Source organism: Zalophus californianus, chromosome 4, assembly GCF_009762305.2.
Source record: "Zalophus californianus isolate mZalCal1 chromosome 4, mZalCal1.pri.v2, whole genome shotgun sequence".
Classification (NCBI taxonomy): Eukaryota; Metazoa; Chordata; class Mammalia; order Carnivora; family Otariidae; genus Zalophus; species Zalophus californianus.
In genome coordinates, this window is record NC_045598.1 from 84580236 (window position 1) to 84868593 (window position 288358).

General features: G+C 40.7%; 2 protein-coding genes and 2 pseudogenes across 13 annotated transcripts; 3 read left to right on the forward strand and 1 right to left on the reverse strand.

The window, feature by feature from the left end:
• The first annotated feature begins 10256 nt into the window (after positions 1-10256).
• CDC14A (cell division cycle 14A) lies at positions 10257-197600 on the forward strand. 12 transcript variants are annotated; one of them, XM_027613272.1, is made up of 16 exons: positions 10257-10419; positions 10633-10794; positions 18096-18186; positions 38518-38593; positions 52704-52796; positions 81221-81300; positions 99493-99559; positions 103024-103086; positions 115243-115330; positions 123658-123888; positions 132404-132542; positions 161360-161519; positions 171639-171754; positions 173609-173656; positions 175655-175777; positions 176475-177009. In XM_027613272.1, the coding sequence occupies exons 4-16, from the start codon at positions 38552-38554 to the stop codon at positions 176923-176925; spliced, it is 1701 nt and encodes a 566-aa protein (XP_027469073.1). In that variant the 5' UTR covers positions 10257-10419; positions 10633-10794; positions 18096-18186; positions 38518-38551; the 3' UTR covers positions 176926-177009. The 12 variants fall into 12 exon arrangements, 11 of the variants coding, with proteins under 11 accessions (XP_027469073.1, XP_027469077.1, XP_027469061.1 ...); XM_027613276.1 differs by having other exon boundaries at positions 10662-10794; XR_003523313.1 differs by lacking the exons at positions 10257-10419; positions 10633-10794 and adding exons at positions 17113-17303; positions 197461-197571 and having other exon boundaries at positions 176475-176989.
• On the reverse strand, positions 65108-65205 carry LOC113917802 (annotated as a pseudogene).
• Positions 197601-215419: 17819 nt separating the features above from the next.
• On the forward strand, positions 215420-217914 carry GPR88 (G protein-coupled receptor 88). The gene is made up of 2 exons (XM_027607236.2): positions 215420-216115; positions 216545-217914. Exon 2 carries the CDS (start codon positions 216614-216616, stop codon positions 217766-217768), a length of 1155 nt encoding a protein of 384 aa, XP_027463037.1. The 5' UTR covers positions 215420-216115; positions 216545-216613; the 3' UTR covers positions 217769-217914.
• A 35632-nt stretch (positions 217915-253546) lies between these two features.
• Positions 253547-254448, forward strand: LOC113926478 (annotated as a pseudogene).
• The last annotated feature ends 33910 nt before the right edge of the window (positions 254449-288358 follow it).

The window sequence follows — 288358 nt, forward strand, 5'->3', positions numbered from 1 at the left end:
TTTATTGATTCTTTTATTTATTTATTCTCCTTTTACAGAAAAGTGAAGTTATATTAAGTAATAGGTTGGGTAAATCACATAGCTGGTTAGAAAGCAGCTAGATTGGGATGTGAACGCAGGTCGGCGGCCAGGTTCATGTGATTCACCCCTCTCCTGCAGTGGGCTCCCTTCTTAGGCTCGGGGTTTAGCTGAAGGATTGTGGAACATGGAGACAATGGAGTAAGAAGTGAAAGAATAGAGTTGCAGTAAAGGAGTGGAGCTTTCTTCCAGAAAACTGATTGGATATCAATTTGTTTCTAATTTTTCTCAGTCAGGTTCTGCTTCTGCATTTCACAACAATTCTAAAAGTCGCAAATTCCTCTAGGAAGACGGATGTCACTTTCCAGATAGATAATACAGTATTTGTGAATTTCATTTTTAAAGCAGACACTTAAAACATCTTCTTAGTGTTACAGATCTCAGGCTTATTTCAGATAGAATTTCCTACCCTGTCCTTTTCCTATTAAGAGGCAAATAGAAACTTAATTAAGACTCTTAATTAGAAGCTTTATTATGGGGCGCCTGGATGGCTCAGTCAGTTAAGCACCTGCCTTTGGTTCAGGTCATGATCCCAGGGTCCTGGGATGGAGCCCCACATTGGGCTCCCTCCTCCTCGGGGAGCCTGCTTCTCCGTCTCCCTCTGCCTGCCGCTCCCCCTGCTTCTGCTCTCTCTCTTTCTCTCTCTCTGTCAAATAAATAAAATCTTTTAAAAAAGGAGGCTTAATTACTACTAGTGAAGTGGTCATTTGATCAGAGATATGTTGAGTTACATGTAATATGTTGAGATTCCTCTGACTACTGTTGACCTTAAAAGTAAAACAGCCAGGGGCGCCTGGGTGATCACTGGGTTGAGCGTCCAACTCTTGGTTTTGGTTCAGGTGGTGATCTTGCAGTTGCAGGATTGAGCCCCAAACCGGGCTCCACACTTGGGGCTGAGTCTGCTTCAGGTTCTCTCTCCCTCTCCCTCCCCCTCTGTCCCTTCCCCTGCTCACGTGTACACCCTCTCTCTCTCTCTCAAATAAATAAAATCTTAAAAAAAAAAAGTAGAACAGCTAGTTATTTTAGCAGCAAAATGGGATTATTTGGGAATAACAGAGGAATTGCAGTTCAGGACCTGCATCCTGTGGCAAACCATAGGCAGGTCTGGAGATCAAAGGGAAAGAGACTTTAATAGAGAAAATTTTGGTGAACATTGGAAGGTTGCTGCTTTGAATGACAGTCCATTGAAGGAAAGCAAGAGTTCAGGATGGTGACAGTTTCTCATTGGCTGAGTTGTGGTTTCTCTTCTCTTCTCTTCTCTTTTCTCCTTTCCTATCCCCCCACCTGAAAGGTAACCTCTTTAAAGTGATTTTTTTGTTTTGTTTTGTCTGTTCTATTTCCAGCATCAAGAACAATGCCCGGTACAAGGAAGATGCTCAAGATATATTTGTTCAATTAATGGATCAGTTAAAATGTGAATTTTCAGCGTCAGGAGACGCTTAGAATGCTCACCTTTTATCTTTTTCAACTTTTTCCTATCTTTTAAGGCCGTGTGCCAAAGCATCACCTGGAATGCTTGCTTAAAAAATGCAGATTTCTAGTACTTATCCCCAGATATAATTATGCTAATAATCCCAGATCACATGTTTAAAAACTGTAAGGTTTGTGTCATTTGAGACTCTTATGTAGTTAGTTACAGATAATAAAACTCAAATGGACTCAAAAGAAGAATTTAGTGGCTCACAAAGTAAAAAATATTATGTGTAGTTTCTTCCATCATGGTTGATCTAGTGATGTCACCAAATTCTGTCTCTATTCCCCTCTGCGCTGCCTTTCATGGCTGCCTTTGTTCTTGAATTCTGTTTGGTGGCAAAAAGGTAGCTACAGTTCCAGATGTTAACTTTTCTCCCCACATCATTCATCATTCAGCTTTTTTGGAAGTTGCTCTGGCACAGAATTTGGGATTCATTCTTTCTCTTTGGCCCTGTTCTGCGAAAGGGAGGTATATACAAGACAACCTCCAAAGGCCTAAGGAAGAAAGGGGCCCGACAAGTCCGGTTTGATAAATGGTTTATTAAGGGGACTTACGGACAGAAGCATGTCTTGAGTAGCTGCAAGATGAGTAGATCTCCACCACCTCGTTCTGTAAGACCAGCTTTTATACCTGAGAGCCTGGGTTTTATGTGCTAGGAGACCACTTGGAAGGAAATGTTTGAATCATAGTCCTATCTCCAGAGCAGATCAAGGATGTTATGCCTCAAGGGTATATTTAAGGGCATGGTTAAACAAGAAGAAAGAATGTGGAGGGGTGCTGTGCTCAAGAAGGCTTCAGGTCACAGAATGATCATCATGGCAGATTTGTCCAAAATGGTGTTAGATGGTTCACACAGGCCCAGATCACGTTCCTTCTTCATTCACAGCTTAGTCATGGTGACCATTTTGGGGGATAGGATATGCTGAATGGCTGAATGGATAAGCCAGCCAGAACCCACGTCTAGAGCTGAGGGGGAAGGCTGAGATTAATGCTGCCACAACCACATATTTGGCAGTGGTTGAGAAGTAAATGTTTCAAAAGCAAACTAGGGTGCTGTTGGAGGAAGAAGGGAAAAGGAAGACAGTCAACCTAAGACTAGCTTCATGAAGTCTTTCTCTTCAGATAATTGACCTTCTCCGTTCCCAGGACTGGTCCTGATAAAACACAATGGTATGTGGGTTGGTTTCTAGTCTCTATTTGGCAATATTTTCTCCACTCCTCTCTGTATTTTTCTTTCTTTTTTTTTTTAAGATTTTATTTATTTATTTGTCATAGAGAGAGTGAGAGAGGACAAGCAGGGGGAGCCGCAGAGGGAGAGGGAGAAGCAGGCTCCCCACTGAGCAGGGAGCCCGACATAGGGCTCGATCCCAGGACCCTGGGATGGTGACCGGAGCCGAAGGCAGACGCTTAACTGACTGAGCCACTCAGGCGCTCCGCTTTCTGTATTTCAAATATTCACCACTCTCCACAAAACCCCTACCTAGTCCCACTCCCCTCTTAGGTGATCCCAACTTCTAATTCATAAAGAAAATAGAGGTAAGGAGAGGCAAGTGTACCATTTCCACCCTTGCCTATCCAATTCATAAACTTAAATACATTCGCTCTCATTCATACCGCCTCCCCTATAATCTTAGAGTTGGGGTTGGCAACCTACAGTCTGGGGGCCTCCCATATGATTTGTAAATAAAATTGTATTGGAAGACAGCTATGCCCATTTGTTTATGTATCGTCTATGGCTCCTTTTGCAACCCAAAGGGGAGATGAGTAGTTGCAATAGAGACCTTGTGACCTAAAAAGCCTAAAATATTTATTTTCTGGCTTTTTAAAAAGTTTGCTGTTCCCTGTCTTAGAAGATGGGGTGATCCTCACACGATCAAGCCTAACCTTTCTCATTCTTAATCTTGTCCCCTTCCATTTCTACAGATTACTTAGGCTTTCCATCTGGCCTTGGCCTTTCCAACCCCACGGTGCTCTTTCCCTCTAATCCATCAGTGTGCTCAAAGATACCAGCCTTAAAACAATAAAACAAAACAAAACAAAACATTCCCTTTGTCCGTCAACACTCTCATGTGCTTGCCTTATCTCTCATCTTCCTTCTGACCCAAGCTTCTTAAAAGTGTTGCTTTCCTGATCTCATACTCCTTACCTTCTAGTCACTTCTCAAACCACTTAGTCTTACTTCTGTCCTCACCAGTTGTTGTTGGTTAATTAAACTAATTAGTCGATTTAATTAATTACACAGTTAGTGAATTAACTAAAATATTTGCTGGGGTACCACCATGTGCCTGGTTCTGTATTAGACTCTGGGACACAATGGTGAACCAAATTGGCAGAAGTTCTTGCTGCGTGACATTTATAATCTAGAGGGGGAGGCAGACATGGAACAAAATAAGTAAAATATCCAGTACGTTAGAAAGTCGTAAGTGCTATGGAGACAAATCAGTAAGGGAAGGGAGACAGGGAGCGCTGGTAGGGGATGAGAGGTTCAGATTTTAAAAGTGGTCATGAAAGGATTCTCTGAGAAAATGACATTTGAGTAAAGACCGAAGGGAGATGAGAGACAGTCCCTGGCAGAGGGAACAGGAAAGGCAAGAGCCCTGAGTGGGAATATGTCTGGGATGTTCAAGAAACTGCAAGGACCAGTGTGGCCAGAGTGAATAGGAACAAGGGGCAAAATGATAGAAGGTGGAGCTGGAGGGGGTAATGAGAGGCTGTGCCCTGTCCCTTAGAGCCTTTTTCATGCCATTTTAAGGGTTTTGGCTTTTACTCTGAATGATTTGGGACAGTATTAGAGGGTTTTGAGCCAAAAAGTGATAGGATCTGACTTAGCATTTTATTTTATTATTTTTATTTAGTTATTTATTTTTTGAGAGGGAGCATGTGTACGGGGGCACGGGGTTGTGTGGGGGAACAGAAGGAGAGGGAGAGAGAGAATATTAAGCAGGTTCCATGCAGAGCACGGAGCCTCATGTGGGGCTTGATCTCAAGACCCTGAAGTTATGACCAGAGCCGAAGTCAAGAGTCGGATGTTTGACTGACTGAGCCGCCCAGGGGCCCCTAATTTAGCATTTTGATCCTTTGGCTGCTCTGCTAAGACTAGGCCATAGTTGATCAGGGCGGAATGAGGGAAACCAGTTAGGAGACTGTTGCAGTTATTCCTAGATGATGGTGGCTTGGATGTGGTTTGGTGGTGAAGAACTGTTCCAGTTCTGAATATATTTTGAAGGTAGAGGTGCTACAGGTTAGATGTGGTATATAACATAAAGAGGGGAATCAAGGATAAATCCTAAGTTTTTGGCCTGAGCCACTGAAAAAGGTAGAATTGCCTGAGATGAGAAAGTTTGGTATTTGGAGCAAGTTTTAGGGGAAAGATGAGGAGTTTGTTTGGGGGCACATTGCTTGGGGTGCCTTTGACGAATTCAAGTGAAAATGTCTAGTGTGCAGTTGGATATATAAGTTGCGGGATCAGTGGAAAGGTCAGGGTTAGAGATAAACATGTGGAAGTCAGCATACAGATCAGAGTTAAAGCCACATGACGAGATGAGATCATAGCAGGAGTGGCTAAGATAGAGAAGTGTATAGACTTGGGAGCCTTCGGTTTTAAGAGGTTGAGAAAATGAGGAGAAACAGAGTCTGAAGAAGCAGCAGTCGATGAGACAGAAGGGACACCAGGAATATGGTGTCATGGAAGCCAAGTGAGGAAAGTGATTCAAGGAGAAGGAAGCAAACAATGGGGTTCAATGTTGCTAATAGGTTAAGGAAGATGCTGAGAATTGACTGTTGAATTTAGCAATATGTGGGTCATTGGTGATCTTGACAAGAGCAGGTTTAGTGAAATGGTGGGTACAGAAGCCTGACTGGAGTGTGCTCAAGACAGAATGAGAGGAGAATGGGAGACAGAGAAGAAAGAAAAATTTTGAGGAGATTTGCCATGAAAGGCAGTAGTGAAATCACCTCTAATGGGCAAATCCAAAGACACATGTCACTTCTAATTTTGTTTATCTGTTATTTTTGACACTATGTGCTCACACCTCCCCTGGCTGTGAGAGAAACAACCTCCCCAGGAGGAGCCGGCAAACATGGCTGGTAGGAGGTGGTAGATAAATATCAGAGTTCTTTGCCCTTTAGGTGAATTGGGAGGCAGGTGGTTTTACACCATGACCCAGTGCACCCAGGGGAATCAGCTCTAGTTGCCTACAATAAATGGTAGCTGGGTCTGAAGACACACCCTCTACTGGTTGCCTTCCCTCCCCTGCCCCATTTCCCCAACTCTTCAGCTGGCATTTCTCTGCTTCTCCAAATAGAGGACTTGCACTTGAATTCTTTTTCAGAATCTGCTTCTTGGGGAACCTAAACTAAGACACTGCATGGTCAGACATGATCTAAAACTTAGTAAAGCTTCAATGGGACCCATGTTATGCAATAAATACTGACTTTCAGCTTAGAGTTCACATATTTGCAGTTAAAAGCCTTTCTTTCTTTCTTTCTTTCTTTCTTTTCTTCTTTCTTTTCTTCTTTCTTTCTTTTCTTTCTTTCTTTCTTTCTTTCTTTCTTTCTTTCTTTTTTCTTTCTTTCTTTCTTTCTTTCTTCATTCTTTCTTCTTCTTTCTATCTTTCTTTCTTTCTTTCTTTCTTTCTTTCTTTCTTTCTTCTTTCTTTCTTTCTTTCTTTCTTTCTTTCTTTCTTTCTTTCTTTTCTTTTTTCTTTCTTTCTTTCTTTCTTTCTTTCTTTTTCTTTCTTCTTTCTTTCTTCTTCTTTCTTTCTTTCTTTCTTCTTGAGACACAGTGAGAGAGGGAACACAAACGGGGGGAGTGGGAGAGGGAGAAGCAGGCTTCTCGCCGAGCAGGAAGCCCGATGCAGGGTTCGATCCCAGGACCCCCGGGATCATGACCTGAGCTGAAGGCAGAGGCCTAACGACTGAGCCACCCAGGGTGCCCCCAAAACCCCTTCTTAACAAATAGTTTTGGGCAATTATAAAATAGAAAGAGTGAGAAAGCTTCCTTTCCCAAATAATCCCTAGGCCTTTCTTTTTCTACCTGTGAAAATAAATATATATTTTGTCTTCTTACCATTTCTTTTTTAAAAAAATATTTTATTTATTTATTGAGAGAGAGAGAGGGAAAGCATGCATGAGTGGGGGGAAGGACAGTGGGAAAGGGAGAGAGAGAATCTCAAGCAGATTCCGTGCTGAGCGCAGAGCCCGACGTGGGGCTCAATCTCACAACCCTGAGATCACGACCTGAGCCGAAATCAAGATCAAGAGTTGGTCTCTCTCTCTTTTTTTTTTAAAGATTTTATTTATTTATTTGACAGAGACACAGCAAGAGAGGGAACACAAGCAGGGGGAATGGGAGAGGGAGAAGCAGACTTCCCATGGAGCAGGGAGCCCGATGTGGGGCTCGATCCCAGGACCCTGGGATCATGACCCGAGCTGAAGTCAGATGCTTAATGACTGAGCCACTCAGACATCCCCAAGAGTTGGTCGCTTAACCGACTGAAGCACGCAGGCGTCCCAGTCTTCTTCCCATTTCTGACACAGAGCTTCTAAGACTTTGGAATTTCCTGAAGGATAAGGGTGAGAGGAGCATCTTTGCTTATTCATAACAAGTCATACCTGAGTTTATGCTATGAGGTGATTCCTGGTGGGCTCCTAGATCGCTTCAGGATGGGGCAGATTACCGGAGGAACCGACCATGTGATTAGAGGGTTGGAACTTTCAGCCTCACCTCTAGACCTCAGGGGGAGGGGAGAGAGGCTGGAGATTGAGTTCAGTCACTAATGGCCAGTGATTAAAGATGGGAATCCGAGCGCTTTTGAGTTGGTGAACACATGGAGGTTCTGGCAGGATGACACGCCCAGAAAGGGCATGGAAGCTCTGAGCCCCTCCCCCATACTTGGCCTTATGCACCATTTGGCGGTTCCCGATTTGTATCCTTTGTAATAAACTAGTAATAGGAAGTAAAATGTTTTCCTGAGGCCTGTCAGCTTTTCTAGCAAATTATTGAACCTGAGGAGGGGTTTGTGGGGATCCCTGATTTATAGCCAGTGGGTCAGTGCAGGTGACAGTCTTGAACTAGTGCCTGGCATCTGAAGCAGAGCAGTCTCGTGGAACTGAGCCCTTCACCTGTAGGGTCTGTGCCAACTCCAGGTAGATAGTGGCAGAATTGAAGCTGGTGTCTCCGGAGAATTGGACAAATTGCTTGGTTTGGAAAGCACCCACATATTCAGTGTGAGAAATGTTGTGGGTAGAAACAGGAGAGAACTACCAAAAACAAAACTCTTTTAAAAGGGTATGTTTCCTGGGCGCCTGGGTGGCTCAGTTGGTAAGCAACTGCCTTCGGCTCAGGTCATAATCCTGGAGTCCTGGGATCGAGTCCCGCATCCGGCTCCCTGCTCGGTGAGGAGCCTGCTTCTCCCTCTAACCCTCTCCCCTCTCATGTTCTCTCTCTCATTCTCACTCTCTCAAAATAAATAAATAAAAAAAATCTTAAAAAAAAAGGGGGGTGTGTTTCCTGCATTTTAAAGGCATTAGCACACTATGAGCATTGCCTGCTATGGAGATGAGAGCAAAGATCTGATTTCATGCCAGGTATATTCATTTTGTATCTGTGGTTTTTAATCATGTAAAATCTGGGAAATTATTAATTAGATAGTAATTGTCAGTGTTTTTAAGAGATTTTCCTTTTGGAACACTTTAGGAGGTTATTCAACCTAGAATCTGAAGTAGATTATTTTATAGTCAAAGTGGTTAGGGACAATCAACATGCCATATAAGAAGTCAAGTAATCAAATGATTTATGTTAATTTATTATTTCTGAAATTTTTTTAAAAAAGCTTTTTAGAAATCAAATTCTTACAAACCCTGTTACTTTGTCAGTTAATTAAAATATTTTAATCAAGTGTAATTCTGATATATTCTATATTTTACATTTGCTTAGGGTCTTTGTACTAAAAAAACAGTATAGAAGAAATATACATTGTCTTATCCACATTTATCTCCAATATATGCAAATTAAATTTCAGCAATCTCAGACAACTCTTCCCTTTATGCACCTAATTATGTTCTGTAAAAAATGGGCAAGTTCTACTTTGTCTTTTTAATAATGAGAGCAAAAAAAAGAAAGAATGGAAGATCCTATTAAGTGAACCTAAGTCTATATTCTTGCTATAATTCTGCTTCTTTGAGGATTAATGGAGTAAGCTCCAGTCTGTTTACAATTAGTTTAAATACTTCACAGACTATTTCTGGCAATTCTAAAATCCCTACCTGGCTAGGCTTTGCCTACTTAATATATTTCATTTTGGGGCCCCATTACCCTCTGGATAAAGTCCAAATTTTTAACCTTTCATACCAAGATTCTTTTCCCTTTCCTCCCACTTCATTCTCTGTGCTGGAGCCAAATGGAAATTTGAACTAGCCTTTTCTCTATTGCATCCCAGCCTATGCAAATATACTTCCCTCAGTCTGAGACTTCCTCTTTGTGTCTTTCTTCTTCCCACCTTCCTGCCACCTTGCTGCCTCTATAGGCTGGCTTCCACCACCTGACTAGCTCCTATTCAACCTTCAAGTTTAGGATTCTCCGGTGTTTTTTGTTTGTTTGTTTGATGTTATTTATTTATTTATTTATTTATCTATCTATCTATTTTTAAAGTAAGCTCTACTCCCAACGTGGACTTGAACTCATGACGCTGAGATGAAGAGTTGCATGCTTGGGGCGCCTGGGTGGCTCAGTTGTTGGGCATCCTACTCTTGGTTTCGGCTCAGGTCATGATCTCATGGGTTGTGGGATCTAGCCCTGTGTTGGTGGGCTCCACACTCCACCGGAAGTCTGCTTGAAGAGTCTCTCCCTCTGCCACTCCCCCTGCTCGCCTGCTGTCTCTCAGATAAATGAATAAATTTAAAGAAAAAAAAGAGTTGCGTGCTCCACTGACTGAGCCCGCCAGGCGCCACAAATCTAGGTTTCTTTAGGGAACTCTTCCCTTGCTTCTCAGCTTGGATCCTATTCAAAGCTTTTCTACTGCATGTATCCTGCTTATGGAGCTTGCTTGCTTCTCATCCATCTCTAGAATGTTGCTTCCTTAAGAACAATAAATCGGCCTTGTTCTTGATTTTAATCCTAGCACTTGGCACAATGCCAGGTACATGGTACACAGTTAATATTTGCTAAATTAATGGATGCATAAATATGAAAATGTATATGTGATGTTATGAGAAATAAAACATAGTTATGATGAGAAATATTTAATCTAAAATATCCTAATAATTTTAGGATAAGCAGAAATTATTTTGGTTTGTGTGCATGTCAGATTACTCATATTATGATTATCCTACATTCATAAATCTGAATTATACTTCGGATATACTCTGGAGAATGACATAGATCCTAATGTAGGAAGGCTTGGTCCATGGAAGATATAAAGTATGTTTTTCCCCCATGGGAATCAATACAAGTGTAAGTGTTAACAGCAACAGCAAGAATAACCATCAGTTCGGTGAAATTATACAGTATTTTGTGATTGGAAAAATGGAAAACAAGGGCCTCCTGTTAGTTTATTGAAAAGATTATTTTCTCCTGGAGTTTCTGCACAGGAGTTGGCACCAGAAACCTAGAATTCCAAAGGGGCCTCAAGGGTCCCCGTGGGAACTGCAGGGAACAACATTTGTGTCCCAGGCTTCTGGAACAGAACGATTAAAAGAATGTGAGCCAGAGCAGGGGAATTTAGGAATCCACTGAGGATGCCTGAATGGGGTCCTTGGCCCCCATCACACTTTAGAGATAGTATCATGGCTATAAGCAGTCAGAAATGAAAAACAAAGTTAACTTGTACCTTGTGAGGATGTCCTCAGTTGATAAAAAGAACTTCTCTGTGAGTGTCTATTTTGCTTATGTTATTGGCCAGAAGTAAATTAAGTAAAAATACCTAGATCCAAAGAAATATAATAGTTTGAGGCTTGTGAATATCTGATTTTGGAAATAATTTTGTATTTAATATAAGCTTTAACATTAATAACAAATATTTACACAATGGCATCACATCATGGCACTCTTATTTAATTCTACTATTATTCCTGTGAATTAGAAATTATTATAATCCCTATTTAATGCCAGAGGAAACAGTCTAAGATAATACACACAGCTGGTGATAGAGTGATGCCTGAAACTCGGCTTCTGATGATAAATCCAGTAGTTTTTCCATGACTCCCGGCTGCAAAGGAACTGTTTGCATAAAGAAGCAATTCAGGTGAGTTCATTTCCCAACATTTTAATTACTCATTTATCTATTCATGCTCCATGCATCTGTTTTGTGGCGGTTTTCTCATCTGTAAAATGGGAATAATAATAGTACCTACCTCATAGGCAACTGATGTGAGAGCTGAGGTACAAATTGCTGTGCACGGTTTTCAACAAAATTTAACTGTTAATTATTATTACTTTCCTGCTAGAAACATGTACAGAGTATAGTAGGGACATGTATTAAATGGGCTTGTGAGGGCACATTGGAAACTTGAGATCAAAACGTGTCACTAAAGTGATGGTGATGAGGGTGGTGGTAGTTGAGGCAGTGGTGATGGGGGTGAGGAGTGGCACACAGAATATTATTTTATACATTTTTGGAGAAAAAAGTGTTCACTTCTTTATTTCCTCTTCAAAAAAAGAGTAGAAATGACAAATAAATGTAGATAGATACATTCTGTAAGTTTTTTTTTAAAGATTTTATTTATTTATTTGACACAGAGAGATATAGTGAGAGAGGGAACACAAACGGGGAGTGGGAGAGGGAGAAGCAGGCTTCCTGCTGAGCGTGGAGCCCTGTGTGAGGCTCGATCCCAGGATGATGGGATCATGACCTGAGCTGAAGGCAGACGCTTAACGACTTAGCCACCCAGGCGCCCAATTCTGTAAGTTTTTTAAAAAAGATTTATTTATTTATATGAGAGAGAGAGTGTGGTGGGGGAAGGACAGCGGGAGAGGGAGAGAGAAACTCCAACTAGACTCCACGCTGAGCGCAGAGCCCAACGTGGGGCTTGATCTTATGACCCTGAGATCAGGACCTGAGCCAAAACCAAGAGTTGGGTGCTTAATCAACTATGCCATCCAGGTGCACCAAATTCTGTAAATTTTAAAACTGTATTGAGTTGTTAGCCTATTTGAAAAATCTAGCAAATTGGCCAATAAATTGAGTACTGTTAAGTATATTGACCTAGCCATGGAACTTTCTTTCATATTCTAAAAAGATGTCATTCTTTACTGGCTTGCATCAATCAAGGATAAGACGATTATTGAATTGAGTTGTTATATTTAATGTTCACTAAATTTCTCAAACTATGTTCTATAGAATACTGGTTATACTATTAAGAAATAGTGGAAAAAATAATTCAGATTTTTATAGAAGCCATATCACAACAATAGCAGTGGCAGATAATGCAGCATCTCTTATTTTTCCATTCAGAGCTTAAATTATTTCAATATTTCCTTTAAAAATTTGAAGAAAATATTAGGCATATACATTATTATTGCTTGACATTTTATCATCTCAAAAGTTTAAGAACCCATGAGCTAAACAATGTAAGATGAGCTAAGTTAGGAGAAAATTGAGAAAAGATTATTGGTATTAGTGCAAATAATGAATACTGGTCTTGTTTCTACCACCAATCAGTTATGTGACTTCAGAAAATTAATTACCCACCATGGACCTCAGTTTCTTCTTCTGTTTTCTTTCCTCTATCTGCCGCATCATTTTTACAAGTGAAATATTTTGTAGTAGCCCTGTGTCCTCATCCATCATTCTCCACCCCCATCCCTAGGTGGGGCCTTTGCTACCTTAGGCTCTATGGAGCCTGTTTGAAAACTGGAACTAGCCGATCTCTCAGATCCTAACAGATTCTTAACCATCTTTGATTCTGGTTTGGAGTTCTTAAACAGGCATTGGTTATCAGTGTGATGCAGAATTTGTCTGGGTTGGCCAAGATTTTAGCACCTGTGGGCAGCTGTTTCATGAGTCACATTATCTACATATTTTTGATATTTTGATTGTTCTGTAATAACAGTTTGTAATTGTAATTATATATATAATATATTATATATAATTATATATATAATTATATATATATATTTAAAGCTGGAAGAATCATTGAGAAACACTATTATTATATTATTATTATATTATAAGCATTATTATATATAATAATATATAATATGTAATAATATATAATAATATACAATATAAAATAATTTAAAGCAATTATAACTAAAAATTGCTTTAAATTATTTTTGGTACCAGACAAGGAATCAAAATATTTAAACAATTCAAATTACTTTGAATATCAAATTACTCAGAAGCACAGTTTTCCTTGTTTCACAGTTAAACTGAAAATTAATTTTTAGAAAGAACTCAAAGTATGGGGGCACCTGGGTGGCTCAGTCGTTAAGCTTCTGCCTTCGGCTTAGGTCATGGTCCCAGGGTCCTGGGATAGAGCCCCACATCAGGGCTCCCTGCTCCGCGGGAGGCCTGCTTCTCCCTCTCCCACTCCCCCTGCTAGTGTTCCCGCTCTCGCTATATCTCTCTCTGTCAAATAAATAAATAAAATCTTAAAAAAAAAAATTCAAAGTAGGTATTCTATAGCTTTTTACTTACTCATATAATATCAGCATGACTGAAAAAAGCAACTAAAAGAGCATGTTCCCATACTATATCCTAATAAGAAATGACACTTTGAATAGAATATGTAAATATCACAGTTGTCAGGTCTTTGATTAGCCTAAGCAACTTTTCCCTTACCCTTCTCCAACAACAGAGAATAGTTTCCTTCTTTTTGTAGCTAAATGATCAAACTTGGTTCTTTTACGTTTTTCATCGCCTTCTTCTCATCTGAATCTTCTATCAGTGCTTTTTTCTGATCTCAGAACTAGTCACACTAGGTCATCACTGGCCTGCATTCAATTCTGGGACACACTTATTAAGGGAGATAGACACACTGGAGAAGAAAGTGACTGAACTTGAAGCCATGTAATTTAAGAAAAGGTTGAAAGAAATGAGGATTTTAATCTGGGAAAGACTAAGAGGAAGAAGTGGCCCAGGGGAGCTGCCTTTGCATTTTTGAAGAGGCGTTATGTTCAAGAATGACTAAGGGTGTTCAGTACGGCTTCAAGGGGCAGAATTAGAACCAGATATATTTTGGTGACAAATTTTGGAGCTGCCTCCTACAGTGAGTTTTCTAGCTCTGCAGGTACACACATATAGTCTGTAGACTGCCTCTCACTGTGTGAGAGACAGGATTCAAGTGATGTTCACAGAGTTACTGTCGTTGAGACAATTTTATACTTAACTGTTAGATTTCTATGTATAATATTCCTTCCTTTTCTTCATTGAGTGACATTTTAATTCTCTCAGTATTTTCTTTATGTGTGAAACACGTTTCTTTATTGTTCTTCAAAATTAAAGTCATTTCCTAACACTTTTATTAAGTTGGACAATTGGAAAGAAGTTTCTTCCATTATCTTCCTCCATAGACTGAAATCATGCCTTTATTATGAAACTGCAGCCAATAGGAACACTGACCTCATGGTAATTGAGGGAATAAAGCATTTTATGATCTCATTAGAACCTTGAGGTGGATGTGTGCTATGCGTATGCACTAGCTTGTTTGCAATTTTCCTTGTAGAATATTCCATATCTTTTAGATTGTGCGGATTTTGGTTTAGAGAGATTTCATTATACTGATAATCATTTATTTTTCTTTTGTGCAACATTAAAAAATTACTTAGAGAGTCTTCAAGAATTTCATTATAATACCCATATTGTAAATATGCTAAGGAAAAAGAAACTTTTTCATTTTGAGTTCTTAATTTTAAAAACTTTTATTTGTTCAGAACATAATTCACTCTTCATGACCAAAATTTCTTTTTTTTTTTAATAAAGATTTTATTTATTTGACAGAGAGAGACACAGCGAGAGAGGGAACATAGGGGGAGTTAGAGAGGGAGAAGCAGGCCTTCCGCTAAGCAGGGAGCCCGATGTGGGGCTCCATCCCAGGACCCTGGGATCATGACCTGAGCCGAAGGCAGACGCTTAATGGCTGAGCCACCCAGGCACCCCCATGACCAAAATTTCTAAGCCAGGGAATTACGTGAAAGAAATGTTTTTGTAAATTCATTTTAGAAAATAACAAGAGGGTGTTTTTAAAGCTGCTTTCTCTGAAAATGCAGATTTAGAGTTCATTAGACTATATTGACTTCGTGAGATTAAAAGTTTATATGTTGTATGAGAATGTGGACTTCTTTTTTCATGCAATTTTTCCAATACAGACTGAGATGAAAAGTTTTTAGGAAATTTGCAAGTGAATTTAGATTCTACAGGAATGTTAGATCAGCAAATTTGGAAACAGATTACCACCATGAATTCAGACTTCTAAACAAAGGGGTTAAGTTTGTTGACATTCCTTTGCTTTCCTTTGCCACCTTTCACATACAAAAAAGTGTTAGAAATTTTCAATAAAATAATTTGATTTGGCCAACATGATTGTTGACACCAAGACTGGGGGAATATCGGGCAAAATTCAAGTAATCGTGTGAGTGTGGACAACATATTTGAGAGATATTTTCCTCCTTTAGAACTCCATAGCCATGGCCAGTGGCCTGTAAGACACTGAATGCATCTCAACGCAAAACACTCATTACAATTCACCTTTCAGGACTTTTATAGTTCTAAAAACTCTTTATATATATATATATATATATATATATATATATACTTTTTTTTCATGTGAAGATTAAACGGTGCTGTATGGGCATAGGGTATAGGAGGTGCTTCTCAATGATTCTTCCATCTTTAAATTTATATGGTCTAAAGAATTGGATGTTAGGGTTTTTTTTTACTCTCTTACAAGGACATGTTTGATTAGAATTGAGATGTTCTATTGTTTCTGAATATCTAAGAAATACATTTTTTTTCTTATGAGAACAATTAAAAAAAAATCAAACCATTCAGGTTTCCAAAAGCAGCTTATATTTATTTTCTGTTACTGTTTCGCTTTTTGGACTAACGAGCTAAGACCAAGGAGTTGAGTTCTGCACGCTGGCCTCACAGCGCTCCTTCAAAGTCGGCGGGGCTGTTCTTCACTCGCGCGCCCCCTTTCTCCCAAAGGCGGGCGCAAATCCCTTTCTGTTTCTGGAGAAACCGCTCAGAGCGCATGCTCTTCTGATGATGGAGCCGTAGCGCCATTTTCATATCCAAGGGACTCTCCTGTAATTAGGCGCGTCTTCGGGCACCCTGTATCAAAGTTGTTCAAACAATATGAGGAGCTTCACAGAAACAAGACAGGGGCTTTTTTGAGACGACCCACTCCCTGCAGCGCTTCAGCTAAGACTACGTAAAGAGATTCTTTTGTGTTAATTTCCCCCGTGTTCAAGTGGTCCTCTCCTGTGTCGCTGGCCTTGCTTCCTCGCCCCCCCCCCCCCCACGGGCCAGAGCAATATAAAGGTTGGGCATTTGTGATGATTTCGTGCCCACAGTGGTGGCCCCACTGAGAGGACGTGGGGGACCGGGTGGGAACGTTTTCCCCCATGAGAACAAAGCACAAGTTATACCAAAGTCCAGTATGTTAGAGGTAACCGGTACATATTCTTTTGAGCGAGGAGGTAGCGCTTCTTTTTAAATTTTATTTATTTTTAATAAAGATTGAGATCAGTCAGTGGGGGGGATGCGGAACGCTTGAAAGATCTGCTATGGTAGGCGGGGCGCGGAGATCTGAGGTCTTTTAAGTGTGTGTGTGTGTGTGTGTGTGTGTGTGTGTGTGTGTGCGCGCGCGAGCGCAAGAGTTTAGGAGAACGTGGGTGAGGGGGTGAAAGAGAAGGAAAATCTAGAGGGAGAGAAGACTTAGTGGGCGCATCCTTGCCTATGAAGCCGCAATAGCCCCTTTCCCGACATCCACTCCCTACTCCACCGTTTCATTCATAAGTTTCTGGTCTGGAAGCCCCGCCCGTGTCCCGGGGGCCGAGGGCCCCGTTTCCTGTACAGCAATTGGTGGACGGCAACAAAGCCTTAGCAACTGGCTCCTAGTGACCCGCGGGGCGCCTGGTAACTGGGGCACGGGGCCCGCACCGAGAAAGGAGCGGGGCTGTCCCTTTAAGGGATGGCCGCGGAGCCGTGAAAGTGGAGGGGGCTGAGGGAGGGCGGGGAGGAAGGTCTGAGGGCGGACCTAGGGAGGAGGAGGAGGAAGAGTTGCTGCTGAAAGGAGGTGGCGAAGGAGGAGCCGGAGCAGCTGCTGCCAGCCCGCGGGCACCGGAGTCCTGCCCGCTGCCGCACGAGTAGCCACGGGCGCGATCGGGGCCAAACGTCTCCTCCTCTATGATCACTTTGGGAGCGGGGGGAAGACTTTTCCCGGCCTTGAGAGCTGGTCTGCGTTTCCCTGGCGCGGCGGCGGCGGAGCAGCGACAGCAGCCGGGTCCGAATCGGAGCGGCCACAGCCTGGGGCGTGTGCGCCCCGCGCGGAGCGGGCTCGGGTTCCCCACGGAATGTTCCCGGGGCGCCCCGCGCGCTGACCCCCCAGCCGCCTCCGCCTTCGGCGCCTGCTGCCTCTCTCGGGCGGGTTCGGTGTTCGGGACTGCAAGCTTCCCGGCTCCTGGGCAGTGGGGAAGCCCCCGGGGGCGGGTGACCTCAGCTGGCCACGACCCAGCCCTCCCCCGTGCGTATCTCGCTTAAGATGGCAGCGGAGTCAGGGGAACTAATCGGGGCTTGCGAGTTCATGAAAGGTGAGGAGCAGCCGCCCCGCATCCTCCAACCCTCCCTCGCCCCCAACTCTTCACTTCTAACCCCTACGTCCCAGCCGCTGCCTCTGGCTTCTCCAGGGGCCTCCGGTGTCCTGCAGCCGCTGCGCGCGCTCTCGTCCCCTCTCCGTACTGTCCTCTCCCCGAGGACCCCCTGCTTCCGGCTTCTCTGTCTTTCTTGCGTCCCTGGTTCCCTCTGCAGCTCCCTCGGATGGCCTTCCCGCCCGGTAATGGGACAGCGCCGGGTTCGGTCCGGCTTCTGCACGCAGCAGCTGGTGGGGATCCTGCTCCGGTAGATTTTTTCGGTCTCCTTTATCCCGCTCTTGCTCTTCTCGGTTTTCGGGACACCCCCCAGGCACACCTCCCTGTCTCTTCCTCCCTTCCTCTTCTTGAAGTCTTCGGAGCTGCAGGCTCGCCTCTCTTCCCCTTCCGCAGCTGCTGAGGTCTGGAGATTTGTGAGCCAAACTTGCATCTCCAGTTCTACGGGTACCCCCAGCTTCTGTCTGCTCCCGCTGGCCTGAAACAGGGAAGATTATGGGAACTCTGCCTCCCAGCTGAGTGTCTCAGTCGGGTCCCCCTTCTCGCCTCTCCGTTGTGCTCTTGGTCTCTGGGTTTCTGGGAGAGATCAGGTTTCTGCAAGAATTCCACGTGTTAATGGGGTCTTTAAATAATGGGTAGGAGTTATTATTTTGATCTTTCGTGTATTATCACCACTCCCCACGTTCAGCTTCCCTACTTCTCATACGTTTTCTCCCGTCTTTTAAACTTGTCTTTCAGATCGGTTATATTTTGCTACTTTAAGGAATAGACCAAAAAGCACAGTAAATACCCACTATTTCTCCATCGATGAGGAGCTGGTCTATGAAAAGTAAGTTTCTATTTTTTTTTCCTCTTAACTTTTTAGCCTGTTGGCTGGCTCTTTGGTGAAGGAACCCTATGCACCTTTATGGCAGTTTTATTCACTCCGCACTCCCCCCCCCCCCCCCCCCCCGTGGTGAAAATAACAACACCATTTTTTGAAGACTCAGATGCTTGGGGAGAGGTGCAGGCGAAGTTAACATAATGTGACCCTGTCAACAGCCCAGTCATTTTAGACCTTTTTCTCTATGAGCTCTTCCTGCCACCACCACAAATTGCAACCGTAGATACCTAACACTCCCCAGAGTAGGACCAGGGAGACTCTGTCCTTGCTAGACGCTGTAATTGGCCTGTGAATCAGCCCGGGAGTATTTATGGAGCACCCACAGAGTACAGGGAAGTGTGTGTATTACAGGTGCTTCAGCCTTCCAGTTCACAAGGCTTCTGTTGTCTCTCAGGATGTTTTTGTTTCTGCAGCTCGTTTTTGGAAAGTGGGACATGTTTAGCTGAAGGTAGCTGTACCCAAGTCATATCTATGAGTAAGGTTTTACCTGTGTGAGAAATTATCGGATTATTTTCTTTGGGTGCCCCAGGCTTCCGAGTATTACTTTCTTTGTCTTTGAGGAAGTGGTATAGGAGTGCTGATTTACTTTCTCTGGTTACTTTGCTTCTGTGGGATTAGGATTTGAGAGTGTAAAATAAGAATAGGAAATTGTTATCTGTGAAAGGCAATTAATTTAGAGGAAAAGGATATCTTAATACTTTAAGGGCAATAAAAATTTAATTAAAGGGAGATAAACCTCTACTCAATAAAAGCAACAGATAATAAGGAATAGGAAGGCTGAATTGACTTGATTATGTTCTCATTAAAAGAGCTGGTGTTGGGGCTCCTGGGTGTCTCAGTTGTTAAGCATCTGCCTTTGGCTCAGGTCATGGTTCCAGGGTCTTGGGATCGAGCCCAGCATTGAGCCCCACATCGAGCCCCGCATCCGGCTCCCTGCTTGGCGGGAAGCCTGCTTCTCCCTCTCCCACTCCCCCTGCTTGTGTTTCTGCTCTCACTATCTCTCTCTCTGTCAAATAAATAAATAAAATCTTAAAAAAAAATAAAAGTGCTGGTGTTTCAGAGTAGTCCAGTATATTTTAACTTAAACATTTAATTTGACTTTCTTGTTGTTTAACCAAACAGGCAATTGAATGAACATAGTTGAATGAACCATAGTGACTCTAGTAAGCTTCCTAGGACAAGTCCCCTTAAAAGGGATTTTGGTTAAAAGGGATTTTGGCTGATCTGCCTAAGGATGTGTGGGTACCACAAAGGCATTTGAAGAGTGAGAGCATTCTCAACTTTTAAGAGTGTTGTCTTTTATTTGACGGCAAACTGTCTTTAACTGTCACTTCATCATAGGGATTCTTGAGACTGATGTCTTCAGGACTTTGCTCTTAGTGGTGCTGGAGGCAGGATGCTTCTTGAATGGCTGAAGTCAAAGTGGGAATGAAAGAGTCCTTTGCTGCGGCAAAGAGGTCTAAATCCCTGGTGTCAGATTACAGCCCTGCCCCTAGACCCAGTGGAGGACTGCGCTGCCTGCTCCCTGACCCCATACCTGGATGACGTCACTGCTAGCTGTGTTTAGTGACTGAGCACTCTATTGTTGGCAATGTGCATTGTTGTGGCTTTCTTTTTGTGAGGTTAGGGTTTGGGGACCTCTTGTGCGTCTGAGGGTAGGGACTGTGGATGTGTCATTATGTTCTATTTTGCAATGACTGACATGCCAGAGGCTGTTAATACATCACGGAACAAGCTTCTGTCATTGAGGTCTGAGTTGCTTCTTTAGGGATGGCTCAATGGTAGATCTAGCAGGAAATTACATTTAGCCACTCAACGCAGTTGCTCGATGGTTTTTTGATTGTGGTATTGATAGGTGAGGAACGGTTTTTGAGTATTTTAATGTTGCTATTTTAGGATAGGGCGACAAATCCCATTCCTCTTATATTTATTTTACTGTATTTCTGGTGTCTTGTAAAGAAGGGCTTGCTGGAGAGACCATCCCCTTTCTATTGTGAGTTTTGATGTCATCTGAAACTGTGAAGAGGACCCCTGTCTGGGCAGAGCGTACACTTCTCTGGGTTTGGACTTGCCCAGCTACCGTGTCACAGCAGTGGCTGTGCTTCCGATCAGCCATGATTCCATCTTTTTTGTAACCCCAACATATTACTCATGGCTAGATGCTGGAGAGAATACGGTGACGATGAATGCACATATGACCTTCGAGGAGCCACAAGCCTGTAGGGAGAATGAGAGCAGTGCAGTGAGAGGTACAGAAAGAGAACTGTCTTCAGGTTAGCATAGCCGCTGTGCTAAGAGGGGTTCCCAGGCAGGTGGGAGCACATTTCGTTGAAGTGTTTAGAAAAGGGTTTCATGGAGTTACAGTTGGTTTGAAGGGTGGACAGAGTTTTATCAGGCAGAGATGTGAGAGGAGAGATCCCAGGAGCAAGAACAGCAAGGATAAGGAAGGAGGTTCTGGAGTGGGTTCAGGGACTAGTAAGTCCCCCAATTTGCATGGTATATATTCAGGTCCCCGGGGGATGTGCAATATGAAGTTGAAAGGTCAGTGGGGTGCGGACTGAATGCCAGAGTGGGGATCCACCGTTTCATTGGACGTCATTGGACTCCTATGGGTTTTGGGGGCAGTCCATGGTATGACTGGATCTGGGCTAAGGGCAAATAATGGCAAACATTTATTGAGCGTTTAAATGTATGCTAGGTGCTGTTCTAGGTGCCCCACAACTATTAATCATGAATTCATTTTATTTTCACAACAATTCCACGAGGCCGGTACTATTATCATCCTTCGTGTACAGAGATGATGAGAGTTAGGGTACAGAGAGGTTAGGTAACTTGCCCAAGGTCCCAGAATGAAGACGTAGCAGAGCTAGAGTTTGAGACTGGGCCCTCTGGTTCTGGAGTATGTAGATCTCCTCTCAAAAAGTTAATACGATAGCATCATTTAAGGTGGGTTAGGGTGGAAGTGGAAGCCCACTTAGAAAAATTCTGGAATGTTCAAGGGGAAGATAAGTGCCTAGATTAGGATTGGTGGCAATGGTGGTGGACAGAAGAGATCTGAATCCACGTGACTGGCAGCAGATCAGGTGGGTGGGTTGGGGGCTGCTGGGTAAAAAGAGGGAGGAAAGAAGTCCTTAACACAGCCTGGGTCCCAGTGAGCCTGCCGGGGCCGTTTGCTGAGCAAGAAGTAGGGTGGAGGAATTGGTATTAGTGGGGACATCAGGCATTCCATTTTGATCAGGTTGAATTTAAGGAATTTAAGGGACATCACATAGACTTGAAGTTCTTAAATTTGGGGACTTTTCCCCAAAGGGTTGATAAAGCTGCGAGAATGATGTGATTTGGGGGAAGAAAGAGAAGACATCAAGGTCTGTATTTCACAGGCAGGGCTAGGAAGAGAGGGGCAAGGGAAGGAGGAGGAAATAGACAGAGAAAGAGGTGGACAAACGGCAGAGAGAGAGAAGAAAGGGAGGAAGGACAGAGGCCTGGGAATTCATCTTGTCAGCACTGCTTCTTTGGGAAGTGTAGATTGAGAGATTCTGCAAAGCCCCTGGAAGCATGTAGAGTAACCTGTGTTCTATCTGTGGAGGATGTCTTGTAGGGAGAAAAATCTTGACTGTCAAATCATATTGTACACCTCTCCAGGGAAAGGAGTGTTTTTTTTTTTTTTAAAGATTTTATTTATTTATTTGAAAGAGAGAGAATGAGAGTCAGAGAGCACGAGAGGGAAGAGGGTCAGAGGGAGAAGCAGACTCCCCGCCGAGCAGGGAGCCCGATGTGGGACTCGATCCCGGGACTCCGGGATCGTGACCTGAGCCGAAGGCAGTCGCTTAACCAACTGAGCCACCCAGGCGCCCTGCTGACTTTATTTTCAACTAGACTAAAATACACACTAACACAAATTTTTTTGAAAAAGGGTTTTTTTTTTTTTAAGATTTTTATTTATTTAACAGAGAGAGGGAGAGCACAAGTAGGCAGAGTGGCAGACAGAGGGTGAGAGAGAAGCAGGCTCTCCGCCGAGCAGGGAGCCCGATGTGGGGCTTGATCCCAGGACCCTGGGATCATGACCTGAGCTGAAGGCAGTCGCTTAACCAACTGAGCCACCCAGGCACCTGAAAGGACTGTGTTTATACACATTATCACACAGGTCTTGTACAGCCCTGTAACTGTGTACTTACTCACTGAATGTATAAATGAAATGCTGCCTCTCTGGCTAAATTATCACCTTGGAAATGCAACTATTATTTTTGAATCAGGAAATAGACTCTTTAACTATTAGGCTGTGGGTACTCTGGACGCAGCTCTGTTTTGTGCAGATGTTTAGTTAGTTTTAAGGGGATGATAGTGCTCCATGACTGAAATAGCAACCTTCTGAGAAGCTGGTGGAGAAAATTTAACAAAGTGGCCCCATGAGGTGAGGCTATTTATTAGAAATGAAAGTCTGAATTTGAAATGAAATGAAATGAAATGAAAATGAAAGTTTGATTTTAAAACAGAATTTATCACATTAATATAAAGGCCTGAGGAGTTTTAGTAAAATAAAATGTGGTTGATAAGAAAGCCATACATTTATCATACAGTTATGATTCCACAGATCAGAATTAAAATCAGAGTATAGGCGAACACACCCGTGGGACAAAAATAGCCCCATAAAAAGGGAGCCTTTCAAAGATTATCTGTATTTGATTAGCTACAAATAACATGCAACTCTCCAGAAAGGCTAATTCTTTGGTTTTGGAATTGGGCCCTGTAATCCAAATAGAGGCTTACTTTTTATAACTTGGCTCAAATATTTTTGGCTCAAAAGTTAGCAAGATGAAATATGTTAATTGTTATAACCTTTGTGTGCCCCTCCTGACTATGATGATGGGAATAGGGTTGGATGTTAATGCATGGAAAGCCAGTTTGCTGTGAGGGATAGTGTAGAGGGTCTTCATTTTCAGCCTTGTCCATTTTCATTTCTCTCATTTTGTTTGCAAAGGAAAGGTATTGAGAATGCAGGAGAGAACTTTTCATGGACATACTCTGGGGACTGAATATTAAGCAGTTTCTGAAGTGACTCGAAGCATTTCACCAAATGTTTTAGCATGGAAGAATGAGCAGCCTCTAATGAGGACTAATTAGCTAAATTGAAGATTTAAATAATTTAAAATGTTCAATTTTCACTTAGACTTTATTAAAGCACCCTGATATTAATGCAACCAGGGATTCTTGAGTAAATAATGTATAGAAGACTGTTTTCTTCTATAGTCTGCCGAATAGGTGTGAGTCAGAATGTGGACCTAGGACATCTTTGAGAGAAATACAGAAAAATTTCCCTTGCTTGGAAATATTTGTGGGAATGGAGTGAGAAGGAACCCTTTTTGTTTTCAATTTAATATGTGGCAGGGGTGCCTGGGTGGCACAGTCCTTTGGGTGCCCGACTTTTGGTTTCGGCTCAGGTTGTGATCTCAGGGTCGTAAAATCAAGCCCCTTGTTGGCTCTGTGCTCAGAGGGGAGACGGATGGAGTTTCTCTGTCTCCCTCTGTCTCTGCCCCTCCTGCTTGTGCTCTCTCTCTCTCTCTAAAATAAATAAATAAATCTTCTAAAATTTTTTAAATTTGTGGCAAGTAGGTTAATTTAGTGGCTAATGCCATTTATGGACATGCACACATAGACAAATATATGATCTTATAGCGTCTTAGGGCCATCATTTGGTACCCCAGCTTTCATTATCAATTACTATGATATTGACAGAAGAGGAGATATAGTTGAATTTGGAGACAAATTTCCCCATGGGAATAAAAATCAAGTCATAACAATAGCTTACATTTATAGTCCCGTGCCAGGTAGTGTTCTGTGTGCTCTGTATGCATTCACTCAGTCTTCAGAAGAACCCTGGGAGTTAGGTGCCATTATTATCACCACTTTACAGATGAGGAAGCTGAGGCTCGGAGGGTAAGCAGCACCAAAGGTCATTGAGCTAGTAGTTAAGTTGTTGAGTTGGGATTCAAGCCATGGGTAGTTGGTCTTGGAGTTCATATTCTTATGCTTCTAGCAAGTTCCCAGTTGTCTTGAGCTGGAGGCTTGTGGGGAGGGTGCAGAACAGCCCCACCCCTCCCTGGCATGCCTGGCCCTTCTAACTTGGGTGGTGATGGCTTTGGTAGGAAACGTGCTGCTGACAGTGTGGGCACCAACTTTATGTCCGGGCCATATGTGGGAATGTGTGGTGGTAATGAAAATGATTTTTCCACTTTTGTGGGTATAATTTTACTTTTTTTCCCTTTCAGTGGACTACCCCCCCAAAAAGAAAATAAGTTGAATTAATTATCATTATATATTAATAGGATGGATGAAAACAAAAGAAGCCCAGCTTCTGAAAACTTCTTTTGCAGGCTGTCTAGTGAAATGTTCTTGCTTCTTAACTGGTATAACTTAAGATATAATAGTTTCTGCATAGAATTCTCCTAAAAACTCAGAAAACTTTTTAGCTTTAAAAGATGGTGTATTTATACTTTCTTCTCCCTTTCTCCTTTCTTCTAACCTTGCAAAAATAACTCAGCATTGTTCAGGGCTACTTTATTTCATCCTCTGTTTTGAACACATAAGTTTTTGTTGTGTGTGTATGTGTATCTGTATATATAACTGACAGTACTACATAGTATATGTGATGAGGAAATGCGCATTTCTGTGTATACACTGACTGGCCAATTCTAAATTCAGTGACATACTAGAGTCAAATTTTACTTTCTAGTTATTGAGTTAATTAAATACTTGCTATTTTGGGGTGCCTTGGTGGCACAGTCGGTTGGGCAGATGACTCTTGGTTTCAGCTCAGGTTGTGATTTCAGGGTCATAGGATCGAGCCCTGAGTCAGGCTCCATGCTCATGCTCAGTGTGGAGTCTGCTTGAGTTTCTCTCTTCCTCTGTCCCTCCCCACTGTGCTCTCTCTCTCTCTCTCTCAAATAAGTAAGTCATTAAAAAAAAAATACTTGCTGTTTTGACCTATTAGGCATTCATAGTGGGTAGTCTGTCTCCAATCTTCATAAGGACAATTATTATTCAGTTTTTTCAATTTCCTTAAGATGAGCCTGACAAATACATAAAATTTAACCAAGGTGCTAAGGACTCAGTTAAAACTAACATCGCTGGTCTTAATCAGGCAGACTGACAAAGGATCCAAATGGGCTGTAGGAGTGTCCAATGGAGAGCCGTCTGCCATCCAAGTTCTTTCTATGCCAAGTCACCATGGGGTGGCTTCATTATTTTGTTTGAAGTAGATTCCTAAGACATCAGATGTTCTCATTTGTAAGTTCATAAACACATTCCAAAGCCCAAAGCAAATGACTTTTACTTACCCACAGCTTTAATACACTTTTGTGCTTAAAAAAAAAAAAAAGAGAGAGAGGAAAAAAAAAAAGACCCTTGACATATTTTCATAGGAAGTGAAAAAAGCAACACTTAAAACTTAGAAGTGGTTGAAAATTGCTGGAGAAGGAACTACCATTTAGGTGGGCTAGATTTCTGGGCGGAGCTCTGTGTTAATGCTCTGGGGGTACACAAATACATAAACAAGGCAATGAATACAGTGAAGGGCAATATATGACAAAGGCTGCAAAGGTATGTGTTAGGAATCCAAGAAACGCAGAGATTATTACTGCCCAGGGTGATAAAGACTTCATAGAATGGTTTGAACTAGCTTTTGAAGGGCGTGGAAGAGCAAAGAGTGTATTTCATCATCTCTGTGAGGACACAAGTACTACTGTTTTTGCTTACCATGGTATCCCTACAACCCAGCGCGGTGCCTGACGCACAGCTGGTGCTCCAGAAATTTTAGCTGAATGAATGAATGAGTGAGCGAAAGAGGAAGGAAAGAAAGTAGAGATTCCAGTGTTTGGGGTTAGCAAGATTCTGTTAGGTGAGGCAAAATATTTGAATGCAGAGAGGTGCCGGGGATGCTGGACACGTAGTTGGGGACTGGATGGGAAAACCATTTGGACCTCACTTTTGCTGGTTTATCAATGGCAGAGAGACTGGTCAGAGCTCTCTGGTTTAGGCTGGGAGGTGGGGGTCTGTTTAGGCTTTGGTAGGATTGGATTAGGGATGTAGCGGTGGGAACAGAAAGGCCAGATCCGGGGAAGAAGCTAGAAGGGGAAGAAGCTAGAAGGGATGGATTGACTGTATTTGGGATTGACCAGGTTGGGGATAGAGGTGAGGAATTGAAAGTAAGTTCAAGGTTTCTGGCCTGGGTGACTGGGACAAAGGAACATCTTAAAGGAGGCAATGTATATAAATCAGAAGGAGGGTTTGCCGTTTTATTGCTTGGTTTTATTTTGGGGATGAGGAAAGGACATGAAAAGGGGGGTTTATAATGAAAGTAAAAGAGGAGTCTTTGTCTTTTATGATCTTTAAGGAAAAAAACAGACAATGCCTGCTCAGGATTTTTAGATATTTACTTGTTTAAACCCTGAGAAGGTGGGTGGGACGCTGATCTTAAGTTCCTTTCTGACTCCCTGATTTGAACTGGGCTTTATAAGCTTAAGTGTCAAATTCGTTGTTTCTTTAAAAAAAAACTTAAAAAAAAATTTATTTATTTGACAGAGAGAGACACAGCGAGAGAGGGAACACAAGCAGGGGGAGTGAAAGAGGGAGATGCAGGCTTCCCACGGAGCAGGGAGCCCGATGCGGGGCTCAATCCCAGGAGCCTGGGATCATGACCTGAGCCGAAGGCAGATGCTTAACGACTGAGCCACCCAGGTGCCTTAAAAAAATCTTTTTTTCAGCTTTCGTTTCAGTTTACCTAAAAAAACTTTGGTTTTGTTAATCATCTAAATACTTCCAGGATCACCAAAGAATCAGATGTTGAATGAGAACCATCAAAATATCACCTTATTTATTGAAAGTATGTACTATTTATTCCTGGTCCTTATAACTTAGAAACATCTGGTGAATGATCACAATTATTTGTAATTGACAGTGAATTCCTTTATAGGAAATAGTTTGTGTGAACTATAGTTTTTGAATAAAATGTTTTTTTTTTAAGATTTTATGTATTTGAGAGAGAACGAGCAGTGGGGAGGGGCAGAGGAAGAGAGAGAGAGAAGCAGACTCCTTGCTGAGCAGGGAGGCCGATGACTCAGGGGCTAGATCCCAGGCCCCTGAGATCATGACCTGAGCTGAAGGTAGAGGCTTAACCGACTGAGCCACCCAGGCACTCCTGAATAAAATGTTTCATGTATTAATTTATACATTTAATATTTTGGTCTTAAAGATGTTCACATCCTATTGATGAATTGAAGAATTTGCTAGTTTGGACTTGTTCTTTTGTTAAAAAATTTAATTTTCTTTTGGAGAACCAGCAAAGATGGTTTATTTCACATTTGTTCTCCTTGATGGCTATACTGTAGTAATGCATTTGTCTGGTTGTGTCTGGGAATGTGGCATTCCAGGGAGGCAGCTCTTACAAAGAGTTGGGAAATCACATCTTGAAATATGAAGGCAGTTTTATCATTTGTGGGACTTTTCTTTTTTTTAAAGATTATTTATTTATTTATTTATTTGACAGAGAGAGACACAGTGAGAGAGGGAACACAAGCAGGGGGAGTGGGAGAGGGAGAAGCAGGCTCCCCACTGAGCAGGGAGCCTGATGCGGGGCTCAATCCCAGGACCTTGGGATCATGACCTGAGCCGAAGGCAGACGTTCAACGACTGAGCCACCCAGGCGCCCCTTGTGAGACTTTTCTAAGATGAATCTGCCTTTCTGCCTTCTTGAAGAGTTTACTGCTTATGATTTGCTTTTTTTTCTGTAATACTCAGACTCTATTATAAGTGAATTTTTTATACAGTTTCCCTGTAATTCAGGGATGGTTTTAGCTGCTTCTAAGGAATGAAGGGCTCTCTGTTTATGTAGCAGATGGTGCCTGTTTGCTAAACATCTTATCTTTTAGTGGTTTTAATTTATTCAGTCAGTTTTTATCGATGGCTGACTACTAGGAGTTGAGTACGTTTTAGGTGCTGCTTACTATTGGGTTAGCTTTTGACATTACTGTCAGTGGGGCACCGCCTAATAGCGGCCTCGTCCCTACGGTCTGTCTGATAAGTCTAATAGACTATGGGCGTAGAAACCAGACATCATATTTTATTAGCCTTTGGTACAAAATAAGACTAAATAGACTCTGTGTGAGAGTGGGATTCTCTTATAAACACGGCTAAAGGGCATGGGTTTTGTGGCAGGCTTTAGAAGAAACAATATGACTTTGTTTTTTTGGCTTACTTATAATTCTCATTTTTATTCCAGATTGAGATTTCTGAATTGGGGGTCCTTGAATAACTGGTTTCTTTCTTTCTCTTTCTTTCTTTCTTTCTCTTTCTTTCTTTCTTTCTTTCTTTGTTTGTTTCTTTCTTTCTTTCTTTCTTTCTTTTCTTTTCTTTTCTTTTCTTTCTCTCTTTCTCTCTTTCTCTCTCTCTTCCTTCCTGAGGGAGAGAAAAGGGGGGAGGGGCAGAGGGAGAGAGAGAATCTAAAGCCGGCTCCACGCCCGGTGCAGAGCCCGATGTGGGGCTCAATCTCACAACCCTGAGATCATGACCTGAGCTGAAATCAAGAGTCAGCCACTTAACCGACTGAGCTACCCAGGCGCCCCAAATAACTGTTTTCTTATTCTATATATTTCTCTTTCTTTTTAGAGGGCGTGGTATTGGTATAGCATTTATATTAGTCCTGGTAGTCAATGAATGATTTTCTGTAGCTGAATTAATCTGAAACGTTAAATTTTTATTTTTTTCTAAATGTGAGATGAAAAGGTTTAAAAAGGTCTCTTCTAGGAAGCTGTGAATGGTGGGCTTGTAAAATAGTGCCTTTCCTGTTCTGATAGACCCTCCCTAGGGTCCAACATTGCGCTTTGTTCTGCGAGCCCCACGGCAGATTGGCTGCAACTCTAGAAAACCAGAAAGTAAAGGCTCAGGATGATTTTAATGCGGCAGAACTCTCAGAACTGAAGGGGCTGCTAAGACAAAAGGAGTTGGGGTGATGTATAGTCAGGGTGAGTCTTTTTAGATTGGGGGTTACTTCTGGAGTGGGCTACCCTGGGAGCAAGCTGGTAATAGAGATACAGGCTGAAGGGGGAATGGTGGGGCTGGGCTCTAGACCTTTCCCTGCATTTGAGAGGTGGGCCATCTTGCTATTCTCCTTCCCTTTTACTGCCTTTACATCTTAGGTCATTTTTGTCAATTTTGTCTAGTTAGTTTTATTATGTGCCTAAAGCTAATAAAATGTGACATCTGGTATCTCTCCCCACATTAATCTGGTGTATGGTTTAGAAAGATTAAATGAAAACAGGCAGTGTTTTTGCAGATGAACCAGCCACATCTCAGTCTTTCGTTCCTCACTCAGTCATCTCTGTGCCAGGCACTAGGGATATAACATAACACCGAGCACATGCGAACCCAGCCCTATGTTCCTGGAGCTTCTGTATAGTCCAGTGAGCGGTGGGGAGGATATTAATCAAATATTCAGACATAGGATTATTAGTAAGTACTCTGAAGCGGAGATCTACTAGAAGCACATAACAATGGAGCCTGGCCTGTGGGGGTGGGATGGGAGTGTGGGGGTGTGTGTGAAATGGGGTGAGGGCCGAGGTGGGGGGTGGGAGAGGGATCAGGGAAGAAGAAGTCTCTGAGGAAGTGTGACTAGAGCTGACACCTAAAGGATAGGTAGAAGTTAACTAGGCCTGGGAGGGTGATGTGCTAAAGGCCTGACGTAGGGACTAAAAAGAATAGCTTGGCTGGAGCTTACTAGTAGTAAAACTGGGGAAATGAAGTCCAAAGAGAGAGAGGTAGGGGCTGCACCAGCCTGGACCTCACAGTCAAGTATGAGGGTTTTGCTTTTAATTCCAAGAGCTTAGAGGGGTAGTATGATCATCACTGGGTTTTTGAGTAATTATTTTCCTTTTCAAGGCCTTAGTTACTTTATGAAATGTGAGGAGGGTTAGTCTTTTAGGTACAGGGCATCAGTCATCATTCTGTTTTCCGTCAAAGCCACGAGTGTACTGTGTGCATAGCCCTCTTGCCTTCAATACCTGCCGTTGAATAAAGGGGTTAACTCACACTGCTTGAGAATGTGGTTGTGGGAGTGAATTTTAATTTTACCAGTGCATTCCTGAAGAAATCTCCTATTGTTTTCATTACTGTGAGTCTCAGAGGGGGTTTTCATTAATTGACTTGCTCCAAAGAGGGAAGTCACAGAATGACAGACTCTGATGCTGGAAGCTTGCTTGGTACCATCTAGTCTGTTGTTTGGCTTTAAGGCAAAGTGGCAACACTAACCCATTTTACAGCAGCAGCAGGGCCTCGCTACTTGCCCCAGGGTAAGAAGGTACCAAGCGGAGAAGGCTTCCTCATACTTCTGGTATTGTGTACCTGTACTTTCCTAAGAACCGAGAATAATGTACCAAAGACCAGGAGTCAGAGTTGATATTGGGGTTCTCTCCTTCCTTTGTGATCTCAACAAATGTCTAACTTCATGCAGGCAAGTAAATGGTAATGAGATCAAGCTTCCTACCTTATAAAGACACTTCCTGGTCTGTGGGTTTGTTCCCCAGCTGTGCAGAAAGCATAGTGAATTTCGGGGAGAAACCTGTAAAGTTCTTCTCCTCCTTGGAGGAGATATTCTGAGGGAAATGCCTTTGTACCCAGACTCAACACATTGAGAGGGCAGAATGCATCCAATAGGGCTAGTAGCCCCTGGGAAACATGTGAACTGTTGAATGGGTTTGTCCAGTATGTATAACTAGAGTCTTAGACTCTTCAGACTCTAGTATATATATGTATATATATGTGTGTATATACATATGTGTGTATATACATGTATACACACAGTATATATTATAATATACATATATAGTCTATAATGTATATAATGGCTAGAAATGTGATATATGATATGATATAATATTTGGAAAGAACTTTAGAACCATAATTCAGCAGCTTCATCTGATGGAAGAGGATGTGGAGTGCCAGAGAGGCTAAGGCACACCCCAGGGACACTGAGCGATGCAGTTGGGACTAGAACCCCTTGTTTCCCAGTGGTCTTTAGTTTTCTGTCAGACTCTGTGTGACTTTTCTGGAGTTGGGGAGCTTCTTCAATGCGCCATCTCTCTTCCCTGAAAGTCAATGTCAATGTGACTGTGGTTTGCTATGCCATAAGGGCTTGAGTATAAGCCTTGAGCTGTAAGGGCTTTAGACTGTACTCTTAGATTGGTGTTTGCTAAGCAATTGAAGCCTTTTTGAAATTTGACTATTATGAGTTTTAGCCATGTACAAGAACTTCATCATCTGACTGGAGGGGTGTGGATAATATTCCAGTGATAGGGAAAATATTAGGTGGTGTGTGGAGCCCATGGGGCTGCACTGATTAATTTCACTAAAATTGTATATATGTACACACATATATGTAATCTCACTGTGCTTCAGAGGGTACTGCTACTCAGTGTTTATCACACTGTGATAATGTTTACTTGTCTTCTCATTGGGTGGTGAGCTCTTTTTGAGCAGGGAATAGCAGTCTGTAGGCTTTCAGTAAGTATTTGAGTGAGTGAGTGAATGAATAGACAAAAACTGTCAGCAGTGCTGGTAAAAAATTGAAGAGTTGGTATGCCTTGCAATAATCTTATAGAATTTTTCCATCCTATCGTAAAGCAGTTAAAAATTTTTTTTTGTAGGGGCGCCTGGGTGGCTCAGTCAGTTGAGCATCCGACTCTTAGTTTCGGCTCAGGTCATGATCTCTGGGTCATGGAATTGAGCCCCGAGTCAGGCTCCCTGCTCAGCATGGAGTCTACTCAAGATTTTTTCTCCCTCTCCTTCCCCTTTTGCCCCTCTCCCAAATAAATAAAATAAAATAAATTTTTTTGTTGTTGTTGTCAGTACTCTGATTAGTATACCAACTTATAGTGCTTACCCAGAGTAAGTGGTCATAAATTTTGTTGAATGAATGAGTACTGCTGGGAATATAGCTTATCTTTTTGCTGAGGAGTTGAAAATTTTTAGATGAAACTTCTGATATGCAGAGTAAGGTACAATAGTGCTTTACACAATGAGTTCTCTGAGAATGGACCCACTTAAATTAGGGTTTGTTTGAAAAACCAAACACAAAATAATGATATGTGATAAACTTCATAAGTCTTATAAGAAGACTTAGATACTTTGGGTATAGCAAAAAGGCTTCTAGGCCCAATTTATATTTTACTTCAAATCTGTAGGGCCAGCAGTGTGGGTATTAAGTGACCCTGTGGGTATTGGGTGACCCTGTGGGTAGTGGATGACCCTGGTAAACGATTGCTCTGATCCTTGGGCTCCCATTTCTTTGTCCTCCCCAGAAGGAGATGACTCTCTCTTCTCTCCTCTCCCCACTTGGAAGGCTCCCAATTCTTTTAACGCAGGAAAGAATTTGATTTTAGCTATTTATACTTACCAAATAAAAGACAGATTAACTGATTTTTACTGAATAATTTATGAGTTTCTTTCTGATTATTGACCCATAATTTGCCAACGTACAAGGGGAAATTTACAAATAGGTAAGAGAGGTTCATTTGTTCATTCATTCATTCATTCCTTCGGAGGGAAAGCTGAAGGTACTCTGAAATAATCAAATAATATATCCATAGTTTTCCCTGCCCAAATGAGCCCAAATGAGACCAGATTATCCCTCCCTCCCCCACTCAAGAAAAAGTGGTGGCCCTTGCTTGATTGTGGCTCTGGAGGCCTCTTCCTGGGAATTGTCAGAATGGAGAAGACACTATCTATAGTGTCATTAACTTCAGACTTAGGAGCCCACTCAGCCCTCAGGTTTTTCTTTCTTATGTCTCTGCAGGGCTCCTCTCTGCCATTTCTCCTCCTCTTTCACTGTCCCCAGGTTGATGACTTCCATTTCTTCTACTCTGAGCCCAATTCCTTCATTCTCCTGCCTTGGTTGCAAGTTGCCCAAGTACATATATTTTTTTTAACATTTTTTTTTAAGATTTTATTTATTTATTTGACAGAGGGAGACACAGCAAGAGAGGGAACACAAGCAGGGGGAGCGGGAGAGGGAGAAGCAGGTTTCCCGCGTAGCGGGGAGCCCGATGTGAGGCTCGATCCCAGGACCCTGGGATCATGACCTGAGCCGAAGGCAGATGCTTAATGACTGAGCCACCCAGGCGCCCCGCCCAAGTACGTATTTTATACTTTCTAGCACATTTGACTTATTTCAATTGATATCAATTGGTTTTTGTATTTTAGTATTTCTCTCTAGTAATGGTCTGGCTTATTAAATGTGTTCCTATTTTCCCCCACCTCTGGTGAAGAGGATTCTTATAAAGAAGGATGTTGTTGCTAGGTATTTACCCCAAAAATAGAAAAATACTAATTTATAGGGATACATGCACCCCGATGCTTATAGCAACATTATCTACAATAGTCAAGTTATGGAAATAGCCCAAGTGTCCATTGATGAATGGATAAAGAAGATGTGGTATATATATATATATATATATATATATATATATACACACACACACACACACACACACACACACACACACACACACAGTGGAATATTACTCAGTTATGAAAAGAATGATATCTTGCCACTTGCAACGACATGGATGGAGCTAGAGAGTATAATGCTAACCAAATAAGTCAGTCAGAGAAAGACAAATACCATATGATTTCACTCATATGTAGAATTTAAGAAACAAAACAAGTTAGCAAAGGGAAAAAAAGAGAGAGAGAGGCAAACCAAGGAAACAGACTCATACCTATAGAGAACACACTGATGGTTCCCCGGAGGGGAGGTGACGGGCGGATGGGTGAAACAGGTGATGGGGATTAAGGAGGGCACTTGTTGTGATGAGCAGCAGGTGTTGTATGGAAGTGTTAAATCACTATATTGTGTCCCTCAAACTAATATACTGTATGTTAACTAACTGGAATTTAAATAAAAACCTAAAGGAAAAAAAGAAGCTTATTGTTGGAAGGTGTCTTCTTTACTCATGGCATTTTATTATATCAAAATTGGTGATAACCCAGAACAGTGTGAGCAACTATGACCATATTTTGCCCCAATGATCTTGACTTTTTCAGAATGTATTTAACCAGTTAGAAAACAATGTAAAAACATAAAACTATATTATTATAAATACATATATATATTCTTAGAAATGCTAACATTGTGAGGAAAGAATATACAAAATGGCCGTAAGATAGAGTTTGTTGGGACGCCTGCGTGGCTCAGTAGGTTAAGCGTCTGCCTTCGGCTCAGGTCATGATCCCAGGGTCTTGGGACTGAGTCCCACATCTTCTCCCTCTGCCTGCCTCTGTCTCTCTCTCTCTGATAAATAAATAAAATCTTAAAAAAAAAAAAAAGATAGAGTTTGTTGGATTTGTATTTGCCTGCAACATTTCTGATTTTTGAAGACCTGTTCTAAATTGCTCTTGGCTGTGCAAAGGTTTTGACTGCATTTCTTAGTATGACTTGAGGCTCATCCCTCCTTTTGTGAAATATGAAAGCTGGCCCATTGAGCTTTAAGATTTTGTAAGGTGGGACACTGGGTTCAGATTGCTTTTCATCTACCCGTAACCTGGTGCTGTGGCCAAGAAGCAGGTATAGCTTCTGATGCTCTTACAGCAACCTGTTTCTTTGAGAGACAGTAGAAAGGAGTGGGGACAGGATCCTCTTCTATTTTTCTCTCCTTCCCTGCTCTAGGTCTCAAACTGTCTTTTTGGAAATATGACCTCCTTGAACAAAAGGGGATAGGAATTCCCAGAGCCTAATTTCACTATGGGGAACTACGTAGGCCTCTGAAGAGGAAGGACATCAATTTCTTCAAACGAAGAAATGCTTTATCCGTACCTCACTCAGGTTACTTGGCAATTTCTCAAGTGTTTTATAGTTATTTTTGTTCTCACTTTTTCATCTTTATTGGTGTTTTCTATCAGTGCAGAACATTCTCTGCGATGATGGACATGTTCTATATTTTCATTTTCCAAATCAGTAGCCATTAGCTACATGAAGCTTTTGAATGCTTGAAATGGGCTAATTAATATGATGGGGGAACTGAATTTTAATTTATTTAACTTTAATATTAGTTCATTAAAATTTTTTTATTTGACTATAGTTGACACAATGTTACATTAGTTTTAGGTGTACAACATAGTGATTCAACTTCTCTATACATTATGCTACAGTCACCACAAATTTGCTACTGTCTGTCACCATACAACACCTTTACAATACCATTCACCATACAACAGCATACAATACCAATCCCTGACTATATTCCCTGTATCTTATATCCCCATGACTTATTCATTCCATAACTGGGAGCCTGTATCTCCCACTCCTCTTTACCCATTTTGTCTGAACCTCACCCCTCTCCCCTCTGACAACCAGCAGTTTGCTCTCTCTATTTATAGGTCTGGTTCTACTTTTTGTTTATTTATTCATTTCTTGTTTTAGATTCCACATATGAGTAAAATCATGTGGTATTTGTCTTTCTGTCTGACTTATTCCACTTAGCATTATACTCTCTAGGTCCATCCATGTTGTCACTAATGGCATGATCTCATCCTTTCTTATGGCTGAGTAATATTCCACTGTGTGTGTGTGTGTGTGTGTGTGTGTGTGTGTGTGTGTATACATACACACCACATCTTTATTCATTCATCTATGTGTGTACACTAGGGTTGGTCCCATATCTTAGCTATTGTAAATAATACTTTGATAAAAATAGGGTGTATAACTTTAATTAATTTAAATTTAAATAGCCACAGGTGGCCAGTGGCTACCGTGTTGGAGAGTACAGATCAACTTAACGACATGGTCTGTATTTGATGTACTTCTTCCTGTCTTATTGGAGTATACCAGTTTACTTATCTGATGTTTGGTGAAACAGGTGTATTTGGTAACCATGTTGCTTCCAAAAGTACATGTGGCTAAGCTGGCTGTGCAGTTAGAAACTATACAGTTTTGAATTTGAAACTAAAGTTGGTTTCTGATGGTTAGTATGAAACTGGAATTAGATGCTTCAAATTCTTTGTGCCTTCCTGAAATTTATTCAAAGTGAATCTAAAAAGCTGATAAAACCACCATAACTAAAAATTCTAGATTTACCTTAACATTCTACAAGTGTCAACATTCATGTTTGAGTAGGAAAAAACAGGGGATATTAGCTAAGAGTGTTACTTCCAGTAACTCAAGGACAAGGAAATCTCTGTGATAGAAACAGGGCTGCCTTAATCATGCTGGTAGGTGCTTATTTTTATATATTTTTCATTTTGATTTTTTTGAGTGGATTCTTGTTTACCATCCAAGACTGGTCAGTAATTAGGTATAATAAACATAGTTCATTTTGAATTCATGGGTATTTTGTTTATACTCACAACACAGCATCACACTGGGAACTTTAGAAGTATATCAATAACTTTTTATTTCAAATCATTGCAAGTTTCCTTTTTTGGCAACTCTCTTTTTTCTCTCATGAAGCCTGTATATCAGGACAGCTAATTTTGGTGTTAACTAGGATATAAGTTCCAAAATATTACCAATCTGGCTCCTGGCAGATTTGATGTAGTGTAATGATGTATCTATGACACTGTAATTTAGGTAGCAGAAAAAAAGTAAATGACTCCCTCAAAATAAAGTTCTTTTGGGGATGGATTTTTGAAACTTATTGATAATTTAGTAAATTTTTGAAACTTGATATTTAGTAAATTTATGGTCTAGGCTAAATTGAATCTGAGCACATTAGTGAGCAAAATATTCATAATGAGGACTCGTTCGTTGAAGTGTTATATTATGAGCAGGATGTTCTTCTAAGCCTATACGGTGTGAGATAGAGCCCCAGGGTGAGAGGCTTACCCTGTAGTTGGGCAGGTAGGAACTACACGCAAAAAAAAAAAAAAAGATAATTCACAATATGTGATAGTGTCTCAGATGGTAAGTTTTGGGAACTTTGACAGAAGGGTAGTGTTTCCTAAGGGTGACTAGAAAGGTAGGATTTGAACTGGATTTTGAGGAAGCTAGAGAGAAGCAGAAAGAGAAAAAGGAGGGCATTCCAGCCAAGGAGACCAGTGTGAGCTGAGACCTGGATTAAGAATATGCATATGGAGTATTTGGGAACGAGGAATGGACTTGTTTGTTGGAATGCAGATTCCAAATGGGGCCCTTTAGGAGATAAGGCCATCCTGGAAGTGAGGGGCATGATGTGTAGGGCATTGATTTCTGGGCCAAGGAATTATTTTGAAGGGAGTAAGGAGCCATTGAACATTTTTGACTGGTGGGAAGATATGTGAGAAGTGAGCTATTATGAAGATTAATCTTTGGAGTGGCGTACAGGATGATTGGGCAAGGGAGTCGGAGAATTTAAGCAGTAAGAATGAGAGATGAAGACTCTCTGCCCTTTTGTTGCTAACATTGGAATGGAAAAGCAAGGGATGACTTAAGAGTAGTACCTTTTCTGGTATACGAGAATTAAATTGATATTTATTTGTTGCCCTGTTGTGACTGAAAGGTTTCATGCCCGAGTAACTGGGAGAAGCAAATGTTTTGGGTCTGGTGGGCTGATTTGAAGGAAAGATGTGTTGAGTTTTAGATGTTCTGAGTTCCAGGTAATGGAAGGACCTGTAGATGTGAGGTTCACAGGTAGTTGAAGATGAAAAGGCTGATGCTGGGTCTCAAGTGTGGAAGCCATCTAATCTCTCTTCCACAGGGTTATCAGTGAAATTCATGATAGTGGGTGCGAGAGAGCTGCAGACTGCTGACTGTAGCCTGGAGACATCTGGGGTGGGGAGAGTGAGAAGGGCCAGTGTGTCGCATGATGCAGAAAGTTCAAGGAGAAGAAAACTGAAAGAAGACCACTAGATTGAAGATCCTTGAGAACTGACAGCGATGTTTGAGGGGAATAGTTAGAATTGGTGACTGAGTAGGTGATAAATAAAAGTAGGAAGTGAACATACATGTTATGTATGTTCATTGCTTCTTTTGTTGCCTGCTTTTCAGTCCTTTTTCTGAATGTCCTGGCAGGGAGATAGAAGGAGGTAGAACTCAAACTGTCCAAACAGTTGCCTGTTAAGAGACTGGAGATTGGTTATAGTAACTGGTGATCCTCGGTAGGGTAAAACCATTAGTTATTTGGATTCTATATATATTGACCCTCTTCTTGACAATAACTAAAATTTGTTTGCAATTTTAATGAAAATAAAAATGAGCATTGATGTTACTGGAAATTATATTTCTACTAACTACTACTTTTTTTTTTTAAACAATCTCAGTTTTTATGCAGATTTTGGACCTCTGAACTTGGCAATGGTGTACAGATACTGCTGTAAACTAAACAAGAAACTGAAAGTGAGTATTATGGTGATGTTTATATTTTGGTATTAAAAACTGGAACTTTGAAATCTGACCACTGGGATTGCTGTGCACACACCATTTAGTTAGGTAATCTTGATCTTTGGATATTTATATGAGTGGTTCACCCAGAAGTTGAAACTGATCCACCTGAGTATGCCATAAAGGACAGGTTAACCTCTTTCATTTTTCAGGATGAATTGAAATGTGAGCTGGAATGAAGTCATTGGAATAGTGATCTAAGAAAGAAAGCACAAGTCCTTTCAGGTTGTTGTTTAATGAGTCTATCAAATTCCTTCCTAGGATGATTTTTCTGAAACCAGGTGATGAAGGGGCTCATCACCGCATGGCAGGAGCTCTGGAGCTTTTCCTAACTGATCAAGATTGAAATTTTTACGTATTTCTTGAAGGCCATCTTTGTAGAGTTAACAGCCAAGTGAAATTGATGAACTAGTAGTGATAAAAGAGGGACTTTACCTGTTATGACAGAATTTGGGTCATACATTCAGTATTCATCTATATTTTTGATTTTACATGTTTTTTTTTTCTCTTAAACTCTAAACATATATGAAGAAAAGCAGTATGTATACTCCTGGTTTTGGTAAATTTATTTCATCACATAGAAAGAAATATTTCTCTTTTTCTTCCAATTTTCTAAATGAGGATCTTAAATGTAATGTTTCAGTTTGGAAGGTCAAATACTACACAGCATGCTGTTAAAGATGACTGCTAAATTACAATGCTCAGGTTGTTTATTCTTTCTGCTGGGTAAAATGTTACTGGTGTGACATAGTACTATGCCTTGTACATATTAGCTGCTTGATGATCATCTTTTGATTTGATTGAATTTTATTGAACTTAGGTAGAAAAGACAGTGTATGGTGGAGAATTTCCTGTAAAATATGTGTGTATTTATGAATTCACAGATTTTTGCCATTGATCTGAAAATGCTAAATGGTCATGAATGAATGCCAAAGAAATATTTTTTTTAGTCAATCATTGTATAACATAAGATCTGTTGCAATCAACTGTTTAAAGAATTAATTTGTAAAGTGTTAGCTGACTTGAAAATATGTATGTAAATGCCTTTAACTAAACTGATCTACATTTTGCAGAAAAGAAGCTACTGCCTGTAGTTTAGAAAATAAACTTGAAACTTTTGTAATCACCAAGGAAGCAAATAATATCCTTAAAAGGATTTAAATATAAAAATATAAAATGAATTTTTAGTGGGTGAATTAACAAGGAAAGGATAGTTCATAAATAATTGAAGCTTATTTCTTCCTTTTGAGGACCTAGGAATTTTTTTTGCTTTCTTGATTAGTCCTTTTAGTATGTAGTTGGTATGAACTGGTAATTAACAATTTGCGACCTGACTATTATTTAGAAGATTGAAGAGAAGAGAATCATTATTTTGAAAATAAAAGTTTTGGTCTGTCTTAGTGTTCTTATAGCAGTCACGTAAGAGTAGATGGCTTGAGTAAGGCTATTTTTCTGCCATATTTGATACCAAACCCTATAAGTAAGTGTATACATGGACTTGTTTCGATTTGTTTTCATTTACAAAGCTTTCTTTCAACATTATATTAAAGTTTAATAGAGTTCAGCAATCCCTTGTTTCATTTCAGTGATCAGGTAATCTGATGGATTCCTAGAAGGACCTTTTTAGCTATAATGCAGCTAGTGGCACCCTGTTACTTGCTGAAGGAATGAATTTTGAAGGGTTATTTTGAGGCATCCAAGTACAATCTCTATGTTAGGAGAACAAGACTGACTTTACCAATCCAAAGCTACAATTGCTTCAGCCTTGTGGAATTGCAGTTTCTTTAGCTATAACATAGGGGTTACAGAGCTCCCGCAGAAGGGTGGTTAGGATTATATTAGAAAATATATGTAAAAAGTCTTTGCAAATTTTAACGTCTTATGCCGAAGAAAGTTACTAATGGAACATTTATGACTTTGGGTAAGAAATAACAATAAGAGTTTTTCAACCCAGTTTATGAACGCCTTCTCAGCCCCCCTAGCTATTATTTCCATATTCAAAAGCTGTCCGATATAATTTTTGGGAGTGGAAATGACCATTTGGTCCAGCCAATTAATTTTATTGGTGCAAAAAGGGAGGCCCAGGAGAGTCAGGTGGCTTGGCCAAGGCTGCAAGGTAAAATGGGGGCTTCAAGCTCTCGACTTATTCCTGCTCCTGTCCACCTTTGTTACTAGCTGAGCCTCTGTGGTTTATAATCTTTCCAGGCGTGCTCACAGCACTGCCCCAGCTGACTTCACCTTGTTGTCCCATAGTGGTCTCGAGACTCCTCCGCCTCGTTTGCTCCAGTGACTCCGGCTGCTTTTCTTCCAGGAACCCAGACTCCAGGCTTTTCTGCTTTGAATGGATCTTTCTCGTTCCATACCTCCACATTCTATCTCCCTCACCTTCATGTAATCTCCAGGCCCTCAGGCTCCGTATTTTCTCAGGCTCCCTGTTGGTGTTTCTCGTCTGCAGCCCGTGTTTACTCATCTTGGTGAGACCTTTGGGCACCTTGCTTCCATGCCTTTTGTCTTGCTTGCCTTGACAGCTGCCGCCCTTGGCATCTTTCCCGGTGGGTGATTTCATGCGCTAACTTACTGATTTACTGCAGATCGCAGTACCCCTGGAGACTCCCAGCTGTGCACTTTACCCCGAGCCACACCAGTTGCTGCACACAATGGCTTGTGACGTCCAGTCTGACTTGAATGCCCCTTTTCTCTGGTTTGATCACTCCTTGTTCTTTACGCCTTCTAGGAGGCATCTCCTCGTTCTACGGAAGAAGGTGCGAGGTGCCTCCCGTTTCCCCAGAATTCTCTGTGCAGATCTCTATTATTGAAGAATTATAATTACCTGTTAGGTTAGCATTGCTCTCTCTCACTAGACTAGACACTCCTAGGAGATGGAGATATGACATATAATTCTGTGTCCCCAGTGCCCAGCACAGGGTCACCAGACTCACAGAAACTTCTGTAGATCCTATCGCGATCCCCTTGACTTCATGATCCCCTTGACTTACAGGTCCTCTTTTAGCCTTTTGCCTCTGGAGATTTCAGAATACTCTGCCCTCACTGTTTACATCCTCACTATGCACTGATCTCTTAATCCTTTGCTGTCTCACTTTTGCCTTACTTACCCTGCTGAAAATGCTCTGGTGACATTTTTTACAAAAAGATTTTATTTATTTGAGAGAGAGAGAGAGCACCAGCTGGGGGGAGGGGCAGAGGGAGAAGCGGACTCCCTGCTGAGCAGGGAGCCTGGTACAGGGCTCAATCCCAGGACCTCAAGACCACGATAGGAGCAGATGCTTACCTGACTGAGCCACCCAGGTGCCCCGCTTTGGTGACATCTTAAACACCAGATCTGATGGTGTTTAGTTGGTCATCAAACTCTACTTCTCTGAATAATTTGGCACTATTTTAACCGATTACAACTCCTTGGAATATTTCTCCTGTGTGGTTTCCTAGCTCTTTTAGGCATGTCTTATTTTCTACTTTGGCAATTTTTATTTCTTCCAATAAAGCTTTTAGGTTTTTTTTTTCTCCTTTATTTGATACCTTATATAGATAGGTAATATTTTGCAGTGCATTCTACATTTTTTATTTTTATAATATCAAAAGGTATTTTTTTTCAAGTTGATGATTTCAGGTGGTGATTTATTGCTATTTTTTGTGTGTCAATATACATTCTATTCCCAGTGACTTTCATTTTAATTATATTGATTAGAATGGAAAATTATCCATCAAACGTACTTAGATTCAAAAACCAAAAGTAGGGGTGCCTGAGTGGCCCAGTCGGCTAAGGGTTTGCCTTTGGCTCAGGTCATGTTGGGCTCTTTGCTCAGCGAGGAATCTGCTTCTCCCTCTTCCTCTGCCTCTTCCCCTCAGCTCATGTTCTGTCTCTTGCTCTCTCCCTTGAATAAATAAATAAAATCTTAAAAAAAAATCCTCAAAACAAAAACCAAAAGTGGAAATCAGTACCATCAACAAAAAAAACCGATATTTTAAATTTTAAACTATATTTTAAAAAGTGTAAGCACTAATTGTTGTGCAGTGATAGGTTGTAGTTTGCAATTTCTGGTCAGTAGTTACTGTAATGAGCTAAGCAGTCCAAAGAAGGAAGATTTATTGAAGTGAGAACAATTGGTAAAACTGTGTATGTTGTTTAATGTAAAATGCCATCAGTGATTGATAGGCTAGACCAGAATTTAGTAATTTGGTATTTTAAGAGTTCCATAAACCCCTGAAATTATATATAAAATTTTATGTGTATTTACATTTTCCTCTGAGAAGATGCATAACTTTTAAAACAGTTCTTTTTTTTTTTTTAAAGATTTTATTTATTTACTTGATAGCTAGAGTGAGAGAACACAAGCAGGGGGAATAGTAGAGGAGGAGGAAGAAGCAGGCTCCCCACCGAGCAGGCTCGATCCCAGGACCCTGGGATCATGACCTGAGCCGAAGGCAGACGCCCAACCATCTGAGCCACCCAGGTGCCCTAAAACAGTTCTTAAAGGGATTCTTGCCACAGACAATGGTAAAAACACTGGGTTAGAATATACAGTCTTCTAAAAGGGAAGACTGTTCTAACAATGTAGTGATATTTTAAAAAACAATACCTTCTTCAAATTTAGTCATATAAAAATCTTTCAATGACTGATACAATAATAGGAAAGTTTTATAAACATGATTGAACTAGTTTTTCCTAAAATGGTCAATACAGTTTTTTTTTAAGATTTTATTTATTAGAGAGAGAAAGAGAGAGAGAGAGAGCGAGCACAAGAAGGGGGAGTGGGAGGGGGAGAAGCAGGCTCCCCGCTGAGCAGGGAGTCAGATATGGGGCTCGATCCCAGCACCCTGAGATCATGACCTGAGCAGAAGGCAGACGCTTAACCGACTGAGCCGCCCAAGTGCCCCAATGGTCAATACGGTTTTAACTGTTGATTTCACTTACCTCTGAGAAAATGAAAACCTCAGTCTGTGAAAGAAAAAATCTAAGCACATCACTGAAAAAAGGGGACATTTTCTAGGGCAGTGATTTCTTTTTAATACTGCTTTTATGATTCAACAGGACAATTACAGTAATCTCGAGGACTGCTTTTAAAAGGTTTAAAAGAATATTGACAGAAGTGTAATTTTAAATGTACAAAACTTCCCACATAGCCATTTCAGAGTAAAAGGAAAAGGGGGGGGATGGGCCTGGTAAAATGGATGATTGTATTAAAGCACTAAAAGTACCTGGCAGATGGTGGGGGCTTGGGGACTGTCCTTGTTGTTGAATGAATCAGTACAGCAATCCTATCTGCTAACCAGGCACCTGCCATGGTATCAGGTGATTGTACACAAGACCTCTTGATACAATGATAGGACCACCCTCTTTTTATAACTACAAAAACATGTTGAGATTTCTTCATGAGGTTACCTTCTGTTTCAGGTTCATGGGCTTTGGGGGGAAGAAAAGCAAGTTATATTTTGAAGATAGTTCATGTAGTTTAAAGAGGTATCAGGGGTTCTAAAGCAGTGTTAATTCACATGGGAGTGAGTGGACATGCAAGGCACGGAGTACTTCCTGATGCCCATTTAGAAATCCTCAGGCAAGAAGAACCCCTTTAATGGAGAATCTCCAAATGCCATCAACCAAATTATCTTCATGGTCAAGTAATCTTTATGAACAACTCTTCTCTGACATGTTGACTTCTGCTCTGATCTTGGGTTTGAAATAAAACAGACCATACAGAGACACCTTTTTCTTTTTGAAGAAACTACTCGACCTATTTTGTTTTAGCTCAAAATAAAAACATAAACCATATTTTGTTTTGTACAGCCAAAGAAAATTTTCAAGAATATCCCTTTCCTGGGAAAGTTGGAGGTAAAACATGTAGAGGTCATGGCTGCTGACAGGAAGACCTGTTCATTTTCTCGCTTTTGCAATGAGATGACAGCTGATTGCTTTGGAGACGCTGATTGCTGTGGCCATTATTGGGCTAGCCTAGTCACCTGTAAGAGAACGATGCCTTGGTCACCAGGGGCCCCTGTGCCATAATCTACTTAATCTGAGCACCATCACTGGCTGAGCTTGCTTGTTTAGGGAAGTGCATGGGCTCTCTCTCTCTCTCTTTTTTTTAATTAAAGAACATATTGTCCAGCCTGCACTAATGTCTTCCTTAGCTCAATCAGGCTGATTCACACAGTTTAATTAAACATGGTGTTCCAACCAAATGACTTGAAGATCTTACTTTTAAGCATGGCAAACAACTTTACCAAAAGGCTGCTTAAAAATCTGTTTTTCTAAATTATGCATTAACTCTTTTGTGTGTGTGTGCGCGCGCGCGAGCCGGTTTTGGCTTTGAGCTTAATTACACCACCTGGCGCCACCTTTTGTTTTTGAATGGTTGAGTAGTTTGTGGTCTCCTGCCCTAAGCTGAGCAACTGCATGATTTGTATATGTCACCATCATTCGAGGATAGCCTGGGCTATTTGTGATTCGTGTAGCATGTCGACATTTTCTCTCTCTGCGTTGCCGTGGCATGTTTTTCTCCAAGAGTGAGCCCTCCAGAATGCAACCTTTCACATAGTGTTCTTTTATGAGATAGAAAATGTCTGACTGGGGTCAATACCCTCATCTTAATTTGTATTGTTCTCTCATAGCCGTCGTCATACTTTGGTTTACAAGTACCATTAAACGTTTATATGCTAGATTGCACACTTGTCATGATTTACATAACAGTGGTAAAACTCTGACTCTCAGGTAAGCAATCCAGATCTGGAAATTTCTATAGGTTTGATTATATTAATTGGTGGATATTCAGTACTATATTCTATCTTTTATCTATTATTTTTTACTTTGTTAAAGGAAATAATTACTGTACCTGTAATTAAGATCATTCCGTTGGTCCTTGCTCTGTTATGAATGCATCCTTAGGTAGTTGTTCTCTTTTGTTTGTAGTAAGCCTTGGTCAATATTTCCCCCTTGGTTAGCATCAAATATTCATTAGACTGTGAATGCTTATGAGGCTAGAGAATGAGGTTCTGCTCCCTTGTTACCGCATTGTTCAGCACTGTCTTTGACACATAACAGCTGCTCAATTCATGCCGATAAAACCAATAGAACTTTCTTCAGCCACAGTATCCCGGCACACAGATTTGGCAAACTGGTTGCCTATGGGCTGCATTCAGTTTAGTAATGTTTTCTTGGGCATGAATGCTGTTTAAAAATTTTGAATTCATGGTTAACATCTATAATTTATGAAAATTTCCACTTAATTCTGGTTGTTTGGCTTCTCTTAAATATTAAAGTATGCGATTATGGGCCCCGATTCCTACATGGGAGTAGGAGGTTGAAGCTAAGTCTTCTTGGGATAGGGCATGCTTTTCTAGTTTAGCAACTTACCCACTTCAAATTCTTGGCCCCTGAGGGCCTCTGAACTTTGAATAATGCCATTTAAGGCAGCTCAGTTACTGAATCATTAAAGGAACTTTTCCTAAGGTGTTATCATCTGGAATGCAAGAATTTACAAATTGTGATACAGTTTTCTGAGGAATCTGGGGAAATGTGTTTTTTATAACATGCTTTTAAAAGGCATATGGAGGGGCGCCTGGGTGGCTCAGTTGGTTAAGCGTCTGCCTTCGGCTCTGGTCACGATCCTAGGGTCCTGGGTTCGAGTCCCGCGGCGGCTCCCTGCTCAGCGGGGAGTCTGCTTCTCCCTCTGTCTCTGCCCCCCTCCTCCTGCTCATGTGTGCTCATGTGCTCCGTCTCTCTCTCTCTCTCTCTCTGACAAATAAATAAATGAAATCTTTTAAAAGGCTTATGGAATGATTTGGAGTTCCTAAGATAATTTAAATATGTCTTTTGGGGCTACTTGACCAAATGGACAGTGTTTTAGGAGCCATGTAAAACATTTCCAGGGGTTGACCAGTCATATTTTTATGTAGCATAGCGGATATCAGTGCGCTGTCCCTGGACCAGCAACATCAGAATTACTGAGGAACTTGTTAAAAATAAAATTCTTGGGTGCAGCAATCTGTATTTTTTTTTATTTTATTATGTTATGTTAGTCACCATACAGTACATCATTAAAGCAATCTGTATTTTAATAAGCCCTCTAGGTTACCCTGAACCAGCCTGTTAACAGGATGAAATATAATAAAATATAATTTAGATTGATATTTGTTTTTTATTTCTGAAAAGTTTTATATTGACTAATTCAACCAGTCTGTTTTTTTAAATGCAAGCTTATTTCTTTTTTATTAAGATTTCTGTTTTTTTTTTAAGATTTTATTTATTTATTTGACAGAGACACAGCGAGAGAGGGAACACAAGCAGGGGGAGTGGGAGAGGGAGAAGCAGGCTTTCCTTAGAGCAGGGAGCCCGATGCGGGGCTCGATCCCAGGACCCTGGGATCATGACCTGAGCTGAAGGCAGACACTTAACGACTGAGCCAGCCAGGCACCCTGGTGCCCCTTAATATTTCTATTTTTAAGTAATCTCTACACCCAGCATGGGTCTTGAACCCACAACCCCGATATCAAGAGTTGCATGCTCCACTGACTGAGCCAGCCAGGTGCCCCTGTTGGCCTGAGAATTATTTAAATTTTGAACCATGAAAATTGCTGTGGCCTTATAATTGAGATGTAAACGAACTATCAAACTCAGTGAGACAGTTCTGGATTTCTTCCATCTACCGTACTTGCTGAGAGAACTCAACTCTCTGGGATCTGACATAGGAGATATTGGCCTAGTGTAATAAACCAGGCCCTCTCTGGCTCCTCCTAGCTTTTGTTCTCTTGGTAAAAGAGAAACATAGAATTCTTATTATTCTTAAGCCTTGCCCAGGACCTCTGGTTTGGGAATCACACTGGGTCTGGTCAAATTGGACCCCTTTGGTACTATTTCTATGCTTTAGGAAATGATGGAATGTAGCAATAAATGTTAGCTGTCATTGTTATAGAGGGCTGGCTATGTCCACTTAGGTTAAGAAGGTTCAGAAGGCTATATACTGTAGTTTCTAGATAGAAATCTAAAATATATGTGAATAGGGGCTGCAGGTTAGTATTTGTAATTGGTCATGTGCAGGCTTGCTGCAGAGCAGGCAAATAGTTCAGAGGTCTTAGTGTTCCTTCTGTGACATCCTCCCCTTTCTATTTAAGACTACATTCATTTGTTTTACCAGGTTCTAACTTTACTTTGTTATCGTACAGTGTTTTTGTAATCTCCGCACTTCTCATGTAAAGCAAAAACCATTTGTAATTGAGCAGATAGCCCACTGAAGCCAGAGGTGATGGTCTACCTTTGTAAGTGCGTTTTTTTTTTTAAAGATTTTATTTATTTATTTGAGAGAGGAGAGAGAGAGAACAAGCAGGGAGAGGGGCAGAGGGAGAAGCAGGCTCCCCACTGAGCAGGGAGCCAGACGTGGAGCTCGATCCCAGGACCCTGGGATCATGACCTGAGCCGAAGGCAGACACTTAACTGACTGAGCCACCCGGGTGCCCCTGCAAGTGCTCTCCTTGAAGGGCCTGGTCAGCATACCCAACCACAGAGGAATTGGGCCAAGGTAAGGAAGACACAGTTCAGTTTGGAGGCATGAAGTTTTCTTGGTATTAGGGCAGAAGCTGAGAAAATATCTACTGGGCTCATTCATCAATTAGGGTCCTCTTGTCTATAGACTGTGCCTTTCTCTTCCTCCGTGGTAAGTTCCTCCAGGAAAGATCTTGAAGATCTTTCTTCAAGGATGTTTCTCTAAAGGGACTTGAGTCATTGGTGTCTCCAGTGGATTGTATTGTTTCTTCTGGAATGCTTTAATATGTAGTAGGTCATTTTTTAAAACATTTTTTTTTTTTTAATTTTTAAGTAATCTCTACACCCAACGTGGAGTTTGAACTCAGAACCCCATATCAAGAGTTGCATGCTCGGGGTGCCTGGGTGGCTCAGTCGTTAAGCATCTGCCTTTGGCTCAGGTCATGGTCCCAGGGTCCTGGGATCGAGCCCCGCATCGGACTCCCTGCTCGGAGGGAAGCCTGCTTCTCCCTCTCCCACTCCCTCTTGCTTGTGTTCCCTCTCTTGCTGTCAAAAAATAAAATCTTTAAAAAAAAAAAAAGAGTCGCATGCTCTACCCACTGAGCCGGCCAGGTGCCCCATCCTTGAAATTTTTCATTCCAGTACCAGAATATCTGCTATGTTACGATAACATTGCTGGTGTAAGACTGGGGCAAGGTGACCTATGAGAGGAAGGCCTGGCCGTGACCAGGAAGGAAATTAGGACAAGGCCAGTAAGACTTAAGAGTTTTCTCTGTTCTCATTTATTGTGAATTAGTTTTGATTCCTTGAGTGAGAACTCAAACTTTGTGATCTGACCTGGGAGACGTTGGCCAAATTTCACTAGGCAGATGATTTCTTGACTGTAATGCTTTTGAGAATTAACTGAGAAAAACAATGGCATTCTGAAAACATCTATGCAAGGTAAATGCTAGGAGCTTAAAAGATTTTCCTAAAAATTAGAAAGTTGTAGTTAAAAAGTCAGTTACTGTAATGTACATCATGGTGACCATAGTTAATAATACTATATTATATATTTGAAAGTTGCCAAGAGAGTAAATTTTAAAGGTTCTTATCACAAGAAAAAAATTTTGTCATTATGTATGGTAATGGATGTTAAAAAAATTGTTTCCATCCTATAGACAGCTTCCAATAGGAGATATTTTAAAATAGTTAAAATTTGTAGGTGTATTTTACGAGAATATTCTCTATCTGATGTAATTTCTGAAAGCTTGTAAAGTTTAAAAATTCTTCTAAAGTCCTTAAAAGTTTAATTTGTATTATATTTACTTTAAAAAATTTATGGTTTATAGTGAAAAGAAAGTTTCCTCTAGAATTTCATCCTGTAGCTTCATGGTTTCTGCGGCAGGATGGTCTCTGCAACATATACTAAAGTATATCCCATATACTTTCAAAGAAGAGTGAAAAAACAAAAACCAAGCAAATGCAAAACGTTTGAAAACAACCAAAAAGACTATTGGTGATAAAAGCACAGCCTTATGGGTTTGTCCCTTTTGGTGAATGGATTTGTAAAATAAATTTAATTCCACATTATTAAATGATAGCAATCGTTTGTTGTAAAATCTAAATTCTTAGTGGAAAAGGGCATTAAAACAGACAATCCAAACTCCAGATCAGTTGTGGATATTTTCTTCCCCACAGGTGTTTTAGGGAACCAGGTAATGTAATTAGTGAGAGGCCGGGAGCGGGAAGAGCTGAGTCCTTATGCTCAGCCTGACTCATGTTTGCGGGGGCCCGGCCTGTGGAAGGCAGTCTTTCGGTTTGGGATCAAACACCATAAAATCTGCTTAAGTTTTGAGGGCCTTGACTCTCCTTTCAGTAAATCAAGACTAACTTATTGATGGAGAACAATAAATGGCAAGAACAAGCCAACAGACAAACCAACAAACAAATAATAAAAGGAAATGTCCTGCAGACAATGGCTTCAAATTGAGGAAGCAGGGGCGCCTGGGTGGCTCAGTTGGTTAAACATCGACCCTTTTTTTTTTAAAGATTTATTTATTTATTTGAGAGACAGGGATAAAGAGGGAATAAGCGGGGGAAGGGGCAGAGGGAGACAGAGGGAGAGATCTCAAGCAGACTCCCCACTGAGCATGGAGCCCTTTGTATGGCTCAGTCTCACAACCCTGAGATCATGACCTGAGCCAAAACCAAGAGTCAGATGCTCATCCAACTGAACCACCCAGGTGCCCCTAAATGTTGACTCTTGATTTCGGCTCAGGTCATGATCTCAGGGTCATGAGATTGAGCCCCACATGGGGCTCCATGCTCAGGGGTGGGTCTGCTTCTCTTCCTCTTTCTCTCTCCCTCTGCCCCCTCACCCCCCCACCCCACTCGTGTGCTGTCTTTCTCTCTCTCAAAAATAAATAAATCTTAGAAAGAAAACAAACGACAAGTTGAGGAAGCAAGGAGACAGGTGTCAGCATGATTGATAGTGACTTGATGTCTTTAGATAACTTCAGTGTGTTGACTGAACTGAATTTAATAAAATGTATTTTTAAAGCTTTATTTCATAGGGTATTTTCATAAGCCTGTCTGGAAATGAGGACTTCGGTAATGAGACTCACTTTGAGGCAAACCCTTACTTTTTGAAATTTAAAAGAGCAATGCCATTTTCAGAATCCGTGATTCTTTTTTTTTTTTTTTTTAAAGATTTTATTTATTTATTTGACAGAGACACAGCAAGAGAGGGAACACAAGTAGGGGGAAAGGGAGAGGGAGAAGCAGGCTTCCCGTGGAGCTGAGAGCCTGATGTGGGGCTCGATCCCAGCACCCCTGGACCATGACCCGAGCCAAAGGCAGATGCTTAACGACTGAGCCACCCAGGTGCCCCCGTGATTCTTGATTAGGAAAGAAATGCCTAAAGGGATGGTGAGGGTTTCCAGACTCATTGCTGGGATACATACAGCTATGTTTTCTGTGGTTACATTAAAGCCAGAACACTGCAGTTTCCTGTAGAAAGACCTCAGAGTTGGAAGAGTTTCTTTTCCTTGTAGCAAATAGCCAGGTGAACAAAGAAGGGTAGGTAGTTGAGCTCTCTTACATTTTTGAAAGGAGCTGTAAAAGCAGGTATTCTGTGGGTTGTGGTCAGTGTGTAAGGTATAAAAAGCTGCTTTTACAGTCAGTTTGAATTTATAGGCAAATATTAAGAGGTACCTATGTATCTGTATCTTGAAAACCATTTGTCCAAATGCTGTAACTGTTTTGGAATATGAGGAAATTGAGCAGATTTCATTTAGTTGCATCAGTGTTCTCATTGTTTTATGTTTATTTGAGTTTGATGAATACTTTGATTTCATTTTAACGGCTTTTTTTACTTTTCATGTTTAGCATGTATACAGCATACCAAGTTGCTAATTTTTGGATTTAGTGGAATACTTGAGCGTGCAGCATATTGCATGGCATATAGCAGGTGCTTAATAACTGTTTGTTTGAATCCATGTATTGTATTAAGATGTCTGCTGATCCCACCTTTTTGGTGGTTCATCTTTTCCCATTAACCATTTATTTTCAGATAAGTGAAAGGGGATTTTTTGTAGAACATTCTAGAAAGAAAATATGAGTATTGATGCTCTGTTAATATTAGTATTGGTGCTCTGAGTTAAATAGACTGATTGACACATTTAAAAATAAACTGTAAAATATGAAAAGTACAGATAACTTTTCTGGGAGTGGGTGTGGTATGCAGGGAAGGAAAAAGGATGAATAATTACTCAGCCTTAAAAAAGAACTTGCCATTTGTGTCAACATGGATGGACCTAGAGGGTATTATGCTAAGGAAAATAAGGCAGAGAAAGACAAAATACCATATGATTTCACTTATATGTGGAATCTAAAAAACAAAACAAATGAACAAACAAATAACAACAACAACAAAAACACAAACAGACTTATAAATACAGAGAATGAACTAGTGGTTGCCAGAGAGGAAGGGTGTGGGGGGATGGATGAAATAGATGAAAGGGATAAAGAGGTACAAACTTCCAGTTATAAAATAAATAAGTTGTGAAGATGAAAAGCACAGCATAGGGAATATAATCAATAATGTTGTACTAACGTATGGTGGTACACGGTAACTACACTTATCATGGTAAACAATGTGTAATCTATAGTATTGTGGAATCACTATGTTGTACACCTGAAACTAATAAAGCATTGTATGTCAACTGTACTTAATAAAAATTCAGAAAAGAAAAAAGATGAATAGGCTTTACATATAATATTTAGAGTAAATTTTCCAAAAAAGTTCCCACTAGTAAAGATGCCAGTAATTTAATTCTTTCCCATTGCATGTCTCCCTTCTTGGAGAGAAACATGTGTTCTGTTGTCAAATCGGCATCATGATTGGGCTGCAAAAAGTCCACGCCAGTAATCCTCCACCCCTCAAAAGCTCATGTTCAAATGCCATAGAAATGAAAGTTGAAAGTTGGTAGATTTCGCTGATTGTGACACATCTTGGAAGTTGAGATGATGTTTACCTTCTGTATATTTTAACATTGTCTCTATGGTTACACTCTTTTTATTCCCTCTTTTCAGTCATACAGTTTATCAAGAAAGAAAATAGTGCACTACACCTGTTTTGATCAACGGAAAAGAGCAAATGCGGCATTTTTGATAGGTGCTTATGCTGTAAGTACTTTTTCATGATTATTTTCTATAATCAGGCCAATGGAATGCTAACACTGTCACATAAAATCCAGGCCACTTTTTCAGTGGAATTGGGAGATGGTGAAAATTATTAACACCCTGGGAATGGATGTGGAACGGAAAATGTGGACTACTATCCATGCGCTGCTTAACTCCCAGATTTTATTTCCTAGTACCTAATGAGAGAATCTTAGAACCGAAATGGGTAGTTTGGATCCCGCAATTGTATAGGTGTTTTTAAAAAAAGAATATCCAGAAAGAATATTTCTAGGGAAAAGAATATATAGTGGAAGATATTTATTTTTATTTAGTTTTTTAAGTAGGCTCCATGCCCAGCGTGGAGCTTGAACTTATAACCGTGAACTCAAGACCTGAACTGAGATCAAGAGTTGGACATGTAATGGCCTGAGCCACCCGGGCGCCCCTATAGTGGGAGATGTGTTTTTTTGTTTGTTTGTTTTTGTTTTTGTTTTTTTTTTTTTGCAAGAGAGGGGTGGGAGGGGCAGTGAGGCTGGGAGAGAGAGAAAGAATAGCCTTCACGCTGGGCTCAATCTCACAAGCCTGAGATCATGAAGAGTTGGATGCTTACCCTACTGAACCATCCAAGTGCCCCAGTATAGTGGAAGATTTTTAAAAACTGTTGAGGTGTTCCTCTTTTGCAAAAGAGGAAATCGTAGATTGCATGGGGGAGGGTTATTATTATTATATTTATCAATCCATTTATTAATCTATACATGTGTTTGTAGTAGGCAAACCAAACGTAAAGCCTGCATATGTTGCAACTTCCCTAAGAACTGGACAAGACTTTCCCAAAATAATTTTGATTGGAAATTTTGTTCTCTGTAAGCACTAAAATGTAAATGTGAGTTCCAGGTGAATGTGCTGCAGGGTTTTGGTGCGACTATTTCTAGAATTTTCTACATATACTGAGATTGGGCAAAAACTTGGAAGGCAGAAGCCATCAGGGCTAAAACTCATCTGTAACCTGCGCTAGCTTTTTAGGGACATGTGTGATATGCACTTAGAAATATGCTGGTGTAAAGGCAGGGGAGCGAGGCATCATTTCCCATCATCCTTGGGGAGGGTCTGTGCTTTTCTGAAGCCTGGAAGCACACTGCTGTGTGACCTTTCAATGGCCTCCTTCTGAAGATCTTGACAGAAGGAGGCACCAGCTACTATACCTCACATTCTGCCACATCAAACCAAAAGCTCTGGGAGAAAAAACCCAGAGGTGGCGTTGGAATGACTGTCAGATATTGTAGGGTGTAGGCTGAGAATATTGGCAGGCCAACAGCCTGCAGCCTGGGGCCTTGTTTCCAGGGCTGAGATGTCCAGCTCTGCCCATCTTTTCTCCCCCTGATGTAGCTCCAGTAAAGCCTGGGGCCATCCCCTGTGGTACTTTTCTTTCCCACTCTGTAGGCAGCATGGTATAATATCAAGAATCATGACTAAAAACATTTTTTCATCCTGAAGTGGCTCCAGGATGATGGGTAAGCCACTTTATCTCTCTTCGCTTTATTTAGTTTCCTTATCTGTAAAATGATAGGGTTGGCTATAATGACCTCTAAGTTTCCTTCCAATTCTGAGGATACGAGGATTATTTGTAGTGCCAGACTACTGCTTTTATTTTAAAAGCATGCACAAAAAGCTGGCTGTTGGCGTGAAGGTTCAGCGAAGTGCTGGTAAGCTGAATTAAGCAGGCATGCTTATTTTTCACTTTGCGTTGATAATTATTACTCATTTGAAACTGATAATTGCCACCATGTTTAGAATATGGAGAGCCTGTACTAACCTTCGGATTCAAGCCACGTGAGCAAGTGGGTCTTTCCTGAGGGGTTTTGTGATGCCGTGTGAGCATGTTCTCCGGGAGTCCTCTGTCATAAGGGATTTCCATCAGGAAGAGGTCATCCACTACTCTCTCCTCTCCTTCTTCTCTTCCCCACCTTCTCCTCTTTTCTTTCCTTCTTAATACCTGGCCTTCCCGTTTCTGGTGTCATCCTTAATTTCATCAATGGTACCTCTAGGGTTTTGAAAGGAAGCTCAGTCACAATAGATGCGCTGAGCTTGGATCTGCTGCAGAAGTTTCCACCACTTTCATGCAACCAAATGAAGGAAAAGCAGTCTCAGCAGGGTTGAAGAAGTGCTGAGGGCAGCACGAGCTTGCCTTACATGCTTGTTAACAGTCCAGAGAAGCCATGGAAAGTAATTATTCTTGTACCGTTTTTTTCCTAATTGATTTTCTTTTCCAATTTTGGGAATGCATTCCCCAGAAAGCTTTTTGACACACTTAATAAAAATGAAAACCAAGAATTCTATTCTTCCCTTAAAGAGAATTTGGTGCCTTACTTCGTGTTGTGTGTAAATTGTTGGCACAAGTTTTGTAGGAAGGGAGTCAGTAATGTGCATTATACATACATCTCCGTGAAGTTACACGTGTATTAAATGTTGCTATTTGATTAAGCCGGAATCTTCTGGGGGAATCTTCCTATTATTAAGGTCAAATATCCAACTGTGTGTTTGTTTCTCCACATTATGTCTCTAGATGATATCTCACACTTATTGTGGCAAAACAGAACTTTTTATTCCTTTTCTCTACCAACCTATTTATTGCCACAGTCGTTGCCTGTTCAGTAAATGGACTACCATCGGTGACTTGCTGAAGCAAAGAATAGTAGTCATTTTCATTAACTCCTGTTTCCTCTTCCCATATTATACTCATCAGTAAGTTTGGTCAGCTCTGCTTCTAAAACATATATTGAGTCAGAATACGTCTTTCTATTTCTGTTGTTGTCCCCTAGCTCCAGCCACTGTCGCTGTTCACCTGGATGATCACCAGAGCACCATACATTGTTTCCTTTTTACAATCTTGCTTTTCTTTAATCACAGTTGCCATACAATTTTAAGAGTAATCTTATAAGAATATAAATTAGGTCATTCATGGCCCTGTTTCAAATCTGTCTAGTGCTTGCTCACTGTTCTTGGCGTTAAATTCAACCTCCTTACCAATGCCAGTAAGATCCTCCCTGATCTGGCCCTGTCTACCTCTGTGTTCCCCTTGCTCAGGATGCCCCCATCACATTGGCCTTCTAACCATGAAAATCTCAAGCTTATTCCCACCAGAAGGCCTTGATATTTCTGTTCTCTCTGCCTGGAGTGTTTTTACCTAAAACCTTTGCCTTCCTGATTCCTTGTAATGTCACTTCCTCAGAGACATCTTTTCAAGTTTTACTCTGCTCCCCCCATCCCCAGTCACTCTCTAGTCCCTTGTTGCTTTGTTTTCTTTATAGCACTCTACTCTTAGAAATTATCTGATTCATTTATGTATTTATTGTTTATTATCTCTTTCCTAGACTAGAGGGTAGGAATCTTGTCTGTTCTGTTCATTGCTGTGTCTGGGAGGTGATAAAACATTTAACAAGGCCCAGCCATTCACCAGTTGAATTGGAAGCTGGCCACCATGGAGCCTTCCTGTTATGCTGAGTCATGGGGAAGTCCAGGGTGGGGGATGTCCCAGGGAAGAGATGAGGTGGCTGGTGTGGAGGGGCATGGGATGCTGCAGACCGTAGCTACTTACCAACTGGTTTGGAAATATTTCAGTATTTCAACGCTGAGCATCAGCTTAGAACTGTGCCCTGCACATAGTAGGTGCTCCGTAAATATCTACACAATGAATGAATAATGCGATGACAAAATATGGAAAAAGGAAGGAAGGTAACTTCCTTTAGGTAACTTCAGAGGGAAACTGAAAACGATCATATTGGACATAAAGTGTAAAGTGTTATCTTCCTCATTACCAGAATGTTGTGATCTTGACTGAGTCAACTATGGCCTTTACAGATGCAGAATCAAAGCAGAGATCACAGTCCAAGGGCAGTACCGCCTATATAAAGTCACATCACTACCTTGCCTTTTTTCTCGATAAACTTTTTTTCCCAATTTTTAAAATTGTGGTGAAATACACACAATATGAAATTTACTGTCTTGCCATTTCTTTTTTTCTTTTTATTTACCTATTTAATTTTTTTTAAAGATTTTATTTATTTATTTGAGAGAGAGAGAATGAGAGATAGAGAGCATGAGAGGGAAGAGGGTCAAAGGGAGAAGCAGACTCCCCGCTGAGCAGGGAGCCCGATGTGGGACTCGATCCCGGGACTCCAGGATCATGACCTGAGCCGAAGGCAGTCGCTTAACCAACTGAGCCACCCAGGCGCCCCACCTATTTAATTTTTTAAATCTACTTTTTAAGGACTTTATTTATTTATTTGTCAGAGAGAGAGCACAAGAAGGGGGAGTGGCAGGCAGAGGGAGAAGCAGGGTCCCCGCTGAGCAGGGAGCCCGATGTGGGACTCGATCCCAGGACCCTGGGCTCATGACCTGAGCTGAAGGCAGATGCTTAACTGACTGAACCCAGGAGTCCCTTTAATTATTTTTTTAACTGAAGTATAATTGACATAACATTATATTACTTTCAGATGTACAATTTAATGATTTAATATTTGTATATATTGAAAGATGATCACCATGATAAGTCCAGTTAACATTTGTCACCATACGTAGTGACAAAAACATTTTTTTCCTTGTGATGAGTCTTAACCTCTTTCAGCATACAGCTCAGTAGCATTAGGTACATTCATATTGTTCTGCAGCTATCATATCTTGCTTGTGAGTGTGACATCTTGGGCCAAACACGCATGTACAGAGTCACGGCTTTGCCTGCGTTTTCTCCGTTAGATCAGGACTTTAAGTATGTCACACAAGCTTTTGTGTTTTTATTTTCTTATCTCTAAGTGGGGGAGAGCCTTTTTATGTTTTATCTCATAGAACTGTCATGAGTATTGAGGAGATAAAATATAGAACACCATGTTCAGTAGGAAATACACAAACCCATCTCTGGGTGATTCTAAAGCCAGGGTTGCTAGAACAATGTGGCCGCTGGAGATCACAGTGACCTGAACGACAGATGATGCGCACTGTTTCAGGGAAGTCCCTACTCAGGAAGTATCTCCTTATCCCTAAGCTGTGACATTATCCTTCTTGAGATGAAGGCACAGGTTTTAAGAAGAGATCAACTTTGTCGGGAAGGTGTTTGCCTTCCAGGACAATACTCAGGGCAGTACTGGAGTTGGGGGTCAGGATGCTTGGATCATAGTGGCAACCACAGTAGTCTGACATGAGTTTGAAGAAGATGGCCTGAAGATATTGTAAGCATGAATTAATTAGGTTCTTGCTACATGCTTAAAGACCAAATCCTTGCTAGTTACCATCTCACTTTCAGTTCACAGAACTATGATACAGAGGTCAAGGAGAATTTGGATCAGGCCCATGATGACTGGAGGATTGGAAAAATAATATGTGTGAGAAGTTAACAACAAATGTGATGGTTTAGCTTAGAAAATGAAGTTCAGAGTTAAAGAATTGATTCCTTTTTTTCCCCAGATATGTGGAGGATGCTTAAACAGAGGTGGTAACCACAATGTATTTTCCTTAACCCACTTGTTAAGTCCTCACATTGCTAAATAAGGGGTCTAATTATGGATTAACTGGACCTGGGCTGAGCCAGATGTCATGTCTGAATTAGAGATGACAAGGCTAAGGTTTGTAGACATTGTAATCATGTCTGTGTCTGCCATTTATTCTGTAGACTACACTTAATGCCTTAGTAGGTATATTCTACTTCTAAGTCCACTACTAATTGCAAAGAAGCCATTCTCCATCTGGCTTAATGGTTGAGAGCAGCGACATGAGCAGGGAGCCACAGGTTTGGCCTTGAATCTGCTTGGTAGTTTTATGTCTTGAGCTAGTTATTTAACTCATCCAAATTCACCAGTTTTTTTCATCTTTAAAATAGAGATAATAACACCCCACCTAACATAGTTGTGGTGAGGACTGTGGGAGGTCATGTTCATGCAGGTGTCCTGGGGCAGTGCCTGGCTTTTTAAGCATTTAGGAATGGCTGCCAGCTCTAGGCAGAAAAGTTGTGTGGCCTTCCAGAAAGTTTTCTGAGCTGTTGTCTCACCTCCCCTGAAGGGCTGAAGCCTGCTCCTCCTTTCCACCCCATTTTACACTTAACACCCTTTCTTGGCTCAGCGATACTCAGATGGTTGTTAATCTGTTGATTGCTTAGGATAAATCACTGGAAGGTAAGGTATGAGATTTTTTTTTTTTGGAGGTTGTTATTAAAGGAAGAAACTGTCCGAACCAAGCAGATTTCTCATTTTTGAGAAGTGTATTCAGGCATTCTTTAGTTCAGTAAATATTTATTTAGCTCAGATGAGCTTGACCCAGTGACCCAGCGCTGTGGTGGGCTCTGGGGAATATAAAAAGATGAAAAAGAGGAAAAAGAATGAATGCCTGGCTTAAAATGGGGGACAGATAAGTAATAAAAAATTGAGAAAAATGTGCAATAGGTGCCAAATTGGACAAATATAAATTGACAAGTGTTTTTCCAGCCCTTATTCATGAGGCCTTGTTCTGCGAGTTGAGAATGCTAAGGTGAATAACTCTGTGCCTTCTGGGGAGGGTGTTTGGGGACCAGGGTCAAACCTGAGGGGAGGGAGGGATCAATGATGACCAACCCCAGTAGGTCAAGTTTGTGAAGGAATATTGAGGGGGTGGTGGGAGAGAACAGCATGGAGGGCAAGATGTTTCCTTGGGGGGGGGGGTTGGGAAATGATTAAATATATTTTAAATATCTAGTTTGAAAAGGGGATGATTCAGTGAATTTAATTAAAAACAGTTTTTTAAATTAAAAAAGTGGCATAACCACATTATAGAAGAAAAGTAGGAAAATTCTCCTGCAGTGACATCATTCTAAACCTGAATATTCACTGAAGTATAATTGCAACATAGTTTTATCAGCCTTTTTTCACTTGGCCTCCATATGTTTTGCCTTTTTGCTACTTAGATGACTAAATAATATTCCATTTAGAGGGCATACCATTGTTTGTTTAACATTTTAGATGCCTTTGCAACATTTTCTTATAGTGTGACAAATATCGTTTGACATTATAAATATTTCTTTTTGTGGATTTTTGTCTTTAGATCACCAGAAGTGGGATTAATAGATTTTAACAATGTAAGCATTTTAAAAAAAGATTTATTTATTTGAGAGAGAGAGAGAGTACGTGTGCACATGGAGGGAAAGAGCCGAGAGAGAGAGAGAATCTCGGGCAGACTCCCCACTGAGTGTGGAGTCCAGTGCTGGACTCCATCCCATGACCCTTAGATCATGACCTGAGCCAAAATCAAGAGTCAGACGTTTAACCCATTGAGCCACCCAGGTGCCCCTAAGCATTTTTTAGGTTCTTGGAGCAGGTTAACATACTTAAGCCAGTTTGTACTAAATTTGGCATTATGTGAAATAAATCTCCTGTGTCATATACCTTTGCATATTGGGTAGAGACATTAAAAATCTAGAAATCTAATTAGTGAAAATGATACCTCGTTGTTTTACTAATCATTTTTTGATTATTAATAAGATTTATTATTCCTATATTTATTTGTAGGTTTTTTAACTTTTGACTAGTTGGTGTCCTGTATTTGGACCATTAAAAGTTGAAAAGTGGGTGCCTGGGTGGCTCAGTTGGTTAAGCGACTGCCTTCGGCTCAGGTCATGATCCTGGAGTCCCGGGATCGAGTCCCGCGTCGGGCTTCCTGCTCAGCGGGGAGTCTGCTTCTCCCTCTGACCCTCTTCCCTCTCGTGCTTTCCATCTGTCATTCTCTCTCTCTCAAATAAATAAAATCTTTAAAAAAAAAAAAGTTGAAAAGTATCAGTTTCTTCTTTCCTTTTAAGAAAAGAATTCGGGGCACCTGGGTGGCTCAGTCAGTTAGGCGTCTCCCTTCAGCTCGGGTCATGATCCCAGGGTTCTGGGATTGAGCCCTGCATCGGGCTCCCTGCTCAGCGGGAAGCCTGCTTCTCCCTCTCCCACTCCCCCTGCTTGTGTTCCCTCTCTCGCTGTCTCTCTCTCTGTCAAATAAATAAATAAAATCTTAAAAAAAAAAGAAAAGAATTAATTTCGGGGCTCCTGGGTGGCTCAGTCAGTTAAGTGTCCGACTGTTGATTTTGGCTCAGGTCATGATCTAGGGGATCATGAGATCGAAGGAGCTCTGAGTTGGGCTCTGCACTCAGCAGGGAGTCTGCTTGAGATTCTCTCTCTCCCTCTCCCTCTGCCCCTCCCCGCCCCACACTTGCTCTCTCTCAAATAAATAAATAGATCTTAAAAAAAAAAGGAAAGAAGTCATTTCCCTAAATCTAATTTGTATCAATAGATGTAGACCTCTAGAAATCACACCCATCAGTCCAAGTTTCTGTAAGAAATTAAGAAGTCCATAAACTTTAAATTCTGTTACGTTTCCAAATGCTATGTTAATAAGTACTTACATATATCTGAATACAAAGGAACTGCTGAAAATGGATCTATTGATTATTCAACACCTAGTGGTCTACTGAATATACAGAAAATTATATTCAGGATGGTATTATTTAAAAGTGGTTCATGTATATGTGCTTAAACTACTGAAAAGTGGTAATCTAGACCAACTAACTCTGAATTTGTTTTTGTTTTTATCGTTTGGGACAAACATGTTAGTTTCCTTAATCTCTAATTCACAATTCATCTGTAAGTTGCAATTTCAGAACTGCTTTAACTTGTCATCAAAAAGCTAAAAAAGTTTTTAGATAACACATGTTATCTAAAAACATAGGTGAAATCATCAAGAAAAATGTTGGTTCAGAATAATAAAGACATTTACCTTAAATATTTATTGAAACAGTAGTAAAAAGGATGTCAGCTACTAGTGTTCTGTCAACCTCTGTGGCTTATCTAACAGATAGCGTTTGCTTCTTCTGCGTATGGAAATTGTGGAGAGGAAGGGAGGTGTGGCACAAGACTGGGGCAGGGCAGTTTCCTGTTTTGCAGTTCCTTCCTATTACAGCTTGATAGGCAAGAATGCTTTTGTGATATTGCCTTTAAATGGGCCAGACAGGCTTTTATCCCTGTAGGCTTATATTTTTGGTGGTTTTAAAAACAGGTGAGGCTCCTTAAGGTCACACAGCATTTTCAATTTCAAACTCCTTGAATGTGGAAATTCCGTTAGTCTTTAGCATCTAGGAGGAGCAATATTATCTTTTATTCAAGCCTCCCTCCCCTTTGCGTATGACAATTAGCTGTGGGCTAGGAAAATCAGCTGTTTGCTTTTCTTTGGTGAAAGGTGTGTTTCTCAAGTTTAACTGAATAAATCTTTTCAGTATTTTTTTTTCTATTCTCCTTTTGGCATCCTGATAACAAACTTCCTCTATGCTATAAATAAGCTCACAAATTTATATACACATATGTACACACACAACACACATACATACACATGCACACACTGTATTTAGTACTATAAATTTAAGTGCTGATACATTATGCTTACAGCACAAATTTTTGAATCTTAGTAGTCTTGAAAAGACATACTGTCTCTGTGACAAAGCTTATGTCCATTTGTTTCACTTATATATTGAATTAAAGGGATATACTTTTTCACTGCTTGGAATTGTGTATTTACTTGTTTATTATCTTTCCCTTTAAGGGAAAGAACTGTGTTTTGTTCCTCACAATAGCTCCAGCATGTAGAACAGTGTAGGACATATCCTAAGTGCTCAGTAAATATTTGTGGCACGAATGGCTGAATGTTTAATAAATAAATATTAATAACATTGATATAAACATTGATAAATAAAAGTTAATCTTCCACAATTCTTGGAAGTTTAATATGGAATAATTTAAAAGCTGTAGTACTTGAAAATAAATTTTGAAGTCAAGACTAATTGTAAAAGTAATAATAAGAGGGGTGCCTGGGTGGTTCAGTCGTTAAGTGTCTGCCTTCAGCTCAGGTCATGATCCCAGGGTCCTGGGATTGAGCCCCACATCGGGCTCCCTGCTTGATGGGAAGCCTGCTTCTCCCTCTTCCACTCCCCCTGCTTGTGTTACCTCTCTCACTGTCTCTCTCTCTCTATCAAATAAATAAAATCTTTAAAAAGAAAGATTTAAAAAATAATAGCAAGAATCATAGTGTCTTGAGGTACTAATTTCTACTTTTAAAGTTACTGAGTAAGACAAAATGTTTTATATAACTCTCTGCAGTTTTAGAACTGAAATGTAATTTCAGTTGTTTGTAATTTCAGTCTGTTAATATGTACAAGCATTTGAAATCAGTATTATGGATGAGAGTCTTAATTTTGGCCTCAGAATTTTTTGTTTTTCTCAGTAGGGGAAAAACCTTATTTATACATTATACATTCATTGCTAACAAATGTCAGTAATTTTTTTTAACAGCTGTCCTTGCAATTTTATAATTTTCAGTAAGAAGTAACCCAAAAGCTTAAAGGAAGAATACTAGAAAACTTTTTAATCAGAGTTGGATCTTTAAAAATTTTAACTGGATGCATTTTTTTATGGAAAAAAAATTAAAAAGAGGTACCAGAGGCCTTGAAGAGATTGCCCGTTATCAGAGTGTCACTTGAAATGTATTTGTAATGCCTGATGTGAGTAGCAGGTAATCTGCCCATCTGGGTTAGTCTGCAGTTAGCACGTTGTTATATATGTTTGCCTGGGCCTCACCTGGCAATTATGTTTCGGAGCCGTCTCTGTTCAGTTTTATACGAATATCTGGACAGAACAGACTCGCATTTAGATGTATCCCTAGTGAAGCACTATAAGTTCCTACTCAATGAGATATTTATGAGAATATATACAGAATTATATATATATACTAGAATATATGCATAATATATACCTCCGGAGGTAATACATCCAAGTTTTATGCAAAATGAAGTTATTTGGCTGCTAAATAACTGCCATGGTGATTTCCACCATGGTAAAAATCGATATTGAATCCATTTGATTGTATTTATTGTGTTTATTTTTTCGCTATTTATTGTGTATTGTGTCTATTGTCTAAAAATAAACGTATGTGAATTCAGAAAAGTAGACTCACTTTTGCAGAACCCTTAAGGTACCTCTACAAGAAATTCACTGGGAAAAACTCTGCTGCAGTCCTGCTTTCTCATGTTTCAGTTGGAGAATCTGAGCCCAGAGAGACCAAGTACCTTGCCCAAGGTCAAATTCGGTTAGTGAGAGGCTAGAACCCAAATCCCCAAGTTCCTAGTTGGAGCTTCATCCATTCACAGCATATAACTGAGCAGTGCTAGTCTTGGAATAATACTACATCTAAACCAGAATATTCTGCAGAAGATTCAAAATCACATGTAGTGTGGAAGGGCAGAGTTTTCCAGTTACAAAGCAGTGTTTCATTCACTCATGCAGTTTCTTTTCCAGGTAGCATCTGAGATTTAATTCTGGCTAAGGGGGCTAACACCCCAAATACCTTTATGTACCAGCCAGATGCAGTGGCAATTTTGCTCACACTTGCTTTGGTGATGTCCGTGGTTGGCTTAGAGTAGGTCTGAGTGTCAGAAGTGATAGGAGAACAGGAGAACTAAGGAATGACATGAAGCAGTTTAGACCAGATCTCAAGACAGGGCTTTCCAAGCTTCTTTCACTATAAACCACAGTAAGAACCATATTTCACACTGCCCCTTTGTACACACACATACACACACACACACACACCATTCACATGTATAACTGAAACAAAATGTTCATGAAACAATTCTTCCTTTACAATGGGTGAGGTATACTGACATTTTATATTCTGCCCTATTTTATGAAAAAAAATCTTTACCCTATTAAACTGATTTTGCTACTCAGTAATGGGTAGTTACCTGCAGTTTGCAAAACGCAGCCATTGCAGAATCTGCTTACTATGCTTCGATCTGAAATGTATTTGCATATTTTTTAGGGTATCAGTTTTGGCATGGAATACACGGGGGATTGTTTGGCCCGTCTGGGTTAGCCCATGATTAAACATGAACAACCTAAGGAAAATGGAAAGTGTTCTGAACTCTTCAAAAAGCTCCTCTGTCTAAATATCAAGATGTCCAGCTGGCCTCCACATGATATTGATTCAGTTGATACTTGATGGCTGGGAAAAGCTGAGTTTGTTTTAAGACCTCAAGTAATGCAATCTGTCTTTTCTTATCTCACTTTCCTTTGAATCACTATGTTTCCCTCAAGCTCCTATGCATCCCCTTCTTCCTGGCAGCCAAAATGTACGTTTATTCACTTGTGATAACCTTGAATGAGAGAAGCCTGTGCTTGGGTCAGCACTGGGGGGCCTGGGGAGCCAGCGCTGAGCTGGTTTCTGGGTCTGTTATGGGACTGCCTCGTCCAGTGTAGTTTCTATATTCATGCTGATGGTACATGATGCCCTATGCACTTTGTGACATCTAATCTTAAACTGATAAGAACAGATACTACACTCGATCTTAGCCAAAAGGCTGAGAAGTGATGTGTGACATCTAATCTTAAACCTTAGGTTTATAAGAGTTTTTGAATGCATAATTTTAATCTATGTAAGTTTCATTTCACGAAATCTCTTCTGTTTGATATAGTGAGTAAAATAGTAGCCTTTTCCCCATTGTGGACAGTGAATTGAAATAAAAAGCCCTCTCCATATGTATTTTCTGACATTTTAAATAAAGGAGGAGCTAACTGGAGCTCCTGGTGAGGTTGCTATGTGTTGAGTTATTCCTAAGACCTTTAGTGCCCAAAACATGGTGACTGCGTGAGTAAACTTAGCCATGCCCATGTCAGCTACTAGGTTCCTCTGTTAGCGCCACTCTGCCCTATGTGTCTTTCTTAGTTCTCTTCTTTATTGCTCCTCTGTCCCAGCTTTGCGTCCCCTGTGCCCACCCCCTCACCCCCCATGACAAATGCTTGTAGGGCCCCTGAGTTTTCATTATGGAAAACCAAGCTTTTATGATGAGGACTGAAAGCCAGGGGATGTAGTTAGCAAATTCACAGTTAATCAAAGTGAATAGTGGGACTAGGAAGGTGTTACCTCAGTCTGAAAGAACTGTTTGGAGTTGCTGCAGTACCACAGAACATTATTGAATAGGCGAGTAACATTCGTGGTTCATAGTTTCAAATTAATGAGTAGACAGACAAGCCTTTCCATGTGAAGATACGTACCGTGTGATGAATCAGACATTACATTTGTGTTGAGCGGTGGTGTGTGAATCATTTAGTGGGGCTTGCTTTGGGAAATTTCTAAGTAATAAGAGAAAACCACAATTCCCTTCTCAGAGAAACCTTTCCTGATGTTTTCTCCATAATACACACCCATGCACACATTGTATTTAGTACTATAAATTTAAATGCTGATACATTATGCTTACAGCACAAATTTTTGAATCTTAGTAGCCTTGAAAAGACATACTTTCTCTGTGACAAAGCTTATGTCCATTTGTTTCACTTATATATTGAATTAAAGGGATGTACTTTTTCACTGCTTGGAATTGTATATTTACTCGTTTATTTTGTCATTTCTTACTATTTGACCCAGGCCATGGCTTAATGCTAGCTTTTTTTTTTTTTTTTTACCTTGTCTTACAGTTGATTATGTGCAGTATCAACTACTAGAATAAGCTCCTTGCAATCACTTGCTTTGCCATCTCTCTCCCACTAGAGTGAGCTCCTTGAGGGAAGGGATGACTCTTCCTGTGTTTGTATCCCCAGTGCCTAGCATAGTGCCTACCTCTTGTTTTAAGGAATAGAGGAATGAATGAGGTAAGAGACAGCCCTAGAGGGGATTCAGATTTCCAATGGTGACTGATCTCATGTTAATAGTTTGTTTGAAATGATGCAGATGGACTACATACCTGGGGTCTACATCACACCACTCCTACCCCCAGCTCCTGGCCTTGACTTCTGTCACCGGGATCTCAGCTGCAAAGCTTTAATTTGAAATCAACTGCTTGTTAAAAGCTATGGGAATGGACCCATCCTGTACAAAGAATTGATGGATATGCTGTAACTCTTCTAATAGCATCTTCTATTGTCTGCCTTGGAGTTGGGGACACATAAAATCCCACTAGTTGAATGTGATAAAATATTTCTGTTCCCTTCAGAAATGTCTGGAATTTTGAGAAAATTCTCAGTGTCTGCCAGTGAGTAGTAGTTTTGGCAGGAAGCTACATCTTTTACCTGGAGCCACATTTTAAGTTTTCTTCTTTTCCTGGAAACACATCTGTGAAATAATGGAAAGAGTGACAAAATGGGATTAAAACAGTTTCTAAAATCATTTTTGTTTGCTTGTTTCCAAGTCAGATGTATGAATTAAAAACCAACCACATCCACTTTTAGGATATCCTGGCATTGGGCTATGCCATTATTAGCACAGAGTTAAAAAAAATATATTAGATACTACATTTTATACATGTGTACTCACTGATGACAATATTTTCCTTCTGAATTCATGGAAGAGGAAGTCAGATTTAAGTTGTTGATTAAGATCCTTCTATTACAATAAGGAGTTTTGGGATTGACCCAGAATGTGGGCCACTAGACTCTGTATAAGCTCTATTTTACTTTTCTAAAGGAATATTGATTGACCTAGATCTGAAGTTAAGTACAAAGACTGCAGGATGGGATTCTGGCTTTTACCGTATCTACCATAGCAATTCAGAGAATAATTTCTCCTCTGAAGAATTAATCGCTCCAGTGGAGCTGTTTACAGTACAGTGATTCTGCCCTAAGTTACAGAAGCAGACAGATCTGAGAGAGAGGTCCTCTCTTTGCCCTGCCTGCCCATCCCTACCCTTCGCTGCTCCTCCTCCCTACTGCGCTAGGAAACCCAAAGAAATGAAGGAACTTGACCCAAGAGGCAGAACAGGGAGGACCCAGAACCCCTCTACTTTTAGCATTCCAGTCTTTCTTCCTCTGTTAGTTAGCAGTCCCCAGCTTATTGAGACGCCCAGAGTCTTGGTTAGCGCCACTGTGTGAAATAACAAGTTACCCGTTTTCTTACACTTTGCCCTTGGCTTCCTTTGTGGCTCTTACCCATCTACCACTCCTAGTTATCTCTGCGTAGCTCTCCTTCATCTTTGTATTTTCCCTGCTCCTTCCACCTCTTTCTGCTCCCACCGTTTCTGATCACTTCTCCCCTGTTGCTTTGTTTCCTTCCTTTCCCTGCTCCTTTCTTCATTGGCTCCTATGTAGAATAGCAGTATTGTCATACTTTGAGTTTTTTGGTTACATGTCACAGAATCTGGCTCTGACTTGCTCACACTTAAAACTTGAATTTTTATGATTTTCCTAGTAGCTTAGTCGAAAGAGGGAAGTAGGGGGCCCCTGTAGCCTTTATTGTTTAATAAGCACTGTTTATTCATCTTAACGGGAAAGTCTTTCCCTCTCCCGTTCTGTCTGGCTCCTTTATTCTTTCTGTTGTTGGAACAAATAATTATTGAGCAGCTGTGCCGGATGCCCTTCTAGGCTCTGAAGGATCTAGCAATGGACAAGAGAGATAAAATCCTTGTATTGATAAAACCCTCATGGAGCTTGTGTTCTGCTGTGGGACAGTGACCCTGTGGTAATAGGATAGGGACTGGCTGGCTGCTTCAGATGGGGAGTTCAGAGAATCCCTCTCGGAGGTGATGACCGTTAAGCTGATAAAGAAGAAGAACATTTTAGGCAGAGGGAATAGCATGTAGAAAGCCTTTCAGGGTGGGAATGACCTGGGTATGACCGAGGATCCAAGAGAAAGCCAAGGTGGCCGGAACACAGAGGGCAAAGGGGCTGAGGTCTCCACCAGGGCTCTTGTATGAGAGGAAGAGTTTGGATTTTAGTCTCCATGAGGGAAGTTGTTGGAGAGTTGAAATGATCTGTTTTGTACTGAGAAAGGGTTTTATTTTTTTTTTAAAGATTTTATTTATTTATTTGACAGAAAGAGAGAGAGAGAAAGAGAGCATAAGCAGGGGAACAGCAGAGGGAGAGGGAGAAGCAGGCTCCGCACTGAGCAAGGAGCCCAATGCAGGGCTCCATCCCAGGACCCTGGGATCATGACCTGAACAGAGGGCAGACGCTTAACCGACTGAGCCACCCAGGTGCCCCTGAAAAAGACTTTTAAAACTCATCTTTTAGAACTCTGCTTAAGGCTCTCCATGGTACCGTTTAGCTCTGGGTTTCAGATTTCTCTTATGCTACCATGCCATAAGGGTCTGATTATTTACATGTCTGCCTTCCCTACTGTCCTCATTTTTGCATCCCTAAAATATAGCTCAGTCCCTACTAGAAGACGTGAATGAAGAGGTAGATTTGTCACATGGGTTGTCAAGGACATAGGCAAAGCCTTTTGTTGTGCCCTTGGAATTTCACAGAGAATGTTGGCTTCCTTATCATCTATCACTTAAAGCTAATGAAATAATATGTATATGTAGTTCTGTGATATAATTCAGGTATTTAGCCTTATTATAACAGCGGTTCTAAACCATGATTTTGTTTCAGAAATACCCGCGGGCCAGACCTCTCATAATCTGGTGAATCAGAATCTCAGGGGGGTGGAAATCAGGTTATCGATCTCTTAAAACAACTTTGAAGGTTTTTTTCTGAGGCATAATTGAAGTTGGGGATCCCCTGGCTTCTTTTTTTTTTTTAAGATTTAATTTATTTATTTGACAGAGAGAGAGAGCAAGAGCAGGAACACAAGCAGGGGGAGTGGGAGAGGGAGAAGCAGGCTTCCCGCTGAGCAGGGAGCCCAATGTGGGGCTCGATCCCAGGACCCTGGGATCATGACCTGAGCCAAAGGCAGACACTTGACTGAGCCAACCAGGCGTCCCCCCCGGCTTCTCTTAGAAGATATGAAGTAATGTCGAAGGGCTACTCCCGAGGCTAGGAATATATTTGACTTTTTCTTGGTGTTATCTATGGTGCCTGGTACCAGTAATTCTTTACTGAATGAAAAAATGAATCACCTGTATGTAAAACTGTGGCAAATTCTCTGCTCATCTCCTTTTCCTTTCTTCTTCCTTGTTTTTCTTACTACAAGTATATCTGTCCTCGAGTCTTGCTGCTGATCAAGACAGGGTGAGAAATCACTGACCAGGGTGAAGTGGGGGGATGACTTTCTGGAAGTAGTGAGGTTTAGCTACAGCAGTGAGCTGGAACAGGAGGGAAATTTCCAGTAGCTGCAGGGAAGGTGGATAGACTTCCTATATGTTATATATATTGGCTATGCATGCAATAGATCTGTTGGTTGGATTTTTTTTTTAAGATTTTATTTATTTATTTATCTGACAGAGAGAGACACAGCGAGAGAGGGAACACAAGCAGGGGGAGTGGGAGAGGGAGAAGCGGGCTTCCCGCCGAGCAGGGAGCCCGATGCAGGGAGCCCGATGATGCAGGGCTCTATCTGAGGACCCTGGTATCATGACCTGAGCTGAAGGCAGACGCTTAACGACTGAGCCACCCAGGCGCCCCTGTTGTTGGATTTAAGTTACTTTTATTTAAGGTGGAATTGTCTTCACTTGTTTCAGTTGTACTGTTTGTGGAATTAATAAACTTTTAGGGAACATGGTTACTTCTTTAAAAAATCTATACAGATTTCAGAATGATTCATTCCATTATGTTCCTGAAGGACAGTTCTGTCATGTGGCATATTTTTGAACAGGTCGGGCTAATGCACAGTGAAATGGCCCTGGAATGTTTTCTGCAAACACCTGACTGATGGGCAAAGCTCTTGTTTCTCCTGCTTTCTCTAAGCAACAAATCTTTGTAAATACTGGAAAAGAACAACCAGTTCCTTGTTTGTGTTCATTGTTGGTTTTCTATTCTTGAGTCAATTCAAAGAACAGTAGCTTACAAGTTACTATGAGATTCTAGATCTGAGATTTAGTTCACATGCTATGTGGATTCTGTCTTAGAAGTTTGGATAACGTCTCACCTACAAACGTCTTCAATTTGGAAAAGGATAAGATGACTATATTCGAAAAGGCTTCTTTTTTTGTTCCTCAGGTGCTTGTTCTAGTTGCTAAAATGAATACATTTAATTGTCTGGTCTACCTCCTTCCTCTGCCTAAGCTGCTGTAAGTTGCTGTAAGTTCAGAGACAGCAAGTCATACTTTGGTCATATTGCTTTCCCACCCTGGTTGGGTTCCATTCCTGGAGAGTTTGGCAGTCTGTGTTTGTCCAGAAAGTTTCTGACCTTTCTCATCCACATTTCTTCCCAATTATCTCCCTTTGCTTACAGCAAGAAAATCTTTCTCCTCTCGTATTTGTCACGCCTCCTTTTGCCTCTGATTTGGACTCAGTCCTAATCATAATGCCAAATATGGAGGAAAGCTCTGCATTTTGAAGTGGAATTAGATGTATTAAAGTACCAATCCAAACATTTGAAATAATTCACAGTTCACTTTAAAGTCATCCTAAACATGTGCATTGGTTTCCTCGTGTTTTTATTTTTCTAATCTAGGCTTTCCTCAAGTATTCTTAGCATTGAGGGAAGAGAATTTAAAAAGTAAACATGCCTCTTTAAGTATTTTGTTTTAGTTTTTAGTTTTTGAAATCATGTTTTCCACCATATTTTATTTTAGATATATGATTTTAATGATAAAGTGGACTCTATAATCATTTTTGGACTAGCCTAAGAGACTGACAACCATAAGATTTTAACTTTGGGAAACTATTTCCAAAGATCTAAATATTAGCCTTTACAAATACACTTTTAGAATATAATTCATCTGCAAATTAAAGACATTCTATAATTGGTTATAGGCGTTAAGAGAATTCAAACACTGATGCTTGGTCTGTTGTGGACCTGTCATCTGCATCTTCATCATAAAGGAAGTTACGGTCTTCGCCTTCTAAGCTCGATCAAATTCAGTCCTTGGCTTAAAGAACACGCCACTTTTTTTTTTTTTTTTTTTGCTTTTCTTTCTTAATTTGAGAGGTTTTTTGAAATAAAATTCATACTATATCCAGAAGTAATCAGGGAAACTCAGCATGAGGAATTTTTGACATGGAACCATTCCATTTGAGAGTATTATTCAAGTAATGTTCTGGAGTGAGTCTGTTTTTGTGTTTCATATAGAGACTGGCTTCTGACGATGAATGATGGATGATGTACAGGGTTATGTTTACCTGTGTGTCGTAATATAACAGCATTATACTCTTGTGTGAGACTAGGGACTCAGGTTTTCTTGGGACCAAACATTTTTTCCTTTTCCCCCTTAAAAGGGGCTCTTTAGACGTCTGCGTGCTGAGAACATTAGCTTAGTGTTTCCTTGGTTTGCTTTAATAAGGGGCTGTGCTAGTTCAGTGAGATACAAGCAGCTCGGCAGTGTCTGTGCTGGAACGTGAGCTCTCTCCAGGCAGGAAAAGCCTGAAGTGTTACTGAGACACAGCTAGCAAGAGATGTGTATTCGTCTGGGCTGTAGCTGTCAGTTCTGGAAGAATATCTTTGCAGGCTGCTAGAATTCTGGTTCCTGTCAAAGTCGACGGGGAGACACATAGGGCCAATGTTGTCTACACTTTTCCTAAATTGCCTATCAAAGAGCTGCTACTGGTTTCACTCTCTTCACGCCCATGAGAGGCAGAGATAGTATTTCTATTCTAAATGAGTTCTCAAATAAATAAAGTCCACTGTGTATCAAATCTCAAATCCAAATTAAAATGTAAAGAGATGTTACTTGAGAATATTTCAGAGCAAACATCAGCTCAGCCAAAGAGTACAGTCATTGCTAAACCTTGTTCTCATAAGGATATCAGATGAGTGTTAAGTATTTTTAGGGCAGAAATAAGCAATGTGGATGGAGGCCTGGCATCAGATTCTGCCTGACTTCTGGACTTAGTGTGGCCTCCATATTTATTCAGCAAATGCATTGTCTTTGCGGGCCTCATACTCTGTGACTTACAATAGACTCAAAACTGGAAGAACAGGGAGAACAACTTACCTTCCTTTATAATGTGTTAAAGACAAGGTGCATCCATTCTTGTTTTAATTAGACTAGTACAATAGATTTAAAATAGAATAAAATACAGGCTGTTTTAAATATTCAGTTGCATTTCTGGTTTGCAATCAGACTTAACTATCTAATTTGTAAGGGATCGTTTAACACTGAATATTTTTATTTCCATAAACAATGAGAACAAAAGTAGAATCAGTGTGCATTTGAGGAATGTTTGGCTTTTTTCTTTTCTTTTTTTTTTAAGTTTTAAAGCTGAATGTAGGTATTGTTTTCTCAGTCATTGGTTATAATGAAAGGAAATGATTAAGAAGAGAAATGTTGCTAAAAAGAGTAAAATAAACATTTTGTTTGTGCTTGCATACGGCAGTTAAACTTAATGCTGTCATCAGGAAAAAGCAGTTTATAAAGTGCCCTGACACTTAAGAAGTCTGAGAACCAAAGTGTTGGGAGCCAAGGAAGAGACTTTAGAAGTTTTATGTTTCAACTCTTTGCCTGAGTTTCTCACCACCTAGTGTGTTTTTGTAGATGTTCATTCGATGGACTTTGGTGGCTCATTCTTTGCTGGTTACTGGTAATGCTTTCTTCTCCTAAAAATAAACCTAGCCTAGTGTTCTTACTCTTTTGTTCATGAGAAGCTCACATAAGGAAAAATGAATACAACATCAATTCTCTTCTGGTGTACTTTGTTGGGAAAAGATGTGGACCACCTCAAGGATCTTCTGATATTTTGACAATGGATTGGATAAAACGGGGTCTACAGCATTTATCTTATGATTGTTGATTCTAAGGCACCAGGAGACTCAGGGGACATTTGAAGAGGCAGAACTGAGAGTAGGATCAACATCTGTACTTTCAAATGAGTGGGTTGAATTAAATGATGGTCTGTATGTTACGGTTTTGGTATATAGCAGTCATGGGAGACGTTTACAACCTCATGTTTTGATGTTTACACACATAGACAGGCTTTAGGACTCAGGTGTCAGAAATAACAGTTGTGGATCCAGATTCACGTGGATTCAGGTGGTGAAAAGGAGAAAAGAAATATTTTGGGACCAAAGTTTATCTCCTTTCTGTGGTCCCTTGCTATAGAAGAGCTGTGTGCTTGATACAAATCTGAGCATTTTACATATAATATTAATTCATTACATCTTCCCTCTACAGTCTTAGGAGGCAGTTACAGTTCTTATCCCTACCCCACAGGTAAGAAAATGGAGGCACAGAGAGTTAATGTAATACGGCTCATACATGAAAGAGGCTGGATTGGAATCTAGGCAGCTTGGCTGCGGTCTTGGGGTGCCGAACCACTGCACTCCGTCACCCGCGCTCTAGATAGACGATCCGTGTCCTGTGACCACATCACACTTGTTCTCACATAAAATGCCCTCTTTCCCTCCACTCTTTGTTCATGCATCCATCAACCATTTTTTTGAGTATGCTCCCCGTGCAAGGCAGTGTTGAGTCCTGCAGATAGAGAAGAGGCAAACATCCTGCTCGACTTATAGTCTAGCCAGGGAGACAGACTAAAATCACCCCAGAAGACAAACTTGGGTAAGAATTTGAAGGAGAAAGGCAGGGCGCTTTGAGAACAGAGGGAGGGGCCTGATCTCATCAGGTTGGGGAAGAAGGCTGCCCCACCAGAGTGGCTTAGAGCTGTGGTCCCAAAGGAAGGGAGGAGGTAGCCATCTAAATGCGGCCATGTTGCAAGGAAGGCTTGAGTCGAGTCTGGTTCCTTCGTGGACTGTACCCCAGCCCTACTTACAGCCCTTGTTGTCAGCAATTTTAAACTCCTTCACCAGGTTGCAGAATTTCCCCGTGTCTCGGTGTGTATGCACGTTCCCCTGCAAAACTGTAAGCATTAAATACATACACATTGATCTTTGGTGACTTGTGTTCTGTTCTACCTCCTGCTTCCTGCCTTTTACTGGGTGTGGGGAGTGGCAGAGGGTAGATTCCGAACAGACACAGGGGAAGTGAGACAGTGAATGTCTGGGTCAGGCAGTATCCCTTGGCTCTTGAAATACTTAGTATAAGCTAAAGCAAGTCATCTGAGCTAGAGCTCTTATTTGTACAATCAGTCTCTATTTTACCTTCTTTTTAGAAGAATTGACTACACCTAGTTTGATGCTCTCAAATAACTGGGCTCTGAAAGTTAATTTCACTAGCTCCCTTGGGCATTATCACTAAAATTGTAGTGACACATTTAGAAAGTCTCATTCACTTAATTATTATTTAAGCTAAATTAACTCTCTAGGGTGGATGCACTTGTAGTACCTTACACGTTTAAAGCAGTTATCCACTAACATATGTTTCTAGAGCATCTATCTGATAGGAGGCATTGTAAGGCTTATAAAGGTATAAAAACAGTAAAAACATGTTTACTGCACTTAAGGAGCTTTATACTTCAGTATAATGGAAAATAATTACGACAGAGCTGTCAGGAGCCCATCAGGAAGTGGTTAGGAGTGCTGTGGGGAGCCAGACTGCCTGACTCCACCACACCCTAGCTGTGTGACCTTGAGCCACTGATTCTCAGCATTTCATGTATAAATGGAAATGGGTTAATAATGGAACCGTCTTCAGGGTGATTGTGAGGATTATTAAGCCAAATTATGTCAAGTGCTTAGAATAGCACCTGGCACATAGTAAGCACCCTATAACTTTTTTTATTATTATCATCATTATCATGGTCATTATCATTCTTATAGTTGAGTCTAAGGAGTAGGGGAAGGGTTTCTGAGCTTAAGAAAAAACACATGGCGGAGGTGGTAGTCAAGTTAAGTCTAATGAAATAGGAAGAATTTTAATAGCAGAGATGGTGTGGAGTATTCCAGAAGAAACTTCAGATGAAGGTGTCAGGTATGCTTAGGGAATGGTGAGGAGTCCAGACTAGCGGTAGGGGTTCATTTAAGCAGCAATGAGAAATTCACCTGGAGAGATCATTTGGCACCTTGTCTTGGTGAAGGGTGGGCAGTCTGGCTGGGGTTTTTGAGCAGGACTGAGACTCTCAGAGTCCTGTTCCAGAATTGCTGGAGTAGGCAGAAGTGGAGGCAGAGAGAAACCGTGTTAGTGTGAGTGTGGTGATAGGGGTTTGAAATAAGGTGATGATATAGTCATGAAAGAAAGGTCAAATGCAGATTCACCGGAAAACTAAAAGCAGTTTAAGATTCGGGGCCTTTAACATGGTTGGGCCTCTCTCTCTCAAGGTCGTTGGAGGGACCCCAAGTAGTGGCTTTATAAAATTTGAGAAGATATTTGTATACTTTTCTTTTTTTTTAAATCCTTTATTTTATTTATTTATTTTTTAAAGATTTTATTTATTTTTTTGAGAGAGAGAGAATGAGAGATAGAGAGCACGAGAGGGAAGAGGGTCAGAGGGAGAAGCAGACTCCCTGCTGAGCAGGGAGCCCGATGCGGGACTCGATCCCGGGACTCCAGGATCATGACCTGAGCCGAAGGCAGTCACTTAACCAACTGAGCCACCCAGGCGCCCTGTATACTTTTCTTTCTCTCCCCAGATGTCCTGTTTCAGCACCTCAGGCTGTAGAGGCTATAGAGAAAGAATCAGTCTGGGTATTGACTGGGTGAGGATGGACACAATGAAGGAGAGAGGCCAGAGTCACCGGTGGCTTTGGAGATTGAGTTTGGCTGACTGGGAGGAACCCCGGATGACAGACACAGGGGGATGATGGGAGAAACCAGTGAGGGTGCAGTGCTTTCAAACCAAGCAGGTGCTCTGCACTGGTTAGCTGTACCAGGGAAAGAAACATTGTCTTATTACCTCTGCCCACCCTTGTCCTCAATTGCTGTCTTGCAAGTGTGATAATTTTAAGTTATATGGGGCTTGGGAAAGGGGCCCATGCATGACTGTTAATTTAGTGGAATAGAATCCAAAGCACATATCACACAGAGGGACATCTCTGTAACGTCCCCATTTAGCACTCTGTATATGCTAGAACTACCTGTCTGAAAATTTTAAGGAAAATTTCTCTTTTGGTTTAAGTCTTCAATATTTGGTAAGTTTTAGGGCTTCTAGACTGTTTTTAAGTTATAACATCTGTTTTCTGGAAACTTCTATTTTGAAGAAATTTAATTGACTCAGTAACGGTCAGAATGCTAGTCCACAGCTATCATGTCGGTGTTCTGGTGGTGGCACCTGACTGGGAAAGGCTGTTCTCAGCATCTGTTTTCTCTTTTATAAACAAGCAAAATAGTAAACAAATAACAGGAAATCAAATGCCACAATTAAAGAATACTCTCTCAGATGACCAAATCAAATCCTCAAGAGTATTTCCATTTTACAGATCACAGAAAATAAATATAATTAAAATAGGGGCACAGGTTTCATCTTTAGATATATATGGGATGTGTGTATGTGTTGCATTTTATAATAAGTCTTTTTTGGAGAAATAATAGCCCCTAAAAACACAGCTAAAAACATACTTAGAACTGAGGCAAATGTCCCCAGAGAAAGACCATCAGCCAATTTGTGACTCAAAGTCTGGTGTAGCCCTTCTATATTAAGCCATTTGTTGTTTGAAGAATCACCTTTTATGTATCAGAGAGATTAAATGATCTGAGTAGAGAAATATCATTGTAAATTCCAAAATGCTTCTGAAATTTATGCATATTATTTCTCGACAGGCTTTAAAGATTTAATGACCATAGGATTTAGTAAAAAGAAATGATTTAGAAGTATTTTTGGATTAATTTAAAGAGGATTTTATTTAACTTCCCAGGTTGATCTGCTGTTCTTCTATAAAATTAGCCCAAACTTGATATTTTGAAGCATTGTTTCTCAATGTGTGGTGTGCACAAACCTTTGAATATTTTTAAATTATGTATTTTAATATTCATTTATGTCTAGACTCTACATAGCAAATGATACTGGTTTTCTGTTAATAGCAATGATATAAAACACTTTAGAATAAATTGATTTAAAAGGGTGTGTCTGTTTAAAGAAAATAGTAATACATGGTGCTACCTGTGGTGGTGGAAGTTGGGAAAGTTGACGCATTAAAGTGTGGGAAACATTGGCTTATTGGTAAATCATATAAATTATGCTATCTTATAGTACTATAGTACTGTAGTACTATAACTTCAGTGATGTTGTTAAACAAAAACCTCACAGCCATTGGTTATTTATTTATTTATTTATTTATTTTAGAATGCTGGCTCTTTAAGACTCTTTTAGTAAAGAAATTGAGAGAGTTATTTGGGTCCTTGGTACCTGGCATTAAAGTTAATTAAGCAAAAACACAATCACTTTAATTGGTTGGCTTCTAGTAAATTAAAAATGCGGGGCACCTGGGTGCCTCAGTCATTGGGCATCTGCCTTCGGCTCAGGTCATGATCCTAGGGTCCTGGGATTGAGCCCCGCATTGGGTTCCCTGGTCCGCGGGAAGCCTGCTTCTCCTTCTCCCACTACCCCTGTTTGTGTTCCCTCTCTCACTGTGTCTCTCTCTGTCAAATAAATAAATAAAATCTTAAAAAAAAAAACGCATGGGCGCCTGGCTGGCTCAGTTGGTTAAGCGACTGCCTTCGGCTCAGGTCATGGTCCTGGAGTCCCGGGATCGAGTCCCACATCGGGCTTCCTGCTCGGCAGGGAGTCTGCTTCTCCCTCTGACCCTCCCCCCTCTCACGTGCTCTCTCTCTCAAATAAATAAATCTTAAAAAAAAAAACAAAAAAAAACCGCATTATGTCCAGTGCCGTTCTATTGAGAAGTTTCGAGGACTTCCTGACAAGAGTAGTGCACTCTGATAAAAGGTAATGCATGTCCTCACTCCTCCAGGGGTAACTTAGCATGATACATACACCAAGCACTAGGCAGCAGGCTTTTGTTAAATTTTACCTGTCAAAAGTTTGGGAAGATTCTTTCAGTTTGAGTTTATCTATGCTAATATCTAGTGAGGAAAGTAGACAGCATTTTTTCCCCTGGGAAGCAGAAAAGGAAAATAAAAATATTTAGAAGATGCTTTGAAATTAATTTTATTCAGAAAATATTTTTAGAGATATTAGAATATCTGGCAACAAATTTTTGATATTAAATTTGGTTTTAGTTTTATTTTTTTAAAAAATTTTTTATTCATTTCAGAGAGAGAGAGATCACACGTACCTGTGAGTCAGAGAGCATGAGCAGGGGGAGGGGAGGAGGCAGAGGGAGAAGCAGGCTTCCCGCTGAGCCAGGACCCCAATGCGGGGCTCGATCCCAGGACCCTGGGATCATGACCTGAGCCGAAGGCAGACGCTTAATGACTGAGCCACCCAGGTGCCCCTAAATTTGGTATTTTAATGACTCTAGCATGCATACATACAGTAATGCACTCATTTATTACATTTCACCGATCATCAGGTTGTAAAAGGGCATTGTATTTACCTGCCCCCGGACCCTTCCTGGAATTTATATGGCCTCTGCTGGGTTTCACTTTGCACTTATTAATAATTTAGCACTGGGATAAAAATAAAAACAGACTCTCATCTTACAGTGTGAGAACATGGGTCATGTGTGCTAAGTCATGCAGGTAAGATGAGTAGCTAAACCCTGTGGGGTATCCAGTCTAAAGAAGGATTTCGTGTGGACTGTTGCCTCTCCTGCAGAATGGTGCCTCGAAATTAAAGGGAATTAATGTAATTGCTCCTGAGGAGGGAAATGTAGTTTTGCTTTTCAAAGGTCGTTGTCTGAGCTTTAATTACGCCATCCAAACACAGAAGGCTTTTACAGCAGCTTTCCCTTTTAGCAGAGGTAGTCAACTTTCCAGGAGTGCTGCATCTTTAGGCTTGAGAAATCACCGCATTATAACTGACTCTATAGGGTATAATCTACACATTAAGGCCCAGCAAAATCCTGTTTTCATATTGGTTACTCAAAAGAGGCTTTAAAGCTAGGGTTGGTTTAAGTGGATTTTTCTGATTATTTGAGCTACAACTAGAGCTGTGATTCTCCCTTTGTAAAATCAGTGACTCACGCCTAGATCATTCTTTGATGGTGGTTTCATTTTCTGGGCTGTTTTTGTTTCACATTCGATTGGCTTTGGTTGGTGTGTGCCCTATCAGACCGTCAGGCTTACTTGTCAAATGAATATAGAGCTTTCTTTTAAACGCTGGAAGCCTCTTTTATGTATTTATTTTAGTTTCCTTTCTTTAGAGAAGACAGAATTAAGGTGTTTTCTAGTCCTGAAAATGTTAATGATTAAAAATGCATGTAATATATTGCTAGTGGGATAGCTTAAAACTCAAAGGAAATTTGTAAGTAATAGAGGAAGTCCCTGCTTTTTAAGAATTGAGACCCTGCCACTCTTGCTGAAATGCACAGGGTTTTGAAATAATGCCATTAATTCTAGGTAGAGAGGATCATTGGGAATAAAATTTGATTCAAACTGTAGAGGGAAATGTCCTCAGCTCAAAGTTAAGATATTAAATCACACTTAGGATAAAATTGGAGTCTGCCTATGGTTTGTATTGCTCTGCACTATTTGGCCACCACTTGGTTCTCCTTCCTGTGTTCTAGCCGCACTGAGGATCTCTCTGTCCAATCATCAAGCTCTTTACCTCAGCAAGGATGGTGCCCTCGGTATTCCTGCTGCCCGGCAAGCCCTTCCTTCTCTTCCTTGCTTTTCCATGGCCTGTCCCCTGCAGATCTTACCCTCCCTTACCAGGGAGCCCTCCCTGTGCCTTCCTTCAAGTAGCCCCTTTCTATTCTCTTTCCAGAGCCCTGTTTATTTCCTTTTTAGCACCTATCTCAGACTGTATTTATTTTGTTAACTATTGTCTTTGCCCCATAATGTAAATTCTGTTAAGAGAGGTACCAGTACCTGGCACATATTATATAGTCAATATGCTGATTAAGTTGTTTACTGGTTTTAAGAGCTCTTTTTTGTTTCTTTACGATTAGTTTATCATGCTGGGCCAGAGGGATTTAAGTATCCTCAATATCAACAGTCAAGCCAGTGTGTTTTCTAGTGCTCTTTTTAAAAAAAATTATTTTTGAATATTTTTATTTATTTATTTGAGAGAGAGAGAGAAGAAACCCAAGAAGACTGCACTGAGCATGGAGCCCGATGTGGGGCTTGATCCCACAACCCTAGACCACAACCCCAGCCGAAACCAAGAGTTGGGCGCTTGACCAACTGAGCCACTGAGGTGCCCCTCTAGCGCTCTTACCTGCATTCATTTTCAGTTTTGTTGTGATTTATTTTACTGTACTTTATTTTATTGTGCTGTGAGTGCGCAGTACAATAATGGAAGTGGAATTGTTCTGCTCCCAAAAGGGAAAACTCTGCCATTGTATCTGTTCAGTGTGCCTTGTAAACAGCCCTGGATGGCCTCTTTATGGATCTGCCATCTGTCTCTAAGCTCTTACCCATTTCTAAGCCAAAGGCTGCGGCTTAGCTTCAAGCTGAAAAGGAAATTTTGGCAGCTTGGTTGCTGTCTTTTAAAGGTTAGCATTATCACCATGACTGACAGTTGTCAAAGTGGAAAAAGGGAAATGCAAATTTGGTGAGTAATTAAATTGGTTTTGTGTCATTCTTTGGTGGTGTTCTAAATGTTGCTATTTATCTGTCTTAGGTAATCTATTTAAAGAAGACACCAGAAGAAGCCTACAGAGCACTCCTGTCTGGCTCAAACCCCCCCTATCTTCCGTTCAGGTATAACTCTTGTGAGACTTGGGCTAATAGCACTTGGCTAGACAGCTGCTGCTGTAGAGTTGGATTGCTGTGTTTTTAATTGTCTTAAGACTGTGACCATGATGTTATACAGAATTAAATGAGATGGTAGCTTTTATTATTTTATTTTTGCTGAGTTCTTTTCCTCCTATCTAGTAAGAATAAAATAGCTTTTTCCTTTTAGGAATTAATTTTCTCCTTGAATTCTTTCTGTGTCATGACCTTTCAGCACAAAGAGTGCCTGATTTATGAGCTAATAAACATGTCAAGATTTGATTTGTTAGATTTCAGTACTCTACATCATTGATTCATCCATTCAGTCTTTCATTTCATGAGCATGAGTGAGCTCTGACTGAATGAATGTGGGGGCTGGGGATAGAGAGTAAGACCCTCAAAGTACCTTCTCAGAGACACATGTTCGATGGGGACCCGAAATGACCTGTTTAGCACATGAATCTAGCTTATATCTTGAGGAAGGCTGTTTCTCATTACAGTGTTAGAAAATACTTTTTAAGTATCAGCTGAAGAAGGTTTTTTAAAAATTTCAGGTAAACTTGAGCTTGTTTAAAAAATGGAAGGGAACATATAGCCAAACTCCTATAATGGTCATTTCTGATAGAATTATGAAAGATTCTAACAGTTTTATTTTTGCTTTTTGTTTATTTGTGTGTCCAAATCTACAAACATCTGTAATTCTTTTTTTTTAAAGATTTTGTTTATTTGAGAGAGTGAGCAAGAGAGCACAAGCTGGGGGAGGGGCAGAGGGAGAGGGAGAGGGAGAAGCAAGCTTCCCGTGGAGCAGGGAGCCTGACATGGGGCTCGATCCCAGGACCCTGAGACCATGACCTGAGCCGAAGGCAGGTGCTTAATGGACTGAGCCACCCAGGTGCCCCAGCATATGTATTTCTTATTGCTGTTAATCTCATAATTACCGACAATAATGAAAGAAAGGAAGAGCAAAGATTGAGGAGGCCTCTTTGTCTGTCTTCCTTACTCTCCTGTAAACTCACAGAGGGCAGGTCTTGGTGCCTGACACTTAAAAGTGATTTTAGCAAATATTTGAATGAATAAATCAAGACTAAATCCCTTCAGATCCAAGGGGTTCCCATTTCTGTTTCTCAGGCCATAGGAGGGAGCATTAATTAGGCACAGGGTGGGTGTCAAGGTCGGGAGGAGGAATGGGGGAGATACTGCCTAATGTGCTTGATCTGCTTGATCTGTTTGATAGTCTCAGGAAGTCAGAGGAAAGTAGTGAGAGGAAAATATCCTCCAGTGATCTAGGGGATGAACTAATTAGCTACTGAAGGGCGGATAAAAAGTGACAGATTATGTATAGAAGCATTTTAACATGGAGACAAAGCTTGTTTTTTCCTTCCACTCCTAATGGCTTCTATAATTTGAAAGCCCTTTGTAAAATACAATTCTAATTTTTAGAGAAGGGTAATTATTTTAGTCAGTGTGGGCTATTGTAACAAAGTAGCATAGACTACTACCAGTGGCTTATAAACAACAGAAATTTATTTCTCAGTTCTAGAGGCCGGATCAGGGTGGTCATATTCTGGTGAGGGCTCTCTTCAGGGATGCAGACTGCTAACTTGTATCCTCACATGGTAGAATGAAGGAGAAAAAGATCTCTGGGGTACCTTTTTTTTTTTTTTTTAAGATTTTATTCATTTATTTGAGATAGAGAGAAAGAGTGGAATGAGGGGGAGAGGGAGAAGCAGACTGCCCGCTGAGCAGGGAGCTTGACGTGGGGCTTGATCCCAGGACCCCAGGATCATGACCTGAGCCGAAGGCAGACGCTTAACCCACTGAGCCACCCAGGCGCCTCATGGGGTGCCTTATAAGGGCACTAATCCCATCTTGAGGGCCTCACCCTCATGACCTAATCACCTCCCAAAGGTTGCATCTCCTCTAATATCACCTTGGGGGTAAAGATTTCAACATGTGCATTTTGGGGGGATACCAACACTCAGTCCATTGCAGTAATAATGAAAATATTAATCACTCTACTAAGTTCTAAGCCTAGTGGTTAAGAATATATGCCTTGGAGGCAGAGACACTGGGTTTGAAGGTTCATTCTGCTTTTTACTACCTGTAGAAAGGATAAGCAACTGGAGCAAGTTACTTCTACTCTCTGAGCCTCTGTTTCCTTTTCTGTAAAATGGCTTCAGGCTGTCCTGGGAATTAAGTGAAGTAATGCGTTTATCATTATGTCTGGCACAGTAGCTGGCTTTTGTTTTTCTCCATGTTGTTAGTACGATTACTATTATTAATAAGAACTAAGGATTTTCCACATGGATATAAATATGAATAGAAAGTATTTCTTCTAATGATCACACCTAGTTGGGGCAGGCAGATCTCTAGGCACATTAATTAATTGTAAAATAGGTTGTATAAAAATAGAGGATAAGATTAATTCTTTTTTTATTAACGTATATTGTATTATTTGTTTCAGGGGTACAGCTCTGTGATTCATCAGTCTTACATAATTCACAGCGCTCACCATAGCACATACCCTCCCCAGTGTCCATTCCCCCAGCCACCCCATCCCTCCCACCCCGCTCCACTCCAGCAACCCTCAGTTTGTTTCCTGAGATTAGGAGTCTCTTATGGTTTGTCTCCCTCTCTGGTTTTGTCTTGTTTCATTTTTCCCTCCCTTCCCCTATGATCCTCTGTCTTGTTTCTCAAATGAGGATAAGATTAATTCTGACAGAGATTTGGGAAAGTATCAGACTCATTTAAGCTGAGCTTTTATTTATTATTTTTTATTTTAAAGATTTTATTTATTTATTTGAGAGAGTGGGTGAGAGAGAGCACAAGTAGAGGCAGGGGGAGAGGGAGAAGCAGACACCCGGCTGAACAGGGAGCCCGATGCGGGGCACGATCCCAGGATCCTGAGATCGTGACCTGAGCTGAAGGCAGATGCTTAACCTACTGAGCCACCCAGGCGCCCCTAAGCTGAGCTTTTAAAGCTAGATAAGAGTTTGGAGAATGAAAGGGGTCAAATTAGGCATAGTTATGCGCTATGGAAAACGCTGGAGGTGTGGGGTTTCTAAGGTGACCTCAGAAGTTCTCTGTGGGAGGAGTACAGCGTCCGTGGTAAGAGAGGGGTCGTGTCTGCACAGGATTACTGAGGCACTTTACCCGGGGACAGTGAGGGCTCATTCAATTTGTTTGCTAAATTGGAAATATGTTTGCAATTTTTTTTGGTTGTTATTTTGAAAAATAACACACACAGCTGGAAATTATAATGCTGTAATATTTGTAAAATTGTAATGTCAGTCAGTAGGCCCGCTGGACAGTGTAGCTATTTAAAAATTTTAAGTGGAAAATATATATTAAATTTTATGCTGCTGATATTATCCATTCAGAAGTCAAGGAAGATGTATTTCTCTTTCACTAGCTAGATGACCCTTGCTATCCTAAACTGTCAATTTAGGTGAAGATACTGGAGGAGGAGGAAAGAATAAATTCTTTTAAGCATAATTATATGTTTAGCTTATATGTGCTAGGTAATTAATTTGTTTCCTGAGAACTAGAATTTTTGACTAATTAAGATCAGAAGAGAAGAAAAGATAGGAAGAAAATTATTATCACTTAACATAGAATTAAACAATAATTATTACAATTGTAGCCTATTTTTCCAAATTGTTTTTATTTAAATATTTGAAAATATAAATATATTAACATGGTTCAGAAATTTAAAAAGTATGTAAGGTTTACCGTGAAAACTCTCTCCCCCACCCTTGATCTCACCTCTCTAATTTTTTCTGGATAACTTCTGGTATTTGTTTCTTCCATATCCTTCTAGAGTTTCATGTAAGCAAGTATAATTAGTATTATATTAGTTTCAGGTATACAGTATAGTGATTCAGCAGTTCTACACATTACTCAGTGCTCATCACCATAAGTACATCTTAATCCGTTTCATCTATTCCACCCATGCCTGCCTCTCCCCCCGACCTCCCCCCTGGTAATCATGTTTGCTCTCTATAGTTAATTCTGCTTTTCTTGGTCTCTTTTTTTCTTTTGTTTTGTTTCTCAAAATCCATGTATGACTGAAATCATGTGATATTTGTCTTTCTCTGACTTATTTCGCTTAAGCCTTATACCCTCCATATCCATCCATGTAGTTGCAAATGGCAAGATTTCATTCTTTTTTAATGGCTAACATATGTCTTCTTATTTTTCATTTTTATCACAAAATGTAGCACACTGTATATACTATTCTATACCTTGATTTTTTTCACTTAACTTGCCTTGGATATCTTTTCATATCAGCACACGGAGAGCGTCCTTCTCCATTCTGTATTATTTCTGTGTAATGTACAAGAACTCACGTAACCAGTCTGACATGCAGACATTTAGGTTGTTTGCTATCATTTCAGTTGTAGCTTTTCAATTCACGTGGTCTGCAATGTATTTTAGAAGAAAGAAACTGAGACACTACTCTGGAGAAAATTATAGTGTTGTGGTTAGACGTAAAGGGATTTTAGTAATCTGTTTGCATAAAGGTACTCATTATATGAGAAAAGAATGGTTAATGAAAAAATGAGGCATTTCTTCCTTGGTCTAGGCACCTGTTTCCTACTAAAAGGTTGAATGTAACTTGAATGTAACTCTAAGTTTTACCTTTCTGAGAGCCCAAGACATCAAGAGTTGTGTTTACATTAAGCTGTGTTTCTAAACCCAGACTCTTCATAAACCATACATTTGAAGCAGAAAATACCACAAAGTAGTGTAAAAAATGTAGTTGAAGAAATAGTACAGGTTTTCTGGAATTTGACTAAAGAGACTTACTTTTTTCCTAATGCTAAGATAAGATGGGAGTTGATTTTAGTCTCTAGCCCAGACCAACTAAGGCTAATACAATATTAAGAATCATCTTACAGTTCCGGTCAGCCATCATTGCCTTGGCCTTCATTTGTAATCTGGATTCTGTCATCCACTAGGTTTTTTACATCATTTATTGTTATACTTTTATCTTCATTGTCTAGATTTCTTTTTAATACACTATTGCAGTAACTTTTTTTTTTTAAAGATTTTTTTTTTTATTTATTTGACAGAGAGAGACACAGCAAGAGAGGGAACACAAGCAGGGGGAGTGGGAGAGGGAGAAGCAGGCTTCCTCCTGAGCAGGGAGCCCGATGCAGGGCTCAATCCCAGGACCCGGGGATCATGACCTGAGCCAAAGGCAGATGCTCAATGACTGAGCCACCCAGGGGCCCTGCAGTAACACTTTCATTTAAAAAACAGAAGCCTTAAGGGACATCCATTTAAGTGTTATCGTTTTATCGTTGAAAAGTTTTTAAAAATGAACACCAGTTCGAAGGCTTCTCGAAGTGTGGTTGGTGTCTTTATGTGCCTTCTTCACTGAAATGCCTGTTTCTATTTGTTCTCTAAATTCTTAGTGTGTTTCTAATAAAGGGGTTTTAAGGCTACTGTGAATTTAAATAACATTGTTCTTCAAGATTTATTCCTTTAATAAATATTTCTCTGAACAGTCTCTTCTGTTAAAGCCTTTCTTCATTTTTCTAGAGAGGCTTGGCAGGTCCTTTGCCTGTAATTCCCTGTTAAATTTTGTGTATTGCATTTTGTTCAGGCCCCCTTACATTTGCCACATACATGATTAAAACAAATGTCTTGGGGCACCTGGGTGGCTCAGTCGGTTAAGCATCTGCCTTCGGCTCAGGTCATGATCCCAGGGTCCCAGGATCGAGTCCCGCATCAGGCTCCCTGCTCAGTGGGAAGTCTGCTTCTCCCTCTGATCCTCCCCCTCTCGTCCTTTCTCTCTCTCACTCTCTCTCTCTCAAATAAATAAATAAAATCTTTACATTGAGATGTAATTGACATCAGCACTTTCTAAGTTTAACATGTACAGCATAATGACTTGACATATTTATGTTGTGAAATGATTATCACGATAAATTTAGTTAACACTCATCACCTCATATAGTTACAAAAAATTTCTTTTTGCCCTTTTGATGAGAACTTTTAAGATCTATTCTCTTAGCAGCTTTCAAATCTACCATACAGCAGTGTTGACTGTAGTCATCATGTTGTAGATGACATCTTCAGTATTTATTTTATAACTGAAAGCTTGTACCTTTTGACCACCTTCACCCAATTCCCCAATTTACTGCTTGTTCTTGATTACATTAATTATAGTAGACTTTAGAGATAGTTGAATTTCTGGCTTGGTGTGACACTCAAGAAGTGTTTGTTGTGATGTTATTGTTTGCAAGTCAGTCTTGGTTCCATTAAGTTAATGGAATTAAGTTCCATTTAGTTGTAAAGCAGTTGTATCCAAAAATATACCTTTGCTTGTATTGAGGATAGCCAATGTGTTTGTCAAGAGTGACTTTAGTTAGGGGCGCCTGGGTGCCTCAGTTGGTTAAGTGTCTGCCTTTGGCTCAGGTCATGATCCCAGGGTCCTGGGATGGAGTCCCTTGTCGGGTTTCCAGCTCAGTGGGGAGTCTGCTTCTCCCTTTCTGTCTGCCTCTCCCCCTGCTCATGCTCTCTCTCTCTCTCAAATAAATAAGTAAAATCTTAAAAAAAAAAGTGACTTTAGCTGAAAACTAGAGGAAAAGGGTATTTTTCACCTAATTCAGCTCCTTGAGTCCATCCATCTTTCGTGTTGGCTTGGCAGTTGGCCTTCAAGGGAACAAGAAGCCATTTAGTTCTGGGGTCAGAGTCAACAGAGTTTGAACTGGCAAGCCTAGCATGAATCTTTTTAGGTACTTTTCCTTTCAGTGTATTACCACATTTATAGTCTATACTATTGACCAGTTGTTCCATGAACTCATATTAATTGTGCTTTTCTAAGGTCTCATGAGACTACCAACTCTTGGTAGAATTCTCAGATTGTCTTCTTGGCAGTCAATGGCCATCGTTTTCAAATCCTCCTTCTCTGATGTTCATAAAACAGTGTTGATGAAAACTCTCAGCCTCATAAAACATGGAGAATTGCACAACTCTTCTTTTTGATTTCTTTTGTGCTTTTAAATTCATTTTATAAAACTTACTTCTTTGTTTATGGGTCTATATGTGTCGACTTGGTAAGTTTTTTTGGTATTGATGATGGTTCATAAATCTATTGAAGTCCACCTTTCTATGACATATAATATAAAATGGAGAATAAAACTATACAGACAATAAATTACATCCAGGCTCCCAGTTTTGAAGACAAATACAGAAAGCATGATTTGAGAAATAATGACTAGGGGCAGAGGTGAGGTTGAGGTGGGGTGCTGTGCTGACACCCAATGGAATCAAGCAGGTTGGATGTTGAATGTTCTGTCTCCAGCTGTTAGTTTAGTTTTTTCTTTTTTTGGTGTTGGTTTTTTGCAGGTCTCTTCCTGGATAGGTCCAGGAATGCATTTTTGTGTGGCTATTTTATTTTAGATGGGAGAAGAGGCTAGAACTTATAGGTAGTATTTCCCAAAGTTATGTTGGTTCTCATATTTGGTTTTTAAAAATCTGAGAGGCTTTAAAAAATATTGGTGCCTGGGTTCTATTCCTGGAAATGTTGACATAATTGGTGTAGGGTATTGGGTTTGGGTATTGGGATTTTCAAAGACTTCCTACAAATTTCCAGTACGCTGGCAAGGTTGAGAACTACTGCGGTATACGAACTACCGTGGCAAAATAAAAAGAAAAATAAACGAATAAAAAGATTTAAAGGACAGTTAAATTTAGAACTCTCCATCTTGGAGATTTAAAAAACACATTCTCATTTTAAAGATTCTGAATGGTTCTGAGTAATAAAGAAACCTGTTTAACTTCGTTTAACTCAGACTTTTCCGAAGTACTTCATCCTGAATCCCTTTCCACTCCCCACCAATTCTGTTAATATCTGGCAGCACCAGTGTTCTGAAACACTCTAGGACACATTTCCTGATCCACACCTGTGTGTAACAAAATAGATCTCTTGGGATTAGAATAATATGCTGCCATTTATGGAACTGTTTTTGTACTGTTTCCTGAGAGTCTTGGAAATAGATGGCTTATCAAATAATGGTATTTTATCTAATATGAACAGGAACATGAAACTTTTAGAGTAGGTGTGAGGCCAGAAAACCTTTCCTTATGGGAGGACCCACAAACCTCCCACTGGCAATCCTTTAAAGACATTTGACATTGAAATGAATCCATACTGTTTGTATTAAGGGAGAGGTTTGTTGTGTTTGGGGGATGACCCCTAGTCATATCCCTGTTGCTGAGCTATGTCTTAATGTGGGAAATCTCTGAAGCAATTACTCCAGATCATCTGGGCATGCCAGAACTTGTAGGTCTCTTAACAAAGGCTCAAAGGGGTCAACCACTTAGAACTTGGCATTAGGCTGCCTTCTTTCTTCTAAAGCAAAGTAAACATGTGCTGGTAGATGATAGATGTAATTATAAAATATATCTCTTCACAGAAAATGTTGAACCAGATATTTGTTAGCTTAAATATGATATTGTGATTTTTGTCAAAGTTTATTCAGCAATTAACTTTATATTTCAAAGGAAAAGTTTTCCTTACCATGTTTTTCTTTTGAGTATCAAAAATATAGAAACAAAATTTATTTTATGCTTTTCAGTGTATCTTATGATGGCTACCCTTCTGCTTCACAGTGTTGATCTTTGGGGTTATTTCTGCCCCCATGGATCTTTAATAAACCTTTGCTTTTAATGCTTGGTGTGATGAGAAAGATCTGCATTAGTTTTGAATAGTGAGGATGTGCTAGTTTCCTGAGTGTTGAAAATAGATGGGAGTAGATAGCTTATCCATTCCAAACTGTTCAATCCATTCTCAACAGCTGGGACGTGTTGAGTAACTTGGACCACCATCAAAAGCAGACTCTTTATCAGATTTTTCTTGTTAAAGTAGTAAATAAGTGCCATGAGACAGGATCTGAGAACAGAAACAACTGTCAGGGTCTCTATGACTCACTAAATACATGTAAGGAAGTGAGTTATATCTATTCTTTTTTTTTGGAACATGGCGGTGCTTCAATGGTTTGAGTTATGAAAGTTGGTTCAGATGACTTTTTTTGTTATTTCTATTTTGATGGTCCCAGATCTGTGTTACCAAGTTTCTATAGAAGAGTCAGTGCCAAACTTTTGTACTCTTTATAGTACATTTCTGATAGCCAGTCTTAGTTGATAAAGGTGGTTTAGAAAACTACTTTACATTAATTTAATGTATTTACATTAATTTACATTAATGAATTTACATTTACATTAATGAATATAGTTATTTTGTTGAATGTCTTGTTGAATGTCTTTTCAGTACTTAAACTAAAGGCAATTTGCTACTATTTATTATTTTTTAAAAGATTTATTTGAGAGAGAGAGAGAGAACATGAGCAGGGCAAGGGGCAGAGGGGGAGAGAGAGAGAGAGAATCCTCAAGCAGATTTCCCACTGAGTGCGGAGCCTGATGCAGGACTCTGTCCCAGAACCCTGGAATCATGACCTGAGCCGAAATCAAGAGGCAGCCCCTTAACTGACTGAGCCATCCAGGAGCCCCCAATTTACTACTATTTTTATCTGTAAAGCAAAATTAGTGTGGTTAAATGGGTGTCACTCACATCTTGATGAAAGGCCCAGAACACAGAGGTCTGTTTTTTTTTTGGTGCCTATTATTGCTAGTTCTTGACAGATTCTATTCTGCTTAGTTTATGTGACCTTTTAAGCCATGATTTAGAGATGAATTTTTATGTATCTGTTTCTTTGGATGAACAGAGTGATTAGTGTGTAGCTTTATGTTCAATCTGAAAAGTGGGATATTCTGTGTTCTGTTTTTTGTTAGGTACTGGTCATGCTCAGCTTTTTGGCCCTGCCCCGGGAAGCCATTTGATTTTGCTCTTTGAGTGCGAGATGGCTTTGTTCTTCCCACGGATTCTCAGCAAATTTCATCTTGTAGTCTTAGATGATATAAGCAATCAGCTTTTTCTTTTCCCTGGACCTGGTTCACATGTGTCATGGATTTGTTCAGAGATTGGAAGTCGAGTATAATTTGGGTAATGATGTGTAGTATTTTGGGGCATTATCTACTTACGAAATATCCATACAATATAGTCTAGAGCCAAACTACCTAGTACAGTAGCTACTAGCCACTAGTTATGTGTGCTTTTGAGCACTTGAAATTTGTTTCATCCAAACATTTTGAAGATTTAGTATAAACAAAGTAAAATATCTTCTTTATAATTATGTTGATTACATGCTGAAATAATTTTTCAGATATATTGGAGTAAAAAAATATATTACTCATTAATTTCACTTGTTTCTTTTTACTTTTTTAAATATGGTTTTGAAAAAAATTAAAATTACTTATTTGACTCTCTTGTGGATGGCATCATATTCCCATTGGACAGCAATGCTCTCGATTGTGTTTTTGTTCCTGTACCTTAAAGATTGTTTTATATGATTTTTGCTTTGAGAAGTCAGTAGTTCCCAACCACTAGAGTTGTTCAGATATAAGTTGAATGATCTCTTGGTAATGATCATTTATTCATTCATTCAACATCCACAGCATATTAATGTGCCCAACACTGTGCTGGTCTCTGGGCATGCAGACATAAAGGACATATTCTCGGTCCTTAAGAAGCTCATGATTTTGTGGCAGTTGTGTAGATGGGATTCAGGTCAGTGCTTGGAAGAGTGCTTTCATGACCTTTGAGGTCCTTTCCAACCCATTGCTCTGAGGGTATTTGCATACCTCCTAACCACCTGTTATCCAGAGAACTTACTGAGAATCATGGAATCAGAACATATGTAGATCATAGCCATCCGCAGTATTTCTTTTTTTTAAAAGATTTATTTATTTATTTGAGAGAGCGAGAATGAGAGAGAGAGAGAGTACATGAGAGGGGGGAGGGTTAGAGGGAGAAGCAGGCTCCTCGCTGAGCAGGGAGCCCGATATGGGACTTGATCCCGGGACTCCAGGATCATGACCTGAGCCGAAGGCAGTCGCTTAACCAACTGAGCCACCCAGGCGCCCGCCATCCACAATATTTCTTCATCCAATTACTGTCAGCTCTTTTATTCTTCATTAGTCTCTATATTTTAAACCCTGTGCCTCTGTTCTTCATTCTTTCTTCATTTCAAACAACCTCATTACCAGAAATGCCTTCTCATTACTTTGTGTGCATATAGTCTTTCATCTCCGGTTTTGTCTTCTCATTGTTAACATTTACAAGGTTGCTTCTTTCTGAGTGATGGTCTAGATGCTTAGGTTACAAGCAGTGGTATGTTGGTAAATTGGCTCTGTAAGTAAAAAGTGCTTGTTGATTTCTATGGTGTAAATACACCCACCAATGCTGATTCGGTTCTCAAAATTCCTGAATATTCAATAATCACTTATTGGGAGCCTATGGGAGACAGTTCTATGACACTAATGGACGAAGCCCTTTCTCTTTGTATCTAATTGTGCATGGTGGTTCTTGTTTTCTTAAAGTTAATTTTTCTTCTATTGCTTCTCTGCAAAATAAATGCAAAAATGTGAAAATAAAACAAAAATCCCAACTGCTTCATCCGTTCAGATATGCATTCATTTAGTTTTTCATTCAGCAAATACGTATTGACTGCCAGCTGCTCCCAAGGTCATAGTTACTGGGTTTTTATAATGACTTCATAATAGCTTTATGGTTCAGTTGACTATTACGCTAGATGTCGCATTTAAAAAGAACTTTGTTGGGATGGATGGAGCTTAGATGGTCAAGCATGAGGTTGGGTTAAATTTGTATCTGGATGTGTCTAGACAGCTATTGGGGTATTAACTTATCTCTGAATGAAGAGCAGCCTTGTGTTTACCTGCTTGAGAGAGTTAATGCAATGCATGGCAAAACTGTCATGACAGATAAAGGTAAGAGCTGTGGTTTTCCCAGGCAGCATGGCAGGTGCAGACTTTTCCTGCAGTTGAAGTCTGTGGACTTCAGTGGTCCTTTATGGGGGAAGTAACAATACAACATGCCCTCTTATTTAACTCAGCAAATATTTGGCTCAGTAAGTATGAATGAGTGAATGAATGAATACATGGATAAATGAGTAAAAAAAGGCAAACCAGGAGTTAAGTAAACAATTGGGAACTGTAATTGCAAATAAAAACTGTGGGACTTTAAAACTTTCTATCACATCAATATCGTGATTTAAGTTCTAAAAGCTCTGTATAGTCTCTCCAAAGTGTCTGGGTTAAAATAAAAGCGTGTTTAATACCACTTTATTTAATTTAAGTGTTTATTCAGTATCTCTTTTGTGCCAGGCAGTATATCAGGTACTAGGGAGAAAAGGGTGAGTAAAAAATGTATAGATCCTGCCTTCTTTGAGACTATTATAGAGAGAGTGGCAGAGTCAAATAAGCATGCCACAATATAATACCAACTATAGTTAAGTCCGATAAAAAAACATTGGGGATCTGCTCCAGCCAGGGTGGCATTGAGGTTTTTCCCCGGAGACTTTGATCTGTGAGCTGGGATATGAAGGGTGACCTAGTCAAAAGTGAGCTGGGGAACATGTGGCCAGCAGGAGCAAAGGCCCTGTGGTGAGAGCAGAAGGCCCTATCCGAGGGGCTTAGACAAGGCCTTGTGACGGGCAGATTGTGGCGGAGCATGATATGAGGAGGCCTAGGCAGGTGGGGTCAGATACCACCAGGCCTTGTATTCGTTGACGATTTGAACTTTCCCATGAAAGCAACGGAAGTTAGTGAAAAGTGACTGGATCAGATTTACCTTTAAAAAAAATCACTCTGGCAGTTGTGAGAAGACTGATCAGGAAGGCGAGGCATGGGTGTGGGAAGGCTGTTGCAGGAGTCCGCCGGAGAGGTGGTGGGGAAATTGGGGAGAAGTCAGTGCAGGCAAGAGGCAGTTAAGAGGGAAAAGCAACGGAGCATGGTGGCGGACAGGATAAGGGGAATTGAGAGCTGGAGGGACATCTGGGCTCTAGCTTGAGCGATTGTGGAAGCCGCATCTTTTACAAGACAGGCAGTGCTGGAGGACTGGGTTATTGTTGTTGTTTTGGGGTGGGGCAGCTGCAAGAGAGTCTTCCCACACAGTGAGATGCCTTAAGACACTTAATTGGGAAGGTCATGTATGTGGTTGGCTATACTGTTTTGCAGTTTTAAGGAGTTTGTGCTAGAGAGAGCAATTTGAGGATCATTTGCAGATTGATGGCAATCTATATGGATGAGATGTGTCAGGCAGTTCTCCAAATGTGCTCCTTCCTACCAGCAGCATCGGTATCCCCTGGAAACCTGTTAGAAATGCAGATTCTTAGGCCCTGCCCCAGACCTATTGGATCAGGACCTTGGGTGCAGCCCAGTATTCTGTGTTTAAGGAACCATCCAGGTGATGCTGATGCACTCCATCTAGTCCTGGGTTAGGGAGAGAGCACGGAGTGACAAGAATCTGAGTCTGGGATTGAATGTTAAGAAGCTCTAACTTTTAAGGATTGGGAGGCGAAGGATGGCTTTGCCAAGGAGACTGTAGGAGCTGTGTTTGGAGAAGTAGAAGAAAAATCCAGGACGCCAGTGAATAGAGTATTCAAAGGAACGAGATACTTGTTGCCGACAAGCTCAGTAAAATGATGCTTGGGAAATGTTCCCTGTGCTTAGAAGAAGCAGATCCAGAGAGACAGAAAGTAGATATTGCTTGCCAGGGGTGGAGAGGGAGAGTGAGTGGTTAACTGTAAATGGGCACAGAGTTTCTTTTTCGGGGAACACAACTGTTTTGGAATTAGTGGTGATATGAATTGTGAATGTACCAAAAGCCACAGCATTGTGAATAAACTAAAAGAAGTCACTGAACTGTACACTTTAAAAAGGCTAAATTGGGAATTTTATCTCAATTAAAAACAAAGTCCCCCCGCCCCCGGGCTTAGCAATATGGAGATAGATAATGGTGACTTTAGTGCGAAATGTTCATGGCACGGAGGAGGGTGGAAACAGAACGGAGGCTGTTAAGATAAGAGAGGAGAGAAAATGGAGGCGGGGAGAGAAGTGATCCTTCAGAGAAGTCTCATTTTATTTTATTTTATTTTATTTTATTTTTTATTTTTTTAAAAGATTTTATTTATTTAACACACACAGAGAGAGAAAGAGAGAGAAGAGAGAGAGCACGGCAGGCAGAGGGAGAGGGAGAAGCAGGTTTCCTGCTGAGCAGGGAGCCTGATGCGGGGCTCGATCCCAGCACCCTGGGATCATGACCTGAGCCCAAGGCAGACGCCCAATGACTGAGCCACCCAGGCGCCCCAGAAGTCTTGTTTTAAAGGGGAGGCCAAAAGGAGGGTGGTGGAGGGAAGATACCGAGTCAAGAAAGTTTGGGATGGGACCTGAAAATGTTTAAATTCTGTTGGAAAGGACCCAGGGGACAGATCTGGAGAAGAAAGTGATCATCAGTTGTGTTGAATAACGATACAGTTTCAGAGTTGAAGGGACTTCTGTGGTTAATGGTGTTTTCCTAACCTGGATCTCCATTTCATACAACAAAGTAGGCGAAAAATAATCCCGAAGCAATCCTCCAATTTAAACTTGAACATTGTGTGGGGCAGGAATCCTGCTGTCTTCCAGGGCCAACCATTCTATTTTCAGATGGTTTTGACTACACTGGCGGGGGGGGGGGGGGGGGGGGGGGGTTGTTGAGGGAAATCAGCAGGGAAGAACTGACTGATCACAGGGGAGATAATGTTTCTTTTATAGAATAAAACCTCTCTGCTTCTTAAATGGACTTTAATCTTATTTCAGTAATTTCCTTCATTCTCACTCCCCGAAGGACTCAGTGCTGCCAATTCCTGAAACTTTGGGAGAGTTTCTAGTATTAGTTGGGTTGATTCTCTGACTTTTTTACTGGTATCTTAATATTCAGTTTTCTTGGTTTTGTAATTTATCACCACTCATCTGTCTGATTTCCAGCTTTTGGATTTTTATTGGTATTTTCTCCTCTCTTTTTCTCCCTGAACTTGTTGGGTTCTATTTTTAAAAAACCTTTCAAAATTCTCTTTTTAGTGTGGTTTTGGTAGGTACATGTGTCCAGTCTGCCACCTCTACCTTCTCTCTCTCTCGTTTTTAAAGATTTTATTTATTTATTTATTTATTAAAGATTTTATTTATTTGACAGAGAGAGACACAGCAAGAGAGGGAACACAGGCGGGGGGGTGGGAGAGGGAGAAGCAGGCTTCCCGCGGAGCAGGGAGCCCAACGTGGGCTCAATCCCAGGACCCTGGGATCATGACCTGAGCCGAAGGCAGATGCCCAACGACTGCCACCCAGGTGCCCCATAAAGATTTTATTTATTTATTTGACAGAGAGAGAGAGAGAGAGAGCACAAGCAGGTGGAGTGGCAGGCAGAGGGAGAAGCAGACTCCCCACTGAGCAGGGAGCCCAATGTGGGACTCCATCTCAGGACCCTGGGATCATGACCTGAGCCGAAGGCAGATGCTTAACTGACTGAGCCACCCAGGCGCCCCTCTACCTTCCCTTTTTCTCTCTTTTTTTTCTGCCAGAGAATATGTAACGTGTTTTTGTATCCCTTCACTTTTATGGTTACTCTCCGTTGACTAAGTAGGAGGCGGGTTCCAGTAATAAGCCATTTCTCTTGCTTGGTATGGGGGCAGGTTTTGGGAACCTATTGTCTTCGTGCAGCCATCACGAGGATTAATCACCCTGAGTAATGGGTATAATCTCCTTTGGTGTGTCATCTCCTTTCCCCCATTCTGAGAATGTGACCTCATTTTATTGCATCCCTTATTATATTTCAAGTCATAAACTTCTCCCTGACTTTCCAGCCTGCTGTGACTGCTTTGTGTTCTGATTCTGTCCCCTGGCAGGTTTACCTGGCCCTCCTCTCTCCAGCCTGCAGATTTGACCATCAGGTCACCAGAGCTCTTTTCAGGCCCCGGGAAAAACTGTGGCTGGGGTAGGACAGGAGATGTCATGATCGTCTCACCAAACTTTGCAGACAGAAAGACCGGGTCTGGCTCTTTTCTGATGATTTATGCATGTGAATTTGTTTAGGTGACTCTAGGCGTGGGAAAATATACTTCAGAGAGTAAGGAGTACCTCCAATTCTTACAATTGTCTTACTCTTTTAAATAAAAAGAAGTGGTTTTTTTCCCCCCCTTTTCTTTACTAAAGCAGTCATTTTTAATCGAAGGCCTGTGGAGAAAGTACAGAGAGTTGCTGAATTTGGATGACTAGAAAAGCATCTTTGTTTTCACTAATCTTATAACTGATAAGATTACATTCAATTATAAATGTTGGAAATAAACTATAGTATTATTAGCAATACGTATGACTGTCACAATAAAAATTACAGATATTTTTATATCCCATTATAATTTTTGCATGAATCTTATATATTTCACATATATTATTATTTATGTTCATGCCTTCTTCAAATTATAGTCATTATTAGATCTACTAGACCTTGTTTATATTAATAAAACAGTAAATAATTAAATATGGTATTATAAGTTTTTTATATTTTGATAATTTGACTGAATTAGCCTTCTGTTATTCATTTATATTTTATTTTATGCATTTAAAAACACTGTCTGAGAAAAGAGGTTCACAGGCTTCATCAGATTGCTAGGGGATTCATGACACACAAAAGATTCTGAACCTTTGTCCCAAAGAGACAAGTGCCTATAAAGGAATATGTGATTATTTATATAAACTACCATTTTATCTTGGATCCCCAGCTACACCTTTCTCTGGTTTAGTCCATTAAAATTTGCTTTTTAACATATGGTTTACGTCTTTACAAGGTATTTGGAAAAGGGTCTATTTTGGTTTTCAGTGACCCATGAGTTCAGAGGGCATTAAAAAAAGAAGTCTTGAAATCAGACTTAACTTATCAAGAATAACCCTTCCTATTTACATAGGTTAACTTTGAAGTTTCAGGACTTAAGCATTTCTGTTAAGTCGCTTTTCTAACTTACTGTTTTTGTATGAGGTTGTCAGGATGCTGAAACCCAGTGATGTTGAAGCTCCATTTTAATTCACGGCTTAGAGGCCATAGGTTCAAGTTACCTTGGATGGCTGTGATATAAAACTCAGTTTTATGTTAATTATATGTTAAAGGCCTTCAAGGTCATTTTCTCTCCAAGGAACATCATCATCTGGCACCTTCCCCACTGCTGCCCTCGGACCGCCTTTGTGTGGTGCATTTGACTTTGTCATTGGCAGGTGCCTGACAGCTCTGTTCCTTTGGGTCAGCAGTGGGGGCTGGGCAGAGAGACAGAGCCTTGAGGTCAAGTTTCTTGCCTTGGACACCTTGGAACATTGCTAGTGTTAAAGCTCCAGTGCCAGTTCTTGCTTACCTGACCTGAACTTGATACTTCAGTTTTATGTTGCCTAAAGCAAGTCTGCTAAGTTGCTCTAAAAACTTGAATAAAGTATGAAGTACTCAATTTTTGGTGCATAGATTCCCATTTCTTTTGATACAACACTTCATGGTGCATTACAAGCTCCCATTGATCCTGGGAGGAGATTGTTTGGAAGCATGACTGAGTTTTCCATAGTTTTTTTTTGGGGGGGGGTTGGTGGGAGGGGTGGCATTTAATCCATGAAAATAACAGCTAGCTTTGTGTTGACCTGCCTACATTGTCCTCCTTACATTTTTATGCTTGTATTTACCATATTCCTGATAGGTGGTTGTTCCTCTGTCAGAATACTTTTAGTGACTGTGAATCTTTTACTTAATGAAACAGTCCAGTTCACTGTCAATAATATAAAGACGAGTCATAATATTTATTAGGTGCTTCCTATATGCTAGGCTCTTATATGAAGGACTTTACATTTATTAAATGCAATCTGACAACAATCCTAAGAATGGTAGATACCATCAGTAACATCGTTTCAGAGATGGGAAACCAAGAAGCAGAAGTGAAATAACTTGCTCAAGGCTCTAGCCAGTATGTGGCAGAGTTGGAATTTGAACAAAGGCAATCTGACTTCAGAGCTCAGGCTCTTAGATCTGCTTTTCTTCTTAATTCTGCCTGTTGGATTAAAGCAATTTCAGAAATGATTCATTTAAGCTGTAAGAGTAGTTAGCTAGTAGGATCTGATGTGTTACCTTAATTTACCACGTTGATAGCTGTGAAGCCAAACAAGCAGTCTTCAGTTGACTTTGGTATTTTATTATTTGAATATTCTGAATGTGCATTTTTAGCATTTTTTTATGTGTGTTTATAGGGATGCTTCCTTTGGAAATTGCACTTACAATCTCACCATCCTCGACTGTTTGCAGGGAATCAGAAAGGTAATAATAATTCTCCTTGCTATAGTTGGCGCAGAAGTTTCAAAATATGAAAAAGGAATAATGTCAATATCCTTGTTTGCTTTGGAGAGAAGAGAAGGCAGGCAGTTAGCAGAAGGCTTTCCACTTCTTGATGGAATGATTGATCTGTAAAACATAGCCTGTCGAGCAAATTGAGGGGTGCCTGGGGGTAACTCTCTAGCTCCTTATTGAAGAAGAAGGGGTTTCCCTTTCTCATTTAAATGATTTCTCTTCCTGGGCAGAAGTATTGCTTCTATCTGCCTCTGTGCCTGTGACATTGCTTTGTCACAGGCTCAGCTTCCTTATCAAGCTCGAGCTTGGTGTGGGAGAGATAGGAGGCCACTCTGCACCTCTGTTCATGTGGAGGAGAACATTTCCATGTTGGTTTCCTACCTGGATATTATTACATGCCAGTAAAGAAGTAAGTGGGCCAGATACTATTATCTCATTGTTTTAGCTGAGGAAACAACCCCAGGGAGGTTAAGTCACTCTTAGGGCCACAGGGAGTTATTAGCAGGGCTCATTCTAACTCACATTTCCTTATCAATTTGGAGCTTTCTAATATCCTATCACGGCGTCTTATAAATCACTGTTTTGTCAAAGTGTGGGGCTCGCTAGAGATGCAAATTCTCAGTCCTTCTCCGAGACTGACGGAACCATAAATTATGGGAGTGGGGCCATGCAGTCTGTGTTTGAACAGCCCTTCTGGGTGATTTGATGCACTTTACAGTTTGGAGGCATAGTTATTTAAGTTATTCATACGTATAATGGAGAAGTGAATCTAAAATATTTTTGAGAACTTTTAGAACTTGTTCTAGAAGCATTGATTTACTGAGAAGTCATGCATGCTATACTGTGAAATTTTTTTAAACACAATTTTAAGAGATTTTATTTATTTATTTGAGAGAGAGAGAGAGAGAGCATGAGCAGGGGGAGCGTCAGAGGGAGAAGCAGACTTCCTGCTGAGTAGGGAGCCCCGTGTGGGGCTCGATCCCAGGACCCTGGGATCATGACCTCAGCTTAACTGACTGAGTCACCCAGGCACCCCTATACTGTGAAATTCTGATGAAGGTTCAAAGTACATCATTCCATCTTGAACATATAGCCATGATTTATAAGTCAGGAATGTACATATTGCATAGCCCATGGGCAAGGGTCCTTATGGATTATGGATACACTATGAGCATGATTCTTGTTCTAGTTTCTTTCCTCTGATGTAATATAAGACTGATTTTGTTACATTTTGCGTTGAGAAAATTGGTATGATAAGTATGCTAGTTTTATGTATGTTTGTTTTTGACTTTGATATTTCATTTAAAAATGAATTTAAACTCTGTAAAAGTTTAAAATAGTTTCAAATATTTTTCTTTCCACCTAAAGACTGTCAAAATACTCTAGCTCACCCTGCAAGTAATGTCACCAACTCAGACTTCTAGTAACACAAATTAAGAACCCTTATGGAGAGATTATTCAATATATAATCCACAATTACAGCATTTAAGAAGTATGCCCAAGGGGAAAAAACAAGTAATTTATTATTGTTGTTGTTGTTGTTCCTATTTTGCCTGTTCTGCCATCTGGTACAGGCTATTTCTTTTATAAACGTATGAAGTTCAGGAAGAGTTCACACTGGAAGATACCCGCCTGTTATGGTAGCCTGGTAACTGGATATAGAAATTTATGACATCCTTCCTGTTAGAGAGGAAAGGTGTGACTTTGTTCATGGATAAGTTCTTCCGTAAATTTCTTGTTTCATCAAGTGCCGGGGTTTATTTTACCCAAACGCAGATGAGATTTTAGAAGATCTGACAGATGTTCAACATGTCTTTAAGCAACTGAGGCACATTACCTCACTCCACACTTAAATAAACCCCCATATCCTGGGCAATTGCCATGGCAATGAGTACCATACTCCTAAGAGTGTAGACAGAGGATGGCTGCATTTTTGCCTCTTTAGGAAGCATGTCTTTCTGATTTTGTTGTATTGGCATCATCATAAGCATAGTTTACATGGGTGTGAACTACACACAGAAACATACATAAATACACATTTTAAATGAAGAGAAAGGAAGGAAGTTTGAAGGCCCGGGTATATTTTTCTCACTTCTTTCACTGGAATGGTGCATATGGACCCACTAAGTTGCTTTGTTTAAAGGTGAGATAATTTAAATAACTTGCTTTGCTTCTAATAGTAGGCATGGACTAACCCATTGTTGTCAGGATTTATCATTTATAAGAATCACCTAGAAGGCGTGTTAACATGCTGATCCTAACCCCAGAGAATCACATTTAATAGTTCTGGGATTTAGGGGTTTAGGACTGAATTTTAAATCTAAATTGCTGCAAGTGCTTCTGTTGCAGGTGATCTGTATTCTGCATTTTAGAAAACGTTGGTCTCTTAATGTATTTTTGAAGATAGATGTACTGGAGCTTGGCTTCATAGTTTCTTCTATTTTTAATGACTTGAATATGTAACTTTTAAAAGTAATGGTAGTTTTGTATTCTATTATAATCTGTACAGCTTCATGACTTATAAAATAAAAGACTGTCCGCTTCAAAATATTATATCTGAGCAAGCTGGATAGTTTTTAAAAGTTCTAAGTCATTAGTTATAAAAAGGAGTAATGAATGTTCTCTTTGTGTTGTTAAAAATATCAGCTCTTCCTCTAAATTGTAAGAGCAGTCAAGTACACTTTTACTCTGTCAGTAACCATGACCATAAAACAGATGCTCTCAAAGAGTTTTAGGAATAAATAAGGGCCTATGAAGTAAAAATGCCCTTTTTGCTAAGTATCTCATTAATGATAAAAGGAAAACAAAACCTCCCAAGAATATTCTTCTCCTATCTGAAAAGATAATCACTATTATAAATCCTATCATAGTTTGATATGAATTAATTGCATAGTTCGCAATAGGTTTTATTTTTTTTAAAGATTTTTATTTATTTATTTGAGAGAGCAAGAATGAGAGAGAGAGAGAGCACCTGAGAGGGGGGAGGGTCGGAGGGAGAAGCAGACTCCCCGCTGAGCGGGGAGCCCGATGCAGGACTTGATCCTGGGACTCCAGGATCATGACCTGAGCCGAAGGCAGTCGCTTAACCGACTAAGCCACCCAGGCGCCCCCCAGTAGGTTTTAATTCTACATTTGCTAGTATGTTCCCATATATATATATATATATATAATTAATTTATTACATATAAAACTAATGTAAATTAGGACTCTAGATATATTTTGTGGAACATATTTTCATGCTTTTCTAAATGTTAAGTCCCACTTGTGAGAAAGTCTCAATGCAAAATTACCAATGTTAGAAGATGATATCTAGATAAAAGGTTTCAAGCTTTTTCCTTCAGGTTAGTGAGAATCATTTGTGAGCAGGAATTCTAGGAATGGCTAGAGGAGTTATCAATTTGGTATGGAAAAACTAATTCAAATTCTGCTTCTAGGGATTACAACATGGATTTTTTGACTTTGAGACATTTGATGTGGATGAATATGAACATTATGAGGTTTGTACATTTTAATTTTTTACAAGATATAATTTCATGTTAATTAAAATCCCCTGCCCCCCATTCTCCCCTCTGCCCCCCAACACTCAGGTATTGCAAATTGAGTGGCTGCTAAAATAAAAACATTCTGGAGTTTTCTATAGTTGTCACTTTTGTCCTTTCCGCTTTGGTTATTGCCTTTGAACCAGGAATCACCAAAATTTTAGTTTGGGAAAATGTCATATCTATAATGTTCTTTCACCAAACCTCTGTTAACAGTTACTGTGCACATTTAGTTTATAAGAAAAAATAATTTCGAAGTATAGTTTGATAGTGAAACTGAGTTTCTGTTATTTTAAAAATTCAGGTTCTGTTTAAAACAAAACTGGACTTGTGCCTTGTAATATTTTTGACTGCCTAAATTTGATTTTGAAATGTGGCTGAATTTACCTAGTTGTACGAGTTGGCTGAATTTTTTCCCCATAACATCATGAAGCTTTCGAATAATGTCTTGCCTGTTCAGTGATGCAGAGTTTAGGTAAGGGCTGTCCCAGCTAGGTTGTGGTATAAGAAGACACTGAAGAAGCAGTTAGCTTTTCTGGAAGATGAGAAGCTTGTAGAATGTGAGTAGGCCCAACATTCTATGAAAGGGAGCTCATCTGTTGGGGTTCTTCAGAGGACTTGTGAAATGTATCACTACCCTTAGTAAGAGAGGGCAGCCCTCCCCCTTTGGCTCTAGTTCAGGATGTCTGTTTGGATATTCTGCTTACATGTTAAACTTAACATGTCTGAAAAGAAACTGACGATCCTTCACTCAAACATGGTCTTCTGCTTCATTCATCTGTATTAATGGCACCACCATCCTGCAGTTTACCCAGGCTCAAGAACAGAAATGCTTCTGTTTCCCTCCCTAATCTAACCAGTATTTGAATTTTTGGGCTGTGTTTCATCTTTCCTGTCCTTTTTGTTCTCACTTCCTTCCCTCTGGCTCAGGTGTCGTGCCCTCTCTTGTGGACTATTAGAAGCACTCTCTAACGAGCGCTGGCCCTTCTTCTCCTATTGGTCTGTCTTTCACCCACGTGACAGAGTGATCTTAGAACAGAACTCTCATCATTCTTGGCCCCAAACTGCATTGCCCTGCAGAAATGGGGACAAACTCCTCTGTCCTGGCATTCTTAGTGTGGATGGGCTCCAGCCCACCTTGCTAGCCTTGTCTTCTGTTTGCTCACCATGCACCCTCTGCATGCCAACCCCATTGAGCTTTGTGTTCACTGCTTCCTGAATGTCCCCATGTCCTGGCTGAGCTTCCGTTCTGCCAGATACCTGTCCCCTTTAACGTTTCCCCTCCTCCATTTTGTGTAGGTCATATCTACACAGATCATTACTCTCTTGAGTATTTTCTCCCTTCAATTTCATGTGTTACAATTTGTACTTTCCATGTTTCCTGTATCTTTGTTTTATTTTTCTTACTGGATTGCAAATTCCTTGTGGTTAGGACATGACTAAGTGAAAAAATTTATACTGAGTACTTGGATAGAAAGGTTTAACATCATAAAACTGCTATTTCTCTTCAAATTAATAAATTTAGTACAATTAAAAATCTTGAGTATTCCTTTTTTTTAAACCATAAAAACGTTGTTCAACATGGCATTTTTAGTAGTGGCAAAAGAATCTACCCCCTCAAACCCCGCCCCCACCCCCAATTAGAAACAGAGACTGTGCACTCGTAAGGGAAGGTTGAATAAGCTATAGTACACACATACCATGGAATGTTATGTGGTCATGTGAAAAGGTGAATTTGAGCTATACCACTTGTCTTGGAATGATTTCCATAATATGTCGTTTAGAAGAAAAGATACAGACAAGTGCTCATAATATAATCCCCTCCTTTAATTAACAATAATGAGATCCCATTTCACTCATACATGTATATCTGTATTATATGAGCAGAACTGATTTCCTGTGAAGCTAATAAAGCTTAAATTTTAGAGACCCCCCACTTTCATAGGCACTTTTTAAGGTCCTATACCTAATTTTGTCTTCATAATTTTGTATTCTTTTCTTAAGGTGGGCTTCCAAATTAGATAAGTTTCATGTTCCATGTATATGAATATGGAAAAAATCATGTGGCAAAATGCTAATGCCATTTCCATTAAAGGAGATATTGGAGTGGGGACTCAAGAGGAGGAGGAAGGAACAAGTACCATAATAAAGAGAAAAAATTAGTTGACATTTTACTTATTCCTTCATCTTTTTTTTAAAACTTGATTTTATTTATTTATTTGACAGAGAGAGACACAGCGAGAGAGGGAACACAAGCAGGGGGAGTGGGAGAGGGAGAAACAGGTTTCCCGCTGAGCAGGGAGCCTGATGCGGGGCTCAGTCCCAGGACCCTGGGATCATGACCTGAGCTGAAGGCAGACGCTTAACGACTGAGCCACCCAGGTGCCCCTTTATTTTAAAAAATTTAATGTTGATGTTGAGAGGTAGTTGGAAAAGCTGTGAAAAACCTGAGACAGTACAGTCTCATTCTTGCAAACCAGCCAACTGGCCAACCAAAAAAATCTGTTAAGAATGTAGTCATATCCTCACCTGAATAAACAACAACAATAACAACAACAACCCAAGTAATAATGGGAGGCAGGAGGCAGTTGGCGAACATTTGAAAAGTTTTCTATCATATTACTTCCTTTCTGAGATTGATATATCTATTCTATCATAAAGACCAGGAAAAGAAAATCACAAAGAGAACTATACTTTTTGGGGAGTGAGCATTTCATAAATGCTACTTAATGAATAAATAAAGGAACTCTCTTCCCGACAATCTGTGGGCCTGATCCTCTCTTGTCATGATTTCTCTCACTGTTCTCTTATGGGCTTTAGCGAGTTTGGACATTGGGTGAACTTGTGAGATAGCTAGATACACATATTTCGTGTGTTCCAACAAAGTCAGTATTCCAATAAACACATTGTGGTTTTCAAAGTAAGATTTTATCATTGGCAACAAATTAGAAGACTGTAAGTCTTGATTATGGGGGATGTTCAGGATGAAGCTTTTCAAAGGCACTTCTTGACTGAACTACATTTAATATATAATTTGGCTCAAGTAAAAGCCTAAATTAATGAGACTGCATCTCTGTGTGAGATTGAAGGGCAGTTTTATGGTGAGAATGCCAAATGTTAATGACAAGGTCAGCAGAACACGGGAAATACTCATTTTATAAAGTCTGCAGGTAAACCTTTGCTCATTCTGCAAAGGGTTATATCCATTCTCCTCCTGCGATTCATGGGTCTAGAGCAGTGCTGTCCAATAGAAATATGAGAATTATAGATATTATAAACATTCTAGTAGCCACATTTAGAAAAAGTAAAAAGAAATGATGAAATTGATTGTAATATATTTTATTTAATCCAATATACCTAAAATATCATTTCAACATATAATCAATATAAAAATTATTAATGAAGTATTTTACATTTTTATTTTTGAACTAAGCCTTCAAATCTCAGCATGTCGTTTGCTCTATGGCACATCTCAGTTTGGACTAGTCACATGTTTTTTTAAAGTAGGCTCCACACCCAGCAAGGAGCCCAATGTGGGGCTTGAACTCATGACCCTGAAATCAAGACATGAGCTGAGATCAATAGTTAAAAGCTTAACCGACTGAGCCACCAGGTGCCCCTGGACTAGGCACATTTCAAGTGCTCAGTAGCTGCATGTAGCTAGAGGTAGATTCTGTAGGGACAGCCTTGGCCATGATCTGTTGGGTTCCCTCAGAATGACATGGGATTAGGAGAACAAGTTATGTGACCTTGCTTCAGATGATCTAATTATTCACATAAGAGTTAAAACCATGTCATATTTAGAAGGCTTGGGGTAAGATATCTCAGGCTCTTGCTTTATTTTCATGGGACTTGCAAAATGGCCCATTAATTATTGATGAAAAGTATCTTCCAAAATGTGGTCTCTCAGGTCCTTTACCAAGTTGTTGAACTGTGCATTTTTCACATTGGTGCTGATAAACAGATGTAATTCTGGCAGCTATGCCATGAAGGTCCCATAAAGTAACTGCAAGAAGGTGGTCCCAAAACTTCTAAGAATCAGTGTCCAAACATTCATACTTTTCCCACAGGTTTCTCAAGATACTTTCAAAGAACTGAGAGAGCAGCCACCCCTTTGAAATGTAGCCATTCGTGGGTTCACTTGAAAAGTGGAAATAGACCTTTTGCCCTTGGGAACAGCAGTGAAGATGAAAGAGCTTGAGTAATCAAATTATGTTCCTGTGGGTATGTGAGGCTACGGCTCACATACCGTACCCTCACAAACCTCTATATGGTTACTGCTCATGTATGATAATATTCTGCTTGTGAGACCCCGAAGTAACACCCATACACAGAGTCTGCCTTCAGTCAGCCTTTTTTAAATTCTTTTTTTGGGGAACCATCCTTACCAAATAAGGCCTTGCGGAAAATGAATGGTGCTGCTCTTAGGCATTATTTTAAGTCATTATTCCTCAGAGAGAACTTGAAGTTTTGTCTTACATTTGTTATTTGGTTGTCTCTGAGGGGCTTTCTACTGTTTACCGGAAGGCAGCCATTTTGATGATGTCTCTTTGTTGGCCACACACAGATAAACGCCCAGAGCAGCATCCTGTCTCCAGCAGAGGGAAGGGGGAGAGAAGGGCAAAGAAACAGGCTTCAGGGGCAGCATGTGGAGATGCCTCATGGCCGTGGCAAGCATTTATTATCCCATCCAGAATTCGGCCCATGCAATGGCTAGGAGTTGCCTTAAACACCTTTTTGGGGATTAGTTGGAGCTTCAGGTTTATGTAAAGCCTACTTCAAAAATGAAGAAATTACTTTGACTTCATTCTTGGAGTTATTTTATATCTTCCACTATCTTTTTTTTCCCTCCATGAATTATTCCTTTTTGAGAAAAAAAAAAGTGCTTTCAGTGAAGTAGCATTGTCAGTGTGAGGATAGTTCCCAGAATTATTGACTTGACACTTTGCTTTCACATGCTGCCAACCCAGGGCCACTTTACCAGTGGTTACTTGATGGGTGGTTAGAGTCGCCCCTGGCTACTGCAGGCCGGGTGACGGACCGATGGGTTACTGCCCAATTGAGCGTGGAGTCACAGCATGGGGCCTTCTTTTGTTTCTCTCATCAAGGCACACGTGGAAAAGGATAATATTTGTTCAGCACCCTGTGATTATAGCTCACAGCTGTTGACGACTGGCCTGGGGCTTCGGGCTGCCCTGGTTCCTGCCCAAGCAACTCCATTCTGTTTCACTGGGTGGGAAGCTTTGTCCAACAGAAATAATGGTATACAGATAAACTCTTGTTATGTGAGGGTCAAGAAGCTGCATTACACTCTTTCTGGCCTCAAGTTGATGACTTTTCAGTTCATTTATTGAACAGATGTTTAAGTACCTCCTGTTCTCTCAGTATATTTGCTAGGTCCAATACTTTTTCTTTTTTCCTCAAGAGGCTCCCTGCAATTTCATCTCTTCATGTGTGGGGTTAGAGCCTTTGTTCTTATCATCTGCTCTCTTAGAATCCATATATTCTTGCAGAAGTTATCACGTCTGACCTTTGTCACAAGCCCTCTCTTTGTGCTTATCAGATGAGTTGTCTACACAGAATTTCTCCTTCATCTGTGGCAGGCTGAATGTGGAAAATTTTGCTCCTGAGATAGTCTAGCAATTTATAAGTCATCATTATTGGCTATCTTCACCTACAGGGTGTTCTTTTGGGAAAAGAACATTGCTATTCTAGAAGGCGACTTCACATTATCTTAGCCACATTATAATGGGGCCCACGTGAGAACTGTTTACAAGAAAGGTGTTGGTTGATTCTGGATGTCTGAGAGTGGGTCTTGACTCTTGGGCCTCTTCCATATTACTATCAGAGTATATGTCTTAGAAATTGAGTCTGATTATATCAGTCTTCTGCATTAAGTACTCCATGGCCCCCCCACTGACCAAAAGTGGAAGGAAATGCAAACTCCTTAATATGGCCCCAAAGGCCCTCTTAACATGGGTTTTCCTTCCCCTCCACTCTTATCCTTTTCTGTTCTCTTCTCAGACCCAAATCCACATAACTTCCCAGATGGCAGTGCTTCTTCATGCTTTTGTGCCTTCTGACATGCTCTTGCTCCCCCTCCTGCCTGTGATCCCTTCTTTCCTGCCCACGATATTTACGTAGATGTGTCTATGTCATCCTCAGCTCTGTGGGAGCTCTTCTCACACGGTGTCACTTGATGCTCTGTTTACACATCTGTGTCTTCCCTGCACTCTGGCTCCTTGAGCTCAGGAACCATGTCTTATTCATCTTAGTATGAGTAAGTACCCAGTAGCGTAGTACGCTCATAGTGGGTGCTCATTAAATGTTTGTAGAATGGAAGAATAAATGATTGAATGAATACTAAAAACAGGAGTGTAGCACCTTCCCGGATATTTGATATAATATGTTAAAGGTAACTACTTTTCAATGGAAAGTGACCAAGACTTATGAATAAAGAATGCATTCTGATTTTGTATTAACACTCCTGGGGAAAAAGGTACTGACCATGGTAGACAACATCTTTAAATGATGTTTCTTTCATTACCAGCCAACCTATGCTTCAGGAGTGAGGTTTTTTTTTAAAGATTTTATTTATTTATTTGAGAGAGAGAGAGAGCACAAGTGGGGCAGAGGGGCAGTGGGAGAGGGAGAAGCAGACTCCCCGCTGAGCAGGGAGCCCGATGCGGGGCTCAATCCCAGGACCCTGAGATCATGACCTGAGCTGAAGGCAGGTTCTTAACCAACTGAGCTACCCAGGCACCCAAGAGTGAGGTGTTTTTTTTTTTTTTAACTGTTTATGTGCAATACAGATTGCTAGGTATTATAGTCTTCAACCAGGCTGTCCATGTAACATCAGTTTGGTTTAATGTATGAGCAGAGACTGTCTCCAGGTTGATTATGTTATCCTTCATTGCAGTTAATAAGTAAATTGTCAAAGTGACTGGGTGGTATAGACTCCCGAGGATGGCCTTCTGTACATGCCTTGAGCACGAAAGTTAGGTCTCCCATTGCTCAGTGTGCCATCTCAGGTCAACAGCAGGAGTTACAGCTGTTGAACACCCGAGGTGTGATGTTTCAAGGCTTTGCTTTAGATTAGAGTTTGTCTACCAAACTAGAATGTAATCTGGGTGTTGCTTGCTTGGTCTGCCCTCTTGTTCATGGATTACAGAACTGGAAACATGGGGATTTCTGCCCTTGTTATTGTAAATTCCTGCCATAGGACTGGAGTTAAGCAAGCTGCAGAATGCAGGTAGGTGAGCACATCCTCACCACCTGAAGGAACTGTGGAGGTATGCCTCCCACAGGGATGTGACTACTCAAAGAACTGTTAGAAGCATTTCCCTGGAGCTATCCTGTAAGACTGATTATACCACTCCAAAGGCTACAAGTTCAAGGAAGCAGAACTCCTTCCTGGACACTGCAGCTGCTAATGTGGAGGGACCCAGTGTTGCCACATCCAAATCCACTATACGCATTGCTGGTTCAAAGATCATGTTGGTTAACACTATAAAATGTTTTGAGGTCTACCTTGTCTAATAATTTCCCATGGATTTTCTTCCTCTTTAATTGCTGTTTGGTTTCTGTCCCTTCTTTTACCTCCAAGCTTCTTAAGAGAGCAGTCTTGACGCTGTTATTAGTCAGTCAGTCATTTGGTTATGGTTTGGCCTTTACCTTTTGAGTCTCATGAAACTGTCCTTGCTCATAGAAGAGTCAGCAAACCAGATGGTTGTGTTGGTCTCCTTCCTACTTGATTTGTTCTGTGGCCACTCTCTAAATCTGGACACTCCCTTTCCTTCCCTAACTTCTAAGGTTCCGTCTCTTGCTTTTCTCTTCCTTGCATCTCTGGCCATCTTTCTCAGTCTCCTTTGCAAGCACTTCCTCTTCCTTTGCCCACCTGAAAGGCTGCCCTTCTCTAGGGCTCTGGGTTTGTGGCTGAACACTCTCTGCGAGTGAGGGCACCTGCTTCCAAGTTTCAACAATCGTATATGTGCTTGTGACCTCAAATTGCCATGTCTTGAGCAGCGGCACCTGCACACGTGCCCTGGGTTCCTGCTGCCTGCGGCTGCATCTGCAGAGGCATCACTGGTCTGAGCTGCTGGAGCAGTCCCCTAAGGGTTTTCTACCACCCGTGTCTCCCTACCCCAGCTGGAGCGAGCAGAGGTGGAACAGTCATCCACATGGGGCCCTCCTCTTCCCCACCACCACACTGTCTCTCTTCTCTCAAAAGCAAATCTAAATTAATAACCTAGAGTTTAATTATCTAAAGCCAGATGGCATGGCATTTTAATTTAAACCAAATAACTCAAATATTTACTTTGCTTTAAGAACATAAAGTGCCAATTACTGCAGCATATTTGCATTTATGTAATACAACTATACCATCAACACTATTTTATTGTTTTAGAAGTTAGGGAAATATAAGGAGGGTACTTTTTAATGAATAAAAGGAGACTTTGTAGTTCTGTCTTTTTGATTTTTCAAATAGTCTTGTGCCATCGTGAAACCTCTTAAATACTTCTATTATAGCTCTTTTCAAAGTGTAATGCAACTTTTTTTTAAATTGATGTCTTAATCTGGGTTCTGTAACAAAAATACCGTGCCTTGGGTGGCTTAAACAACAAACAATTATTTCTCACAGTTCTGGAGGCTGGGAAATCCAAGGTCAACGCACCAGCAGATCTGTGGCCATATTCTCCCCGTGTCTTCACATGGTAGAAGGGCAAGGGTGCTCTCTGGGGTCTCTTTTATAAGGACGCTTGTCCCATTCATGAGAGCTCCATCCTTATGACTTAGCTGCCTCCCAAAGGCCCTACCTCCAAATATCATCATACTGGGGATTAGGTTTTGACATATGAATTTTGAGGGGACACAAATATTTGGTCTATAGCGATGGGTACAAGATGGCGCTAATAGCACCCACCTCATAAGGTTGCTGTAAGTATGAAGTGAGTTGCATATAACAGAGTAGTGCCTAGCACACAGTCAGGGCTATGTATGTATTTGCATCTATTATTATTACTGTTCTGTTTGCATGTTATTATTATTGTTCTCCCACTTGCTTTCAGGCTCCTTATGAACATAGAGAAAATACTTTTTGTTATTCTGTGTGACACCAAGTTATAGTCCTTGCTATATAATAAAGGCTCAGCAAATGTTTTAAGGAATGTTGAATTGTGCTTGAACACTGTCCATGTTGCCTTAGAAAACATTATCTGTTGATAAAGGGAATCAATCCTGTAATTGTTGACCTCAAGGTCTATCTTTCCTATTTTACTGTTTATTACAATGGTAAAAAGCCAAACGATTTTCAGAATTGGGACTGAAAAATATATTTCTGACCATTACAACAGAGGCGTGCCTTAGCGGTGTAGATGTATTTCTTAGAAGTTGTAAAAATTTATGTTTTCAAGTCAAATTATGTTTACTTTTTAATTTTTTTCAGTTTTAATACTGTTATTTACTTTGTAAACAACCTTGATTTCTTTTCCCCCCAAATTATATTTAAATGCACCAACAGAATTACCTATTTCAAAGAAATCTGGTTGTAGACTGAATCTTTTGTAGACTGAAGAATCCTATAGTAAAGTGAGTATTAACACTTAAGTATATCAGTTTCAGGAATTCAAATTTTTATTTTCATTTTATTTCCTTATAGTGAAGAACAGGTGCAGTTTTCCTACATAGTACTTGGTAGGCAGTAGGCTTTGGAATGTAAGAGGTAAAACCATCCTCTTGCCTCCTCTTTGCTGAGATGTTTGTTTGTAAAATATGGTAGGGTTGGAAAGTACCTTCAGTTCCTGTCTGATCTAGATTTCTTTGAAGTGTGTGTATTTAATTAGAAAACCAATTTGTGTCATCTTAAATATTTTATTATTGATAAATGTTGATATTTGTATAATTCACTGAAAGAAGGCACAAATATTAATTTGGGAAGCTTACTGAAGTAAGCTTGTGTTATATTAGTCAGTTGAAAGCTGTAACTTTCTTATTAATTTTTTTTCAGATTTGAATCTAAGACCCAAATCTCATTGTTTACTCCATCAACCTTATCCAAGCTACTGAATATAGTCCAATATTATCTAATGTTTATCTTTTTGGGTAGGCAGATTTGCAAACATATTCTTCTGGTTTTGTGAGTGAACGTATCTTAGTAAGTCCACTGTCCTTCTCCATATGATTGATTATAAAAGGTTACTGTTTAACTAAATGTCTATAATCCAAATAAATAGACGTAGCACAATATATTTATCTAGGCTTACTTGTGGTCAAGGATACAGAAATAGTGAACATAGAAACCTATTTTCTTTTACTGTTCATAAAGAATTGCCTTTAGCCTTTTGATGATTAGAGCATACCTTTATTTTTGAATTTCTAAGTTAATGTTTTAAGCTTATTAATTACTTAGAGGGATATTGGACCATTAGAAACTGCTTTATTTGAACAAGAAAAAGTTTAATTATCATAAAGAGTTATATATTAGATTCTTTATTCCAATTGTTATGAATAGATAGTTATGCCTGAGATATAATTTGGCATATGTAATCATAACACTCAGTAGCTCTAAGATTTTATTTCTGGTATGGGGATATTATATTTATTATAGTTAGATTAATGCAATTCAGACATTTATAAGGTGTCCCGTAAAGTTACATTTATAACTTTTTATAACTGGAAGGAAACATCTCATTTTAAACATAGAAATTGTACAGTTAAGTTTTGATTTTAATGAAAATTGGAAATGATAATAGTAGTATAACTAATTAAAGTAGAGGCTCTAATTTCCTTAATGGTGTTACTCCAGTTAATCTAACAAATACCTAAAAGCTCTTACAGTGGAATGCAGACTGTATTTGATACATATTCCTACCTTTGAGGCATGTGCCATGTGGTGGTGGAGGAGAAAGCTTTTTTAATGGATATCCTTGCCCAGTAAAGAGAACTGCTTTCCTTCCCAATCTGTGGAGGTATCTGTGCAGTGCTAGAGAGCCCGGAGGGTGGAGACAGAGACTAGAAGCTGGCCTGGTGGTGGGGTGGGGGTGAGGGTTTTGGGTGGGCTAAAGAATGCTTATGTGAAGAAGTGATACATATATATTTTATGATACATGCACAGATGTGTCCCAATTCCCTGCAAATCTTGGGTACCTTCAGCCCTGCCCCAGTGTTCCATGGGTTTAGAGGCACATTGGGAAGGGAAGGAAATGGAGGACATAATGGAGCAGTGGGAGGATGCTGGGCCCCTTCCCTGGTCTTCAAGCCTTTTCTGAGGATCCTTTAGAGAGTGTAGACCAGAGGTTGACAACTGGTGATTAAAGTCGGCCCAAAGGTGTGTTTTATTTGGTTTCATTTTATTTAAAAACTTAAAATAGTCAACATCAAGTATAGAGAGATTCACATAAAAACCCATTCAGCAGGTCAGCCACATTCAGTTAGCCTTTCCTGCAGGGTGACTCTTTAGCCAGAGCTGAGGAGCCATCTGCCATTATTTATGTCTCTCACCTGGCCTTTGTAGCTGTTTAGGTTTGCAACCCCTGCCAGAGACCTTGGCTAACTCATTTGTGGTGTACCTCAGGGGTTTGATGATCCTCTGTTCTTCACTCCTGCCTCGTTCCATTTTCCAGTTGAAAAATCAGCATTGACAACAGTAGCAACCTATAAAAACAGAAAAAAAAAAAAGGAAGTGTGTTCATTATGACCCTGATATTTATAAATTTTTTTCATTCTTTAAAATATGTTTACCATGTTCATGGAAAGTGCTTATATTTCCTTTTATCTTCTCTCCCTTTATTTATTGCGGGGACAAGCAATGTTTGTTTTCATTTCATTTCATTGCAGGGTAGCCAGGAGACAAAATTATTTTAAGCAAAGTACCTCCACTTTAAGTAAAGTTTTTGAAACTTTTCAAGCAGTCTAGATAGTAAAGCTTTTTCTGAAGAGGATTGAAATACCATTTTGCGAATCAGATGCATGTTTTTATTTAAGCTGTATTACTTTGTCTTCATGTACATCCAATAGTACTAACAGAGTGAAAAGCAGTTTTATTTGTAAGGGTTTCCTAAATTGTATAAGAATTATAAAATATTTTTCTTCTCTTTTCTCACAAAATTCTACCAGCGAGTTGAAAATGGTGACTTCAACTGGATTGTTCCAGGAAAATTTTTAGCATTTAGTGGACCACATCCAAAAAGCAAAATTGAAAATGGTAGGTTTTTCTTTACTTTACCATCCAAAAATTTATTTCAGTTCATCTTCTTTAATTTCCTAAGATAATCCTTTCTTTCGGTAATAGTCCCCCCAAAATATTTATTTATTAAAAAATTGAACAGTAGTAATTAGTGTGTTAAATATTATAGTTTAGTAGGTAGAACTATAATCCTGTTTTAAAACTAGAAAATTTGGGGGGCGCCTGGGTGGCTCAGTCGGTTAAGCATCTGCCCTAGGCTCAGGTCATGATCCCAGGATCCTGGGATTGAGTCCCACATCGGGCTCCTTGCTTCTTCCTCTGCCTCTGCCTCTCTCTCTGTCGCTCATGAATAAAATAAAAAAATAAAAATAAAAATCTAAAAAAAAAACTAGAAAATTTTTAAATTGCCATAAATAGGCACTTTACCTGACCCAGTTATCAAAGAAGAATCTGAGAAGCAAGCTGGTCAAACTACTAAGCAGACTGTTGAATTCTATCAGTGGTTCTGAGATTTATTTGGTGGTAGAGTGCTACATCAAGGTATTCTTTGGGGAACATCATGTGGAACAATAACGATGATGATGATGACAATAGGTGTCATTTATTGAGTACTTGCTACACACTAGTTACTATCTAAGCGCCATGTTATCTCATTTAATATTCATCTCTATGAGATATAGATACACTTATCTCCATTTTGCAGAGGGAGAAACTGAAACTTACGAGTAGGGAATTTGCCCAGAGTAATAGGGGGAACTGGTTCTCCATCCCAGAGCTGGGCTCCTAAACATTGCCACTGCACTGATCTGTTTATTTCTATTATGACAATGAGAACACCTTTCCAGCTGACAGTAATTAAATTACTCATTTGCAGCATATGCATAGACAGGGGCACACATACTCAGGAAAACAAAAAAAAGCAAAACAAAGAATAAGCCTTTTGAATGAAACATAATTAGCTATGTGAGTTTTCCCATTAATATTTATTTTCTATTTATTTATTTTCATCTGCCAACATTCGTAGAAGACAAGTAATGATAGGCACCAAAGGTTTAAGAATAATTTATGGGAGGAGTACACAAAATTAAAAAATTTCACCTATGAACATAAAAGCTCTTTTTTTTTTTTTTTTTGCTCTTTATCTGTTCGTAGATCTGGAACATCAGTCTTTTGAAGGAACATAATCTGGAACCCCGAGTTTAGATTTATTCTCCTTTTATCACCATTATCTTCCTAAGTATTAATTCTACAAGCTAGTTTCATTGTATATTGTGAATCATACATTTGGATTTGCCGATTTGTTTGAGCTTCCACAGATGTGCTTCTCAGTTCATGCCCACGACATCTCTTCCAGGGATCTCTGTCTGAATCATGGTTTCCCTGTGATGGGTAATGCAAGTCTAGAGAGTTAAGCTACCAAATAGGAGGCCTGTGTACGGAAGCCAGAATTACATCCTCTCATTCATGAATTTGCTAATGAATCTATTTTGTTCCAGACATTGATTAACCTCTGTCACATTGGGTTGTCAGGAGGAACATGTTAAGTGCCTAAGGAAACTACTTTCTGGCAGTTGGTCTTTCAAGACAGAATTGATTCAATTTACCTTTGGCCTTCTGTGCAAAGCGATCTGACTCAGACCCAGAAAATCTTAGTAGGTGCATGGTTTCAGTCATGGCATTGTTGGTAGGTGTTCGTTTGATGAAGTTGAAAGAATTTTGCCATTTTGGATTCCTGTGTTTTATGACATTTTCTTCAAGAGAAGATGAGAGGTGTAATTTATAGAATCATTTAAGATATTTTTAGAGAGGTAATACATGCTTATATTAAAAAATAAAATGCAGATGAATTAATAAAAAGCATGTAAAAATGACCTATAATTCTACCCAAGTTTTCTAGGGCTAGGAGTTGGTGGTGGGATTATGGGGGTTTTAATTTTCTTTTCATCTGCTTCTCTGTATTTACACACATTTTTTTCCTCTTCCAGTGAACACACACACACACACACACACAAAATAAACCTTTCTTTCTTATAAGTAGAGCATCACAATTACTGTCTTTTAAAAAAAGAAAGATTTATTTATTTTAGAGCATGAGAGAGAGTGAGTGAGGGGAGGGGCAGAGGAAGAGGGAGAGAAGGAATCTCAAGCAGACTCCCTGCTGAGCGCACAGCCCCATACAGGGTTCGATCTCACAACCCTGAGATCATGACCTGAGCCAAAATCAAGAGTTGGCTGCTTAACCGACTGAGCCACCCAGGTGCCCCATGATTACTGTCTTATATCAACTTTTTTCACTTAACATATCACAGACTTCTTTCCATGGTAGTAAATGTTGATTTTCATTATACTTTTCCATGACTGCCTTGTATATTATTCAGTGCTGTGCCATAATGCTGTTACTTTTTGAATGAGATCTACATTGTTTACAGTTTTTCAATTTTCATGGTTGGCAAATGTTTCTACATTTCTTTGTAGTTCTCCTTTCCTCTCTAAATTCTTAAGTAGTAGAGTCAGTGGATAAAAGGCTATGAATAGGGGCGCCTGGGTGGCTCAGTCGTTAAGCGTCTGCCTTCGGCTCAGGTCATGATCCCAGGGTCCTGGGATCGAGCGCCACATCGGACTCCCTGCTCCATGGGAAGCTTGCTTCTCCCTCTTCCACTCCCCCTGCTTGTGTTCCCTCTCTTGCTATGTCTCTCTCTGTCAAATAAATAAAATCTTTAAAAAAATGTAAAAAAAAAGCTATGAATATTTTGTGTGACAATTCTTTTTTTTTTTAAATTGAAGAACAGTTGACCTACAATATTGTATTAGTTTTAGGTGTACAATATAGTGATTGGATATTTCTCTACATCAGGACCTGGTCCCCACATTGTCTAGTTACCATCTGTCATCATACACAGTCGTTACATTATTATGACTACATTCCTTATGCTGTGTATTACATCCCCGTGTCTTGTTTATTTTCTAATGGGAAGATTGTACCTTCTTAATTGCCAAAATCTTTAAAAATTCCTTTTGGCCACATAATATAATACTGGGAAATAATTATAGCTACATTTGCTTATATGCCAGGAATGGGGCTGATAAGCCTTTTGTACATGTATCATCTCTTCAAGAATCAGAACCATCCTCTCGGGGAGGTAGTAGTTTTTTTATGGAAGAAAAGATAGAGGCTCGGAGGAGTTACCTCACTTTCCCAGATTTACACAGCCAGAAAGTGGCAGTGTGTGGATTCAAACACAGGTCTCTGATTCCAAATTCTGTGTTTTCATCTTATTACAGAGGAAGTACATGCTCACTATAGAAAATTTAAGCAATATAGAGAAAAAGTCACGTGTAATTACATAATCTAGAAATAAACACTTAAGATACTGCTCTATATGCATCATTTTCCCCCATGCATCTATTGTGCCCTCGTACATTGAGGAAAAAAAGGTCTGAAAGCGCTATTTACCTAGTATTTGTTGTTTTTTATGATATCTAGGACAATTTCACTTAAGGCTGTCATTAGTAAATATTGACATTTGACTGGACTCCCCATTTTAAGATTGAATAGTCACTAGAAGCTTCATCATATTTTTTGTAAAAGAGCTTTTAACTTTGTAAATCTTTTTTGAGCTTAATAAAATAATTGTGTGATGGAACTAATAAACTTAATCCAATTACAGTGAAATCTAGGTGCTTGCTTGCCTTTTTTTTTAAATTGAGAAACTGTTTCCTGAGGAGGCTGAAAATCATGTTAGGGGTTTGTTAATAGAAAAGGTAGATTTTTACAGAAATTAACACTCAAATAGCTGTTGTTAGGATGTAGGCAAAGAAACCCTAAAATCCTGCGATCTGGGCAGAACGCATTGTAAGAGTCTTAAGTGTGTCTGTGTCAACACAGAGCAAGTACAGTTTGTTACACTCATCTTGGTTCACATTGTTTTGATGGTGGGAAGAGAAAAGCCCTACCTTTTTTTGGTTAAATAAATTTGAATTGATACATGAATAATAAAGCAATAGAATGAAACATATTTTGGATTTCCAGTTTTCCCCCAAATCCCCCAAACTCTCAGGTGGCAACGTCCTTCTCCTCTCTCAAAAAAAAAAAAAAAGAAAGAAAGAAAGAAAGAAAGAAAGAAAGAAAGAAAGAAAGAAAGAAAGAAAGAAAGAAAAAGAAAAGAAAAAAGCACAGAGAAAGCCTGAGGCAGGGAATGGCAACAATCTGAAACCTGTTCAGCTTGGTCATATAATGAGAGAAGCAGGTGTGCAGGGCTTGGGCAGAGGAACCTGACTCTGCCCTTTACTGGCTGTGTGAACTTCCCAGAGCTTTGCAGCTTTCTCTGAGCATCCGTTTCCTTGTAGGTCAAACAGGGGGAAAAGGATGCACAATGCACATCTAGTGATGATTAGAGATACTAGATGAAGTGTCTTGCACAGTGTCAGGCACAGAATAGGTGCTTATTAGCAGATATTCTGATTACATTTTTTCATTAATGAGCCTTAAATATATTTTACTGCTTCCTACATCTACCTGCCCCTTTTGAAGTTTTAACTTTTTTAAAAAAAGATTTTATTTATTTATTAGAGAAAGAGAAAGAGCGAGCTAGCACGAAAAAGGGGGGGGGGCAGAAGCTGACTCTACACTGAGCAGGGAGCCCATCGTGGGACCCTGGGATCCTGACCTGAACCAAAGGCAGATACTTAACCAACGGAACCACTGAGGCACCCCAAATCTATACTTTTAATAATGACTGGGTGGACTAGTCATTTGACTGTTCTTCAGGGTTCTAACTTTAAATGAGGGCCTGGGACGAGAGGAATTTTGAATCTCTCCGCTCTGAAATTCTGTTTGGTCGGCTCTTGTGCTCTGCCTGTGCTTTACTGATGCCAGGGCGCCATCTAGTGGCCAAATGGAGGAAGGGGCTGCTGAATGTTCTGTCCTCTCTGCATGCTGCTAAAACCAGTCCGAAATGCAGTGATAACACCCACAAACAGTTATTCAGAGGTCATAGGATATTGTCATTGTCATTGGTTATAACTCACTTGAAACAGTTTTGAGGATTTTAAAGAAACCTGCTCACGAACTCTAGGAAGTATAGCCCCTAATGTTCGTATAACATTCCTTTGTTTGGGGACCTAACAGAGTCAAGTTGGATCTTACTTGAAATCAGCCCCAGCACAGGCCCTGGAATCTGACTGCTAGGGTTCAAATGCTGCCCCTATCTCTTACTAGCTGTGTGTGCCTGGGCTACTTTACTTTTCTAGGCAGCAATAACTGGGTAACTGCAAGGTTTAATGAGATGATCCATATGAAGCACTTTGTTTAGTGCCTGGCACATAATAAGTGCTTAGTAAATGTTAGTTATGATTATTATCATTATTGTTTTTATTTCAATGTCCTATTTCCATATTTGACTAACTGTCCAGTTTTTTTAAAACCCAGACATACTCGGAATTTCTCTTAATAGTTGATTTAGATATATTTACTCCTGAGAGAAATTAATATATAAGAAGAAACTTCTTCCTCCTCTTCGTCTTGGTGGAGGAGGGGAGGGGATAGACACCAAACCAACCATTAGCACATCTGGTAACAGGTGCCATCACAGAGGTGCCAGGTATGCTAGGAACCCAGGGTCGGAAGTGTTCACCAGCCACACCAGGGGAAGACTTCCCATGTGTTTATGAGTACTCTCCTTCCCATTCTTACATGATAGAAAAGCTCGTTTCCTTATGCCATCTGATATGGTTTGAAGTGGGGTCCATAAGTCACCAGCCAAGGAAGAATTCTTGAGATGTTTTCAGTGCAAAAAAGTATTTTTACTATAGCATGGGGACAGGACCCATGGGCAGAAAGATCTGTCTCGGGATGGTGAGGAGCAATTGATTAGATACTTTGGAGTTGGGGGAGGTAAAGACAAAGGAAGTTTCCAAGAGGATTTTCATATGCTAAAGACTTATAGGATGCTGGAGGCCTAGCTGTTGTCAAACTCAGGTTGTTTTTCCCTCTAAGCAAAGTACTGAGACAGTTGGGAGTTCCTGGAGGACTGTCTCAAGTATTTGTCAGTGGGCTGCACGTTATAAGGAAACTTAATTTTATCTACATTTCCTTCTTGCCTTTGTTCCCCCACCAACCACAGCTTTTTTCTCCTTTAGGTTGTAAATCTGTTGCTGGAAAATAATTTGAACTAAGTAGGAAAACAGATTTGTTTTTTCCAAGTAGAAAACTGCATCCATTTTCTCTAAATGTGTGTGTACAAGTTACTGTTTCTACACAGAAGATTGAAAATAAGCTCTGTATTACCTGTTTGCCCGGAAGCAGCATGGCCTGTGAGAATCTTGTATCTGGGCCGTGGAGTAGTTTGATCTGCCTTCCAGTTCTGCCTCCAACCATTGCGTGACCTTGGCCAAGGATACCAGTTAGGGTTCTGTTTGCAGGCAGCAGAACCACCTCTGGTAAATTAAACCAAAAAAAGCATTGATTGGAATGATGCTGGGGATCTCACAGCCTCCAAGGGAAGGCTGGAGAATGAGGCCTAGAAAATGAGCAGGATCCAAGCGAGACAACGTCTCAGCAGGGTCCAGGCAGGGAAATGGAAACCACACCATTTCAAACAGAGGGAATTTAATACAAGGGATTTGTTACAGAGAAGGCTAAAAAGGAAAAGGGCAACACTGAAGAAACCAGAATATTATGGAGGAAAGAGCTCCTGCCTTTAGAAAGGTAGAAAGTGAGGTCACCAGAATCTGGGGGCTTGGAAGGGGAGCCAGGCTGGTATTGGGAGCTCTGAAGGGAATGCCACCAGCTGGTGTGTGCACTTGGGAGCTGAGGAGCAGAGACCAGGTGGCTGGGCCGCAGACTGGTCCTGGGAGTACGATGCTGAGCTGGGAGCTCTGGTTGCTCCTATCTTCTTCGGCTGAAGCCTCCTGGCCCCCACCCAGAAGCTTCTGGTCATTCCAGTCATGCTTCGTGCCTCCCATGTTTTGAACTGACAGCGAGCCAGCTGCAAATGCCCTCTGCACACCCTGGCCCCATCATGGGAGGGTTGGCTTGCTGCTGAGAGAAAATAGGAAATGACCAGCATATGCAGAGTCCGAGGCAGTGCAAGATACGGCCAAGGACACAGCGAAGAAATTGCTGGTTTACTTTGCGGGCTAATGCCACCCATACGCTCTGGGCCCACCATCATGAAAGAGTTCTGAATGAGACTGTCTCACCCGGTATGCCCTGCGTCAGTGAACCCTGCATACGTTACAGGTGTGGTCATCAGGGTGCTGAGAAGTTAGTCCCCTGTGAATCCCTGGGGCTGCGGGCCAGGTCTGCAGTGGCCAAAGCCCCCCCCCCCCGCCCCCGCCTCGCCGCCGGTCACCTCGGTTGATTGGCTAAGTCTAGGTCGCATGTCTGTAACCCAGCTGACTCTGTGAGCTCCCGGGAATACTCACACGATGCTGGATCCACTGGAAACGGAAGGCGGTTTAGGGGCTGACCACCTATATTCCTGTGCCTCTCCCAGTGAGAATGTCTACAAAAATTTATTCAACTTTTTTAGTTTCTCCATCTGTTAAATGGGGTTTACTATTCTTACCTTAACAGGCTGTTTGGAGAATTAAAAGAAATGTTATACACTGGTGACTTAGACGTGGTAGGTGCTTAATAATTATTCCTCTCTTTTGTGGGGGATTGCACTGTAGAGTGAAACGAATCACCCAGCACAAGGGCTTTAACCATAGTTGAAAAGTATTTGTCGGGGCGCCTGGGTGGCTCAGTCGTTAAGCGTCTGCCTTCGGCTCAGGTCATGATCCCAGGGTCCTGGGATCGGCCCCACATCGGGCTCCCTGCTCGGCGGGAAGCCTGCTTCTCCCTCTCCCACTCCCCCTGCTTGTGTTCCCTCTCTTGCTGTCTGTCAAATAAATAAATAAAATCTTAAAAAAAAAAGTTTGTCAAGTGGAAGAAAAAGCACAAAGAATCATGCCAGCAGGCCTCCTGGGCACCTTTGACCTTTGAGTGGCCCCCGGATGCCTTTGTTTTGGCTTAGGAGGAGTGTATGCTTCCGGACTTGAATCCTATGGGTAGAGGTTTCGGATTTTCATGAGCGATTTCCAGTACTCAGAGGTCCCCCCCACCCCTCCTGTGGGGTGTGTGTGTGTGTGTGTGTGTGTGTGTGTGTGTGTGTGTGTGTGTGTGTATGGCTCTTCAGACTGCTGCTTTAGGAAAGTGCTTCCACCTCTTTCTTACTCTCTCAGGAAATGCCCTTTCCTCGTAAGCTCTGGAGATTCATAAACTTGACCGTGAAGCGTTCTGGCGTTCCTGGGCGTGTCAGGGAAACGCGTGCCATTTGCTCACAGCTCCGTTTTCCCTTCAGGCTATCCTCTTCACGCCCCTGAAGCCTACTTTCCTTATTTCAAAAAGCACAACGTGACGGCAGTCGTGAGGCTGAACAAAAAGATTTACGAGGCGAAGCGCTTCACAGACGCGGGCTTCGAGCACTACGACCTCTTCTTCATCGACGGCAGCACGCCCAGCGACAACATCGTGCGGAGGTTCCTGAACATCTGCGAGAACACGGACGGGGCGATCGCGGTTCACTGCAAAGGTGCGTAAGGCCTCGGTGGCCACTCTGGAAGGGGACGCGGCCGAAAGCTGCCAGTCATGCAGAGCCAAACCAGCTAGAGTCGGCCGAAAAAGACCACGAGTGTTTTTGTTTGTCTGTTTGAGAACACTGGAACACAAACCCATTTAAATAACCCCTTCTTGTGGCAAGGCTTGCTTAGATGCGGATAATCGGTGGAGGTCTGCTTTTCCCCGGCCTTACCTTACCCAGCTCCTGCTCGCTGACGCCAGGCAATCGCCACATGGCCCCGTCTGTGGGCCGGGAAGAATGCCCTGACTAGGTACAATTGTCAAGAGGCAGTTTTTCCCCTCCTTTTCTTCCAGAATTGCCAATCTCCTTTCTACCCTCCTCCTCCCATGTGATATTTTATGCTCCCATTTTAGAACCCAGCCGTCGGGACCCCATTTTGCCTTCTACTCCCCCCTTCCCTTACTGGTTTTTTGCAAAACGGACCAGAGTGTCTTCCCTGCCCATTGCTAGCGGAGGGCAGCATGCTGGGGTCGCTGGCGAGCTTGCTTGCTGCAGATGTGTTAACTGTTTCTTTGCGTGAACTTGGTTATGTAAAGACTTGGTTATATAAACGAATCTCTGTTCTCTAGGGGTGGGTACTTCCTCAGGCAGGGGTCTTTCAGACTACAGGGACCCTAAAGTTGCCAGATTCAGTAAATAAAAATACAGGACGCCTCGTTAAATTTGAATTTTTGACAAACCAATGAATACTTTTTTAGTATGTTTCGAGTATGTCACGGAACATACATTCTACATTTTAGCTGGCAACCTGGTGTTGGCTACTCAGAAAATGTGAAATAACATTTTCTCCAAGCTTAGTTGTTAGACTGTGAGGAGAATCAGATTCCGTTTTGGATTTTCCAGCCCTGGTGGGAGGTCTTTTACTGGGGTCTTTGATTGGAGTGACGGGAGATACCTCCGGCCACTCTGGGATGGAGGCTAGTTCCTCGCACGCATCTCATCCTGCCACTGGGTGGCGCTGCTCTCACGATTTTGAGTCTGATCACTGGTTTCTGTGGAGTTTATGCTAATTGCCTAGTAGGTGTTGGGGATTGTACTGTTCTCTTCAAGTGCCTAGTGCTGCTGTAACTGACTTATTCAGACAAGCATGGCTTCGGTTCTGACAGAAATTAAAATACCATTTTGTAGGCCTTTGTTTCTATGTTTAAGATTTGAGTAGGTGGAGGTACTTGGCTGACATGTGAGCGGCAACGGGAAGCTGCGTTTTGCCAGAGACCCGGAGAGACGCACGTGGCCGCGATTCGGATGAGGGCTCCTCGTGTCAGGCTCCATCCACATCAGCCGAGCCGCCGCCACCCCTCCTCTTCCGGTTTCTTAGCCGGATGGGGCCCTGGCGTGCAGGACGCCCTAGCCCTCCAAGGGGGGGACGCCCTAGCCCTCCAAGGGGTGTGTGTGTGTGTGTGCGCGTGCCCTAGCCCTCCAAGGGCCCTGGCGCGCGCGCGCGCGCGTGTGTGTGTGTGTGTGTGTGCCCTAGCCCTCCAAGGGCCCTGGCGTGTGTGTGTGTGTGTGTGTGTGTGTGTGTGTGTGTGTGTGTGCCCTAGCCCTCCAAGGGCCCTGGCGTGCAGGACGCCCTAGCCCTCCAAGGGGTGTGTGTGTGTGTGTGTGTGTGTGTGTGTGTGTGTGTGTGTGTGTGTGTGTTTGTGCGCGCGCGCGCGTGCCCTAGCCCTCCAAGGGGGGTGTGTGTGTGTGTGTGTGTGTGTGTGTGGCGGGGTCTGTTGGGGCGGGGTATCGGGCTAGGAAGGTGTCTTGTTCTCTCATCCAGAGAGTGCTTTCAGTTCTCATCAGGTCACAGTGGACTGGTGGGGAGCTGGCTTGCCCTGGATGGGGTTCATTTACGCTCTGACTTTGCCTTTCCAGCTCATTTTGTTAAAGATTGCCCAGGCCCGAGAAAAAGCCAGCATTTCGCACATTTCAAATATCAGTGGACCTTGAGAGCTAGTGGGACTATAGCAGCTACCAACCTTTAGTAGGAGATGTTTGTGTGCTCTTTTTCAAAGTTTATTTTTGTGTCACAAAAATTAATATTTTTCCTCCGATTAATTTGGCCTTATTTCCTAGTCGATTAATTTTATGGTTACCAAGTCATAGAGCTTATCTGTGTGTCATATGTTGGATTGACAAATTCATGGAAGAAGAAATGCAAAACTGTCATTAAAACTCAGTATCTTTCTCTTTTTAACAGAAGTATAGTTGATTCACAATGTTATATTAGTTTCAAGTGTACAACATAGTGATGGGACAAGTTTATACATTATGCTCTGCTCACTACACGCGCAGCTCCCATCTGTCACCATATGATGCTATTATAATACCATTGACTATATTCCCTATGCTGTGCCTTTTATTCCTGTGATTTTTTCATTCCAAAGCTAGAGGCCTGTACCTCCCACTCCCCTTCACCCATTTTGTCCCTCCCTTCATTCCCTTCCACTGTGGCAACTACCAGTTTGTTCTCTGTATTTATGGGTCTGTTTCTACCTTTTCTTTCTTTCTTTTTGTTTTTTTAGATTCCACATATAAGTGAAATTGTATGTTATTTGTCTTTCCATCTGACATATTTCACTTAGCATAATACCTTCTAGGTCCATCCATGTTGTTGCAAATGGCAAAATCTCATTCTTTTTTATGGATGAGTAATATTACATTATATATACATCTCTCTCTCTCTCTCTCTCTCTCTATATATATATATATATATATATATACTTCCTTATTCATTCATCTATCGATGGACACTTAGGTTGCTTCCATATCTTGGCTATTGTAAATAATGCTGCAATAAACAGGGGTGCATATATCTTTTTCAATTAGTGTTTTCATTTTCTTTTGGGTATCTGTATCTCTCTTGATAGCATTTCTCACCTAACTGAAATTATAAAAATGAAACTCTCTGATGTTCAACATTCTTATTACAGGTATTCTCTGTATTATATCCTAGATTTGTGAATGTTAACATTTAAAAAAATACAGTATGGGTGTATGAGTTGTGTGTGTATGTATTTTATACTGCAGAGGTTTATATGTTTTTATTTAAAATCAGAACCATTAGCACTGAGGTGAGTTCTTGTATGGGAAGGTCACATTCACATGTGGTGACATCTTTTGGATAATGTTATTTCATTTGCTTCCACTTGTACACACATGTAGGACTCCTTTATAAAGATTACACCTTCCGTTTAATTACAGCTGTATTGCTTTTAATAGCATACTTATCTACTAGAGGCCTGTTAATTATTTTGACATCTGCCCTAATTAAGTCAGTTTAATTTTCTGGGAATTGAAGCATCACTGAGCATTTTAACTGAAGTACAAGGAGGAGGGAGAGAGAACCTTATCCTATGTCACATGAACTTCAGTAGCTGCTGGAAAGGGAATGAAGATGTCGTGCCTCAACATAAAGTGCTAGATAGAGAGACAAACTAGAAATTGATTTGCTGGGAATGTGTGAAATCTTACCAATGATCCAGTGTCTATAGTTCACCTTCTGGTTGATAAAAGGGATGACTATGATTTGTTTTTGAAAATTTCTAGCACAAATAATAATTTTAAAAAATGGGAACACTGTGATGTTCTGGTATGTGATTGTTGATATTCTGTAGGATTTCAGAAAATGCCCGGAACTACAAGGGAATCAGCATTTAACTTGGTATAAATAGAGTACTTTTCAACGTCTTGTCTTGCTGTGTCAGGGAGCCCTTTAATTATGAATGCTTTAAGAAATTTGTTAAAGTTTTTATAGAAACTTAGTGAAATGTTCCTATTCTGTTGAATTGTGGTAAGAGCTCCTAACTATTGAGTGCTAAGTACGTTCTTTTTATAGATCTAAATTATAGACTCTTTTTAAAAGGGGAAGCAACTTTAGTTTCAGAGAAATTTGAAAATTTTCTGCACCACCTTTTTTGGTTGTGAGTGTGTGTGACTAGGAGCCTAGCCTAGGGAATGGGACAGCCCCTTCTTTGCACAGGGAGGGGAGCAGTGAGAGGTAGGGCTGCCTCTAGAAAGACCATCTCCTCTCCAGAGAGGAGACTCCAAGGTGGGACCCCAGAAAGTCTTTGCTCATTGCAGGTTCCTGCTGAGGTTCCTACAGCAGGCTGTTTCCGCTGTGTTTTATCCACAGGATTACCTATAGTCTTGTCAGATGTCTGAGAGTTCACAATGCTGCAGAGGCAAAGAGTATCTGCTCTGGACAGAAACAGAAAGGCAAATTGCCTTCACTCTAATGTTAAAGGAAGAGCCCCACTGAGACCACAATGAAATTTTACTCTTTTCTAAAGAATGTTGATGTTTGATCTGGGGCAAAATGTACTTCAGATGGAAACAGGCTACACACACACACACACACACACACACACACACACACACACCCTCATCTAATAAAACATTGTAAATATAATTTTTAAAAAGGAAGGCTTAATGGGAAGGGAATGTCAAGCATCTGTAAACATGAGCTTGATTGTAATTTTATTTGCATTTTTTAATAAAGGTTGTATTTTTAAGTAATCTCTACACCAGTGTGGGGATCAAACTCATAATCCCGACATCAAGAGTCACATGTTCCTCCAACTGAGCCTGCCAGGTGCCCCTCATTTGCATTTTGATGTGTATTTTCAACCTGCCTTTATTGCCTCCAAGGAGGGAGAATTTTTTTTTTTTTTTTTTTTGCAGGGGGTGGGGTGGGGAGGAACCATTCTTTTTCTGTGTAAAGCACAGATTTACGTACTGTACATAGAGATATGCAGTATACTGTGGCAGTAACATTTCATGGGAGACAATCAGGAAAAATGTCTTAAAGAGGCTCTTAGAGGAGGCGATAAGGAAAAAAAGATTGAGAAACACTGATTTAGAGACCGCTTTTTCACACTTTCACATTTATGGAACTAGGATGGATCTGAAAATGGGTAGCATGTCATAGTTTAATTTTTTCTTACTTAGGTGGAATTTAAATAATGGTGCATATCACACTGTTAGGCGACTTGATGGTATCTTAGATTTGGGGAGACACTGTGTATTTCGAAGTACTGGAGAGATTAGAGAAGATACTCTTTATTATTTGACCAGCAAAGCTTACAAAAGGGCCCCTCTTTTGGGGGAAAAGATTCTTTTTTTTTTTAAGATTATTTATTTATTTATTTGACAGAACGAGAGAGAGACAGTGAGAGAGGGAACACAAGCAGGGGGAGTGGGAGAGGGAGAAGCAGGCTTCCCACGGAGCAGGGAGCCTGACGGGGGTGGGGGGGGGGCTTGATGCCAGGACCCTGGGATCATGACCTGAGCTGAAGGCAGACACTTAACGACTGAGCCACCCAGGCGCCCCCGGGGGGGGGGGGGGGGGAAGATGCTTAAGCATATTAAAAACAAAGCTGTCAACTTTCCCGTTTCCTTTTCTAACTAAATGTTTTCACGGATGAAATTGACCTTGGACCAGTTTTCCAGGCCAGAAATACCAGTCATTTTTGACTTTCCCTGTGACCCAGTCCAAATGTCTTTCTAATTCAGCTCCTCCTTTTTATCATCAAGGTCCATCCAGCCCCATCTCTGCCCCTCCCGGCCACCTCTCCCTCCTGCCCACCTCACCCTCCTGCCCCAGCCTCCTAGCTGTTCCCTGGCTCCCCACTCTGTACTTTCCAACATTGTCTGTGTGCTGCTTCCTGAGCATCTCCTTTTATCACGGTACTTTCTTGCCCCCAAATACATGGCAACTTTATTTTGCCCTTTACATTGGTTGAAGGAAAAAATACAGATTTTTTTTACATAATAGCAGTTGTATGTTTATTAGCTATTGATAATATCACGAATTCTGTAATACTTTTAAAATGACTTGAATTTTGTTCATCAAAGCATCATCTACATGTATTTGAGGAGTAATAATAATACATACACCCAGGAGATGTGACTTAACCGGTACTCAGAGCACAGTGGACCTGGTTCTGGAGACTCCTAATGATAACTCAGCGGTCCTTTATGTCTTTGGCCCACAACTTGGAATCTATTTCACCTAAGCTCGGGCCCTTCCACTTGACTCAGAGGTGCTCTATTTTCTGGCCTTTTCTGCCCATCCGACCTTATTCTGCACTCGACACACACTGACACATTCTTCAGCCAAGCTTTCATTCATCACACCCTTTGCTGAAAATATTCTGTGACCTTCCTATTCTTTAGAGTCTGCTAAAGTCCGTGTTAGCAATGACACATTCTTTGAAGACACCAGAGGCTCACATAGCGTCCCCCACTTTGTCTGAGAGCCCAGTTTCTTTGTTGTTGTTATCTTTCCCATTTCTTTGTTATTGTTTCCTGCTTGATATTCTGCAACTGCTCTGATACTCATCATGGTAAAAAATTATATCCTATACTTGCTTATATCCTTATCCTATGAGCAGAACCCTGTCCTGAGAATCTTGAATACGCATTTGACTAGCTGAATTTAATGTCTAAAGACAGAGCTACATTTTTTTTCTTTTCTTTTTTAAAGATTTATTTTTTTGAGGGAGAGAGAGTGTGTGAGTGCAAGTGGGCAGAGGGGCAGAGGGAGAGACTCTTCAAGCAGACTCCCCGCTGAGCATGGAGCCCAATGTGGGGCTCAATCTCATGACCCATGAGATCATGACCTGAGCCAGATGCTCAATTGACTGAGGCACCCAGGCACCCCAGAGCCACTTTATTCTTCTATAAGAAAAAGTGTAGGGACATCTGAGTGGCTCAGCGCGTTAGCGTCTGCTTTTGGCTCAGGTCATGATCCCAGGGTCCTGGGATCGAGTCCTGTATTGGCTCCTTGCTCAGCAGGGAGCCTGCCTCTCCCTCTGCCTGCCGCTCCCCCTAGTTGTGCTCGCGCACTCCCCCTCTGACAAATAAATAAATAAAATCTTAAAAAAAAAGTGTATATGATACAAACAGATTTTAAGTAGTGGAAAAATAACTGCATACTGCTTTGCTCATGGGTGGTATGTAAATAAAAATTTACAGTACTGAATCTAACACCAAGAAGCCAGATGTGGAAAGATTTAGAAAATGCTTGTAAATGAGCATTATTGGTTCAGTCCTATATACTTCTTGAGGGCAGGCATCCTGCTTGTCTTCATATTTCTGTTTTCAGATCTTTCATGGTGGCTTGTACACAGTTGGTCTCAATCAGTACCTGTAAAATGAGTGACAGGATGCGAGCCAAGAGTGGAAAGAATTCTGGGATGAGAATCAGGACGATGGGGGAATTTTAGTCCTAAATTCCGTACTCACTTGTTATATGAGTCGGTTGGTTGGTATCTTTGGGCCTCCGTCGTTCTGGTATGTGAACAACCACCACTATTAAGAACCTGTGGCTTGATATAAAGTTTTTGAATATTTTTGCAAAAGGAGGAAATCAGTGTGTATTTTTTCAAAAAGATTGGCTAAAGTGCAAATCAAGTCCTATCACTATTATTTATTTGGAGAGAGGGAAAAAATACAGCAATTGTTAAAAACACTTTGAAGAAATCAGAGCTCACGATAATAACCAGTATTTCACTGAAAGTCATTTTTTTGAAAGTCATTTCTAACTGTATTACTTAATCTTATGTAACAGAGAGTGCATTCAACATAAAGAACATAAGCTAACACCAAAGTTCTTAGAAAATGAAGGAGCCTGGGGAAATGAAATTTGAGCACTTCTGTTTGCTTTGTTGTTCCTCAGTGGACTGTGTACTCTCCCAAGGGCAGGGACCATATCTCTTTTATTTGTCACTGTGCCCCCAGCTCCTAGCACAGTACCTGGCAGGTCGTAGGTGCTCCATCCATACCTACTGACTGAGGAAATCATGAAATCCTGGGGTCTGATGGAGTGGCAGGGAGGTCAGATGACCATCTGATAAAGGTAGTTTTGAAACAGTTGTGGGCTAGGGAGTCGATGAGGCTTGGTGACATCTATGGTGTCTTCCAACTTTGATTCTATGATTCCTTATTCTGCAATAAGTTAAAAAAAAAAGCCACCCTAATCATTTAAACAAGATATAAGTGGGCCATGATAATATAATCAGTTACATGGCTGACTCAGAGGTCACACAGACAAACTATTAACTGTAGATTCATCTCAGCCTGGGCTGGGGTCCAGGGTGGGGAGGGTGAAGACACCTGACAGGTGATATTTTGTAAGTGCTTGTCATGGAAGCCCCATTGCTTTAACAATATCCACAATGATGGCCATTCCCAAAGGCCCCTGGCGGTTGAACTTGATCGTTTTTCAAGACCCTTGCTCTGATTTGTATATGTTCTTACATAGGCTTATTTTAATTCTATGATCTATTTTTAGAAGATTTCTTGAGTTAGAATTATCTTTTAACCCCACATCATGTAGAAAAGCATTACGTTACTGTCTGGGTTTACAACACTTGCATTATACTTGAAACCATTGCAGTTTCTGGGCAGGGTTTGATTTCGGGATTTTTGTGGGTACCTTTGCTATATTTTGTCTTTCTTGGTCTGTTTCCTTTTCTTGCAGCTGGTCTTGGAAGAACAGGGACATTGATAGCCTGTTATGTCATGAAACACTACAGGTTTACACACGCTGAAATAATTGCTTGGATCAGAATATGCCGGCCAGGCTCCATTATAGGACCCCAGCAGCACTTCCTGGAAGAGTAAGTATATGGCCTCCGTTACCATATTATGTCCTTGGTTCTGATCATTTCTACCTCGTGTTCTCCTGGCTGTGGACTGTGTCAAGCCTGTGCTCATAAAATGGCTGCACTGTGAGAGAAGTCTGTGCCTCTAATGGAATATTGTTGATTTGACAGCTAATGCATTCTAACTTTGTACCTTTTTTATCTCTCAGATCAGGTGAGAGAAGAAAATCACAGAGCCATCTCTGCCTACCTTTTTTCTGTCATTTTCTATGTGTGATCTGGCTACAGTGCAATTTTCTTATGTCATCCTACTTGACACTTTTCATTCTTTTCTTTTGTTTGCGTGTCTAAAAGCAGAATGAAAAAAACCACAACTAAGGTCCGTCAGTGATTTGGGTGACATTGCTGCTTTCCTGACAACGAACTAAACTGCTAAAGTAGCTGCAACTTACGAGTTACCAAGGAAGAAAAAAGAGAACTGGGTTTTAGTCCTGGCCATGCCACTAAATGGTTTTATGACCATTATTTGGAAGAATACTTATAAATTCATTCATTCATTCATTCATTCATTCATTCATTCGCATATGCATGAACTGTTTGTCAAACCCCAGCCCATAAGGTGGAGAGATTTAACTCCTAAAAGAACAATCCTTTCAAAATTTTAGAAATTACCACTGATTTATCCATTAATAAAATGAGGAGATGAAATTAACATTAGCTGGTTTAGGTCCAGCTCTAAAATATTACCGATGATATCTTATTAAGAAATTTTACTTTTTTCTTTTTATGCTGTGATAGCTGTATCTTGAATAGCATTCTTTTTTATATAATTAATTTCTTTTCCCGTTTAAGTCTCTTTCTATTGGGTGAGAAACAAATGATTGTGACTTTCACAGAAAAGATGCTCTAAGTAAGTCATAAGCATCTGAAATGGTTAAAAGGATTTGAAGAATCCTCAGAAGCTGAGGAACTACTTCAGTTGCCGGCCCCAGGGGTTGTGGGGAGGGGGGAGGAGATAAGAACACAGTGCTGGAAATGTGAATTTATATCTTTGCTTCAAAGAATGAAAAAGAAGTGTAATGAATACACAAGAAAAAATACCAAGAACGGGATCATTAAGAAGGCAGAGGTTCCTAGGTTGGCCTATGAGATACAAATAAAGTAATTCTATTATTATAGAGATTTATTCTTTATCAGATTCTCAGTGAGTGTTTCCTCTGCTTTATGCGTGCCTAGAGCCTGGAGCTTGGTGCTGTTTATCTGCCAGGGGCTTGTACTAACTGCTCTCTAAAGTTAAGTAAATTAGGATTAGGAAACAGAAACCAAGACACTACTAAACCTGCTTCTTTAAGAAGGTCCATCAATCTCTTAAAACCGTTGTTGGGAAGAATGTTCATTCATTAGGTACCTACTGAATACTCACCTTGCTCCCAGCACTCTGCTAGGTGCGGCTCCCAGAGTGAGGAGATGTAGCCGAGAATTGTACCTCGTTTTCCCGGGGTGTCCAATACCACAACCCTCCCACCTCATGCCTGTACATGCCCCCTACCTCCCTCCCTACTATGCCTCTTCTCTCTGCCACATCTCAAAATTTTTTAACAGAAGAAATTAGGTTATGAGGCAAACAGGGCACTCTACACTGAAAAAAGGTGTTTGGTTTTTTTTTTTCCATTTCATTTCAGCTAGAAAACTCAGGATATTTCCTTTGGTGTGAGTCCATATTATAGTTTTCTAAGTATTTTTCTGTAAGAACTGAGGTGCAGAAATGACTTCCTTGCATAACTGAAGCATTAAAATCAGTCATTAATTGAAGTTATTCAATTAAGATCAGGCCTAGAATAAGTCATTAATGCTTAGGTCAGAACCTTCCTGAAGGCAGAGTCTTTGAGGCACTAGACCTTCCATGTTTTGCAGTATTTCTCATGGAGCTAACATTGGGAAAATGCCTGCATCATTTCCTAGGCTTTATTAGATCACCTCCACCAAGGTAGGGGTTTAATCTGCTTTATGCTTTGAGTGGTACCAGAGGTTCTATTGTGCTTTACTTGACTATGTATGCTTCTCTTGTTCTCTTCTCCTCTTGTTTTTTTTTCCTTTCCAAGGAAAGAAAAATGTACCCCGTAGCAGAAGACATTGCTTAGTGCATTCGTGACATTCATTCATCTGACAGAGATTTATTAGATGTGCACTCTCTGTCAGGCCGTGCTCCTGGGCCTGGGGTGGCAGCAGGGAACGTGCCAGACACGGTGCTTTACTCACAGGTGTAATATCTCTAGTGGAAGGAGCAGACAATGAACAAGCGTGTAAGTTTATAGACGAGATCATTTCTGACAGCAGTATGAACAGTGGAGACTAGCAGTAGGGGAGGGGGGTGATTACAGGGGATGGGAGAGCACTTTGGCCAAGGAGCGCTTCTTGAAAGAGAGTCAGAACCTCGAGGGTGGAAGGAATCTGTGCTGGTGGTCTGAATTGTGTCCTGGGTAGCAGGCACGCGGAGGTCCCGAGATGGGAACGTGCACCATTTCTGAAGCCCAGAAAGAAGGCTAGTGTGGGTAGAATACAATGAGCTGGAGTGGGTGGCTTGAGAGGTTGGCTCAGTCAATTTTCACTAAGTGAACATACCCCTGTAACCACATTGGAAATCAGGAAATAGAACAATTAGCAGCATCCAGAAGCCTCCCTTGTACTCCTTCCATTCACTACCCAGTTCTTCTGCCTGTGTGACCATTACGCTTACTTCTAACATTACAGATGAGTTTTGCCTGATTGTAACCTTACACAAATGGAATCAGTATGTATGTCTGGCTTCTCTCAGTCAGCATTATTTTATTGTTATGTGTAAAAGTAGTGTGTTCATTTTCATTGCTGGATAAAATTCCATTGTTTGAATACATAGTATTTTAGCTCTTCTGTTGATGGATATTTAAGTTATGTCCAGTTTGGGGCTATTTCATATCTTTGGTATATCTATCTGTTGGATGAATACCTGTGAGTGGAACATTCAGTTATAGCAGATATCACTAAAGACTTTTCCAAAGTAGGTCTGCCACCTTAGATTCCTTTCAACAGCGGGTGGGAGTTCTACTTTCTTCACATACTTACTAATACTTGATATTGTCAGTTTTTTAAAGTTAAGTCATTATACTCTGCTCGTAGTGGTATTTCACTTTGTAGTTATAATTTGCTGTTCGCTGATAGCTAATGTGGTTGAACTTTTCGTGTATTTGTTAGCCATTTGTGTATTCTCTCTTTTTAAAAAAAAAGATTTTATTTATTCATTTGAGAGAGAGAGAGAGCACAAGTCGGGTGGAGAGTTAGAAGGAGAGAGAGGAGCAGGCTCCCCGCTGAGTAGGGAGCCCAGTGTGGGACTCGATCCCAGGATCCTGGGATCACGACCTGAGCTGAAGGCAGATGCTTAACCAACTGAGCCACCCAGGCGCCCCTGTGTATTCTCTTTTATGAAATATATTTTCAAATCTCTTACCCATCTTTCTACTAGACTTTTTCTTGTCAATGTATAGGAGTCTCAATATTCTGGCTACATGCACACTGTCCATTCTATGTAATGCAAATATATTCTGCTTCTCTTGGGGTTTGCTTTTTCACTCCGTAGTGTGTTTTGAATAGAATTTCTTGTGAGAATTTTTAAGATCTACTCTCTTAGAACTTTAAAATATGCAAATACAGTAGTATTAACTAGTCATCATGCTGTATATTATATCATCAGGACTTATTTATCTTATAACTGGAAGTTTGTACGTTTTGACCCCCGTCACCCATTTCTCTCACCCCCCACCTCTGGCAATCACCGATCTGTTATCTGTATCTATGAGCTTGTTGTTTTTTTTTTTTTTAGATTCCACATATAAATAAGATCATATAGTATTTGTTTTCTCTGTATGACTTATTTCACTTGGCATAATGCCCTCAAGGTCCATCCATGTTGTTACAAGATTTCCTTTGTTTTTATGGCTGAATAATATTTAATTATATATATATAATACATTTTCTCCATTCATCCATCAGTGGATGAAGCTTCAATTATTTCTATGTTTAGCTATTATAAATAATGCTATAACGAACATGGGGGTACAGATATCTTTTTGAGTTAGTGTTTTCATTTTCTTTGGATGAATACACAGAAGTGCAAACGCTGGATCATGTGGTAGTTCTGTTTTAAATTTTTTGAGGAACCTCCATACTCTTTTCCATAGTAGCTGCACCAATTTACATTCACCCCCACAGCACACTGAGGTTCCCTTTTAGTCATTTTCTGATTTCTAATGCCATAGATTTGTTTTACTTGTTCTTGGGCTTTGTTTTCTTCTCAGAATATTGTTTTTGAGATAGATTCATGCTAAGTATGTCAGTAGTATGTTTCTTTTTATTACTTAGTATTCCACTGTATGAAAATATCATGATATATTGACCCATACAACTATTGATGGGTATTTGGGTGATGTGTAGTTTTTGGTTTTTATGAATGAAACTGCTGTGAATATTCTTCTACAAGTCTTTTTGTGGACATATGTCTTCATTTCCTTTATTTAAATACCTAGGAATGAAGGTCGCTGGATCATAGGGTTAGATATAGTTTAACTTTATGAGGAATGATTTTCCAAGGTGGTTGAATCATTTTATATGCTACTTGTAGGAGTATGAGTTCTAATTGTTCCACATCTTTGCCAACATTTTGTTTTGTAAACTTGTTTTTTGGGTAGGAGTGGAGTCATTCTGGTTGGTGTGAAATAGTGTCTCAATTTGTATTTTCCTGATGACTAATGATGTTGAACGTTTTTTCATATACATGTGTATCTTTGGTGAGATGTTTGGCTAAGTCTTTGCCTATTTAAAATTTTATTTTCTTTCTGTTAATTGTGGTGGTTCTTATATATTTTATGTTATTATTTTATTTTCAAAATATATTTTGTTTCTTTCCCAAATGTTTTTTGCAGAATTTCCAAGGTATTATTTTATTTTAAAAATACTTGTTGAGGTTAGTATAAAACCATTATTTTTCACAGTACTATATACAGAGCTGATTGAAAATATATTGTTTTTCTACAGATTATTTAATATTAGGAAGAGCATTTTTAAAAAGTTGCGTGTTGCAGCTTTACAACAGGCCTTTCTGCTTTTCATTAAGATTTGTTTTTTTGAAGATTGTATTTATTTATTTGAGAGACAGAGAGAGAGCATGAGCAGGGGGTAACGCGTGGGGGCAGAGGGAGAAGCAGACTTCCAGCAGAGCAGGGAGCCAGACACAGGGCTCAATCCCAGGACCCTGAGATCATGACCTGAGCCAAAGGCAGATGCTTAACTGACTGAGCCACCCAGGCATCCCAGTGAGATTTTTTTTTAATTGAGGTATAACTGAATGTAACATTATATTAATTTCAGGTGTACAACATGATGATTTGATATTTGTATATATATGTTTTAGATACAAGTCTTTTGTCAGATACATTGTGCTGTATGTCTTTTAATGAACAGAATTTAAAATTTTGCTGAAATTGATTTTTGAAAATTAACCATGTATCTTGCAACCTTACTAATTTCACTTATTAGTTCTGGTAGTTTTCCTTTTTTTCTTTATTGCTGAGATTTCCAGTACAATGTCAGTTGGTGAAAATGGACATCCTGGTCTTGCTCTCGATGTTAGAGAGACAGCATTCATTCTTTCCCCACTCAATGTGATGTGGGGCTTTCACAGATGACTTTTATCTGAATGAGGAAATTTCCTCCCATTTCTAGTTTATTGAGAGTTTCTATTAATAATGGGTATTGATTTTGTCAGTTTTTTCTACATCTATCAAGATAATCATATAATTTTTTCTCCTTTGTTCTGCTAAATGTGAATCACATTGCTCTTCATCATAATGGTCATGATGTGCTTTTACGTCTCATATGGATGGATTTGATATGCTGATGTTTTCTTAGGGATTTTTGTGTTCATGTTCATGAAAGGTAATGATGTGTGATTTTCTCTTCTTGTAATGCTTTTAAGTTTCAGTATCAGGGTTATGCGGACTTCATAAGATGAATTGTGAAGCATTTTCATCTTTATTTTCTGAAAAGAATATTATAAGATGGTATTACTGTATTTGAGGGGTGGGAAGGGAAATTAGGAGATGTAAGTGTCATTTGGGGATAAGGGTCTAGTTGATGTTGGATGACCTGGAAGGGTTGGTCTTGGGATATGACAGGGGTAAACCAAAGTGTGTGCCATGATGGGTTTGGTTCTGAAAGTCTTTTAGAGCCAAGTGGGTCATCAGTAGAGGCCATGGGGTATGGGCCATCAGATGACTTTCTATTAAGCAATTCCTGGGGTTATGGTGGCCAAGGGGATGAGTGAAGATCCCCACTGGGACCACTTGCTTAGGTGTCTAGAAGGGAAGTGGGGGGTACCTACATAATCTCTGCTGCACTGCAGGGTGGTGCTGTGGCCCACTGGGGGCAGGCACCAGGTCACAGGGAGCCTAAGATGCCATGGTGACTACACACTTCTGTTCACTTCCTTCCCTGACTATTTTTTTTAAAGATTTTATTTATTTATTTTTTAGAGTGAGAGAGGAATACAAACAAATAGGGGGAGGGGGACTAGAGAGGTAAGAGAGTGAATATCAAGCAGACTCTGTGCTGAGTATGGGCCCCATCGCGGGGCTTGATCCCATGAGCCTGAGATCATGACCTGAGCCAAAACCAAGAGTTGAAGACTTAACCAACTGAGCCACCCAGGCGCCGCCTGACTACTTTTAACCATCCTGTCTGGAGAGTTTATTTCACATTTTATGTGCCTTTCTCTAAACATTCTAAACATAACCTCAACCCTTCTCCTAAACTATATTTTATAAAATATATATTTATATAAATTTATATATAAATTTATTTATATATTTATATATAAATTTATTTATATAAATTTATATATATACACACAAACACATATACTGTTAATTAAAATTTTTATTTTAATTAAAGATTAAATTTAATTAAAATTTAATTAAAGATTAACATACATTTGTAAAAAATAATAGAGAGGGCTCCTATGTATTTACCCACTTTCCCCGAATGCTAACATCTTGCAAAATTATAGAATAACATCATAATCAAGATATTGACATTGATAGAGTTAAGACATAGAGACCTGTCACCACAAAGAGTTCCTCACATGGCCTTTGTATAGCCACACTCATGTTTTTCCTGCCCTTATCCCCTTGTTACCTTTTGACAACTGCTGATCTGTTTTCCATTTATATATTTTGTCATTTTGAGAATGTTACATATATGGAATCATAGAGCATGCAACCTTTTAGGCTTGGCATTTTTTTATTCAGTGTAATTCTCTGGAGGTTCATCCAGGCTGTTGCACATATCAGTAACTTGTTCCTTTTTTTTTTTTTTAACTATTTATTTATTTGAGAGAGAGAGAGTGCATCTATGAGTAGGAGGGGCAGAGGGAGAGGGAGAGAGAGAATCCCAAGCAGACTCCCCACTGAGCGCAGAGTCCAGCGCAGGGCTCGATCCCACGACCCTGAGATCATGACCTGAGCTGAAATCAAGAATTGGGTGCTCAAGTGATTGAGCCACCCAGGCGCCCCTCACTTGTTCCTTTTTATGGCTGAGTAGTATTCCAGGGTATGAATGTACTACTGTTTGTTAACCGTGAAGGATAGCTGGGCTGTTTACACTTTTGGGCTATTATGAATAAAGATGCTATAAATGTTTGTATATAGGTTTTTGTGTGAACATAAGTTTTCATTTCTCTGGGATAAGTGCCCAAGACTGCAGTTGGTAAGTTGTATGGTACATGTTTAGTTTTATAAGAAACTGTCAAACTGTTTTCTAGAGTGGCTGTTTCATTTTACATTCTCACTAACAATGCATGAATGATTTTTTCTTTATATTTGCCAGCATTTGGTGGTGTTGCTGTTTTGTTTTAGCCACTCTGATAAGTATGTAATGATATGTCATTATGGTTTTAAATTGCATTCCCCTAGTAAGTAATTGTAAACAACTTCTCATGTACTTATTTGCCATCCATGTATCTTTTTGTTGAAGTGTCTGTTCAAATCCTTTGTCCCTTCTTACTGAGTTGTTTGTTTTCTTATTATTGCATTTTGAGAGTTTTTTTTTAAAGATTTTATTTATTTATTTGAGAGACAGAGGGCAGAGCGAGAGAGAGAGAGCACGAGTGGTGGGGAGGAGTAGAGGGAGAGGGAGAAGCAGACTCCCCACTGATTAGGGAGCTCATCCTAGGACCCTGAGATCATGACCTGAGCCAAAGGCAGATGCTTAACTGACTGAGGCACCCAGGTGCCCCTTGAGAAGTTCCTTATACATTCTAGGTCCTAGTTTTTTGTCTGATAAATATTTTGAAAATATTTTCTCTCAGTCTATAACTTGTCTTTCATTCTCTTAATAGGCTCTTTCACAGAGGAAAAATTTTAAATTTTGATGAAGTCCCATTTATCATTTTTTCCCTTTTTTAGATCATACTTTTAGTATCAAATCTAAGATCTCTCTGCTTAGCTCTTAGATCACCAGAATTTCTCATGTTTTTTCTAAAAGGTTTGTAGTTAGGTGTTTTCATTTAAGTCGGTGATTCATTTTGAGTTAATTTTTGTATGAGGCGTGAGACTTAGGTTAAGGTTCATTTCTTTTTGCCTATGGATGTCCAGTTGCTCTGGCACTCTTTGTTGGAAAGGTTATATTTTCTCCATTGAATTGCTTTGACATCTTTGTTAAAAATTAGATGGACATAGGTATGGATCTATTTCTTTGTTCTTTATTCTGTTTGTTCCATTGGTCCTTCTTCTAATACCACACTCTCTGGATACTGTACCTATATAGTGAGTGAGCCTTCGTGTCGGAAGAGTGGTTCCTCCTACTTTCTCCTTCTTTAACAAAATTGTCTTAGCAATGCCAGACCTTTTCTTTTCTATGTAAATTTTAGAATAATCTTGTCCATATCTACAAAAAAATCATGCTGCGATTTTGATAGGAATGTGTTAAACCTCTATCTATATCGGTTTGGGGAGAATTGACATCTTTAGTACTGTTGAGTCTTCCAATCCATAAACCCAGTATGTGTCTTCATTTATTTAGATCTCTTTTGATTTCTTTCATCAGTAATGTGTAGCTTTCAGCTTACAAGTCTTGTTTTGTTGGATTTACATTTAAGTATTTTGTGTTTTTTGGCATTATTATAAATAGTATTATATTTTAAATTTCAAAGTTCATGTGTTCATCACTAGTATGTATAAAAAATTGATTTTCTACTTATGTTTATTTTATATCCTAAACTTAGGGAGGTGTGTGTGTGTGTGTGTGTGTGTGTGTGTGCATGTGTGTGTGCATGTGCACATGTGAATTCCTGGGGATTTCTGCAAAGACAATCATGTTATCTACAAATAGGGACAGTTTTATTTCCTTTCCAATCTGCATGTCTTGTCTTTTCTTCCCTTGGTGTATAGTCTGAACTTTTAGCGCTATGATGAATAAGAGTGGTGAGAGCAGACATTCTTCATTTGTTCCTAATCTTTGGGTTGGGGGGAAGCATTCACCATTAAATATAATGTTAATTAGAGGCTTGCTATAGATGTACTTTATCAAGTGGAGGAAGTTCCCCTCTCTTTTCCAGAGAGTTTTATCATGAATGAGTATGGAATTTTGTCATGCTTTTTCTGCATTGATTGATAATGTCATTTTCTTCGTTAGCCTGTTAATTTGGTGGATTGCATTGATCTAAAAAAAAATATTGAATAAGCCTTGCATCCCAGGAATAAACCCCACTCAATATATTATAAATGGGGATCTTGCAAATGTGATCAAGTTAAGGATCTTGAAGTGGAATGATTGTCCTGGATCAGTCTGGTAGGTTCAATCTAATCACAGGGATGCAGGAGGAGTCAATTAAAAGAAATGTGATGATGGAAACAGAGATTGAATTGATGTACTTTGCAGCTGGAGGAAGGGGCCATAAACCAAGAAATACGAGCAGCCGCTGGTGGCTGAAAAAGGAAGGAAACAGATTCTCCTGTGGAGCCTCCAGAAAGAACCAACCCTGCCAATACCTTGACTTTAGCTCAGTGAGACTGATGTTGGCCTTCTGACTTTCAGAACTGCGTGGAAGTAAATATGTCTTCTGAGCCATGAGGTGTGTGGTAATTTGTTACAGCAGCTTTGTGTAGATAGGAAACTCATATATCTGTGTAGACAGTGTACACTGGTGTGGATAGTCAGGAAATAGGTACAGTAAGATACACAGATCCTCTGTGAGCATGGGCATTCTGAACTTCTCTTATTCATCGTATTTCTACTTTAGGCTATTTAAAGTAAGAGAGTCCTGAGATACACACATTATTTAAAGAATTCTGGACTGCAGCAATGTGTAAGATGAACCAGGTGGAGGGAGACTGAAAAGAGACTATTGTCATCTAAAGGGGACAGCTCTTGTTGAAGGGGCCAGAAGTTAAGACTGGGGAGTTAGAGACAGGTGGGTACCAGAAAGTCAGTCTCAGGCTTTGAAGCCTGACTAATGGTAGGAGAGGTGAAGGGCTTTGAAGCCTGAATAATGGTAGGAGAGATGAAGAGAGTGACACCATCGATGACGCAAAAGCATGAATAAGTAACACATTCATTAGGAGAGAAGTAAGAGGATTAAAAAGTTTTCTGACAGGTTTTCATCTGTCAAAAATGACTGCGCAACTTAGAGGGATTGTATTCTTTCAGAGGTGAAAAATCCAATCATTGCCTTTTAGGTAATGTTAATTCTAAATCTATGACTTTAGGGAAGCACATCCTGCGAGTCCTTGAAGACTAAAATATGGCCGGGTGTTGGATATCTTCATCTTGAAGAAAGCTTCCTCTTATTTCACCAGCAGTAAGAAGGATGTTTATTAACATCCTTGTGAGTTGATGAATTTATGTATTGGCAGATCAAGACCTCTTCTTTGTTATGTCTGAAATCTCATATTTAATTTTTTTTCTAGGGTATAAATAAAGTTGTTTACGAAACAACCATCAAGTTGTTTTTCTTCTATATAAAACTGTTGTTCTTAAGCTAAAAAGTCCATTCTGAACCCAAAATATGTGTTCTATCAGACATCCTCAAAGTTTTTAAAATGAGGCACAAACACATCTCTTTTATTATTGAGCCAAGTTTAAACTCATCCTTCTCGGGGACAGCCTGTGGAAGTACAGAGGTGGGACCAGGCTGCTTTTATGACTTGTTTGATTCTGTTTATTGAATGTTCAGTTTGTGGCACTATGCAGACCTCTGGATCATGATCCATTAAAGCTTTCATTCATTCATTCATTAGAAAGGACTTCAGCCCACGGAGATTCTTTACAATGGGGCATGATATAATGTTTTATTTTTATTTATGTATTTATTTTTAATTTAAAAATTTAAAAATTTTTATTAAGATGTAGTTGACATGTAACATTATATTAGTTTCAGGTGTACAATATAATATTTGATAATTGTATATATTGTGAAATAATCACCACCATAAGTCTAGTTAACATCCATCACCACAACATAGTTATGAATTTCTTTTTCATGTGATGAGAACTTTCAAGATTTATTCTCTTAACAGCTTTCAGTTATACAGTATGGTGTTATTAACTATAGTCAGTCTCCATGCTGTACATTACATCCCCAGGACTTATTTTATAATTGGAAGTTTGTACCTTTTGACCCCCTTCACCCATTTTGCCCACATCCCATCCCACATTTCTGGCAACCACCAATCTGTTCTCTCTCTTTTTTTTAATTTAAAAAATTTTAATAGATATTTTTATTATATATATATATTTATTATTTGTTTTAGGGGTACAGGTCTGTGATTCATCAGTCTTACACAATTCACAGCGCTCACCATTGCACTTACCCATCCCTCCCACCCCCCTCTACTCCAGCAAACCTGTTTGTTTCCTGAGATTAAGAGTCTCTTATGGTTTGTCTCCCTCTCTGGTTTCGTCTTGTTTCATTTTTCCCTCCCTTCCCCTATGATCCTCTGTCTTGTTTCTCAGATTCCTCATATCAGTGAGATCATATGATACTTGTCTTTCTATGATTGACTTATTTCGCTTAATACCCTCTAGTTCCATCCATGTCATTGCAAATGGCAAGATTTCATTTTTTTAAAAGATTATTTATTTATTTATTTATTTGAGAGAGAGAGAATGAGAGATAGAGAGCATGAGAGGGAAGAGGGTCAGAGGGAGAAGCAGACTCCCCGCTGAGCAGGGAGCCCGATGTGGGACTCGATCCTGGGACTCCAGGATCGTGACCTGAGCCGAAGGCAGTCGCTTAACCAGCTGAGCCACCCAGGCGCCCAAGATTTCATTTTTTTGATGGCTGCGTAATATTACATCTTATTTATCCATTCATCTGTTGATGGACATCTAGGCTCTTTCCATAGTTTGGCTATTGTGGACATTGCTGCTACAAACGTTGGGGTGCACGTGCCTTTTCAGATCACTACATTTGTATCTTTGGATCGTAAGGTAGCTCTATTTTCAACTTTTTGAGGAACTTCCATACTGTTTTCTAGAGTGGCTACACCAGCTTGCATTCCCACCAACAGTGTAGGAGGGTTCCCCTTTCTCCGCATCCTCGCCAACATCTGTTGTTTCCTGACTTGTTAATTTTAGCCATCTGACAGGTGTGAGGTGGTATCTCATTGAGGTTTTGATTTGTATTTCCCTGATGCCGAGAGATGTTGAGCACTTTTTCATGTGTCTGTTGGCCATTTGGTTGTCTTCTTTGCAGAAATGTCTGTTCATGTCTTCTGCCCATTTCTTTATTGGATTATTTGTTCCTCGGGTGTTGAGTTTGATAAGTTCTTTATAGATTTTGGATACTAGCCCTTTATCTGGTATGTCATTTGCAAATATCTTCTCCCATTCTGTCAGTTGTCTTTTGGTTTTGTTGACTGTTTCCTTTGCTGTGCAGAAGCTTTCTATCTTGATGAAATCCCAAAAGTTCATTTTTGCTTTTGTTTCACTAGCTTTTGGAGATGTATCTTGAAAGAAGTTGCTGTGGTGATGTCAAAGAGGTTACTCCCTATGTTCTCCTCTAGGATTTTAATGGATTCCTGTCTCACATTGAGGTCTTTCATCCATTTTGAGTTTATCTTTGTGTATGGTGTTAGAGAATGGTCGAGTTTCATTCTTCTGCATGTGGCTGTCCCATTTTCCCAGCACCATTTATTGAAGAGACTGTCTTTTTTCCATTGCATGTTTTTTCTTGCTTTGTCAGAGATTATCTGACCATAGCTGAGGGTCCATATCTGGGTTTTCTGTTCTGTTCCATTGGTCTATATGTCTGTTTTTGTGCCAGTACCATGCTGTCCTTGTGATCACAGCTTTGTAATATAGCTTGAAATTGGGCAACGTGATGCCCCCAGCTTTGTTTTTCTTTTTCAACATTTCCTTGGAGATTCGGGGGTCTTTTCTGATTCCATACAAATTTTAGGATTGTTTGTTCCACCACTTGGAAAAATGTCGTTGGAATTTTGATTGGGATGGCATTGAAGGTATAGATTGCTTTGGGTAGCATAGGCATTTTAACAATGTTTATTCTTCCGATCCATGCGCATGGAATATTTTTCCATCTTTTTGTGTCTTCTTCACTTTTTTTCATGAGTGTTTGTAGTTCCTAGAGTATAGATCCTTTACCTCTTTGGTTAGGTTTATTCCGAGGTATCTTATGGGTTTTGGTGCTATCGTAAATGGAATTGTTTCTCTAATTTCTCTTTCTACAGTTGCGTTGTTAGTGTATAAGAAAGCAACTGATTTCTGTGCATTGATTTTGTATCCTGCCACATTACTGAATTGCTGTATGAGTTCTAGTAATTTGGGGGTGGAGTCTTTTGGGTTTTCCACATAAAGTATCATTTCGTCTGCGAAATGAGAGAGTTTGTCTTCTTCTTTGCCAATTTGAATGCCTTTTATTTCTTTTTGTTGTCTGATTGCTGTTGCTAGTACTTCTAGTACTATGTTGAACAATAGTGGCGAGAGAGGGCATCCTCGACGTGTTACTGATCTTAAGGGAAAGGCTCTCAGCTTTTCCCCATTGAGGATGATATTCGCTGTGGGTTTCTCATAGATGGATTTTATGAACTTGGGGAATGTTCCCTCTATCCCTATACTCTGAAGAGTTTTAATCAGGAAAGGATGTTGTATTTTGTCAAATGCTTTTTCTGCATCAATTGAGAGGACCATATGGTTCTTCTCCCTCCTCTTATTAATGTGTTCTATCACATTGATTGATTTGTGAATGTTGAACCACCCTTGCATCCCGGGGATAAATCCCACTTGGTTGTGGTGGATGATCCTTTTAATGTATTGTTGGATCCTATTAGCTAGGATTTTGTTGAGGATTTTGGAATCCATATTCATCAGGGATATGGGTCTGAAATTCTCCTTTTTGATGGGGTCTTTGCCTGGTTTGGGGATTAAGGTAATGGTGACCTCATAGAATGAGTTTGGAAGTTTTCCTTCTGTTTCTATTTTTTGAAACAGCTTCAGTAGAATAGGTATTATTTCTTCTTTGAATGTTTGGTAGAATTCCCCAGGGAATCCATCAGGCCCTGGACTCTTGTTTTTTGGGAGGTTTTTGATCACTGCTTCAATCTCGTTACTGGTTATTGGCCTATTCAGGTTGTCAATTTCTTCCTGTTTCAGTCTTGGGAGCTTATAGGTTTCCAGGAAGGCATCCATTTCATCCAGGTTGCTCCACTTATTGGTGTATAGTTGTTGATAATAATTTCTAATAATTGTTTCTATTTCCTTGGTGTTAGTTGTGATCTCTCCCCTTCCATAATTTTATTAATTTGGGTCCTTTCTCTTTTCTTTTGGATAAGTCTGGCCAGTGGTTTATCGATCTTATTAATTCAAAGAACCAACTTCTAGTTTCGTTGATCTGATCTACTGTGTTTCTGGTTTCTTATTCATTGATCTCTGCTCTAATTTTAATTATTTCTCTTCTAATGTGTGGCTTAGGCATCATTTGTTGCTTTTTCTCTAGTTCTTTAAGGTGTAGAGTTAGTTGGTGAATTTGGGATTTTTCTGTTTTTTTGAGTGAGGCTTGGATGGCTATGTATTTCCCCCTTAGGACCGCCTTTGCAGTATCCCATAGGTTTTGGACTGTTGTGTTTTCATTCTCATTGATGTCCATGAATTGTTTAAGTTCTTCTTTGATTTCCTGGTTGACCCAAACATTCTTGAGCAGAATGGTCTTTAGTTTCCAAGTGTTTGAATTTTTGCCAAATTTTTTCTTGTGATTGAGTTCCAGTTTTAAAGCATTGTGGTCTGAGAATATGCAGGAAATAATCTCAATCTTTTGGTATCGGTTGAGGCCTGATTTGTGACCCAGTATGTGGTCTATTCTGGAGAAAGGTCCATGTGCGCCTGAGAAGAATGAGTATTCTGTTGTTTTAGTGTGGAATGTTCTGTATATATCTATGAGGTCCATCTGGTCCAGTGTATCATTCAAAGCTCTTGTTCCCTTGTTGATTTTCTGCTTAGATGATCTGTCCATTGCTGAGAGTGGAGAATTGAGGTCTCCTACAATTAACGTTATTGTTATCAATATGACTATTTTGGTTAACAGTTGGCTTATGTAGATGGCTGCTCCCATGTTGGGGGCATAGATATTTACAATTGTTAGATCTTCTTGTTGGATAGACTCTTTAAGAATGATAGAGTGTCCTTCTGTGTCTCTAATTACAGACTTTAGTTTAAAATCTAATTTGTCTGATTTAAGAATTGCTACCCCAGCTTTCTTTTGAGGTCTGCTGGCATGGAAGATGGATCTCCATCCCTTCACTTTCAGTCTGGATGTATCTTTAGGTTCAAAATGAGTCTCTTGTAGACACCATATGATTGGGTCCTGTCTTTTTATCCAGTCTGCAACCCTGTGCCGTTTTATGGGAGCATTTAGGCCACTCACGTTGAGAGTGATTATTGAAAGATATGAATTAATTATCATCATGTTGCCTGTGAAGACATTGTTTTTATAGATTGTCCCTGTAAATTTCTGTTGTATATCACTCTTGGGGTCTTTCTTCTTTTATAGAACCCCTCTTAATATTTCTTGCAGGGCCGGCTTAGAGGTCACATATTCTTTCAGTTTCTGCCAGTCGTGGAAGCTCTGCATCTCTCCATCGATTCTAAATGACAGCCTTGCCGGATAAAGTATTGTTGGCTGCATGTTCTCCTCGTTTAGTACCCTGAATATGTCTTGCCAGGCCTTTCTGGCTTGCCAGGTCTCTGTGGATAGCTCTGATGTTATTCTGATGTTCCTCCCGCTGTATGTAAGGAATCTTTTCCCCCTAACTGCCCTTAAGATGGTTTCCTTGGTTCTAAGATTTGCAAGTTTTACTATTACATGCTGGGGTGTTGGCCTGTTTTCCTTGATCTTGGGAGGGGCCCTCTCTGCCTCTAGGACGCGAATATTTGTTTCATTCCCTAGATTAGGGAAGTTCTCAGCTACGATTTGCTCAAATACATCTTCTAGTCCTCTCTCTCTCTCCACTCCCTCTGGGTTTCCAATTATTCTGACATTGGAACACTTCATGGTGTCACTTATTTCTCTGATTCTATTTTGATGGATTCTGAGTTGTTTTTCCCTGGCCTCCTCTTTTCCCTTTTTATCTATTATATTGTCTTCCAGGTCGCTTATTTGTTCTTCTGCCTCACTTACCCTAGCTGTTAGATTATCTAGATTGGATTGGATCTCATTGATAGCATTTTTAAGTTCTGCCAATTCAGCTTTCATTTCTGCCCTTAGAGACTCCATGTTGCCACTAATTGATTTCTCCATTCTAGCCATTGTCTTCACAATTGCTAGCCTGAATTCCATCTCCGACATCTTGGTTTATCTGCATCCATTTGTAAATCTGCGGCATAAGTCATAATCTCTGAGTCTTTTCTATTTTGGGGGCTCCTCCTCCTAGTCATTCTGTTGATGGGTGGTTGAGGGAAGGTATAGAGTCCAAATTATTGACAAGAACCCAAGCAAGATGCACCTGTTTTCTAGGGACCTTAGGGTTGCTGGCCTCTTGTTTTCCCAGACTGTCTTCTGGGGGAGGGGCCTGCCGTGCTGTTACTCAGGCAACCCTGTTTGGGCGGAGTTGCCCTGCCCTCCTGTGTTGGGGGATGGGCTCAGTGTGAATCAGTTTTTTGGGGCTTTTTTTCTCTGGCGGCTTTCCCTGGGGGCTTTTTGCGTCTCTTCTGAGAGTCAGAGCAGAAGAGACCACTTCTAACCCTCTGCCTCAGAGCAGAGAGATCGCAGTCTGTTCTTCAGTGAGCTCTTCAGGCCACATTGTCCCCGTTTCTGTCTGTGCTGCTATAAACTGCAGTGTCCTGGGTTGTGTGCTCCTCTGCAGCGCTCCCAGACCTGCCTCCAGGTTCAGGCACGTCTCTGCCCTTTGTGCTTCTAAAACCACCAGCCGCTCCCAGTTCGCATGCGCAACCCCGCCGCTCCAGGTTTCTCCCCCGCGGTCTGCCCTAAAGTCCTTTACCCACAGCTACCGGTCTGTGAGTCTGTGCCCGTCCCCAGCGCGGGAGGCTGTCACTCACCGGCAGTGTAGGATCCCCATGGCCAGGCTCCCTCCCGCTGCCGTTTATCCTCCAATATCTGCCTGCAGAATCATGGCTCCCTGCTTCATACCTCAAAACCAACCGCCTGAGATATTCTGTTTGTAGAGATCCAGATCTTCTTACATCTCAGGCTGATTTCGTGGGTGCTCAGAGTGGTCTGGTAGATATCCAGCTCAATTCTGGGGACCAGTTGGAATAGGGTCCCCTACTCATCCACCATCTTTTCTTTCCCTCTACACTGTGAAGAGTTTTAATCAAGAAAGGATGCTGTACTTTGTCAAATGCTTTTTCTGCATCTATTGAGAGTATCAGATGGTTCATGTTCTTTCTTTTATTAATGTATTGTATCATATTGATTGATTTGCAGATGTTGAACCATCCTTGCAGCCAGGAATAAATCCCACTTGGTCGTGGTGAATAATACTTTTAATTACTGTTGGATCCTATTGGCTAGTATTTTGGTGAGAATTTTTACACCCATGTTCATCAGGGATATTGGTCTGTAATTCTCCTTTTTGATGAGGTCTTTGTCTGGTTTTGGGATCAAGGTAATGCTGGCCTCATAAAATGAGTTTGGAAGTTTTCCTTCCATTTCTATTCTTTGGAACAACTTCAGAAGAATAGGTATTAATTCTTCTTTAAATGTTTGGTAGAATTCCCCTGGGAAGCCATCTGGCTCTGGGCTCCTGTTTGTTGGGAGATTTTGATTACTGCTTCAGTTTCCTTAGTGCTTATGGGTCTGTTCAGGTTTCTATATTTTCCTGGTTCAGTTTTGGTAGTTTATACGTCTCTAGGAATGCATCCATTTCTTCCAGATTATCTAATTTGCTGGCATATATTGTTTATAATATGTTCTTATAATTGTATTTCTTTGGTTTTGGTTATGATCTCTCTTTCATTCATGATTTTATTTATTTGGGTCCCTTCTCTCTCTCTCTCTCTCTCTCTCTCTCTCTCTCTTTTTTTTTTTTTGATAAGTCTGGCCAGGGGTTTATCAATCTTAGTAATTCTTTCAAAGAACCAGCTCCTAGTTTCGTTATCTGTTCTACTGTTCTTTGGTTTCTATTTTATTGCTCTGATCTTTATTATATCTCTCTCCTGCTGGGTTTAGGCTTTATTTGCTGTTCTTTCTCCAGCTCCTTTAGGTGTAGGGTTAGGTTGTGTATTTGAGGCCTTTCTTGTTTCTTGAGAAAGGCTTGTATTGCTATATACTTTCCTCTTAGGACCACCTTTGCTGCATCCCAAAGATTTTGAACAGTTGTCTTTTCATTTTTGTTTGTTTCCATGAATTTTTTAAATTCCTCAATTTCCTGGTTGACCCATTCATTCTTTAGTAGAATGCTTTTTAGCCTCCATGTATTTGTGTTCTTTCTAACTTTCCTCTTGTGATTGAGTTCTAGTTTCAAAGCATCAAGGTCCGAAAATATACAGGGAATGATCCCAATCTTTTGGTACCCATTGAGACCTGATTTGTGATCCAGGATGTGATCTATTCTGGAGAATGTTCCATGTGCACTAGAGAAGAATGTGTATTCTGTTGCTTTGGGATGGAATGTTCTGAATATATCTGTGAAGTCCATCTGGTCCAGTGTGTCATTTAAAGCCTTTATTTCCTTGTTGATCTTTTGCTTAGTTGATCTGTCCATTTCAGTGAGGAGGGTGTTAAAGTCCCCTACTATTATTGTATTATTGTTGATGTGTTTCTTTGATTTTCTTATTAATTGGCTTATATAATTGGCTGCTCCCATGTTAGGGGCATAGATATTTAAAATTGTTAGATCTTCTTGGTGGATAGACTCTTTAAGTATGATGTAGTGTCCTTCCTCACCTCTTATTATAGTCTTTGTTTTAAAATCTAATTGGTCTGATATAAGGATTGCCACCCCAGCTTTCTTTTGGTGTCCATTAGCATGGTAAATGGTTTTCCACTCCCGCACTTTAAATCTGGAGGTGTCTTTGGGTCTAAAATGAGTCTCTTGCAGACAGCATATAGATGCCAGATCTTGTTTTTTTTTAATTTTTTTTATCCAATCTGATACCCTGTGTCTTGATTGGGGCATTTAGCCCATTTACATTCAGGGTAACTATTGAAAAATATGAATTTAGTGCCATTGTATTGCCTGTAAGGTGACTGTTATTTTATATTGTCTCTGTTCCTTTCTGGTCTATGTTACTTTTAGGCTCTCTCTTTGCTTAGAGGACCCGTTTCAATATTTCTTGTAGGGCTGGTTTGGTGTTAGCAAATTCTTTTAGTTTTTGTTTGTCTTGGAAGCTTTTTATTGCTCCTTCTATTTTCAATGACAGCCTAGCTGGATATAGGATTCTTGGCTGCATACTTTTATCGTTTAGTGCTCTGAATATAGCATGCTAGTCCTTTCTGGCCTGCCAGGTCTCTGTGGATAGGTCTGCTGCCAATCTAATGTTTCTACTGTTGTAGGTTACAGACCTCTTGTCCTGAGCTGCTTTCAGAATTTTCTCTTTGTCTCTGAGACTTGTAAGTTTTACTATTAGATGTTGGGGTGTTGACCTATTTTTATTGATTTGGAGGGGGGTTCTCTGTGCCTCCTGGATTTTGATGCCTGTTTCCTTCCCCAAATTAGGGAAGTTCCCCGCTATAATTTGCTCCAATACACCTTCTGCCCCCCTCTCTCTTTTTCTTCTGGGATCCCAATTATTCTAATATTGTTTTGTCTTATGGTATCACTTATCTCTCGAATTCTGTCCTCATGATCTAGTAGTTGTTTATCTCTCTTTTTCTCAGCTTCTTTATTCTCCATCATTTGGTCTTCTCTATCACTAATTCTCTCTTCTTCCTCATTTACCCTAGCAGTTAGAGCCTCCATTTCAAAAAAATTTTTTTTATTAACATATAAGGTATTATTTGTTTCCAAGGTACAGGTCTGTGATTCATCAGTCTTACACAATTCACAGCACTCACCATAGTACTTACCCTCCCCAATGTCCATCACCCAGCCACCCCATCCGTTCCACCCCCCTCCACTCAAGCAACCCTCAGTTTGTTTCCTGAGATTAAGAGTCTCTCTGGTTTCATCTTGTTTCATTTTTCCCTCCCTTTCCCTATGATCCTCTGTCTTGTTTCTCAATTTCTCAAATTCCTCATATCAGTGAGATCATATGATACTTGTCTTTCTCTGATTGATGTATTTTGCTTAGCATAATACTGTGAGCCTCCATTTTTGATTGCCCCTCATTAATAGCCTTTTTGATTTTGACTTGATTAGATTTTAGTTCTTTTATTTCTTCAGAAAGGGTTTCTCTAGTATCCTCTATGCTTTTTTTAAGCCCAGCTAGTGTCTTTATAATTGTCATTCTGAACTCTAGTTCCAACATCTTGCTAATGTCCATATTGATTATGTCCCTGGCAGTCAGTACTGCCTTTTTACTGATCTTTTTTTTTTGAGGTGAGTTTTTCTGTCTTGTCATTTTATCCAGAAGAGAATAGATGAATGAGAGAACAAAATGCTAAAAGGATAACAACAACCCCAGAAAAATATGCACTAAACAAATCAGAGAGATCTTCCAGAAAGTGGTCGCTTTTCTGTTCATAGAATTGCTGCTATTCTTTTCTTTGATTGCCTGTTGAGTTTGTAGGTATTCAGAATGGTTTGATAACTATCGAGCTGAATTCCTGGGACCAGACGAAATTTAGATCTCCTACTCCTCTGCCATCTTGCTCCTAATCTGTTCTCTTTATCTATGAATTCTTTTTTTTTCTTTAGAATTCATATATAAGTGAGATCACATGGTGTTTGTCTTTCTCTTTCTGACTTATTTCACTTAGCACAATGCCTGCAAGTTCCATCCATGTTGTTGCTAATGGTAAGATTTCCTTCTTTTTCATGGCTGAATAATATTCTTTATGTATTTATGTTACATTCTTTATGTATTTGTGTGATTTATATATTGGATTGTGTGTGTGTATATTCACACTTTATTCGTTCATCTATTAATGGACACTTAGGTTGCTAACGTGTCTTTGCTGTTGTAAATAATGTTGCAATGAACATAGCAGTGTATATATTTTTTCAAATTAGTGTTTTCATTTCATGCAGAAGTGGAATTGCTGGATCATATGGTAACCCTATTTAAAATTCTTTGAGGAACTTCCATACTGTTTCCCATAATGGCTGCACCAATTTACATGCCAAACAACAGTGCACAAAGGTTTCCTTTTCTCCACAATCTCTCCAACACTTGCTATTTCTTGTTTGTTTGTTTGTTTGTTTTGATAATAGCTGTTCTGGCAGGTGTAAAATGAAATCTCATTGTCGTTTTGATTTATATTTCCCTGATAATCAGTGATGGTGAGCACCTTTTCATGTACTTGTTGCTATCTGTATGTCTTTAGGAAAATGTCTATTCAGATCCTCTGCCCATTTTTTAATCTGATTGTTTTTTTGCTATTGAGTTATGTGAGTTCTTTATATATTATGAATATTAATCCCTTTCAGCTGTATGATTTGTAAATATTTTCTCCCATTTGGTAGGCTGCCTTTTCATTTTGTTGAAGGTTTACTTTGCTTTGCAGAAGCTTTTTAGTTTGATATAGTCCCACTTGTTTATTTTTGTTTTTGTTGCCTTTGCTTTTGATGTCAGAGCCAAAAACTCATTGCCACAGCTGATATCAAGGAGCTTATTACCCATGTTTCCTTCTGAGGGTTTTATGGTTGTAGGTCTGATGTTCAGTTCTTTAATTCATTTTGAGTTAACTTTTGTGTATGGTGTAAGATAGTGGTCCAGTTACATTCTTTTGTATATGGCTGCCCAGTGTTCCCCAAACCATTTATTGAAGAGACTGTCCTTTCCCCATTGTGTATTTTCGGCTCCTTTGTTATAAATTATTTTATTTTATATGTGTGGGTTTATTTCTGGGCTCTCTATTTTGTTTCACTGATCTATGTCTGCTTTTATGACCTTACCATACTGTTTTGATCATTTTAGCTTTGTTATATAGTTTGAAATCAGGAAGTGTGATGCCTCCAGATTTGTTCTTTCTCAGGACTGTTTTGGCTACTTGGGGTCTTTTGTGGGTTCCATACAAATTTTAGGATTGTTTGTTTTGTTTCTGTGAAAGATGTCATTGGAATCTTGATAGGGATTGCACTGAGTGTGTAGATTGCTTTGGGTGGTATCAACATTTCAGTATTAACTCTTCCAACCCATGAGCATGGAAGTTCTTTTTACTTTTAAGTTTCCTCTTGACACAGAACTCACATAAAGCCTAAATCTGGACCCTGTCTTTGTAAAGTAGAGCTTCCATTTTGAGTAAAGTCATCTTTAAGGGAGCAACAATTTTGTGGTTGGATTCTCTTTTTATTCCCAAATTCCTAAATCAAAAATTCCCCCTTTCTGCTTTATTATTATAGATATTTTCATCAATTTCAAGTCAGTTGGATATTTGTCAACATCTAATTTAGTTGTAAGCCTTCAGTTATCTGTAGTACTTCTTAAATACTAAAGTGTGTAAGAATCACTTTGGGGATCTTATTAAATGCAGTTTCTGGTTCACTAGGTCTAGGGTGGGACTTGAGATTCTGCATTTCTAATAAGCTCCCAGGTGATATGATGCTGCTGGTCCCCCAACCACATTGTATAACAAGGGTCCATGGGTCATTCTTACCCTGTAAATGTCACTTATGCTACATTCAATTTGGTACTTACAGCATTTGGTAGGTTTCACAATTGGAATGAGCAACATCAGAAATTAGTAGTTAAACCATTGCTTTTTATTTTAGGAGATTACCAAAAATAAGATGAAGAAAAACTGTTAAGGAATATGGAAGAATTCTTGAAAATGTATAACAATAATGGCTGAGTTTTTTTTTTTAAGATTTTATTTATTTGACAGAGAGAGAGAGAGCAAGAACAGGAACACAAGCAGGGGGAGTGGGAGAGGGAGAAGCAAGCTTCCTGCGGAGCAGGGAACCCAATGTGGGGCTTGATCCCAGGACCCTGGGATCATGACCTGAGCCAAAGGCAGCTGCCTAACGACTGAGCCACCCAGGCACCCCGATGGCTTGAGTTTTTAATTATAATTGATTCCTACTATTTTTTGTATTTTTTTTTTAGATACAGGTAGTATAGTTCAAGGAATATGTATTAGCATTTTTTATAATCTATTTTAAAGATTTAAGAATTTATCTTTCTTAAAATACAGAAATTAAAACCTGAACTACTATAAACCAGAATTTAAAATAACCATAGACAATATCGTGGTTTACTTATAAGAATAACAAGTGCATTGCATAGGTTCGAGCTTACACTATTTGACAGTCACATTTTTTGCAGTAACACTCATTTATAAACCTCTGAATTGCTCTTCATTATTTACTATTCCATCATTTTATTCATTTATTGACTGTCAGTTGTATCGAATCTATTGGCTAAGCAAAAATGAAATCCTAATGTGGGTTCCAATATTAAGGATATGGTATATATAAGAATTGTGGGCAATGGTGACACTAGAAATTTGCCCTGAAATACTCATGTCAGTTACTAAAGATAGGAGATTGAACGGTTTTTGTTTCATTTCTAGTGTGAAAGGGTTAGAGGTGGAAAAAGAATGTCTTGTAAGCAATAATGCATCAGGTTTAGTTGTAAAGTTTATATTTTGGCATGATACCACTGAACCAGCTTCTGACTGTTTAGGTCTATACCTAAACTAGAACTAGTTTTGAGAATTCTCTAACTCATTTTTTCTCTTCCAGCTACATTTTCTTGTGTGTCTCAGAATCAAGAACCTTCCCTTCTGCCCTCAAGTTCTCTGTCTAAACATCTTCCTAGTAAATCTTCCATTTGTACCAAAGTATGAGTAGAACTCCTTGAATACCTGTCTCCTTTCCACCTCCTGAACCTTGGTTACTGCTTTCTGGTCTATCTTCCTTTGATACCAAGTTAGGCCACTTTATTAGTCCAGTTCTTTCGACTGGGAACTATCTCTGTTTCCATAATAGCATGGGGCAGTAGGGTAGGAGGCATGCAAGGCAGGCTGGTGCCCCAGTCACAGCTAAAGTAGGCCTACCTCCAGCTAGAACACGGGCTGGGTTTCTATATAGAATCACCAAATGGTGGCTTTGGATGGACACTGAGGTCAGGGTACTGGACAAATAAGCATCCAGGATGGAAGAAGTGATGAAGATGAAGACAGAGAGTTAAGGTGGTGGGGAGATAAGCCTATCTCCCCACCACCTTGAGTTTGGACTCAAGGATGTGAGGAAGAAGAGGTCAGCTACAAACAGAAGAAGCTGCACGTTACTGTCATTGTATTCTGAATCCAAAACCAGAAACACCGGTAACAATGCAACTAAGTGGGGGGAGGGGCAGAGAGAGAAGGAGAAAGAATCTCAAGCTGATTTCCTCCCCTCCCCCCAGCTGAGCAAGGAGCCTGTCATGGGGCTCCGTCTCATGACCCCAAGATCATGACCTGAGCCGAAATCAAGAGTAAGATGCTTAACTGCCTGAGCCTGGCCTGAGCCACCCAGGCGCCCCTCAAAGCAGATTTTTAAAAAGACTTGTGAAGGCTGTGGCTTGACTTATAATGAAGCCAAGTTAATTATTTTCTTATGTCTCAGGCCTGACTAACCCAGGGCCAGGACTCGGCCAAAAACACTTGACCCCCAACACTGGCTACCTCTCTCAAAAGGCTCTGTTTAAATCAAGGCGGATCTCTTCCTGTTATTTCAAAGCACATGTTCTTTTGGCAGAGGGTTAGTAATCTCATGCTGTTTTAGAAAATCCACGACGTTACTGGAGGATTTACTCTGAGCTAGTGTGTGAGCTTCATGAGATTTGATTTTTAAATGCTAAATACTTAAAAATGCACGTTTTACTTCTTCTGTCTGAGATGAGGCTTTTAAGGAGTAATAGACCCCACAATAAAAGCCAGCGAGGTTCCTGTTGTCAATAAAAAAGGGATTTGCGTGAAGTGCTGCTTTTTCTTAAGAAGCACTTGTGTAGAGCATCACTTAGCAACACACAAATCAGCTTTGACACCTTATTCATCTTTAATATTCAGGTTCAAATCAAGTCTTTCCAGTGATGGGACAGATGGAGTCTTTGAAACCAAGCAAGTGAAAGGTGTCACTTCGTAATTTCCATCTTTAGGTTGGCAGCCCCATCAGAGTTTTCATTTTATAACATTTTGGAATCGGAATCTTTTTTCCATTCTCAGATCTAAATTCCTTAGCATGTCGTGTAGGGTCCATCATGGACTGGTTGCTACTTCTGTCGTAATCTCTGCTGCAGCCAAATCAAACAGCCCAGTTTCCCAAACGTGCTGGGTTCTTTGATGGCACTATTCCTTCAAGCCCATGTTGTTTCTTTGCCTTGGGAAAACTCTTTGCTGGCTAAGTTCTGCTAATCTTTCTAGATAATTTTGAATTCTCAGGGACCTTGTCTCTGATTCTTTCAGGTTGAATTAAGGGCAGATCTTGGTCATAGGGCGTTAATACTGGATTTTAGTTGTTTGCTTTTCTTATATGTAACTGGGAACTTTTGAGGGACAGGAATTCTGTCTTTTATCTGTATAGCCCTATCCTTTCTGTATGTTTCATTTATCTGAATTTCTTATTATCTGTGGCAGAAGTGAGTCTTCTCTCTCTCCCTGTGAAATAGTCGTTCTTTATTACTGAATTTTTGACCAGAGGCTCAAGGTAGTCATTTATGAATTTAACAGTTATCTTTGGAATTGTTCATACTGTGTCAAGGACTATGCTGTTTGTTTATTACTATTTTGGAAGGATATAAGAGTCAACCATCAGAGAAAGAGTTATACTAGGTGTACCATTAAGTGGAAAAAATCTGGAGGAATAAAAAAATTAAAGCAAGGATTTCTGAAAATGCAAGGTAGCAGGGAGGCTATACCATGGTTTTATGAAGGTTTTCACAAAGGAAGCAAAATTTAAGAGTTTCTTTATGAATACATATTTTTTTGGTTGGTATAGAAAAATTGAAAGTGACTCAGTGATTAGGGTAACCCCATCGATTTATATATCTTAAGCTCAGCAAATATACCTCAGTGATTTGCTTCCAGAAAGTACCTTCTGCCATAATAGAAGGCAGATACTGCCACACTCCCTAGTGAACTGGTGTGTGTAGATTTCTGGAGTCTTTACTTTATTCATATCTTTAAAATTTCACTGTTTTTTGTTTTAAAATTTAATCCGTTTAAAAACATGCTGGAAATTTCTTAAAATAATTTAAATGAACTCCAATTTTAGAACAACGCTAGAAGTGTTAAGTTAGTCTTATATGTGGACAACATATTTTATATCTAGAGCCTCTATACTGTATCTCTTGAAATAGGATCTAAAGGTATTCCTTTTTCCTTTTGTTTTATTTGGAAAATACTGAAAAGTGAGCAAAAATTAAAAGAAAAAAAACCTCTTATTTGAAAGTGGAGTAGGATATTATATTTAAAAAAAAAAAGAAAGCCTCCCAACCATCTAGTCCCATCCCAAATGGTAATCTTTCATAAATTGACTTCTTTCTAAAGGTATTTATAAATACTGTTGTTAAAACAATGTAGTGATATGCTGTCTGCTATCTTTTATAAAAGCAACTTTAAAGCTTCCTTTCCATACTAAAACTAGCTTTGTTCTGCTCTGATCTATCACTATTTTTTTTTTTTTTACAAAAGCACATGAGGCACATTGTTTTAAAAAAGTCAAACAGCTAGACATGTAATAGAAAGTGAAAGTTTCCTTTTGTTGTTGGGAGTAACTGGTCAATATGTTGCTATATGTTCTAGATAACTGAACTTCTGGTTAAATTATAACTTCTTTTTATACAAAAAATGGGATCGTGTTTTCCACTTTGTCACTTATATTTTTCATTCATGAACACTTTATTTCATAGCTGCTCTTCTTTATTACTACATGGAGGTCCATCCCAAGCTTTTTACTGGCTGTATAATATTTCACAGAATGGATCTACTGTTAATAAGCTGGTTGTCCATTAGGTATCTCCAGTTGTTTTTTTATTACAAATAATGCTGAAATAAGCATTTTTGTATCTTGTATACAAGTATATATCTATAGGGTGATACCCAGGTAGATACACTTGGTTGGAGACATTGCACATGTAAAATTTTGCTGTATAATTTAAAAGTTAATCTTTTCTTCAAGACTTTCAACAGTATTTAATCATAAACAAAAGTTCTGATTTGAGAGTAAACTCTTTTAAAAAGGAAAGGTGGATTCCTTTCTTGAGGGTCTAATGAGACAGTACAGTTCAGGGAGGATTTTTTGTCATTTTTTTTCTCATGTTTTAGCCTGAATTTTATTTGGAAACTTTGAGAGAAAATACCCCTTGGTCTTTCTATTGCCTCAGAAAATAAATCTATGTTCTTATTGGTAGCATCTCCTTGATAATGCTGTTATTTCCCTGGATGTTGATATTCCTTATGATGAGCCACAATTTTAGCTTAATTCTATTCTGTCCAGTATGACATAGAATAGAATGAAAACTATTTGATGGGTAATCTATCTTAAAAGAAATGCAGGATAAAAATTTTAAACCCAGACTGTCATTTTGTTTACATATCTTAAGTTCTTTTCCTGTAACCTTGAAAACAGTTAAAATTGTGCCTTATTGAATAAAAGAAAACTTACAGATGAAGCACATTTTCTGGTTCTTAAAGGATAATCTAATTGAGGCTCTATACACCTTGCTTTTAGGTGGTAAGAGTAGGTTTCTAAAGTTGTGTGTTTTTTCATGCTGCCACACACAATTATGGATTTAGTAGTCTTTTAGGTACTCTCTCTGTTGATTCAAGTTTCTTCACCTACATCTTTGAGTCCAGTTCACTCCAGCTGTCTTTATAGACGTATCAAATTGCTATTTGAGAAATACCTTAAGATTTCAAATTCATATGTAAAAGACAAATGGGCTCACAGTCTTTTTTGTGCTGTTGTTGTAAGCATCTAAGAACCTCAATAAGCAACTCATGTATAGTTGTATAAACATATATTGGAAGATAGGTATTTGTGTTTCACATAGAACTTTAATATAATTTATCTAATTTAATTCATATAACTTAAACTTTAAGAAAATGACTTTTAAAAACAATTCTCAGATTTCATAGTCTTTCTGACTTGTAAAGGTTTATCTGCTAATCTCTTTATAAGATATTATATTTCCAAGGAGATGATAGTAATTTATTTTACAGATTATTTTGTTTTCTCTCCTTTTTACAGGAAACAGCCATCGTTATGGGTCCAAGGAGACATTTTCCGATCCAAGCTGAAAAATAGACCATCCAGTGAAGGAAGTATTAATAAAATTCTTTCTAGCTTGGATGATATGTCTATTGGTGCAAACTTATCTAAAATACAAAACGTGGAAAGATTTGGAGAGGTGAGTTTTCCTCAGGAAGATTTTCATGTCTCCTTAGGACTAATGTTCTGCATTTCTTTGTTTCCCAGCTGAACATTTATAACACAGCAATATCTCTTTTCTGAGATGCTGAAAGTACCAGTATTTTTAGGTGTAGAATCATCCACCTGTAAAACAAGAATCCATAGCAAAGAAAGAAATTATCCTTAAAAAAAAAAAGCTGTAATTTAAAGAGCACAATTATAAAGGAGGCCACTCTGGTTTGGAGAACATGTACAAAAAGGAAATAGAGCAAATTTTCTATTTGAAGATGAAAGTGGCTATAAAGAAGAAAGAATTAATGTGACAATTGAAGAAACAGTACATGCCACAAGTGGTTTTTTGGAAGTCTCAAATTCATATTGATTTCTAAAGTCCAGAGTTGAAAACATAATTAGGGACAACTTTTTTTTTTTTTTTTAATTGAGGTTCTGTTCTAAACAAACCACTTTAAACGGCTGACATCTATGGTCTCATTTAGTCTTTACAACTAGCTGGTGATAGGTAATATCAGCAATATTATGTAGGCAATATGATCTCTACTTTATAGTAAGGAAATTGAATGTCAGGGAAGTTCTAATCTTGGTGATTCCAATCCACATCCATCTGATTCTGAATCTGTGTTTTTTCTGTTATACCGTGCTAACCTAAAAATGGAAGTGACTTACAACAGGTAGGATCATGGGCATTTTTGGAGCTGGAAGCAAGCTTGAAATCATTTGTTCTCCTTCCCCTCTCATGCGGATCAGAAGCCGGAGGCCCCACTGAATCCCATGACTTGCTAAAGGTCATGGCGTTGTTTAGTAGTGGGACTACCTTGAGACTGGGAGTCTCCCTCCTGGTTTAGCTCTTTCTACCGCAGTATGCCTGAGGTGAAACTAAGCACTTGGTTTGTAGTTTTATTTTTATATCCCTGAAGTAGCAAAAGGAGCTGTTAAAAATATTTAAGCAGTGGGGAGCCCGGGTGGCTCAGTCAGTTAAGCGTCTGACTCTTGGTTTCAGCTCAGGTCATGATCTAGGGGTCGTGGGTTGGAGCCCCATGTCAGGCTCCCTGCTCAGTGGGGATTCTGCTTGAAATTCTCTTCCTCTCCCCCAACTCAAATAAATAAATAAATCTTAAAAAAATATTTAGGTAGAAAGTGTGGATTTGCATTCTATTAGGCGGTGACCCGTTGGACCTGGACAAGGGTCTTGAGCAAAATACTGTGGTTCAAGTTTGGCCCTCGGGGAACCCAAAATGGAACAAGTGGCATGCCAAACAGGTTTCGTTCACCAAGAAAGATAACTAGAGTGCTTGGCAATAGGGAGAGTGGGTTTTCTTCAAGGACGGAGGATGAAGACTGCCGTAAGAACCAGTTTTTCAACCCTGTGGTCTCTACTCCAGGACAGCCTCTGAAGAAGTGGCTAAGTTTACTTTTGTGAATCATCTGTCCTGACAAAATGTAAATCTTAGCCAAGGTCATGTTGATGTTCAGAGCCTTTGTTGACTTTTTCTTGTCTCTGTGTTGTAGTCTGGCCTATTCAAAGCAAACAAAAGAATCTGAACTGACATTTTAATGTGATAATATAGCTAAGCAAGAGTACTTTTCTTGCTCTGGTCAGCATTTCCTTCTCACATTTTGTTCAAGTAAACAGTGCTTTGAATTATGACCTCTGAAAAGATACACATACAATTTATCCATCTCTCTGGAAAACATATTTATCTTATAGAAATATAATGTTTTCTATATCATAATCCATATTAAACGAGTATCTGGTAGTTAGAACATTTTGTTCTCATACTTTTTTAGATCTCAATTTGTTGAACTTAAGACTAATTAACATTTATTTATCACTGAAGAATGAAATATGAAATTTAAAATAAGTAAGTTTTAAATACGAGCATGTATTCAGATATTGGGCTATTTCTCTTCCTCTTTCTTATTCCCTGCACCACCAAATTAATTACTTTAGCTCTAGCCATTCAGAGGTGGTATGATTTTTGAAATTAGAGCACAGAAAGGCAAGAATTCAGAAATAACACAGAACGATGGTGTGGTTAAGACTTCAGACAGTGACACATATATAGGTTTTGGACTACTTTATAGTTAGGTGATGCATTGCGTTAATAACACTTTTAGGCCCTTTTCTTGCTATGCTTATCTGGTGCTGGCTCCAGAACGTTTCATGAATATGGGGAATTAGTTTACTCAAAAGTGAATGTAATAGAGGTAGTGATATCTTTGTCGTTCTTGTTAATTCTAAGTGGGAAAATAGGTTGAGAATGCTGCAAGGATTTTAGTATGTTTCAAGTTCCATACCAGTGTTCAGGATAGAAACCCATGGAAGTTCTGGGTTTATTAGTTTGTACATAAAGAAAGTGCAAAAAGGCGCTATTCTTCTAGAGGTTGCCTTTTTTTTTTTCTTTTTAGAAGTAATGTCAGATTGAAAATGAGATACTAAATTATTTTTCTGATTTCTAGGCCTACAGGGATTTTCCTGGGGTTGGTTATTCGGAAGCTCTATAATTACTTGATTGGGAAGGTTTGAATATATAGTCTTTCAGTGCCCAGGAGGTAGGTGAAGAGGCAAAAAGGATTAACCAGAGGATTCAGGCCACATTAATGGACTAGGCTGCAGCTGTAATGAATACTCTTCGCCTACCTAGAGTTATGAAAAATCTTTTATAAATAGAGGCTTCATCTTGACTGAAGCTGGTCTTCAGTGCTAGGCTAGGTGCTATGAAATATACCCGGCCCATCCTGTGGGTCTAGCTTAGGCTCGCTGCTTTGTGCTCCTGCCTTGCACTATAGTTTTCCTCCATTGTCCTTAACACCTTCTTCCCTGCCCGGCAATACATGCTGTGAAGATAGAGACTTCTATCAGCCCTCGTCAGGAGCCTATTCCTAGCCCACAGGGTCTTCATAAATGTTGCTTGAAAGAATGGAGAAGGCTTACGGTTTCATAGAAAACAAACAAGAAAACAGACATGAAATTGGTAATAATCCAAGCTATCCAAGGGTAGTCTGTGCTCAAATACAAACTAGTACCAGCAATAAGTGCTCGCTCACTCAGACATGCCAGGGCCTAAGGGTCCATCATGCACTGGGGTTATAAAAAATGGCTTTAAGAAGATGGAATTTAAAATTAACACTTTATTTAAGGGGCCGATGCTTAAGGAGTTAAGTGAGGAGCTTAGAATGTAACAACAACCTAAATAGCATCTACTAGGTGCCAGGCACTGTTCTAGGTGCTTTACAAGGATTAACTTTTTTTTTTTAAAGATTTTATTCATTCATTTGAGAGAGAGAAAGCATGGGGGGGGTGGGAGCAGCAGAGGGAGATGAAGAAGCAGACTCCCCGATGAGCAGGGAGCCGGATGCGGGGCTCGATCCCAGGACCCCGAGATTATGACCTGAGCCAAAGGCAGACGCTTAACCAACTGAGCCACCCAGGTGCCCTTACATGGATTAACTCTTAATTCTTATAACAGCTGTATGAAATAGGCACTGTTACTGGGCCCTTTTTAACAGATGACATAACTGAGATAGAGAAAGTTAAACTGTCTGCCCAAGATCACAAAGTATGCAGTGGTGCTGGCAGTTAGACGCAGGTGCTCTGGCTTCAGAGTCTCCTCTCAGCCACCCACTTTGAGGCCTCGCTCCATACCCTGCTGTCTCTCCATGAGGTCCTAAGTGTGGCTTTAGTAAGTTTGAACATAACCTTAGCCAGCCTGTCCCAATAAATTTCTCCTGGAACTGTGATTGTTGTTAACTTTTCCTTCTCCAGGGTGATAATCCAATATTAGCACACTTATCGATCAGATGCTCTTGACTTAGAGATATTAATTAGGTACAGGTGCTGCTGCTATTCAGCCAAGTTCACATAAATTGACAGGTAAGTAAGAATGTAGTGTTTTAATTAATTAATTAATTAATTAATTTTTAAGGATTTTATTTTTAAGCAATCTCTACACCCAACATGGGGTTCAAACCCATAACCCAGAGATCAAGAGTCACATGCTCCACCCACTGAGCCAGCCAGGTGCCCCAAGAATGTACTACTTTCCCCCCCCCCCTCTAGAACCCTCAGTTTGTTTTTCAGAGTCCATCGTCTCTCATGGTTCGTCTCCCCCTCCGATAAGAATGTACTGTTTTAATTACATCATGGAGATACTGTGATTTATAAAATCCTTTGCTCTTTTACATCAAACGCCCATATACAGGGTGCATCTTAGAAAAAAATCCATGATGTAAGAAATTAACTCTCTAAGACCCTACTTTCAAGCACTGTTCTTTCTACTCTTGGGACCACTATGGCATTCCATTTCCAATCTGAATGCCACTGGGATCCTGGAGAGGCTCTAGGACAGGAGAGTGATAATACAACACAGAGCCAGGGTTTGGGGAGACTGCTCTGGCTGTGAGGGAAAGGGGTGCTGGGGTCTGTGTTTGGCCAGGGGTGAGAGGCCAGGAAGTTGGTGCTGGGGGAGTGGTCCCAGGTGATAAAGGTCTCAACCGGTGGCAGTGAGGAAGGAGAGAAGACGGACTCGGGGACCCAGATAAATCCAAACTTTTTATGATCAGAAGCAACTCGTTATGAAGAAGACATCTTTGCCTTTCCCCAGCTTTTATACCTCACAGTTTCAGCATCTGAGAGCTGAAAGAATTTTGGAGATGACCCAGCCACCTTTCCTAGCCAAATCACTTAAACCTGCTAAAAATCCATTATCATCTTTCTCTTCCAATCCTTTCACTTCTATTTTTACTCATTTCTATTTCAAACTCTCTTTTTATGTCATTTTTCTATTATAACTCTTCCATCTTTTTTCCCTAGTGTGCTATATTTTATCTAATAGATTTTTTTCTTAATGGCACACACTGCAGCCTCCCCAGTAGCTCACTCTGTCACCATTTGATTAATGCGTTGGTCAGTAATTACTCTATCCAACTGAAACCCATGAGTGCCTTTTATTTTCATTTTCATCTTATCTATATTTAGAGAACAACTGATGGCATAAAATAAATCTTTCTACTTTGCAACTATTATTTGTTCTTTAGCTAGACCATCATCTGTAAATAAGTACATCTTTTGAAATGGTCCCTCTTTATGTATTTTAGTTTGCTCTCATTTTCCTGCCTTTATGTAGGGCAGGCTGGTATCCAAAAGAAATATCTGGTGCTCAGACCCTCCAGAGAGCAGTAGAGCAATGGGGAGTCTGACAACAGACCCTTCTCTTTGGGGGGCAAAAATATGAGGGTATTCCGTGGACTAGCCTTTCTCACTTTGTTTCACCAGCAACCATGTGACTTTATTTCTTTTCAGCAGATTCTAGGGGATCTAAGCAGCTCAGGGCCAGAGAGGGTCTGCACTGGGACTTCTGTGGGGAGAGGGGCCGGAGGCCAAGGCACAAGGGAGGCCTAGGCTAGGTTCCCTGCATTCATCAGTTGTGACTATCCATTAGTTCTTATAAGGAATTAATTTGGTAGAAAGAATGAGCACCTGTTGAGAAAAGTCTTCAAACTGCCCAAGGTCCACCAATTCTTGGGATTGATTCATACCCTCATAATAAAAGGAACTGTGTTTTCTAATGTGTTTTTCCCTCACAGATGTTTGTGTTCTAGGTGCCCTGATAAATACAGAGCTTAGTTCTATTCATGTCTGTGTGTCATACTCAGGATTCCAAAAGGCCAGAGTCCTCTTTCTTAACAGCTTTCTAGTTTCTTAACTCTGTAATTTAGTTTAAATGTATTTTGAATAACATTGCATGACTTTTTGTCAAGATTTTGAAGGCTACTAATCCCTTACTGAGAATTTTATGGCTTATATGTTCTGTGCCTCTTAGTCCTAAAAATGTCTGAAGCTTCATACAAAAGCCACAGAAATAAATTAAGGGTTGATACATCAAGATAAAAAATAACGTGATTTATATTTTAGCAGATTTCTTTGGGCCTGTATTGCATGTCTGAATCTTTTCCCCATCCACTTCCCTCCCCAGGTCCTAACTTAAGTGTTCTTTCATACCCTAATCCAGTCTGTCACCTGTCACCAGACCACTGCAGGAGCCACTAAACTGTGTCCCCCTCCTCCCTGCCCCACAGACTTCACCTTCTCGTGTTCATTCTCCCCACAGTCATCATGTAGGAGGAAATGTTTGCAACATATTCAAATTAGGTTTTTTTTTTTTTAATTGTAAAGAACGCTTAAAAATCAATGTGAAAATGCTGCATGCACAAATAAAACAAAACGGGAATCCTCATGGCTGGTAAACATAAAAAACATTCTACTTCCCTAGAAATGAAAGAAACACAAATTTAAATGAGAAGATGCTATTTCTGCCTCTCAAGTTGTGTGAGATTAAAGAATGTATGCAGTATTAGCAAGGATTTGGGAAATAAAAACTCCTAAAGATTGCCAGTTGGAGTTTAAAATGGAGGGCAATTTGATAATGCCTGGTGGAAGACTTTACAATGCGTTTAGAGATTCCACTTCTATGAATCTGTCTTAAGACAATAATAGGACGGTGTTTAAAAGCCGTATGTATAGAGGAGGATGTTTGTTGGAGCTGTTTATAGTGATGAAATACAGAAAACAGCCTGAACCAGGGGACAATAAATAAAATTTGGTATATCTAGACAATGGAATTTTATGGAACCACAAAGAATAATAATGTAGAGGTTTTGGGGGTTTTGATTTTTTAAATTTATCCTGAAATACTTCCAACAATATATTTTTCAGGTGAAAAAGTAAGTTACAGAGCAGCATATATGTACCTCAACCTCTTTTTGTCAGGAAGAAGTATGTTGGGGGATGGTATGTATAGCACAGGGAAAAATCTGGAAGACTATATGCCAGTGCTAATGGGTTTTGCTTTTGATGGTAAATATGTAGGTGGTTTTAATATTTTTTTCACTCTTATCTGTATTTTGTCATTACATACAAACAAGTATCATGGGGAAAAATATATATATATAAAATAAATAATATGTTTTTATATATTATATATTTTATATATACTTATGTATATTATATATAATAAATGCATTTATTATATATAATATATTTTATATATATTTATAACATAAATATATATTTATATATATAATATGTATATAAAAATATATCTATTTATAGATATTTTTTTTTCTTTAGAAAAGACATGGCTTCCTTCTGCAGATGTTGAGAGCTGAGACTTAATAAGTAATGTTTTCTTTTTCTTTGAGAGCTAGGGTATTTAAGTAAATTCCTTAAGAGAAGGAGCTTAAGTAGAAAATATATTGAATCTGGGTAGTTAGGTGCATGGCTCTCTGTTCCAGTGTTTTTGTTGTTTTCTACATTTGAAATGCATTACATTTAAAGATTTCACTTTTAAGATACATAATAAAGTGGGAGAGAAAATACTTGTGACATAACTATAATGTAAAACATTAGCAATTTTTTTTAATTGTGTATCTTGTTAAATTAGTATTTAGTTTTCAAGTAATATATGACCACACTTTTAGAAATGTCAGAAAGTACTGAATTCTGATAAAAAATATCAGTCCCCTATCCCACCTTTCTGTACTCCAAGACCAACTCCCAAACAGGGGAGCCTCTAAGCAAATTATATCAGCATTTTCACTACCATATTTCTACACATCAGTGTTTTGCTTATAATGCTATTTAAAACAGTTTATTGATTTTGGACATTTTTTGATTGCCTCCTGGTTGTGGTAGATAGGATTTTAGCTCTCCAGCCCCCTCCCCCAGATGTTACTCCTACTCCCCCATGCTTCCCCATATGGCTACATCATAATTTTTCGTTAAACCCAAAAATTACGATGTAAGGACTGTTCACTCTTGAGCATGGTAGTCTACTCTGTTTCCTTTGTTGAATCTCTCTTTGTTTTTCCCAGAGTTAATTACCTATTTTTCTGGTGTTTTATATTTCTTTCTTTATTTTTTTTATTGAAGTACAGTTGACACAATGTTATATGAGTTCAGGTGTGAGTTAATTGCCTTTTTATTTGCATAGTTTTCTGTGTACTTGGGAAAAAATAAGGCTACTCCCTCCTCCCCGCAATTATGCCAAGCAATTTAAAATTTTTTCAAAATCTTAACACAGCAAAAAAATTTTACCAAGTTCATTCTTTTCCCAAAGAGTCGTCTCCTTTCCACTGTGGACTGGTTGTTCTCTAGCCTTACTGTATAGTTCTGACCCAAGGCCTTCTTTTCACCCTCTTCAGTTGGAGTCCTAATTTTCCTGGATTTCCTCTAGTCTTCTTAACTTTTCCCTGACGTACATCCTGTAATAGTTTTCTCAGAGAGATTGTGTGGGAGGTGAATTTTTTTATCTTTGTTTTACCTTTACGTTTGACTGTTGGGTTGCATTTTGGAATTCCAGGTTGAGGCTCACTTTTCCTTAGAATTTTGAAGGTGTTTCAGAGCTGGAAACACAAAGATCCTCCTGGTTAGAAGGACAAACAAGCTTTCCTGGCTTTCCCACAAAGGTGCCCATTAGACAATGAACCTGACCGATAAGGGTGAGGATCCTGTCAGGTCCTTCAAGAAGCCAATCCCATATTCTAGAGACTCTGGCTGTGTGCTGGTCCTTCCATCAGGTACAAGTAACTGGTAACAACACCCATGTTGATTGCTGGGTGAAGCTAAGCCCACCTCCTTAGGTGTACCATCCTGCTAGCAAGCCTAACCTGCAGGCCTGCCTTATTTCTGTTCTTGCAGGCTTCTTTGGGTGATAATGGATTCATTCCCACTGGGGTTGCATGGACAGAGATGAATGATTAACCAATTCCTGGAGACTTTATAGATGGGCAACTTATGACTTTAAGAGAATCCTCTGACTTTAAGGTTCCATGAACCTGTGACTGTCGAACTGGTATTCTTTGCCAGGATGACCCTTCCTGTGATCTTGGCCTGCTTCTCTCCACACTCATTCTTTAAGACTCAGTTAAGGGGTTTCCTCCTCTAGGAAGCTTTCATCTTCATTTCTTCTTCTTTCCTACCAGCTATGTGCTTTGTGTGTCTATTTTTCTTTTTTAAACTCAGAGTTATAGTAGTAAGGTGTGGTCTTTTTTACCCAGGACATGTCTACTGACCCCAGATGTATCCATGCAACCCAACCTAGGTGGCAGGGAGCAAAGAAGTGTTTTGAGCCATTCCTCAGAAATGACTAGAATGTGACTGAGGGAAGTATGTTTTTGTATATCCTTCATCAAATAAGAGTTCTAGATTTAAAGAGTGGAGGGCACTTTTATGGCTGCAAGGAATCTTAGCAAATTCAGAGCATATGAATTATTGAGGGGAGGAAATGGGCAAAATAAAATCTTTACTGGTGCAGTGTTAGTGTACCATTATATCTGGGGTCAAGAAATCTGATTTTAAAATCATACCTGTCATAAAGAGCTTCTTGGGTACCAAGAGGAGCTTGGGTAATATTCTTAACTTCTGTGAGCACCTCCTTTTTTTTCATCTTTATGGGCAACAGTGTCCTTCCCGCCCTGAGTTGTAAGAATTAAATGCGAACTAGCATGTGAAAAGACTTTGTGTGGTACTTCTGTTTTTTAATCTATAAGACTTATGTCAGCAGGAAACACTTTCCCAATCTAGTAAACTTTAAGTCCTTCTGGAAAGGTCTTGAGTGCTTTTACTAGTGTTAGTTGATCCTAGTAAGTTATGGTCTAGATATCCTAAATTGTTTTGTCTTTCATTTCTGTAAACAAGTTATAAAATTTATAGTGATTGATCCTAGTAGTTTCTGGAAACATATTTGTAATGTATCTGTTGAGCCAGCCTGTATCTGAGCTATATTCCAAAGCATGATTTTGTCTGCATGAGAGTCTCTTTGGTTGTGGTCCCTTGTAATAAAGAGCTCTTTTTAAATTCTGCCACATCCATATCCATGCTTTGATTTAGATTTGATTTGACCAGTATATTTAATTGATGAATAGTTGAACATTCTCTAGTATATGTATAGACAATGCCGAATTCATAGTGCATTAAAGCTGTTTAAGGTAATCTATATTAAGACAATCTATATGAAATAGTTTATGGTCTATTAAGAAAGCTATATAAAGCAAAATTATTCATAATAACCTTTCTATGAAACATGCATTTTTTTCCCAGAATAATTTAGAAGAGGATGAAGATGTGGAAATGAAAAATAGTATAACCCAGGGAGACAAACTACGTGCCTTAAAAAGTCAGAGACAGCCACGCTCCTCACCATCCTGTGCATTTAGGTAGATCCATTTTAAACTTCTAAATTTATATTTTGCCTCGATTTGTGGATAGAATATTTAATCTTCTCTTTTGAATATCATTCTACAAGTGCCATGTTTACCTCTTGTTTTTTTGGTTTATTACTATTTTGTGTTGTTTATTATTTTGTCACTATAGAGAGCAGCTAAGTTTTAGAAGCTTACAGAAAGCAGCTCCTGCAATCTCAGTCTCTGGAAATCCCACCTTAAACTGCTATGCCATTAGGTGTCTCTGGGACTGTGTTCAAAATTCCGTTTGGAATTCTACTCTTCCCCCATGAGTGGATGTCCTATCTTGTGGCAAATCCTCACAGGTGTGCTGAGGCTTTTGTTTTGAATCTAGAGTGTGTAGAAAAGTATTGAATGCCAAGCTTTGGTATATCCTAACTCCTTAGTTTTATGTTCTATATTTGAGAATTGAATAAACAATTCTTAACCTGTGTCTGTAAAGTTATAGCCATCCTGAGTCTGAAGTCTAGAATTACTAATCAGAATCAATTGATGGAACCTGACTTGTGATCATAACATTTAAAAGCTGCTAATGGTTCAGATTAGTTAAAAAAGAAAGTCTTTAGGATCAATGTAGGTACAAAAATCTGTGAATATCTTCCAGATTCTTTACTGTAATGTATGGCTGGTGACAAGTTCACAAATGATTATAATAGGAAATGGCTACTTTTCTTTGCCTTTTAAGTGAGAGACATGCACAGCAAGAGGGGTGTTTTGCCAGCATGATACATGTCAAACAGCCTCACAGAGAGTTTAATATTCATGTGTTATCTGGGAGGATTATAACACAAGTCACATTAAGTCGGAACACATTGTTACCTATGCTTTGAGTACTAGTTCCTTGACCTGGGGAATGAAGGTTTATGTGGCTCAAATTCAAGGTGTTCGTTTTCCATAGTAACGTGAGAAGATGGGATAGCAAGCCTGGTGCTTAGTAGTAACTGCCAACTACCACTAGAAAATTGAAGAGACGTATCATTCACTGAGAAGCTACTATGGTCAGGAGCCATGTTAGGTGTTTAGTTTGGTTATGAGGATTAACTGAATTAACACAAAAGGTATGCATCATTACCCACATTTGGGTTGGTTGCTTGAGGTTAGGGAGGTTAAATCCCTCCCTAGTGGGATGGAGTTGGAATAGAGCTGCTATTCACACCCAGTACTGTTCAATCTGTGCTCTGCCCACTATGGATATCATCTAAGTCAGTGGAAGGTTCTTCAAGATTACTAATCTCTTTATTCGCCATTTTTCCCCTTGAAACTCTTAAGAAAGGCTTTATATTGCTTAAAATTAATTTCCAACAGATTTAGATTTGATTTTGAAGAAATCATAAGGGGGAGGGAGGGATAAATTGGCATATAGCTTGGCACATAAGTAGGCAAAGGAAGTGAGAGAACCTCCGTGACACAAATTTTAGAAGGCTATTCCAATATGATTTTTCTATTTTTTTTAATTCTCAGAAACTTTCTCATTTTTTAGAATTCAATTTTCCTCAGAAATTTTCTCATTTTTTTAGAATTCAGTTTTCCTAACAGCATCATGGTATCATCATTGAACATTTTTTTACCCTGAGTGGCTGCAACACCACCTTCTGATTTAAAGAAATTTGCTGTAAATTAAAGATGAAACAAAATGACTAAAATGGTTTCCTGCTGGTTCTAGGATTTATTTTAGAAACGGAATGAGTACTAATATCCATTTGGGAGGTTTCTCCCTTTTGCCAATTTAGTATTTTTACTGGTCTGACTCCATATGCTCTGCCTTTTGGTCTTTGCTTAAATGTATGAACCCGGTGATGCGTGAGCATTTGTCTTTGATTTCCGTAGGTTGGATGATATGAAAGGGCACCCAAGAGCAGTATCCCAGCCTTTCAGGTACTGTTACTGAGGTGAATTTCTAGTAGCTTGTAAATAAATGCTCCCCTTTAGATACATTTCCCAACCCCGGAACTGGTGAAAAACTGCACACAGCTTTTCACTTTTTAAGTCCCTTCCTTTCTGTTCCAGATTGTTACGCTGTGCCTTATTTTTAATGCTCACCATGAAGGGGATTTTGGTTTTCCTGAGGTGCCCGCAGGTGTGGCTGTGGTAGGGACATCAGTGTAGTCTGTGCTTCCGGCACGTTCTGGGGTCTCTAAGAAACCACGCTTGCTCAGCAACGTGCCTTTCAATCCAGTGACCGATTTTGCCTCGAGCTTTTAACATTTCTGTTAGTCCTTCCCCCCCCAGTTTTACATATGTTCTTTATTTTCTAGTTTTATTTCCTTCCCCGTCCTCCATCTGAAGAGGAAACATTAGTGTTTCTCTCTGGAGAAATGTCCCCCAAACAGTCCCGGGGTGGTTTCAAGATACCAGTGGTACCAGAGTGTAGTGCAGGGCTTGGTGAGGGCCGTGGACATGTTTGCCAAGACTGTTGATGGGATAGGGGTAGAAAGCTGATTCACCCCTCACCTCTGGTTCTTATTCAGCCCGAGGTTTTAGGGTTGTTTCGTGCGGGCAGTTCGAAGAGGGCTCAGACTTCTCCAGAAACTTGAGCGGCTTTTTTGTACCACTTTTCCCATTCGTGTTTTAGAGGCAAACCATGTACTTGAAATGTTGTTTGTGGGGAGGATGATGAAGGAAAGAGTCTACAAGTAAGTAAGCTTTCTAGAGCAGATAGGAAAACAAGGTCCAGGTGCATTAAATGGTTTGTTCGGGTTAAAACAGGTTTGGTATTAAAACCATGACTGTGCCCTGGCTGTTCAGGTTTGAGTCTGTTTTCCCTCAAACATTAATGAACATCCTCTCTGAGTCTGGCATTGGACTAGCCACTGGGAATAGAAATGAGAGATAGTCCTTTGCCCTCAGTAGAGCTTATATCAAGGGAAATAGACAAATACCAGACAATGAAGTATGGCATAAGGGCTATGATTTACTATGAGAATATATGACGAAACAGTACGCTTACCCTGCCTGGGAATTCAGTGCAGGCTTGCTGTATAGGGAACTAGCTGATTGGACAAGCAAAGGATAAGCAGTGGGAATGAGGCAGTTGGAGGTAAGGAGAGAAGATGCTCTGGCAGGAAAAACAGCAAACTGGACACAGGTGTGAGTGCAGTTCATTCAGGGAACTCAGAACAGTTCGTGTCGCTGGAGTATAGAGGTGCCTGATGGGAAAGTGTGGGTAGAGAGGACCTGCTCACAAAGGCTGGTGCCAGAGTTTGGAGGGTTTCATAAGTACAGCCAAGGAGCTCCGGCTTCCTGGGCACTGAGGAAAGATTAAATGGTTTAAACAGTGGGGTGACGTAATTAAATATTTTAGATTCCACCGGAGACTATTCAGAATTTGAATTTTTAGGAATAAGATTAAAAGAGGTTGCTAGTAGTCAAGAGGAGGGAGTAGTGATGGCCTCAGCCAGGGCAGTTGCAGAGCGGAAGGACAGGTTTAAAACATAAAGAAGTAGAACTAAGGACATGCGAAGAAAGAATGCTGCCATCAAAGAAGGGAAGTGCCAAGCGTGGCAAGATCATGGTTAAGGACAGGACTATGGAGTCTGGATTTGAATCCCAGCTCTGTCCCTTGCTCGCTGAGTGACTTTGGATGAGGAGCTTTTCCTCTGTGGCCCCATTTCCTCACTTGCAAAAGGGGGATTGCAATCTTAGCTACCTCATAGGGTTGTTGTGAGGACGAGCTGAATTACCATCTATAAGGCTCTCAGAAGACAGTCTGGCACAGAGCGAGTGCTCTGTTGGCTTTGACTGCTGCTACTGTCACTGTTGTCGTGACCTGCTGTGATCTCTTTAATGTTACTAGTTTACCGTGTCTTAGTTGGTTGCTGGGTGTTAGCATGACACAGCTCTTGTGTGACATTTTGCCCCTTTGTCTCCATAAAGATTGACTTCGTCCCCACAAGGATCTGCAACTACTTTGAAGACCTCGAAAGTGGCTTTGTCCCCTTCAGCGACGGCCAAGAGGATAAACAGGGGTTCTTTGTCCTCAGGCGCCAGTGTACGAAGGTGATTTTTCTCTACTTCTCAGATACCGGTGGGAGGGACAGGGAGTCTGTAGCAGACAAGGAGTTTGGCTGAAGTTTGTCAGAGGCGGGGACCGGGGAGAAGGGGAGAAATCGCAGAGGGCCCCGTGACCCTCGGGGGCTTCTGTTCCTGTCTCACGGGGTGGGGGACAAGGCTGTGGAGGGAGTGCCGTATGGCATCCCTTTCTACAGTGAAGCTCCGGCTTGCCTAACGTGATCAGGAAATCGGAGTTCCGTGGCACATACTAATGCTATGTGGTATGGTCATTTCTCCTGCGATGGGTAGGGACGTTAGAATGAATACGTGTAAGCTAAATCTTACACTTAAGTCTACTTTTTACTCTCCCGTCATATAGCCCTTTTCCTGTACTCTCCACCTCAGGACACATAGAGCCCCCAGATGTACTGTCTCAACATCTCCTGTCAGAGTAGTTAAGCCAGCTTCTTGGGTCTGAATTAACTGCTTAGATAGGAAGTTAATGTGTATAACTCAAGGCCCCATATCATACTATCACCAAGAGCGATAAAGAAGCCATTCTGTCGCCATTTGCATTGATCGGAACTGTCTGCATCCCATTCCCCTCATGTCCTAATGATGTGTTGTAGAAACATGAACTCTGCATGAGTATACATCGTTGTCTATGTCCCCCCCCCCCCCACAACCTGTGTTTTCCATTCAGCTTTTCCATAAACTCCCGGCTAGCCAGTTCTCTAGGCAACTTGAATGCTGCGACACAGGAGCCAGAGAACAAAAAGCCCTCCTCGTCCTCTAAGGCGGGTTTCATAACCAGCCCGCTCACCAGCCTCTTGAACGGCAGCTCCCAGCCGCCCGCCAGAAACTACCCTGAGCTCAACAACAACCGGTACAGCCGGAGCAACAGCAGCGGTGGGGGCACCCTGAGCAGCCAGCCGAGCCCGCACGGCGTCAAGACCGAGGAGCACCCCACCCTCCTCCGGCCCTCCTACACCGGCCTCTCTTCTTCCTCAGCGAGATTCCTGAGCCGTTCAATCCCCGTAAGTTCGCAGACACCACCGCTTGGTCCTCAGAACCCTGAACGCAACTTTTGTGCCTTGCCTTCCCAGCCAAGGCTGCCACCCAAGAAATTTAATAGCGCCAAGGAAGCCTTCTGAGCGATGCCTTCCCTCTGTGCTGTGGAACTGTCCATGCACGTCCATTCTGCTGGCTCCTCTTCAAGTAAATGCCAAGTTTCAACTGGGGTTTCTTCCTTCCTTCTTTTTGTCTCCTCCTCCCACTCCTTTTTAGGTGATTTCGAAGGGAAACAGCTTTCATTCCCTTCATCATGGACACTGTTGACTGAAGTTACTTTTCAGTTACTTTTCAGTTAAGTTTGCAAATCACTCTGAATATCTGGTGCCAAGCCAGGAGCTGATTCATACAGTAGACAGTATTGGCTTTGGTTGTGGTGGTTTTAGGAATCGTCGCTTTTCCACATCACATGCTAATGAATGAATTTCAGACTATTTATTTTTAAGATTTTATTTATTTGTTTGGCAGCGAGAGACACAGCGAGAGAGGGAACACAAGCAGGGGGAGTGGGAGAGGGAGAAGCAGGCTTCCCGCGGAGCAGGGAGCCCGATGTGGGGCTCGATCCCAGGACCCTGGGACCATGACCTGAGCCGAAGGCAGACGCTTAACGACTGAGCCACCCAGGCGCCTTCTCAGAGTATTTAAATGTGGAAGGTGCTGAATGAACAGGGTCTTCTCAGAACTAACCATTAGGCCCCTGAATAAGTCACCTCCTGCAGGGCACTGACCCTACAGAATTAACATGGCAAACGGAAGGTGTTGATAAGGAAGACTTATAGGTCGGTATCTGGGATGTCGGGGAGGGGAAGGCAGAGTATCAGGAAGATGTTTAGAATTAGCCATCACTCTTCCGGAGACAGGACTAAAGTTTGCCAAACACATTCTCCCCGTGAACTCAGTACTTAGGTTGCCAAGCTCCCCACAACCCAAGCTTTTAATCAGAAATCCCTGTTAGGTCAAATCTGTTGGTTCACCCCCTGCTATGAATCACTTTAATCACATATTTTGATTGCCTCGAAGGGAATCGAGATCTGTGGGAATGTGAGTTTTGATTTGAGAGAACAAGAACAAAATGGGAAGGAGAAATCGATCTCACAGATCAAAGAAATGTGAATTGGAGTGATTCTAGTCAGGGCACAAGCCAGCTCCAGTATCCTGGGAGGGCTGAGACCTGGGATTCCTTCATGCCTGATATTCTTCAAACATGTTCTCAGCCATTGTCCAGGGAGAGGCTGATTTCTGCAGGAGAGCGGGGGGAGGGCAGCGTGCCTTTTTTGGGGAACAAATAGCCCCATGGGAATAGTTAACGAGACCACTTTCCTTAGATGATAGTTTAGGGACCACCTTTCCTAACACGAGGATGCAGTGCACGTGTGTGCACGCACATGTGTGTTGGTTGGACTTATTACCACTCTCATCCCTACCTCAACCTCTTTTCAGAGGTTTTTTTTTTTTTTTTTTTTCCTCTCTCTCTGTTCTATGCACACACAGTCCTTCCTGGCACATACAGTTGACCCTTGAGCAACACAGGCTTGAACTGCAAGGGTCCACTTATACATGGATTTCTTTCAATAAATACGGTACAGTAAGTGTGTTTTCTCTTTCTTATGATTTTCCAAATAACATTTCCTTTTCTCTAGTTTACTTTATTGTAAGAATTCAGTATATAATACATAGAACATACTAGTTGAGTGTTGATGTTCTTGCTCAGGCTTCTGGTCAACAGTAGGTTATTAGTAGTTAAGTTTTGGGGGAGTCAGAAGTTTTGGGGGAGCAGATTTTTGACTACGTGGGAGCCGGCACCCCTAACCCATGCATTGTTCACATTGTTCAAGGGTCAACTGTATAATTTTCCCCGTAAGATTTTATTCCCCGTGCTGTTTTTCAACATTATTTTAGATTCCTGTATAGATCAGGGCCCCAAGCAACTGCCAGCCCACTCCACCCCTTAATTTGCCTCCGATCCCACTATATTATGCATATAGGTGTATCAGTAAAACTTAAATCTTAGTCATTAGGGGGTTAGATGGAAAATGATAGGTATTTACCTTTTCACAACAAGGTTTACAAGTCGTGTGCTTCCCAGCAGGAGTTGAGTTGTCAGTATTTTCATCTACTGATTGTGGGTCAGCCTCGTTTTTAGACCAGAGCACAGACCTGTTCATTTTCGGAAAAAGTGTTACACATACAGATATATAGATAATTATATAAATATCTCGCTGGTTTCATGGCGAAAGAGTTAGTGAAACCTACATTTGCAGCTGAATACCAGAAGCATTAGGAGCCTGACAAAGAATAGCATTCTACTTTTTCTGGATCTCAGTTTTGCTCTTGGCTAGTTGAAGTATGGGGGTGTTCTTTAGGTGATGGTTGATCCCCCTCCATATTTATATAATTTAGTTTTTGGTGTCATTCCATGTTTTGTTATTTGTCTTCACCTCGCCTCCTTCTCCTCATCCCTCTCCTGGCCTGAATAGAGTGATTTTCCAATAATTAAAGTAATAGTCTGTGTGGGCAGCTGCTGCTGTTCCCTCTTCTGCCTCTTAAATCTGTCATCTTATTGTAAAGAGAAGCATTTAGAAATAGAATCGCCAGCATGACAACATTTTCCTCCTTCTCACCCTCCCGGGAAGTAAGAAAAATAGCAGGTCTCTTAGGGCTGACTTTCGCTCCCTTCTCTTTGCCTAGAAAACCTCTGTGGGAGGGAAGGCTCCCAAAAAAGTCTAAATTCAGATGGAAATTCCCATGTTAATGTGGAATAAAGCAGGAGGTGGTGAGTTGTTCTCCTTTATTGGCCCACTACAATTGCTTTTCTAATTGTGGATTTCTTGTCTAAAGGAGGTGGTCCTTCCCTGCAGGGCTTCCTAAGCTCTGAGGCATATGGTCTCTGAAGAACGAGGAATAAATCACTCAACAGAAATGTTTTCAGATCCTTGGGTAGGAAATGAAGTCTGTACGGCAATATCCTCCCAGCACCTTTAAGAAAGACCCAGAAACTCCTAGGGGATGAGGGTGACGTGTGTTTAGAGGGAGTCTTAATATTTTAGAAGCCTCAATTAGCATCTCTTTTGAAAGCTGCAATTGCTCTCTCACTTTATGCAGCAGTTCAGCCCCCAGAAAAATGTAAAAATGATTTCCTTGTTCTGTCATTAGACGCTTTAACACAGAAAACAAGAGCAAATGTTAAGGAATTCTTCTGGTGGTGACAGAAAGGCAAGAAACCATCCGATTTTATTTTTATTTATTTGGCCTCTTTTGTGAGCCTCAAGGTTTCTATTGCCCAGGACAATGCACAAGGTTTCGTTTTTATTAACCCACTTATTGTTAAAAAAAAAAAATCAGTTTTCCCTCCCTGACATTCAGAGGAGTTTTCAAATGCTTAAGAAATGAGGGACGTGTGATTATGGTGTGGGTGGGGTGGAAGTATTTTATTAAATTGAAATTACTTGAGGTATCTGTCTTGAATATTTGCTCTGTTTTATTTTTAAAATGAGACTTGCCACTGAATTGCTATTCATCTCCGCTGTCCTTACCTGACCCCTGAAGTCTGGGTTAGGTTGTGATGCCTTCCCCATGAGCTCTTCTATACCCTGCCTTGGTCTTAATCAATACTCTTCTCGCTCTGCATTTTACCCCTCTGTTCACTTATCTGTATCCCGCATTAGACTGTAAGCTCTGTGAGGTCAGGGACCGTGCCTCTGTTTTCTATACCACAGTTGTATGCTCTGTGCCTAGCATACAGTAGGCACTTGTTAAGTATTTCTTCAATGGATATATGAATGCTTGGGTGTTTAAATGAGTCAATGTGTTAAGAGTTATTGCCTCCATTTTAAGGATGAAGAACTTGAGGGTTTGAGAGGTTAAATATTTTGGCCTAGGCCTAGATTGTACCACAGATATGTAGCAGAGGTATAATTTGCACCTAAATCAGTTTGACTCCAAAAAGCATATTCTTTTGATTACGTTATGTCACACATATACTGTGGTAGGTGTTTTTAAAAGACAGGGATAGCTAAAGGATAGCTTATTTTTTCAGGAGAGGTCAAGGAAAGATGTGAAGAAGGGATACCACTTTAGTCGGGCTTTGGGGGATGAATAGGAGCCTGCTGGGTATCTAGCCATGAAAATAGGAAGAGGAGAAATGGTCATTGCAGGCAATGGGAACCACACGACCAGAAGTGCAGCCTTGTACTATAGTTAGGCTCTTAGGTTCCGAAGACAGGTAGACCTGGGTTCAAATTTTCTCTCTGCCATTTCCTTATGGTGAGTACTTTGGCGAGTTATTTAACCTTGCTGAGCCTCAGTAAAATGGGAATAATGGGAATGATAATAATCAAGGGCAGATGTAGGTTTTGTGTATCCTGAAGCTTATACAATTTGGTGGGACCTATGTAAGATAAAGAAGGCAAAATATGAACTTTTGTGAATTTTATACAACATAGGGCTGTGTACTTTGAAAGGAGTTTGTGTGACTATGGGGCCTTGAGGCTTATGGGGTAGTGATCATAGTATCTTTGTAATAGGGTGGTTGTGATGATTAACTGAGGAGATAAGTCATATGAAGTAGTTTACCCTGTTGGCTTACAGATGGTGCTCAATAATTGCTAGCTATTATTGTTTTAAGAGCAGTGAGTATTCCAGTGTAGCTAAAGCCAGGGGAGGTCACCTGTAGTTGAGGCTGGAAAGTTAAGCTGAAGCCAAACTGGGAAGCGTAGCATCAGCTATCTGAATCTTGTCAACAGAGTGGCTTGATCAGGTCTGATCCGATGAAGATAATTCTGGCAGTCGTGTGCAGGACAGCTCTTGGTGGAAACCCTGAAGGTAGGGAGACTGGTTTGGGTCCTATCTGCTGTCCTCCGTCCCTGCCTCAGCAGGTGTCCCTGGGTAAACGCCATGCTTGTTCAACGATTATTGTGTGTTTTACTACACACAATAGTATTGATGCTGTTAAATAACCATACATGACCAACAGATCCACCATATATTTATTATTAACTTTTAAATGATGTATTTATTTTTGTAAATGGAAACTTAACTTCCGAAAGGAGAATTATGGTCCTTAGTAAACATCTTTTTTTTTTTTTATAACAGTGAGCTTTTTGAGGAGTTGCAAAATAATGTGCTTTGCTATAAAATATATGTATATGTATGTATATAAAAAGTCAGGTTGGTTACAAAGAATTTTTTGTCACTTCAGTGTCACGGGGTCACATTAATCTTTGCTGTATGGAGTAGCCTTTTAGAATAAGCTTTTGTTGTACTGCTCTGTAGGGTATATAAATATAAGATAAGCTGCTCTGTAATGAGGTTCTTCTGAAAGCTGCTTTGGGCATCACCTCTTAAAATCTTTTTTGTGATTTTATTTTATTACTATTCCTAAGCAGTAGCTTAGGAATGTCTTCGGACATTTCCAGGGATATTCTCACGGTGATGTTGCAGGTTATATTGGTGAGGCCATTCATTGTCTCCTGGAGTTTCCCCACTTTCCTCTATTCTGCTGTTCTCTCATCTTTGTTGTTGTTGTTGTGTTAGCCTCATTGATGATCTTCCTAGCTCAGCCTCTTAATTAGTTCATACTGTAAGTAGGGGCCCAAACTCTTTCTGTAAAGAGCCTGATGGTCAGTGTTTTGGCTGTGTGTCCCAACTCTTCAACTCAATACACAAACAAATGGTGTGGTTGTGCCTCGGTGAAACTTTATTTACAAAAACAGGTGGTGGGCTGGATTTGGCCCCTGGGCTATAGTTTGCCAAGCCCACTTTAAAGCAGCGCCAGGTGAGAGAACTGATCTCATCAGTTGACTCACCTGTTCAGAAGTGACCAGGATCCCCTAGTGCTAGAACATTAATCCTGAATTCCTTTGCTGAGCTTTCAGGCCCTCTGTCCTCAGGTCCCCTTATCATATCTTTGTACCTCATTTACCCTGCTTGTCCCTGAATGTGGGTTCCCTGGCCCTCCTTCCCCACTACATTCTCGTTATTGCCTACCTCTTGGCCTTTGGAAAGCCCTTTCTTGAAAGCCCCCTGCCCTCTTCACCAATTTCTCATTTTTAAAGAGATATACTACCTTCCATCTACTCTCTGAAGCTTTCCTCCAGAAACTGAACCAACCCGATGTTTTCCTTTTTAACCTCTTGTTCCGGCCCACGATGCATATTTAGTACCTTATCAATATGTGCGGTTGCTATGACATAACTGAACATCTGTATTTGTTTACCTGTTGTCCATATATATGAGACTTGTCTCCAACTTTTAAACTTTCTTTGTGTGTCAATACACAAAGTTTCATAAAGTTCTTTTATATCTTATGGTTTCTAACATAGTACTAGACACAGGAAGGAATTAAAAAAATATTCCTTTGGTTTACAGTGGAAAGGAAAATTGAAATGAACTGTTGTGTGTGTGCTTACTGTTTTACCCTCGCGTTCTCCTTATGCCACAGTTGAAATTGCCGGGAACGCGGTTCCTTGTGTGCGGGGCACAGCCGTGTTTATACTCAGCGGGTTAGTCTGCTCTTTGGTTCTGAAGACTCTCTGGATGAGTTCTCCATCGCAAATTTATTTATTTTTTTGGTAGTCATAAGGCAACTTTATTTTTGTCTCCAATATTATTTCTGTCCCTTTACATTTGTTTGTTGGCTATAGTTCTTTTTTATTGACGTGTAGTTGACACACAATGTTACATTAGTTTCCCAGGTGTAACTCACAGCAATTCAACCTCTGAACCTTATGCTGTGCTCACCCCAGGTGTAGCTCCCATCTGTCACCAGATAACCTTCGACTATATTCCTATGCTGTACTTTTCGTCTCTGTGACTTACTCATTCTATAACTGGAAGCCTTTATCTGCCACTCCCCTTCACCCAGTTTGCCCATCCCTCACCTCCGTCTACTCTGGCGACCACCAATTTGTTCTCTGTGTTCTCTGTCTCAGATTTCACCGGTGCCAGAACAACCTTGGTAGCCCGTGAATAGGTTAAGTTCTTCTGTGTTCTGGCATTAGTCAGAAAGTATGTATATATATACTTAAAGAATATATATATATATATATATATATAAGGAATTACTGATTCTTAAAGTAGGACTTGGAATAAGGTCAAAATATTAGATCCAGCTTGGTAAAATACCCAGTTTGGTGAACATCTGAGTGATTGGCGTGTGCATGAAAGCTTGCTTCATTTTTACTTTGGAGTAATGTTTGTGTGACGGTGATGAGCTACTTATTGATTGTTTGAACATCCATTCCCAAAAAAATGCTTCCACTTTCCAATGGGATGTTAATGGCTTTTCTTGATTTAAACTTGATGTCTTTCCCCTCTGCCTGTTCCCCATTCTAAAAACTGTCATCCTGTCCTGATTTTAAAGATAATCTTGAATCACAAAGCTTAAAGATTAAATATTATATTTAATACTAAGGATTAGTACCAGCTTTCTAACCTTGTATGTTTAAGTTGCTATGGTTTTCCCCTCTCCTCTCTGTGTTGTGGCATTACCTTAAATTTGATGGAATTTTCAGCTAAGTGATGTTAATCATTATCAAGAATGTGAGCTCCGTCTTTGAACCACATCTTTGGCTTTTATGCAGCGTTGGTATTCTTTTGTTTCTGTTCCAAGGGGACTTGAGAATGTTACTTGAAAAAGCATCAAATTGTTTTGAGGTCAGCATGGTTCAGATGGTCCCTTTAAATTTGCATATAAGCTATTAGGTACACACAGTGTTTGCAGATAGAGCTAAGGATAATTTCAGTTTCCAGGATTAAATAGGGGTTTACATTAATTTGCTGTACAAAGCCTGTCAGCTGTGTTTGACTCTCCATTTGAAAGGACTCTTTCAAATACAGAACTTGCTTTAATCTCAAGTACATCGGAGTTATTAATTGCCTTCGTTGTTCAACTTAATTTGACACCTTCTTTTTCACGTGATACCAATAACACTGCTAAGTCAATAGCAAGGAGTCTTATTCTAATCTTGCTTTATTTATTTATTTGGCCAGGAGCAAAAGAGACAGCTTTTTATATATGTATAAAGACTTGTCCAATTAAAAAATTATCTAATAAAAGGGCGCCTGGGTGGCTCAGTTGGTTAAGCGACTGCCTTCGGCTCAGGTCATGATCCTGGAGTCCCGGGATCGAGTCCCGCATCGGGCTCCCTGCTCAGCAGGGAGTCTGCTTCTCCCTCTAACCCTCCCTCCTCTCATTTGCTCTCTCTCTCTCTCTCTCTCTCATTCTCTCTCTCAAATAAATAAATAAAATCTTTAAAAAAATTATCTTATATGTATATGAGTGTCTACCATGAGCGCAGTATTGTTTTAGTAGAGGAAGGTAAAACAAAGACGTATAAGCCATTGCCTCCCACTAGATGGAGAGCTCCATGAGGGCATCTTCTGGCTTAATTGATCGTCTGCCCTCGTTCTTCTGGTCCCTTCTATCTGGCTTTGTGGTGCTGCCAGAATCTGCTTAAAATACCAGTTACCTAATGTCATCCTTTGCTTAAAAAGCTTCTGTGGTTGAAGAACAAAACCAATTATTATAAGATTTGTTTCTTTTTCTCTGAGGTTCTACAGTTTCACCATAATATACCTAGATATGGACTCTGTATAGTTTATCCTTTTGGGCTTAGTGTGTGCTTTCAGTCTTGGGGCTGATGGCTTGTTCAATGATGGAAAGTTCCTAGGCATTATCTTTTTGGTTATTACCTGCCTTTCCCCTACTTCTCCTTTTGTAACACCCCCTAGACTTATGTTCAATCTGTCCTCAGTATTTCTTTCTTTAAAAAAAAAAAAAGAAATAGAGATAGAGATAGAGAGCACAAGCAGGGGGAGCGGCAAGTAGAGGGAGAGGGAGAAGCAGGCTCCCCACTGAGCAGGGAGCCTGATGCAGGGCTCGATCCCAGGACCCCGGGATCATGACCCAAGCCGAAGGCAGCCACCCAACTGACTGAGCCACCCAGGCGCCCCTGTCCTCAGTATTTCTTACCTTCTGTTTTACATTTTTTTTTAAATTCCTGTTACTGAATTCCTCCTGCTATTTTCCAATCCGCTAATTCTCTTTTAACTATGTCCATTCTGGAATGTATCCCCAACCATTTTGGTTTCAATGGCTATGTCTTTTATTTCCAGCATTTATAATTCATTCTTTATGACAGCCATCTGTTTTTATTTGGACCTGCCTATTTTTGTTTCATAATTTCTTGTCCTTTTTATGGGTATTCTTCATGTTTTCACCTTGAAAATCTCAGATGACAGGTCATTGTGAGATTGCTTTGTTATTTGCATTTCAGCCTGTGAGCATCCATCTCCTGGTTGGAGGCTTTGTTAGTTCTCTTGGTGTTCATGTTCCTTGTGTGTTTTAGAATATTCATTTGTAGGTTCACGCTGGATGGGAGTTTTTATTTCTCTCCCCTCTCTCTGTGATTTCCCTTCCTCATCCACTGGCTTTCTTCTTGGTTCCACTTGACCCACTCCCCCCTTTCCCGCCAAGCCCAGGTCCTCCAGTCTAGAAACAGACCTTCATGACCCAGGCTTTGTCCCTTGGTGAGCTCGGCAGGCTGGCTTCTCAGGCAAGGATGCAGGCTCTGCCTAAACCCTGGCCCAAGGGCAGTTGGTTGCAGCTTCTCCAGCCCCCTTCACAGGTGGGAGAGGCTGATCCCAGCCTCAGTTTCAGGCCTGGGGCCTTTGGCCTGTAGACCCTCAGGAATGGAACACGTGGCCACCTCTGATGGTTTCTAGCTCTGTAGCCAGCGACCTACCACCGTGACTTGATTTGTTTGTGGGCCATAAAGAAGTTGATCATATTTTTGCATCCTGCTGTGCCTTTTCTTTTTTTTTCTTTAAAGATTTTATTTATTTATTTGACACAGAGAGACACAGTGAGAGAGGGAACACAAACAGGGGGGAGTGGGAGAGGGAGAAGCAGGCCTCCTGCAGAGCAGGGAGCCGGACGCAGGGCTTGATCCCAAGAACCTGGGATCACGACCTGAGCCGAAGGCAGATGCTTAACAACTGAGCCACCCAGGTGCCCCTGCTGTGCCTTTTCTCCCATGCATTTAAAAAAAAAGATTTTATTTATTTATTTATGAGAGAGAGAGAGAGAGAGAGAGCAAGCTGGAGGGAGAGGGAGAGAGAATTGAAGCGCTGAGTGCAGAGCCTGACACGGGGCTTGATCTCATGATCGGAGCTGAAACCAAGGGTCGGCTGCTTAACCGAATGCGCCACCTAGGTGCCCCTCTCCCACACATTTTATCCTCACATGGTTGTGTGAAGGTGAGAGAGAGCTCTGGACCCCAGTTATAGGAAAACTGATCCCATTCATGGAGTCCCCACTCTTATGACCTAATTGTCTCCCAAAGACTCCCTCCTAATACCATCATATTGCAGTTTAGGGTTTCAACACATGAATTTGGAGGTAGTAGGGAACGCAAACATTAAGACCATCGCAAGCAGTAAACTAAAAGAGAAAATTAAAACGTGTCTGTTTGAAAGTGAGCAAAATAAGGTTGACCTATTCCAGCCTAATTCCCCTTATTCACCCCTTAAATGCAAATTGCTTTCTCTCTGGTAACTTCCAAATCTTTGCAGGTAAGAGGTAAACGCTCTGTTCTGACATTTTAAACCCTGCTTTTGGACTCTCCTCTCCTTTGAAAACCCCACCCAGTGATCTGCTCCTCCTTTTGTCCCCATCACTGCCATTTACTTACCTTCATTCCTTGACTTTTGCTCTACTTTGTAGCTACCAGGCTACTGCCAACATTTTCTGTAACATTTTCCTAATCGTGGTGCTCGTCATCATTAGTGACTTAGTGACTACCTCCAGCATGCCGGACATTGGACTGGGTGCTTCATATATATTATTGATTTAGTCCACAATTTCCGGATGAGGATATCAAGATTCAGAGAGGCAGTGAGTTGGCCAAAGTCTCACAGCTACTCTATTTTAAACTTTCTTAACTTGGGTGATCTTTATTTTTACTCACTTGGAAATCCATTTCATTGACCTTTTTTATCACTCAGTGCATTGCTTCTGATATCTTGAATCCTGTGAGGCTCCTTTCAGACAGTTAGTCCACCTACTAACCCTTCCTCATGGCCTCTCTACGATCCCTACCTGCCTCCCCAGCCCTCTCCGTTCTCTGCCTTCTCTGACCCACAGAGTCCTTTCTGCTTTCTCTTTCCGACGTTCTCTGTTACACTGGGTCTTCTTTCTGTAGCCACTTGATTGCTAGCCTCCAAAATAAGATCAATTCGACCATTTCGTGTCTGTTCTGAGTCTCTCTCTTCCTAAGCACTATTGGTGAAAATGTCATCACCTGGCTGTCAGTTGACTCCATTTCAAATGAAGTTCTAATACCTGGCCCTTCAGGGCTCATAAGTACTTTAGTTATCCCATTTTGGCTTCCATGCTCTTCCTCGCACCGGCTATTCCAAAACTTAACATTCGTTGTCAACACAGCCTCTCCGGCCTCCGGGGCCGGTTGACTTTGCCTTGAGTCCCACCGAAAACCTAGAATTTTATCAGGAGTGATTTCCCTTAACTGTCCTCTTCTCTCCCTCAAAGTGTATCTACATCTGACTTGTCCTTTTTTTTCCTTCCCTTTTAGATTACAAGAATCATTACTATTTCCCCATGGTAACTCCACTCACCTGTACTGTTCTTCCCGAACAGTTCTAGGGAGTTTCCCCATCCACCTCCTTCCTCCTTTATGTCTTCAGTCTCTTACCCTCCATTTGCCTGTCTCCTTACCTGCAAACAGGTGCATCTGAATTGGTCAGAGTGGTCTTGCCAATCACTTCCCTCGGTCCTGTCACTTCTCACAATGTCTCCTTTTCTTTTTAAATAAGATTTTATTTATTTATTTGACAGAGAGCTCGAGAGCACAAGCAGGGGGAGGGGCAGAGGTAGAGGGAGAAGCAGGCTCCCCACTGAGCAGGGAGCCCCACGTGGGGCTCCATCCCAGCACCCTGGGATCATGACCTGAGCCGAAGACAGACGCTTAACTGACTGAGCCACCCAGGTGCCCACAATGTCTCCTTTATGGCCAAACTTGGGGCAAGAGAGGCGACCCCCCCATTCTGGTGAGAGTCTCCCACAGGCTGCTCTTGACTTCTTTAAGGCCAGATCAGATGATCTCCTTCTTAGTCTTTCTGCAGCATTTGACAATGTCAGCCACCATTTTGTCTATTATTTTTTGTCTCCTTTGTGTTTTAGAATGCTCTTTTCCCATTTCTTTTCCTCCCTCCCCTTTAAACTGCTACCTGTCTGTCTTCCTCTGCCCACCCCTTCATGATTTTTCCCAAGGCTCTGACCTTGGCCTACTTCTCTGTCTGGGTAAGCATCTCCTGGGCATTGGATCTACATGTCTAACTTTTTATGGGCATTACCTGGAACGGAATACATGCTCCTTCAGTCGCCTGCTCCTCCTTGCATTTCCTGCCTTAGTAACTGTCATCCAAACTAGAAATCTGGAATCCTCTTTGACACTACTCCTGCCTTTCCCTCTGCACATCCAGCCACTCGGTCCTATCAGCCATTCCTCTGAGATATCTGGTTTTTGTTCTTCCATTCTCATCACTGTTGCCCTAATTGAGGTCTTCATGGACTATGGGAATAGCCCTTTAAATTTTCTTCCTGCCTTAAGTGTCTCTCGACTTTAATCTTTTGTCTATACTGCTGCTGGGGTGTTAGATTTGTAAGACACAGCAGATTAAACCGTTCCTATGTTCCAAATTGTTGGTTGTCTCTGCTGTGCCTGTGGGGTCCCGTCTGGATCTCGTGGCTTGCCACTCAGGGCCCTTCCCCGACAGACCGTGTGCCTCCCCCCCACTCCGCCCCCATGTCTCTCCAGCAGCTCTGCCCGGCATGCCGACGGGCACTCTGCAGGAGTGCCACATCCTGCCTCGTGCCTAAACCCTAGCGCATGCTCTGCTTTTCCTCGTCTCTGCGTGGTTTTATCATTCCTGGCCTGGCTCCACAATTATCTTTTTGATGCAGCATTTGTGACCCATCCTTCTCGAATCTCGTGGCACTTTGTTCACATGCCCCCTGCCACCTTCTCATTGCTCTCATATTCTACTTAAGCTGTATGTGATTCTCTCTTCCCTCTGCTGGCTTGTAAGCTTCTTGGAGGCATCTTTGTTGTCTCAGGCTCCAAAGTATAGTGAGTGCCTAATAAATATTTATTGAACTAAAAATTGGATAATATATCTAGGACCATGAATGCGAAGAAAAGAGCTACAGTGCTTAGGAGCCCATTATCACAGGAAGCACTTACAAAACAGAAAACAGATTTTCAGCTTTAGCTTTAATATACAGTCATCTGAGAGGTATTTTTTTTTCTCTTCTAGAAATGTGGCTTTACTAAAATAAGAGACAATACATGTTAACTGAGCTTGCATCGATACAATTTTGGCGTTCAAATGAACTGGAAACACAAATGGTTGGTTGGCTGAGTCAAGTAGAGTGTCAACAACAATCTGTCATCTAACAATTGAGCTTTTTGTGATTGTTGAAAAGCACAGATTAGGTTCACTCAGAAAAAAAGAATCTATTAAAAGTTAGGTAGGAGGGTGGAAGAATATTTTATATAGCATTTTAATTAACTGCAATTGGCTTGTTAAATATTGGGGTCCCCGAAATGCTTTGAGAACGCTATAGAAAAATGGTTACACCTCCTTCAAAGCTGATTTTATCAAAAAACCTTAGCCTTTTTGTGTTAATATGATGCCAATAAAACCTTCTCCAGCTATGTTTCTCTACTAGTGTTACTAGAGAAGTATTACTATGTTAGCAAAGGCAAAAACTTTCAGTATTCTGAAACCACATTTGTGGAAATGGGTATCAATGCACACATTTTGTGCGCTGGTAACTTACAAGCGATACAAAAACTGGAAACTCTTTATTGCAAAGCCATAAAAGACCCCAGAGTATAGAGCCAATTATAGCTACACTTATTATTCCTCAGTGTTTATTTTTTCCCCATTTGTTCATTAAAATTCAATACTGAAGTTATATATAAAATAGGATACCATACTGCCAAACGTATTTTTTTCTTTTAATTATCTATGCCATGAAAACAAACCACTTTTTAAGGTGCTTTTTGCCTCTGTAGCTAGAACTCACACCAAGGGTAGCTAAGTAGACTGCTTTTCTTCCTTAAGGGACTCGGCAAGATGGGGAAATGCAGGAGACAAAGAGTCAGTGTGGCAAAAGCACATGGTAATTGTTGAGTCAGGATTTTGACTGAGTAGGAAACTAACATTCCAGGTCATAGGGCCTTTGGTCTAAGTTATTTGAACATTAAGACGTCATTTCATTCATTTGCTGGCAAAGACCTAAATTTTTCATTATTCTTTACAGCTTGCTGTTTTTGATAGTCAACGTATAATTGTATTTATTAACCATCTTAACAGTATTTATATCTATAATTATTAGACATTTTTCTACCATGATTAGGTAACTGGGCTGTTTAAAAAAGAAACACCTCCAGAATAGCTAAATTTTTAAAGTCACTACCTACATCTGCCAAAACAGATTAGTAGCAAATTTCCAGAACAGAACAAATTGTCTTGATCTCCTTACCTAACACTTAGTTTTATGTCAAATCTAACTGCTTTCAGGGAACAAGACTTCTTGATGGAAGCTTATATTTTGACATAAAAATTTAGGGGGCTGCAAGTGTAAAGTAATTTTATCTTTATTTTGCAGGCTGAATATTGCTGTATTATTAGTTTTATGGTATTCACACTATAAAAACACCATATATTCATGATAAACTTGATCTGATCTTAACTCACTATAACCCTGTTGAACTTACTGGCTCAGGAACTTGAATATTCTGAGAAATTATATATATATAAATAAGCACTACCTTGTAAAATAATATTTACACCTCAGGTGCCCCTTCCTTCATAACCATATCCATTGTAATTCTTGACTTTTTGTAAAAATTACAGATGCATTAGGTATTAATTCTTATGGTAGTGATAAACATTGGCTAAGCAGAATTAAAACTTTAATCAGAGTACTTAAGCGTGGGTATTCTTATAAGGAAAATTTCTTTTTAGCATATTCCTGAAAATTACTTTGATTCAGTCCTAAAAGGATTTTTCATTTTAAAATGTCTATATCTCCTTTATAGTATAATAAATATTGCTTTCTCTTTTCGTAATTTAATATTTCTCTTCTCACTCAGGATCATACCCTGCTTCCAGTTATTATTTTTCTGTGTTAGGGTGACAGACAATGTCTAGTTGACTATGCAGTGATCACAGGACAAAAGCTAGAAGTGTCTTGCGGCGTTATACTATGGTGGCTAAGGGTTGGGCTTTAAGCCAGACTGCTGAGCTCCATGACCTTCTCGTTGTGTGACCTTGGGCAAAGTACTTCACCGCTCCATGCCTCAATCTCCTCATCTGTAAAATGAGTTGCCTGGAGCATTTAATGAGTTAATACATATAAAATGTTTAGAACTGTGCCTGGTATATAGGAAGTACTCAATAAGTATCTATCACAGAATAATTGACCTCTTCAGTCATATATCTAGTTTATTAAGAATTCTGGATCATGGTACTTTAATCTATTTTCTGAATAACAAAATCAATAGCAAGAATGATATTGTTTATGGAATACAAATACATTTGCATCTTTGCTGTAAAAATTTAGCAATGCTAATAACGGTTATTGAGTTTTCTGGGATATTTATTAGTAACTTTAGGATACAGGTAACAGATGAGCCCGAGGCCCTTGGTACAGCCCCATCAAGGAAGCATATGGAATCTAAATGTCACTGTCATCCCACATGATTGCTTCCCCAGTGAAAAGGCCTTGAAATATTAGTTATGGTTTTTTTCGACTGAATATATCTCCTAGTCTTTAACAATTCTCTTTCTTCCCGAACTCCACTTCCATTAAGATTTTTGTTTTAGATTGAAAATGAAAGGGAGTTAATGTGTTACAAAACGCTGATGTCAGAATAATTTGTTAAGCCCTTTTTACTGATCTATTATTTCCTTTAACGTTCTTTATACCACATAAAGAAATCATGGAAGAACTTTGGTATCTTATTTTATCCCCCAGTGCCAATGTATACCATTGCTATTTGATAATTATTTGTTGAATGAATTAACCAGCATGACAGAAGGTCCATTCTTCAGCCAAATCATCTCTTTATTTGTTTACAGAGGACCCAGAGCCAGCTAGGCAGCATTAAGTGAGCACACTGGGTGGGTAGCAAAGGAAGGCAGTAGGGATTGTGCTAAACTCTGTCTGTAGGTTGGATTAAACAGCACCTAGAGTTTACGACCTCTGCTGTGTGTAAGGAAAGGCTTCTGCCAGAAGGCAAATATGAATACATACTTCATATGAATGATAGACATCCCTAAAATTATTCTAGACTATTTGTTTTTCAGGGGCATCGTGATTCCATAAAATAAATAAAGATAGGTACGTACACATATTTACCCCCTATATATTGATGCATATTAAAAATACTTTACCTGGAAGAAAGTTTAGCAAAGGCCACTTGCCTGGTGTCTGTTCATTTGCTCTATCTCCGTCTATTGAGAATTGTTGGAACTTCAGGGGTGCTTGCAAAAACAACTCTGTTCTAAATTAACAGCAATCTGAGGAGCTACATAATTTCTGTTAGTGGAAACACGAATAACTTTTCTAATTGGAACAAAAGCAATATTTAATTATTCCTATGAAAGCATTGGCCAGCATATAGCATGCATGCTTCGCAGTCTTGCCGCTGGGGAGATCTTATGGCCCTGCCCCCCCTGCCTACTTGCTAGACTTCAGAAGAAACTGGGAAAAAGCAGCTAGAAAAGTCATAGTCCACTTTGAAGCTCTCATTGTTAGGATGGCAACTGATGGGCCTACACATTAAACGTACGTGGACTTCAAGGCGTTAGACCAGTTTCACTGGACTTTCTCAGTCTTACCTCTTAGGCTCTCCGTGAGTTGAGGTATACTTATACGATAGTGCCCTGCTTCTTGATCGTCTCCCCTGTTCTGAAGGCTTGGCATAAACCACATTCTGTGGTGAGAAAGTCAACTTGACAACCTTTTTCATTCTTCCTAACATTTCCATTCTCTCTCTTCACATTTCACCTCTTCTTGGAAACTTGCAGCCTCAGGAACCACTCTTCTCCCTGAGCCTTCCCTTCCCACTCCTTGCCTCATGCTTTGCTTGTGTACAGTTTACTCTCACCCTACGCACATTATTGAACATGGACACCTTTGCCTTTTCACTTGATGTTTGTGTGACAGTGTGGGCTTTTGCCGTTTGAGGGCAGGCTGGTAACTTTTTGACTCACAGCGTTGATAGATACTTAGTAAATGGCTGTCCATAGGGTATAAAATTCACAGGGATTGTGAAGCAATGAGAATGAACAAAGAGAGTTTGAATACTTTTGTAGATGATTTGCCCAACAGACAGATTCTTTTTACAGATATGCCTACCGTCAACATAATGGACTAGTCTCAGAATTGAGAAGACCTATGAATACCATGCTGCAGATCAGTTTGAAAAAGAATTATTGGGGGAGGAGAAAAGGACATTTGGTAGCAAATCAAGTAAACTTTGTTGTTTAAGGTGTTAGATTAGAAGAATTGTGCAAAAGAATTTGTTCATGTTCAGACTGATTTGTGTTCCTTCTTTTTAATTGTTTGCTGCTCAAAAATAAGTATCTGGCAAGTTTTTTTGAACTATCTTTATCTTTTTCTGGTTAATATCTATTATCAGTGCATTCTTGATTACATATCCCCATCATGTTCCTTTTATATGTGATTATCTAATATGATATGGGAGGGATTTGCATTGTTTACTTTTCTCAAAAGCTGCCCACTATTTATTATGTTATGACTGCAAGATTCTTCTGCACAAATGCTTTTGGGTCTTAAGCTTACATTTCAAAGCTGGTAGTGTTCTGTGTCCCCCTAAATGGAAAGGATTTGTAAGCTATTTATTAAATTCAAGCATTCTTAAGGAATTTATTTAAATGACGCCTAATTCAACTGCTTTAGAAGCACTGTTTGTTATGCGTTAGATTCAACAAAGTATGTATAATCTTAAAGTATATTCTAATAAATTTCAATTTAGTTACAGATGTCATTTAATATTTTTGAGTCAAACTCAGTATTATTGCACAAAAGCTTAGAAGTGAGTTTGGTGCCACTTGCCAATTTGCAAATAGCACTTAATTTTTAACTGCTACGAATAAATCGTAAGCCTTTTAAAATATGGTTTTCTTGCAATCACGTCACATTATCGAGTATCTTATTCTTAGCAAATGCTTTGTTTTTTTTCATCCTTTTCTATTTTCTTCTTAGTTTATTTCATTGATCCTTTATCTTATAGACGCAAATTGCCTTGTGTTGAAGGAGGAAGCTGCAGGATGTACTACCAGTTTTGTATGTGATAGACTTTAACCTGGGTTTCTGTCTCTCCCCCACACAGTCCCTTCAGTCTGAATATGTTCATTATTAAGGCCCCGCCACTCCAGTGAAAGCACTCCGCTCTTAGACACAAGGTCTTCATCTGCATGAGCAATGTAGAGAGAGAGCAGCTGATTGCCGGAGGAGTCTTTCTGCCTTCTTACGTTAAATTAAGGAGAGCGCTAACATAAGACCTTCGAGAGACTTGAAACCAGAAAACTCTGGCTAATGACTACTCTAAATGCACTGAAACTGGGTTTATGGAGCTGTCAACACTTTTTAAGACAGTTTTAATGTTGAATTTGGTATCTCAAAAGGTTATTTTTAATGTATTTTGGTAATACATTTGTTATGACATTTACATATACAGTGTTACATTATGTATGTATTGTGAACTTTAAGAGACTATTTTGATAAATTTATAAATATATAAAATTATGTAAAAACTAGACTATATTTTGACTTAGATTTTTCTTGCTGTTTGCTACCAAAAATTTGTATTTTGAATTTGTTTAGTATGGTTTTGTCTACAATGAATACATAATTCCTCTTTATGAGGAAAAAATAAGGGAGAGAGTTTTTAGAAAGTGATTTTTATGTTCCCACTGTGAACGTGGCACATCAGTTCATTCTTTTGGGAAGTCAGTCTAATATGATGAGTTTATCCAAACTGATCTCTGGCGAGAGGAGCATGATCGGTTGATATGGCTTCTTTAGACCATTTCCTTTCCCTTTGTTTTTGTTGCCGGGCCATTTCATTTTGCATCCTTGTGGGGCTTTAACACAATTTAACATCAGTTGGAGATCAGAATTCACTGAATGTTTCTCCTGAAAACACAGCTTTTCTCTATGTGAAATGATTCAACATTCCAAATGCCTTTATTTCTTTCCTCCTCTCACAAGAGCCCTGACCCCAGTTAGGACATTCTGCGTTTGGTATGAGGTTGTCGGCTGTAACCACACACGGTCCGGCACCCGTTTTAAATCAATGAAGAGAGAAAACTGAAAAAAAAAAAGATGCTGCTAAGTAGTTCTCTGTATCAAAGGAGATATGTTTGAAACAGATGACAAACACCTAACACACAAGCTAGCATATCAGAAGCCTGACAGAGAACCAAGGGATTCCTTGCAGGTACTTAACGGCCCATTTACTAAGTGTAATCTTGTGTTTCGGCCTCGGAAGCCCGGAGGCTTTGTTTCTCTGGGCAGTTGGGAAGCCTTTGATGCTGCTTGTTGATGCTGCCTTAGAACGGACTCCTCACACAGTTAAATGGATCCGTATCAAGTGCTCTGCTGGCCACCACTGAGTTCTTCATAATCTATTTATTAGGAGGGGGTACCTTGAGGCTGTTACACATGCTTCAGCAAAACAGCGCGTTGGTGTTTTCTATTTTAAAAAAGACATTTGAATTACTGGCTCAGGTTCATGACTTAAACTTCAGTAACTGCAGTACCAAATAATTGCACTAAAGCTGACAGAAAAAAATGAATTGTATGTTTTAGGAGTCAAAAATTAAAATAAGTGGAATTAAATTGTATGCCTTTTCTAAAGCCAAAAGAGTAAAATATTTTATTATGAGTTGTGGGAAAAAAAAAAAAAGATTGGTTAGTTGTATAGGAAGATGATAGTATTTTTAAAATTTATCAGTGAAAAGTAATTCAGACGATGTTCGAGAAGTGGGGAAAAGGGAATCATGTTGACAGTTTTAGTTCTGTGAACACTAATTTGTGTGCAGCTATTAAAATGATTGTAAAATTGACTACTATAAATTTTCCATAATTATGTGTGTATATTAGTCATGTGTATCTACATGTGTATGTCTTAAAATTATTTGTACACATGTAGATACTTAGACAAACCAAGAAGTGTATGTATATAATATAGAAAGTATATATAGCAAAGTAATTCTACTCCAAAATAAAAATTGTTGACATGTATTTTGTTATGAATAGTTTACCTTCCAAAAGATATTTTGTTCTATTTTAAAGTGTAGAAGAATGCACTGCTAATTAATAATAAAAGTTTTATGCAATTTATGTTTTCCCTGACTTTTATAATTTGGATTTTGAGTTATCAGTGTACTGAAGTTTCTTTGTAATTTTCTATTTGATCTGATCTGGTTGGTGCCTTTCAAGTGTCTCAAGCTCTCTCCATTCTGGATTTTTAGTTTATCTTTTATTGACTTTCCAGGTTGTGGCCATTTTCTGAAGTATATGACAATGAGCACAAAGAAATCTTATCCTTTGCCTTTCACAAAAGTCAGATAATGTCGGGCTCTTGCTGTCTTTCTGATTTTCCTTTCTGTTAATAAAACACTGATTGTGATCAGAGTTTTGGGTCCTGCTTAGTCATTTATGACTCCTGGATGATATACTGGTCATCAGTGCCTTTTGAGAAAAATGGCCATTTTTCTTAAAGGAGAAATTATAAAAATAAATCAGATGGAACAAACCTCACCACTTGGATCTACGCCCTGAAGAGCCAGCTTGAGAAGAAGAAGCTGCACTATTTATTGAAGATATTTTATAAACTGGATCTCTCTGGGTTATGATGTTTCTGAGGTTTTGCCCTTCTCTTTTGTCTTTCAATTTTTTTTTTTTTTTCCAGAACACATAGGAAAGGATGTGAGTGGGAAGGTAGTTTCACTTCTTGAGTTGAAAATCTGCCAATTAGCAGTTCTCACAACACTGCATGAGACAGTTGGGATACGGAGGTTGTCATGGGACCACATCTCAGGGAAGAAGAGTTCTTATGAATTCATGAACCTGTGTAGAAGGGCAGAGAATCTTCTTCTTCAGATTTAGTTCTTATGAGAAAAAAATAGTAAAACGAATCAGTTAATTAGTTCCAACAAATTTCTCACCTAGCCATCATGGAGTTTACATGATTTTGTTGTCGATGTCAATTGATTTATAAACCTCCAGACACACCCAGAGAGGCTACCCAATACCTATATTCAACTGCGGTGCAGCCGACAGCAGGAACATGAGTTTACCAAAGATAAGCCACAGAAATGTATTTTCAAAAGTTTTCGCACTCGTATGCTTTCCTTTGTGATATTTGTTAAACCATCAATATATTAAAAGTTTCTGCTTAAACTAGTTGTTGGCCTGTCAGCTGAAGGGAACTCTATGGTGGTTCATGTTCTAGACGAAGTCTGTGCTTTTTCCCAAAGTGCCCCTTGAAGGCAGAGTTAACGGTGCCTGCAGAAGCCTGGCAGTCCTCTCCGCAACACACAGCAAAGCAAAAATTCGGTCACTGCCTGTCTCGTCTGAAGATTAATTAGGAAAATTTCCAATTACGGCAAGATCGAATTTACAGCATAAGATAAAAACCCCCTTATTTACCCATAGGTCACACAGTAGGGGCACCCGTGGCACAGAAAGTAGAAAATAATTGTGTTAAGTTATTTTGAGCTGGATTGAAATGTTAATATATTCCCACCCCGTTCCTTCTCTATGGATTGAATTATGATAATCATATCGAGAAAGAGAAAAACAGCTTTTCTAGGGAATTTTAAACTTTTTCGGTGAGGACAAGTAGAAACTTCTATCGAAAGCCTACTTTTAAGGCAGCATACAATTATTTGGAACTGGTTTTAAATGGACAAACGTAAGTTAACTGACCTTTTCACTCACCAGACCTTGCTTTAGCCAGCAGGCCACCAGAATGGGGATGATTCGCCTCACCACTCGCCATGTCTCCTTTGGTTCAAATCAAGTGGACCGAAGCTATTTTGAGAGGTGGTCTGCTAGTGAAAAATGAGTTCAGGGTAGTAACTGTAGGAATGACTCCAGCCGCAAGTTTTACATTGACATTAAACTTCAGATTCAGGGGTAGTGGTCTGTCAAATGTATTTTGTTTATTTATATTATGGCTCCCTTCCAAAAGAATTTAAGCTGGCCTCAACGAATGGACCAGGTGTACCATAGAGGAGCAAGAAGGGGCTTCGGACACCAAATTTTGAGGCAACCGATGCTGGGACTTAAAGCTGAGACGAATAGCGTGCTCAAATGTCACAGGATATTGATCCTCTCCTCCTAGGTTGGGCAAAGTTACACTAAGTGTTCACCTTCAGTCAGCTCTAGGACTCCTTATTGGGATTTATTTTCCTCAAAATGTTAAGAATAGTACAATATGTGATTATTAACTATAAGCTCTATGCTGTACAGTAGATCTCTAGGATGTACTCATATAACTGAAACTTTGTACTCTTTGGCTAATTTGCTAGGAGGGTAGATCTTAGCTTAAGTGCTTTTGCCACAAAATAATATTGATGACAATTATTATAAGAGGATGGGAGGAAATTTTTGGAGGTGATGGATAAGTTTATGGCCTAGATCGTGGTAGTGGTTTCATGGAGGTGTACTTACTTCCAAACCCATCAAATTGTATACATGAAATCTGCACAGCTTTTTGGATGTCAGTCATGCCCCAATAAAGTGGTTTAAAAATGTTTTCAAAGAAGAGATTATCTCCAAGTGAGACTGTCAGTCTTGACACCCAGATCTCCAAAAATGATTGTCAGGTACATAGAATAGAAAGTTGAAAAGATAAATTGAAATCAGATATCAGAATAGTATAATGATAGCCTATATAAGTATCTATCTATCAGTTTTCTTTTTTTTTAAAGATTTTATTTATTTATTTGAGAGAAAGAATGAGAGAGAGCACATGAGAGGGGGGAGGGTCAGAGGTTGAAGCAGACTCCCTGCCGAGCAGGGAGCCCGATGCGGGACTCGATCCCGGGACTCCAGGATCATGACCTGAGCCGAAGGCAGTCGCCCAACCAACTGAGCCACCCAGGCGCCCTATCTATCAGTTTTCTAGTGTACATCTGGCCTTTACTGAGAGCTAATGGAGATGAAGCTGGGAAGTATAACATATGTCTTTTTGTACTGAAAAGTAAAACCTGGAAGATATGGGGGTCCTAGAGATTTGAGATTAAAGGAGCCAATCTGTTCTTGTCTTAAAAAAAAATAGAGTAAGACTCTGGAGGAAATGATACCATTTTTAAAAATCTAGGTTTCTTGCCGGCAGACTTTTCCCACCACACTGCACATTCGGAGAGAGATACCATGCCCCAAGAGGCAAGTTCCAGGCAGTTTTTTTCAATTCTAGAAAGATGTAATCAATTAGCTTCTCCTATAGCTTGGGTTGTAAATAACATGGCATCTGCTGACTGTGACCAGGGGGTTTTAGATAGGCCTAGTTTTTCCTGATCTGAGAAAATATACAATATTCACTTCTTCTCTCCCTTGGCCATTCTTTACACCAATTTCCTTCACAAGTACAACAGCCAGGCCGACATTTATTTTCCTGCTGCTTGAGGCTGAGTTAGTACCTTATTTTATCACTAAGATCACATGCCTTCAATGACCATGGAGTCATGGCCAGTGGACCACGTCAATGACAGTACTGCAGAAACCATAAAACGGAGCAGAGACCCCCCCCCCCCCACACTCAGAGCATCTCAGGTTCCATCAGCACGGAGCACCAGCCTCAGACTTCTCCTTCTCAGACACTGCTCCAGAGCCTGAGTGAGGGGCACTGGCCCCGAGATTCCTATTGAAGTGACAGGTGGTTGGGGCTGTTAATTTCTAGAGTAATCCAAAAGAGGAAAAGTTCACCCATCTGGTCTAGAAGAGAGCTAAACCTCAATGACTAAGTCAGGAACTAATTATCCACCATTCTGGAGCTAGGAGAAGCCCTGTTTGTCCGCATCCCCAAGGTCACCCCCCCGCCGCGTTCTATGATTTGTTAGGACTCACGTGACTCAGCATATGGCTGCACTCACAGCTAAAATTTATAACAGTGAAAGAAAACAGCAAAATTAGCAGAGGGAATAGGTGCGTGGAGTAAGGTCTGGAGGATGCCAGGGGCAAGCTTCCAAGGGTCCTCTCCCAGTGGAGTCACACAGGATGGTGCTTAACTCTCCCACAGCCAGTGGTGACAACACAAGTGAAGTGTTGTCTACCCGGGAAGCTCATTAGAGATTAGGCACCAGGGTTCTTACCGGGGGCTGGTCATGTGAGCACCCTCTGATCAGCATGAACCAAAACTCCAGACTTCCCGAAGGAAAGCCGGCGTTCTGCATAAACCTTAGTGTTTGCACCATCTGGGCACAGTGAACCACCATTATCATTAGGGGAAGTCTGATGTTAGGGCAGGAAGCCGTTTCCAGGTTGAAGCCAAGGCCAACCTTGAAAGCGGGCCTTTCTACGGACACCGGTCTCGTGCCCGCTATGTAAACGTATTTTTTAAAAAAGATTTTATTTATCTGTCAGAGAGAGAGAGTGTGAGCATGAGCAGGGGGAGGAGGGCAGAGGCAGAGGGAGAAGCAGGCTTCCCACTGAGCAGGGAGCCTGATGCAGGACTGGATCCCTGGACCGTGGGATCATGACCCGAGTCGAGGCAAGGCAGACGCTTAACTGAGCCATCCAGGTGTCCCAAATATTTTAGCTGACTAATTTTATAGTAACCAAAGCCCATTTGAATGAATGTGCAGTTCTACTTTATGAAGTTGACCCACGGTCCTGTTTCTGAAGACTTCTTTGTGGAGGGGAGGAGTTGTGATCTAGTAGAAAGGAATGCTATCCTTTTGGGTCTCCAGGGCTCCAGATGGGCCAGAGTTCTCTTTTCTGGTTTTTGTTTTTTGACTCCATGCTGAGCGTGGAGCCGGGCACTGTGGGGCTGGACCTTACAACCCTGAGATCATGACCTGAGCAGAAATCAAGAATCGAACGCTTAATCAACTGAGCCACCCAGGTGCTCCTATGTTTTGTTTTTATTTTTTTATTTTTTTTATTTTTTTATTTTTTTATATTTTGTTTTTAAATGGATAAAATCAAAAGTGGTTTCCTTTCAGGGCAAACTAGAGTAGGAGAAAACACCCTGAATCATCTTTGCTTTAAGAGAGAAGTTTCAAAATTTTGCTCCTAATATTTACCTGTTATTTAATAAGTGAAAGAAATAAAAAAAGATTAATATCGCTTTAACAATATCACAATTTAAAAAATATTGAAGTAAAAAAGTAATTGAAAAGATTAAAGCTAAAAAATAGTGACCCCAATAAAAATAAAGACAACAGTGAGGCTTTTAAAAAGGTACACTTAAAACCATAAAAAATAGAAATTAAAATGATAAAATATTGATATAAATTGCTAAACTGCTTAAAATGAGGTAAACAGAAATCTAAAAATGAGACGGTGAAAAAATAAAGCATTTAGGAGCTGAAAATTTAAAAGGATGAGCTAGAATAATCTAAAATAAGTTAAGAGTAAATCAAAAAAGGCCTGGATATTCAAAAATTAAAAAAAAACTGCAAAATAAAGAAGTTTAAAACACTTTCAACGAAGCAACAGGGCTGCTTGTGCAGAGAATGTTACAGATGCCAACAGGCTTCCCATTTCGCCTGATCTCCAGGTTGAGCTACCCTGGACAGGCGTTGTACCAGTCAAAATTCCCAAGAATATTCTAGAGAAAAGACCTATGAGCCAGACACTCTGTCAGCTCAAATGATCCCAGTTACATTTCTAGCCTGGCATCTGAGCACCTTTTTTTAAGGTTTTATTTATTTATTTGAGAGAGAGAGTACGAGAGAGGGGAGGGTCAGAGGGAGAGGGAGAAGAAAGCTCCCCGCTGAGTAGGGAGCCCGATGTGGGGCTTGATCCCAGAACCCTGGGATCATGACCTGAGCCTAAGGCAGACGCTTAACCGACTGAGCCACCCAGGTACCCCTGCCTTGAGGGAATGTTAACAATACATTTTCTGAGTGATTATTGTAATCCAGACAATGCACTAGATGCCATAAATCTATAAGTAAATCCATAAGTTATCTCGCTAGACAGCACTGAGAGGTTTTAGGTGGAGGAAGCGGACATGGAGAAGTGAATGACTTGCCCAAGGTCATACAGCCAGCAAGTGGTCCAGCCCAGATTTAAACATGGCCTTTATGGCAAAGCCAAGCTCCTGACATGTAGCCAGTCTGACGGGTGTGAAAGGACATATCAAAATAAAATAACCAGAAACATCTCAAGCAAGACAGCTCTCAGCATGTTAAAGCTTCAGGCTGGTGTACATATTGTTAGGTCCAGAAAAAATTTGGTTAAAACATGCTATTGCTTTGAAAAGAGATCATGTTTTGGGGCAAGGAGCCTTTGAGACATATATAAAGTAATAATCTCTTGCTAATTCTCAGCTACCACGAAGAATCTAGAAAGTCCAAGAATTGATGCCCTGGGAACTGATGTAAGAAAATGAAATTCTTAAAATCGTAAAAAAAAAAAAAATTGTTTTAATGTAGCGTTGAAAGGATTAGTTGGCCAAAAGGCAGAAAGTTCAGATTTGAGGTTTCCACAACAACCTGCCCCTGCACCTTTGTAGCCTGCTCCAGAAAAACTGCTCTTCCTGTGCTCCCACAACAATGAGCAACATCCAATAAACAGCCTGTGGTTGTTAAGGGATTCTTTAGATGAATTTTAACATTGTTCCAATAATAAACCCTGGGCAATTCTTTTTGAAGTTGTATTGTTCTTTGCGTTTCAATGGGCTTAAACACTATGCATTAATGTACCTAACTATGTTATAATTGGAATTCTACTTCATAACATATTTTATGGAAAGCACGTATTGTGGTTTTTACTCAATACATTACTTTTATTTTAAGACGTAATATGATTCTTGTAAAAAAAAATCAGAGATTAGTAAGAGTAAAAGATTTAAATCCCTCAAATCAGCTAACTTGAATTGTGTTGATGGATCATATGTCCAGATTTTTTTTCCCGAAAGCTTGTTCTGGGCTTAAATAATGACTCTGTCTGAATGTTATGTGTTTTCTTGTTCCTACACAAACATGCCCAGTGTTCCAAATGACAGGCTGGGTAAAAACAGGCCCTGTCCCCTCTTGTGAATTACATTTTAAGGCTTCTGCTTCCTTATTTTACTTGCCACATATTGTCAGTTGTTTAAGTGGTCAGCTTACTTTCCACCTTCTTCAGGAAGCCTTGTCATATGTTGTGTTTGGTAAAGTGTAATTTCTCCCCCCTCACTAAGCTGTGGCATCCTTAATTAATGTCTGCTTTTTGTTGCTCGATCCCAGGTACCTGACTCATAATAGATACAGATGGGACCCTTTTATTTCACTTGACTTCTACCTTTTTCATATTTTCCCTGAGGGCTTCAGAAATACATGTGACAGAGATTTCATTTTCTTGGGTAGACTCTTAGTCATTAGATGTAGAAACCTGAGTGAAGCCTGGTTTGACACAGCTTCCTGCTAGAAGCAGCCCTTTGAAGAGGCTTTATCACAAAGGATTTGGGAAAGTTTAATGGGCTGCTGTCTCTGGTGTTTTTGATGGTCTAGAAAAGCGAGACAGCAAAAAAGGAATCAAAGTGATTCACACTGACCCCCAGAGACTGGAAAGTTGACTGTGGATTGTTATTTTATTCATTCATTCATCCGACAAATTTAGTGAGTGGCTACTGAGGAGCTATAGATAGAAAGTTAAAACCCTTGTGCTCAAGCTCCTAGTCTTTCAAGGAACACAGACACCTAAACAATGGCCAGCCATTTTGATGACGCCCTTTTCCTGGGAAGTGCTGATGTTCTCGAGGGAGGAGCGTTGAGTGTGGTTAAAACAAGAAGAGAAGGTGCGGTCCGAGGAGGCTTTACAGAGGAGGAACATGTGTTGAGATGGTTTTGAAGGCAGCAGGAGGTGTAGGAGTAAATATTGGTATCTTTTTTTTCTAATTAAAAACCCGAATGTGTTCATCTGGCAAAGAATGAGAAGAAACAGAACAGTGGAGCCATCTGGTATCGCGGCTCCCACCAACTCTCCACCCCAGCATGCTCTGTACTTTCTAAACTTTAAGGTGATACCAAGAGGAGAAGAGACTGTTTGTAGGACAAACTGAGCTACCTGCTGAACCTTTACTGCTTTTCCACAAACAGACAACATTGACTAAGAGATGAACAACTTTTCAACTTCATTGGAATATAACTTTCCAGACTGTCCATTTCCCCGACTGGCTGTGTTTAAAGGATGTATGTAAATTTAACATTAAAACAAGTGTAAAGTGCGTTTCATATGGAACAATGATTCTTAATTCTGACTGCATTAGAATCGCATGGGGAGTGTTTTAAAAAATAGTGGCTCCAAGGCCCTACCCCAGACTGGCTGAACCAGAAAGTGGAGCATTAAGCCTGAAGTTGTTTTTTAAAGCTCTTCCTTCCCTGTCTCCCTCCTTCCCATCCTTCCTTCCTTTTAAAAAACTTGTCCAGTAATCCCTGGTACACACCAGGGTTAAGAAATTGTGAGAAGAAAGCCAAGCTTTCCAATCATTTACCACTGTCTTTTTAAAAATAAGATGTTAAGGGCACCTGGGTGGCTCAGTTGGTGAAGTGTCTGACTCTCGATGTTGGCTTAGGTCATGGTCTCAGCGTCGTGAGATCCAGAGAGCCCCACATTGGGTTCCATGCTCAGCACAGAGCCTGCTTAAGATCCTTTCTTTAGGGGTGCCTGGGTGGTTCAGTTAGTTAAGCGTCCGCCTTCAGCTCAGGTCATGATCCCAGGGTCCTGGGATCGAGCCCCACATCGGGCTCCCAGGAAGTCTGCTTCTCCTTCTCCCCATCCTCAACTCCTGCTCTCTCTCTCTCTCTCTCAAATAAATAAATAAATAAATAAAAATCTTTTGAAAAGATTCTCTCTCTCCCTCTGCCCTTCCCCTGCTCGCATTCTTTCTCTAAATAAATAAATAAATAAATAAATAAAAGATTTTAATTCTTCAGGGTGGCTCTCACAATTGACCTTTAGGTTGAGATATAATAGACTAAATAGTATCCTCTTATCTGTCAGTTAACATATATCTTGCTCAAGGGATAGAGCTAGGAACTGTGGGGGGGCGGTAAAAAGAAGTGGGGCAAGGACAAGAAGGCACTTTTCCACACCTTCATCATGTCTGCAAGGAGTTCACAATCCAGTTGAGGAAATTATTTGATCATGTGTTGGTCTTTTTTGATTGTGAGAGATACCCAACTTTAGCTTAGGACACAAGGGGCTTATAGAACCCAAGGACTAGGAAGTGGTTGGACTTCAGGTACAGCTGGAACCAGGAGCTTGAAACCAGCCGGAATCCCTTCTCTCGTTCTCTGCGTGGCAGATAGCCTGGCTACTGACAGCTGCCACATGCTGCAGCTTCAGCTTTGGTCACCTGGACAGACATTGGTGGACTTTCATTTCCAAGTTCATACCCACGGGAAGGGACTCGCATTCACCTCTAGACTTACAAACCATATCTAGCAGTTTGAGGGAATTGGGCTCACAGAACAGGACACCTCTCTTTGAAATCAGGTAAAGGATAGTAGTAGGTGTCCTAATCCCCCCAAAAAAGTATGAATAAGGGGTTTGCTGGGCAGTTTACAAAACAAATGTGCAATACACGTGTATAGCAAGACAAAGATATTAGAGGATAGCACCAGAGAACCATGTGGTCCGGCAATAATGACCAACAGATGGTAGAGACTATTGCTGTACCCCACTCGAAGAAAGCTGGACATTTGGAGCAGCCTCTCTGTAGACCGGATCCGTGCGCACATTTAGTTTTCCCCACCAGATGTGGGGGTTGGGGAGTTGGTTAGGAAGATAGGAGGCATTGCTCATAGCACACAAAACGCCTCCGCCTACCCCACGCCCCAGCAAAAGGCAAGGATGGAGAGTTTGGGTTTTGTCTATGGTGTTGGAAGGACATCTAAGTGGATATGTGGATATGCAGTCCCAAAAGTAGTGACGTCCTTAACTCTTAAATTCCGTGATGAGAGGATTTGAACACATATTTGGCAGCTGTTTTCACAGGGGTCCCAGAGGCTGTGTCCAGCCAGCATCCAGGGAAGTTTCTCATGGATTATGGAAGAAATACGCTGAGAAAAGGCTGCTGGACATTAACGGTGCCAATTTGCTTCCCGAGCAGACTCCTTATTTCTGAGCTGAGGAAAATATAATATATTACTTTTTCTAACCACCAGTGGTTGTCTCAATGAGGTAGAAACAGGATAGGCACTCCTGGTTGTCTTATTTGTTTCCTGATCAATCTAATTTAGATTTTAAAGTTACATGAACAGTTTCTCAGATTTTTCTTAACTTGTTTCATTTGTTATCTTGTCGATCCTGCTTAACTCCAGTTAAGGATGATAATGATTGTGGCCAAATACGGGAGAGTGTATGATCTTTTCCCCCATCAGTGATAGGAGAGAAAACACTCACACTCACACACACACACACACACACACACACACACACACACACACACACACAGCGCTCTTTTAAAGTAATTTGATCTCACTTCAATTACCTAAAATAATTCCTAAATGCTTGAAAACATGAAACTGGATGGTCTCCATCCAGTCCCTATCTCTACCAGACAGAAATATTTTTTAAGCACATTAAAAAAATAAACTATATTAAACCCTTACTGGAAAAAAAGCTACTTCTGGACAGAGACCAAGCCAAAGCAATTTTAGTTTAAACTGGTTTTCCTGGAAAAGCAGAAAATGTAGTTTAGAAAAGAAATGCTTTGGCAAATTTACAAATCAGCACTCAAAAACTAACATGATCAGTCTCCATATAACCTCTGCTTTGGTGATTCTCAAATACTACTGTAGAAGAGAATTTCCTGGGGAGCTTGTTAGAATCAGATTCCTGGGCCCAGAGAGTAGCTCTGATCCAGACCCAGATGATTTTGGTATAGGAGATTTGAAGATCACCATTCAACTAACTCTGAAAAGACAAATTTTGGGCTTTATAATTTGATAGGGCTAGAAGGAGGAGTTGTGTTTGTGTTTATTATGTTATCTTGTGTGTTTATAAACTGCCTTAATTTTGTAGCCCACTTCAGTGGGGACACCTGTACCAGTCTCACGGGACAGCCTGGTTTGAGACATAGATCGGTCACTACCTGTGTGATTTGGGGTAAGTCATTACTGTCTTTAGGTTGGGTTTTCTGTAAAGGGAGGAGATTGAATGACATCAGTGACTCTTAACACTTTGAGGTTACAGACTCCTTTGAGATGCTGAAATAATTATTTAATCTTCTCCGGGAAAATGCACAAATACGCACATACATGTTTGCACGCAAATTTGGGGAGGATCACAGTTTTCTTAAAATGCTTAGAGGGACTTCCTGTGGTAGTGACTCAGAGCTGGAAAATTGGTTTATCTAAATCTAGGTTTCGTAAGGCACCCTGCACTCCCTCCAGATTTGTTCTTTGGGAGGGTGCATCCCTTTACGCCCTCCATTCCCTACCCCCTGTGGGGAAGCACTATTGTCCTTAATGTGTGCGGCACACTTACACAAGGGCCACTTTGGTGAAGCTGTTTGCATAAATTTAATCATTAACCCCCCCCACCCCCTACAGGTAGGTGACGTTATTTGCATTTTACAAATGAGAAAACTGAGATCCGCAAAAAGTGAAATAACTTGCCAGCAACTACAAACAGGCTCTGGCTTTTGTCCTCAGCTCTTAACCTCTCTGGCAGCGTTTCTCAGTCTGGGCATTGCTGACACTTTGAGCTGGATAATTCTTTGTTGGGGGATTCTGTCCTGTGTATTGTGAAATGTTCAGTAGCATCCCTAGTCTCTAGCCATTAGATGGAGCGACACCCGCTGCCCCCATGTGTGACAACCAAAAGTGCTTCCAGACATTTCCAGTTGGCCCCCAACTGAGAACCATACTCATGGTACTTCCCTGATAGGGAGCTCTACCACTGGAGTGGACCACTGTTGCTGAGGCAAGGTGAGGTGCTCTTTCAAGTCCAACAGGGCAGAAGAAAAGTTGGGAAACATCTTTACAAGGCCTCAGGTAGCCCAGGTAAAGAGCTTCAGGAAGGAACAAACGACAGGTCATTTCTAGCGCCATGATTTTCTAAATGCGTAATTTCTACAAACTCTACCATTGAGCTTTCTCCTAATGGTAAATGCTCTCATGCAGTTGAATCACTCCTAAATCGGGTCGTAAAGCAACCTAAAGCTATTGTTCCTTTGCAAAACCTCTTTTACAGTCCAAAGAAGCTTATTCCAACAGGATTCTCAGTTGTGTTTGTACTGAGAGACCAAGATCGGAGGAAACACAGCTGGGGTTTGAAATGGGATTTTCGACCGTCTCAGTGTCGTGCTTAGTGAGGCAGCTCTGTGGCTTAGCTAACAGCAGATGGGGAAGGCACAGGAAGTGAGCAATTTTTCACTGCTGCCACTCACCCTTTGGTTTTCCAAAGTATGTGAGATAGTAGCTAGAGCATGCATTTTGGTGGATTTTGAAATCGAGTACTACTAGGAAAAGTACACATTGGATCCTGTCGGGGTGGGTGTGGGCTTGTATGAGCGGGGGTTGTTATCAACAAAAGCTCTATTTAAAAATAATCTGGTGGCATAAAGCATGAGGATGCGGTTACATGAAGCTTTTAAAGTATTTTAGAAAGATCAGTAATAATAATGCTTTGCTGCGTGACTCTGACTGCCGGTTGTATCTCCTGAGAAAGTAATCGAGACTGAAATCTTGAGCCCACATATCAAAGGTTCCCAAGGGACCTATTCAGTCAACAAATGTTTAAGTATTTACAATGTGTCAGGCACTCTGACCAAAAAGAGAGCCTTGCCCTTGACTAGTTTACCATTTGGAGAGGGCGTAACCAATCCCTGGGGAGCCTGGCTGTGGCAGTGATACACGCCTGGGCTTTGGGGCACACAGGCTGTCATGGCGGGGCAAGAAAGACTTGCAGAAGGTGAAGTCTGAGCTCAGATCTGGAAGGTGAGTAGGACTTAGCTAGCAAAGGTGGGGCAGATTGCAAAGAGGCAGCCAGGGGAATGGCCGGCCCTGAACAAATGGACACGGCTAGCTGGGTGTAAGAGGAGAAACTGAGGCACACTCAAGGAAGGCAGGTCTGCAGTCTGGTTGGAGCAGGACCGGGGGAGGGAGAGATAGGTGGAGAGGTGAGAATGGAAGAGGTTACAGGGGGGACTTATGCAGGGCTATTTTAAGACCTGTGCACACCTCAGCACTTACGGAGGTCCTATCACGCATCACAGCAAACATTATCAAAATGTAGCCTCATCCCAACTTAAAGCAGTTTATAAATAATGAGTTGATTTGCAGTTGACTATTTTTAAATTTTAGTTAGTTAATATATAGTGCAATATTGGTTTCAGGAGTAGAATTCAGTGATTCATCACTTACATACATCATCCAGTGCTCATCATAACAAGTGCCCTTCTTCATCCCCATCCCCCATATAGCCCATCCCCCACCCACCTCCCTCCATCAAACTTCAGTTTGTTTTCTATCTTTCAGAGTCTCTTTTTGGGGGCACCTGGATGGCTCAGTCAGTTAAGGTTAAGGGTCCGGCTCTTGATTTTGGCTCAGGTCATGGTCTCAGGGTTGTGAGATCAGGCCCGCATCAGGCTCCTTGCAGGGTCTGCTTGTCTCCCCCCCAAATCTCTCTCTCTCTCATAAATAAATAAAAAATCTTAAAAAAAAGTATCATGGTTTGTTTCCCTCTTTCCATCCCCCCTTCCCATATGTTCATCTGTTTTGTTTCTTAAATTCCACATATGAGTGAAATCAAATGGTATTTGTCTTTCTCTGACTGACTTATTTCGCTTAGCACAATACATTCTAGCTCCATCCATATCATTGCAAATGGCAAGATTTCATTCTTTTTGATGGCTGAGTAATATTCCATTGTATGTCTATATTTCTATATCTACATATCACATCTTCTTTATCCATCCATCTGTTGATGGATATTTGGGCTCTCACCATGGTTTGGCTGTTGTTGATAATGCGCAGTTGACTCTTTAATAGCATATTAATTTCTGTTTCAAATTTTTCTTTTTTATATATCTGAGCCAGGAATTCTTCTTTTCAGCTATTAAACATTTTCAAAGGATCTCGAAAAGCTGGTATGCTCAAGGCACGGTGCTTAAAGGGCCCAAATGGTAACAGCCTTATTTTAAAGTTGCAGGTTTAAACCGGGGTGACCCTGGTAACCGGCTTCCCTCTACTGCCCACTGTCTGCTCTCTTCTTTCTCCTACCCTTCCGGAGTTCGGGCGGGACATGTGATCACTCAGCTAGTGTGGCCCCAGCTTCTCTGAATGCCGCAAGCAGCAACCGTGTGACTGAGGTTGTCACTGGTTTCGGTATACGCCGGAGTGTTCTGTGAACTTTTCAGTTCAGGAAGCTGGCTGCCCCTTTCTTCTTTCCTCATGTCTGCCAGCTGGCATGCGGATGTGGCAGTGGTGAAGGGATGTCATCCACGCAGGCAAGGATAGCATCCTAAGGCAGTGGTTCTCGAACTTTAGCAAGCGTCAGAGTCCCTTGGAGGGCTCGTTAAAACAGATCCCTGGTCCCCATCACCAGAAATTCTGATTCAGTGGGTCTGAATCATTTCTAAAACGTTTCCAAGAGATGTTGATGCCGCTGGTCAGGGACCACACTTTGAATGCCCCAGTCCTAAGCAGTGGGGGAGCACTGAGGAGATCCCTGGGTTTCTGGATTACCTGGTGTAGTAGGTCTGCCTTCCACCTGGACTGTTCATTCACCTTTGTGAGAGATAAATGAGTTATTCATTTTTTGAACCTCCATAGTTTTGGGTCTCCTTGTTAGATCAGCTTTATATACAGCAGCTCATCCCTGTTAAGGAATTTCAACTTAACCAAGGGAGGCAGGATAGTGTGGTGGTTGAGACTGGAGCAATGAGTTTGGATCCCAGTTATGCTGCTTCCTAGTTGTGTGATCTTGGGCAAGTTATTTAACTTATGCAGTTAAAAAAAAGCACTGCCCAAATTATTTTTGTGACTCAGTTTTCTCGTCTACTAAATGGATCCAAGGGGACAAGTTCACCTAGAACTCACATGCCCTTTCTGGACCATGTTCATCGGCAAGGACCCCCAGAATTCCCTGCCCAGTGGCCATGAACACACTTTAATGATCTGCGTGGACCTCTGCTCTGGCTTTGTCCTTCCGATGGCTGCCTCTGCCTTCCAGGTACCATCATAGGTCTGAGATGGTGCCAAGGGATAGCTGTGTGACAGGGGTGTGGCTGGGACTTGGATGGGCAGGCTGGACTGTCCTATATCACAGGTCCCTCTGGCATGTGAGGGAGAGAAATGGATGGACTGCAGGATGGAGGCAAGTTCACCAAGTGGTCACATTCCAGGAGCATGGAAAAATCTATGAATCTGAGAATTCTAAATTTGAGCCCAGCTTTCCAGGGGTCATGAAAGTATGTTTGTCAAGTTAGGAGAACGGAGTATTATTTAACAGTTTGATGGCTTGATTTATGATTTAAAAATATTTAGACATATAGCCTGGGGACACATTTGGACTCCTGCCCTGGGCTGTAAGTTTAGAGGTAAGCCTAGTTACCTTGTAGGCCTGACATGAGGGCGAAATGAAACAATAGATGAAAAATCCTCAAAACAATGTCAGGTACACGTGGTGTGTGCTCAGGAACGTTAGCAATGATGATGCTTACGGTTCTCCTGCGCACAATAGGGTCTTAGTGAAAGAACTGAAGGACAGTAGTGACATTTGCTTACGATTTCCTTCAATATTGATTAAGGGTATACTGTGTATCTGGCACTGTTCTGGGAGCTTCCAATAATACTAGTAATCAACACAAAGCTCCTATTTTCAAGGAATTTACATTAGAGCAGAGGGTGGGGAAACATAAAAAAATGTAACACCTATGGAGTGATGTCTTTCAGTCTTAGAATGTTGGAGGGAGGTAAGATGGTAAGTAGACATCAGTTAGGAGCTTGTTGGGAAAATTTAGAGAAGAGATGCTTGTTGTCTGATACCAGGTAATGGCAGAGTGAATAGAGATCAGTGAACAGATTTAAAAAAAATTACTGTGGTAGAATGAGGACGCTTGGTGATTGATGGATATAGGGAGGAAGAGAGAAAAGAAGGAATCAAACAAAACAGCTAGGATTCTGACTTAGGCATCAGGATAATGGTGATGCTGGTCACTGGGACTGGAATATAGGAGAAGGAAGGATTGGTTTGGAAAGCAGAGGAGGAGATCCATTTTGGACATTTGGGGTTTTGAGATGTCCACAGAACACCCAAGTGGCAACGTCCGGTAGGCAACTTTGTATACGGGTAGAACTTAAGCCAGGTGGCAACTGTCTCAGGGGTGAGAGCAAATGCAGTGTGGGGTGGGCACTGGGTGGGAGAAACTGAGCCCCTCTGCCAGGAGCCCAAGAGAGCTTGTGTAGGCAGCTTGAGAAGAAGATGAAGCGCAGGGGAAGCTTTTATTCAGTTGTGGTGGAACTGGCATTTCTGGAAATGCTTTCTTGGAAAGCAACCAGCCAGGGATAGAGAGACTGGACATACCTCAGAAAGGTGGTTGAGGGGGCAAGTTCCTGCGGAGGGAGGAGGAACAGGTGGTTATGAAAATCACTTACCAAATGTTTCACCATGGAAAAAAACCTGAAATCATTTATATAGCCATCCATTCACTGATTCAGTAATTATTTATCGAGTACCTTCTACATGCCATGCATTGTCCTGGTGCTGGGAATGAGAGAGAAAACCCCCCTTCCCTATTTTATGTAAGTTCAATAGCTTAAAACAAAACCCACACCAAACACAAACAAAAACTTGCCCCCTGCCTGGCCAGGGCTGTAGAAGGCACGGTCTTGACAGAAATGTGAGTGACTTCAAAAGCCTCTCAGCAGGGAATTTTGCTCATTCCCACAGGCAACAGGTAAGGCACTAGCTGGGCCCAGGAACCTGGAATTCAAATATGCCTTGGTGTGAGAGGAAATTTTTATTTATTTATTTATTTACTTATTTTAATTTTTTTAAAAAAGATTTTGTTTATTTGACAGAGAGAGAGCACAAGCAGGGGGAGCGGGAGAGGGAGAAACTGAGCAGGGAGTCTGATGTGGGGCTCCATCTCAGGACTCTGGGATCATGACCTGAGCTGAAGGCAGGTGCTTAACCGACTGAGCCACCCAGGCGCCCTGAGAGGAAATGTTTATCTCAACAAATTTTAACTCTAAATAATTAGAGGAATCTCTTGCAGGTGTGTTGTGCTTGATGTACTCAGAGACTCAATAAAGACAAATGACCACAGGCAAAGGACAATGGCAAATTCTCTTCAATATCAATGAACTTGATATCTGAACCTTTCAGTCCTCTGAAAAGCAAATCTCTGGTTCTTCTCTTTAATCCTTCAACTCAACTCATCCCACTTAATTACTGCCTAAAACGACTAAACCCATCAAGTCAGGCTTAGCTTGAACCCCATTAGAGTTGTTAGCAGTCAATTAATACCATTCTTTGAAAGGGAGAGAGGGAAGCCGAAGGAGCGCGCCTTGCACTCCATTCTCAAATGTTACCCTATGAACAGCCGGGAAAGGACTCAGGCTGTAGGATCTAGAACTACAGCACGCATTAGGCAGAGGAGGTACGTTTCTATTGTCAGAACTAGGGAGGAGAAATGTTAAATTTATGTGTGGGGATTCACGGAAAGTTTGAAAAGAAAGGGCCTTGGAAGTCACTGAGTGAAAACTTTTTTGACCCATCACAAGACCGGTTGGTGGATGCTCAACTTAGAACTCAGGTGTCCTGAAACCCCATCGACCATTTTTTCCATTATGCCATGTTACCATATTCCATACTGAGTTCAGTTTTCAAATAAATGATTTTCGCAGTGAAAATCGATTTATGGGGCGGGGGGGGGGAAGGATGGCTTTTATGGAGAATTTCCCATGCAGAATAATTAAATAAGAGCTTGCGTCAAAGAAGTTTCCAACATCTGACTGCAAATCTCCATCTAAGACCGACCACAAAATAAATTCTCAAGAGCCATCTTTGTCATGCACACTGGATTATTCAGGTTTCTTTCTTTCTCCCCGACACCTACTTTTAACTTGACCATTTCATTTTTACCCTCTAACCATTTCATTCCTGAACACAAGCCAAACTCCAGAAAGGAGTTTGGTGATGAGAATAAAATCAAAATGATAATTTAAATGGAGACTTGGGGATTTTCTGTGGATAATTACCGATGTCCCACCTTACCAAAGAAAAAACAAATTTCATTTAGGTTATAAAGTAATTCTCTCTGCAAGTGTGGGATGGAAGAGATCAGTCCTGGGTACTGGGAGTATATTCATCCCTCGGAAAAATCTTGCCACAGAATGCACGGGGCTAGGATGAAATATATTAGGAGTATATTAAATTTTATTCAAACACGGATGAGAGGAATAAAAAACGAAGGGAAGAAAAATGAGGCAGGGTGAAAAATAAGGTGATTGAGAGAAAGAGAGAAAAGACAGAGAAACTTGTTAATTACAGGACTTTCTGAACAAGATATTTTTTTCCTTCCACAAGATAGAAGCTATTGAATAATTCATGCCAAGCGTGGAAAGGCTGCCTTTTCCCTGGGTGATGTATAAGTGAGCACGAGAGAGCTTCGTGTGGGTTCACCGCATCAGCCACCACTCTTGCTTCTGAGCACCGGGTGCTCTCCTCTTGAGCTCAGCTTCTGCTTTTGCAGCCAAGCATCCCTGCTTCTGCTCCCTGCCTGCCCATCCTTCTGGGCTTGCAGCCTGCCACTTGACTTTCCCCAGCCTTGCTGCCAGCTGAGAAGTCTCCTTGCAGCTGCCGATTTCTGCCTAGGACCATGTGTGTGGATGCTGCTTGGGAGAAGCGAGCACTTGCTCCTGGCACCGATCCCAGCTGAGTTTCTCCTGTTGATTTTGGGACCACAGATGCTGCTGTGAGGAGGTATTTCCTGGCATCCCTGCCTCCGCGACTGCCAGCCAAGGACCAGCCCAAAAGTAAGGTAACCCCCAACTCCTCTCCCCTGGCATTTTCCCCAGCTGGGATATCTCTGGTTTCTCCTGGAAACTAGGGGCTCTGTCTGGCAATATTCCCAAGTGTGTGTGTGTGTGTGTGTGTGTGTGTGTGTGTGTGTGTGTGTGTGTGTGTGTGTGTGTGTATGTGCGCGCGCGTGCACGTGCGTGTTTGGGGGCAGAATAGGAGACTCTTGGTATTGCTCTGTCCCAGGGCTTGGGCTTCCCTGGTGCCTGCTGAATGCAAAGAGGCCTTTCCCCTGGCACTGGAGACATTTCCGAGGCAGGCACCTGTCATCTGCCACCCCCGTCCTCCTCGAGCTCCCTCTCTCCCCCTCCCCCAGCCCATTATTCGGCTTCAGCCTCTCGTGTCGGTGGCAGACGGCTGAAGGGATGTCTCTGCCCTCCCTGCAGGCGGGCGTCAGGATGGGCCACGCTGTGAGAAGCTGATGTTAGCAAGCGAGGTGTGAAGAGTTGGCCAGAATGACCAACTCCTCCTCCACGTCCACGTCCTCCACCACCGGGGGATCGCTGCTGCTGTTCTGCGAGGAAGAGGAGTCGTGGGCGGGCCGGCGCATCCCCGTGTCCCTTCTGTACTCGGGCCTGGCCATCGGGGGCACGCTGGCCAACGGCATGGTCATCTATCTCGTGTCGTCCTTCCGAAAGCTGCAGACCACCAGCAACGCCTTCATCGTGAACGGCTGCGCCGCCGACCTCAGCGTCTGCGCCCTCTGGATGCCGCAGGAGGCGGTGCTCGGGCTCCTGCCCACCGGCTCGGCGGAGCCCCCCGCGGACTGGGACGGCGCCGGCGGCAGCTACCGCCTGCTGCGGGGCGGGCTGCTAGGCCTTGGGCTCACCGTGTCCCTCTTGTCCCACTGCCTGGTGGCCCTGAACCGCTACCTGCTCATCACTCGGGCGCCTGCCACCTACCAGGCGCTGTACCAGCGGCGCCACACGGCGGGCATGCTGGCGCTCTCCTGGGCGCTCGCCCTGGGCCTCGTGCTGCTGCTGCCGCCCTGGGCGCCGCGGCCCGGCGCCGCGCCCCCGCGCGTCCACTACCCGGCGCTGCTGGCCGCGGCGGCGCTGCTGGCGCAGACGGCGCTGCTGCTGCACTGCTACCTGGGCATCGTGCGCCGCGTGCGCGTCAGCGTCAAGCGGGTCAGCGTCCTCAACTTCCACCTGCTGCACCAGCTGCCCGGCTGCGCCGCCGCCGCCGCCGCCTTCCCGGGCGCCCAGCACGCGCCGGGCCCGGGTGGTGCGGCGCACCCGGCGCAGGCCCAGCCTCTGCCGCCCGCGCTGCAGCCGCGGCGGGCGCAGCGGCGTCTCAGCGGCCTGTCGGTGCTGCTGCTCTGCTGCGTCTTCCTGCTGGCCACGCAGCCGCTCGCGTGGGTGAGCCTGGCCAGCGGCTTCTCGCTGCCCGTGCCCTGGGGCGTGCAGGCGGCCAGCTGGCTCCTGTGCTGCGCCCTGTCCGCGCTCAACCCGCTGCTCTACACGTGGAGGAACGAGGAGTTCCGGCGCTCCGTGCGCTCCGTCCTGCCCGGCGTCGGCGACGCGGCGGCCGCCGCCGCTGCCGCCACGGCCGTGCCCGCGGTATCCCAGGCGCAGCTGGGCACCCGCGCCGCCGGCCAGCACTGGTGACCCGGCCCCCGCCCGAGGGAAGCGGGGATGCGGGCCTCCACCGTCCTTGGCCAGCATCACCTCCTGCCCTTGTAAAGTACCCGCTGGCGGAACGAAGACTCCTGCAGGCCGAGCCCAATATATCGCTGCGAAGATTTCGCCTTCGACACCAGTGGGATACCTGGGAACCAAGGTCTCTCCCTAAATGGAGTCCCCGAAGTCATTTTGAACAGCCACCTGGTTTTTAGCCTTTGTTTCTGTGTTTTAGAGCAATCCTAAAGTCAAGACGCCGGAAACTTCAAGAACTTGCTACCCTGACATTTTAAAAGAACAGGTTAATTTATTTCAGCACTGTTTTTGAAAAGAGCTTTGATAACGTATTACCGTATTACCGTTCCCACCTTCATCGTCTTATAATAGAGATGAAGCGCCTCGAGTGCGCATAAGCCAAAGGAAATAATATTGATGAAGGAAATAAAATTTAAGAAGTATTTTAGAAAGTAACTTATCTTTGATGATGCTTCTCTTATGATTTAGCCTTTGTATGAACCTGAAGAATGAAGCCACAGATGTGCACACCAGTATGAGTTGCCATTAAGACCTCAAGCCCTTTATTCTTAAAAGGGTTTTTATAAAGTCAAATCATTGCCGAATGAGATAGAATCTTAGCCAGTGAGAAAAGAGAAAACAGATTTATTACTTTACACCTGTTTTTGCACTTCTAAGACTGAACATTGGCATTAGGTGTTAAAGTGAAAATTTCCCCTTGTGCTGATTGATGGTCTGAGGCAGCGATGGAATTTTTGAAAACAAATAAGGGGGTTATCCATTTTAGGTACCAGTTTCATGTTTTCTATAGCATGCACACTTGTTGCTACCTTCGTTTTGTAATCAGTTTACTTGCCTTATGAGTGTGACTGCAGCTTTGAACATTCTGTACTATAATGGTTGCTAAGGAGAATAAGTCCTTCTGTTTTCTCTTTAACATTTAAAATATCTCAATGCACATGATATAATTAAACACTAGTAATACCATGACTGCATAGCTAATCTTAGCTGCTATTGCATGCTCCTAGATGCTAGAACTTACTGGGCATGTGGTATATACTAAGGCAATACCCATTAGACAAGGACATTTTACTTCTTCCAGACACCAGAAGAAGTGGCTTTCAATTATTTGAAAAAGAAACACGGAGATACCCTGGCTACCTACGGTTCTTGTCTTGACCCAATTTATGAGAAACTCCCAGTTGGGACTTTAACTTGCAAATGGAACCACAGTCAAGATGGATCAATAGTAATGGTTTTGGCTCTGCAAAGCAGTCTGTTCTCTTTTAGGGTTTAGATAAGCCGCATATTAGAAACCAACACCGGTTTTTATGTAGTTTGCCTATATATGACCATGACACTTGACATTAATATTGTGTCTGTTGAAGGAGGTGTAATAAACTCAGTTATAAATAGCAAACAGTTCAAATGGGAATCTGTTTTAAAATGTATGATTTGAGGCTTGTCTTTGGTTTACTAAATTTATTTAGAAATAGCTGAAATGCAAAATCATGTGAAATCACTTTGTGAAATTAAAATGGGAAAAAAGTAATTGAAGATAACCATCTGTTAACATTATGACTGCTAACTACATCTAATCTGGGGCCGAACAACCTCAATTAACTGTGTAGTTCGGAACAAAAAGAACTTGCTTTGTTGCACTCTTGAACATCGTAAGTTAGGATAGTGGGAACCTGCGTGCATTTGAATAATCATGGGAGTTGCAGGAAACTTAGACATGTTTGTAGTAAAACAAAACAAATATGTTCATTACCAATAATAGGTCAGCAGTCATTGTATTAATCTCTCCCCTTTGTGCATGTACCATTTCTCTCTCACTAAGGTTTCATCTATTCCCATTTTCCTTGATTCAAATATTTAATTATGATTCAAATGTTTAATTAAAGTTCAGACAACTATTTCTCTGAGTTTTTTCCTTCTGTCTCTGGTCTTCTTGCATATCTCCTTGAGAACACTGTAACAGAGGACACTGTATTCCAAAGCACTAGTGATGAGAATCATTTCTTTGTTTTGGCTCTATTTAGTTTTTTTTTTTTTTCATTTCTCAAATTATTTCTACCTTATATAATTAAATAGGGTTGTATGCCAGCATTAAAAAGAAATAGGTGTGATTTCCTTTCTGTAAACATAACTGAGTTGGGGGATAGGTTGCAACAACAACAGAGAACTGAAGATTTTCCTGTGGGGGGTGGGGCTGGGGGACAATTTTCTAAATTTCTATCAAAGAGGTCTTCTTTTAATCAGGCCTTTATTTTTGTTTCTCACTGGGGATGCTGCAAATGATGTCTCCTGCTGATCCCCAAAGCATTTGCCACACACAGAAACTTAGCTTTTCAAGTACCTGGTATCTTCCAGTGTTTCTGGTTAACACCGAGAACCAGCTTATGCTGGCTCAGTGCCATTTGAGAGAACTACTTTAGGTTATATTTACTGGTAATTAACTCCACAGGACTGATTCACTTTTAATTTCAAAGTAGCAATGATGTGTCTAAAAATGCCTTACTAGGGCAATAGCTGGAGTGTTGGAGTTACTGCTTTTACAAATTAAGTTAATGGAGATTGTGTTCTTATTTAAATGAAACCACATATTATCCACTCAGGAATAAAATATCCTAATTGCTATTGTGGGCTGCCCTACTTTGCTTTTTCTACTTTTTTTTTCTTTAGATGTATGCCTGTTAAGACACATGGCACCTGCAGTCCACCCCACCCCACCACCCCCCACTTACACTTTAATGACTAAATTCTAGGATGTAATGGGGATTACTCCTAGCACTTCTCTCCTTCCAAAATGAAGTATTTTTCTTCATAAACGATAATTCTGTCATACAAAGGCATCCACAGGTGGTTTTTGTTTTAAACACCACAGGGCTTTAACTCTGATAGAGAAAGCCCTTGAAAAGATCTGCTCACCAAGAGAATGTTGGTCTGCTTTGTGGCCTAGGGGTTCAATGCATCCCTGTTCTTCTGATGACAACCATCCTGGTCAACTTCATTGTTTCATGTGTAAACTTTATTCCACTCCCCCAGGCACTCAGACAATGCTCATCTGGCTCTTTGGCAGTCCTAGGAGCTGAATTGACAAAATACATCAGTGGCATACATTTAAATTCAAGAACATTGAGAAAAATTGTAGGTGGCACTTCCTTTCAGAAGGAAGGAAGCCTGCCCTTAACGTTTGTGGGTTGTGGGGCAAGAATGGAGCTCCAGATGGGAGTTCTTCGTCTGTAGGACCAAGGCAGGGGCAGGGGAACCCTTTCTTTCTCCGTCTACTCTCTTCTGTAGTACTTTTAGGGGCCTCACACATATGTGAGCAGCCTCAGCCCACAGGTCTAAGCTCTGCCTGCATCCACCTCTCAACCAACCACCTGCCCACCTCTAGGATTTCGTGGTGCACATAGCTAGGGAGGGCATGTCCTAGAGGTGGCCTCAAGACATTTAAGCAGGAAATTCCTGGGTTCCAGGTACCATACCAGGGCTTGTGAGGAGGCACAGGCTCCAGGTGGGGGACCTTTCCTTGGGGCTCCTTCCCTTGTGGAAAGGAGAGTGGCCAGAGGAGGGTGGGAGCAGGCCCTTTAAAGCATGAGACTCAGGTTGGGACCCATGGTTCTCAAGTCTAAGGTGGATACTGCTTTCACGTAGGTTCCTCCTCAGGTAGCCTTTCCTAGCTCCTCCCACCTGCAGGAGTTCCTTAACCAGGGTGCTCCCAGGTACTGAATCCTATCGGGCCTGATGCAATAGGTAAGGGGGTGTTGAGGAGGGAGTGCAAAGGGTGGATGCGTACGTGGGGCGGATTACACGATTGCCTTGACTTGTGTGCATCTTTGCAAATTTTCACAATGAAAGTTGAAAAAAGTAAAGCCAAACTCAGAAAAAAAGAAAGACGAAAAGAAGGAAGGAAGTAAAAAAATAAAGTAACGAATGTGCCTAAGGTCATGTAGCATTAAATAGAAAAACTGGGGTTTAAGCCTTTTGTCTGACTCCAGAGCGTGGGAAGTCACCACTGTGCTACAGGATAAAATCAGAAGTTTTTAGTCAGGTGTGGAATTCCCTCCATGGTGTGACTATTCCCTAATTTCCCCAATCTCTTTCTCTTCTACTTGCATCCTTTGCTATAGCCCTAGTTGGTTCATACATTGACTTCCAAATGTGCCCCATGTTCTGTGTCTGAGACTTGTTCATTCAAAGACCTTCCTGGAGTGTCCTTGAGTCTCATCATTTACCCAATCCCCATCCTTCCTTCCAAGAAGGTTCACTGAGTTTCTAGCTCCTCATTAAAGCCCTGCCCATTGCCCACACCACTGCCCCCACACCCCTCAGCCGTAAGCTCTGCCTCCACAGAATTCCTGCGTTGCTTTGTTCTCACCCTGTATTCTCTTGTATCATCGCCGACGTAATGTATGTCATCTTCAAAACTAGGAAAGTTTTTTGGTTTATTTTTCATTCCCTTGATTTTTTTTCAGAGCAAATACTGCCTTCTATCTTTTATTAACCGGTTACCTGAAATATACTAGATAATTAATATATGTTTATAGTCAAAGACAGTAATTTTGAAAGAAAAAAAGATCTGATTCTTTCTCTTGCATGTCTTTTTTTCTCTTAATGAAATAGACCTAAGAATAAATCACATTTCTCAACTCCTGTCTTGCCAAAGGATATCCTAGAGTAGTAATGTATGGGATTATGAGCCATGTGTATAAATCACCAGCTGTCAGTGCTGTCATTTGGGGGAGATTTATACTCCTGGTAAGCAAGTTCTGTTCGTATTCTGAACAAATATCAGTAATTATACATACAGTTATTTTGCAGGGCCTTGCATAGAAAAGCTGTGTATTTTTGATTTCTAAAATCCTTAGACATTGCTAATCAATGGCCATGCTATTTTGCTAGGATCCCTCGAGAAATAACTGTGGAATGTCTTTCCCTTTCTTTGTCAGTTCACTGAATGGTAGACCCAGAGATTGTCCAGTCCAGCTCCTTGCTATTTTTATTAGACAGAAAGTGCTTTAATTTTTTATTTTTTCTTGGTTAAATTAGGCCCATTTCCCATTTTTCTCTTCTCAGGTAGTATTAAACTATATAGCATCATTTCTATGGTAATGTTGTAACAGATACAGTTCTTTTAGCCAAATGAAAGTTCTATGAAATGGGCAACACGGTTGAATTAAAAAATTTGCCCTTATGAAAGTTTTACTTCTTGAAAATAATTTTTTTTCTATATTTTACAAATTTCCTAAAATTTGTAAGATACGGAAACATAGAAGAAATGATATTATCCATAGCTCCACTTCCCAAAGATTGCCACTCTTTAAAAAAATTTTTTTTAAATATTTTATTTATTTATTTGAGAGAGAGAGAGAGCATGAACAGGGAGGGAGGGGCAGAGGGAGAGGGAGAAGCAGGCTCCCCACTGAGCAGGGAGCCCTATGCGGGGCTCGCTTCCAAGATCCTGCAATCATGACCTGAGCCGAAGGCAGATGCTTAACCAACTGAGCCACCCAAGTGCCCCAAGATTACCACTCTTAACATTTTACTCTACTTACCTATTCTTTTTAAAAATTCTTTTCCTCTGTACACTTAATTGTACATAATTACAGCCAGAAAGTATATGCTGACATATATTTACATGTGTGTGATACATACGTGTGATATATCTATATATCACACACACACCCAGCTATATTTAAAAAGTGTAAGGAAAAGAAAGATGTTATAAAGAGGGGCCTAGTGACAGATTCTATTTGCCACTCATGCCTGTAACAATTAGAATATCTTCACTACGAGGTGCCTGGATTGCTCAGTTGGTTAAGCGTCTGACTCTTGATTTCGGCTCAGGTCATGATCTCAGGGTCGTAAGATCGAGCCCCTCACTGGGCTCTGCGCTGGGCGTGGAGCCTGCTTGGGGTTCTCTCTCTCCCTCTCCCTCTGCCCCTCCCCCTGCTTGCAGTCTCTCTCTCTCTCTAAAGATAGAGAATATCTTCACTACAAGTAACAGACTACCTAGCTAAAAATGGCTTATACAGGGATGACATTTCATCATCATAAATGAGAAGTCCACAGGTAGGTAATTCCATAATTTGTTCAGTGTCATTCTGATGTCTTCAAGGGCCCAGGTTCTTTGTGTCCTACTCTGTCAACCTCAGTGTTGTCTCTTTATGGGTCCAAGATGTCTGCTGTAATCACAGGATAGCACAGAAGAGAGGGAAAAAGGCTCTCCTTGCTTGTCTCTCTTTTTCCTAAGAGAGGAAACTCCAAGAAGGTCCCGAAAAGGACTTTTCTCTCAAAAGGCTAGAAGTAGGTCACATGGCCCCCCCTAAAGGAAGCTGAGTGCTGAATATCTGGCATTAAAGAAAATTATCATGAGGAGTCTATCCAGTGCTTGTCGATGTACGTGGCGGATAGTTTGCCACTTGCGCTGCTCTCTACCTACTTGGTGGATCTTACTTCTTTTTCAGAACTTAACAGCTGACTTGCAGGTTAAAATCAGTAACAATTTCTAGTGTCTAGAAGCCATTTATTTTAAGTCTGTTGTACTGAAATAGGATCTTCTGTGACCCTTATTACTTAGCTTGTTGACAGTGAGCAGATGGAGCATGTGAAAAGCTACAGTCTACCAGGCCTCTTGCTGTCTCTATCCCACTCATAGCGGTTTTCTGACCGATGGTTAAAGAATGAACTCCTGCTGGGGGTGGAGCAGGGCAGAAGGCCAGAGCAGCCCCCTGGGGCTTCCTCAAGACAGCAACACTCATGCAGTGAGATTTTTTCCAGATTATGGTCAGAAAATACTGGGGTCTGGAGGTGGCCAGTAAAATAGCACCCCTCTTCACTCACTGATCACGTGATAAAGAACATGAAGTGTACAAAGGCTGAACCACAACATCATCTCTATAATGAAAAAGGCTAGGTGGGAGGATGCAAGTTAATGTGAGGGCCAACAAGAGCTTACCACGCCCCTCCTTACTGATCTAGTCCTTCAAATAAGCAGGTCAACTAGCTCTCACTGGTCCGGGTGGGGAGGGGAGGCCAACCAGATCACATTTCTTGGGCTCATGACGTTAAATTAGCTCCTCTCTATTGAGAAACTGGGCTAGTGGCTATTGCCTATTCACCAGGTAATTCACTTCACCTCCAAGAGCTAGACTAGGAGATGCAGCAAGACCAGCAAAAATGTTCTCTCTTGGAGACCAGGTGAGTGACGAGAAGGCATTCTCCTCCAAAAGTATAGACCTTATGATATTGAAACAGGGTGCCATCAGGAGGGGCAGGCAGACTGATGGTGGAGTCGCCCAGATGAGCCATAGACCTGCTTTCTGTCCAGTCTTATCAACTAGAGGAAATCCACCCTCATTTCTGGCAATCGGTAAACTGCCAACTGTATCAGGGAGTGTTAGCCAGATATCATTTAAATTAAACACTAAATGCAACCTCAAGCCATAAGCAAGTGCAGGATCTAGATCTGGGAAAGAATAATTTTTGCCATATTCTGAAGTATGATTGGAGAAGGAGATGCTCAGCCTGGAAAAGAACTTATGGAAAAATAAGGTTCTTTTTAAATATCTGAAAGGTTGTCAAGCAGAGTAATAATGCCAGCTTCCATTTGCTGATAACATACTGATAACTGTACTATGTCCTTTAGAACGTGTTACCGGATCTGATTTTCACACTAGCCCTACAAAGCAGGTGCTGTGACTCCAGTTTTAGAGTCGAAAATGCTGGTTCTTCAAGAGGTAGCCTGCCTCCAGGTTGCCCCGCTGGCAAAAGAAAGAGCTGACAATTGACCTTGAGTCTGGCTGACTCCAAAGCCTGGGCTTGGAAACACAGCACCCAGTTGCAGGGGAGGGAGAAAACATGTATGGTGTGCAGTTCTAGAGGTAAGATTTGGCTTGGTGGGTGGGAGATAGATTTCCATTTAATAGGAGAAAAAAACTTTGTCCCAATTATAGGTGCTCGAAATAGTATGGGCTGTCTCAGGAAATTGTGGTTTTCCTAACACTTGAGGAATTCAAGTAGGGTGTGGAGGACTAACTCTGGAAAGGATGTCTGTATTATGTGGGAAGTTTTATCGGATCAACTCTGAGATGCCTTTCAAATAGACTTTCTAGGATCGTATAATATTTCTTCTGCGTGGAGGTGACAGGACCCTTGTTGCCCTGGGCTTTATCAGTTTTCTAATGATTAGTCAGAAGGAATGTGTTGGGCAAAAACTTTACCCACAACGGCCAATAGAATAGCAAGTTTAGGTGACCAGGGATGTCCCTCCTTGGGCACCGGAATGTGAATATGCCACATTTTTGGTGACTTTACCCTGTATCTGCTGTTCTCTATTGGTCTGCTCTTTGTTCCCACTTCGTCCTCAAACATTTTTATGGAATCTAGGCTGAAACAAGTACATTGTACTTAGAATTACTCAGGCTAAATAGCAGAGCTCTATGGGCTACTTACTTCACTTAAGAACTTTTATAAGCATGACACCTGAAGGCTTTATTTTTGTGAGTTGAGCAGATAGAGATTGTTTGGATGAGAGATGAGCTACCGTTGGCTCCCCATGTTAAAGCTACCTCTGATGAAAATTCCTGGTTGAGTTTCTCATGTGACAAAGTCCCAAGCAGATTTTAACCAAAGTCTACTTGTATGTTTAGAACTGAACCAGCAGACTGACAATCTGGCTGCTTTCAATGTTTTGACACAGTGAGAGAGAAAGACTGAAATACTAATAGTTGCCAATACAAAAGCTTAGTACCGAGCTATTTTGGGTTTGTTGGAGACTAATAATAGACTGTAGTGTATATATCCTAAAATCTTTAGACATGGTGCTTTCCAATTTGCTTGAACAAAAATTTTGAAACTCCTCAATTTATAAGCCCTGGAACTTCCTGTTATGAGAATATGGAAATGATGCCACTTACCTTCTTGTTTTACTAGGAGCGAATACGGCTTTCTTTATTATCTTCGTCATTGTTATTGTCATTGTTGTCATGGCCATCACTATCCTCATCATCATGAGCACGAGCCAAAATTATTTACCAACAGCTCAAGGCAGAGCGTTGTGTTACATATAAATTAGCTTTTTCTGTTTAACAAACTACCCCGCAAACAATGACTTAAAACAACAATCACTGATTGGCTCAGGATTCTGTGGGTTAGAAAACTGGATGGGGTCATTTGAGTTCTTCTGGTCCGCTTAGCCAACTCTTGAGTCTGCCGGCAGCTGGTAGTCCGAGGTCCGCACACCTGCCTGACATTTGACTAGCTAACTGATGGCTGGGCTAGCGGTTGGATGACTGGGCCAACCCAGGCTTGTTCACCTGATGGTGATCTCAGCGTCAAGTGTCTGCTTCTGCTACATTTGCTAATGTACACTGACAAAAGCAAGTTATAGGAATAGAATCCATCTTTCAGTGGGACTATCTTCAAAGTCACATTGCAAAAGTATAGATACTAGCAGGGAAAGGATGTGTGGCCTTTTTTTGCAAGGGATCACAGTTACTAATACATCACCCTTGTTCTTAAGGGTCTCAAAATCTCACTATGGAGCTAGAACATAGGTATGAACAAATAACTAACTCCCTTAAGTATATGTGCCAATCAAGTAGAACAGAGCAGGGAGCGATCCATGAGGTCAGGATCGCTTCACTGACAATGTGGGATTTAGAAGAATGTTGGAAAGGAATTGCAAACACCGAGAAAGGTAGCAAAAGACATTGTATTAGTTTTCTATTGTTGCCCTAAAAGTTACCAGGAGCTTTGTGGCGTACATTAACTCAAGTTTATTAATTTAAAGTTCTGCAGTTCAGAAGTTCACTACGGTCTCACCAGGTTACAGTCAAAGTGTTGGCAGGCTGTTCTTTTTTGGAGACTGTAAGGGAGAATCCATTTCCCGCTCATTTGTATTGTTGGCAGACTACAGCTCCTTGCAGTTGTAGGACTGAGGTCTGTGTTTTGTTGCTGGCTATAAACTGAGGACCATTCTCAGCTTCTGGAGACTGCCACTTTCCCTGGCTCCTGGTCTCCTTCCTCCGTCTTCAGAGCCATCAATGGTGAGTTTAATCCTTATGTCTATCTCTGACCTATCTTTCTGCCCCTCCGGCACTTTTTCAGGACTCGTGAGATTAGATTGGGCCCACCCAGATAATCCAGGATAATCTCATCTCAAATTCTTTAACTTTAATCTTAACACAAAGTCCCTTTTGTCTTATAAAGTAACACATTCACATGTTCCAGGAATTAAGATGTGGCATCTTTGGGGGAGTCATTATTCTGCCCATGGAAACAGGACTGTACATGGTGTGTTTGATTGCAAAGAGTAAAGTTAAAATAGGGAGAAAGAGGTGAAAGGTAAAATTAAACTGATCTATTCACATTCCTTCTACTTATCCTATTTTGGGGCCAATATTATGACTGGCCTTTTTAGGCCTATGCTTTCCTTGACTAAATATAAATATTTTAGGCCTCCTTAGTGATTCTGAAACTTTTTCTTCATATCCTTGTTAACCAAAAAATGTACTAAGTTTCAATTTTTTGGTGTTTGTATTATGAAACAATATTTTTTAAAATATAAAATTATATTTCAACTATTTCAATATGCTTAAAAAGCTACACATTCCCTCCCTGCATCAGTCTACCTGATCTGCAGGCCCTCTGTTGTCTTTCCACTCCCCAACACCAGGAAATAGGATTCTCTCTGTTAGACACCTCATCTGTGCTGATGCCACATTTCAGGTGACAACTTTGACCTTGTCTATATCACTTGTTAAAGCAGGAAGTGACCTGGCTGACAAGAAGCACACCCTCATCTTCAGGACCTTATATAAACTGCATTTTTTGGTGGGATCCTTCAGCTCATTTTTATGACACAAGCATATTTACAAATATGGTTTAAAAAGTATCTATTTATATGATGTCAGTTTCTTTTCTTCCTTTTTTTTTAAAAGATTTTATTTATTTATTTGACGGAGAGAGAGAGACAGCAAGAGCAGGAACGCAAGCAGGGGGAGTGGGAGAGGGAGAAGCAGGCCTCCTGCAGAGCAGGGAGCCCGATGCTGGGCTCGATCCCGGGACCCTGGGATCATGACCTGAGCTGAAGGCAGATGCTTAACGACTGAGCCACCCAGGCACCCATGATGTCAGTTTCTTATTAACCGATTGTGTCATTGTGGAACATCATGTCCCAGACCAGACCCGCAGCCACATTTTTGTTTTGTTCTCTTTGGGCTGAGTTTCCCCTGAGAGTTTGAGTTTGCAGTGTCTTTACAAAAAGTCTGAAGGACCATTCTCAGGAATAGTAACAAGCAGCCCAGTAAAGGCTCTTTGAACCGCTGAGCTGGGGTGGAGATTAAAGGAGAAATGCTCTTTGCCTTAAAGACTGTTTTCTTTCTTCATAAAAGCAATCAGCCTTACTTTACTCTGAAAAACGTTAAGAACTCATTTGCAAAGATGAAAACCTGAAAACATAAAGGAATGGTAATTTGCTGTAGCTAAAAATAGACCCCACCTTGATGCATTCTATCACGTGGGTTGTTAGCAGCGATGTCCAGGCTTCATCTACAAAGAGATGATGTCAGAGCCGACAGTCAGGTATCAGATTCAGTTGGTTTTAATACGCTTTGCTCCAAAGCGGAACACATTTTAGTGATTTCTTCTGTACTCTCCCCACAGACATAAGGGGAGGCATAATTATTCCATTTCTGGGTCCAGTCATTTATCGTGAGACCACACGTACATACGCAAACTATACAGTCACAGTCCCTGCCTCCAGGGGACTTAGGTCCAGGAGGGGAGAGAAACATAAGACAAATAATTACACATTCTTTCGTTACAGTTGGGATAAGTGACAAGAAACCGAATGGGAAGTGCCATGAACATTTATAAAAGGAAGAACTAAATTAGTTTGAGTATCAATAAAAGCCTAAGAAAGTGACATTTAAAAGACCTGACCAATAAGCAGAAGTTAATCGAGTGATGTTGAGTGGGGAGCGGAGGAGAGGGAAGTGAGCTCCAGGTGCCATTCAGGCAGCAATTTGCAAACTGAGCTGACGGCCATATTTCCGCTTTTCACTTGACTTCCATCCTTAATGTGGAAACCAGAGACCCAGAAGATTCCAAAGAGCCTCTCTAGGTGAAGACAGACTTTCCACCACGAAAAGCTTCCTGGGAGAAGCAGCAAGGACCCCTTGTGGCATCCTGTTAAATTGCTTACATCATCACTATTTTTTTCAAAGAAGTTTTCCCTTTAAGAGATGAGAAGTACAGAGCTAATGTTTCAGATCAAGTGTTCAATTTCAATAGACATTTCACATTTAAAATATTTTTTTGTTTTAGTTTTCAAGCTAGTCTTTGGTGTGATTGCTCACCTCTACTCAATGGCCATGTCCTGAAATTGTTATCACCTGCAAAAAAAATCTTAACATTCAAAGAAGCTCCTCTTTGACCACAATCTTATGTCCTTCCAGATCTCTCCTTGGATACTGTGTCTATACAAGTTCTTTGATTTTATTAAAACTTCCCTCCATTCCTGGAACTCTCCATATTTTCCCAATAGCCCTCTTTTCTACCTTCAATTTCTTTCTGATCCAGCTTAGATAACATGGACTATCTTCAAACCCCCTTGACAACACCCTCATCTCAACTTGACTTATTGTACTCCTTTGTGCTCAAACGACACGAACCCAATCATGCCATCCAAATGTTGGCTTTCTACAGTCCTGTACGTAGGCTGACAAATGTTCATGGAAGGAGTCACACAATCACAGGATGAATGCCACAGTGCTTCCCCTAGCCTTCTGAACTTCACAAATTAGATCATTCATTTAGAAATCAGGCAATTGCTCCCTCCTTCTCTACATGTTCTGACTTTCTGGCCTCCTAAAACTGAATTAGGTATGCTCCCTACATCTTCTCATAGCTCCGTGGGATTAAGCTATAACTCCTATCTTGCTAGTTAGCAATATTTTTTGTTGTATACTTTTCTGTATGCTTCTGTAGGCCATAAATTCCTTGAAGGCAAGGGCTATCTAGATAAATGCTAGAAGCATGAAAGAGAGTCCGTTGACACTGGGACATTAATCTCTTCACTGAAGCCATCTCATCAGTTAAGTTCCTCCCACATCCTGTGTCTTCAACCTGGATTCTTCACACCAGCACTTCAATATGTTCAAGCTGATGCCACAGCAAAGAAATTTTTTCTTGGTAAGATATCTCCATTTAGCTCTTGCTTTATTTCTCTTCTTACCTTTGTTTCCATCTCTCTGGTGAAATTACCCATATTATCTTGCATGTTGTTCACCTTTTCTAGTAGAGACTTTAACATCTTAACAACTAAGCTTTCTGTTTCAGCATTGCTCTGTCTCTTGGCAGTGTGTGGTTTTCCATGCTTCATAATATTTTGTTGACAGCTCCAAGACAAGAGATTCTGAGGCAGATTGTTTTATACCTGGAAAGGGGCATATCTTTCCTTCTGCTAGGCCTTTGGCATGGGGATTTGAATTAATTTAGTTAGGAATTAAGCTAGGTTTGAAGCTTGCTGTTCCTAGAGTTAGCCTCTGCACCACGGGCTTCAGATACCTCTGGTATACCTTGTGTTCCTGGTGGGGCTGCTTTGTCGGTGAGTTTTCACAGCGTTGTACACCCCCCCCACCCCCCCCCACCCCCGCTTTAGGTCTTCTCTTTGCATTGCACTCACAAAGGGCCTGTCTCTATCCTCTTGCAACTCTCCCAATGGTATTTGACAGTTCTTTGTTCTTCAATGTTTGCCAACCTTGAGTGGCAGGTGAGCAGAGTTTTCCATTCTGCTGATTAAGCTTTGGTTGTCAGCAGGTACTCTGTCCCTGGGTCTTGGGGATGTCACCTTTCCAGTGCTCCTACCCCTTTCCCAGTTGTAATGTTAGCTCCGTCAGGTGTTCTTTCCCTCTGCCCTGGAGTAGAAAGTTTTTCCTATAAGCTTCCCCAGCTGCCATGGGTTTTCATCAGAACCCCAAGGGCAACAGTCTTTCCCATCACCTTGGACACCAGGAACTGTCAGCTCTTTTTCTCTTACTCCTTTACCTTTGATTCTTGTTCTTCGCTGGCTTCTGTTCCATGGAATTTTAACATGCTCAAATCTTTGTCCTGACAGCCAAAATTATTAACTGAGTAGTCTCTACCCCCTGACTCTTCTTTCTCAGCCCTCCCCCACTCCCAAAACTTTCCCATCTGGTCTCCACTATTCCTGTGACATTCCTCTTGTCAAAGTTTCCAATGGCCTCCTTGACACGTAATCAGATTGACTCTTGACTGTTTTTATCTTGATTGGTCCATGGTCAGTGTTTGGCACTGTGGACTATAATCCTCAGAGACCATGCTTGACCTTCTGCACATTTCCCAGAACATCTCTGCAAAATAATGACTGAGAAGTAGGAAAACAAGTGCCCAAAGAGTAACCAAGCTGGTGGCACTTCAGCAAGCAAACGTTACAGTCAATTATTTATAGTGCAGCATAAATTGTTCTTAAAAATTAAAGATGCAGATGATTGGAGGCATCTGGCTATAATAAGCAAGTACTACACAGTGAAGTCCAAACGAGAGGGCTTTCTTTATTTATAGTTACTCTCATTTATTTATCATTCGTGTCTATTATTGAATTTGAAATTCTGATTTAGTGTGCTTTATTTGGAGTTTGAATTAATGCAGAGTTAAAGTCTTAAATGCTTTCCAACCCTGAGACAGTGGGTTAAATTTCAAACATAATCTTTTTGTCTACAAATTCTTCTGCAGCTTTATGACTCTCGTACATGTGTTTGGGTGTTAATCGCTAAGGGTTATTTCTGAACACTGGTAGCCAGAAAATAATATTTCATTGAGCAAAGCTGCCATTATTTATTCCTTTTGACACAAATTAGCACAAACTGTCTCAGCACATAAAGATAATGTTCCTGACAATGAAGATAATTAACAGAATGGTTTTCATATTACATGCAAATTAAAATGTAATCTGAGAAAGCCATTATTCTTTCTTCTTGAGTTGATACCTAAAAAAAAAAAAAGACAGGTGGACAGTGGTTAAAAGCACTGGCTTTTGAGTCTAATAGTCACTGGCTTCACCACTTATTAGCTGGGCGACCTTGGGCAAGTTACTCAACATGCCTGAGCTCCATTATCTAATGTGTAAAAACAGTAATTCATAGGATTTTTGCAGTGTCTGAATAATAATTTTGCCCAGGGCCTGACATATAATAAGCCCTAAATAAATGGTAGCTATAACTAGTAACAATCTCATTAAACATTTACTATACCAAAATGAAATGGCACGCATGTTCAAGGGTAATTCAACAATGCATTCCAGCCTCAGGCTTGACAATTCCTTTCACTTTCAGGTTAGTCAAATTTAGCCATTAAGTATTGTCTGAAAGAATTAAAACTGGTACTTCCATTTGTTCACAGCGAATTTGAAGGGAAAGTACAGAGATTTCCTGTATACCCCTTACTTGACAGATGCATAGCCTCCCCTATCAGAGTAGTACATTTATTACAATAGATGAACCTACATTGACACATCATAATCATCCATGGTCTCTAGTTTATATTATGGTTCACTCTGGTGTTGAGTATTCTATGGATTTGGACAAATATATAATGACATGTATATATTACTATAGTATTATACAGAGTATTTTCACTGCCCTAAAAACCTTCTGTGCTCCTCCTATTCATCCTTCTAATGCATCTCCAAATCCCTGGCAACCACTGATTTTGTTATTTTCTTCATAGTTTTGCCTTTTCCAGAATGTCATATGGTTGGAATCATACAATATGTAGTCTTTTCAGATTGGCTCTGTCACTTAGCATTTACGATTCCTCCATGTCTTCTTGTAGCTCACTTCTTTTTAGTGCTGAATAATATTCCATTGTTTGTATGTACTATGGTTTATCCACTCATCACTGAAGGACATCTTAGTTGCTTCCACGTTTGGGCAATTATGAGTAAAGCGGCTTATAAATATCTGTGTGCAGGTTTTTGTAGACATGTTTTCATCTTCTTAGGTTGAATACAAGAAGTATAAGTCTGACCATAGTGAGGGCTTACATAGGATCCAAACCAGCCATACAACAGTGGAAAGAAAGCAATTATTACCTTTATTCTGTTTCAGGCAGTGTGGCGGCCTGAGCACAATTCATTTTAAAGATTAAGGAATCAAAGCTCGGGGCGCCTGGATGGCTCAGTCGGTTAAGGGTCTGCCTTCGGCTCAGGTCCTGATCCCAGGTCCTGGGATTGAGGCCTGCATGGGGCTCCCTGCTCAGTGGGGAGTCTGCTTCTCCCTCTCCCTCTGCCACTCCCCCTGCTTGTGCTCTCTCACTCTCTCTCTGTGAAATAAAAAATTAAAATCTTAAAAAAAAAAAAAGAAATCAAAGCTCTGTGAAGTTGTCAGGAAGCCAGTAAGTTCAAATTCATGTTCGTGGACTCCAAAATCAGTGCTCTAAACCTTCAGTAAAATGACAAAGAAAGGTTTCTCAAGTTTCTTTCACTTCTGGCTTCATTTTGTGATATAACATTTTAGTCCATTTGCACAGACAATCTTCTCACTAAAACAACTAAAAGCTTCATGGCAGTTTTGATGGCCTAAGCTGGGAAATAAAAATAATTCTGAGATTTGAACTCTGGATGAACTTCACATATTTTTAGCAAGCTTTTTTGGGTATTTAGCGGAGCCTGTTACTGTTTTTGATTAAGACTGGAATTTCAATTGCATTTTGGATGTAAAAATATATTTTCATGATTTCCTCCTTCTCCCACCCAGCCTCCCCTCATTGCGGCCCATCCTCTGCATGATAATTCTTTCAAGGTAGATGCTATGGGTTACTTGACCCGAGTCTGTACCTATTGGTGGCTGTGCCATAGGCAGCTCAGGCAGCAATGTGCCAGCTGGTTGGCTAGCCCTCTGAGATCTTCCCCACACAGATTAGTTTCAGATGTAGCACTGTAAGGGCAGGCTCTGGTTAGAGGAGAGTTGTAAATAAAAGCGACAGCCTGTAATTTCCTCCTGTCTTTTGTTTTGAAATTCGCAAGTAGATTATTTGAGATGGTGGTAGGACTTTCTAGATCTGTCCCCTTGAGAAAGAAACACAATTTACTTCCCTTTTCCTGATTTCAAGAGTAGCTCTACTCTCCTTAACAATTATATGTATTTTTTCAACTGTATTGTTTATCATAAGTCCTGTCTTGCATATCGCCTTAAGCAGTAAAGTAACTTCATTAATATTTACACTTTAGGAAAAGAGAGTTTGTGCATTTTACTGGTGTATAAAAATAGGCATTGACTTATAGTGTTGAAGGATTCAGAAAGTTAGTCAGATTCTCTGTGTAGTCTCATAGTGAAGTTTCTAAAATGGCTACACACACACACACACACACACACACACACACACACACACACACCCCCACAGAGGTAGTCCTAGGTTAAAGCAAATAAAGCAATTGCCTATACCACATCTTGCTAGACTTTAAGAACACTCACTTCCTCTACTATGAAAATACTGACTTTTGATTGTTGCCTGTGGACATGTAACATTTTCTTCATATGAATATAATTTAGGTAAATTTTATTATATAAGTGAAAGTGCTTTTTTTCAATTCTTTTTAAAGCAGAGACATTGTGTTTTGGAATTTTCATCTGCAGAATCAATGGAAGTGAATATTATCAGATATCCATTTAGAATAAATAAATGAGCAATTATTTATCTTTTTTTTTTTTTTAAAGATTTTTATTTATTTATTGAGAGAGAGAGAGAATGGTAGAGAGCATGAGAGAGAGGAAGATCAGAGGGAGAAGCAGACTCCCTGCTGAGCAGGGAGCCTGATGTGGGACTCGATCCTGGGACTCCAGGATCATGACCTGAGCCGAAGGCAGTCGCTTAACCAACTGAGCCACCCAGGCGCCCGAGCAATTATTTATCTTGATAGAATACAAAATGTTTCTTATAGAACTGGACCTCTCTTTCAAATGTGCCTCCCCAGCCACTATTTAGACCAAGTAGATCCCACAGGAATATGAGCATTTCAGTTTGTCATTTCCCTGGTGCATCGCTCACCCCAGAGATGCTGGTTTACCACAATTGCTGGAACCCAGTAATTAAAGTATAAGAATAGCTTTATGAACACATTAAATTAAAGGAAACATATTAAATCACATAATATTGAATTAAGTCAAATTGCTCACAGTTAGTAATTAATAAACAATAATAAGGATATGGCCATTAAAAGAAAAAGGAAATGACCATTAAAAAGATGTTCAGAAGGAAGTGAACATGACATGAACATGATATGCAATAAGACAAGAAAAAGAAATAAAATATATACAGATTGGGAAAGAAAAAACTGTCTTTATTTGCAAATGACGTGATTTTTTTTGCAATTCAACATTTTAATAAAATCAGAATATGTACAGCACATGCAATGTTAGCATCTAAGCTCATACAAAAAGCAATTACTACAGCGACAGTAACTTGAGGTTCAATCTTTACATTCGGCAAGCTTAAGTCCATTCTTACATGATTTTTGAAATCTTTTTTTTTATAAAGAATTTATTTATTTGACAGAGAAAGACAGCAAGAGAGGGAACACAAGCAGGGGGAGTGGGAGAGGGAGAGGGAGAAGCAGGCTTCCCGTAGAGCAGGGAGCCTGATGCGGGGCTCGATCCCAGGACCCTGGGATCATGACCTGAGCAGAAGGCAGACGCTCAATGACTGAGCCACCCAGGCACCCGGATTTTTTTTCTTAAAGATTTTATTTATTTATTTGACAGAGAGAGAGATAGCAAGAGCAGGAACACAAGCAGGGGGAGTGGGAGAGGGAGAAGCAGGCTTCCTGCTGGGCAGGGAGTCTGACACAGGGCTCAATCTCAGGACCCTGGGATCATGACCTGAGCTGAAGGCAGACACTTAACGACTGAGCCACCCAGGTGCCCCAAGCACCCCAATTTTTGAAATCTTACTTACTAATTGAAAATATTGCTGATAGAACTTATTCTAATGCTATTGCTGAATGTACAAATCATGAATTACACCAATATAATAAAGATAGCCACATGTTTGAGGATTGCAATATGCCACCAGACATTCACTGAAACATACACACACACACAATTAAATAAAACCCACACAACGAACATCTGAGAATCTGGACACTTTAAATCAGTGTTTTGAAATGTTTCAGTAACATCTTAAGACAAGGGTATCAAAACCTTGTCATGATTTAATTCCAAACTGTCAATTTTGTTTTTACTAACATCAGAAAGTTATGGTTACACTGCCAATGCCAGGTCTGCTTAATTTGACAAAAGAGTTTAGTGTGACTTAACATTGAAAACTCATGCTACCCTGAAATATGTAATTTCATGCATATGGTAACATTCGACATTCAAGTACCAGTGTTTTTACATTGTCTTTTGGTTAAGTTTCTTTAAACTTTCAAAGAATAACTTTTATTTTTTTTGAAAGATTTTATTTATTAGAGAGAGAGAGAGAGAACAGGAGCAGAAGCAGAGGGAGAAGGAGAAGCAGACTCCCTGCTAAGCAGGGAGCGCGACGTGGGGCTTGATCCCAGGTCCCTGAAATAATGACCTGAGCTGAAGGCAGATGCTTAACCGACTGAGCCACCCAGGTGCCCCTCAAAGAATAACTTTTAGACTTACAAAAACAAATATTTGTCAAGATGCTCAACAAATATTACATAAAACTAACAGCAAAAAGTATCAAGAAATCTGAATGAATTTCCAAAGAATTTACAAAACAAAAAACAAAAACTCTTGGAACTAGCAAGTGGTTATAGCAAGGTTACAGGATACAAGGGTAAAACACAAAATGCTGGGGCACCTGGGTGGCTCTCAGTCAGTTAAACATCTGACTCTTGATTTGGACTCAGGTCATGATCTGAGGTCCATGAGATCGAACCCCACATGGGGCTCCATGCTGAGTATGGGGTCTGCTTGAGATTCTCTCTCTCCCTCTCCCTCTGCCCCTCCTCCTGCTCTCTCTCTCAAATGAATGAATAAATAAAATCTTAAATTACAAAAAGTCAATTGCTTTCCTATAAAATAAAACTGAACCATTGGAATTTGAAATTAAAACACAGCACCATATATATTAGCACTAAAAAATGAGATACTTAGGTAAAAATATAACAAAACTGAAGGAAATCAAAGATCTAAATAAATAGAGAGATATTCCATATACATGGATAAGAAGACTCACCGTCATCAAGATGTCAGTTATTTCCAACTTGATCTATAGATTCAAAACAAACTCCCCACACCTCCAATCCCAGCAATTTATTTTGTGAACTTTGGCAAACTGGTTGTGAAGTTCATCTGGGAAGGTGAAAGACCAAGAACAGCTAACACATTGGAAGAACAAAGTTGGAGGACTGACACATCGCACTTCAAGTCTTTCTCTAAAGCTACAGTAATTATGACAAAATTGGTATTGGTGAAAGATAGACAAGTACATCAATAGAACAGAAAAGAGAGTCTAGGAATAGACACACAAATATAATCAGATGATCTTGACAAAAGAGCAAAGGCAATTCAATGGAGATAGGATAGCATTTTCAACAAATTGTGCTGAAATAACTGGACATCTATATGCAAAAAAAAATTTGTCTAGACAAAAGCCTTATACCTTTCACAAAAATTAACTTGAAATGGATCATATGCCTAAATGTAAAACACAAAACTATAAAACTTCCAGAAGATCACATAGGGGAAAATCTAGGTCACCCTAGGTTTGGCAACGAGTTTTTACATAAACACAAAAATCACAAGCCATGAAAGAAAAAAATTGTTAAGTGGGACTTCATTAAAGTGAAAAAACTTCTGTTTTGTGAAAGACATTGTGAAGAAAAGAAGAAAAGCCACAGACAGGGAGAAAATATTTGCAAAATAGATATCTGACAAAGAACTTGTATCCAAAACATATGAAGAACTCCTAAAACTCAACAATAAGAAAACAAACAACCCAGTTCAAAAATAAACAACAGATATGAATAGATACTTCACCAGAGGATATACAGATGGCAAATAAGCATGTGAAAAGATGCCTGATAGCATATGTCATTAAGAAATTACAAATTAAAATAATGAGATACCACTACATACGTATTAAAATGTCCATAACTTGAAAAACTGATAATACCAAATGCTGGTGAGGATACGGAGTCCCGAAGGAACTCTGATTTTTTGCTGGTGGGAATACAAAATGGTACAGCCACTTTGGAAGATAATTGGGCTATTTCTTAGAAAACTAAACATATTCTTGGGAGATGATCCAGCAGTTGTGCTCCTTGGTATTTACTCAAATAAGTTAGAAAATTATTTGTCCATTAAGAAACCTGCCCATGAGTATGAATAGCAGCTTTAGTCATAATTGCCAAAACCTGGAAGCAATCAACGTGTCCTTCAGTAAGTGAATGGATAAATAAAGCGTGGTACATCCATACAATGGAATATTATTTGGCACTAAGTGGAAATGAGCTGTCAAGCCATGTGAAGACATGGAGGAATCTTACATGCATACTGCTAAGTGAAACAAGTCCATGTGAAAAGGCTACGTACCCTCTGATTTTAACTATATGGCAAGCCAGAAAGGGCACAACTATGGAGGCGATAAAAAGCAGGGTTTGCCCTTTGTAGGAAGGAAGGGAGGGATGGGTGGGTGGAGTATAGGACATTTTAGGGCACTGGAACTATCTTGCATGGTACAGTCCTGATGGACACGTGTCATTCATTATGCATTTGCCAAAATACTGTGGATGTGTACAAAACACAAGGGGACCGTAATACAAATTATGGACTTTAGTTAATAATAATGTATCAATATTGGTTCAGTTGTAATAAATCTACCATACTTATGCAAGAGGCTAGTAAGTGGGGACCGTGTGTGTGTGTGTGTGTGTGTGTGTGTGTGTGTGTGTGTGTGTGTGTGTAGTTAGTGGTGGACATTGACATGGTGTATGAGAACTCTGTGTGCACTCTGATTAGTTTTTCTGTAAACCTAAAACTTCTCTAAAAAATAAAGTCTATTAAAAAATCGGATCAGGGATCAGGGGTTGTGCAAGGGCAAAAGCAGATGATTTGGAGATGAATGCAGTTTGCTTCACCTAGAGGCTAACTAGCTCTGACTGTAGCTCCTCTCACCTCCTGGTCTTAATTGGCAATGTGGCTACCACCTGTGCCTGGGAAGCTCCTCTTGCTGCCACCCGTGGCCACCGTAATCATCCAGCTCTCCCTAGTGATGACATTTCTCTCAGGAAGTCTGGAGAGAATCCTTCCCCCACAGGTATCACACTGCTTTGGGCTCCTTAAAGCTACTGGGCACCTGTCTTTTTATATTAAAATCCTAGACAAGCTTCCCCAGGTCAGGGTCAGAGTGTCAGGGAGACTCTAGCCAATGCTGTTCCTAAGAGCCCCTATCTCTTCTGAATATCAATGATATCCCAGGAAGCTCTTGGCGTCTCATCCTCAAAAGGTTGAGTTTGTGTCTCCAACCCAACTCTCTTTCAAGTCTGTTCCACAGTTTTAATTCCTGGACCTAATCATCAGTCAAAAATATCAATCATCATTTACAAAGAGAGAAAAAAAAGTATTTAAAAATGGGTCCTCTTTGCTGTTTCTTGCAAGAAGCCCTACTATTTCCTAGTGACCCTGATCACTCCTGTGGGGACAAGTTGATTTGTCTCTTCCTTGGACCCTCTCATCTCACATGAAATGAGAGATACCACACTTATCCCATTAGCCTTTTATTCTTTTATAAAAACAGGTCTTTTCTAACATTATAAAGGGATATTTTGAGTCAGTTCCCAGAAATTGCCTTTGGCCATTGAACTTAATGATTCTGGACGCCCCTGAGTCTCTTTTAATACCTTGTTATGGATTTATTGTTTGTTAATTAACTTGCATTCTTTCTGAACCTAATTAATGTGTGGCTTTCATTGTAAGCCATTGTAATAAAATTTTTTTTATTTTTTTAAAAGATCTTATTTATTTATTTGACAGAGAGAGACGCAGCAAGAGAGGGAACACAAGCAGGGGGAGTGGGAGAGGGAGAAGCAGGCTTCCCGCAGAGCAGGGATCCTGAGGCAGGGCTCGATCCCAGGACCCTGGGATCATGACCCGAGTTGAAGACAGACACTTAACAACTGAGCCACCAGGCGCCCCCCCATTATACAATTTTAAAACTCATCTCAATAATGCAGATGAAAGTGTGGTGACCTGTGCTGGTCTTAGGCTTGGTTTACCTCCCCGACTACACCCAACTAGGATCATCTTTCCACTTTAGACATTCTCGTGGGAGACTTTGTAATCTCTAAAACCTACCTGTTGACCCAGGGGTTAAATTTAGAGGTGATCTGTAGAAATATGGTCCATCACTTTAAAAACTTAATTGATGTTTTAGGCAGATTTCCCTGGTCTGAGAAATGACAGCATGTGAAAGTCCTGAGTCAAGCTCCGTGCTGGGTGTGTAGTCTGCTTAATGTTCTCTCCCTCTGCCCTTCCTCAACACCCCCCACCCCCACTCCCACGCTCATGTGCTCAAGCTCTCTCTTACTCTCACTAAAAAGAAAAAAAAAAAAAAAGATGGTGTTGAATAAATTCACCAAAAAGGGAAAGGAAAGGAGAAGAGGAGAGAGAGGTCTGGTGGTCCCCAGAAGGCAGGCCAAGATTGCAGGGATATGAAGAGCTGGGGGACCAGGCCACAAGTCCAGCTCATAGGAGAGGATGGAAGAAAATGGAAGGTAAATGCTCTAAAACCTGGGTGGTTCTGCCATCAACCACAGGGCTTGTGTAAGGCTTCTACACAGCATGACTTTGTAACCCAAGAGAACCTCCGTTCCTAGGTTTGTGGATTTTAGGTTCGTGTTTCACAGTGATCTCAGACACTCACTCCCTGATATTTTACTCCTCTCACTTCACCCCTGCATCCTCACTTCCACCCCTCCCTGGCTACCACTGCTGCTTCATGTCACATTGAACCCACGTTTGCCTCTGTCTAGCAGGAGGGGCAAGATGCTAAAGACAAATGGGGGGCCCCAGTAAGTTTTCTCTCTAAGTGAATCAGAGATTTGAAATGCAGAAACACTGGGGGGAAATCCTGTGTTGAAGAAAGGCAGTAGGAGGACAGCTGTGTTTCCGTCGTTCTCTGGACCCGCTCCTCTGAGATGGGGGAGGTGATCCTGAGCCCCATGTTTGTTTGGATGGTGAAGCTCCAGGGACTTCTGTTGAACAGAGTGTTCCCAATTCCAGGGCAAGACTGCTGAGACTGCAAAGCTCAGCCTTTAAAATAACATCTCTCTGGACAAGGATCTCTGGGGCCGGGTGCAGGGCCTTGCATTTTGGAATGAGACAAAAGGTAACCATGGGATTTTGAACTTAGCAAATGCGGGAAGGCTTGTGGGTGCCAGGGAGTTGCTTTTTTAGTTTTAACAATTTTTTTAGGAGAAAAATGGACAGTTTTTATAAGTTTACCAAGTTGTTGGCAGATTCTCAGTTATTGTCGCTGTGGATAGTATCTGGAGAAATAGAGCTGATCCAAACTACTGATTGCTGGGAGCTTTGGACCCAACCTTGTATCTCTTTCTCAGTCACTTTTAACTTTGCAAAGTGATGCTTCATTTAGGGTAATTAGAATGTTATTATGATCTGAGAAACTCTGGGCAATTATTTAGATTTCTGAGTTGATTTCCTTTCTGTAAATTGGGTCTAAAAAACGTTTGGTGTGAGAAGTAAATAAGATCTGAAAATAAAAACCCTAACATACAACCCTAGTGCCTCTGCTCTTTTCTTTACCTTGCCCTGTTTTTTTTTTTTAAGATTTTATTTATTTATTTGAGAGAGAGAATGAGATAGAGAGAGCATGAGAGGGGGGAGGGGAGGGTCAGAGGGAGAAGCAGGCTCCTCGCTGAGCAGGGAGCCCGATGCTGGACTCGATCCCGGGACTCCAGGATCATGACCTGAGCCGAAGGCAGTCGCTTAACCAACTGAGCCACCCAGGTGCCCCTACCCTGCCCTGTTTTAAGGTATTAGGGACAAATGATCATTTCAGACAAATTTTTGTCGGTGGACATGGTAGAGACAGTAGAGTGTACTCTTTCTTGCAGGTGACAGAAGAACAAGGAGAAGGTTGTGGATAGGACAAATTAGTCTCACTTCTTGTCAGGGAATCTTGTCAAGGTACTGTTTCCATGAGGCAGACCCATCCACAAACTGGACGTTTGGACAATCTAGAAACAACCTAGGGCTTTAGTAGGAAATGCCACTAGTTAATTAAAAACAAAAAAAGAAAAAGAAAAATGAGAGCACTTCTGCTTGGCATAGTCACCTGACAGCCAAATAACAATCTGGCTCTGCTATTGCCTTCCTGGGGCCCCATGGCCCCAGAAACCACTTTTGTTCTCACAGGCCTCGACCACCATTTCTTCGCAATCCTTTAGGCTCCAAACAAAAGTAGTTTTTGTTTGTTTGTTTGTTTGTTTTATAAGGAATCTCATTGACTTTTCTCCTCTTCATTGTTCCTGTTTAGACTCCAGGAACAGAGAGTCTCCCTGGACAGTTTGGAGCCGCTGCAGGAATGCTAACCTTCCCTGAAGGGGGTTGTTCCGCAGAGGGGAAATGCTTGCTTTTCAAAAATACCTCCTTTGAGAGGCCATCAGCTGCCTCGTTTTTGCTCAGTCAGGGAAATTTCAACCTCAGTCAGGATTTGAGAATAGTTGGCTGTGATTACCTAAAAGACTCCACAAGGACAAATGTCCAGAACATAGTCACCCCCATGACAGGGGCCAAGGTCTCTTTGTTTTTACCCCTTGTAGCTTTTCCTGCATTTTTATTCTATCTGTCTCAATCTCATGCCCTGTTCTGGGTCTGGAAGGAATCACAGCCATTGGAAGTATGCCTGGAATAATCTATCAAGAATCAATATATGGTGCGCCTTCTTCTTTCATTCATTAATTTGTTAGTTGGTTCATTCATTCATTCATCTGAGTAGAATTTTATATTGTTAAAGAACATCTGTTACGTAACATCATTGTTTTTCTAACCACAAGTCATGGAGAGGATGCTGACTTCCTTTGTTTTGTTCCTCTAAAGACATATGGAAGCAGGGTTTTTAAAAAATTAAGTACTTTGATGAATGGTATTTTTACTCTCCCCCACATAAGGTTTTTGGGACCCATTTAACTGGAAACATTCAGTTTTCCAGCTTTGCTCTCCCCTCGGGGTCTGTGAAAGATCAAAGAATTAAGAGGGCATAAAGTGGACAAGTAACAAGTTCAGGCTCAAGTGTGCAGCTAGAATCCAAGTCCATCCAGCACCCAACTAAGAAGGGAGCCCTCTTTCTGGCAAATGCACACTCCTGAGCATTGTGGGTTGGTCTAGTTTGGGTGTGCGTTGGTCTGAAGATGCAAGGCACCTCGTGTGTCTTTCTCATTCTCCACATGTCCATTATTCACATAGTAGGATCATGTGGTGTTTATACGTTAAGAGATTTTTCCTTAATTATGTCCCTAATACAGCCTCAGGCAAGGTGTTATAAAGACTGTAAAGAGAGTACACCAAGAACTTCATTATCTATGGTGTATCATATATAAAGAGAGCATTTGCTTATACCCTGAAGGGATGTAAGGGAGATTTTATATTCACTTCTCAAATCAAATGTCAGCCAGAATACCATTTTGAAATAGAAGTGACTCAGTGCAGTGAGCAGGCCCCAGGCATAAGTGTGAAGTAGCTAAGTTGCTCTTTGATGTCCTCCATCATTTCTGCTTTACTCTCTCCCCCCACTTTAACAGTACCCTTTCTTCCCACACTACCCTGTACTCATCTCTCTCTCTCTTCTTTTGTGTCAAATCTCCAGTATCCAGAAATGACCCCAAACCTACTCCCTCTAGAGGGTAGAAATGACTCAATTTGATTTTTCACTCATGAGAATTGGAATGTAATAAAAAGAAAAAAAGAAAAAAGGAATGAAGACTTAAATGCAGATTTTCATCCACCTGGGAGTTGGGTGGGAGGGTCTTCAAGGGTTGAGAGCTTCCTCGAGTCCCTGGAATCAGGTGGCATAGGTGAGCTGACTCACTCCTGTCATTTGATTTCTCAGCAGCATCTGACACACTGACAACCCCGCTTTCTATAAAACCCTCTTCCACCTTGGATTTTCTGTTATCATACTTTATGTCTCCCCCACTTCACCATCCAAAGCATCTCAGATTCCTCTGATGGATCCATCTCCATCAACCTCCTGTCAGAGATCAGTCTCAGACCTTCTTTTTACTTTCTTATAATGTCCCTCCAAGTTGCCTTGTCCATTCTCATGGCTTTTTTGCAGATGACCTGTAAATGTTTATGCTCAGTAGCCTGAGTTCTAGACTCATTCAAATGTCTAGTGGACATGTCCAACTTAAGATAGCTAAATCAAAACCCTTGCCTTTTCTAACACTTGTTTTGCTTCTCTACCAGTCTTTCTTGTCTCAATAGATGGCACCACCAAATGCCTGGTTTATGGCTTACACCCGAGATCTTAGAGTCATCTGTGATCCCTCTCTTTCTCTCTTCTCCTCTAGCCACTGCATCATCAAATCTTGTCAGTTCTACTACCTGAATGTATCTGAAATCCTTTGTCATATCTTGTCTCCTCTTTTGTCCCTTTTCCCACCCCACCAAATTCTTACTCAACTTAAAAGCAAAAGTGTAGTGGTTAAGAGTACATATTCTGGGGCACCTGGATGGCTCGGTTGGTTAAGAGTCTTGGGATCCCTGCTCAGTGGGGAGTCTGCTTCTCTCTCTCCCTTTGCCCCTCCCCCTGGCTTGTGTTCTCTCCCTCCCTCTCAAATAAATATTTTTTTTTTAAGAAAGAGTGCATACTCTGCAGTGATAGGACCTGGGTTCGAATCCTGGCTCTGCCACTTACGATGTGAATTTAGGCAATTTATTTCAGTTTTCTATGTTGTAGTTGTTTCAGTTATAAATTGTAATAGCACATATTTTATAGAGTTATGATAATTAAATGAGGTTTTTTTTTTTTCCTCTTGAAGTGTGTAGTTACTCCATTCTTGAAACCCTTCAGTGGTTTCCTATGCACTTGATATAAGATCCAAGCTCCAAACCAAAGCCTCTATGTCCCGAGTGGCCTGGCCCATTCTTCCACTCTGATCTCATCTCAGCTCACTTTCCTTCCCTCACTGTGATCCAGACGCACAGGTCTTCTCTCAGTTTCTCAGGCATGCCGAGCTCCTTGTTGCCTCAAGAAACTCTCATTTGCTGTTCCATCTGCCTAGAAGCTCTTCCAATGCTTGACTCCTTTGCTTGTTGCAGACTCAGCATAAATGGCACTCTTTTTAGCAACCTCTTCAGGCTACCCTATTTAAAGTAGGTCCCCTTTTTATTCTCCGCCACAGGTACCTTATTTGCTTCCTTTGTATCACTTAACTCACAATATTTAGTAACTTATTTGTCATTGTTTCCTGGTAGGAATTCCTACCAAAATGTAAGCCCTACCAAAATGTAAGGTCCTGTGAAGGCAGGACCATGACTGCTATGTTCATTGTTGGATCAATAGTGCCCACCTAACATAATACCTGGCATACAATAAGTGCTCACTATTTACTGAATAAGTGGAATGAACAACTGTTAAGCCAACCTTGACTTTCAGTAGAACTCAAGTGTAAGCCAGAATCCAAGTTCTGCAGGATAGATCAAATAGTATACCAACAGGTACTGACCACCTGACCTGCTTTGTTGTTCGATGAAACAAGCAATACGGTGGAGCATTGTTAGCTGGTGAAGGAGAAAGTGTCCTGGACACAAAACCAGAAGACTTGGGTTCAGTACAGGATCTGATACCAGCCAGCTCTGTAACCTTGAACAGGCTCTGGGCATCTCAGAAACCCACTTTCCTACTGGAGGATGAGAGTAATTGGAATAAGCAACCCTTTATTTTCCTCCAAGCACAAACATTCTGTTTTGGTTGCCACATTTTCTGTTCAAAAGAGATAAGATCAGTATACCATTTCATTTTTTGTGGAAGAGATAAATCACATGCTGAGTTTTAGGGGAGTCAAAGAATTCTTAAAGGATGTTTGCACAGATTCTCACTGGGGGTATTTTAAATAGGTGGGAATTCATCCATTCAAAAATTATTTATTGACTACTGCATGCTCCCTGGAGTCGCGCTCACTGTACCTTGTCTGAAAGCAAAACTTTTTTTCCTGCCCTTTTCTTTGTTTCTATAGAGTACATGTGTGTGCACGCACGCATGCGCGCGCGCACGCACACACACACACACACACACACACACACACACACACACTCATGTACACATACATCTTTAACCCTAAGCTTTTTACCCTTTTCTTCTTGTTCAGCAAAATCTTTTCTGAGTTATACAACCAGTTACTGGCAGTGGGACTTTATGACAAGACCTCCAGTTCAATGTTACTTATAATACATCCCAGGATGCTCTTCTTGATACATTCCCTAGACTAGACCTTAAAGATCATCAGTTTTAAACCTTTCTAAAGACTTTAATTTCTTCTCCTCTTTACTGAATGCCAAGTTTTTCCAGTGAGAACTTCAAGAGAGCCCAATTCAGTTCTGGATAAGTCCAGTGGTTAAACATTGGTCGTCAGATATTTGAATAGTTGATGCCCCTTCTCTCTACCTCATCCTGCCTTCTTGCAAGATTTGGGTTGGTATGAAACAACAACTGGCTCTAACTACCTGAGTAGTCTGAAAGCTATTTCCATAATAATATTTTGTCATTTCCTCTTTTCTTTTTTTCTTCTATTGGTTATGCTACCACACGGTTCTGAGTAAGTTTCCATTTCTTATGTTAAAGTGCTTTCTTGTGAGAGGCTGAAAATTTTCAACAGAATGGATGATATATTTTGAGGAGCTCTAAAATAAATATTGGGGCTGGAGAGACAATTAGAGCAGTGCCCCAGGTATTGTCAAAAGGAGGCTCTGTACCAAAAAGGCGAGCTCTTCATGTGCCATAAAGAAGCTAGCCAGGCCACATGTTCCTGCACACTCCTCACATCTAGGATTATATTAATTATTATCCTTATTCATTGCCAAGGGATTCACTTGGGTTGAGGAAACACTGATCGGTCACCAATAACTGATCGGTCCAGATACTCATTTTAGATATGGACAGCCAAGAATCAAAACCACTGGAGGAGAAACCAACAGCATGAAAGAGAGGCTCCAAAATGGAAACAAAAATGGAGAATCTAAATCCTGAGGAAATCAAATTAGTATAGGAAATAGGAATTTAATAAAATTCAATCTATGTGTCTCCAGAGAGATTTGAGAAGATTTTAAACTCATAAAATCAGAATAGTTGCAAAGAAATCCATTAGAGAACGCTAAAGAGCTTTAGGAAATTTAAAACTTGATTTCCAAAGCATTCCATGCCCCTCAGTAAAATGGTTAAATGGCACAGCTGACAACTGAATTAGCAATGGAGAATAGCTCTATCCAATAGAAATATCATGCAAGGGGTACCTGGCTGGCTCAGGCATAATTACAGATTACTGTAAGAAAACTTTTATTTTCATTCTAATTGTTTGAATACTGGGTGTGTATTTTTTACTTATAGCACATCTCAATCCAGACCAGCCACATCTCAAGTGCTCGGTAGCCACTTGTGACTAGTGGTTACCATATTGGACAATAATAGATCTAGGAGGCTGAACTGAAAGCATTATCCCAGAACACACTAAAAGAAGTATGAGAGAAAAATTAAGCTACAAAAGGGATACGAATATTCTCTCAGGAATGAAGAAGAGTGAGTTAGAGGTGGTGGTAAAAGTTCAGGTGAGACAAGATGAGGATTTAGCAGTGAAGCAACAATAGAAATGGAGGTTGTTGGGAAGATATAGGAGCCCTTTGGGATAGAAACATGGGGTTTGCTGGCAGATTCGATATGGAAGATCAGGAAGAGGAAGACTGAGGCATAGTTCTTAGTTTTCAGCTTAAGCAATTTGATGACCAAAGGGATCTTGTTTTGAGGGGATACAACACAGAACATAGCCCAAAATTTGAACCAGAAATACAGTCTGATCAATATTCTGCTAAGCCAATCTTTCCAGCACCACATGGTAAAGACTTTGCTGGACATAAGCAAACTTTCTTCTTACCTTCATCTATTGCAGTCTGAAAAATAATTTGTATATTTGTAAATTTAATTAAATTAGCAAAGAAAAGGAAAAGAATCTTGTCTCACTGTGAATACACTTGTTCAAATAAGTCTGTAAAAAGCATGAAAGTGAAGCATCAGAAACAACAGTGACTGATAATGGGGAGAGTTCAAACATGATTCCCATTAGTCTGTATTTCAAGGACTGAGAAATTTCCATCCCCTCCCACTCTCCTCCCTAGCACTTTTCTGGAAATAAGTGCTTTCTGTGTCTTTTTTTTTCATTCATCTTTTAAAATTTCATCATAGTTGACACCTGATGTTACATTAGTTCCAGTTGTACAACATAGTGATTCAACATCTCCATATGTTATGCTATGTTCACCGCAAGTGTGGTTCCCATTTCTCCCCATACAACACTATTATAATACCATTGACTATATTCTCTATGCTATGCCTTTTATTCCCATGACTTATTCATTCCACAACTGGATTTTTGCTTCAGTTCTTCACATTGTGCCTGCTTGTCAGAAACTAGTTACAGTTAAAAGAAGCCAATTCCTTGAAGTTCATTAGTAGGACAAATTTACCATTATTTTTTAAAAACACAAAGTATTAGTGAATTTGGTTTGATTACCTGAATATTCTTTATAATTAAAATATATAGAGATTGAAATCAACGCATGCATAAAGTTATATGGTTTACAACATGCTTTTCATATATAATCTCATCTAATCTTCATAATTGTCCTACAAAGTAGGTGTTATTATCGATTACTTTAATAGGTGAAGAAGCATATTTTGAAAGATGTGCTAACATGAGATAATGTCTATAAAGTACCTAACAGAATGGCACATAATGCATGCTGAATGCTATCTAATAATACTAATAGTAATAATAATAATAATAATGATATCAACTTGCTCAATGTCACATAAGTGGTGGTGCCGAGATTTGAACTCAGGAATCCCCGATAATTTTGTGAGCAAATTAACTTGTCAAAATGAGTCTGTCTTTATTCATTTTTTATTATACAAGTAATGTACTTACACAGAGAATTTGATAGAGCAAAATAAGTCACTCACCCATAATTCTACCATTTCAATATAATAGGTATTATCACACAAAATGATTTTAGATTTGTAAAGGTTGCTTTAAAAAGTATTGCTGGTGCTTTAATTTGCCCTTTTTAGAACCCTTCTACTGAGTAGGAAAGAAAACACACTGTGTCTTTTCCCACTTCTTCCAATAAATATCTAGATTATAGATCTAATCATTCTAAATAAGAGTTATTTTGGACATTAACCCTTTATCAGATATATGATTTGTAAATATTTTTTCCCATTCCATAAGTTGCCTTTTCACTTTGTTGATTGTTTTCTTTGCTGTGCAGAAGCTTTTAAGTTTGATGTAGTCCCACTTATTTATTTTTCTTTTTGTTGCCTGAGCTTTTAGTGTCAAGTCCAAAAAATCATTGCCAAGATCAATGTCAAGGAGCTATTCCCCTGTTTTCTTCTAGGAGTTTCACGGTTTCAAGCCTTATGTTTAAATCTTTTAAATTTTAAGTTGATTTTTGGTATATGGTGTAAGATAAAGGTACAGTTGCATTCTTTTGCATGTGGATATCCAACCTCCCAATATAATTTATAGAAAAGACTATCCTTTCCCCATTGCGTATGGTTGGTTCCCTTGTCATGGATTGGTTGACTGTATATGTGTGGGTTTATTTCTGCGGTCTATTCTGTTTCATTGATCTATGAGTCTGTTTTTTTTTTTAAAGATTATTTATTTATCTGGCAGAAATAGAGCGAGCACAAGCAGGGGGAATGGCAGGCAGAGGGAGAGGGAGAAACAGGCTCCCCGAGGAATAGGAAGCCCGATGCGGGGCTTGATCCCAGGACCTTGGGATCATGACCTGAGCCAAAGGCAGATGCTTAACTGACTGAGCCACCCAGGTGCCCCTCTATGAGTCTATTTTTATGCCAAAACCACATTGTTTTGATTCCTATAGCTTTATAATATAGTTTGAAATTAAGAGGTATGATGCCTTCTTCTTTCTAAAGATTGCTTTGCCTATTTGAGGTATTTTGTGATTTCATGCAAATTTTAGTATTTTTGTCCTGTTTTTGTGAAAAATGCTATTGGCGTTTTGATGGGGATCACATTAAATCTGTAGATAGATCAGTTCAGTAGTATAGACATTTTAACAAAATTAATTCTTCCAATCTACCAGTTTGGGATGTCATTCTATTTCTTTGTGTCTTCTTCAATTTCTTTCATTCATATCTTTTTTTTAAAGATTCATTCACTTATTTGAGAGAGAGTGAGAGAGAGTGCATGGGGAGAGTGCGAGGGAGAGGGAGGGACGCAGACTCCCCACTGAGTGCAGAGCGTGACATGGGGCTCCATCCCATGATGGTGAGATCATGACCTGAGCTGAAATCAAGAGTTGGACGCTTAACCAGGTGTCTCTCATTCATGTCTTATAATTTTTAGTGTACATATCTTTCTTTATAACCCAATCAAACAACTTCATTAAAAGACAGGCAAAGAGGGGTGCCTGGGTGGCTCAGTTGTTAAGCGTCTGCCTTCGGCTCAGGTCATGATCCCAGGGTCCTGGGATCGAGCCCCACATTGGGCTCCCTGCTTGACGGGAAGCCTTCTTCTCCCTCTCCCACTCCCCCTGCTTGTGTTCCCTCTCTCACTGTGTCTCTCTCTGTCAAATAAATAAATAAAATCTTTAAAAAAAAAGATGGGCAAAGAATATGAAAAGAGATTTTTCCATAGATTTTCCCAATGCATATATGAAAAGATGTTCAAAATCACTAATCATCAGAGAAATGGAAATCAGGACCACAATGAGATATCACCTCACACCTGTTAGGATGACTTTTATCAAAAGGATAAGAGATAACCAGTGTGGGTGAGGGAGTGGAAAAAAAGAACCCTTCTACACTGTTGGTGGGAATGTAAATTGGTAGAGCCATTATGGAAAACAATATGGAGATTCTTAAAAAAATTAAAAGTGGAACTACTAGGCAATCAAGCAATCCCACTACTGTGTATATATACAAAGAAATTGAAACCAGGGTCTCAAGGAGATATCTGCACTCTATGTTCATTTCACTATGATTCACAATAGCCAAGATATGGAAACAACCTACAACGTAAGTGTCTGTTCATGAATGAATAAGAAAATGTAGTGTATGTATACACGATGGAATATTATTCAACTATAAAAAAGAAGGAAATCCTGTCATTTGTGACAACATGGATGAACCTCAAAGACATTACGTTAAAATGGAATAAGTGAGGCAGAGAAAGAAAAATATTGTATGATCTCACTTCTCTGTGGAATGTAAAAAAGTCAAATTCATGAAACTAAAGAGTAGTTACCAGGGACTGGAGGATGGGGAAACTGGTAGTTGGTCAAAGGGTACAAACTTTCACCCAAAACCACAAATAATCCAGTTAAGAAATAGGGAGAAGACATGAACAGACATTTTTCCAAAAAAGACATACAGATGGCTTCATTTAGCCATGAAAAGATGCTCAACATCTCTCTCATCATCAGGGAAATACAAATCAAAACTTCAATGAGATACTGCCTCACACCTGTCAGAATGGCTAAAATTAACAACAGAGGAAACAACAGATGTTGGTGAGGATGTGGAGAAAGGGGAACCCTCTTACACTGCTGGTGGGAATGCAAACTGGGGCAGCCACTCTGGAAAACAGTATGGAGGATCCTCAAAAAGTTAAAAATAGAACTACCTTATGACTCAGCAATTGCACTACTAGGTATTTACCCAAAGGATACAAAAATAATTATTTGAAAGGGCACATGCACCCCAAGGTTTATAGCAGCATTATCGACAATAGTCAAATTACGGAAAGAGCTGAAATGTTCATCAACTGATGAATGGATAAAGAAGATGTGGTGTATATATGCAATGGGATATTACTTGGCCATCAAAAGGAATGAAATCTTGCCATTTGCAATGAAGTGGATGGAGCTAGAGTATATTATGCTAAATGAAATAAGTCAGTCAGAGAAAGAGAAATACTGTATGATTTCACTCATATGTGGAATTTAAGAAACAAAACAGATGAACACAGGGAAAGAGGGGGTTAAAAGAGAGGGAAGCAAACCATATAAGAGACTGTCAACCATAGAGAAAAAACTGAGGGTTGCTGTAGGGGAAGTGGGCAGGGGGATGGGCAAAATGGGTGATGGGGATTAAGGAGGGCACTTGTGATGAGTACTGGATGTTACATGTAAGTGATGAATCACTAAATTCTACTCCTGAAACTAATTTACACTATATGTTGCCTAACTAGAATTTAAATAAAAACTTAAAAAATTTTAAAGAATAAAATAAAATTACCCTAAACAAGTAAAAAAAAAAAAAGGTACAAACTTCCAATTATAAGAGGAATAAATTCTGAGGGTCTAAAGTACAGCATGGTGACTATAGTTAAAAATACTGTAATGAGGGCTTTTGTGTGTTACCCAGGGAAGGATCCATACAGCATTGTTTTGTGTTCCCATCATAACTTAAAGGGCAATTTTCACAATGTCCAGAGCCCTTGATGTCCTGCAAATGAAGGAGAAGGATGTCCTCACATTCCCTACAGCAGGAACCCACTTAGGGGGCACCGACCTTGACTTCCAAATGCAACAGTACATCTACAAAAGGGAAAGTGATGGTATCTACATCAGAAATCTGAAGAGAACCTGGGAGAAGCTTCTGCTGGCAGCTCATGCCATGGTTGCCGCTAAAAACCTGGCTGATGTCGGTATCATCATCCAGGAATACTGGCCAGGAGCTGTGCTGAAGTTTGCTGCCGGAACCACTCCTACTGCCGGCCACTTCACTCCTGGAACCTTCACTACCCAGATCCAGGCAGCCTTCCGGGAGCCGAGACTGCTGGTGGTTACTGAGCCCAGGGCTGACCACCAGCCTCTTACAGAGGCGTCTTATGTTAACCTGCCTATCATCGCTCTGGGTAACAGACTCTCCTCTGCACTACGTGGACATTGCCATCCCTTGCAACAACAAGGGAGCTCACTCAGTGGGCCTGGGAAGTTCCATGCATGCGTGGCACCATCTCCCGTGAGCACCCATGGGAGGTCATGCCTGATCTCTACTTCCACAGAGATCCTGAAGAGATTGAAAAGGAAGGGCAGGTCACTGCTGAGAATTCTGTGACCGAGGAGGACTTTCAGGGTGAATGGACTGTTCCATTTCCTGAGTTCACTGCTATTCAACCTGAAGTCACAGACTGGCCTGACGGCGTGCAGGTGCCCTCTGTGCCTATTCAGCAGTTCCCCACTGAGGACTGGAGCGTCCAGCTGGCGGTAGAAGACTGGTCTGCAGCTCCTACTGCTCAGGCCACAGAATGTGTGGGAACAACCAGAGTGGTCTTCCTCTTCAACAAAGGCAAACAAAGTGGAAAGAAGGTTGATGGAAAATAAACAGTTCTTTAAAAAAAAAAAATACTGTATCGTGGGCCTCAGTCGGTTAAGCATAGAACTCTTGGTCATCCTGCAGGTCATGATCTCAGGATCATGAGATCGAGCCCCCCATGGGTCACTGCGCTGGGTGTGGAACCTGCTTGGGATTCTCTCTCTCTCTCCCTGTCTCTCTCTGACCCTCCTCATACTCTCTCTCTAAAAATAAATAAATAATAAATAAATAATAAAATATATTATAATGTGTACTTGAAATTTGCTAAGAGAGTAGATCTAAAGTGTTTTCACTGTATCAAAATAAATAAAAATAGTAGCTATGTGAGGTGATGAATGTGTTAATTAACTTTATTATAGTAATCATTTCACAATGAATACACATTACAGAGTACACTTACATATATATTTTTTGTCAATTATGCCTCAGTAAAGCTGTAAAAAAATTTAAAAATAAAAAGATGACAAAAAAGAAAGAATTGTTATGAATGGAAAGGTTTGTCATTATAAGGAGAAAAGTGTAAACATGTTGGTAGTTGTGGTTATGGAAACACTGAAAGCTTAATTTAATTGAAGTGCGATATTAATTTATCTAGTGGAGATAAATACAGCGTTATGATGAACAATCTATCTTTTCTATTTGTTTTTTGATTAGAATTATATTGTCACAGTGGGTATTGGGGAGAGATGTTTATCAATTTTCCCCCCTCATATACATACTGTTAATGTAAGTGAGAGTTTACTCATCCCCACCCATAACTCTACTCCTTGCTTTCCTCCCCCAAATAATACTTAGCATTGACTGAAAAATAACTTTATCCATTTAGACTTACCTTTAGCTTTAAATGATAGGCATTAGAAATCTAATTAAAGATTTAATTAAAATGTGACTTTACTAAGCTCTATGAGATGGATTTCTAAACTTCAAGAATAATATTAGGGTCTTCAGTTCATCAAAGAGAATAAGTATGCTCATGAGACTTTCCAGAAGAAAAAATAATTTAACAAGCACTGTGTAACTATTATCTTATTTTGACTTCTATCCCTCAACATTTCTTGTTATCCTTCTTCAATAGCTTTCTAATTATCTTATGTCCATTCCCTCTATCCAAAGCCATCTTCCATACAGATCATTCCATTGGAGGGATCTTTTTTTTAATTAAAGATTTTTATTTATTTATTTGAGAGAGAGCATGGGGGGGGGAGGGTCAGAGGAAGAAACAGACTCCCTGCTGAGCAGGGAGCCCGATGTGGGACTCGATCCTGGGACTCCAGGATCATAACCTGAGCCGAAGGCAGACGCTTACCCGACTGAGCCACCCAGGTGCCCCCATCAGAGGGATCTTTTAAGAACACAAATTTGATTGTATTATTCTCCAACCTGTGCCCTTAATATCCTTCAAAAGCTCCCTGCTACCCCCAGAATAAGTCTGAACGTTTTGTCATGGCATACAGGGTCCTTCATGGTCTAGAGTCTGCCTATTCCCTCAACCTTATGCCTTTTTGTTTCACACTGTACATTCACAATGGATTCAGCCACATCAGCAGCCTGAAGTTCCTAAAGTATGCTATTATTTTGATATATTTCTTTGCCTTTGCATCTGCTGTTCCCTTCTCCTGAAACACTTTTCCAGGGTAAGTTTCTCATCCTTTGAAAAACAGCTTGTACATTGCCTGCTGGTTACCTCTCATGACAGACCCTACTATGCTGTGGTTTCACCACACCCTACTTCCTTTTCCCTCTGGAATCAGTTAAAATGCTTTCCCAGGCTCCATCAAAGTTCTGATTGTGAACTTGTGTTCTGATGGAACCTGACCCCTACAACCTCCTGGATAATACTCTATTGTCTCCCTAGTTTCCAATCTTCTGACAGACGCAAAGGATTCAGTGGAGGACTCCGAGGTCCTAGGGGACAGTGGAGCCACTAGATTGAGCAAGCCTGCTCACCAGTTGGGCCATCCGACTAGGAACACCCGTGAGGACTACAGCCTGAGCAAAGAATAAACCTTTATTGTGTGAGGTCCCAGAAGCTTCGGGGTTGTTTGTTATTGCCATTATCCCACAGCAAATAATACACCTCCCTTCATGCCCCCTTTCCTCTGAAGACCCTATCATTTGGACAAAGTTAAGTGTGAATAAAGCACCCCTCTTCAGACCCAGGCTAGGATTGGTTTATTGATCTAAATAAGAAAGAAAATTTCTTGCATCATAAAGTTCACATTCAAGTTGGGAAGACAGATAATAAATATTTAACAAAAACTTGACGTGTACTTTCAGGCCATGATAGTGCTGTGAAGCAAGGTGAATTTGGGGGAGGGAATGGAGAATGAAGGGAGAGAGGTCTATCTTATAATATAATCAAGGAAGGCCTTTTTGAGGATGTTATACTGAGCTGGATGGAGTGGGGGATAGGCCACATGAAGATGAGAAGCATGAAAGGGGAGCACTAGAAAGGGGAATGGGAAGTTGAGGACCTGATGTGGGAAGAGGTGTGGCTGCTTACCACAGGGGTTGCAACAACATGAGGAAGAGCAAGGAGGCCAGTATGGTGGGAGTGGAGTGAATGAGTGGGAGAGGCAAGAGGGAGTTCAAGGAGGTGGGGAGGAACCTCTGGTCAAGGAGAGCCTTGGAGGGCCATGGAAATAAGGAGTCACTGAGGGATTGTGAGCAGTTGAGAGACATTTTGAAATGACCACTCTGGATGATGTGTTGAGAACAGTGTGTGTCTTGGGTGTGGGCCGACCTCTACCTGGCTCCAGTGCCTGGGGCCAAATGTAGTCTTTACCTCCAGTCCCTCCTGAGCAATGAGAGCCAAGGGTGGGTACGTCAGCAGCATGTGTGGGATGCTTCAGTGCTTCCCTCGTCTCCTGGTCTCACTTCGGATGCCATCTCATTTCCCTAATTTTTTGCCATTTCATCCAATGATTTGCAAATTTTTTAAAAAAGTATTTTATTACGCATTTTTCAATATTATGTGGAAGGAAGATCTCAGTGTCTGGTCAATGAAACAGCCAGAACCCAGATTACATCTATTTTTCAGTGAAATTAGAAGCAAAGCCTTCAGTTGGGAATGAGAGTAGGAGTGTGGATGGGAAGGGGAAGGAGACTGCTTATTTTAGAGAGTGGAGAGTAAATTCACTAGGGAAATGTAGGGTTTTCGTTTTGTTTGCTTTTCTTTTTTTTTAAGTAGGGTCAGAAGGGATTAAGCAAGGATCAGTCATTGTGGGGAGGATTATGGCAAGGGAAGGATTGAAAGATACAGTCCTTCCACAAGAAATGTAGACGAGTTGGAGAAACCCTGTGTAACGTTAAATAATTCAAAGGCTATGTCTCATTCTTTCAGCCATTCATTTACTCAACAACAATTTACTGGTGATTAAAGTGGAAGGCTAAAACACAGCCCCTGCTTAGAGTCTAATACGGTGAGAAAAAAAAGAGTTCTCTAGTAGAGGTATACACAGGAAGGAGGCAGCGTATGGGTTTGTCGGAGGGCGTGTGTGGTCAAGAAGAGCTGCTGACAGTGGAGCTGAGCCTCGAAGGACGAGTAGGAAACCCCAGATTGAGGACTGGAATGGGCAAGTAGGCGCACGCAGAGTAACAAAAGACGCAATGAAGAACTGAGAACACAGTGTAACCCAGAGGTGAGACCATTGTTGGAGTTTGGTATGGTCAGGGAAAGGCTGCAATGGGAAGTGAGACTTGAATTTGGAAGGATCTGAGAGGGGGATTAAAGCAGGAGGAGTCCTTGGTTGGGAAGAGCATTTTTGACAGAGGTGGGAATATTGAAGGCGTGTGTGGAGGTGGTCAGGAGAAACGCACGGTGTGCCGAGCCCCTACCAGAAGCACCGTGTGTGTGTTCCAGATCACCTTCTCCTCCTGCAGAGACACAGGTGATGAGGTGGAGAAAGGCTGGCTGGGGTAGTGGGCTCAGATTGCAGAGGATCTCCAGGCTCCGCCTCTGGTGTTCAATTGTCTTTGCCTGACTATGAAAGGAGGCATTTTTTTCTCTTTGTCTGTTTCTGACTCATCAAGCCGTAGCCCATTGTTGAACCTAGTCTAATTTCTTCAGGCATTTGAGAACATCTAGTGATGGACGAATATCCCTGAGGAGGGAAGCTAGGTGGCACCACATTACTGCCCGGCCACTGATCTTTCAGAGCCTAGGGCACCCTTAGTTTTAAGTACGTTTTGATGAATGCAAAACTATTTAGTGGAGCTTTGAGATAGATGGCTTGGAAGCCTTCTAGAGAAAGAAAATTTGTTTTTTTGTGAATTTTTATGTAATGATTCACTGTTATTTGGCTCAGAATTAGCTAGCTGATGCTGTTGTGCGGGACATAATTCTAGTTGTAGATGGAGATCACACTGTATTTTGCTATTTGAGCAATTCTTTATTATATTCTGTAAGTAAGGCATGGAAGTGATCAAAGATAGATCACTATCTCCTTCTAGGCTTTAAAAAGAAAAAGAAAGATGTCTTTTTTTTTTTTCCTTATTAGAATTCAAAAGATGCAGATGAGAAATAAAGCTGCCTTCTTTTGCCCTTCGTGGCAGAATTAGGATTCCTCACCGAGGGCTAATGACAGCTAAATGAGTGTTTGCCTGCATAACCTGCTGCTGTTTTGATTTCCTCAAAGTCTTCCTTTCTGGGGAAAGTAGCACTGAGAGCTAGATGAATTTAATAACCCTTTCTACATGATGTAGCCAGTCAGCAGGCTTCAAAAAATAAGGTGCTTGCCTTTGCAGCAGAGGGAAGCTGGAAAGGTGTCTAGACATCCTCCACTGATAGAACACGTTGGTCTAAGACATAAACGTGCTGTGCAAGAAGGATGGGGGAGAACATAAAGCAAGTTTATCCAACAGGGAACTTCTTCTGCAAGGCTTTGTAGTTTACATGAAAACTTTGGACCCTGCCACCCCATTTTTCTCTTGACTCCCACTTTTTATTGTATGAAATTATGTCTGTAGCCTACTTTAGTAAGACTGAACAAAACATTTAATCACCCTCCTGCCTAATGCATCAATTTCAGAGTTACCTCTCGCAGGAAATCAGGGGGCTGCATGGGCCGTTGGCCATAGATGAGTTGGTTTGGGGTCAGTAGGAGCCATCTGAGGTGAGGTAGGAACTCCCCAAGACCACACAACATGGAAAGGCTGGGAATTCTACTAACTGTCAGCTAATATTTGAAGTGTAGCAGAAAGTGGAGGAGCTGGGGAGGTCAGATAGCATCCTAGCTCACAGGGCAGGGTAGGTTTGTAATAGATAGAGCTCAGAGTCCGATGGTGGTCCTGGATTGAAGTAGAAACCAGACAGGACAAGAGGGGAGAGCCTGTGAGGGGTACAGATTCTGAAAGGTACATGATTGACAGGTGAAAACCGTGTTCTGTTTTCCATTCCTTCCTGGTCACGTGCTGATGTATTTTTTACACAGCTGAAATTAAACCCCTGTTTAATGAACCTAAACTCTCTTCTTAAAGGAGGTGAAAAAGTGATTATAATCAGCATCCTTCTTGACTTGCCCTGAATCGTAGTTTTACAACCCTCATGAATAACTGCATAGGTTATATTTCCAACATTGTATGAAAACACATGCATTTGGGCCCTAGTACTATGAGTAGCTGGAACTGTCCCGTTCCAAAATACTGATAAAAGTTGGCCATTCAGAACTCAGTAGGATGTCAGAACACATTACAAAATTACAGTTCATGAAAATATCCTGTGAGATCATCAGGTCTCTAAGAACCCGATTGTGATGAACTGTAAAGTCAGAATAAAAGACATACCATTTTTCCTTCTGTATGTCTGCGTGCATATTCTGATTACCTGGTTAAAATTGATCAGTTGTGGTTTTGAAAAGTCCTAAATATTTCTTCACAGAATACGTAAACCAATTTGATTTTTTACAAAATGAGCAAAACCCAAATGCAGCTCTTTTTAAAAAGACTTGTTTCCTTGTTTACTAAAACTTTCATTGTTAAAATATGTTTCTTCCCCTCAGTTACTCTCTCTATTGAATCCCATTGAGGGAGCAGATCTCTTTACTTCACAGAATCATGAAAGTCACAGAGATCTGAACCAGCCTGTAAACCCTTGGCTTTACCACAGCCCCAAATCATCATAATTCATAATCGTGGTTGCAAACACTTACAGAGCATTTACTGTGTGCTACGGTCTGTATTAATCATCATCATAATTCTGTTAAGTAAGTTATCAATTCATTAAAAATTCAAAGCAGTTTTCTGGTATCGCGTAAGGATTGCTGGAATCTTCTGAATGTTGTGAAGTTATTCTTAATCTAAAGTATTCCTTTCAGTTCTGCTTTGAAGATAACGTTCCAGGATCTCTGTTTCTCCCTAGTGTTCCAATTTCCCAAAGCAGAAAGCTGAATGGAGATTTGAGAAGAACATCTTCTTTCTTGATATCTAGGTTAGACATATTACTATGGCAAGGCTGGGATTTATTGCTTTTCTCAGCAGCTTTACTGAAAAGCACATTACATTCTATTGGCTGGGAAAGGATGCTTGTTCTGTTCTTCTAAAAAATGCATAATTGTGTATTTTATTAAAGCCAAAGTTAAAGAATTCTCTTTTTCAGCAGGCCAAAGGTAGGCAACAGTCTGGGGATAATTTTCTGTTATCCCAAGTGTCCTGTTGGCAGCTTAGATTATGACTGTGAATTGTCCCCTTGATGAATTCCTGGGGTCAAGGGATGTGTTTCATGTCCACCAGACCCCTCATTTTCTCCAGAAAGAGGAGGAATACCAACACCTCAGTTATTAGGGCTCTAACAGTTTCCTCATTCAGCATGACCTTGGTTTCCCATTTTGATAACCCAGGACAGTATGTTCCCTTTCAATTTGGCAGAAGCCGGACACGGGGTTGGTGTCAGTCAGCTTTGTTAGATGCTTGCAACCTTTGCAGGCTTGTTTTGGTATTTATTTCCTACATGAAGATCATGGGTTTGAGACCAGCTGAAAATGTTCAGCCTCTGCGAGATGTCCCAGGGTACGCTCCATCTGGTGTCTTGAGATGGTCGGGAAGCCCAAGGTCCACATGTCAGCTTCACTGATCACTAGCCTTGGGACCATGTGACAGTCACTCAATCTCTTGGGGCCTCAGTTTCCTCAACTGAAATCAGGAAGATTTGATACAATATCAAAATAATGTTAATATTAACAATAATAGCTGACATTTATTGAGTGATTTTCCAAGAGCCTCAGATGGCTTCTCTCATATTATCCTCACAACAACACTAGGAGGCAAGAGCTAGTATTACCCCATTTCACAGAGGAGTTGACTGAGCCTGGGAGGGACTGGGTCATCCACTTGTTTAACACAGCCAGTGAGTGGTAGAGACAGTATTTAAGGCCAAATAGAGTCTATTTATTCTCAAAGTGTGATCTGTAGACCAGCAGCATCAACAATATCTGGGCATCTGTGAAAAATGCAAATTCTTGTGCATACTCTAGACTGACTGAATCCAAATCTTTGGATGGGAGGCCCAAGAATCTGTGTTTTAACAATCTCTTCAGGGTGATCCTGGTGTGCATTAAAAGTTTAAGCACTATTCTAGGAGCCGTGTTTTCAATCCCTATATTATGATTTTCTGCATTCAGTGAATTTTTCAGAGTGTCTGGAGCATTGCTCAGTTGACTCTAGTTGGTTATGTGGTTGTCTCCTTCCTCCCCCACTGCTCTGTGTTTGCCCTTCCCTCCTGTAGCTGGACACCTTACCCAGAGAAGGGCCTGTACCTAGAGAAGAAGTGGTCAAGGGCGTATGAAGAGTATATTCCTCTGTTGTGGCTGCCAGTACCCTTCTCATGGCTCATGCACTAACCAAGGCAATGCATATTAGTTTTGCTGCCAGAAACTTTCCTATTTTACAACTCAAAAAGATGCACAAACTATTGGAAATTCATTTGAATATGAGAACTTGGTCCTGTTTAATGCATGAGCTTCCCCTCATTCCTACCAAAGGGACTCTGACAGACTTTATCAGTTCCAGGAGATTTTGAGGCTTTTAGATATGCGAATTAACCAGAGAAACTGCATACTTCTCTTCCTCGTGGAAAAAAGTCAAGTTATGTTTATGACCACCAACGATAACAGATGCTGTAAATACAAAAATTTGATGTATAGTCAGACTGTTTATAAACCCTTAAGAGGCTTTAAAAATTGTTGCAGGAAAAAAACCAAATGGAATTTTAATTTTTTTCTATGTAGCCTCCAATTGATCCAAGTCACCATCAGATACCATACTGTTAATACATTTTTTCTTAGAAAGTCCGAATTCCTTCCACTTAGTTGCAAATAGCGAAGGGTATGAAAGTAAGTTAAGAGACATATGACTGAGAAAAAGAAAGAAAATTCTCGCAGGAAAGAGAAAAATATGTTTATGTCTATCTTTATTTTTAAATTATTTTAAGTTTCTAAAAAGTACTATTAGAAAAATTCTGAAAGTATAGTAAAGTACAAGAGAAAAATAAAGATCACTCATATTCTCACAATCCAGCACTGTTCGCATTTTAGTGCATTTTAGACTTTTTTTTTTTGCATATGTAGACCTTCATACTATAGATCTGTATTTTACCAAAAATTAGATCTTACTTTGTATACTGTTTGGTAAATGCGGTGGATCTCACTTCATGGCAACATACAGAGATGTGTATAGTTCTCCAGGTGGGAACAGTCACTCACATAATTCTGATGTCGTTGGCTTCCATGTTGTGTCTACTGAGACATACCCAGTGTCACCTGTTTGGAATACAGGGAGATAATTGGGTGGACATGATATGCCTCCTATAGTTGGTCACTTCAAAACCAAATGAGAGACTCTTAATCTCAGGAAACAAACTGAGGGTTGCTGGAGTGGAGGGGGGTGGGAGGGATGGGGTGGCTGGGTGATAGACATTGGGGAGGGTATGTGCTATGGTGAGCGCTGTGAATTGTGTAAAACTGATGAATCACAGACCTGTACCTCTGAAACAAATAATACATTATATGTTAATTTAAAAAAACAAATAAAATGACTAATGTGAAGCTCCTGAATCACTCATTCTAGTGCCCATGGCTTGCTTGCTTGCTTATGAATTTCAATAATGTATTTTACATTTACTAAATACTGTGCAGTTTTGCTTTAGAAAGTTCAACTTTAAGACACATTTCTGTGATTAATAGCTAAAGGAGCTTACCAATGCAGATATTCCAGAATAAAGTCTGATTTCATTTCTTTTGTTCTTTTTTTTCCCCCTCAGGGAAATTCTGCCCCAGGGAAAGCACTTTTAGGGGGATTCCAGGGATCAAATTCAGGCCATTTCAATCATGTCTTAACTGTTTACTTATTGAGAATACTTAGGGATAACAACTTTACTGTAAATCTTAAAGGGTCTAGATTTAGGTCTTATTCACACATAAACTGGCTTGGGGAAAAAAGGTCATTGGAATTCCGTGAGGCGGGTAGTGATGAGCTAGTTGCCATCTGGGTGCAGTTTGTTGCCTTTTTTCAAGCTGACTTTTGTGGAAAGCTAGAACAAGATATTTCTTTTTGGTGGTGGGTTTTTCTGTCTTTTAGACAGAAAGGCTTTACAAGCACAATCTGTTTGTGCCAAGAGATGTTTACTCTAAAGACTTACCAATTCAAAAAACAGGACAATCTGTCTGAATCTGATAATAGGCAGTGGCGGATTCTTTCTTTTGGGAAAGTATATTAAATGAAGAACATACAGCGTTGGAACTCGCGCGGGAGAGTCGCCTCTTTCTGCTTCACATCGTGGTACTCAAGTAATAACACGTATTGGTGTGGGACATGGGAGAGCATCGGAACAGATTCTTGACGGTCACTGAATTGTCCTCAGATGGTCAGACTGCATTTGTGCCACTTTAAGAATAAATGATTTTTTTTTCTTAACAGGTCAAAATTCCTCTACAACTTCTCCCTAGGCAGATATATATAAAACAATAGTTGTCTAGTGTATTAATAATTTTCACTTTCTGCTAATCTGAATCATTAACATTTCAAGGCTTTTGTTTCTCCTCTTTCTAGAGAATAGATGGCATTCTCTATTATTCGTAAAGTTTAAATAAAGGCTATAAATTATATATTTAAAATGTAACAAGTAATTCCAGTTCAGAGGATAGACCTTGAAAGGAAATGAGAAAATCTGAACCATATATCTACTTTTAACTCTAATTCTGTGACGACCCAAAGTCAAAACAATCCACTGAGAATAAGCCACACTGGTTATTAGAAATTTGTGGGTAAAAATAGACGTTCAAGAGAACAAAATGGTTTTATAAATCTAATTTGATAATTTATGTAGATGCTCCCTCCTCAAGGAGGTGGAGCATAACCTCCCAGCCCTTAAGTATGAGCTGCATATAGTGACTTCCTTCCGAAGAATACAGTACGGAAAAGGGTATGGGAAGTAACTTTACAGAAGAGACACCTGGAAAACTCCACCCCAGCCAGGTGATCAAGGTTGACATTAATAGCGTTAAGACATGTTGATAGCATTTATCTTTGATATCATGTGACGAGAATGGCACTTTGTGGTCTTCTTCCCCAAAACGTATAACCCCAGCGTAATCAGGAAAAAAACCACCGGGCAAATTCTAGTAGATGGGCATCCTACAAAATATCTGACCAGTAGTCCTCAAAAGAGTCAGGGCCATCAAAAAACAAGGGAAGTTTATGAAACCGCCATAACCAAGAGAAGCCTCAGGACACATCAAAATTAAATGTAATGTGATATCCTGGAGAGGATCCTGCAACAGAAAAATCAAATAAGAACTAAGGAAATAAAGTATGAGCTTTGGTTCATACATTGAATAAAGTATGGGCTTAGGTTAATAATAAGGTATCACTATTGATTGATTAGTTACAACAAGTGCACCAGGGCCAGCATGAGATGTTAACAATAAGAAAAACTGGGTGTGTGATCTGTGGGAACTCTGTGTACTCTATTTGCAGCTTTTCTGTAAATCTGAAACTATTCTAAAATTAAAAATTCGTAAAAAAAAAGTATAATTTGACAGAGGCACCTAGGTGGCTCAGTCGATTGAGCATCTGACTCTTGGTTTTGGCTCCGGTCATGATCTCAGCATCGTGAGATCAAGCCCCCGGTTGGGCTCCATGCTCAGTGTGGCGTCTGCTTGAGATTCTCTCCCTCTCCCTGCCCCCCTCTGTGTGTGTGTGTGTGTTTGTGTGTATGTGTGTGTCTCAGATAAATAAATAAATAAATAAATAAAATCTTTTAAAAATACATAATATGACAAAAATATTTGTTTTTAAAGATATATTCAATGTGGAAAACCCATGCCAATACCCAAAAGGGGAAAAAAGGTGAGACTTGGGAGCAGGTATGGAATGGGCAGTGGCCCCAAGTGAGAAGGCATGTAGTGAATTTGACACTGGGCATGGCTGGAGCACGGAACATAAAAAGGAGGGAGTAGTGAGAGATGATTCTGGACAAGTCAGTTTGGGACTAATCATAGAGGGTCTTATTTCCACACTAAGAAGTCTATCCTTTCTACTGGCAATGAGAAGCCATCGGAGGCTTTTAAGAACAGAAGTGGCATGATCTGGTGTTGTTACAGAGAGCTGACTCATGCCAAATAAGGAGAATGAATTAGCACAGGAAGGTTAGAGGCAGAAAGCCCTTCTGCCCTGCTCAAGTCAACTGAGGAAGGCATAAGACTAAATGAAGGCAATGACACGGATGTGGGGAGAAAAGGCTGGGGGGAAAAAGTTAATCCTTCTCTGTCTACATGTTATTTACTCATTCAATAGGCCAACCTACAAATCTTGGGGTCTCTGTATGCAGCCCACATGGTAGTGCACTGCCTGGGAGGCTGATACACTGACCCCACAATCTGCGAATGGCGCCCCCTAGAGCAGAGCCATGTCATGCCTCTAGGGTGCACACTGGCAGGCACAGAGCTAGATGCTGAGTGGACAGTCTTTTTTTTTTTAAAAAAAAGATTTTATTTATTTATTTATTTGAGAGAGAGAATGAGAGAGAGAGAGCATGAGAGGGGGGAGGGTCAGAGGGAGAACAGACTCCCCGCTGAGCAGGGAGCCCGATGCAGGACTCTATCCCGGGACTCCAGGATCATGACCTGAGCCGAGGGCGGTCGCTTAACCAACTGAGCCACCCAGGCGCCCGCTGAGTGGACAGTCTTGAACATAACAGCTGTAGCCCTGTCTACATGGAGCTCTCCCTCCAGCCAGAGCCACACCAAGATCGGTGGCTACCCCGGCCAGGGGAATAATTTGGCATCCCTTAAACTGAGAGGGAGGGATCCGAGTGCTTTTTAGCGGGAGTGCTCTCTGCCTCTTCTCTCTGGTCCAGAGCAATTTAGCTGCCCTCAAATCTGTAAGTCTCATCTAACAAAGCAAAAGCCCTGGGGCTAATTCCTTTCAGCTCCTTAGAATGCGGTTTAACTTGTTCCTTTGATATTTTTCCTTCTTGCTGGGAGGCATTTAGTGTTTCTTCCGTTCATATTTAGTGCTCTGAAAGTGATGAGGTCAATACACACTGCTTCCTTCTTATGACATCCCGGCCAGGTTTTAGCAGTACGTGGTTTTGGCTCCCCTTTTAGATTGATGTTTGGGATAGTTGACTGGCTGGGTTCCCTCTTAATCCAGCCCTAGTCTAATGTGGAAGATAGATAGTAAATAAACTTCATAAATATTTCCTTGGAATTAATTTGACTTTGTGACTTAAGTAATAGAATTACCCCAGCACTCCCAGGCCAATCTCTTTACCATTATTCTCCTAGCCCATTCCTGAAGCCTCTACTAAACAGCTTAGGCCCCCATGGGACACCTTAGAGATGGTCTGAATGAGACCAGTGGTGCAGAATAGCTCACCTGTGATCACCATTCTCCAGATCAAGCAGAGATGCTGCTTTCTTGGTGCCCAGCAGAGCAACATGGAGTGAAAGCCTTATGGAAATTATGATTTATATCAGCTGTAGATTTTTGTTGAGAAGTGAACTCCTTTCTCCAAATGATCAGCTTTTTAAAATATAAATGCATGTAAATTGCAGCAAGAAGGGCAAGAGGCAAGGTGGGAACTTGGTTTTAGTGCTGTGTGAAGTCCCATATGCTGGATGTGTGGGCTCCAAAGTGGAAAGAATAGACTGGGGGCAAGCGAACGTTACCCTTTCATTCTTTTTGGAATGGGCCGATTGGCAATCAGCAGCTTGGTAGGTGAAGTTTGACTTCAGAGCCTACCTACTTATTCCTGAATAGTTTCCTGGTCTTTCTATGGCCTTTTATAGCTAGCTGCTCTTTCTCCTTTCCCGCCCCATCTCCAGGAGCTAAATCTAATCCAGATGGATTCATCTTCACTGGGAGATGGGAAGGTTTATGCCCTGGAAAAACACTACAGGCATGACGGAGGAGTTGAGAGGGTCTGAAGGCCCGTGTAGGAGGCCTTGCCGGGGAATCCTTCAGATTCATACAGAAAAGGAGCTGCTCATTCAGCTGTTCCCTCAGAGGAAGAACAAAAAGCTGGGAGCTTCATGGCTGCTGAGGAGTCAGGGGGATCAGCCCATCCTGCTAAGCCCCTGGCCTCCTGAGGGTATGCTCATCAGTGATGCTGAGGACACATAGAGCAGTTAGGAGATTTTTCTCTGTTGACTGTGTGACTTCATTTTGAACCCCAGTTCTCTCACTTACAAGTGGAGCAGGTTACTTTAACTCCTGGAGTGTAAGCTACCTCATCTGTAAAACGAAGTAACAATAGATATCACCTCGGAGGACCTTTGCTACGAAGGGTGAATGAAATGACACTGAGCGTGGTGTCTAGCACATTGTCGAGCACCCAAGGCAGCTGGTAGCTGTTCTTTTAAAAATGGAAACCCCATCAGTATTGTGCGTGCCTCTATTTACCATTCAGTTGGAACAAATACCGGGCCTGTTTCCACTGAGAAGAGAGTAGGGATGCACAGATAGGGGAGGAAACAGGAGGGTGTCAGCAAGCTCGACAGGATCGTGTCAGGCAGCTGGGGACACCGATGCAGCTCAGGCAATTGCTGAGATGCCCTGAGTGACACTTCTCCTCCTCCCGAAAGGCAGAATGCAGAAATAATGACATGGATGACAGGTTTTCATTGCTCCCCCAATTTTCCTGCCTACATGGTTATTCTAGGGGCGCTATCTGTGTGCCGTATCTGATGAAGAATATAAAATTCTAACAAAGATGTCTAAAATGTGTTACATTTTTGCATCCAAGGATACTGCACTGCAAGTCCATCTAGGGACTCTGACCTATTAGATAAACAGAAACAAAATCATACCATATATTAAGATTTTAAGAAGCTGCATTCTGGGGCCAAGAATTTGAGCTCTCGCTATATTTAGACAAATTCAAATTGGGGAAAAAAACCCCAAGTGACTGTAGTAGTTATTAAACATTAGGATGAGTTATTTAATGGAGAATAAATTCTCATTTCTCTGAGCTGATTTGGAAGTGACGTTGCCTGAGGGATGGATGAGATAACAGGACAGCCTGAGCTCACTCAGCCCTGTGTTATTCGGTGCAGGGGCTTGTGCAAATGCTTTCTATTAGCCATTTCACACAGCATCTCAGATTTAATCATATATTTTTATTTTTCGAGATTTTATTTATTTATCTGACACAGAGAGAGACAGCGAGAGAGGGAACACAAGCAGGGGGAGCGGGAGAGGGAGAAGCAGGCTTCCCGTAGAGCAGGGAGCCTGACGCGGGGCTCGATCCCAGGACTCTGGGACCATGACCTGAGCCGAAGGCAGACGCTTAACGACCGAGCCACCCAGGCGCCCCCTAATCATATATTTTTAATCTTATCTCCTTTCTCAGGCAGAATATACCAGTATACAGATATTCAGTGTTAATAGATCTACCTCTAGTCACACCTCCTATAATTACAAAAATAATTAGCGGTAATACTAAGCATTTATTATGTTTACTATGTATCAGGCCTGGTGCTAAGCCATTCAAATGCTTTGCATCGTCTGAGTTCTACGTTTTATATTTAACTTACTCCTTGACCATACCAGGTGGGTATCCCATGGGCATTTCAAACGTAACAGGACCAAACAAGACTTGGGATTTGCTCCCGTGACCTGTATATTTTCCATCTTAGTAAATACGACTGACCACCCAGTTGTAGAAATACATAGCAGTCATCTTTGATTTTGTCATTTCACTCATATTCTGTATCCAGTGTCTCAGAGAGTCCTGCTGTTTCCATCTCTCATGTAAATGTAGAATCTGCCCATTTCTCTCCAAGCCCACCCTCACCATCATCCTAGAACAAGTTCCTGCCATTCTTCACTTCAGTCACTGTAACCCCCTCCTCCCACCTTCCACAGTTCCCTAAATCCATTAAACACAGGGATAAGAGTGATCCCCCCCACATGTTTTACTATGCAAATTTTGAAACATGCAGCAAAGTTGAAGTAATTTTGTAGTGAATATTCATACCTATTACCTAGTTTCTGCCATTAACATTTTCCTTATATGTATTAGTTTGCTAAGGCTGCCATAACAAAATACCACAGACCGGATAGCTCAAGCAACAAAAATTTATTTTCTCACAATTTGGGAGGCCAGAAGTCCAAAATCAAGGTGTTAGCAGGTTTGGTTTCTTCCGAGGCTCATGTCCTTGGCTTGCAAACGGCCATTTTTTCTGTGTGTCCTCGCATGGTTGTCCCTCGGTCTGTGTTATTTGTATCCTCATCTCTTCTTTTCCTGTGAGGAGACCACTCACTGGATTAGGACCCACCCAGATGACCTCATATTACCTTAATTACCTCTGAAAGCTCCTATCACCAAATAGTGTTCCATTCCCAGGAATAGGGGTTAGGACTTCCACATGTGAATTTTGAGATGACACAATTCAGCCCAAAATGCATATACTTGCGTTACTATATTTCTGGCCATCCATCTCTCCCCCCGTTCATCACAAATCCACCTTAAATTGGGTGTATTTCAAAGAAATTGCAGATATTAGTACCCTTCCCCGTAAAAAGCCTTCGGCATATGTAAAATTCACGAGAGTTCAATAATTGTGTGGGGTTTTTTGGTTTGTTTTAATATGAAATTTAACTCCTAAATTTACATTTGCTGAGTTTGGGCAACTGTTGAACCCTAACTATTATCAAGTACAGAACATTAACTTTGCCTTCAGGAAGTTCCCTAATACCCTTCCCAGGCAACCCCTGCTCCCACTCCTACCCCAGAAGAAACCACTCTTCCAAGTTTTTTCCATTATAGGTGGCCTTTGCCTGTAAGAGAGTCATAGGAATGGACTCACATAGCATGTTGTTGCCTGTATCAGTAATTCACTTACTTTTATTGCTGAGTAATAGTCTACTTATGACTATATTGCAGTGTGTTTATAATTTTTTAATTGATGGATATGTGAGCTTTTTCCAGTTTTTGGCTACTACAAATAAAATGGCTATGAATATTCTTGCATGAGTCTTTTTGTGAACACATGTTTTCATTTGTTTTGGCTGAATACCCAGGAGTAGAATTGCTGGGTAGGTGTACGTTTATTTTTAAAAAACAGAGTGATTTATTGATTTATTTGAGGGGGGGGGGCACACACAAGCAGGGGGAGAGGGAGAGGGAGAAGCAGACTCCTCTGTTGGGCAGGGAGCCTGACACGGGGCTCAATTCCTGGGATCATGACCTGAGCTGAAGGCAGACACTTAACTGACTGAGTCACCCAGGCGCCCCACGAGTGATCTTTTTAAAATGTGTCAAATAATGTCATTCATCTGTTTACAACTTTCTAATGACCTCCCTTTGGACTTAGAATAAAACCCACGTCCCTCCCCCTCTCCCCCCACCAAGTATAACGCCCAGAAAGCCCAGAAAGATCAGACTCTTGTCTCCTCCTCCCCAAGTCTCATGGTACTCCACGGACCACATCGCCCCCCTGCCTCTCCTGCCAGCCCGTCCCACTCCAGTCTTTTTCTTGCACAAGCCAAGTGTGTTCCAAACTCACATCCTTGCTGTTACCCCAGCCGAAACCTTTATTCTCCCAACCCGCTGCCTGGCTGATTCCTGGTCCTCCTTCAAGTGCCAGCTTAAATGTCATTTTCTTCGGAGAAAAGTGAGGGTTGGAGAGGTTAAGTTAGGAGAGCAATCAGTATGACGCAGCTGGGAGGGCCAATATGCAAATCAATGCAAATGGCCAATACGACCCCAGAGTCCTTGCCCTAACCATCTTAAAATACAAGTCTTCCTTCCATTGTGCATCTCGTCATAGTTTCTTGCTTGCTCTCTCTCAGCTACAGTCATTGTCTATTTCATTTCAGTCTGTTTTATTTTTTTCTTTGCTTTTTCCTATTCCCTAAAACTATTCCTACAAAAGTCACCCATGAACACCTAATTGGCAAAGCTGGTGAGAACAGTTTTCAGGTCCCACCTGACTTTGCCTCTCTGTAGCATCTGACACTCTGGACATGTTGCGTTTGGCTTGTGTAAGTATATTCTTTCATGGTTTTCTCTGCTTCTATAGCTCTTGGTCTCCGTTAGGGGCTCATTGTTCCAGTGCTTACCATTTAGATGTTGGCGTTTCAAGGTTCTTCCCCTGGAGTTATTTTCGCTGTGTTCTGCATGTTCTCCTGGGAGACCTCATCTACATCCATGGTTTTCATCACTGCCTACATACTGATTATCTTCTCAGCTAGATTCCCAGCCCAGATTTCTTTCTGAACTAGAGACCCGTAACTTAAATACCTATTAAACTTCTGTAACTGCATGCCCCAAAGGCACTGTGTTAGTCTCCAAAGATGGGCCCCAGTGAGATATGTTTCTCAGTCTTCAAGTCCGAGGAAGCCCCCACTCCTTAAATCTGGGCTGACCCTGTGACCCACTCCTAACTACTAAATGATTTCCAAAGCTAGGTTATTAGAAGCCTTGCAATTTCTGCCTAAGCCTCTAGAAATGCTTTCTCTTTGGACTCTATCTCTTATAAGCCAGCTATCCTGCTGTGAGAAGCTCAAGTCACACGGAGAGGCCACGTGTAGGTGGAAAAGCCCCGCTGAACTCCTATCCAAAAGCCAGCATCAGCTGCCACCCATGCGAGTGAGCCATTTTGGACAACCAGCCCAACTGAGCCTTCAGAAGATTACAGCCCAGCCAACATCTGACAGTAATTATCTGAGAGACTCCGAGCAAGAATTGCCCAGCTGCACCCACTTGACTTACAGACCCATGAGCAACAAGCATAAATTATTGTTTTAAACTATTAAGTTGTGGGGCACCTGGGTGGCTCAGTCGGTTGGACGTCTGCCTTTGGCTTGGGTCACAATCTCGGGGTCCTGGGATTGAGCCCCTCGTCGGGCTCCCTGCTCAGCGGGGAGTCTGCTTCTCCCTCTGCCTCTGCCCCTCCCCCTGCTCGTGCAACCCTCCTCTCTCTCACACTCTCTGTCTCTCTCAAATAAATAAAATCTTTTAAAAAAATAAACAAAAATAAACTATTAAGTTTTAAGATGGTTGGTTACATAGCAATGATAGCTGGGACAGGCATCTTAAGTGTAGTATTCCCCAGCTGAACAAAGTGTCTCTCCTAAACCAAATACTTCTCTTGCATTCCCTGTTCTGGTTAATGGCATTGCTTCTACCCAAGCCTGAACCTAGAAGTCATTCTTCTCTCCTTTCCTTCGGGATCAAATTCCACTCCTGCCGGCTTCCCTCCTACTTCTATAAATTCTATCATTTAAATAGCTCCTGTAGCTTTCCCTCTCCTCCCCCTGTCCCTTTCTTGCTCTCACCTGTACAGCGACATTACTGTCTCGACTGGTCTCTGCTTGCTGGCTCCTCTGCAATCCCTCCTCCACCCTGCTGTCAGTCATCTTCCGGAATTGCAGATCTGAGCTTGGGTAGAGACCCTTTCATGGCTCCCAGTGCTCGGAGGCTTAAGTACAAACTTCAGCAGGGTGTGCAACCCTCTCTAACCTGGCCTTTATCTCTTCACTCTCATTTGCTTCTGATGCTCCCTCGTGACTACTCTGTCCCTTCGCATTGACTCCCGTTTCCCCCGGAAGGCCTTGTTCTCGCATTTCTGGACCCGTGCATATATCTTTCTCTACACTATCCTATCGGTTAAGGGCTCAGGCTCTGATTCTTTCTGTGGACTCGTCACTTTTTACTTGTGTGATTTTGGCCAACTTGCTTGTCTCTTTGTGTGTCAGTCGCCACAGTGAAACTACCTCATATAGTTTTTGTGAGGATTAAAAAGATGAATGCCGGTAAAGAACATGGAACAGTGCGTAGGACATGACAAACATGTCAGTGACACACACATCAGTAAGCATTGGCTGCTGCTAGCCTTCTTTCTTTCCCCGGAGTTCTGTCTCTGGCCCCCTGCTCCTCTTCCTGTACTTATTCGCTCAGAAACTCCCCTATGTCCTGACGGACTCAGCTCCAGGGTCTTACTTGTAGGAAAGTTATCAAGAACTGCTGGAACAGAGTTCTTCCTTCCCTGGCCCCCATGCCTTGTAGATAGATGCTTTTTTATCGTACTTACTGCTTTCTACCTCAAATACTTCATTACTAGACAGAAGCTCTGGAACTTAGTCCCAGGGCCTGGTACACCACAGGGACCTAATACATACTTGCTGAGTGAGTGATGGATGATGATCCAAGGACCCAATGACAGAAACCAGGGCAGAGAATATTCCCAGCCAGGCTGAGGAGATGAGAATTAGGAAGAAACAAATGAAAGAGGTTGGAGTTTGATGAAGAACATTTTTGTGTCCGTGAAGCTCAGCTGTGGGAGAGTGCCGTTCATTATTATCTTCCTTCCTCCCCAAATCAGTGTGAGTTTTACAGAGAGTAATGAAAATTGCACCTCGAGCCTGTTACAGTACCGCCATTTGGCTAGTCTTGTCTGCCCCCCCGCCCCGTCACTGAAAAGGGCAACCTCACCTTGATGTCACACTGCTTGCTTCATTTTTCTCAGCATGCTCAATGATCCACATGAATCCCAAAGTCTGAGACACCACTTCAAACAGGAAATAGCTAAGACCTGGTTGCAGTTTATGCCAGAGAGGCTGAGGAAAATGCCCTGGAAGCAAAATGGCTTGCTCATATGGCTCAGAGAACTCGAAACCAGAGCTTCTGACCCGTATTATTGGGGTTGATTAAAGGAAGAACTTGACTCCCTGAGATTTAAGACTGTCCTTACCTGAGCAGACAGAACCCTCGTTTTGAGGATGTTTATGAATAAATAGGCCACTAATGGATATGATTTTCCAGGTTTCAGAGGAAAGGGATATGTTTGTTCTCTGCATCAGGAAATAAAGTTACTCATTCCTCCTGTCAGAACCCTCTGCTCTTGGGGGCCAGGAGCACTGGCAGTTGGGCAATCTGAGAATGGAGTGGAGTCCTGCTTACTTACAAACGTGCATTTTTTTGTAGAACATTCTCTCAGGATGACTCCGGAGCTCATAGGGCTACTGCGACTCTCAGAGCAGTTCTTTGGGTCCAACAGCTGCGCACAGGGTAGGGTGACATCGGAGCAGAGGCACGCCAAAGTCTCCATGAGGGGGGACCAGGGCCCCCTCAGCAGCTGCGGCTCTTACTGTCTTCAAAAGCAATGGCAGGGGTTCCTTCAGGACTGCAGGGGAGGTCCTTTGGTAGAGACTACAAAGAGTCCATGGGACACAAAAATTTCCACAGCCTAGGAGAAAGTCCCACTATAAAAACAAAACTGTGACATAGTTTGTGATAAGTGTTTTGTTGAAATACGTGGGACTGTGTTCACTCAGTTTCTCAGCAAATATTTATCAAGCCACTGCTATGTGCCAGATGTATCTTAGCAGCAGAAACTACTTCTTTATGTTTATGTCCACAGCACCTGGTACAGTGCCTGGCTCATAGTGTGGGCCACATGCTCTATGCAACACTATTTCCCTCAGCCTGGCCTGAGTTCAGGGTGTGGTGATGTGCGGGACTGTGGAATGGGTCTTCTCTCTCTCTCTCCCTGAAGCTAATGAACCTTTCACAGGACTCGAAACTCCTGATTTTGGCCTCTGTTATCGATGGAGTCAACCAAATGCAGTCAGAGGGGAGGTGACTATTTGGATTGCCAAGATACTATATGCTGAGGATCTTTGTGGCTAAGCTCCTACTGTTGGAACTTCAGCAAGTAATGCTGGCTTAAAAACCTCCGTGGATAAACATTGCCACTCCCTTGAAAATTCTGGGAGTTCCAGCTTGGTTGCCGACCTCTCTCTGCTGTTTATCTATTTGTTTAGCACCAGCATTTCTAAAGCTTCCATTGTGTAAGGAATACTACCCTGGCTTCTGGGAAATACACTGAGCTATGCTCCCTGTCTGTGAGCTGGTCACATTTTCAGTGGGGAATGCAATGAATGACATAGTCAAACAGCTTAACCATTATAAACGGAGAAAATAACTTTTACGGGCAACAGCTTGCAACTCCAAATACAGTCTTGCCCAAGTGTTTGGCTAAGATACCGCCTTCTGTCACAGAGAAGAGAAGGAAAATGTGGGATGATCGCCGAAACATTATGGAATTAATGGAATCTTCTTTTTAGCCTCTGGGCCTTTGTACGTACTGGTTCTCCTTTGTCTCCCCACCCCACCCCAGCCCTCTATTTGTCTAAATTAAACTCTTATTTCATTTATTTTTAAAAGATTTTATTTATTTATTTGAGAGAGGAAGAGAGACCGTAATTAGGAGGAGGGGCAGAGGGAGAAGGAGAGTGCCAGAAGCAGACTCCCTGTTGAGTGGGGAGCCCGACTTGAGGCTCAAACCCAGGACCCTTGAGATCATGACCTGAGCTGAAGTCAGACATTTAACTGACTGAGACACCCAGGTGCCCCTTAAACTCATATTTTAAGTATCAACTGGGATTTAATCATGGGAGCCCTTGGTGACCAGCCTCTACACACGTTAAACACACACACACATGCACACACACACTTGTGCTAGTTGCCGCTCCTCTGTGGTCCCAATAGCACACTACGATTCTCCCATTATGATAGCATTTATCATAAGCTATTGTGGTTTCCTCTCAACTTCTCTACATACCTCCTCCCACTAGAATGTAACTTCTGTGATTGTTGGGACCATGTCTGCCTTGTTCACCATCCTATTTCTAGTGTCTACGAATAGTAGCCATTCGATAAATAGTTGCTGAATGCATGAATGTATGAATGTATGAGTGAATAAATGAATGGTAGAAGCAACATCAGGGTAAAATCTTCATCTGTTGTTCAACTGCTTTGTGCAGTAACTTTCTAGGTATTTTATGGATTTTCATTTCTATGGGCTTATAAATTTGTTCCAGGGCTATAGTGTTTATTAAATGCCTCACTTACCTATAAGATTTAGTGCTTATTGCAGCAAGAAGGATGTGATGCTACTGATAGGAAAATCATAGGCTTGATCCCTGGCTTTTAATCTGGAGCTCTCTGCGTTGAATTGAGCTGCATCTAGATTAGCCATTTTCACCCATTACAGTGGGCAAATGGTTCAGAGGTGAGTGACAGACTAGGAGAGAGGATATGAATGACTTAGAACAAACTACAGAAAGAATTCTAGGAACACATGACCCAACAAATTCCTTTTCCACTGGAAAAAATAAAAGACCAAAATCTGTGGAAAGGATAGGGAATATGCTCCAGAAATACAGCAGTAGAAGTGGGTAAAATAACCAGCAATGTTCAATTTGAAGTAAATGAGTTTCATTTCAAAGGGCAAAGCATGGTAACATTCATGATAAATTTTTGTGCTGAAGGGTCCTTTCTGAAGGTCACCAAAATAAGTTTTGAATTTAGCTTCCTAAATCCAGTTTTTTCTCTGGTAATTATTAGGGATTTTGAGTAAACAATCCATGCAGAGCTCTGGACTCTGCCCTGCTGTTTTCTACCTTCAAGTGTGGTCATCCAGGAAGGATTTCTTCTCTGTCATAAAGGCGGCAGTTAAGAGATGTGGGACCTCCTGCCTGATATATATCTGACACTTCCCAGAACCTTAAAAGATTAAGATGAGTCATTTCAAGTGAAATGACCCCAGACAGAGAACTCAGAGGGCTGGCATATGTTTGTTGAAACCTTCCGAGAGAGCTCTTCATCCCGTTTACATGATCTTGAGAGGGTGCCTTCCGTAAGGTGATGAATGAGCCATCCGGCCTGCCGGACCTCCCCCTGCCTTACCACACAGCAATTGTTTTCTCAGAGATCCTGTGTATCTGGATAACCCTTTAATCACAAGTCACATTGTCTGGTGCAGGTACATAAGAAACAAGCCACCTCTCTCTGAATATGACTCTCTTGTGGTTCTTGATTATTTTTTAAAAAGATTTTATTTATTTATTTGAGAGAGAGGTAACAAGAGAGAGAGAGCACGAGCAGGGGGCAGACAGAGAAGCAGGCTTCCTGCTGAGCAGGGAGCCCAACATCGGGTTGGATCCCAGGACCCTACGATCGTGACCTCGGCCAAAGGCAGACGCTTAACAGACTGAGCCACCCAAGCGCTCCTTGATTATTTTTTATGATGTGAAAATGACTTTCCTTTTTAACCTAACATGTTTGAACTGGTTGTTCAAATTGACCATAAATTGACAATTATTCAACTTTAATGTAATTTTTTCTCAAACGTTTTTTATTATGGCAAAAGATGCATGACATAAAATTTACCATCTTGACTATTTTTAGGTGTACAGTTCAGTGGTATTAAATACATTTATAATGTTGTGCAATCATCACCACCATCCATCTCCAGAACACTTTTATTTTGTAAAACTGAAACTCTATACCCATTAAATAATAACTCTGTGTTTTCCTGTCTCCCTAGTTCCTGGCAACCACCTTCTACTTTCTGTCTCTAGGATTTTGACTACTCTGGGTAACTCACATAAGTGGGATCATACAGTTTCTATCTTTTTTTCTTTAAGATTTTATTTGAGATAGAGTGAGAGAGAGAGTGAGCAAGCACACAAGCAGGGCAGAGGGGCAGAGAGAAAGGGAGAGGCAGGCTCCCCGCTGAGCAGGGATTCCGATGCGGGACTCGATCCCAGGACCCAGAGATCATGACCTGAGCTGAACGCAGAACCTTAACCGACTGAGCCACCTAGGTGCCCCAGTTCTGTCTTTTTGTGACTGTTTATTTTATTTAGCAAATGTCCTCAAGGTTCAACTATGCTGTCAGAATTTCCCTCCCCTTGATTTTTTAAAGCTGTAAGAATCCAGATTTAATATCAAGTACATCAGTAGAGGACAAAAATTACACTTTTTACAAAAAAAAATATTAATCTTAGCACTCAGGCATCTAAAAGGCATTTTCTTTCTTTCTTTTTTTCTAAATTAGGGTTTTAATTTTAATTCCAGTATATATGTACAAAGGAATAATATTCAGCCATAACAAATGAAATCTTGCCATTTGCAGCAACATGGATGGGCTAGAGAATATAATGCTAAGTGAAATAGTCAGAGAAAGACAAATACCATCTGATTTTACTCATTCCCATAAGGCTGACGTAAGGCTTAAATGAGCTAAGGTTTATAAAAGCACATAATAAATTATAATCGTACGGCAGTGATCTATGGTATGATCATTTTCCTTCCTCTGCCTTCTCATAGAGTGAGACTCTAACAAACTTTCCGTTTTGTGTGTTTCCTATCTTTGCTTCTGGAGGTTGTATCATTGTGTGTATGTATTGTGTGTGCATTATCAACTATCATCAAGCTGAAGGAGCAGAACTAAACATAGACATCTGTAATATTCCAAAACTAACAAACAAAGGAAAAAAAGAGAGACAAGCCAAGAAACAGAGACTCTTTAAAAATTTTATTTATTTATTTTTTTGATGTAGTGTTCCATGAGTCATTGTTTGCGTATAACACCCAGTGCTCCATGCAGAATGTGCCCTCTTTAATACCCATCACCAGGCTAACCCATCCCCCCACCGCCCTCCCCTCTAGAATCCTGTTTCTCAGAGTCCATCGTCTCTCATGGTTCGTCTCCCCTTCCGATTTCCCCCCCTTCATTTTTCCCTTCCTGCTATCTTCTTCTTCTTCTTCTTCTTCTTCTTCTTCTTCTTCTTCTTCTTCTTTTTTAACATATAATGTATTATTTGTTTCAGAGGTACAGGTCTGTGATTCAACAGTCTTACACAATTCACAGCGCTCACCATAGCACATACCCTCCCCAATGTCTATCACCCAGCCACCCCATCCCTCCCACCACTCCATCAACCCTCAGTTTGTTTCCTGAGATTAAGAATTCCTCATATCAGTGAGATCATATGATACATGTCTTTCTCTGATTGACTTATTTCGCTCAGCATAATACCCTCCAGTTATTTAAATTTTAATTAACATACAGTGCAATATTGGTTTTAGGAGTAGGAGAAACAGACTCTTAACTGTAGAGAATTTACCTCCTATTTAAGGCTGAATAATATTCAGTTTTATGTATCTCTTGTTCATCTGTCAATAGACACTTGGGTGGCTTCCATGTTTTAGCTACTGTGGATAATGTTGTTGTAAACATGGGTATAAAAATACTACTTTGAGATGCTCCTTCAATACTTTTGGGTATGTATTCAGAAGTGGAATTGTTGGATCATATGGTAATCCTATTTATAATTTTTTTGAGGAGCCCCCATACTGTTTTCCACAGTGTCTGTACCATTTACATTCCCACCAATAAGGCACGAGGGTTCCAATTACTCTGCATCCTCACCAATGTTTGTACTTCGCTTTGTTTTGTTTTTTATAGTAGCCATCCTGATGGGTGTAGGGTGGAATCCCATCGTAGTTTTGTATTCTCTTACAGAGAATATTGAAGTGAAAAACATTTACATAATCACAAATTAGGTGCGGGGATGAGTTAGGCTTTTTGTTACCACGGTCAACAGCTTGGTCTATCAGGTATTCAAAAAGAAAGTGAGACTGTCTGCCATTAACATGAGGTCCATCTGCTATCATTGATAGTGACAGAAACCATATAGGATAGTTGTTAAATTCCAAATTAAGAGAGACCTAGGATCAAATCTCACCGCTGCTGCTTACTAGCTGTGTGAACTCTAAGATTCAGTCTCCTTAACTATACAATAAGGATAATAATATTCCCTATGTGATAAAAGGGATAATCCCATGAATTAATGAGATTTTCAAGGAGTCAAATCATTTAAGAGTTAGACGAGATAATGTATAAAAAGCATGACATACATTGAACACTCCATAAATATTATCTATATTAATGATGAAGATTCTTATTTAAATATCTCCTGCATTCTAAACATGAGAAGTAGCTTTTTGGCTAAAACCAATCCTTGAACGGTAACATGGAAACCTGTTCCAATAGGGGCATTAGGAAAAAAAAAAAAAAGAGGAGGGGACAGAACAATGTTTCTAATCTTAGAGTTTAGGAGAGAATACATGTTTCATCATTTGGCAAATCACAGATCTTTTAGGGACACCAGAAGGAGGCACATTCAGAAAGATTTATGACAGTTTCTCTCAAAATGACCAAATTTCCCTCATAAAAATTTTTGCTCATACCAAGTTGATGGGACATGTATTAAGAAATAAACTTCATTTTTGCTTGGGAATCACTCATCCTGGAAAAGCCGACTTGCTAAGTGTAGCTGCTGTTTCTTAAAAATGTTATTTTTTTATCCATCAAAATAATATTATTGTTATTAAATATCTTTTGAGGTTCTACCTTGTGAAGGAAACTGTGCTTAGATATAGGGAATCAAATATGAATGAGTTAGCCTTGACTTTAAGGTTCTTCAACAGGAAGACAGAATACACCTATTTAACAAAAGTTACACTCGGCATCAAAGATTAAATACCTTATAGCCCAAGAACAACGAATTCTATCCAGAAAAAGAAGAACTAGGTTCTAGCTTTGGGTGATTGTTTTCTTTGTAAGTTTGTAATATGGGAAAATTCACTTACACTCTTTGAGTTTTCAATGTTTCAAAGGCCAGCGATAATATCTCCCCTGCCATTCCCATGAGGTTGATGTAAGGTTTAAATGAGCTAAGGTTTATAAAAGCACATAATAAATTATAATCATACAGCAGTGATCTATGGTATGATCATTTTCCTTCCTCTGCCTTCTCATAGAGTGAGACTCTAACAAACTTTCTGTTTTGTGTGTTTCCTATCTTTGCTTCTGGAGGTTGTATCATTGTGTGTATGTATTGTGTGTGTATTATCAACTATCATTCGAGCTGAAGGAGCAGAACTAAACACAGACATCTAGACTCCTAAGTAATATTCCAACATTTTAAACTGAAGATAACAATAGGCTGTACCTATTTCAGAAGAGTGTCACCCTCAATCCACAGTGGAGGACACTGAACATTCATTCATGTAATACTTATTCAATAAATATCTGTGAAGAGCCTTCCCTGCACCAGGGGCCCTGCTATCAACCGAAAGGGCAAGATCAAGAAAAGGCAGGGAGCTCAGTTCTAACACTGACTGACGTTTGCTGATAATTTCTTGGCATTGAGTAAATCATTCATCTTCCTGTCCTTTAGTTTCTTCCCATGTAAACTGAAGGTTGGTTAAGTTGCAAAGTACACAGCCAATATGACGCCTAGAAATACTGAAATAAAGAGACAAAGCAAAAAAAGAAAGGGTATAAAACCCTTTTCCATTTAGCTGGGAGAAGGGTGGTGGGTGCTACTCTTGGGAGTTAGGAGTTAGCAGTGAAGAGCAGTTTGTTGGTGGAGGCCCTGGAGATACTGTGTGCTAGAATTTAGGAAATTTTATTTTATTTTTTTAAAGATTTATTTATTTTAGAGAGAGAGAGCGTGAGCGAGGGGAGGAACAGAGAGAGAGAGAGAGAGACAGGCAGACACCCCCTGAGCAGGGAGCCTGATGTGGGGCTCAATCCCAGGACCTCAAGATCATGACCTGAGATGAAACCAGATACTCAACCGACTGAGCCACCCAGGTGCCCCTAGAGTTTAGGAAATTTTAAAACTAAAGTTGTTATGGGCCAAAGGAATTTTTGTGGATGGTAAGAGATCTCAAATTTTGTTGGTAAGCTTAAAAGTAGATGATGATTCTACACTGGATGATTCGGCACATTTTTTCATCCTGGATTGTCTATGTTTTTGTGTGTCTGTGGTTTCTCAGCTTATTGTGAAACACATTAAACACAAGTGAAAGCAATATTTAACTAAAAGTTAAAGGAAAGGAAAGTCAATAAAATAAATTTCAGGGTAAGAACTGAAATGGGCTAAGGGGTAGTCCCGAGAGGAAGAGCATTAAGACACATTGCCTTCATATGAGTGCCTTCTGGGCCCTGGGGACTTTCATATCTACAAAATAACCTCACCATAGCCATGCAGGGTTACTCTTATGCAGATCTGAAAACTGAGGCATGGAGAGGGTAAGCAACTTGTTCAACCTCAGGGAATGACTGTTGGAGAGGTCAGGTTTGAACTGTGGAGGGTATGAAGTTACTCTTCTCTCAGAAACTCCGCCATAGACTTGGCACCCTTGCCATACTCACTTTATCTTTCCAGAATGATCTCTATGTGGAAAGGGGAGAGTCTGCTTTCATATATCAGACATGGTGTTAGCATTATCTGAAGATGTTTTTCTAGTGTGGGGCACTTGCTTTCAGGTGTAGAAGTGTGAGGTTTCTATTGTCATCCTGGGGTAAATGTTGCTGGAGCTGACATTCCACAAAATATGCTTACCCTGCTTAGGTTAGGAAAACCATGGGGGTGGGGGGTAAGGATCCTCATTCCCATATCATTTGGAAAAATGTCCAGTAAGCTTAAGTTGCCCAATTCTCAGAGGCAAATATGCAGTTTTATAGACTCACAGAATTTCAGAGCTGAAAAGAACTTACCGTTTTTGCCTGTGGCTCAATCTGGCTAGGGGAAAGCTAGAACAGGAGTTCATTTATCACCCTCCCCACTCTCTCCCCATCCCCCCCACCCCCATCCTCTTGCATGCAACATTTTCCTGTCTGTGGCACGGGGTGCATGATTAAGCTACTTAGCCAATTCCCAAATTTGTAATTTATGAACCCAGGAAAAGGGCACTTATCATTTGAATCACTCTAGAAGCATTTGTGAGAGTTAGGGAGGGAAAGATTTCTTCCAAAACTCTGTTATAGGCTATTTCAGGTGCGCATCTTTGTCTGCCTTGGATACTGTACATGCCTCGCTGAATCTTGGCCTGAGTTCTCCCAGCCCTGATGAACTCAGAAGTACCAGCCCCGAAGGTTCTGCTTGATGTTTCCATCAAGGATCAAACTGAAAATAGGAAACCTTTGGTTGCTGACTGTGAGATAATCTTGCTCAAGCAGCCTGCCAAAAGCAGCACATCATATGAAAAGCCACATGACTAACTAGAAATAATCGGAGCTTAAAGATGCCAGCGTTGATGAGTAAGATTTCTTTCATCAGAGGATCTAGTTAAAGCAAATTCACCCACTCACAAGTTCTTAAGTGCCATTATCTTTTACCCTGGAATATTTCACTTGCCCTGATGTGGTTTCATTAACACAGATATCAGCTTTTATGGATGACAACAAGCTGTCCATTTATTTCTCTATTCAACCCATCTTTAAAGTGGACCATGTTCCAGGTGTGCTGCAAGATAGAAATAATACTTCCTTCATGCAACTCCTTCTGATTCCTCCAGTGGAGTGTTACTTGCTTCTTTTCTGATACCTCGTAGCTCTTTGTTTGCAAGTCTCCAAATAGATTTATGACACTTTGCATTGTATTGTAGCAACTTGAGAACATGTCTTATCTTACTATTCAGAACTGAGACAATAGAAGACAGACATAATGCTTTACAAATTTTTGCATGTTCCATGGCGCTTAAAGAAGTCTTTGCGTAGAGTACGTTCTCAGCGTTGTAGAATGAATGACTGAATATTTGTTGAGTTGGGTAAGAGATCGATTCAGTTTAGGTTAAGTTATGCTGCCTTCACAAACAACCCCCAGGGTTCAGTAATTTACAACGCAATAGTTTATTTCTCATCGATGTTGAAGTCCACTGTGAGTTAGTTGTAGCTCAAGTTCCCATCTTTTTCATTCTGGGATCTGGCAGGAGGAGCTGCCACTCATTGGGATGAGCCCATCTGGCGGCAGGGCCCAAGAGAGATGACAGAAACATGCCAGGGGCCAGAAGTGGCATATTTAAGGTGCTCAAACTTAATTGGCCAAAGCTAGTCATGTGGGGAAACCTCCGACAAGGGGCAGACACATATAATTCTCTCAAGGTGGTGAATACTTGGGAATAATAATATAATCTACCAGAGAAGTCATCCCTATTTTTAAGGAGTTTAAAATATAATTCGGAAGTAAGCTACACACAAATATCTATAATATTTAAAATGAGGTGCAAGCAATATGTTATAGAGGTAAGAAGAAAGAGGGATTTCCTTTGACAGGGTTTACAGAGGATGTATCCTTTGGCTTGGGCGTAAAATAGTAAGATTTTATGAGAAGGAAATGGGGAAAAGGTGGTCTAGGTGCACAGAAGACTTTTAAGAAAAACATGAAGATGCTCAAGAAAAAGGTGTACTCAGGAAAAAAGTGAACAGTCCACTTCTGGTGGAAGGTAAGTTGCCACACAGAGAAATAATAGAGTCTTAAATTCCAGACTAAGGACTTTAGAGTCTGCTCAGCAGGCAATGATAAGGCACTGGAGGTTTTGGAAACTAAGTGAAGAATGGACTAAAGAGAAGCTGAAGACATTTATGAGGCTACTTGAAGGGTCTAGGTAGGAGATACTGAAGGGAGAATCAGAGCAGCGATGAAGTGGACAGAACATGGACAGGCAATCTGCAGAGGAAATCAACAAAACTTGAAAACCCGTCTGTTTGGGGAACAAAGGAGACACACAGAGCAGGAAGTTGAAGATGATTAGACAGTGGTGGTATCATAAATGAAATTAGAAAAATAAGAAAAAGAATTGACTTTTAGAATGGGAATATGATGTTTTATTTTAGTTATGCTGAGTTTGAGGAATTTCAGTTGGAAATGTTTAATAGGCACCTGGATCCATGGAAATAGGATTTAGGATTGTGGTTGTGATTGAAGATGTAGACCGCGGGATCTACGAAAGAGGTGACAGCTGAAGCCATGAATGCAGATGTGAATATCATAGGGGAAGAGTGGCTGAAAGGCAGAGCCTTGGGGACTTCGCATTTGCAGAGAATGGGGAGAAGATAAGCCTGGGAGGGAGACTGAGGATCACTGATAGGAAGGAGAGGAGGAGAGAACAGAATAGTGTAGGATCAGCTCAAATGAGGCAGAGGAGAGTCTGAGGAGGAGGGAAAGGTCAACAGGGTCAAATACTTTAGAGAGTGGCAGGAGGAAGGGAACGTGGAAGGTGGCCCTGAGCTCAGAGGAGATCATTGGTGATAGGTAAGGAATCAAGTTCAGTATAAAATGAAAATGTTCTTTTGACATATTTGGTGATAAAAATTACAGTGATGGAACGATGGAGGGGTAATTGGAGGTGGTGGAATCAAGAGTAGGGTGAGTGGGCTAACCTTTAGAAAGAAGATGGACATATTCTGTGAGAGGAGGGGCAGGAGGAGAGGGACTAAGAGAGACATTGTCAGTGGGTAGGAGTGATTGTATAATAGCTCTTTCCAGGGTAGAAAATAAGAAATACGTTCGTTCTTTGAAAGGAAGAAGTAATCATGTGCTATTGAAAAATTAGTTTAGTTTCTTCTTTAAACCATGTGTTTTAGTCAAGGGAAACTGAAAGAACCCTCAAGTGACCCTACTGTATTTAGTTTTATATATTCAATGTCCAGCACAGGACCCACCATATATTCACATGTAATAAAAAGTTATCAGAGAATATATGATTGGACTTCAGTACTGATAATTTTAGGAAAATGTTTTTGTGACTGGGAGCTCAATGTCCTTTCAGTGGAAGGAGGGCCCTGTAGGCCTTTTACAGGGCATATTAGAGATCTTTTCTTCCTACCATTTGAAATTGTTGGAATCTCTTCAAAGTGGCTGGGATATTTGCAACCCACAAAGCTCTGGATGAGGGGGAATGAGAGCCAACCAGAGCACAGTTATGTTTTGCAAGGTTGCCATTTGTGATATGAAGAGTGTCCTAGAACAGAAAAACTGGTAAACCAGGTAAAGAGAGATGTTTAGTAATATTTATACCTTCATTTCTTAATTTGTCATTCACATTCATTCAACATTCCACAATATTTACTGAGCACCTGCTATGTGCCAGATACTATTTTAAGTGCTGGAGACAGATAGGGCCTCTCTACTCATGGAGATTACATTGCTATGAACAAATAGCTATGTAATACGATGTCATGTAATGATGAGTGCTACGGAGAAAAGGTAAAGCAGGTTAAAGAGATAAAGAATAATGGGGAAGTTCAGATGGGACATCATATAGAATGGCCTTGGAAAGTCTCTGATGAGAAGAACTAAACAGAGATCTATAAGATCTGAAGGAGCTGTGTCCCAGGCAGAAAGAACACCAAAGCTAAGACTAGTCATTCTTAGATGGGAGTCAACTTAGCACAGTTTAGGAAGAGCAAGAAGGCCAGTGTGATGGAGGAAAGGAGCAGGTGGAGAGTAATAGAGATGATGTTGGAAAGAAAGGCCAAATTATGGGGAACACTGATGGCTTTTATTTTCAGGCTGGTGGGAAATCACTGAATGGGTTTTGAGAAAGAAAGTGACATGGTAGGGATTATGTTTTTAGAGGATTGTTCTGAGTGCAGTGTGGAAATGGAGCATGAGTGGGTAAGACCTGAAGCAAGGAGACCAATTAGGAAGTGGCTAGAGAGATCCAGGCAAGGAAAGAGAGATTTGAACAAAGATGACAGCAGTGGTGATGAGGAGAGGTGGAAAGATTCTAGACATACATTTAATTTTTTAAATTACAGTTTTACTGAAATTGAATTCACATACCATAAAATTTTATTTAATTATACCCAAAGTGTTCAATTCAGTGGTTCTAGAGATAGATATGATAGGACGCAAAAATGGAGTTGATTCAAAATATGAAAGGAAGAAAGACATCAAGGACGTGTCTTGGATTAGGGATTAAGTGACAGTATGGACACGGGATGGGGGCCATTTGCTGAAATGAAGAGAACTGGGGAGAAGAGAAGTCCCTATATTACTGGATTAGGAAATAACCAAGAAGCACATAGAAAAATGCCTCATATGTTGTAAATGTGAAATATATTTTTGGCTCTTCTTTTTCTTAGATACCATTTCCTCTCTATTTTTGGACACAAAGAGCAAACCAAAAGCCCAGTTGCTGAAATCAAGATATAGAGTCAGAGAGTTTAAGCAGGAGACTGATTTGCTGTTCAGAAGCCAAGCTGTGGGTCTAGGAAGTTTTATATTTCTAGTTTCTGGGGGTTGGAATTGTCTCTTAGTAATGGCAGAGGATTAATTTCTCCTGGAAGCCAGATAGCAAATTATCATGCAGGATATTTTCTCTAGGAAGCCAGAGAGCAAATTATCATGTTGGATATTTTTAGTGGCCATAGAATGGGTTCCTTTAGTACCCACTTATGGAAAAAGAATAAGAGCACATATCAAATGGTATATCCTTGTTGCCCAATAAGTCATTGATATGTAAAATTTGGTGATCTCCACCGGGATTCCCCACCATTAATTCTACAAGTCTGACTTTGTGATGTGCCAATAGCTTTTGTGAATTGTATTTATGTAGTAAATTTACAAACAAACCTTAAGAGTTATATATACATACCCATATATAGAAGGCTTAAGCTTAACAGTAATCATTCACATTCATTACTAACATTATGGAAAAAACAACTGGAGAAAGGCCAACTAGATTGAATGTGGAGAGAGAAATCAAGAGACAAAATTTTTGATGGGAAGTACTCGGTTTGGATTCTTGCTTTATCCTGAACCTTGGGC

Bases quoted from the DNA above. Each gene is read 5' to 3' on its own strand.
- GPR88 (XM_027607236.2), top strand. From the start codon at position 216,614: ATGACCAACTCCTCCTCCACGTCCACGTCCTCCACCACCGGGGGATCG.
- CDC14A (XM_027613230.1), top strand. From the start codon at position 17,255: ATGGCAGCGGAGTCAGGGGAACTAATCGGGGCTTGCGAGTTCATGAAA. The intron at 52,797-81,220 runs GTAAGTACTTTT...TATCTGTCTTAG, and splicing joins TTTTGATAGGTGCTTATGCT to GTAATCTATTTAAAGAAGAC. The intron at 115,331-123,657 runs GTAGGTTTTTCT...TTTTCCCTTCAG, and splicing joins AAAAAGCAAAATTGAAAATG to GCTATCCTCTTCACGCCCCT.